Source organism: Lissotriton vulgaris, chromosome 1_1, assembly GCF_964263255.1.
Source record: "Lissotriton vulgaris chromosome 1_1, aLisVul1.2, whole genome shotgun sequence".
Taxonomy (NCBI): Eukaryota; Metazoa; Chordata; class Amphibia; order Caudata; family Salamandridae; genus Lissotriton; species Lissotriton vulgaris.
Window position 1 is genome coordinate 49,749,373 of NC_141685.1, and position 216,802 is coordinate 49,966,174.

General features: G+C 47.1%; 2 protein-coding genes across 2 annotated transcripts; both read left to right on the forward strand.

The window, feature by feature from the left end:
- The first annotated feature begins 50,573 nt into the window (after positions 1–50,573).
- Positions 50,574–183,419, forward strand: LOC147737193 (uncharacterized). Its single transcript, XM_086919060.1, has 4 exons — positions 50,574–50,695; positions 171,815–171,884; positions 179,894–180,062; positions 180,212–183,419. Exon 4 carries the CDS (start codon positions 181,121–181,123, stop codon positions 182,699–182,701), a length of 1,581 nt encoding a protein of 526 aa, XP_086775186.1. The 5' UTR covers positions 50,574–50,695; positions 171,815–171,884; positions 179,894–180,062; positions 180,212–181,120; the 3' UTR covers positions 182,702–183,419.
- Positions 84,008–112,011, forward strand: LOC147737194 (uncharacterized). Its single transcript, XM_086923122.1, has 5 exons — positions 84,008–84,055; positions 87,480–88,487; positions 88,962–89,073; positions 96,145–96,620; positions 111,562–112,011. The coding sequence occupies exons 1-5, from the start codon at positions 84,008–84,010 to the stop codon at positions 112,009–112,011; spliced, it is 2,094 nt and encodes a 697-aa protein (XP_086779248.1).
- Positions 183,420–216,802: the final 33,383 nt, after the last annotated feature.

Genomic DNA, 216,802 nt, shown 5'->3' on the forward strand with positions numbered 1-216,802 from the left:
TCGTCAAGAATTCAACATCCTTCCCTTCAATCGTACAAAGTGGCACCCCACCATTTTCAATTACAAGGTTCTTGTGTTCCTCCATCAACCCCACTGGACTAGAATCTTGGACTGGGGGAAAACCATTTACCTTGGGAGCAGATATGTGAAAAGGCTGAGCTAATGCTTGAGAAGGCAGCTGGGCCTTTGCAACCATGGCCTTTTTCCTGGAATAGGCGGTATTGGTATTCCGCTTCCGTTTTTGATTGGGGCCCTTTAGGGATATAGGCGGGGTACTCGCGCTCCTGCCCTTAAGTTCTGTAGTTGGTAGAGTACCCATGGGTGGCCCGTCTACCCCTCCCACCCTGGGTAATAGTGTTGGGGCTTCCTGTTGAGCTTCGGCCTCCAATACTGGAACTGCAGGAGGTGAGGCTGGTTGATGGTGGATAAGTGCCTGTGTGAAATTTGGTGCTGGACCCACTGTACGGTCCGGTGTTTTCGCAAAAGCAAAGTGACCCAGAGAGGATTTCTTGGCATTAGCCATCTCCTGGGAGAGCCTTCTGGCAGCATCTAACTCAATGGAGACCCTATGCTGCATCTTATTAATCTCTTTGTCTATTGCAATATTGGTTCTGGTGATAAAGTCATCAAGTGTTCCATTTTGCAGTTTCCCCTTAGCTGCCCTGCTTCTGTACTCGCGTGTAGACATCACACTTAGCCGCTGCGTGCACCGCTGGGTGGGGTGTTGGCTGAAGAGATGGAAGTGGGGCCAAGGTTTATAGCCCGGACCGGACTAGGGGCGTGGCCGAGAACTGTCTATGGCGGACGTGTAGCTGAGGAGCTCCGTCCTGAGCCCTGAATACACGCGGATTATCCTGTCATCCTGCACCTTTACCTCCCCCATCTTCACACCCGAAGTTCAGGGAGAGAGCGGCGTACCTTTGAAGCATACCACCCCTCTTGGGCTCCGCCGAGGCACTGCGGACCTGCGGCGATCCCGGAGGCCTGACCCCCTCGTGGCAAGCCGCGGACTCGATTAGCCTGGGAGCCGGGCTGCTGTATTGCATTGGCGGACTGCTGGCGTACCCCGGAGGAGAGCGAGACTGCGGAGCCCGGAGGCACTGCCCGGATCGGCGGCGGATGCGGTCCCCTCTGCCACCGCACTATCTCCTTTCAACCTACGAGCCTGGGGGCCCGTTTCCGACCAGTCTGCCCGGATCGCGGCTCTCCGTCACCGCAGCCGCCCCGGCACCCGCCCGGACAGCGAGGAGACTACCGCGCCTGCTTGACACCGGTGAGGAGTTGGGGCCTGGGTTTGACGCGCAAAGGACACTGCTGCCCAATTCACTGTTACCGTGGTGAACACGGGAATCACCCGCACCGGCCTCCCGCCGCCGCAGGGACCAGTCACCATCTTGCTTCCACTCAGCACCCCAGGCCCTCCCAACGCCCAGCGCGGAACACTGAGTTGCACCGGGCGCATTGCGGCGGTGAGACTGTCACAGCCCTGACACATTAGCACGGCCCCCCCCCCCCTGCACAGTGAAGAGGGGGTGCCTGAACATTACTGCGGGGCCCGACTACCAGAGACGCCCGTGGAGGTTCCCGGGCTGCATAGCTCCTCCGGCTAGACTGTGGTGCCGCGACCTCCTTCCTGCTGCCCTCCACCAGATCCCCCATTGGTGACCCATTGCCCCTACACATCACCCTGGGGTGGCCGGAACCGCGACTGGGAGGAGGACCACCCACTGAGCGCCACTACACTGTCGAGGATCCTGTGCTGTGGGCCTGGCACAGCTCTAGGGTGGGACCCTTTATTCTTCTCTCCGTGGTATCACTGGTGACTGCACGGACACCTCTATACATTGCCCTGAGTGCTATCAGGCAGCGCAAGCCGTGAGCGGGGAGTACGTCTACTGCTCCGCCACCCTGCATACCAGGTCAATGGGGAAGCACCGAGGCAGGACCCAGGAACTTAACGCACCGACGGACATGCAGTCCACCGGCTCGGAGGACCCTCTAGCCTCATCCACTGCGGACATTATCCCCCCGACTGGGAAAGGCTCGCAGGATGCCAAGCTGGATCTCATACTGAATGAAATACGGGCCACACGGGAAGCACTAGAGTCACGCATTGACAACATGGCGACGGGCCTCTCCCTACTCCGAGCCGACCATAACAAACTTGCAGAAAGGGTGTTGGAGCAGAAACTTGCGCTGAATGACCTCATTCCCCAGCAGACGGAGCACTCGGCAAAGCTGGAAGGCATGGAGAAACAACTCAGGCAACTGTGGGACAAGGTGGATGATGCGGAAGGGAGGGCCCGCCGCAACAACGTCCGCATCCTAGGCATTCCGGAGCGCAGCGAGGGGAGGAATCCCACCCAATTCGTGGAGGACTGGATCAGGAAGATGGCGGGCCCGGAAGATCTCACGGCGCTATACAGCGTAGAGCGGGCGCATAGAATGCCGTCAAGACCTCCGCAACCAGGGGCACCCCCACGCCCATTGATCGCCCGACTCCTTCACTACAAGGACCGCGACACTGTGCTGAGAATGGCCCGGGAGAAGGCGCCAATTCGCTACGAAGACAAGAACATCTCCATATATCCTGACTTCACGCCTACGGTACAGAGAGCTAGGTCCACCTTCTTGGGGGTGAAGCGCAGACTGCGGGAAAGAGACTTGAAATATGCCCTCCTGTTCCCCGCTCGCCTCAAGATTCTTTATGAGAACAAATCCCACTTCTTTGACTCACCTGAGGAGGCGGAGGAGTGGATGGAGGTTACGCTGACGCCGCCGACCTCACAAGACCCTCTTCCGGCATCTGGGAGTGCGAAACACCAGAGTCCATCGGGCCGGAGTCACCAGGCTTCTAATAAAGGGCGAGCCCCTTCACAAAAATCTTCCTCACGGGGACGGCCCACTGGGGACCGCTTGACCGGCGGATCATCGGTGGTACACCTCACTGAGGAAGCCCTCGCAGCTCACGATGCGGTCACTAACGGAGATCAGACCAGCGTCTCCGGCACACACACTGAGGTGTCGGGGTCGGCGGACAGCCTACAATTGTTCCCCAAGATCACGGCGCAGACGGCGGAGGACTACTAACACTGGCGGCTTGCACCCTGAACGAAGTCCGGGTGGTAATGTATGAACTGCGCATTTCCTCACATGATGGGGGGTAACTAGCAGGTTTGGTTTCACGGAGGGCTGCCGCACCACCGCAGGCCAGTACAAGTTAGGCGCGAGAGGCCCACTCTCCCCCACCGTATGCACTTGGAACTGTTTACTTTCTGCCCATGTTGGGCACCCTGGTTTGGATCGCGGGCCCGTTGGCCCGAGGACCTTAATGTTGAGGGGCTAGCTGTTTACACGACACTCTTATCATATGACATGATGTGCTTGGCATGGTCGCCCACGGTCCCACCATGGTCGCATTACAGGTTTAGTCATGGGACCGCTTAATGTTTATGACATGTGCACCTGGAATGTGAGGGGCATGGGCTCGATCCACAAGAGACACAGGATACTGGCCCAACTAAATCGCAGAGGCGTCATGATAGCCTGCCTGCAAGAGACACACTTGAACTGCGCTGAAGGCTTGAAGCTCAGAAAGAAGTGGAGGGGTCAACTTTTTGCCACATCCTACTCGGCGTTCTCTAGGGGGGCTGCAATTTGGTTCCGCAATTCTGTTCCTTTTAAGCCGATTGAACAGCGAATTGATAATGAGGGCAGATATGTGTTTGTGAAGGGCCTGTTAGATGGGGACACGATTGTGATGGGCTGTGTGTACTCACCAAATTCTGGCCAATCAGATTTTCTGGTGCATGTCAATAGGATCCTTGCGGACTGGGCGGATCACCAGTGGGTGATTGGAGGAGATTTTAATGCTGTCTTGGATGTTACTCTAGATAGGTCTCACCCCCCCCTACATGCCACAGAAAGCAGGAGACAGGCGGATGCGCTGGCGCAGTGGGCAGAGGGATGGGACTTGGCAGATGTATGGCGCAGCACACACCCCCTGGAAAAGGAATACACCTTTTTCTCCCCCCCACACCAGCTACATACTAGGATAGACCACATATTCTGTTCCCGCTCCCTACTGGGATCGGTCGTCCGAGCCCAACACATGGGGAAGACCCTCTCGGATCATAGCTCTGTGGAGCTCTCCTGGCAGTGGGGCCGGATGCAGGCCCCTGTCCCGACCTGGAGGTTACCCACAGAACTACTTGAAGACTCTGTCTTCCAGTCATCCATGGCGGACGCTATTGAGACCTACTTTGCTTCCAACGCAAACACTGCCAGCTCCAGACAGATAGAGTGGGACGCTTTCAAGGTCTACATTAGGGGGGAGGCGATGGCCTCCCGGGTGGGCAGGAGGAGGGTGGTAATAGGTGACCTAAAAGAGGTGGAAGGTACACTGGCAATGCTGGAAAGCGAAGCTGCAGGCACAGGCACACACTTCACTCCATTACAAGAGGCGCATATTAAACACGCAGAATTGCTGGAAGACTTAAGGCTCCTAGATTACAGAGCATACACGGTCAGACAACACACACAGGCGGATAGGTCGGGCCCACTGCTGGCCCGCATTATAAGAGACTCCCCGGTGAACCATCCGATCTTGGAAATATTGGACCAGGACGGATTGCTTGTCTCGTCCCAAGTGGGCATCAATGCCGCATTCCGGGACTATTATGCCACACTTTATGGTCCGCACCAGTGCCTCTCCGAGACCGCGCTGGAGGACTTTGTGAGGGACCTTGAATTACCCCAACTCACAGACAGGCAAGCCACAGACCTGAAGCGTGATATTACTATTGCGGAAATTAGGCAGGCAATACATGCTCTCCCGAAGAGCAAAACCCCCGGAATGGATGGACTACCGGCTGAGTTCTACGCTGCGTACGTGAACCTGCTGGCTCCGCGCCTCCACACTGTTTACCTAGAAGCGTTACGCACTGCCTCGCTACCCCAGTCCTCCCTCCAAGCCTTAATAACCTCCCTTTTAAAGCCAGGTAAAGATGGCATGCACATGGCTAATTACAGGCCATTATCCCTCCTCAACACCGACTGCAAGATTTTGAGCAAGATATTAGCGATGCGTTTGGCGCAATACATCCCACACCTGATACACCCCGACCAATGCGGGTTTGTGCCGGGGAGGAGCACGGCCATGAACCTTAGACGGCTTGCTCAGCTGATGCTCCGGGACCCGGCGGAACTGGGTTCGGAAGGTTGCATCTCGTTGGACCTGAAACAGGCCTTCGATTCCCTCAGATGGGATTTCATGTTCATTGCGCTCGCAAAACTTGGGATCCCGTCCGAGTATATTGCATGGGTCAAACTGCTCTATACCCGTCCTACGGCCCGAGTGCGCACATCCAGATACATCTCTGGTCCAGTGGATATAGCAAGGGGCACCAGACAGGGCTGCCCGCTCTCCCCACTCCTGTTTATCCTGGCCCTTGAACCACTGCTCTGTAAACTCAGAGCGGTAGCTCCCCACTATGGGATTCGGAGGGGCACGACCACCCATGTGGTCTCCGCATACGCGGATGACATTATCCTGTACTTTCGTGATTTGAGGGGAGACCTTGCTTCTGTGTCTAAAATATTCGAGGACTTCAGACTTTTATCTGGCCTCACCATCAGCGAGTCCAAGTCCTACGGGTTCATGTTTGCAGCCCCTGGCCAACCCACACCATTACCCTTCGCACCACACACGTTTCAAATGGCGGACTCCACCTTCCGCTATCTCGGGATACAAATCTACAGAGATGCAGATCTGATGATCAATGGCAACCTCGGCCGGGCTATGAGAGCGCTCAAATCCCAAATACAGTTTTGGTTGTCCTTGCCCTTGTCGGTGGCCGGAAGGGTTGCCATCTCTAAGATGGTGATGCTTCCCCGCCTCCTTTACTATTTTACCAACTTGCCATTTCTGATTCCCGCCTCGACGTTTAAGTCACTGGATACTCTCCTCACGGAACTCGTATGGGGCCCAGGGCGGAGACGCATAGGCCTTGCCAAACTACAGCTCCCTGCCGGAGAAGGGGGCATGGGAGTACCAGACTTCCGGGCCTACAACTTTGCATGCCAGCTGCAATGGCTAGCCTACTGGTTAGCGGGTCGGAACCTGCACGAGGTTGACATAACAGAGGAGGACCACTCTAAAGGGAAGATACATGCCCTGCTATTACCCCGCTCAGCCTTACCAGGAAATACCCCGCCGCTGCTCCGGCTTGCCATCCAATACTGGCGGAAGGCCCTGAGATATACCACCCCGACGACGTCCTATGCCCCCACGATCCCACTTCTGGGTATCCCACTAGAGGCGGGCCCACTTACTATTCACATACTCACGCCTTGGCATGACACTGGAGTGACAACCGTAGGGGACCTTTTTGCCGAGGGGCGGATACTGTCCTTCGAAGACTTTAGGACTGCACATGGTGTCCCCGGGGGATCGTTCCTCATGCATGCCGGCCTTCGCCATTACGTGGCGACTAGGTGGGCACCTGGAGGAATGGAACCTCCCACTAACCCCTTACCAACGATGCTTTATCTTATGGGGACGGGGAGCCACCTAACTAAATGGTTAGCTGCTAGTATTAAGTCAGGGAGGGCAATCCCACTATCGCTTCTCAGGGCAAAATGGGAGGGTGATATGGGAAGACCACTAAGGGACAAGGAATGGGAGCGCATACTCCAGTTTCCCAAAAAAGTGGCCAGGAACCCCAAATTCAAGTTCATTCAGCTCATGCTTCTCCATAGGGCTTACTTGACACCTCGCCGCATACACGCCATGTTCCCTACTGCAGTAGACACATGCCCCCGATGCTCTGCGGATGACGCATCATTGATACACATGCTGTGGGACTGCCCCAAGCTGGGCTACTACTGGTCCACGGTCGCCGGATCACTCACCAGTACAGGCGCCTTGACACGCACTCCCACGCTGGAATACGCACTATTGGGGTTGGGTCCCGCGGCGCGCACTAGAAGTGTAGCAACACGCTTTGCTGACTTGGCCATACTCTTGGCGAAGCGGGCAATAACGAAGAGGTGGAAGTCACCTAAACCACCTGACCCCGAGCTGTGGAGGGCGGAAGTGACAAGGTGGAGCAAAGCGGAAGGTGAAGCGCTGCAACGCGAAGAACGCAGGGGCCTTAGGAAAACGCCGATCTCCTTGGATTGGTTTGCCATATTGGGGATGTTCGAAGCAGAGGGGGATGGGGACTCTGTTGATTTGGTGCCTTAGCACTGCACTGTGTCCTACGAACTCTGAATTTCATGTGACGCATCTACCTATGGTGCACTAGCTAATGGCGCGGGATATCCCGTGCTGCTCATGATGCTGCTCATGACTATCTGTATCTGCATTAATCAGTACTACTGGGTGAAATAGACTCACGGGTGCCACCAAGCACGACCTGGCTTACACATACATGTATTACGAGTGTCGAGGGGGGGGAGGTTCCTGTGGGTGGAGGGTGGGTTTTTGTTCCGGTTGGTTCAAGGGAATGTTACATTATTAAGTATACCACAAAATACAAAATGTACGATGTACTTGCTGATATTATGTTTGCGAGAGCATGCCGCCTTCTCAAGCTGACTCTAAATGTTAACTCTGTATTGTTGCTCGAATCACTATGCTAATAAACAGATTTTCAAAAAAAAAAATAGCCCGGACCGGACTCTCCCGTACTCGAACGGCCTCAAACGGCCCGCTCTTTGCCCGGTCTTCGCCCCGAGCTCCGCCCCGCGCGCGTCCCGCGATGCGCGTTGGCAGGCCCGCTTTTAGTTGACGAGGAGGCGTGGCACTGGGAGGGGGCGCGGCTCGGGCGAGAAGAGGAACCAGCTGCGGATGTTTTCAGGAATGCCGGTCCTCGCAGTCCTGCTCGCCGCGCCTCGCACCTCCTCTGCGGCCACGTAAAGGTGTCAGGACCCTCCTCGCTAGTCCAAAGGCAAGAGTGACCTCGAAGAGCTACTCCAGTAGCAGGGAACAAGGTATGGCTGTGCAAAACCTCTCACGAGCGGCGCCCGCGAAGCGGGGGCCGCGAGAGGTAAAGAGCTGTCAGGAAGGAGGCGTGGCACTGGGAGGGGGCGCGGCTCGGGCGGGAAGAGGAACCAGCTGCGGATGTTTTCAGGAATGCTGGTCCTCGCAGTCCTGTTCGCCGTGCCTCGCACCTCCTCTGCGGCCACGTAAAGGTGTCAGGACCCTCCTCGCTAGTCCAAAGGCAAGAGTGACCTCGAAGAGCTACTCCAGTAGCAGGGAACAAGGTATGGCTGTGCAAAACCTCTCACGAGCAGCAATCAGCAAATACCCATCAGGTAAACAAGTATTGGCATCGCCAGTACGTCTCGCTTTTGGGACCTTAAAGTGTTTATTTATCCAGCACAATATCCTTGGTGCAACAACATCAACTGTTGCATGGCTAAACACTTATAAGGTCCCAAAGGCAAGACCTATTGGCTATGCCAATGCTTGTTTTCATTGGTTCCTTTTTGTGCCTTTTTAGAGATGCATGCTTCTATTTCGTCTTCTTGTCTAACTACTCCCGCCTTTTGTTGATCTAGATCATGGTACTCACATTTTCCCGGGGGCCGCAAAGTTTGGTCTATGGTGTGACCGAGGGCTGCACTGATGCCAGCGGGGGTGTTAAGTCTGGGTAGGGGAAACCCGATTAGGACCCTAAGGTCATCAGAGGATCTTCTTATGCAACAGGGCAGAATAAAAAGAGCAAGATGGGGAGGAAGGCCCTTCAAGCACTTGGTTCCTAAAATGTGGAACACCCTACCAAGGGACATGCGCATGATAATTAACAAATTAGCATTCAGGAAAAGACTCAAAACATTGCTCTTTCCCTAAAAACTCCTGATCTCAGGCAACTTGACTTAGTCCACCGTAGTTATGTTTCTCTTAGCGCTAGGAAGCCTAAGGGCAGCTATGCACCTTACAAATACATACACATCTTCTTTGAGCCTCTTGTCACAATGCATTTAAGAATAAACAGACTCATGGAAGAAATGTTGCAAAAATGTAACTGACTCACTCAGTAACCAAGAATGACTCAGTGAGCAGTAAATGAAAGTATGCACATAAAAAGCAAGTTACATTGCTATATTGTTTAGACAAAGAAGGTTCAAAACAATATTACACTTAGCCATGATTAGAATGTGAAGCATGATAATACAAAACAATATGCAGTTTGAGGTTACAATTTGATTTCTTGACATCCTTCATTTAATTCATTCTGGCCTGAGAGGTCCTGACAGTCTGGGGAAGGAGGGCGTCCATGTTTATATGCAGGGGGGGAGTGGGGGGAGGGCTCAAGTTTTGTTACACTACTGACCTGCACAGAAACGTAATACACAAAACGTTGTGACTCAGCTCTTGTCACTGTGCCTCTCAGAGAGCCCTCAAACTTGGAAATTAATTATCTACTAGCTGCAGGAACATGAGTTATCCACAGAGCACTGTCAGGGAAAGCCATAAGCAGCAGCCAACCTAAAGAAACCCTTCTAATCCCATTCAAGAGTGAGAGGACTGAATGTAGCCAATCCAATCCCAATCCAAAAGACTTTATTCAGATAGCAACGTATCCATAAAAGTAACACATGTACAGGATAAAAACCATTAGAAAAATAAATCGATAGCGCTCCATTACCTGGTGCTCTACTCGCTGTTTGACGTCCCTCCCCGTCGTAGCAGAAAACCTCGACCTCCACAGGCCGAATCAGTGGCACACCGAGCTGACTATGATCCCAGGGTATCGATTTAAGAACGAGCCACCGTCACCGATCCTGTCACATTTTGTGACGTTGTTGCCCGTTTCTCTGAGGGGGAGTGGAAGGTTTTACAGCTCTGGCAGAAAGATCTTTACAGGAAAGTGATGAAGGAAATCCATCAAGTCTTGATTGCTTTTGGTCGTTTGATTGTGACCTCTGTCTTTTCCTTAAAACCAAAAAAAAGCAAGGCCTGTGTCCTCAAGACATTCAAGACTTATACGAAGGAGACAGAGGTAACCCTTTTTCAGTTCGTCATACAAGTAAAAATATACCAGTCCTGGTTTGCCCTTGCTAGCCCACGATCCTCCTGCATCAGACACAGCCCGTGGGGGCTGCACCGACTATCTTCCCGCAGCAGAACAGCCCGTGGGGGCTGCACCGATCATCCATTGAGTGGGGGACTCCATTACCCAGAGTCCCCTAGTGATGCCTGAAGCGAGCGTCATCTCTTAGCGCCAGGGGGCGTGTCAAAACCGGAACAGGGATCCCGCGGCGTGGGATGCGCCAGGGCCAGGGGCGGGCCCATCTGCGCCCGTTTTAGCCTGGATAAGACTGGGCTGGGCCACCTCCTTGAAATCACATCCAGTGGTCCCGAGTGCCTCCTCTGTCTGGTAAGAGAATGAACTTGAGAGAGATTTCAGGCTTATGGCTAATGGAACAACGTGCAATAACTTTTTTCGCTGAAGAATCATCTTACGGGACTTGTTGCTACCGTATAGGCAAGTTTCAATATGTTCATGCACCCATCGAGGGAAGACTGTTTTGAATTCTTAATGATCTTGTGCATGTATTGTTTTGTACCCGTTAATGGTAAACTGTGCTAGATAGATACTTGGTACTTGATCCATACTTGGCGTTTAGGAATCCATATTTGTATGTGAAAGACACTACTAGCACCTAGGAGCTTGTCGTGCACATTTAAGCACTCCCTTACCCCCTGCGCAGATTCACTACTAGCGTTAAACGTATACCAACAATGGGCAAAAGGAAAGCAGCGGAAGCTATCTGTCCCGAGGGTACTGGGAAGTTGGGGTTTGCACTCTGGGTTGTCGGTTCTACCGATGGGGGTGAGGAAAAGAGGAACACAGGCGCCTTCAATAACGGTTTTAACGAAGGCTTTATTGGGACACGAGTCCTTTTCATTAAACTCAGTCTTTAGAATAGAAACAAGGAAAGGAATCCTCCGGTTTTAAACTCTTCGACTTCGGGGCGTCAGGTGGTCAAGGTCCTCACCGAGGATTCGTCGGTTGGTTCCGCTCCGGTACCGGTAAAGGAAAGAAAACAAGGATCAGGACCAAATAATAACCTGATACGTTCTCAAGGGTCAGGGAGTGAGGGAGTAACCGTCGTGAGTTTGTGCTATACTTCGTTACCCCTATCGGTGGAGGAAAGAGAGAAGTGCTCGTGCCAAGGTAAGGGAGTTGCAGAGGTAGAGGATAGAGGGCTTCGTTACAGAAACGTTCACTACTGTTTCTTACGCCCGACCCAACCCGCTACCCGACCCCGTACCTCTTGAAGCCACGCTCCTCCCGTGGGAACGTGGCGGGGCGAAGCGTGAAACCGTTGGCCTCCTGGCTTGTCGTTCTCCTTTGGCTCCGCGTCTTGGGACCTCCTGTCGTCCTCCACGTGGGCTTCCGCTCCTCGGGAAACGCCGTCCGACGAGGTTTCTGCTTCTCCGTCTTTTGACCTCGCTACGCCCACATGGGGTGGAGTCTCGTTACCTGGCTCAAAAGATTTAAAGGGGCCTTCCGAAGCATTAATCGGAATCCAGCCTGAATCATCCTCTTCACTCCATGAGGCCGCGGTATTCTGTGGGGACAAGGGGCAGGGTAAAAGAGGTGTGGCTGTCCACCATTCTGCAGTAGTCTGAGGTTCCGGCTCCCGTGCCCCGTCACACTATCACAGGTAGGAAAAAAATCCCAAGGACACAGAAGCTGCCAAAATCAGCAGCTGAGAAATGCACGCTTGCAGCCATTGATAACCTAATTGAAGAAGTAGAGAATATGTTGTCTAATGGTAAGGAGCCTAGCCTTAAAGGAAGTAATAAAATCTTTTCATACTATGGCAAAAAGTATAAAACCATAAGTGGAAATACCAACAGCCATATAGTTACAGTCCATCGGAGCAATGGAAAGACCCACCCCCTTGTAACATCAGTTCCTATCCCCCAAGAAAAAGGGATTAGCATAAATAAAACTAATACCAATAGTAATGAAATATTAGACAACCTAGATAATAGTGTTGGTTCTCATGATGAAATTATAACCATTGAGTGCTCCAACAAATACTCAGTGTTAGTAGAAAATCCAGAAACAACGATAGGGCCTTATTCGGGGGGATCAATTACATAGCAGAAGGCTGCCCAAACCATCCCCACCATATGCCCAGGTGCAAACTCACGCCATTGACACACACAGCTTGTTGTTAGCACTGTCCAATAAATTAAGTACTGTTGAGGAGGAGGTCAGAGCGATTAAAAATATGATAGAAGCTCTTACCAGCAATCTCTGTATATGTGATAAGGGTCTAGCTTATACACCTGATGTGACTAAACCTGTAGAGATATGGATGGAAAATATTACTACTGGATCTGATAGGCCCAAAGAGCAAACAGAAAGAGCAGAACATTCCCAAACTGATAACCTCCATGGGCGGCAAAACACAGGTTATACCCGTAGCCTAAGACCAAACCTAGGACATCCGGTGACCACCCCACAGGAATGGCATATATCACACAGAGTGCAGCAAATCCCCCCCACACAAGAAAAGACCCCTGGGTAGTCTACCACCCGCAAGCTTACGATAGGGGGACAGGGAATGAGGGGAACAGAGGGAGAAAAGAAGCACTTCAACAAGCACCAGAAACGGTGGTCCCATGTGCGTTTTCCTTGTCATAACATTTTTCTTACAAACGTCCCTAGATTGAAACCAGGAACCAGGGAGGATGGGGACTCCCTGCTTAACAAGGTTATACATTGGATAAAGACCAAGCGCCTCTGCCTTTCTGTTATCAAATCTGACATAAAGAGCGCCGAACGGCTACAGCAAGAAGGAGGGGGCTTAGATGATATTAGGGTAACCTTGTATTCAAAAGTTATAGCTGATAACTTAATAACCTTGAACCTAAGGACTCACTCATTATTCAATTCTAACATTTCCATTCGGCAAAATAAAGCTGATAGAATGAGCTGTGGTTCCCCCTAAACTCCACTGTGACCAAAATTAACCCTGGAGCCCATTGAACCAACCTGATTCCCCAAAGCGGCCTCGAAGCAGTAGATTGACTAAATTCATCTACTGACCAGACACCAACAAGTCTAGGGACACAGCGTCTCTGTTGGGGAACTCACGAGACAACAAGTTTGAACAGGGAAATTGCTTATGATGATGATGATGCTAAGGGCGGACCCATCTTTGGTTCAAACCAAGGATCAAACTTAGTTCCGGATAGTGGGCTAACTAGAGAAGAGATTAGTGCCCCCAATATAAATGGTGTTAAATTATTGTCCTGGAACATCGCTGGTTTAACAAAGCAACACCTGGAATCTGACTGGCAAGACTATATAGATAAATATGACCTATGCCTCTTCCAAGAGACCTGAACATTGGAACCCCTATATAAGGTGGGATATCGAACATTCAGTATCGAGGCAATTCAACCAAAAAAAGGCAGACCCTCAGACGGGCTCTTAATATGGGCTAAAAACCAAGTAAATGCCAAAATAGTTGTCCAGTTCAGATGATATCCAGGGTGTATGTTTAAAGTTCTCCAACACATCTATGATCTCTCTCCTTAACATATGCATAAGACCAAGAGATCATTCTAAAGAATAACCATTAATTATCCAACTAGGAGGGATTATTGATTCTATTTCAAATAATAACCTCATTGTAATTGATGGCAATTTTAATTGTTGTTCAGAACCACTAAGGGGCATTGAAACCATACTGGAAGAAGAAGAAGACCTTGCATTGGGCATCCCAATACTCAGCTCTGAAAGACCAGCGAGGTGCACCGCTTCAGCCCTGCAGATCTTTAACTTAACAGTAGAAAAAGGGCTACAGGCTTGGAATGGGAGATGTCCCTCTGATTTTGAGCCCACAAACACTTTTCTCAGGGGCCAATCGTCTTCAGCTATAGATTATATCATGATAAGCGCTGCGCACTCGGCATACATGACTGATTTTAGAGTAGCGGCTAGGAGGGAAAGTGACCACCTCCCCCTATGCCTAGAACTAGCAGCAAAATATTTCCAGCATCATCCTAGATCAGGCTTGCAGGTATCACAGCCTATGTTGTGCAACAATAGAAGGGCAGTTAGATGGGCAATCATTTTAGGGAAACTTGAATCCCTTACTTCCAATTATAATATTTTTAGTGACCTTCTATCTTCTTTTCTTTTTAACGAGAATATAAATCCAATCCCAATTACCCAAACCCACGTAGCATTAGTGGAAAAAATTGAACCTCATCTTACTAGAGCAGTGATGGGTAAAACCTCTTCAAAGGATAAGCTGATGCCAGTCAATCCCTGGTTTAATGAATTATGCAGAGAAGCAAAGAAGAACCTAATCAAGGCCTTGGAGTTGGAAGAACCGATTTAAAATTAGGCAAGAAAGGAAAATATACAATCAGATTCTAAAACAAGAACATAAAATTGGGAGGACTCTGGTTGGGAAGACTTGCTAGCCGCAGCAAGGGAAGGAGATCAATCACTTTTTTGGCAGATTGTTGCAAACGGCAATAAGTCGAGCAAGCCAGCCCAGGACTACCATCTAGATCCTAAACCATGGTTCAAACACTTTGCACATTTATATGCATGCCCGGGTTCCCCTTCAAGCGAGAACTTATGCATAATCAAAGAGCTGACAATGTCCAAGGAGTTTGAACCACTATATTTTAGTATCTTAGATACTAAGTAGGCTATAGCCGCCATTAAGGCGACCAAAGCGCCAGCCCCAGATATTATCCCGGGAGACCTCTTTAGACATGACCCAGAGGTATGGGCACCGTATATCAACTTACTGTGCAATGCAATTAGCAGAGGGCAGCTATCCCTATATCATGGAAGGGCGCGGAGATCGTCCCTATATACGAAAAGGGCAGTAGGGACGATCCCGCTAATTATAGACCTATCAGCTTGATAGACATTACCCAAAAGGTCTATTCAAAGCAGATACTGGACAGGCTAAACAACAGGCTAGTTGACAATGACATATTATCCCCATGCCAGGCAGGGTTCAGAAAAAGAATCAGCACCATAGATCAGGTGTTTAGGCTGCTAACCATTGCCTGGAAGTATACTAAACTAAGATCCGGCAATTTGTATATGGCCTTTATTGACCTAAAGGCCGCTTTCGATTAAATTCCAAGAGATCTGCTGTGGATACATTTCCTAAATCAAGGGGTCCCAAAAAACGTACTGGTGCGTCTCATAAAATTACATGAAGATAATTTTGCAAAAGTGCGCTGGGGTATGGGTGGGGAGTTGACAGAGGAGATACCGGTGAGGAGAGGGTCCGCCAGGGCTGTGTCCTGGCGCCTACCCTGTTTCTCCTCTATGTTAATGATATGGTAGATTTCATATTGGACACAAACCACGATTCCCCAAAGTTAGGTGGCTCTCATGTATGTGCTCTGACATTTGCGGATGATACCATCCTCCTCTCACAGACCCTAGTGGGACTGCAAAATCTTCTGAATAAGTTGCTGGTGTACTGTAAACGAAAAGGATTGGAAATAAACCCATCAAAAACAAAATACATGTCCATCAGCCCGCACAAAAGTTTTAAGAAAAAGATGATGCAACAGTTTGTTTATTCAATTCCCTTTCTAGTCTTTCCGCGCTATAAAGTGCGTACAATGCTGTCTTTAAAACTTTTTTGTCCATTGTTACAGCTGTGTTCGAATTGGCAAACAGTCTACCAAGGTTTACCCTTTCCAGACTCTTGACTACCCCAGGAAGCCATGGAATATCCATCCCTTTCTCACAGCGAAGACTATAATCTATTATGTCCCTTGTGAGAGAAGCCTCGGGATTCTTCATTATGGATAGCCAAAATAGTGTGGGGCGGGCCCTTATGATGTCTTCAATGTATCCAAATTTCAGTTCGCCTTGACATATGTACAGAGGGGTGGAGATTGGAGCGCCAAGAGTTTTCTACAAAATCTATTTTCCTCTGATTGGACGCAAGAGCATTTGGCAACACTCCATACCTCTGCCCCATAGGTAGCTATTGGTACACACTGGATCTTAAAAATCTTTAAAAAGGCTGGAATTGTTCTCGATCTTTTAGGGCGGAGGAGACTGAGGATTGAGTTATAATCCCTCGAGAACTTACTTTTACAATATGCCAAGTGTTCACACCAGGTGCCGTTCGCAGCGAAGACCATTCCCAGATAAGGTAAAGTAGCAGTGCAAGTTAATTTTTGGTCACCCACAGAGATAGAATTTAAAGGACATTTCCTTGGCCCACGAGGCATTATAAAAGATTTTTTTAAATTTGTGCGTAAATCTAAGCCAGATATAAAATCTGTGAAACCTCGAACTAAAGTGCATAGTGCATTTGGTGTGCGACCAATTAAAACCGTATCATCTGTGTATAAAAGCAATGGGAGAGGTTTGCCTTGAATTCTGGGAATATCATTAGTTAGTGTGATCAGTGATTTATGTTAAATGTTTATATATATGATAACTAGAAAAGGAGCCAGAACACACCCCTGTGTGACCACTCTCTCTACACTGCTGTAAGGGGAAACTTCTCCCCCAATAACAATCCTGACCCACGCTTTCAGGTCCGTATGGAGATAGGCCAAAAAATGAACAAGGGTCTCATCCAGTCCATATTCTAAACTGTTAGACCTGGCACCTTGGCGTAAGTTTCCCTTCCACTTTTTGCTGGTGTGCCTCCGATGTTTTGCTGGTTTTCCGATACTCAGGGCACTGCGCCACGGCCGACCCGTGCCGCAGTGCAAGTGCTCCCTACTGTAAATTGTACATGTGATTGGTGTCCATGATTGGTGCAGTGGATTTACTGTTAGTCCCTAGTAAAGTGCACTAGGAGTGCCGGGGCTTGTGAATGCCACTACTGCTAGTGGGCCTGCAGCGCTGGTTGCGCCACCCACAGAAGCAGCCGTAAGATGTGTCTGGGGTCCGCCATTGCAGACCCCGCGTGCAGTCTCGTACTGTCATGCCAGCTGGGCAAGTGCACCCACTCGCCAGCCCCTGAACCTTCCCTTGACTGCATATTAGTCACACCTATGGTAGGCCTACGAGCAGGGTGCATTGTAGGTGTAAGGTAGGACATGCCCAGATGTGCGTGGCATGTCCTAATAGTGAATTACTGCCGACCTCGTATTTCACTATTGCAAGGCTACCTGCTTCCGTTAGGCCAGAATGGGCTGCTGGAATTATTACACTCTATAATCCCAGCAGGCTCAGGGAGCATGGTAGAGAGTCATGTTTAGTATGCCTGAACTTTTTTTTTTTGGTCACCCACAGAGATAGAATTTAAAGGACATTTCCTTGGCCCACGAGGCATTATAAAAGATTTTTTAAAATTTGTGCATAAATCTAAGCCAGATATAAAATCTGTGAAACCTCGAACTAAAGTGCATAGTGCATTTGGTGTGCGACCAATTAAAACCGTATCATCTGTGTATAAAAGCAATGGGAGAGGTTTGCCTTGAATTCTGGGAATATCATTAGTTAGTGTGATCAGTGATTTATGTTAAATGTTTATATATATGATAACTAGAAAAGGAGCCAGAACACACCCCTGTGTGACCACTCTCTCTACACTGCTGTAAGGGGAAACTTCTCCCCCAACAACAATCCTGACCCACGCTTTCAGGTCCGTATGGAGATAGGCCAAAAAATGAACAAGGGTCTCATCCAGTCCATATTCTAAACTGTTAGACCTGGCACCTTGGCGTAAGTTTCCCTTCCACTTTTTGCTGGTGTGCCTCCGATGTTTTGCTGGTTTTCCGATACTCAGGGCACTGCGCCACGGCCGACCCGTGCCGCAGTGCAAGTGCTCCCTACTGTAAATTGTACATGTGATTGGTGTCCATGATTGGTGCAGTGGATTTACTGTTAGTCCCTAGTAAAGTGCACTAGGAGTGCCGGGGCTTGTGAATGCCACTACTGCTAGTGGGCCTGCAGCGCTGGTTGCGCCACCCACAGAAGCAGCCGTAAGATGTGTCTGGGGTCCGCCATTGCAGACCCCGCGTGCAGTCTCGTACTGTCATGCCAGCTGGGCAAGTGCACCCACTCGCCAGCCCCTGAACCTTCCCTTGACTGCATATTAGTCACACCTATGGTAGGCCTACGAGCAGGGTGCATTGTAGGTGTAAGGTAGGACATGCCCAGATGTGCGTGGCATGTCCTAATAGTGAATTACTGCCGACCTCGTATTTCACTATTGCAAGGCTACCTGCTTCCGTTAGGCCAGAATGGGCTGCTGGAATTATTACACTCTATAATCCCAGCAGGCTCAGGGAGCATGGTAGAGAGTCATGTTTAGTATGCCTGAACTCAGAATAATAAAATATTTCTTTTAGTAAAGGTTATTTTAATATCCTGTGTTTGCAAATGCTACTTTTAGAAAGTTAGCATTTGCTTGCCTAACCATTTCAGCCCGCCTCTGCTGGTATGTGTATCTGACTGTCTGGGATGTGTGAGTGACAGGGCTGGGGGATGACAGGTGGTGAATGCGCAGATTACACCTTAGTGGGAGGTAGGAGTGGCTCTTGACTCTGAATCTTGCTGTGCTCTGCCACCACAATGCTGGCTCCACCCTCCTGGGGAGCGACTGATGACTCAGCCGACACCTGGCCCAGGAAGGGCGGAGCCCCATCAACAAGGTACTTCTGGCTGCCCCTGTCCACACAATGCTGGCTCCACCTCCTGTGGGGCGTCTGATGCGCCTGCCCCTCACACTGAAAGCAGAAGCCGGATTACACCCACCAGAGTACTCAAGGACTGAAAGTGGCTATGCAAAGGCCCCCCTGGCCTGCAAGAACAAAAGAAATGCAGTATAAAAGAAGGAGCCCTGCTCCTTGTAAATTAGATCCTGTTTGGGCTACAGAAGGAACTCTGCCCGACGAGAAGGACCGGGAAGGACAAGGAAGAGTGCTGACTCTTGCCTGTGTCTGGTGCCTTGCTGCAGAAGGAGAGGAAAAGGAAAGACTACAAGAAGACTTTTGCTTTATGAAACTTTGTGCCAAACTCTGCTAAAAGACCTCCAAGGGCTTGCTGCTGAACTTGCCCCCTGACCAGCGCCCCAGGACCAGTGGGCGCTACATCCTGAAGGAAGCGACTGTGTGTGCTGCTTATCGCCGCAGTACTGACAGAGGAGTCTACTCCAAAGCATCGACATCCCCCCAAGCACCGTGACCGGGGCCCAAAGCAACCGCGAGAACAAAGTGAGGTCCAGCCGCCGCTGGCCCGAACACCGTGAGCGCATCTGCACCGGGAGCCCGAGAGCAAAGTGAAGGAGGACCCGTCCGGTCCAAGCTCCCGAATTGACTGCGCCTCGAGCCGTCAATCCACTTGCGAAGACGGACAGTCGCCGGTGAGAACCCCCCTCTGGTCGGTACCCTGCCCGACAGCTCAGCTGTGAGTGCACAGCTGCAACCGACACTTGGCTGGGTACGTCCTGCACTTGGGGACCGTACTGCCACTTGCCGCCACCACACAGCCGCCGACTCCAGGGTCGGAGCGAACGACGAAGGAAGGATCCTGCCGCCACTGAACATCGCCGCCCCGGACGACCCGTGACCTGCCCGGCTGAGAGCCGCAGCGAACAGCGACGCCGGAAAAGCAACGCGACGTGAGACAGCTCCCCGCCCCTAGAAGCCGCCCGCTCCACAAGACTGGAAAGGTACTGTGTTGTATCCTCACGGGGCGAGCATCCTGCAACTCGCACTCGCACCGCGCTATCTGCTCCCAACGCGAGCCGCCTCTAGAACCGAGGCTCGATCTCCTCCCGGAAGCGAGCGGAGACAGCGGAACGCGCATTGAGGCGCTACGAGACACTGAACCTTTCGAAACACGGGCAGAAGGCCCAGAAGATTGCGTATTGCTAAGAGAGAACTGTGGCAACTTGAAACTAAGTAAACTGGACCCGCTATTGAAAGTTTGACAACTGTATTTACAAGCCTGCTTGAAATTTATATAAAGATATATATTTTTACAAATACAGTTTGGTGTCATTGTGTGGTGGGTTGGTTGTGATGGTGTAATACTGCCAATGTTTAACCCCATGTGCCCCAGAGATTAGCCTAAGACTGCTTAAGCCACACTACCTAGAGGGTAAGCAGAGGTTGTCTTAAAGGTAACCCTCAGCCCTGACCAGGAAGAGAGAGTCCCTGCTTGTCGCCAGTGCCGCACTGCGCCGACTAGAGACTCCCCCTTCCAACATTGGACGCAGCGGTGAGGATTTTTCGAACTTACATTTGCAGTATCTATACCTTAACTTCCGACCATTGCACAGTGATTTCAGTCCAGTTACTTGGCCACAGGATTGGTTGTAATTTTGCCGAGAAAAGATCCCTAGCGAAGAAACCATGCCGGGCACGAAGAGCCTGGATGGAGCGGAGTCCACGACCTCTGAAATGTTGGAGGTGGAATGGGACGCAGCAAAGCTGGACAAGTACTCGAAGAATGAACTGAAGTTTTTTTGCAAGAAACTCAAAGTTCCGCACGCCGGTTGCAAGAACAAACCAGAGCTCTACAAGGCCCTGAAAGCCTGGATAGAGTCCCGAAAGCCCACAGAGGATCAAGATGCCACAGAGGATCAAGATGCCACTGAGGAGCAGAGGGCACCCGTGGATCTGGTGGATCTAGAAAGGCAAGACAGCGTGCACAGCTTTGGTAAAGGCCTGTCGCCAGAGGAGCTGGCAGACCGGAAGGAAAAGAGGGATCATGAAAGAAAGCTGGCAGAATTAAAAATCCAACTGGAGCTTGAAACCAAAAGGATGGCGCTGGAAGAGCGAAAGCACCAAATGGATTACGAATTGAAAATGAGGGAGATGAGTCTAAAGGAGAGAAACTTGGATCATCCTCCCTCTGGTGGCAGCACAACGCCGGTGCAGGTAAAGTCAAGAGTGCACATCCCCAAAGATGTAGTTAAAGAGTTCTTTAAAGGGGATGACATAGGACAATGGTTTAGGGCATACGAGGTAGCCATGTCCTCCCACCGGGTCTCTGACAAGGATTGGGGAGCGGGGTTGTGGGGAAGGTTCCTTAGCAAAGGGCGAGATACCCTGCTAGATTTGCCCGTTGAAAACCAGAGGTCCTATTCCCACATGAAAGAAGCTTTAATGAACAGGTACGGGCTTACCCCTGAAATGTATAGACAGAAGTTTAGGGGATGTACTAAGCGGCCTGGGAATACGTATGTGGAGTATGTGACTTTTTTTTGCAGAGCACTGGATGGTTGGGTGAAGGGTAGCAAAGTGAATGATTTTCAAGGTCTCTTTGATTTAATTGCATGGGAGCACTTGTCTGATCACTGTTTTTCTGAGTTACGCCAACACCTGATCGATAGCAAGCTGTCCAACCCGAGGAAGCTTGCTGAGGAGGCGGACCGCTGGCTCAGCACCAGGGTCCACAAGGGTCCAGTGGGAGACTCCGCCAAGGGTGGGCAGGGTCCCCAGCAGAAGAGTGGGGGGGACAAGGGAAAACAGAAAGGGTTCCAAAAAGGCCCCCAAAGTAATCCCCAAGGGAACCAGCAGCAAGGTTCTCAGCCTCCCCCACCCCCAAAGCAGAATGGGGCCCCGACAGGTAGACCTGTTCCAAAGGGGCCCTTCAATTGTTTCAAATGTGGTGAGCCGGGGCACATCTCCAGTGACCCCAAGTGTCGCCTGTTTGGAAAACCCGCACCCACTGGTGCTCCGCCCCGTCAAGTGACTAGTGTTCACTTAGGAGAAGAAGTGATGGTCCCGGGGGGTGGAGGTCCCGTTCAGATGACCCTAGTCTCACTAGGAGACAGTGAGATGGTCCCTACAAACTACCTGCCCTCTAACACTAAGAAATATGGGCAGGTGGTGATCATCAATGGCAAGGAAGCTGAGGCTCTTAGAGATACAGGAGCCAGCGTGACTGCAGTGAGGCAGCACCTGGTGTCTCAAGAGCAGGTTGTACCCCATGCCTACTGTAGGGTTATCAATGCTGATAATTCAGAGAGTCAGTGTCCGATGGCTCAAGTTCCCTTCGAGTGGGGGGGGGGTCTCTGGTAATCTGCAGGTCTGTGTGAGGAAAACCATGCCTGTTGACTGTTTGCTAGGGAATGACTTGGAGCACTCCCCTTGGGAAAAGGTGGAGAAAACGACTCACCTGAGGATGGTGGGTCTACCTGACTGGGCGTGCGTGACCACCCGGTCGATGGCAGCCAGTAGGAGTGATCAAGAGGTCCTGGGGCCTGAAGGAGAGGCCCAGGAACCGGCCTTAGGGAGAAGGCGCAGGGGGCACGGGAAACCGGCCCCCGAAGTTCCCACGGTCCAGGAAGAAGCAGACCTTGAGGGGGATGCCCTGGAGCCTACTGGGGAACAGATTGCCGAGCTGGGGGACCTGCTTTAGCTGACCCATTGGCAGCAAGAAGGAGGCCCCTCCAGGGAGGAATTCTGCAGGGAGCAGAAAGAATGCCCTTCTCTCGTGGGTATGCGGCAGCAGGCTGCAGACCAGGCCAATGGTGTTCAGGCCAAAACACATTATGTGTACTGGGAGAACGACCTCCTGTATTCAGAGCCTAAGGCTGCTGAACCTGGGTCAGCCCGTGTGCTGGTGGTACCCCAGAAGTTCAGAGCCTTCCTACTGTGGCTGGCTCACGATGTGCCTTTAGCAGGACATTTGGGGATGGACAAGACCTATGACAGGCTTGTCACCCACTTTTACTGGCCCCAAATGCACAAGAGCTCAGATGCTCATTGTAGGACCTGTCCGACTTGCCAGGCAAGTGGGAAGAGCGGAGGGAAGAACAAGGCTCCCCTCCAACCCTTCCCTGTGGTCGGTACGCCATTCCAGCGAGTGGGTATTGACATTGTTGGGCCTCTGGACCCCAAGACAGCCATGGGCAACAGGTTCATCCTGGTCTTGGTGGATCATGCCACCCGGTAACCTGAAGCCATCCCTCTGAGGACAGTGACGGCCCCCGTGGTGGGGCGTGCACTGATGGGTATTTTCTCACGAGTAGGATTCCCTCTAGGGGTGGTGAGCGACAGGGGGACCAACTTCATATCCAAATATATGAAGTCCCTTTGGCAAGAGTGTGGTGTAACCTACAAGTTCACCACACCTTACCATCCCCAAGGTAACGGGTTGGTTGAGAGATTCAACCGAACCCTGAAAGGCATGATCATGGGCCTGGAAGGTCCGATGAGGCGTAAGTGGGACATCCTCTTACCATGCCTACTCTTTGCGTATCGCGAGGTACCACAGAAGTCCCTAGGGTTCAGCCCCTTTGAACTGCTGTACGGTCACCCCGTGAGAGGACCACTGAGTTTGGTAAAGGAAGGCTGGGAGCAATCTCCCAGGAAACCTCCCCAGAATGTATATAGCTACATGCTGGCCTTCAGAAACCATACCAGGCGCTTCAGACAACTTGCCGAAGCAAATCTGGAAGCCAGCCAGGAGGAAATGAAGCGGTGGTACGACCAGAATGCCACTCTGGTCGAGCTTCAGCCTGGACAAGAGGTGTATGTCCTGGCCCCAGTTGAACCCTGTGCCTTTCAGGATAAGTGGACAGGTCCATTTGAGGTTGTGGAGCGCAAGAGCCCAGTGACATACTTGGTGGACATGAAGACGCCCAGGAACCCTTTGAGGGTCCTACATGTCAACCGCCTCAAGCCCCACTTAAGAAGGTCCGAAGTGGGCATGTTGTTGGCAACTGATGATGGAATGGAAGAGGAGTCGGAGCCTCTTCCTGACCTCTTAGTGGCCTGTGAGAAAGACGGGTCAGTGGATGGAGTTAACCTCTCACCCACCCTGACCCCTGAACAACAGGAAGACTGCCGCCAGTTGCTGGGGCAGTTTCCAGATCTGTTCTCCCTGGTTCCTAGTGTCACAGATTGGTGCGTCCATGATGTGGACACAGGAGGCAGCTTACCTGTGAAGCATAAGGCTTACAGAGTGACTGACAGGGTCAGGGCCTGCATCAAGGAGGAGGTCTCCAAGATGCTTGCCCTTGGAGTGGTTGAGTCTTCCAGCAGTCCTTGGTCCAGCCCCGTGGTCTTGGTCCCAAAGGCTGCTGCGCCGGGAGCCACACCTGAACTCCGGTTCTGTGTGGACTACAGAGGACTCAATTCAGTCACCAAGACTGACGCGCACCCCATCCCCAGAGCTGATGAGCTCATTGATCGGCTAGGGGCTGCCCGGTTCCTCAGCACGTTTGATTTAACGTCTGGGTACTGGCAGATCGCCTTGACCGATGGGGCAAAGGAGAGGTCAGCATTCTCTACACCAGATGGGCATTTCCAGTTCCGGGTTATGCCATTTGGAATGAAGAATGCCCCTGCCACCTTTCAGAGATTGGTCAACCAGGTGTTGGCTGGGCTGGATGAGTTCAGTGCCGCCTACCTGGATGACATCGCGGTGTTCAGTGGCACCTGGCCAGAACACCGGCGACACCTCTGGGAAGTGTTGATGGCCCTGCGCAGAGCAGGCCTCACAATCAAGGCAAGCAAGTGCCAGATTGGGCAGGGCTCAGTGGTGTACTTGGGACACCAAGTGGGGAGTGGCAAGGTGGCACCCTTGCAACCCAAAATTGAGACCATCCTGGCTTGGGAACCCCCCAAGACCCAGACTGCAGTGAGAGCCTTCCTGGGGCTCACTGGGTACTACAGGAGGTTTGTCAAGGGCTATGGCACAATTGTGACCCCCTTGACAGAGCTGACTTCGAAGAAGCAGCCCAGGAATGTGATTTGGACTGACACCTGTCAGAAGGCTTTTGACACCCTGAAGACTGCCATGTGCACGGCGCCCGTGCTCCTGGCTCCTGATTTCTCCAAGGAATTCATAGTGCAAACAGACGCTTCAGAGCATGGTGTAGGGGCTGTTCTCTCACAGATGACTGAGGAGGGCTTTGACCAACCCGTAGCCTTCATCAGTAGGAGGTTACTTCCACGGGAAAGTAGGTGGAGTGCAATAGAGCGTGAAGCATTTGCTGTGGTCTGGGCGCTGAAGAAGCTAAGACCCTACTTGTTTGGGTCTCACTTCCGAGTTCAGACAGACCACAGGCCCCTCAGATGGTTGATGCAAATGAGGGGTGAGAACCCGAAACTGTTGAGGTGGTCCATTTCTCTACAGAGTATGGACTTTACGGTGGAACACCGCCCTGGCACAGATCACGCCAATGCTGATGGTCTGTCCAGATTTTTCTGCCTTAGTGATGTGGAACTCCCTGGGGAAGGGTAGTTCCCCCCACATTTCAGCTGGAGGGGACACGTGTTAGACCTGGCACCTTGGCGTGAGTTTCCCTTCCACTTTTTGCTGGTGTGCCTCCGATGTTTTGCTGGTTTTCCGATACTCAGGGCACTGCGCCACGGCCGACCCGTGCCGCAGTGCAAGTGCTCCCTACTGTAAATTGTACATGTGATTGGTGTCCATGATTGGTGCAGTGGATTTACTGTTAGTCCCTAGTAAAGTGCACTAGGAGTGCCGGGGCTTGTGAATGCCACTACTGCTAGTGGGCCTGCAGCGCTGGTTGCGCCACCCACAGAAGCAGCCGTAAGATGTGTCTGGGGTCCGCCATTGCAGACCCCGCGTGCAGTCTCGTACTGTCATGCCGGCTGGGCAAGTGCACCCACTCGCCAGCCCCTGAACCTTCCCTTGACTGCATATTAGTCACCCCTATGGTAGGCCTACGGGCAGGGTGCATTGCAGGTGTAAGGTAGGACATGCCCAGATGTGCGTGGCATGTCCTAATAGTGAATTACTGCCGACCTCGTATTTCACTATTGCAAGGCTACCTGCTTCCGTTAGGCCAGAATGGGCTGCTGGAATTATTACACTCTATAATCCCAGCAGGCTCAGGGAGCATGGTAGAGAGTCATGTTTAGTATGCCTGAACTCAGAATAATGAAATATTTCTTTTAGTAAAGGTTATTTTAATATCCTGTGTTTGCAAATGCTACTTTTAGAAAGTTAGCATTTGCTTGCCTAACCATTTCAGCCCGCCTCTGCTGGTATGTGTATTTGACTGTCTGGGATGTGTGAGTGACAGGGCTGGGGGATGACAGGTGGTGAATGCGCAGATTACACCTTAGTGGGAGGTAGGAGTGGCTCTTGACTCTGAATCTTGCTGTGCTCTGCCACCACAATGCTGGCTCCACCCTCCTAGGGAGCGACTGATGACTCAGCCGACACCTGGCCCAGGAAGGGCGGAGCCCCATCAACAAGGTACTTCTGGCTGCCCCTGTCCACACAATGCTGGCTCCACCTCCTGTGGGGCGTCTGATGCGCCTGCCCCTCACACTGAAAGCAGAAGCCGGATTACACCCACCAGAGTACTCAAGGACTGAAAGTGGCTATGCAAAGGCCCCCCTGGCCTGCAAGAACAAAAGAAATGCAGTATAAAAGAAGGAGCCCTGCTCCTTGTAAATTAGATCCTGTTTGGGCTACAGAAGGAACTCTGCCCGACGAGAAGGACCGGGAAGGACAAGGAAGAGTGCTGACTCTTGCCTGTGTCTGGTGCCTTGCTGCAGAAGGAGAGGAAAAGGAAAGACTACAAGAAGACTTTTGCTTTATGAAACTTTGTGCCAAACTCTGCTAAAAGATCTCCAAGGGCTTGCTGCTGAACTTGCCCCCTGACCAGCGCCCCAGGACCAGTGGGCGCTACATCCTGAAGGAAGCGACTGTGTGTGCTGCTTATCGCCGCAGTACTGACAGAGGAGTCTACTCCAAAGCATCGACATCCCCCCAAGCACCGTGACCGGGGCCCAAAGCAACCGCGAGAGCAAAGTGAGGTCCAGCCGCCGCTGGCCCGAACACTGTGACCGCATCTGCACCGGGAGCCCGAGAGCAAAGTGAAGGAGGACCCGTCCGGTCCAAGCTCCCGAATTGACCGCGCCTCGAACCGTCAATCCACTTGCGAAGACGGACAGTCGCCGGTGAGAACCCCCCTCTGGTCAGTACCCTGCCCGACAGCTCAGCTGTGAGTGCACAGCTGCAACCGACACTTGGCTGGGTACGTCCTGCACTTGGGGACCGTACTGCCACTTGCCGCCACCATACAGCCGCCGACTCCAGGGTCGGAGCGAACGACGAAGGAAGGATCCTGCCGCCACTGAACATCGCCGCCCCGGACGACCCGTGACCTGCCCGGCTGAGAGCCGCAGCGAACAGCGACGCCGGAAAAGCAACGCGACGTGAGACAGCTCGCCGCCCCTAGAAGCCGCCCGCTCCACAAGACTGGAAAGGTACTGTGTTGTATCCTCACGGGGCGAGCATCCTGCAACTCGCACTCGCACTGCGCTATCTGCTCCCAACGCGAGCCGCCTCTAGAACCGAGGCTCGATCTCCTCCCGGAAGCGAGCGGAGACAGCGGAACGCGCATTGAGGCACTACGAGACACTGAACCTTTCGAAACACGGGCAGAAGGCCCAGAAGATTGCGTATTGCTAAGAGAGAACTGTGGCAACTTGAAACTAAGTAAACTGGACCTGCTATTGAAAGTTTGACAACTGTATTTACAAGCCTGCTTGAAATTTATATAAAGATATATATTTTTACAAATACAGTTTGGTGTCATTGTGTGGTGGGTTGGTTGTGATGGTGTAATACTGCCAATGTTTAACCCCATGTGCCCCAGAGATTAGCCTAAGACTGCTTAAGCCACACTACCTAGAGGGTAAGCAGAGGTTGTCTTAAAGGTAACCCTCAGCCCTGACCAGGAAGAGAGAGTCCCTGCTTGTCGCCAGTGCCGCACTGCGCCGACTAGAGACTCCCCCTTCCAACATAAACTATATAGACTGGACCTATTGACAAAATCGAAAGCTGAGGAAAAGTCCATAAAAGCTAACTAAAGTGGCGAGTGCTGTGCAAAAGTGTACTTCCCTATGATCAAATTAAGATTAAGACATTGCTTGTTCTTGCCAACTTTACCCCTGAAACCTAGTTGGCATTGTTCTAAAATCGTTTTGTCCTCTGTCCAGGTTAACATTTTTGTGTATAAAACTCTGCCTAAAATGTTAAGGGTGTTATCTATGAGGGAGATCGGTCTACAGCAACAAGGTTGTGTGCAATCGCCCTTTTTAAAAATGGGAACAATCGTGCTAGTAGACCATGTCTTAGGCAGTGGGGCATTGGTTAGAATATTAAAAATATTTAACAGCAGAGGGGCCAAAAAATCTGGTTTATATTTAATAAGATCGATGGGCAACCCTTCAGGGCCTGGAGTTTTATTGCCCGCACTCTGACGTATATCCTCCTCAACCTCGTTTATTGATAATGAGACTCCAGGTGCCACCCTTTTCATAAAAGGGTCGGATTCAAAAGCAGGCTCTTGGTAAATAGTGGAAAAGGGACTTTCCCAGGTAGCGCTCATTATGTTGCAGCTGATTGGAGTTAACGGTTGTCCCATTGATCCTAACTCTTTAATGGTAGTCCAAAATATATTCCCATTATTTAAGCTGGCAGCATTAATGAGCGCATCCCACTTCCTGTAGTATCCAGTCAGGCCCAAGAAAGCTCGAACCTGAGTCTGGGTGGTTGGAGGAGCCCAGTCCCTGATTGACTGTATCTTGCTCTCCAGTGGCTGAACCTGACCTCCACCGACAAGGTGGCCCAGGTATACAACCTGTGTCTGCCCTATCTGGCACTTGGTGGCCTTGATAGTGAGACCTGCTGCTTGCAGTGCCTCCAACGTCTTCCGCAGGTGGACCAGGTGATCCTCCCAGGTGGAGCTAAAGACAGCAATATCGTCAAGATATGCCGCACAGAAGTCATCCAGCCCAGTAAGGACATGATTCACCAACCGTTGGAAGGTGGCAGGTGCATTTTTCAGACCAAAGGGCATCACCACGAACTGATAATGCCCACCAGGGGTTGAAAATGCTGTCTTAGGCTTGGCGTCCTCAGCTAACCTGATTTGCCAATACCCAGCTGTCAGGTCAAACGTACTTAAGTAGTTGGCCGAAGCCAGCCTATCAATAAGCTCGTCTGCCCTTGGTATTGGGTGGGCGTCAGTCTTAGTGACTGCATTGAGACCCCTGTAGTCTACGCAGAACCTCATCTCTCTCTTACCACCCTGGGTGTGAGGTTTCGGCACTAGAACTACGGGACTAGCCCAAGGGCTATCCGAGGGTTCAATGACTCCCAGCTCCAACATTTTCTGCACTTCACTTTTGATGCAGTCTCTGACGTGATCAGGCTGCCTGTAGATTTTACTCTTTACGGGCAGGCTGTCACCAGTGTCGACCTCATGGGTGCACCAATCGGTCTGACTGGGTGTCAGAGAAAACAGATGTCGGAACGACTGAAGAACCTGTTTACAGTCGCTCTGTTGATGGTCGGAGAGGCTGCCGCAAAAGACAACACCATCTACCGAGCCATCGTCAGGATTCTGAGAGAGCAGGTCGGGGAGAGGATCACTCTCCTCCTCCTGTCCCTCATCTATGGCCATGAGCAAACTCATGTCCTTCCTGTCGACATATGCTTTTAGCCTGTTGACATGGAGCACCCTGTGGGGGCTCCGGGGAGTTCCCAGGTCGACCAGGTAGGTGACCTCTCCCTTTTTCTCCAGGATGGTGTGGGGCCCGGACCATTTGTCCTTGAGTGCTGCTGGGGCCACTGGCTCCAACACCCACACCTTCTGTCCGGGCTGATAAACAGTCAAGACAGCCTTTTGGTCATGCCAAGCTTTCTGGAGTTCTTGGCTGGCCTTAAGGTTTTCGGATGCCTTTTCCATGTATTCAGCCATCCGCGAGCGGAGGCCGAGCACATAGTCCACTATGTTGGCTGCAGGCTTTTTGAGAGGTCTCTCCCATCCTTCCTTCACCAAACACAGGGGTCCTCTTACAGGATGCCCGTACAAAAGTTCAAAAGGGCTGTAGCCAACCCCCTTCTGTGGGACTTCTCTGTAGGCGAACAAGAGGCAGGGGATCAGGACGTCCCATCTACGCCGAAGCTTTTCCGGTAGTCCATGAATCATCCCTTTTAGGGTCCTGTTGAATCTCTCAACAAGCCCATTGCATTGTGGATGATAGGGGGTAGTGAACTTGTAGTTAACACCACATTCCTTCCACATAGCAGTTAAGTAGCTCGACATAAAGTTTGCACCTCTGTCGGAGACGACCTCCTTAGGGAAGCCCACTCTGGAGAATACTCCAACTAGGGCTCTTGCCACAACAGGTGCTGTAGTGGTCCTAAGGGGAATAGCTTCAGGATACCTGGTGGCATGATCCACTACCACCAGTATAAACTTGTGCCCTGATGCTGTCGGTGGTTCCATGGGACCGACGATGTCGATCCCCACCCGTTCAAAGGGCACCCCCACCACAGGCATTGGTATAAGGGGGGCCTTTGTCGTGCCACCTGACTTACCACTGGCTTGGCAAGTGACACAGGAGCGGCAAAACTCCTTGGTATCCTCGTTCATGTGAGGCCAGTGAAAGTGCGAGACAAGCCTGTCCCACGTTTTCGTCTGGCCTAAGTGACCTGCTAAGGGAATCTCATGGGCCAAGGTAAGTAGGAAACCACGCTGAGACAAGGGGACGACCAGCCTCCTGGTCATGCCAGGCTTGGGGTCTCTTGCCTCAGTGTACAGGAGTCCATCTTCCCAGTATACCTTGTGGGTACCTGTGGCGTTCCCAGCAGCCTCAGCAGCAGCCTGCTGTCTGAGGGGTTCAAGAGAAGGGCAGTCTAATTGGTCCTTCCCCAGATCTTCCCTTGAGGGTCCCCCTGAGCCCAAGAATTCAACTTGGTCAAGTTCGAACTCTCTCGGCTCAGTTTCCCTCAATTCCTGTAGGTCAGCCTCCTCTGAGACTTGATCCTCGACCTGGGGCAAGGGGGAAGGCGCAGCCTTAACCCTACTGCTCTTTTTCTTGGGAGGTGTCTGGTCCGTTGTTCCAGGATCCAGCACCTGTTCAGTGGGGCATTTCCTGACCTGTGACCTAGTCACAGCGAACACATGTGCTGGCAAACCTAACATTTCCATGTGAGTCCGGTGCTCCACTTCTGACCATTGTGACGACTCCAAATCATTGCCCAACAAACAATCCACTGGGAGGTCTGGACTAACTACAACCTTCTTTTGGCCAGTTACCCCTCCCCAGGAGAAAGCTACAACTGCCATACTGTGATTGGTAGTGACATTGCTTGCATTGGTCACCAGGAATTCTGTACCTGGCATGATCTGTCCAGGGTCCACAAAGTTAGGCGTCACCATGGTGACGCTGGCACAAGTGTCCCTATAGGCCTGAGCCATCTTTTCATTTATGAAAGGCGTCTGTCGGTATTTGCCCAGCGTATTGGGGCTTACGTCAGGGGATACGTCCGCGTCCCCTGTACTGACAAGGACAGCCTGAGTGAGGGTGCCAACTAAGTTGTCACGCCCCTCAGAACCCAGGGTTAACCCTACTAAACCCTTGGGAGGCGCACTACCACTGCTGACTGTACTAGGGGGCACAGGTGCCTTAGGGGCTGCAGTGGCAGGAGTCTGCCCTCCTCCTTTCTTGGTGCACTCACTAAACCAGTGAGACTTACTTTTACAGTACTGGCACCAACGTTTGGATTGGCCTTCTTTCTTCTTTTGGGGAGCCTGACCCCCACCCTCTTTGGGTTGTTGGGGACCTGTCGAAGACTTCTGGTCATTTTGTTCCCCCTTAGAATCTTTACCCTTCTGGTCTGCTTTCTTCTGACCACCTTGATTCTGGCCCTGGTTCTGTTTAACTCTCGTACGAACCCATTTGTCCGCCTTCTGCCCCAATTCTTGAGGAGAGGTCAGATCCGAGTCGACAAGATGCTGATGCAACAACTGGTTCTGACAATTGTTTAAAATTTGTTCTCTCATCATCAAATTATACAATCCTTTGTAATCAGTAACCTTACTGCCCAGCAACCAGCCTTCAAAAGCCTTAGTGGCACAATCGACAAAATCAGACCAGTCTTGAGACTGCGTTTTCTGGGTATCCCTGAACAGCACCCTGTACTGCTCAGTGGTTAGGCCGAACCCTTCAACGAGTGTATTCTTCAAGACTTGGTAATTGTTAGCGTCCTCTACCCTTGTGGTGAGGAGCTTGTCTCTTCCTTTACCTTCAAAGGAGAGCCACAAGATAGCTGCCCACTGACTCTGGGGAACGCCTTGCACAGTGCAGGCCCTCTCCAAAGCAGTAATCCATTTGTGGATGTCGTCCCCTTGCTTAAAGGGGGGCACTATCTTCCCAAGGTGTTTCGTATCGAAACTCTTTTCCCTATTACTAGGTACATTGCTGCCACCAGTGGGGACTGCCCCACTTAACTGTTGCTCTCTAGCGAAAGCAAGCTTTTCCTTGGCCAGGGCAAGTTCTTCCCTTTCGATCCGCAGATTAGCTGCCCTTTCCTTCGCTTCGTACACTCTCCTCTGAGGGGACGTCATCCCTCTTTGAGAAGAGTTGTGAGAGCCGTTGGTATGAAGGGATCTGCCAGAGCCTCTTGATAGAGATCTGGCTCGTCCATTCCCCATGTTAAGCTGACCTGATAGTGGCCCCAGGGGTCCCCCAGTACCGCTATCATGTTTGCTTAAGTTGGACCTGCTTAGTCTGACGACTTCTACCTGTCCCTTATCTGCCTCGTCCCCAGAGAGATCCTCATCCTCATCCTCCTCCACATCCTCGTTCTCGGTTGCGAGATGAATGAGGTCAGGATCGTCTTGGGTTCCCTCGAGGGGAGGCATGTCTCCTTCTGGATTAGAAGAGCTACGAAGTTTCTCAGCTCTCCTGGCATCATAAGTCTCCAAGAGACCAATCAGAAAGGACGTTGTGGGGTTAGACCCCTGCTGAATCTTCCGGGAGTGACACAATCGTCTTAACTCCTTGAAGCTCAGCACAGTATATCCTGAAGGGATGACCTGTGGAGGGTCAACTGACACAAGGGGAGACTCAGAGTTTCCTCCTTGGCCCGACATACTGTTTCTAGTGTGGTGTAAGTGATGCACCTACCTACACTATGTGTTTTCCTACTTTTCCCTTGCTAAGAGCTGTAGCCAAGGTGTGCTAAGCCTTGAGGAGCTACAACAGCTGGTTCAGTAGAACTCAGAGTATTCTAAGCTTTAGTTATATGTACTAACAGTACTTGTGCGATCTTTCAACAAGATATTCTTAGGATACGTGTGGTAAAACAACAGCAAGCTCAAATCCCAACCGCTGCTCACCAATGTGAGAAGTTGGCCCGATATGCAACGTTCGCTATTCTAGCGACCGCTATGTATCGTTCCAACGACCCTTATGGTGTTTGGTTGTAAGTCAACCTATAGACCAGCTATCCTAGTAGCATGGATACGAGCAGTCTAAGGCTAAAGACTCGAGAGGGCGCGTTAAGCCAGCTGTTTACCACACATGTACCCCTTGAACACCCAGTGAAAGGACACCACACAAGTGTTATGAAAATAAACAGTATATTTATTAAGAATCACAACAGCCCTGTACTCTTTATGAGGACAGGGTACTAAGCACAAACCAAATCTCTTTAGCAAATACTTCAAGTGCACAGTTTAAAACAAGTGTCCGGGGACACGGAAAGGTTAAGGCAAGTCGGAAGCGAGGGACTCGGGACCCTAGAGTAAGGAGGCTATGCAGGCACCGAAATGCCGAGTTACCTAGCCACGAGGGCTGCGGCTGCACAAGTCTTACAGGCGTCGGGGTCTTCGCTGACGAGCCAGGAGCCGGAAGAAAGGAGTTGCTGGCCGGCGACCAGTGCTGAATAGTTCGTAGAGATCCAAGCCTGGATCGGAGATTGATGAAACCTGAAAGCAGAGGGGACCAAGTTCGTACTACTAGCCAGTAGTCAGAGGGTACCAGGAAGGCACCGGTTGGCCGTCACCTCGACCAGGTGAGTGGGCGACGCTAGGCTCTGCAGTCTCTCGGACCAGGAGGCGTTGTCGGCGACCACGGTGGAGGTGCGAGCTGTCCCACGACGGATGTCGCTGTCGGCGTCTTGGGTGGACCAGGAGGGTCCGGGGTGCCTCTCAAAAGATGGAAGCAGGGGCCAGTCTGGAGCAACCAGACCGGCAGTGTTGATTCTTGGTCGTCGTCACAGAAGGGCACGAGCCAGCGGCAAGTGACCAGACAACGTGCTGAGCAGCGAGCAGAAGGGCCCCACGCAGATCGTGGAGATGCTGGGAGACTGCACTTCGGTGCTGGAGCGGCTCAGGGTCGGGGCTTCTCGGACCCCAGAGCACTCACCAGAGAGTTACCTCGATGGTCGTGCTGGTTTTTAAGAGCGTGCAGGTTCTGATGATGGCCGGTCCCTCGAGGTCTCGTCGCACCCACAGATCACAGCTGAGCTGATGACGTGGGTAGAGGTCAGAGGTGCCAGGGAAGCCGGTTCTCGTCGAGCTGGGCCGTCGGATTCCTTGAGGAAGGACTTACAGCAAACCGCAGAGTTCTTAGATGGTGCCCGCTGATGCAGGGTGACTACTCCTTAGCCACAAGGGAGAAATCTTGAGAAGAGTCTTGAAGTCCTTTCGTAGAAAGTATTCTTGATTCAAAGATGATCTAATTTGGAAGGGTCCCCGCTCCGGCCTTTATCCTAAAGAAAGGGGTGGGTACATGACTAGGTCCTGCCCTAAGGGTGGGACCAGAAAGGGGGGTAGTTACACCCCTCTCCCCTGCCGGACTTTCCCCAGGCCAGGGCTGTCGCCCCTGGAACTGGTTCTAACCGGCAGATGCGTAGTGAGCACCGGGGTGCCACTCCGCAGTCACCTTCTCGCAAAAGCCCTACCTACCCAGAATACACAAACCCTGTCTGGGACGGTGCGAACACTGCCCTCGACAGGAAACCCTTTGTCCAAGTGCTCCTCGCTGGAAGGACTCCCAGCAGCAGGAGGTCAGACTTGTGTCTGTGGTGGCAGCATCCATTTTGTGGAGCTGAGGCTTTCGTTAACTTTAACCGGGGTTCACAGTCACGTACATGTCGTGTCCCTCTAGAAGGGCGGAATGCTAACCTCGTCGCCAGAGTTGATGAGAGGGCAGCATCCCGATTTGTATGACACCTTACTCGACATGTCTTGATAACGCGACACCGAAGTTACCTATATGGTACGCGTTATCATGGAACAGCCATTGGGTCTTGATTCCGCAAGCTGCAACCGGGCTCGGCTCGGGCCAGAGCTTAGTTCACACGAGCCCATGCACTCTGCCTTCAGGATTGTCAAGGCCTGCCATAGGAGTGACTGATAGGGACTCGGGTGTCCATTGTATGGTTAGATATAGAGCTACTATATCTAAAGCAAAGGGTGATTACACGTCTTCGCCCCAGCTGTCGTGCAGCCAGTTGTGTCAAATTTAGGAGGCCAGCCAGGGGTGGCATAATACATGCTGCAGCCCCTGGCGGCCCTGGGTACACCTACGCCCTGAGTTACAGGGTCTGATAAGGTGGCCCAGTACCAATTGGTATATGCACCTAGGGTACATCTCGTAATTTAGAAAGAGAACAGCCAGGCTGTGGGTCTGATTGGCAGGCCCACAGCCAGAGAAAGTCGTAAACCAGTGAAACAAAAGCAAAAAATCTGGGTGATCATAGGATTGCAGACCCTACTCTCCTACATATGGGACTAGTATTGTGTGGCAATAGAACCTCTAAAAAAATTCAGCTTGCAGATGAACCAAGAATCACGCTTGAATGTCACACCTTTTTCAAACAAGATAGCCAGGAAAGTGTGAGAAATATATTGCAGCTCTTTGCATTTTGACAGGCCTAAGCAAATTTGAGAACAGAGTGGATGTATGTAGCAGAGGCGAGTCTGTTCACCCAATGGGAGTGGTCAGTGAGGGGGGGTGCTGGGTTCTTGCCTTCACCGGTTTTTGATGCCTGCTTGTGATGTTCTGCCAATTTCTTTTTTGTTTGGCTCCTGAGGCCATAAAATCGTTTTTTCAGGTCCTCTGTGTCTCTGGTGGTCACCCCAACTGCATTTACTTTGTCCAAAATGTCCAGCCAGATTTTTCTTTTGGCAGATTCTGCCACAGTGAGGGACTGCCTGCCAAACAGTTTGTGGTGCACCTTCACCACCTCCTCCACAAGGACCTTCAACTCCATGCTGCTGAATTTGAGTTTTCCCCTCCTCTCAGGCTGCTCTTTATCTTTGCTGCTTGACATTTTGCAGTTTTAAAAGTGCACCAAACCCTTTCTGCTGCTCAGTGACTCAGCTCAGCTCCAACTGCCTTTCCAGAAGCTTCTAATTAGTTGCAGCTGCCTGTGTAGCCACTTCCTGGTAGGGAGGGGGGTAGCACCTGATTGGCTGCCTACTCAAGTTTCACTTTTGTTTGCTTTCCGAATCGGTATTTACCGATTCGGTCGGTAAATACAGAATCGGTGAATACAGAATCGGTAAATACATAATCGGTAAATACCGATTGGGTATTTTCCGATTGTCCAATACCGAATTTTACCGAATCGGTATTTTTTACCGATTTGTTTTTTCTACATACCATTTACCAATTCTAAAATATCGATTCGGTAAAATTCGGTATTTTAGAATCGGTAAAATCGGATTACCTACATCTGGCCCTAGATGTCTTCTTTGACTACTACGGCTAATTCCTGTACTATGTGCTTGCAGGCCATGGTCTCCGGTTTCCTCTGACTTGGCAGTCAGCTCCAGAGACTAATCCATGCCTGGGCCCCTCATCCATTGGCACCTTGTGATTCTTACAGCGTTACAGTTCATATCTCATTCCCCTTATTGGATTTTGTCATTTTAGTGTCATTTTGTTCAATACATTTTACTTTAATTTTTCTATTTCGGTTTGGGTTTTTATTGTTTTGCATTTTGACTTTTACCTTTTTGGTTTCTGCATAAATATTTTACATATTACCTTAAGTTAAGCCTGCCTGTTCGGTGCTTAGGTACCAGGGGGTTCATCCTAGGTTAATTGAATGGCTTTGAAAGTTCACTCTGACAACGGTTGTGATTGTTCCTCATCTACCGCAAATAATAATTCAGTTTCTTACAGAAACGATCTGAAATTATTTGCAAAACTGCAGTTGATAACCTACCAGGGTTGAAACACCCTATGGACAAACTGGAATATGGGACTAGTATTGTGTGGCAATAGAACCTCTAAAAAAATTCAGCTTGCAGATGAACCAAGAATCACGCTTGAATGTCACACCTTTTTCAAACAAGATAGCCAGGAAAGTGTGAGAAATATATTGCAGCTCTTTGCATTTTGACAGCCCTAAGCAAATTTGAGAACAGAGTGGATGTATGTAGCAGAGGGTAGTCTGTTCACCCAATGTGAGTGGTCAGTGAGGGGAGGTGCTGGGTTCTTGCCTTCACCGGTTTTTAGGTCTCGGCTAAAAGACGCGCGGAAGCGCGTCTCCGCCGAGATCTTATGTCAGCGACTATCATTCCCAGGAGACAGTCCTGGCCACGCGCATCCTTCCAGGCGATTTGTAACTGGAACGCGCGCTGTGGCCAGGCGCTGTCTCCTGGGAAGCGCAAGCACCCCATACGCATGCGCATACACACACACACACGCGCCCATGCACGCACGCACATACATACATAGAGAGACACCACCCCTGACTCATACACACATGCGCGCACACACACAAGTGCACCGAGGCCCCCCCTCCCCCTCCCCCGCCGTCACCGTCGGCCACATACATACACACACACACACGAGCATACACACACACAAGTGCACCAATCGCGCTCCAGAACTTACCTTACCTCAGCACGCGGCGCCCAACCTCCTGCTGGCGCGGCCCCGGGGCTCTACACCGCTCACAGGAGCCCCGGGCCGCGAGACGCTACGACTCCGCCTGCCTCCTCTTCCGGTGTGAACGTGGCCCCGCCCCCGTCACAGGCGACCGTGCCTGACTTCCGGGGCGGCCGCGAGTTCAATGAAATGCAATAAATACCATAAATGCAATTGTATTCAATAGCTGATTAATAGGTTTTCCAAGCCCTCACCTAACGGTGTTTAAACAGGATTTAAATTAATGCTTACAATTCTGCCCGGAGCATCCTGCTCCTGCTTCATTCTAAGAACAAAGTTACCATAACTCCTTGCTAAGCAAAGCTCAGCAGTTGTATGCACCCGTGTTTCATCTGCCAACAATTTACATGTTTAAATTATGAATGGTTGAGTATGCAATCATCCCCTTTTGTACAACACAAATACAACACAGGCAACGTTCCAGGGATTCGCTGTTAGTTCTCAAAATGGACACTGATGAAAGACGCTTTGTTTACATCACCCATTGATTGAACTCATGCAAGAAAATCGCTTGCCGTACTGCCAAATTCTGTCTCTCTCTCGTTGAACCCGCATCAACATTTTGGATTAAAGCATACAGTGAATTCCAACAGCCCTCAAGCCAACGTGCGATAGAATGTGAACGTTTATATTCAAACATATTCAGAAGGACGCGACCACAGAGTTAAAAACAAGCATTGGAAAAGCCAATAGGTCTCGTCTACATAAGGTATTGGGTTTGTCAATGCTTGGTGGTGGTGAGTGGTGAGTGCAGAGTGGTGAGGGCAGAGTGGTGAGTGCAGAGTGGTGAGTGCAGAGTGGTGAGGGCAGAGTGGTGGTGAGTGCAGAGTGGTGGTGAGTGCAGAGTGGTGGTGAGGGCAGAGTGGTGAGGGCAGAGTGGTGAGGGCAGAGTGGTGAGGGCAGAGTGGTGAGGGCAGAGTGGTGAGGGCAGAGTGGTGAGGGCAGAGTGGTGAGGGCAGAGTGGTGAGTGCAGAGTGGTGAGTGCAGAGTGGTGAGTGCAGAGTGGTGGTGAGTGCAGAGTGGTGGTGAGTGCAGAGTGGTGGTGAGTGCAGAGTGGTGAGTGCAGAGTGGTGAGTTCAGAGTGGTGAGTGCAGAGTGGTGAGTGGTGCAGAGTGGTGAGTGCAGAGTGGTGAGTGCAGAGTGGTGAGTGCAGAGTGGTGAGTGGTGCAGAGTGGTGAGTGGTGCAGAGTGGTGAGTGGTGAGTGCAGAGTGGTGAGTGCAGAGTGGTGAGTGCAGAGTGGTGAGTGCAGAGTGGTGAGTGCAGAGTGGTGGTGAGTGCAGAGTGGTGGTGAGTGCAGAGTGGTGGTGAGTGCAGAGTGGTGAGTGGTGAGTGCAGAGTGGTGAGTGGTGAGTGCAGAATGGTGGTGAGTGCAGAGTGGTGGTGAGTGCAGAGTGGTGAGTGGTGCAGAGTGGTGAGTGGTGCAGAGTGGTGAGGGCAGAGTGGTGAGTGCAGAGTGGTGAGTGCAGAGTGGTGGTGAGTGCAGAGTGGTGGTGAGTGCAGAGTGGTGGTGAGTGCAGAGTGGTGGTGAGTGCAGAGTGGTGAGTGCAGAGTGGTGAGTGGTGAGTGCAGAGTGGTGAGTGGTGAGTGCAGAATGGTGGTGAGTGCAGAATGGTGGTGAGTGCAGAGTGGTGGTGAGTGCAGAGTGGTGAGTGCAGAGTGGTGAGTGGTGAGTGCAGAGTGGTGAGTGGTGAGTGCAGAATGGTGGTGAGTGCAGAGTGGTGGTGAGTGCAGAGTGGTGAGTGCAGAGTGGTGAGGGCAGAGTGGTGGTGAGTGCAGAGTGGTGAGGGCAGAGTGGTGGTGAGTGCAGAGTGGTGGTGAGTGCAGAGTGGTGGTGAGTGCAGAGTGGTGAGTGCAGAGTGGTGAGTGGTGAGTGCAGAGTGGTGAGTGCAGAATGGTGGTGAGTGCAGAGTGGTGGTGAGTGCAGAGTGGTGAGTGCAGAGTCGTGAGTGCAGAGTGGTGAGTGGTGAGTGCAGAATGGTGGTGAGTGCAGAGTGGTGGTGAGTGCAGAGTGGTGAGTGCAGAGTCGTGAGTGCAGAGTGGTGAGTGGTGAGTGCAGAATGGTGGTGAGTGCAGAGTGGTGGTGAGTGCAGAGTGGTGAGGGCAGAGTGATGAGGGCAGAGTGGTGGTGAGTGCAGAGTGGTGAGGGCAGAGTGGTGAGGGCAGAGTGGTGGTGAGTGCAGAGTGGTGGTGAGTGCAGAGTGGTGAGGGCAGAGTGGTGGCGAGTGCAGAGTGGTGAGTGCAGAGTGGTGAGTGCAGAGTGGTGAGTGCAGAGTGGTGAGTGCAGAGTGGTGGTGAGTGCAGAGTGGTGGTGAGTGCAGAGTGGTGGTGAGTGCAGAGTGGTGAGTGCAGAGTGGTGAGTTCAGAGTGGTGAGTGCAGAGTGGTGGGTGCAGAGTGGTGAGTGCAGAGTGGTGAGTGCAGAGTGGTGAGTGGTGCAGAGTGGTGAGTGGTGCAGAGTGGTGAGTGGTGCAGAGTGGTGAGGGCAGAGTGGTGAGTGGTGAGTGCAGAGTGGTGAGTGCAGAGTGGTGAGTGCAGAGTGGTGAGTGCAGAGTGGTGAGTGCAGAGTGGTGGTGAGTGCAGAGTGGTGGTGAGTGCAGAGTGGTGGTGAGTGCAGAGTGGTGGTGAGTGCAGAGTGGTGAGTGGTGAGTGCAGAGTGGTGAGTGGTGAGTGCAGAGTGGTGAGTGGTGAGTGCAGAATGGTGGTGAGTGCAGAGTGGTGGTGAGTGCAGAGTGGTGAGTGGTGAGTGCAGAGTGGTGTGTGGTGAGTGCCGAGTGGTGAGTGGTGAGTGCAGAATGGTGAGGGCAGAGTGGTGGTGAGTGCAGAGTGGTGAGGGCAGAGTGGTGAGGGCAGAGTGGTGGTGAGGGCAGAGTGGTGGTGAGTGCAGAGTGGTGAGGGCAGAGTGGTGAGGGCAGAGTGGTGAGGGCAGAGTGGTGAGGGCAGAGTGGTGGTGAGTGCAGAGTGGTGAGTGCAGAGTGGTGAGTGCAGAGTGGTGAGTGCAGAGTGGTGGTGAGTGCAGAGTGGTGGTGAGTGCAGAGTGGTGGTGAGTGCAGAGTGGTGGTGAGTGCAGAGTGGTGGTGAGTGCAGAGTGGTGGTGAGTGCAGAGTGGTGAGTGGTGAGTGCAGAGTGGTGAGTGCAGAGTGGTGAGTGGTGAGTGCAGAGTGGTGAGTGGTGAGTGCAGAGTGGTGGTGAGTGCAGAGTGGTGAGTGCAGAGTGGTGAGTGGTGAGTGCAGAGTGGTGAGTGCAGAGTGGTGGTGAGTGCAGAGTGGTGGTGAGTGGTGAGTGCAGAGTGGTGAGTGCAGAGTGGTGGTGAGTGCAGAGTGGTGGTGAGTGGTGAGTGCAGAGTGGTGAGTGCAGAGTGGTGAGGGCAGAGTTTTATTTTTGATTTAAAGAAAAAAAATGTCATGAGCAATGCCAATAGCTCTACCTTTAATGATGCCGAGACCATTGCATTGCAAATGCTTGTTGATGCCTGCTTGTGATGTTCTGCCAATTTCTTTTTTGTTTGGCTCCAGAGGTCATAAAATCGTTTTTTCAGGTCCTCTGTGTCTCTGGTGGTCACCCCAACTGCATTTACTTTGTCCAAAATGTCCAGCCAGATTTTTCTTTTGGCAGATTCTGCCACAGTGAGGGACTGCCTGCCAAACAGTTTGTGGTGCACCTTCACCACCTCCTCCAAAAGGACCTTCAACTCCATGCTGCTGAATTTGAGTTTTCCCCTTCTCTCAGGCTGCTCTTTATCTTTGCTGCTTGACATTTTGCAGTTTTAAAAGTGCACCAAACCCTTTCTGCTGCTCAGTGACTCAGCTCAGCTCCAACTGCCTTTCCAGAAGCTTCTAATTAGTTGCAGCTGCCTGTGTAGCCACTTTCTGGTAGGGAGGGGGGTAGCACCTGATTGGCTGCCTACTCAAGTTTCACTTTTGTTTGCTTTCCGAATCGGTATTTACCGATTCGGTCGGTAAATACAGAATCGGTGAATACAGAATCGGTAAATACATAATCGGTAAATACCGATTGGGTATTTCCCGATTGTCCGATACCGAATTTTACCGAATCGGTATTTTTTACCGTTTTTTTTTTCTACATACCATTTACCAATTCTAAAATACCGATTCGGTAAAATTCGGTATTTTAGAATCGGTAAAATCGGATTACCTACATCTGGCCCTAGATGTCTTCTTGGACCACTGCGGCTAATTCCTGTACTATGTGCTTGCAGGCCATGGTCTCCGGTTTCCTCTGACTTGGCAGTCAGCTCCAGAGACTAATCCATGCCTGGGCCCCTCATCCATTGGCACCTTGTGATTCTTACAGCGTTACAGTTCATATCTCATTCCCCTTATTGGATTTTGTCATTTTAGTGTCATTTTGTTCAATACATTTTACTTTAATTTTTCTATTTCGGTTTGGGTTTTTATTGTTTTGCATTTTGACTTTTACTTTTTTGGTTTCTGCATAAATATTTTACATATTACCTTAAGTTAAGCCTGCCTGTTTGGTGCTTAGGTACCAGGGGGTTGATCCTAGGTTAATTGAATGGCTTTGAAAGTTCACTCTCACAATGGTTTTGATTGTTCCTCATCTACCGCAAATAATAATTCAGTTTCTAACAGAAACTATCTGAAATATCTGCAAAACAGGCAGTTGATAACCTACCAGGGTTGAAACACCCTGTGTACAAACTGGAATATGGGAATAGTATTGTGTGGCAATAGAACCTCTAAAAAATCAGCTTGCAGATGAACCAAGAATCACGCTTGAATGTCATCCCTTTTTAAAACAAGGTAGTCAGGAAAGTGTGAGGAATATATTGCAGCTCTTTGCATTTTGACAGCCCCAAGCAAATTTGAGAACAGAGTGGATGTATGTAGCAGAGGCGAGTCTGTTCACCCAATGTGAGTGGTGATATCTTCTTTGCTGATCTGCCTGAAGTTATGATGCTGCTGACATTAGCGTGTCTGCTAAAAGCGATGGCGTGACTGGTGGAACTATAAAGCCAAATAAAAGAAAGTTATCGTCCGACACCGCAGTCTTCGCGACTGAGAGCAGTAACACTGAAGACTCTGAGACTCACAGCAGTAATTTCTCCTTTCACAGCGTTATTGCTGCAGATGGAGTGAAGCCAAGAAGTAAGCACATTACCAAGGTACCAACAAAGTTTAATATTGTTCATTTGTATTAACTGTATCTCTTTTGCAGCATTTGGAAATGTATTTTCTAGTTTTGTTGCTTTTTCTTTAGTTTTTTATTGTAGGCTGTTATCTTCATTTTAAAGGGAAAGATGTTGTAGTGTGTGACCTTAATGCTGCAGTTTGCATTTCATTACCATCATTTGCTTATCCTGGAGAATCTCCAGGGTGGAGGAGGTTTGCTGTTCCAGAGTTCTTTCTTCAGCTTCTGGGCAGTTGTCCCTCTGTGGGGATCGGTGGTCCTGTTTCTCTGCTCTTCTTGTAGCAGCTCCTATCAGAGCTTCATCCTCCCGCCAACGATAATAAGATGTCAGGCATCACCCAGCACACAACACAGCCTATGATGGGCTAAGTCCATCTGCTCGGTGTAGTTAGAGTGCGGATAAAGTTCTCCGGACCCATCAGGCTGTGAATGTAACCTAAGGGCTTAAGATGAAATGTAGAGCTTACCTCCTTCCTGAGTGGCTCCAGTCTGCTGTGTGCAGACCCGATAGCTGGCAGCACCCTGCAGTATGTATGTATAAATCAGATTATGTTGGAAGTAACCTGCAATATAGTGGCAGGCAGCACCCTGCCATAGAGTAGGATTTCTCATAGTGTATTGTTTCCTGGCACATTAACGGAGATTGTCTTTTAACTGGCAGAAGAACAACACTGACCATACATTTTTCTGGGTTTGTCTTTTAAATGACAGACACATTAGGAATGGCACTTTGTTCTGCTGCAATAATAACAGTTATCTTGCGCTCTATGTTGTTGCACGGATTGTTTTTTTTTTTTTTTTGGAAAACCTTTATTTGAAAGTCAAGGCACACAGCTATTCAGCCTTACATCCCAGAGGCTAGGCAGCATTATAAGAGACGGATATATGGTGTACACAGTACAGGTTGAAAAATCGTATCAGGTTTAATTTTATAATACGGTAACAATAAACCTATAAGATAACAACCTAAAGAAACACTAAGAAAGGGTAAAGAGGCAAGGAAAAGTACGAAAGCGACAATACCCAGTTCCAGGGGGTGGGCAGGGTCATAAGCCCACAAAGTGCAACTAAACTGTGTAAATTAAACGACAACGGGGGGGAAAGAGTCAGGATGTCAGTGGAACAACAAGTAGGTTGGAAGTGAGGGCTAGGGGGAAAGTCGAGCTTCCAGTGGGTCAGCGTCGGGAGGTAGGCAGATATCACCTCTATATTCATTCCATGCCCCCCAAACCGTTCTCCACCTCCTAGGCTTGCCCCTGGCCACATACACCGTCTTTTCACGGACCATGCACCAATCCATATTGGTCTTCCATAGTTCCACAGAGGGGGGCGAAGGGGCCCCCCACTTCTGGGCTATGTCCCGCTTCGCCACCATATTCCCAAGGGTAACCCATTGGGTTTGAGCATTATTGTAATCCGTGGGGCCCCACACATTCAACAGGCAACGCCGGGCCTCCGCCGACAAAGCCACACCAGTCACCGCACGCATCACCGCATGAACTCGCCTCCAGTAAGAGGCTATAGCGTGGCACTCCCAGATGATGTGCATGAATGTGGCTAGTTCTCCACATCCACGCCTACAAAGACCATCCACTGAGAGTCCCATATGGATCAGTCTGGGGCCAGTCACGTAGACTCTATGGAGAATTTTCAGTTGGACCAGACGTAATCTAGCTGGAATTGCCACTTCCTTAGGAGAAGACACCGCACACTGCCAGTCCTCATCATCCAGTTCCACACCATCACGCACCCATTGTTCCCTCACCCCCGACAGGAGGTCCGTGCAGACATTGATCAGTTTTTTGTAAATCAATGAAATGGCACTGTCCGGCATATGGCCGTTCAGTACCCTGTCCTCCAGCGGGGACGATTCAGGGACCTTCTCTCCCACCGGCAGCACCGCCATAAGAGCGTGTCGCAATTGGGCATATCTAAAGTATTCTGTCGCCCCCAGTTGAAACTCCGTTTGTAAAGCGGCAAAAGACTTTATCTCGCCCCTGACCATCATGTCATCCACTTTAGAAATACCAATGAGGTCCCACCGATCAAACCCCTTTGTGTGCCACAGTTTGCCCAGCAAGTCAGAGTCATAAAGCGGAGTAGCCAATGTAAGCCTGCCCTGCCACCCCTGCGCCTTCGTGACGGCCCTCCAAATATGTACAGCTGTCTTACTGGAACCTGTCATGCCTCCATCCAGAGATCTCGAATATAGCGCTCTGTAGTACTTCCCATCGTCGAGGAGCCACCGATCCATGGCGTACCCCGGATTATCAGCCGATCCGTAGAAACCGTGGTTAAGGGCGGCCAACTGGGAGGCCCAGTAGTACCGCCGGATATCCGGCAAAGCTATACCGCCGTCGTACCAAGGGAGCATTAATTTGGTGATAGCAATCCGCGGCCTCCCCTCCCAAAGGAGGGTCCGCTGCAACCCTTCAATCTCCCTAAAGTACCCGGAGGGAACAGGGTCCTGTGTGGTCTGGAGCACGTACAAGAATCTGGGCAGGCACATCATCTTAAACAATGCCGCACGCCCGAGCAGGGACAGCGGCAACTTGCGCCACCCCTCCACATCGCGCCGAAGGCGTGCAAGAGGGGGAAGCAAATTATTGGAGTATCGCATCCGGGCATCGGTTGAAATATAAATGCCCAGGTATTTGAACCCCTGCCTCGCGATCTGTATAGCGCAACCCCTGGGAAGACGCGGAGTCTCCCCGTTCAGTACATAAAGGTGAGATTTAGACCAGTTTATAACCAGGCCCGAATATCTACCGAAAGTATACAGAACATCACAGGCCACAATCAAGGATTTACAAGGGGAGGTGAGGTAGAGCAGAATGTCGTCCGCGTACAATGACACGCGGTCCTCAAAACCGGGTGACCACTTCATCCCACAAATATCTGGGTGGGTCCGTAACCAGGCGGCAAGAGGTTCAAGCGCCAATGCAAAAAGCAGTGGCGACAAAAGACATCCCTGTCTGGTGCCTCTTCGCAAAGCAAAAGAAGCTGACACCCGCCCGTTGACCGTGACGTTGGCCATTGGGTTAGCATATAGAAGTCTGACCCATCTGATAAATTCAGGGCCAAACACGAACTTCATCAGTACTGCCCACAGGTAATTCCACTCAAGGGAATCAAATGCCATCGTCGCATCCAAAGAAGCCAAGACGGATGGCTCCCGGAGTGTGTTGACCCTTGACATAACCGCATGGAGTCTCCTGAGGTTGAGGGCGGTGTTACGATGAGGTATAAAACCCGATTGGTCCGGGTGAACCAGGTCGGCAATCACACCCACCAACCGGTTGGCCAATAACTTAGCCAGGATTTTAGGCTCGGCATTCAACAGGGAGATCGGGCGATATGACCGGCAAAGGTCTCTAGGCTTCCCATCTTTATGAATGACCACAATAGTGGCCAGTCGCTGGTCCGGAGGGAGCTCACCTGCCTCGCGCGCCTCCAGGAACATGTTCCGCAAAGGCAAAGCAATGGCATCGGCCTTTATTTTGTAAAGCTCTACCGGAAGTCCGTTGGGGCCGGGAGCTTTGCCAGACCTTAAGGAGCGTATCGCAAGCGCCACCTCATCCACTGTAATACCTCTGTCTATGTCGTCACGTTCAGTATCAGACAAGCAAGGAAGTTCAATCCCTGCAAGGAGAGAGGCAGAGTCCGCCTCAGTCATATCAGAGGCCGATGTGTATACAGACTCAAAGTAGTCGGCAAAGACCGTAACTATAGCACTGGGGTCAGTGACAACCGGTCCGTCTTCACCCTTCACCTCGGGAACCACTCGGGAAGCCATCTCCTTCTTGTCCAGCCACGCAATAAGCTTGCCTGCCTTATCCCCTACATCATAGATCCTCCCCTGCTGTTCTCTGCCCATCCCCTTGGCTGCGTCAGTAACAGTGGCTCGGTACTCCGCCTGCTTGAGCGAGAGAGCATGTAACAGGGCAGGCGTCGGATCAGTCTTCAACTGGGAATCAAGATCCTCAATCTCTGATTCCAGCCGCACCACATCCTCATCCCTGCGTCTGCGCACCTCGGCTATTAAGGAGAAGGCCTCTCCTCTCAGGACAGTTTTAAAGGCCTCCCATAGAGACGAGGCCGACGTCACAGAGCCCGTATTTTCGGAAAAATAAAGGTCAATGGCTTTAGCCAGGAGGTCTCGAGTCTTGGGGTTATGGAAATACCACGGATTGACCGGCGCTACTCTAGAGGCCACTACGATGTCAAAATCAAAGGACACCCAGACCGGGGAATGGTCCGATATGCCCCTGGCCATCAAGCGGGCCTCAGAGACGGCTGACGCATGGGCAGCCAAAGCCAGTACGTAGTCAATCCTGGAGAGGCTGCCGTGCGCTCCCGAGTGAAAGGAGTATTGCCGCTGAGCGGGATGAAGAAGTCTCCAGCAATCGACAAGCCCCATGGTGTTCAAAAAATCGGGAAGCCAGGACTGCGAGCTGCGAAGATCTCTGGATGGAAAACGGTCCAAGGTTCCAGACCCAACTGCATTGAAGTCCCCACCAACTATAAGCAAGCCCCCTGGCAAGCCCAAAATGGCGCCTCCAAGATCTTGAAAAGTAGTCGTCTGTAAGCCAGGGGGGACATAAACAGAAACCAAAACCAGGGTACGTCCCTCCCATCTGCCCGTGATGGCGACGTAGCGTCCCCTCTCATCGACCACACTAGTCTCCACCTCAAACGGGAGAGACATGCGCACCATGATCCCCGCCCCGAGGAGAACCCTGAGTGTGCCACCATTTTAAAGCCTTTTCTGTTGAGTGCGTGGCATGTATTGCCAATGAGATGAGTTTCTTGTAACAAAATGACATCAGGCATGCATCTTTTAAACATTTGCAACATGTCCCCTCGCTTAATGCGATCACCCAGCCCATTAACATTCCAACTCAGAATATTTAGCTTCTTACCCCCCATCGTCGATGTACAGGCCCCCGCCAACCCCACAGGGAACAGCCGCTATAGCATATTCATCAGAAGAATAATTACCTTGCCATGGGAAAGAAAAGAGAAAGAAAACACACAAGAAACAGTTATACCAACCACCCCCCACCCTGCACCCCTGCATTAGACTAAAAAGCCCCCCCAACTAGCAGTGTGCCTGTCGCCCCAAAAAACTAATCTACGAAAAGCCCTTAGAGGAGTAAGGAGTCAGCCTATCCCCCCCGTATCCCCCGTTCCCTGAGAAAGAATGTCAGCAAAACACAATAGTCCGTGACTAACTGCCTGAGCAGACTCATCGTCCGAAGATGGTCCGAAGGGACCTCTCACTCCTGAAGATCGGGGCCGCCCGACGCCCCTTCCGACTGTTCCTCGGGCACGCTCCGGTGTTGGGGAAAGTGTCCAGCCAGTCCCCAGCCGCTTCTGGCATGTCGAAGAACAATGCTCGGCCATCATGTTCGATACGCAGTTTCGCTGGGAATAGCATTGAGTACTTCATCCCCAACTCTCTCAGCCTACGCTTCACGCCCATGAAACTTTGCCTACGCTTCTGCACCGCTTGGGTGAAGTCCGGGAAAAAGTTGATGTCAGCGTTCTGAAACTTTAGCGGCCCACCTCTCCTCGAGGCCTTCAGGATAGCGTCTCGGTCCCTAAAATTGAAGACCCTGGTGATGATTGGGCGCGGAGAGGCCCCCAGTTTCGGTCGGCCTCCAGGTAGTCTATGCGCTCGCTCAACCGAGAAGACCTTGCTGAGTCCACCGGGTGCTAGATGGTTCTGAACCAAGTTCTCGACAAAGAGATCAGTAGCATCCTCCTCCGCACCCTCCGGAACTCCAGTAATACGGACGTTCTGGCACCTGGCCCGTCCTTCAAAGTCATCAAGCCTGCGGGCAAACAACATGTTCGCAGCTTTTAGGTCGCGGATCTCCGACTGTAGGTCCGTCACGTCAGAGGTTAAACTCGACGATTTTATGTCGAGCGACTTGACTCTGTTGTTAGTCTTGCCGAGATCGGCCCTGATCAAATTGATCTCGATGGCTAGTGTATTGACCTTATTTGTTAACACCTCATGTTGCTTATGCATCTCAGCCTTGATGCCCGCAATGGCTCCCATGACGTCCCGGAGGGTTGGATCTGAGTCATCCGGCGACACATCTCGCTGCATGTCTTTAGGCCGTCCTGTGACTCCGGGCGATCCCTTTGGGAGGGCGTAGCGATCGGAGATAGGGTTGAGAAAGGGACGTTTTCCTGCTGACTCTAGGTTTTCCTTTGTCTGAGTCTCCTCTGCCCGCCATGTTGGGCAAGAGGGTCTTTCAATCAGGAAGACTCCCCGGTCGTCGTTGAGGCCCCAAGTTGGTAGGCGTTAGCATCCGCCCCCACCGCTCATCCAACACTTCAGTCCACAGGATGACCTGGCCAATGCCTCAGAATGGGGCGGCCTTCCTCTCCCCAGACTGCCACCTTGTAGCAGCGCTGCAGTCGCCCACCTAATTCCGGGCTATGATGGCGTCGTCGTCCCCAACTTTCAACACGGTGTAACTTCACCTAGAAGACTCGGATCCTCGATCGGAGAACGAGTCCAGCGTCAGCAGCAGTTCAACAGCATGTTCCCACTACTGTGGGGCAGGATAGGCGACAGGATTAATTCGGAGGATCGGAGGGTCTTCGGAGCTCCGAGCTCACGCGGCCATCTTGGTTGCCCGCGAAGCTCCTCCCTCATTGCACGGATTGTTGGCTGCAATGCATTCCATGTTTCATTCAAACGTGCTTTCTACAGGGCACATATATGATTTTTTGCTGTAGTGAAATAATGCTCCTGTGTACTGTGGCAGACTCAGAAATATTGAAAAACTTAATGATTTCTCTTTCAGCACTTCATAGTAAAACCTTTCAATTTTTGACTCAGTCATTTGGCAGAAACATAACTTTGTACCATTAAAATAGTTGTGATGGGGAACATTCATGTGGGGTTAGGACTGGCTCGACCAGAGTGCTTGCTGACTTGGAGGAGTATGGAGTTGACCACCTTGCCTGGTCCGGTGTGGAACCAAGCCAGCGATGCTTTGCTGCAGGCTCATTTGCCCTGATACCTGGTCAACAGTTTGAGGAGGAGGAGGTGAAGAGCTGGCTAAGTGTGCCATGAGGCTGGCAGTTCAGTGCATCCCTGAGAAGTGAGCTTTGAGTCAATGTAGTGTTCCTCTTATACCACATGCAATTCATACTCTCCAAAGCCTCAAGAATTCCTGGGTCTAAAGGGCGGCTGATTCTGATTGGGTGCTTGATAGTTTTCCAGAAACTCATGTTCTTGATTGTTCATGTTTGTCAGTAGTTAGCGAAACACGCCCAGGGGTTTTATCTCTTTAGTGACACAAGCTGCAATAAACGTTTCTTTGTTATTGCAAAAAAATATGAATGACCAACAAGCCTCTGTCTGTCAAAGAATGGAAGGGCTGGGGAACTGTCATTCATCTCACTGCTAAGCAGAGCCATGTCATGCTTCATCCTCCGTCATTCCTCTGATTTTGACCAACATCGCTTAGAACACTGGGACTTTAGAGCCCATCCTTTTAATGAGAAAAACAAAACTACAAGTCCCATAAGCAATAGTGGTGGAAGGTGTCACACATGACCTAGGACAACATCCGATTCAGCACACCCAGTTCCATTTTTTAAGTATTTGACACAATATTGAATTTATAACCTTTGTTTTTTATGGTCATGAGTCACCAGAATACTAAAAACGTGTCTTTTATTTTCAAGGTCAATTAAGTAATGGTCACCAGCTTGGAAGCTCTGTTAATTTTTCAGTATTTGTCATTCATCTCCACATGTGGCTGGTTTGGGTCTGCCCCTTCATCATTCCCGATAACTCGCACAGGTAAGGAGCTTTTAGCAGCAACAGGATAAACCCATACTCGTCTGTAAGAAGTGCTCTCCGAGGCAGGTATCCGATCATTTTTGCGAAACAAGGAAGGGCCAATATCTGCTATGTACATTTGTTAAAATAAAACAGTCAAATCACAGTATACTGTTCCGGAGGTTAGGTCCCAGAGACATTATCTGTAACTGAACGCAGACACCCTAGGAAGCATGTGCTTTTAAGACAAGTTGCGTTCACTCACCTAAAGGTGACATGCTTCATCATTGCGCTATACTCCTCACCTGACGGGCTCCACAAGAGGGCACTTTGTCGCAGATCTTATATTAAGTACGCCGGATGAGCATAGTAGGACAGAGGATGTTTTGTCATAAGATGTGAGATTGGTGAAAGTATGAATATAAGATCAACTATCGGCCAGTTGCCGCAATATAGTTAATGTGATCTTCCTGGTCCATGTTGAGATTAAAAACAGTGGCAGAGAAATTGAGGAACTAATAGCCCCTATCACTGTGTGAAAGTATCGATCACCTATGGGCCTGCTGGTAAGCTGGGGTCTATACTTCAGGTCAACTTTTTTTATGCCTTGTGTAGTCATGGAGCAATCTGTTGGCATTTCATCAGGACCAAATATGGGAAAATAGGTAAATGTGACCTAATCTTCTCCACAGCGTAAGGAGCTCTGTAACTCAAAGCCCTGCACCGTGCATAGGTGATAAGGTGCCTATTACCATCTTACTACCACAGGTGAGCGCTGTCTAACAGAGTGCACTACATATGGTAACCCTCCTAAAATTCAGGACATTTTGACTTATCCAATAGCGAGGACGCCGCATCAGAGGGCAACTGGTTTGAAAAGCACATGCTTCCTAGAGTGCCTCCAGAACAGTATACTGTGAGGTCATTTATATGAAGAATGTGTTTACTGGACTGTCATTTTCCTCAGCATCTCTTGTGCTATGTAAAATAAAACACAACACATCGGGAGGCCAACACATCTATCATACATTTAATGCAAAAATAGCAAAAGGCCAAGCAAACTAACAAGTGACAATTGTCTTTGCAATGCACGAGAGCATCCACCCTATAGCAATTTGGAGTATATAATGCTAATGCTCCCCATGTATTTTTATACACTTTTCTCCTAATCAATGAAACATGAACACGTGATAGAAACAGTTACTAAAACAACACTAATGAGTAGGAGGCAGGATCTTCTCTCGAGAGGAATGTGAGGAGTCAGTGAGGTGCAGATAAAAGATACACAGATAAGCTTCAGAATTCACTGTTTCTGGAAATAACACTTCTGTTTGTCAATATTAAATTTACTACAAGATGCAGGAAAGTGTGCAGATGGACATCACTAAATAAAATGGTTCTGGGCCCTAATACAATCATGTAACTTTGCAGGCATATTAAGGCGAACAGACACATCAAATTAATATAAGAATATTGTAATTTGGTAATGTAATATATCAATGCATGTTGTGGCTTTCATGTGTAACCAATTATCGGTATTAAAGAAACCAGTATATCCAGTTATGCTTTCTCAACTCCTTCTTCCTAGAAGCCACCACTGCTGCTAGCCAGCTGTATTCAGCAGTGCCTCTTGTGACCTGGAATCCTGCATTTAATCAATTCCAAAGGTTGTCAATGTTTCTAGCCAACTCCGGTCACTTGTGCCACTCGCACCCCACCACCCTTGGGCCTGTTATTCTTTTAGCCAGCTCCAGTCAGTAGTGGCCCCTCGGGTCTGTATGTAAGCCTACTAGCCAGCTCCTGTTAGTACTGGCCCCTGGGACCTGTTATCATTCCAGCCAACTTGAGTCATTAGTAGCACCTTGGGACTAGTGATCATACTAACCAGCTTCAGTCAGTATTGGCTCCCTGAGACCTATTATCCTGCTAAGTAACTCCAGTCAGTAGAGACCCTGTATCTTTCAATCCTGCAAATATTCAAAACCAGAGGCCAACTCTACTGCCAACCAGATCCAGTCATATTGACATGTATTGTTACCCTGCTTGTAATGAATACCAGAGGCCAACGTTGTTGCTAGCCAGCTCCAGTCACCAGTGGCCCGTCACATATTATCCTCAATAGGATCAATGCCCATGGCCTGTGCAGCGGCTAACCTCCTCTAGTCAGTAGTGACCTCCCAGACCTGGTATTCTGCATATAATCAGCAAGGCTTCGGCCCTAATAACACCACCCCAATAATTTATTTACATCATACGGTAAGTACCGCACTATTTCACACAATCCCAAAAACAAAGATCAAAATCAAACCGTTCAGCACTCCACCTTGTCAAAAATGACCAAATCACATCAAGCACTATAGCCTACCACATCACATGGCACACTCAGCCACAACATGACCAGATACCACGACAGGGATTTGGGGCCATTAATCCTCTGTTCGAGGCATGTATACTGTAGATGCACATGTTTTGCATACTCCTGCCATCTTGTGTTGGGTCCGGATGTTTGCAAGTTGTTTTTCTTTGAAGAAGTCTTTCAAGTCACGAGGTAAGGTGACTCCTCCTTTCGGTGATAGTGCGCATGGGCATCGACTCCATTGTTAGATTGTTTTTTATCCCCAATGTGTTCGGATGTCTATTGCTGCGCTCTAAAACCGCTCTTCGGGTTCCCCTCAGTACGCAGTCCACTCTACCCTCAACGGTAATGTTTCAGTACCCGTTTACCTGTTCTCTGCGTTTAAAATAGATCGACAAACTCCCCATTTTCAATAGAAAACCTCTAGGGCAACTGTCGGGCCTTGCTGCATAGGGCCAGCCATCTGCAAATGGAACGGACTCCATTTCATTTCTGTCCTGGGTGCCACGCCAAATACCCTCACACTGACCTACATCAAGTTTGTAACTTGTGCCTCTCTCCAGCGCACAAGGAGGAAGACTGTGACGCTTGTCCAAGAGGACTCTACCCGATCATCAGGCTCGACGATGAGAGAGGCTGCGTCAAAGCATTCAACACACTTTGCATATCTTCGGGGAAGAATCTGACCAAGACGAGATAGAAGCGTCTGCCGCAGAAGAAGAGGCCCATCTCTATGCCAGAGCGCAATCGATGGGGCATGCTGTTGCGGCCATGTGATTGCAATTCTACGTCATGCCAGTACCATAGGCAACTGACCAAATGTATAGGTTATCTTGTGCTCTTCTGGCATCTAAAGAGGCCTAATAAATAGCATTTGGGTGTCAGCTCAATGCTTAGTTGTGTGGCATGCACCATTTCTTCGACAGCTAGTTGCCAGAAGGAGTGTATTTCATCGCATGACCATGGTTAATGTAAGAAATCGGCCCCCACAGTGTTTCAGCGCTAGCATATATCTGGGCAAGACCCGACCATTCGATGAAGGTGTTGTGGCGTTAAGTAGGTTCTTTGCAGAAAATTATAATGTATTAATCGAAAATGGGCATTACTAGAAACCATGCGTATTAGTTCACAGGCCCGCTGCCAGTCTTGATCTTCCATTGGAAGGTAAAAGTCTAAATTCCAGGCCTCTTGGGTCCGTATGTAGTGTCTACTGTATGTGTCGCATTGTTCTGTAAAGATGCATAATTAGGTGTCTACACGCTCCATAGGTTAGCAGTACCTCAAGGGTTTGAGTATGTGGCTGAGCTGTCGGATAGCATGGCCAAGTGTGCTTAGTTGTGTCTGCCAAGCACGCATATTATTTTTGTTTTTAAAAACAAAGAGCTTTTCTGGCTGGATCCAAAGCAGACTACTATCTTGATTCACCCAAAGCCAACAACAAAGAGGAAACCAGACCATTTACCACAAATTCCAGTTCCTCCAAAGAAGATTCACAGAGCGACTAACACTTCACCGCCACCACCTGTTAACCCTAATTTAATTATTTCGCCACCATACTCTCCAGAGTCAGAGGATAGTGACAATTCACAAGGGCATGGGCAATTAGATGAAAACATAATGCCATTAGATCCTGATGATTCACCACACGAACCAGACCCATGGCATGATTTTAGTACTGATCCCGATCTAACAAATGATCCGCACTTCTACCCCTCAAAACCATCCCCACCGGATGACAATGCGGGGTTTGCCCAACTAATCAACAGAGCTGCTACATATCACATGCTCAAGCTTCATTTAGACCCCTTAGAAGAAGATTTTTTCTTATTGGAGACTTTTGCCCAACCACATAAATCTACTCATGTCGTACCCATGCTACAAGGCCTCCTTAGACATGCTCCTGAGGTGTTCAAAGACCCAGTTAGAGCTGCTAGGGGTCTTAACCCCAGAGTAGATAAAAAATACAAGGCAGCTCCCAGTGACCCTATGTACATTAAGGGCAAACTTCCCTTAGAGTCACTAGTAGTTGCCAATGCACGCAAATGTGCAAACTCCCAAGGGTCAGGTGACACACCTCCTCCTGACAAAGAATCCAAGTTATTAGACGCGTCAGGTAAACGTATGGCGTCTCAAGCTGCTAATTCTTTGAAAATAGCAAACACACAAGCCCTTCTAGCAAGATACGATAGTGCTCACTATGATGAGCTGGAAAAAGCTCATTCAACATCTGCCCCAAGAATATAAGGACAAAGCCAATGACCTTATACAAGACGGCAAACTTATAACCAATACCTCAATCAAATGTGCGCTTGACGCAGCTGACACCGCGTTACGTGCAATAAATACTAGTGTTCTGCCATCATAGACACGCCTGGCTCAGGGTATCTGGATTAAAGCAAGAGGTGCAAAATACGATCCTAAATCAACCATTTGATCAACAGCACCTCTTTGGACCTGCAGTTGACGCATCTCTAGAAAAAATAAAAAAAGACACAAACAGCAAAGTCTATGGGAGCCTTACAGTCACCATCTGCCAGAGGCTCCTTTCAGCGCTCATTTTATAGAGCCGGTTCCAAATCAGAACACCCACATCATCCTATAAATGTCCCAACCAGGGCTCCTTTTCTAGGGGATACAATAGAGGAGGTTACGGAGGTAACAACAATAAGGGTAGAGGCAGAGGTAACCACACCCGCATCTCCCCTAACAATAAAGAGTGACTTCCCTGTGCTTCCCCCCGATCAGCTCACTCCTGTCGGGGGACGCATCTCACAGTTCCTACCTGTCTGGAATTCCATCACAACAGACAGGTGGGTAAGACAAATTACTGAGTATGGTTATTGCCTGGCACTCACTTCTACTCCCCCCAACATTCCTCCAAGACCGTGTCCAATGTCATTAGAACACCTAACGCTCCTCAAACAGAAAGTGTTAGCAATGTTGCAAAAAGATGCAATAGAGCCAGTTTCGATAATTCATCAGGGGACAGGAGTCTACTCCCTTTTTTCCTAATCCCAAAAAAAGACGGCTCTCTAAGACCAATACTGGACCTCAGACCGCTCAACTTTTACATTCAATCAGACCACTTCCTTATGGTCACTTTACAACAAGTGCTTCCACTACTACAGCAAAGCAACTTTCTCTCCACTATAGATCTAAAAGATGCCTACTTCCACTTTCCAATACATCTCGCTCAAAGGAAGTATCTCAGATTTGTGGTAGATGATCAACACTACCAGTTCAAGGTGCTCCCATTCGGAGTCACCACAGCACCCAGGGTTTTCACCAAATGCCTTGTGGTAGTTGCAGCCCATCTCAGAAGACAACAAATTCATGTCTTCCCCTATCTAGACGATTGCTTCATAAAAGCAAACTCCCACAGCAGCTGTGTTCAACACACACTCCGGACAATACAGTTGCTTCACAGTCTGGGATCCACAGTAATTCTAGACTAATCCTATCTCCAACCATCTACAATGCAACAATATCTAGGGACAACAGTGAATACTTCCACAGCCCTAGCATATCCCAATCCCATCAGGATAAATGCTATATAAAACCTAGTTCAAAGATTTCAGCCACAACACTATCAGCAAGAGTGTTCATGCAGCAAATAGGTATGATGGCATCTTTCATTTTCTCGTCCCTCATGCAAGATTGTAAATGTACCCATTACAAGAATGTGTAGTACGTCAGTGGAACCAAGCTCAAGGTCAACTAACAGATCTGGTGTTGGTGGACAACCACACCCATCGCTCTCTGCAGTGGTGGATCACAAAAAATCTTTCCAAAGGACGGTATTCGTGTTGCAGATCGGCCGTGCCGTTTCACCTCCTAAATGACAATGCATGTTTTATTATTTATTTGAAATGAGTGGAAAGTAATTTCGATCAGAAGCATCAAACAAAAGGGTAAATGTGGTACCTAACCTGATAGGCAGATATAGTCAGTAACATAAACCAAAGTGAGTGGGTGTGGGGCAGGCTCAGATCTCAGTGAGTGAGTGGATGTGTGGGCAGGCTCAGATCTCAGTGAGTGAGTGGATGTGGGGCAGGCTCAGATCTCAGCGAGTGAGTGGGTGTGGGGCAGGCTCAGATCTCAGTGAGTGTGTGGGTGTGGGGCAGGCTCAGATCTCAGCGAGTGAGTGGGTGTGGGGCAGGCTCAGATCTCAGTGAGTGAGTGGGTGTGGGGCAGGCTCAGATCTCAGTGAGTGAGTGGGTGTGGGGCAGGCCAGATCTCAGTGAGTGTGTGGGTGTGGGGCAGGCTCAGATCTCAGTGAGTGAGTGTGGGGCAGGCTCAGATCTCAGTGAGTGAGTGGGTGTGGGGCAGGCTCAAATCTCAGTGAGTGAGTGGGTGTGGGGCAGGCTCAGATCTCAGCGAGTGGGTGTGAGGCAGGCTCAGATCTCAGTGAGTGAGTGGGTGTGGGGCAGGCTCAGATCTCAGTGAGTGAGTAGGTGTGGGGCAGGCTCAGATCTCAGTGAGTGAGTGTGGGGCAGGCTCATATCTCAGTGAGTGAGTGGGTGTGGGGCAGGCTCAGATCTCAGCGAGTGAGTGGGTGTGGGGCAGGCTCAGATCTCAGTGAGTGAGTGGGTGTGAGGCAGGCTCAGATCTCAGTGAGTGAGTGGGTGTGGGGCAGGCTCAGATCTCAGCGAGTGAGTGGGTGTGGGGCAGGCTCAGATCTCAGTGAGTGAGTGGGTGTGGGGCAGGCCAGATCTCAGTGAGTGTGTGGGTGTGGGGCAGGCTCAGATCTCAGTGAGTGAGTGTGGGGCAGGCTCAGATCTCAGTGAGTGAGTGGGTGTGGGTCAGGCTCAGATCTCAGTGAGTGAGTGGGTGTGGGGCAGGCTCAGATCTCAGCGAGTGGGTGTGAGGCAGGCTCAGATCTCAGTGAGTGAGTGGGTGTGGGGCAGGCTCAGATCTCAGTGAGTGAGTAGGTGTGGGGCAGGCTCAGATCTCAGTGAGTGAGTGTGGGGCAGGCTCAGATCTCAGTGAGTGAGTAGGTGTGGGGCAGGCTCAGATCTCAGTGAGTGGGTGTGGGGCAGGCTCAGATCTCAGTGAGCGGGTGTGAGACAGGCTCAGATCTCAGTGAGTGAGTGGGTGTGGGGCAGGCTCAGATCTCAGTGAGTGGGTGTGGGGCAGGCTCAGATCTCAGTGAGTGAGTGGGTGTGGGGCAGGCTCAGATCTCAGTGAGTGAGTGGGTGTGGGGCAGGCTCAGATCTCAGTGAGTGAGTAGGTGTGGGGCAGGCTCAGATCTCAGTGAGTGGGTGTGGGACAGGCTCAGATCTCAGTGAGTGTGTGGGTGTGGGGCAGGCTCAGATCTCAGTGAGTGGGTGTGGGGCAGGCTCAGATCTCAGTGAGTGAGTGGGTGTGGGGCAGGCTCAGATCTCAGCGAGTGAGTGGGTGTGGGGCAGGCTCAGATCTCTGTGAGTGAGTGGGTGTGGGGCAGGCCAGATCTCAGTGAGTGTGTGGGCGTGGGGCAGGCTCAGATCTCAGTGAGTGAGTGTGGGGCAGGCTCAGATCTCAGTGAGTGAGTGGGTGTGGGGCAGGCTCAGATCTCAGTGAGTGAGTGGGTGTGGGGCAGGCTCAGATCTCAGCGAGTGGGTGTGAGGCAGGCTCAGATCTCAGTGAGTGAGTGGGTGTGGGGCAGGCTCAGTTCTCAGTGAGTGAGTAGGTGTGGGGCAGGCTCAGATCTCAGTGAGTGGGTGTGGGACAGGCTCAGATCTCAGTGAGTGAGTGGGTGTGGGGCAGGCTCAGATCTCAGTGAGTGGGTGTGGGGCAGGCTCAGATCTCAGTGAGTGAGTGGGTGTGGGGCAGGCTCAGATCTCAGTGAGTGAGTGGGTGTGGGGCAGGCTCAGACCTCAGTGAGTGGGTGTGGGGCAGGCTCAGATCTCAGTGAGTGAGTGGGTGTGGGGCAGGCTCAGATCTCAGTGAGTGAGTGGGTGTGGGATAGGCTCAAATCTCAGTGAGTGAGCGTGTGTGGGGCAGGCTCAGATCTCAGTGAGTGAGTGTGGGGCAGGCTCAGATCTCAGTGAGTGAGTGGGTGTGGGGCAGGCTCAGATCTCAGTGAGTGAGTGGGTACGGGGCAGGCTCAGATCTCAGTGAGTGAGTAGGTGTGGGGCAGGCTCAGATCTTAGTGAGTGAGTGGGTGTGGGCAGGCTCAGATCTCAGTGAGTGAGTAGGTGTGGGGCAGGCTCAGATCTCAGTGAGTGAGTGGGTGTGGGGCAGGCTCAGATCTCAGTGAGTGAGTGGATGTGTGGGCAGGCTCAGATCTCAGTGAGTGAGTAGGTGTGGGGCAGGCTCAGATCTCAGTGAGTGAGTGGGTGTGGGGCAGTCTCAGATCTCAGTGAGTGAGTGGGTGTGAGGCAGGCTCAGATCTCAGTGAGTGAGTGGGTGTGGGGCAGGCTCAGATCTCAGTGAGTGAGTGGGTGTGGGGCAGGCTCAGATCTCAGTGAGTGAGTGGGTGTGGGGCAGGCTCAGACCTCAGTGAGTGGGTGTGGGGCAGGCTCAGATCTCAGTGTGTGAGTGGGTGTGGGGCAGGCTCAGATCTCAGTGAGTGAGTGGGTGTGGGGCAGGCTCAGATCTTGGGAGGCCGTGGGGTCAAACGATGAAGTCCTAGAAGGTGGAATCGGAATGATGCAGAGTGACTTTGGGTGTGATAATAGAGTTCTCTTTGGCAATTCTCCTACATGACTGTAGCATGAATGTATTTAGGTAGTCCACAGAAATGCTGAGGGGCGCTTTGAATATGATTTTCAACAACTTGTAGAGAGTGTTCTTTGCTTTCGGCGAGAGCCCTGCAGCTCCGTGTTGAAAGGGTGTGGTCGTAGTATTGGGTCTTATCCAGTGGGGAGAACGGATACTGAGAGACTTCAACAGCAGTGGTAGTAATCCAATCTGCTGTTGAGCAGTGAGTGAATCAGTGCATTGGTCGCGTGGAATAGTAGACGTGGATATATATTATTCATCGATGTGTTACTTGGTTTCATCCTGTGGTGACGGTGATAGTAATGAGCGCTGTTATACACAGTGAATGGTTGAGAAGCACTCCTCAGTTTCTAGCAGAAGAGGAGGACAAGGTACGAGGAGAGACGGGGACCAGGAGAGAGTTACGTGAGGTGATGGTAGCAGAAGAGGAGGTAAAGTAGACCTCTGTTGAGGATGAGTTCAGCAAGAGGGTCTCAAGGGCTGTCAAATGTTGAAGTGCATTGAGACATGCTTGATTGGATGTGGGAGGACAGGCAGTTGTGGCACTTCCGCTAAGGCAGAGGGACGTTGCCCCACTGCTGCCAAGCAATGAAAGAAAGAACAAATACATTGATAATAACTTGAGATTATCGTTGTATTTGTTTCTGCTGGGCAGTTTTGTGGTACGGGCGGGGCTGCTCTGCTCTCAGAGCAGGGGAGGTAGGGTTTGCCCACTCCCAAGTGCACAATGACTGTTTGGCCGGCCTCTCGGGCCGGTAAAACAGTCATTTTTTTGTTTAGGTTTGTTTATTGGGTTTTAGCATTCATTATGACAGTTATGGTTCAGTACATTAGTGCTATGCTGTGAATACACAACAACAATAATCACCAGATAAACATTCTTCTACATAAGCATTGCATTGTCCGACCTCCCACCATTCAAGTCAGAGGCCACTGAAGTCATTTGCGGCGTGCCTCAAGGATCTTCACTCAGCCCCACCCTCTTCAACGTTTACATGAGCCCCCTCGCGGCCATCGTGCGCCAACATGACCTCAACATCATCTCCTACGCTGACGACACTCAACTGATCCTCTCACTCACCAAAGACCCTAACACCGCCAAAACCAACCTACATGAAGGAATGAAAGAAGTAGCCGAGTGGATGAAGCACAGCCGTCTGAAGCTGAACTCAGACAAAACAGAAGTCCTTATCTTAGGTTCCTCCCCCTCCGCCTGGGACGACTCCTGGTGGCCAGAGGCCCTTGGAAAAGCACCCATCCCGACGGACCACGCACGGAACCTGGGCGTCATCCTGGACTCCTCACTCTCGATGACCAAACAAGTCAACGCCGTCTCATCCTCTTGCTTCAACATCCTCCACATGCTCCAAAAAACATTTCGCTGGATCCCCACCGAAACTAGAAAAACGGTCACCCACGCACTGGTTACAAGCCGCCTGGACTACGGAAACACCCTGTACGCCGGTACCACCGCAAAACTTCAGAAAAAACTCCAACACATCCAAAACGCTTCAGCCAGACTCATACTAGACATCCCTCGCAAAGACCACATTTCTGGTCAACTGAAAAACCTCCACTGGCTTCCCATCAATAAGAGGATAACATTCCGCCTCCTAACCCACGCACACAAAGCACTTTATGATCTTGGACCTGAATGCCTCAACACACGACTCTCCTTCTACACCCCCTCCCGCCAGCTGCGCTCTTCCAATCAAGCCCTTGCTGCTGTACCTCGCATCAACAAAACCACCATGGGAGGAAGATCCTTCTCCTACCTGGTGGCTAAAACCTGGAACTCACTTCCCACTCACCTTCGCCTTACTCAGAACCACCTAGCATTCAGAAAGCTTCTTAAAACATGGATATTCGACAAGTAATTTCCCCACCCTTCCTCAAGCGCCTTGAGACCCTCTGGGTATGTAGCGCGCTATATACATTTAATTGAATTGAATTGAACTGTTTGGTCCGTGTTTACATACATCCTATGCCTGTATCGGCCATGTTGTGCACCTTATAATTAAGACCTGTCGGGGGCAGTTGACACCTCCCTTCCAGCGCATTATCGCGTACTTGACGGGTTCAATGTAATGTGCATCTCATGTTGTGGTCCTGTCCTGTTTGTCAAAATGCCTCCCCCCCCAAAAAAAAACTCTGGTGGAGTACCCCTTTCCAACTGAGCCTTGGTGGGCTGTCCTTCAGCTGCCGTGAGGTGCGGGGCTGTGGCAGCGCGTGTTATGTGGAGGGGGTCGAGGATTCGAGTCGTTGTGGTGATCCTTACTCTGTCAAGGGGTGGCCATTCTGTATGGGTTCCACTCCAGATTGGGCTCGGGGTGGCGGGCGTTGTTGTGCTTCCTCTAAAATAGGGGATGCCGGAACAGCGGCTGGGCCTGTACGTGGGCCTGTGAGGCTATGGGTGTCTCCGGTGGGTTTGTTGTCTGTGTAAATTTGTGCATTAGTTGTGCCCATTCCAAAGAAATAGGGTGTTTGCGGACTCCCTTCAATTCTTCCTCCCGATGTGTCTCTTCCTCAGCTTTTCCCCATTTGATCATGGCGCCTATCCAGGCTGCTTCCGGAGGTCCCGTAGGGGATCTCCAGTACATGGCTTTCCCCTTTTCGCCAATAGGATGGCTAGGGACATGAAACGACATTGTACTTTCTCAGTTTTCCGCCTGCTGAAAATCCCGAGCGTACCTGCCTCCCATGTGGACATTGTTGTGATGTTGGTAATTGCTGTGAGTGACCGATGAACCCGGTCCCAAAAGCCTATAAGTGTGGGGCAGTCCCAAATCATGTGTTTGAAGTCTGCTGCTGGGGCTTGACAGCGGAGGCATGCAAAGTGTGTATCTGGGAAGAATTGATGAAGGCGGTGCGGTGTGAGGTAAGCTCTGTGGAGGATATTTAACTGTATGTTCCGGAATCTCGCGTTTCTTGAGACTTTTTTGGGGTATTCCAGAGCTGTGTTCCATTCTTTATCATGGACTACCCTCCCTATGTCCGTTTCCCACTTTTGACGTAGGGGCTGAAGGGATGGAAGGATTAGTTTGCGCACTGCCTTGTAAAGCCAAGTAACCAAATGGCACCTCACTCCCTTGTGTAGTATTGTGTGAATTACTGGGTGTGTTGGAGGTTCCCCTGTGTTAGGATTCCAGTTTCTACGGCTGCTATCTAAAATTTGCCTATGCATTAGAAATTGCCCGGGTGGGAGATCATACTGTTCCATCATTTGGGCATATGTCTTCAGCTGTCCCTCTTCAAAGAATGATTCCATCTCAATGACCGCCAGATCCGTCCATGCCTGGAGGGCGCCCGTTGTGTAGTATGTGTCTCCTTTTGGAAACCTCACTGGAGGCAGTAGGGGCGAGTACGGCAGCCGCGTCCCAGACATACGATGTATTCTCATCATACAGGTGCAGGCTATGGACACCTGCAGTGGCCGTGTGCGTATGGGTTTAGTACCCGGCAGTAGTAATCTGTGGATTGCCTGTTGCGGCACGGGGGCCCACTATGGTGATAGTCTCTCCTATATGGCGCCCCGCCGTCCAATACGATAGCCATTGGAGCTGTGCCGACAAGAAGTATGCTTCGAATGCTGGCGCTCCCAAGCCCCCCTCCGTCGTGGGTAGGCGTAATGTGGATAACGCAACCCGTCGCCGCCCTCCTCCCCATATAAGCTCAGTGAGGAGACTATCCAGTTCTTTAATGAATGATCTCGGTGGGACAACTGGGAGGTTGGTGAAAAGATACAATAGTCGAGGGACCATTATCATTTTTGCTAGTGACATGGGAGCCAGAGGTAACGTTTTCCAAAACCTCACTGCCGACCTAAGTCCTGCTAGCGCCTTACAATGGTTCCCCTCGTACAGATCCTCTGGGGTGTGGTGCAGCCGCACTCCCAGATCCTTAAGGGCCTCTGTGTTCCATATGAGAGATTGGGTCCTGATCCTGGCCTCGAATGGGGCCAAGGGATGGCTCAGTGGGTAGAGCGAGGATTTCTCCCAGTTCACCTTAAGGCCTGAGACTTCCGCAAAATCTTTTAGTGATCTCCAGATGGCCGTCAGGTCTCTAGTGGCGTCCCGGACATATATTAATAAGTCGTTCGCATACAAGGTCAAACAGTCATGCGCACCTCCATGTTCTTATTCAGGCTGCATTACAGCCTGCGTGGAGAACATGCCCGGCCCCCATTCACTGGCGAGCACCGATCCACGGCGCTCAGCCCAATTACAATGCTGCATTTCAGTATTGTGATTGGCTCAGGGGAGGGAGCATGGCTGCTTCCTGTTCCGGGCCCCAGAGAGACAACATGGGAAAGAGCAGAAGAGGAGAGAGGAGGTATGGTTCCTCCCCCTTCCTCCAGGCTGCCTGGCGATCCCTGATCCGTGCAAGCTGCTACTGGGAACAGGGTAGGAAAAAGAAGCAATTATTTGGGTTCTCAATGTAGCAGTGTCAGGAGAAGTTAACTGGCATTGGCAAAAAAAATAGGTTTCGCCTATGTGAGATCTGTTGGCTATGTCGATGATTTTTTAGACCTGTTGTAACGGTGGTTAGTAAAAGTTGCTAAACCTTTATCTTTTCAAAATACTGAACAAGCATTTGCAATGCAATAGGTCTTGTATTTTTTAAAGTTAGAGCGATTGGCGTTGAAAATAAGAATGTTTTTTGCTTTTGTTTTTTAATTTGCAGTGGAGTTGTTTATCTGCTTAGCACTATTACCAATGGTCTAAAAAAGCAAGAGAAACAAAATTGTCATTTTCAACCCCAACAGCTCCAACTAACAAATACAAGACCTATTGCATTGGCAATACAATCGGTCTCGCATTTTTTGGAGTTGGAGTTATTGGCAATATAAATGGCAATATTTTTCACCTAGCCATGTTGCAGGGTGTCGTACCATATGTGGCCAAAAGTGGGCCCATGAGACCTCTTTTGGCCACATATAGTACTGCACCCGGCAGAAGATATGGTAAATCCTCGCTACTACATTGCATGTAAGACAGTGCCACGAGTACATTCAAATAGCTATGTCCATATATATAAAATTAATAGCTCTAAAATGTGACAAAAGAATTATTATATTAATTCCGGGTTAGGTTGACTCTGTGTTGTTTTTTTATCGGCAGTGGAGTTATCATATTTGCATACCACTATTGTCAATGGTATAAAAAAGCAAAGTAAAAGTAAAAAACATTGTCATTTTCAACGTTATAAGTTGGGGGATTAAGTCCTGTAGGCGTGTCAATAGAAATAATCACACTTTGTCTACAGAGTGAAAACAACTCTTGAAGCAAAGCTCTACACTGTAAGAACCCACAATAGTCTGCTATAGGGCATGTCCAACTTTTACACATTAGGCACCGAGCCTGGGCTCGACAAGGCACACTCAGGAGCGACGTTTATAATGTTTACATGTTAGATCACTATCCTACTGCAGGATATTAAGTTTCATACAGCCAAAGCACAATGGTGACCCTGGAGCCACGCTTTTACAGTTAAACATGTAGGTGTGCAAATGTACTTTGCAGCCCGCGCACAGTGGAAGGCCCCGTGTAAAGTTTGACTGGTTTCATTTATTTTGCTATCTTAACCCCTTTTAGATCACTGCAGTTTGAGGATCAGGGCCCTAAGGTGACACTCGGAGTTAGGAGGTCGAGTTTTCTCAGTTTGAGACCTCCGCTTCAAATAGATGGCGTCATTGCAGATCATGCCTGTCTTAATTAAAAAATAAAAACACGGCTATTTCAGTTGAAGTGCAGTGTGTGTTTCAATTAGGTCTTCAGCGGCAGCCCCAAATAGTCCTAGTTAAAGTAATCCCATCAGCCGAATAACGTGCACATTACTATTCATCAAATTATCGAGCCATCACTGTATCTTGATTATAATTCCTGCCTCCATGTTCTGAGTGCAGATAGGACAATTCACGTAAAATTTAGCTTAAAGTAATGCAGGCACTGTTAGCAGCAGTCGTAGCAGAAGTCCATAACCAACTGCTGGGTGAAATCAGAAGCTTGCACATCATCTATAGTCACTTGCATATAAGGTAAAACTCAACCAGTCAGCTCAACGCCCACTGCTACAAAAAGTGAAATTCCATAATAAAATAAAGTTGCATTGATCCATTACATAGATATTATAAAAGAAGCTCTGGCAGCATAAGTAAGGATGTACTTGTTCAAAGCTGTCCCCAGGGTTAGCCATTGCAGTCAGGCAAACCCGAGCCTCATTCTCATGATAGCACGGATATAGAAAGTACAGTATTTAAAACAGAACATTTTTGCATATGATAGCATAGAAATCAAAAGTATAGTATTTAAAACATAACATTACGAATGCTGATGATAGCATGGAAATCGAAAGTATAGTATTTAAAACATAACATTACGAATGCTGATGATAGCATGGAAATCGAAAGTATAGTATTTAAAACAGAACATTACGAATGCTGATGATAAGAAAACTTTGATGCAGGCCTTGGTGCTTAGTAGATTTGACTACTACAATGCCCTCCTATTCTCAGCTAATCAATCTGCCATAAAAAGACTTCAGGTGGTGCAGAATATCGCTGCCCGACTTACTGTCAACGCCCCAGCTAGAACACCCTCTGCACCTCTCCTGAACCAACTCCATTGGCTCTCTATAGGAAAAAGGGTAAAATTCAAAATAGGCTGCATTATTCACAAAGCCCTCAATGGTCAAGGCCCTTCGTATCTTGCAATTAAACCCTCTGCTTACACCCCGGCATGAACTCTTAGGTCATGCTCTGATCATCTGAGTCAAAAAGGCACGTAGTGGTGGGAAAGCATTCTCTCATCTTGCTCCAGCATTTTGGAATAATTTACCCTTTCACCTGCGCTCTGGACTTACTCTGGCTCAGTTCAGAAAGATGTTAAAAACCCACCTCTTTCAATCTTTCCTTCGTTTCTGGTATTCCCCACTGTCTTAAGCGACGAGATACCCTCATGGGTGATTCAGCGCTATACAAGTCAATAAACTTCAAACTTCATATAGGATATACATGAAAAGACAGGGTCTGTGGAGCAAATACCTATAATGACAATAGAAATTTAACTAAAACACAATATTCAAAAATAACAAGTAACACACCAGGGTTGTCAGCTGTGCCCACAGATCCTGGCGATCAAACCGGACCCGGCAAGATGGTAACAGCAAGGGTGAAGAACTAAATATACAGCCACAATAGACAAAGAGTTAGCAAGGAGGAGTGCTTAACAGGAAAGAATTGAAAACAAAGGGCACACTTGGCAGAAAGTGAGAAGCGAAAACCACTAGGATACAGGAAGCTAAGACTAAAGGAACAGGAAGACAAGAAGGTAGGAACTGGAATAAGAGGTACATTTTCAAAAAAAGGCAGGGACTCGGAATAGATAAATACAAACGGAGAGAGACTATAAGGGTGCACTAAATTGTACTGGTTCAGGAATCAAGAAAAGAAGGTAGCACTGAAGGCAGTGTTAGTTCAAGGAACAAGGAATTAACTCTATCTCAGAAATCAAGGAATCAAAGTACAGAAAAAAAGGGGAAGAAATTGCACACTTGGCAGAAAGCAGGTAACAAGCATACAGGGGAAACCAGTAGCAAGACCGTAGGCACAGGAAGACAGCAAACTTGGAATGGGAACAAAGGTAATGGGAGGGGAAGCAAGGACTGGCAAAACGGAAATACAGTAGGGAGGCTGCAGGGGTGCACTAAACAGTACTGGTTCAGGAATCAAGCAAACAAGAAGTAGCTAAGGCTCAGGAGTGAAGATAGCCGTGAAAGCAGTGCTAGTTCAGTAACAAGGAATCGCTATAGCTCAGAAAGCAAGGAATAGGTATAGCTCAGGAACTTTGGAAACATTGATAACAAAAGCTCAAGAAACAAGGGTCGGCCTCGCAGGAACACAGCTACAGTGACCAACACTTGACTGAAGGGAGCTGGGGCTTCAAAGAGCTCACAGTATTCACATGCAGCAGGTGTGAACAGGCTACCAGTTGCCAGCTACAGGTGTGCTGTATTCCTCCACCCATGCTTGGCCTGCAGGGGCGAAGAGGGAGTAGTGAGCAGGGCATTATAGGTAATGGAGTTTCAAGCATGATCAGAGAGACTGGCTTCACAAAACCCAGCATGGATTGGGAATGGATGGGAAGTTCCAAATAGCATCAAAATGGCTGGAGGTCAAGATATGCATAGATGGGAAGGTCCAGAAGCTTATTAAAACACTGGAGAGTCTCACAATTCAGCACAATGGTGGTGGGCACAAGAGAGCAGGGAGCGAGTCATGACATTTAGCATTTGGACCATGAGGACTGGAGTCAGTTGGCCAGCGTCTACGCCAGGAGGATAAGGGACCAGGACAACAAGGGTATGCAGGACTGAGAAGACAGAGGGAGCCATAACCAGCGAAGACAAGAAGCAGTAGTCTCGGCTACAAGAACAAAGACGAGGAGGACAAAGAATACTAGGACATGGCCCAGAAGCACTTTGACCTCAAGAATGAGCTGCAGCGACAGCAGGACCAGTGGGCACTTGAGGACTAGGATCAGGAGAAAAAGCAAGAACATATGGACCAAGACCTGGATATCCAGATGTTAATGGTTGGGACCCGGCCTTGAGGACCAGATCTAGGAAAACCAAGGATCTAGATTAGTGAGACTAGAATGAGTTCCAGCTGGACGACTAGTGTTGTGATATCCCTCTAGGGATGGGTGTTGCGCTCTATAAATACAGTAAACAAAATAGAACCATGACGGCCAAGTGTACAAGTACCAGCGCCATGGAGGACAAGGAGAGCCTGTGGGACCAGACCGAGAAGGACCAGTTCCTGAAAAACCAGGACTAAGTGACTTATACTGCCTGGTGCCCACCAGACTTATACTCTTTCCAAGTCAGTGCCTGCCCCCCCTCGCCCCAACTCCACCTCCAAAAGATAGAAATTAGTGCTGCTGCTTTCACATTTATCCGGGATCCAGCAGCACGTCAAATACCTGCTTCCAGGCGATATATTTTGGCAGAAAAATCCATTTGAGATATCAAGTTTGGTTTTGTATTTTTTCCACACAATGTTGTTTATTAGTGCGACACTATGTGTATTTTGTACTACAAATGTGCGACTTTCTGTGTTCAAGTTTCTGTAGTTTAACACTAGACTATATGAATGATCGTATTTCATCACAGGAAACAAGGGATTATTCATTGATGAGGTGCAACTTTTTATTACACCCCGGTACTCAAGTTCTTGCAGGATTTCCCTAACTTGTTTTTTAGCTTCATGCTTAATGGAGTATTATCTTTGAGGTTATGGAATTGTCCTCAGTGGTACTTCATGGTAAGGGCAACTGTCATACCACCCTCAGGGTTGGGGTATAACGTAGGAGCTAGTTCTAGTGCCCACTCCTTGGCATACAAGTGTATAACCGATGCTTGAAAACTTGAGCGCGTATGGAGGAAAAATTGGTCAACGGAATCCAAAAATGAGTACAGAGCCGCTATCAAGCTCTACAAGAACTCCATAAAAATTACACAGGCCACCTTCTTCGAAGGAAAGATTGCAGCAGCGGCCAATTCTGCGAAGGAAACTTACCGCATTGTACGCCTCCTGACAAAAATCCAGGATCCCCTACCACCGCCAGACCCAGAGGGCGTTAGATGCAATCAAATGGCCGACTTCTTCTCCGCAAAAATCAACAAAATACTTACTTCACTCCCTATACCCATTGCCCCTCACCATGCCACCGCACCTCCCCTTCATCCTGAGGCTCCATACCTACGAGCCTTTGATCAGATCACCACGGAGACTTTCTTAGCCACCCTGCAAACTGTGAAAAGTGGCTCCCCATCTGACCCAGCCCCCATCAGCAAGTTAAAACTGGTTGCCCCCACGGTAGCCCTACCCTTCACCAACCTCATCAATGCCTCTTTCAAAAAGGGCACCGTTCCAGCCAATTGGAAGAAGGCTACCGTCAAGGCCCTCTTGAAAAAACCCCACCTAGACCCCACGGATCCCAATTTCAGACCCATCTCGCTCCTCCCCGGGATCAGCAAAGAGGCCGAACGAATAGCTAACCAGCAACTTTCCAACTTCCTGGAGTCGAATCACTTACTACGCGACTCCCAGACCGGTTTTAGACCGGGGCAAGGCACCAATACCGCCCTCCTGGCAGTTGTCGAAGAGGCGAGAAGCATCATAGACGCAGGAGGATCAGTGGCAGTGATCCTCCTCGATCTAAGTGCTGCCTTCGACACAGTGGACCACGCCATTCTGGTCCACCGGCTAAGTCGAGTGGGAATCACCGATTCTGCCCTTGCCTGGATTAAGTCCTTCCTTGAGGGAAGATCCTTTCAGGTGTCAGATGGCACTTCCACGTCCAAAGCTCTGCCCATGCAGTGTGGGGTTCCCCAGGGCTCCTCCCTGAGCCCCACACTTTTTAACGTCTATATGTCCCCCTTGCAGACGTTATCACTCTTTTCGGCGTCAAGACAGTGATGTACGCTGATGACACTCAGCTGGTGGTCTCCATCAATCAATCAAACACCAGCCTAGAAAATCTCGCCAGATGTCTCGAAGGAATCTCACAATGGATGTGTGATTCTCGACTAAAACTTAATGGTGACAAATCGGAGATCCTTCTCCTTGGCAACCCGAACAAACTACCTACCAATCTCTCCTGGCCACCCTGCATGGGTACCTACCCAACCCCAAAAACCGAGGTCAAAAGCCTAGGCATCTGGCTCGACCAGGACCTTAATTTTAAAACCCAGGCTAGAAAAACCTCAGTGTCCTGCTTCGGCCTTATTCGCATGTCCAGAAAAATCCTCCACCTGATCCCCTTCCAGTCCAGGAAGTTACTGATGCAGGGGCTGGTCAACTCCAGGTTAGACTATGGTAACGTCTTGTACCTAGGAGCCCCTGCAGCAGTCATCCAGAAACTTCAGGTGGCTCAGAAGGCGGCAACTAGAGTCCTTACAGGAACCAAAGCGAGATGCTCGGCGAAACCAGCCCTCAAAAGCCTACACTGGCTCCCAGTGAAGGAGCGCATCACCTTCAAGACACTATGCATCTCGCACAAAATTATGCACGACAAAGGCCCCCCAATTCTCAGACCCCTGATGAAGCCCCACCAGTCTACCAAAAATCTAAGATCTGACGCACTTGCCCTTGCCAACATCCCAAGAATAAAAAAGTCAAGATCCGGCGGCCGTTTGTTCGCCTACAACGCGCCAAAGCTCTGGAACACCCTTCCAGTAGCCATGAGGAGAGAACACAACCTCTTCTCCTTCCGGAAACAATTAAAAACTTGGCTCTTCCCTTAAAACCCTGTCTTCCCAACCGTCCCCCTCCCCCCTGGAAAAACTAGGTCCTCTCAGCGCTGGGATGCCCAAGGGTAGCTATGCGCTCTACAAATCCAATTCCAAATTCCAAAATTGAACAAGCTCGGAAAAGGCAGGTAAAATCACAGTTTCTCCGTTTAGGCAATCCATTACGAAATCAGGTCGACAATCCTTTTTAGCCAAAAGAATATTCTTAACCTTTAGTGAAGTCCTTCCAAAAGAGAAAATTAATGTTTCTAGGTACCTCCCCCTCCAATAGAAGTTGTATTTTGTATAAAAGATGGGGGACGCTTAACCTAATATCGGTACGAGCATCATGGCCTCTGGGGTCTCTTCCTCCTGGTGAGAGAGCGCGGAGCAGTCAGCCACCGGAATTCAAACGAGAGAGGAAGTGTAGCGCTGCGAAGCACATCAAGCAACTACAGCGCATTTGGCTATTTCTCCCCTGAGGCGGAAGCCGGGGGCGCTCTGTACTATCCCTGTTTACTCGTGAATTTCCCGTTTTTAAAAACTGTAGATATTTTAATCTGTCATTTTTAATTACCTAGTCATCCGTACTTCGGGGCGAGATTTGCGTCGCACTGAAGGCACCAACAGCTTGTTTCCTCGCACGGCGCAGCCGATTCAGGCGCTGACACCGTGACTTGATCCACCTTAGCCGCCATCTTGCTGGGAGGAAAGGGTTGCGGTCCAGTTGTTGGACGCCTCCCACCCTCCTCTAACATGTATAAAAACACCTGGCCTTCCCGTCTGCGCCCGTCCGCGCCTGGACCGGGCCCAGGGCCGCTACCCCTGGTCCAGACGCCCCAGCTCCACGTGTCTAATACTCAAACACTATGCTGCACAAGTTGCGCCCACGCGATCATAATGACTGCCTAATGCTTGATCCTATATTCATCTCTGGTCCATCCATGCAGTCCTGCCCCCATTGTAAGGCCTCCATTCTTCTGGCAAATAAAACAATTCTCTCCGGCAACAAAAATACCCCTAAGAGTACACTGATAGCCCTTACCAATGTCCGTTCACTTGGTAAACATAGACAGGATATAGCAGACCTGATAGAGGATCGGAAATTAGACATATTATTCATGACTGAGACATGGATGGACAGCACATCTGACCCAGACTTAGTCATTGCGGTCCCAAGAGGCTTCACGGTTCATAGACAGGATAGACAGCGCAAAAAAGGGAGAGGACTAGCCATCATCGCTCGCGACACATTTAATGTGAGGACCTTCGCTATCTCCTCATCCTCTTGTGAAGCCATGCAATTTGCCATCAATCTATCCCCCTCTAATAATTTCAGAGGGATTCTCGTATACAAACCACCAGGACCATGGTCAGATTTCCTCACTGATTTAAGCTCTATCCTCGAGTCTCTTGCACTTGAAGAATCACTAACAGTACTGGGTGACTTTAATTTTCACTTAGACAAATTAGAGGACAGGGACACGTCCTCCCTTCTCTCGGACATGAACACCCTTGGTCTCCCCCTATTGGTCAATTCCCCCACTCACGACGGCGGTCACACTCTGGATGGCATTTTCTCCAATTTGGAGGATTTTCTTATAACTCACATCCTCCCACTCACATGGTCGGATCACAATGACATTCTGGGCTCAATCACCATCTATGAAACACCTACACCCAAAGTACCCATTACCTGCCACCAACCTTTTAAAGCCTGGAACGACATAGATAGCTCAAGCCTAAAAACTTTACTCGATAATTCCCAGCCTGTATTTTCTACTGACCCCAACACAGCCACTAAGCAATTCCAGGATTGGCTGGGCACTGCCACTAATTCATTGGTTCCTCTCAAACATGTGACCAGAAATAGATCGGCCCCCTCTGCCCCTTGGTTTACCGAAGACCTAGGGACCCAGAAACAACACTGTAGGAACAGGGAGAGGCACTGGCGGAAGTCCTACAGCGAAGAAAACAAAATTCGCTATAAGGAGACGTTGGTCAAATACAAATCCATGATCACTGAGGCTAAGAAGAAGTACTTTAGCGAACGGATAGAGCTAGCCAAGAATTCCTCCAAAGAACTTTATGATACTACCAAGTAGCTAGCAGGGTACTCCCCTGATCTAAACCCACCTCCCTCTCAATCCCTCTGTGATGCCTTGGCCACTTTCTTCTTTACAAAGGTCAACAAAATTTTTTTCAGCCTTTTCGGATAATATCAATACCCCCTCAAGTACCACTAACCTCAAACACCCTGTTCCCAAATTTACTCACTTCAAAGACATCACCGACGCTCAAATAGCGGATATCATCACCACGATCAAAACTGGTTCTGCATTAGACCCATGCCCCTTTAAAATTCTCCCACCAATCATGGATTCCCTGATACCCGCCATTACCCAAATCTGTAATGCCATGTTTAGATCAGGAACCTATCCAGATTCACTCAAAAAAACTCTCCTTAAACCATTATTAAAAAAAACACATCTTGATAAGGACGAACTGAAAAATTACCGGCCAATAGCAAGCCTCCCATTTCTGGCAAAAGTCGCTGAAAAAGCTATGAACTCACAGTTATCTGAATTCATAGAAGAACATCACCTACTTGACAACACCCAATTTGGGTTCTGTAGGTTCCATGGCACTGAGACCGCCTTGATTAAAGCCGCAGATGACATTAGAACTATCGAGATCAGTGAGGAACAGCAGTACTAGTACTACTAGATTTATCTGCAGCTTTCGACACGGTCGATCATTCGATCTTGGTCGACCGTGTCGAAAAAATGGGCATTCAGCAAACAGCTAAAAAACTATTGGCATCTTTCCTGTCTGAAAGAACTCAGGCTGTTATACTGGGATCGTTCCAATCGTCCAACCTGTCTCTGCCATGCGGGGTTCCACAAGGCTCATCCCTGAGTCTGACACTCTTTAACATCTATGTGTCAGACCTAGCTAACATCATTCGAGCACATAGGATGAGCCTAACCTCATATGCGGATGACACGCAGTTAGTCCTGGCCATCAAAAACAACGGCGACAAGGTGGCCGAGAGTTTTAAAGAAGGAATGTTGGCAATTGGGGACTGGATGGCCTCCAATTGTCTAAAACTCAACTCCAAAAAGACGGAAGTTGTCATATTTGGACAACTTACTCCAAGTTGGTCCCCCGCATGGTGGCCAACGGCTTTCGGAACCCTGCCTAAACCTGCCCTCAAGGTAAGGAACCTGGGAGTTGTCTTTGACGACCACCTCAACTCGTCTCCTATGCCAACCAAATCGCCTCCTCAGCCTTCCACAAATTACTTAATAAAGAAAATCATCCCCTTCCTTCCTGAAACTGCCGGTAAAACCTTGGTGACCTCTCTAGTGCTGTCCACTTTGGACTACTGTAATGGTCTTTTTGCAAACGCTCAGGTCAGGGTCATCAAAAAAATGCAGACTGTTCAAAACTCAGCAGCAAGACTACTTGCTAGAATCCCTAAATACAAGTCTGCGACTGACACCATCAGAAACTTTCATTGGCTCCCTATCAGAAGCAGGATTAAGTTTAAAACTGTCTGCATTGTATACAAGGCACTGCATAAACAAGGACCCTTGTTTCTCAAAGAACAATTAATCCCTTATTGTCCATCCAGATTGCTTCGATCTACCACCCTCAACGATCTAGTGGTCCCCCGCACCAAAACTGTTTCTTGGGGAGACCGCAGGTTCTTGGTCTCGGCACCTAAATTGTGGAATACCTTACCCCAGTCAATCAGGACCAGTCCCACTCTCTGGTCCTTCCGTAAACAGCTAAAGACCTGGCTGTTTAACCAGTAACACCGGAACACACTTCACGCAGCAGGAGAATTATTTGCAGATGTTGCAGCGCCGAGACGCCCACGGGCATTTGTTCGCGCTTAATCAAATGTCATAAAATAAATAAAAAATAAATCGGGTGTCTCAACGGTGATGTACTCACTCAGCGCTACTTCTACTAGACAATCCATCAGGTTCTGGCGAACTATTGTGACTGCTGTTGCGCTTTTTAGCATGGTCACTGCCCAGTCCCTGCTCAGAAGCAGTGTCCTGAATATGCGGGGCATCCCTGACTGTAAGTCCAGCTACTTTCTTCTTTTTGAATTGAGGTTTGGAAGGTTTAACTTGTTTAACCTGTTTAATGATGTAGTCAGATGAGCATTGGGATCCTTCGGTTTCACGTTCTCCCCCGATCTGGGCTTTGACCGTCCACCTCTCTCCAAATGTTTTTCGGATAACTCCTGAAGGAAACGAGATGAACATATATCAGTATCCTGATACCTCTTGGGTGGTCTAATGTTATCGCAGTTAAGCAGATTGTAGTTTTTTTCAGTAGCTTCCTGTGTAGGAGACCCACCCTGTAGTTTTATTTTATATTTGTTTTTCTTATTCTCCTTCTGCTTCTTTGTTCAAAAGTCAGGTGCTTGTTTAGAGTTATCATTTGCAGAATAACTCTTCAATTGTGGTTTACCAGGTCTGGCACTCAAATTATCTCTATCCAGCGTAGCTTATGTTTCTTCGATAATTATAGGAAATTTGCGCTCCTGCTATGCAGGAGCCAAATCCTTAAACGCTGGCATATAGCCAACACTGCTGCTTCCCTCTTTATGTTAATTAACATTATGGAGGACATCGTTGCAAAATTGCCCATCAGTTTTATTCCCAAGTCCAGGGCAGGTACTACCCCGTGCATTCTGGATCGGATTAAGCACTTCTATCAAAACAGCCAATGAAGGGGTACCATGTGCTCTGAATATACTGCAGCAAAAACTATACCTCAAATTGTACAGTCTTCTAGTGAGGGAGCCATCCCCATTGGCAAGCTAATTGTTAATATTCTATGTTTTTCTAGTGAGTCCGCATGGGAAACACTGTCTTGAGCTGTCTTGTTTTTTGTACTCGCTGCCGTAGACAACATCCACACCCTCCTCGACCAAAGGCACACTGCAGCTCTGATCCTACTCGATCTCTGTGCGGCATTCAACACCGTCTCCCACTGCACCCTCACCGGCAGACTTTATGACGCCGGCATACAGGGAACCGCCCTTGACTGGATCTGCTCCTTCCTCACTGGCTGAACCCAAAGAATCAGACTGCCACCCTTCCCCTCCGAACCCACAGAAATCAATTGCCGAGGACCTACAAGGATCGTCGCTCAGCCCCACGCTCTTCAAAATCTACATGGCCCTCCTCGCCACCATCATCAAACAGTACGGACTCAGTATAGTATCCAACGCACATCCAGGTCATCCTCCCTCTCACCAAGGACGCTACACAATCAGACAATAGTACATCTACTTTACCAGTTGGGTTTTACAATCATTGCACAAAAATCTCACCTGTGTCCGGCACAAGTGCAATCCTATCTGGGTGCTTCCATCAACACTCTCAAAGCTCTAGCCACTCCTAATATAGCCAGGATTCACAATATCCAGGCCACACTATTACAATTTCAACCCCACCAATCATTACCAGCTAGAGTCTTCATGCAACTGCTGGGAATTATGGCATCCTGCGTTGCAATCGTACCTCATGCAAGGCTTACATGCGTCCTCTGCAACAATGTCTAGCAAGTCAGTGGAATCAGTCACAGGGGACCAGATGTACGACGTTATTTTGCATGCGCAAACGGGTTTGCGAACCCGTTTGCACATGCAAAATCACTGTTGGCCATGTACAATTCCAAAATAGCGAGTCACAGTTTATTTGCGACTCGCTATTTAGGAATTGAGAGTCACAGTTAGTTAGTCCCTTCCTAATTGCGTTCTCAATGCTATGTGTGAATGTATTGCAACCACAATTGCGGTCGCAAATTACCACCCTTTTCAAGAGGGTTGCTCCCTCCTTGCTCCTCTCCCTGTACTGCTGCTATCTTCCTGGGGATCGCACTGCTGAATCAACTTCACGGTATCGCCTGCATTCTTTATTTCAGTGGTATCGCCTGCATTAGACTAAATAGCGCCGTGTTTAAAATCGGCTCGCCTGCATTTCACAAATTTGCGCAGTGTTTTGTTTAATCTCATAGCTCTCAGCGCTTGTGACTATAGCGCCGCCCGCCCTGCACTGCATTTAACTGTATTGGCCCACCTGGCAGCAACGTGCATAATTGGATTTATTTTCGCTGGCGACCTACTGCCCCTGCCTCGCCTCCCCTCTGACCTCCATCTTGTTTGCTGTTGTTGTTTTCCCTGCCCCTCCTCCCCGCTACCGCCTCCCAGCTGCTGACCCTCCCACGCTCCGCCCCCTCCACCCTCCATTTATGGCCAATGTCTCCATGCGCAGCGTCAACGCGCTTCGGACACGCCGAAGGTGCGCCAAAGGTAAGCCCGTCTACGCCCGTCCGCGCCTGGACCGCGCCCAGCGCCAGACCCCCTGCCCCTCGCGCTGCCCTGCCCCCCGCGTTACCTACGATGCTGCCACCCTCCTAGCCCTTGACCCCGGTCGCGCCCCCAACTGCGTCCAAGCCGCTCCTGGACGCACCCACGGACCGTTCTCCTGCTTCTCCTGCAAATTTAGCGGCACCGACAACATCTCCGCTACGACCACACCACAGATTCCCGACCCCAATCACCTAGAATGCATCCTTCTCAACACCCGCTCGGTCCACAGGCACGCCATTGACCTTTGGAACCTACTAGACACCATCTCTCCTGACGTCGCCTTCCTAACGGAAACATGGATGAACGCTTCCTCCGCCCCTGACATCGCCATCGCTATCCCTGATGACTATAAGATCACACGCAAGGACCGCACCGACCATACAGGAGGTGGAATCGCTATCGTCCATAAGAAAACAATCCGCATCTCAACCAGCTCTGATGCCAACCTCGCCAAATCCGAACACCTTCACTTCCAGATCCACATCGACCCCAAGACCACACTCAGAGGCACCCTCCTCTACAGACCACCTGGACCACGCGCAAAATTCAGTGAAGACATCACGGACTTCATCACCCCACACGCGCTCCCCTCCAAAGACTACATCCTTCTGGGAGACCTCAACTTCCACCTTGAAAAGATCAACGACCACAACACCGCTACCCTCTTGGACAACCTCGCCAACCTCGGACTTAAACAACTGGTCACTTCCCCCACCCACATCGCAGGTCACACTCTCGACCCCATCTTCACCTCCAGCAACCATGTCTCCTTCAGCCACACTACGGATCTCCTCTGGACTGACCACAGCTGCGTTCACTTCACCTACAACAAGCCGAAACCCATCAACCACCCCCAACCAACTCTGCAAAGAAACTGGAACAAAATCACCACAGAACAGATCTCCACATCACTCCTTCAATCCTCCCCAGCCCTCTCTTCTAACGCCAACGAAGCCGCCTCCAACCTCACCCTTTGGTTATCCAACACCGCCGACACCTTAGCACCACTGAAAAAACGTCAACACAAACTTGGCTTCAAGAAGGCCTCATGGTTCAACGACGACCTCAAGAAATCCAAGAAACTGTGCCGCTCCCTTGAAAAGGCCTGGAAAAAAGACCCATCCACCAGCAACAAGGACGCCTTCAAAAGCGCCATCCGTACTCACCACCAACTGATCCGAAAAGCCAAGAAAACAGCATTCAAAGATCGACTTGACAACAACGCCCACAACAGCAAGGAACTTTTCAACATCGTCAAGGAATTTTCCAACCCCTCGGCCAACTCCAACGACATCACCCCCTCTCAAACCCTCTGCGATTCCCTAGCCTCTTTTTTCCACAACAAGATTGCTGACATCCACAACAGCTTTGACAACCAACCCGGAAGGCAACCCACCCTACCATCAGCTGACCATCTTCCCCCCGTTAACTCCCTTAACGCCTGGAACCCAATCTCCACTGAGGACACCATCCGCCTGATGAATTCCATCCACTCTGGATCCCCCACAGACCCATGCCCTCACAACATCTTCAACAAAGCAGACTCCGTCATAGCTCCGCACCTCCGAGACGTCATCAACTGCTCCTTCAACTCCGCTACCTTCCCAGAAGACTGGAAACACGCTGAACTCACCGCCCTTCTGAAAAAACCAACAGCAGACCCCACCGAACTCAAAAACTACCGCCCCATCTCACTTCTTCCATTCCCGGCCAAAGTCATCGAGAAAGCTGTCAACAACCAGCTCGCCGCCTTCCTCGAAGCCAACAAATCACTCGACCCCTCACAATCTGGCTTTCGAGCCAAACACAGCACTGAGACCGCCCTCATCGCAGCAACAGACGACATTCGAACTCTACTGGACAATGGAGACACAGTCGCCCTCATCCTCCTCGACCTCTCTGCAGCCTTCGACACAGTCTGCCACAGCACCCTTCTACAACGCCTCAGAAACATCGGAATCCAAGGAAAGGCACTGGAATGGATCACCTCGTTCCTCACCGGAAGAACCCAGAGAGTCCGCCTCCCACCATTCAAGTCCGAGGCCTCTGAAATCATCTGCGGCGTACCACAAGGATCCTCACTCAGTCCCACCCTCTTCAACGTATACATGAGCCCCCTCGCAGCCATCGCCCGCCAACACAACCTCAACATCATCTCTTACGCGGATGACACTCAACTGATCCTATCTCTCACCAAGGACCCCAGCACCGCCAAAACTAACCTACACGAAGGAATGAAAGAAGTCTCCGAATGGATGAAACAAAGCCGTCTGAAACTGAACTCAGACAAAACAGAAGTCCTCATCTTAGGTAAATCCTCCTCTGCATGGGACAACTCCTGGTGGCCGGAAGCCTTCGGAAATGCACCCATCCCGACAGACCACGCTCGGAACCTTGGCGTCATCCTGGATTCATCACTCTCAATGAACAGACAAGTCAGCGCCGTATCCTCTTCCTGCTTTAACATTCTTCGCATGCTCAGAAAAACATTTCGCTGGATCCCCTCCGAAACAAGGAAAACAGTCACCCACGCTCTAGTCACGAGCCGACTGGACTACGGAAACACCCTCTACGCAGGTACCACCGCTAAACTCCAGAAGAAACTACAACGAATCCAAAACGCCTCAGCCAGGCTCATATTAGACATCCCACGCAACGAACACATCTCTGGTCACCTTAAAGACCTCCACTGGCTACCCGTCAATAAGAGGATTACTTTCCGACTGCTTACCCACGCACACAAATCACTCTACGACATCGGACCAGATTGTCTCAACTCTCGACTGTCCTTCTACACCCCCTCCCGCCAACTTCGCTCTTCCAGCCAAGCCTTCGCCACTGTACCTCGCATCAACAAGACCACCATGGGAGGCAGATCCTTCTCATACCTGGCTGCCAAAACATGGAACTCACTCCCCGCTTACCTTCGCCTCACCCAGAATCACCTAGCGTTCAGAAAGCAGCTTAAAACGTGGATATTTGACAAATAATCCACCTCCCCTTCCTAAGCGCCTTGAAACCCTCTGGGTATGTAGTGCGCTATATAAATGTTATGACTTGACTTGACTTGACTAATGCAGTTGCAATTTCGAATGGGTCCCCTTACTTTGTGACTGTGTCTAAAAATATTTTTTAAGAGCAGGCAGTGGTACCAGGGACCACTGCCTGCCCTTAAAGTATGAAACGAAAACGTTTCACTTTCTAAAAATTAAATGCATCCCGTTTTCCTTTAAGAAAAACGGGATGCATTTAAAAAAAAAAAGCTGCTTTATTAAAACGCAGTCCCAGAAGTGGTGGTCTGTTGAGCCCACCATCCGTGGCCTGCTGAGCTGGGGAATTGCGAGAGGCTCATTAATATTAATGAGCCTCGCAATTTACAAGCCCATTGGGAACCGCTAATTAGTGTAATAACAACAACTGTGCATTTCATTTAGCGCCTCACAATAAGTCGCAAATTGCGAGGCTCAAAATGAAAGGGTCGTACATCTGGCCCAGGGTCTATTAACTGATCTAGTGTTGGTAGACCGCCGCAACCATCGCTCGCTGCAGTGGTGGAACCCTCAAAACTTAGCAAAAGGACAGCCTTTCATAGACCCGATTCCACAGACACATCAATAACCGGTTGGGGTGCCCATCTTCAACATTACAGAGTCCACTGGCTGCGGTCGGACAAACACAAACGTCTCCACATCAACTACCTGGAACTTCTAGCAGTGTTCCTGGCACTCAGCTTTTTTAACCCAACGCGTAGGCAAGACTGTCTTAGTGTGCACTGACAGCATGACAGCAATGTACTACCTACAGAAACAGGGAGGGACTCACTCTCTCCCGCTGTCGTGCCTTGCACAAAGCATTTGGTATTGGGCGATTCACCAGAAAATCAATCTCCTAGCAGAACACCTCCCAGGAGAAGACCATCAGATGCAGACCTGCTCAGCAGACACAGGCAGCAAGTCCACGAGTGGGAACTTCATCCCCACTTCTTCTTCCCTACGTGCAAAAATGAGGTTTTCCACAGATAGATCTGTTTGCCACATTGCACAACGCAAAATGCCCAAACTCTGCATCCAGATTCCCACACCCAGCATCCAAAGGCAATGCCTATGGACGATTTGGTCAGGGATATTTGATTACGCTTTTCTGCCTCTCCTGCTAATTCCATTACTAGTTCGGAAGCTCAGACAAATGTCCCTCACTGATCTTATTTGCCTCCACATGTTCTCGTCAACCTTGGTACTCTCAACCTTAACACTATCAGTGGTTCCACATCAAAAGCTACATCTCACAACGGGGCCCCTGCGGGAGAAGTGGACGCATGATTGTGGGAACATTGAGGATTCGGAGTGGCAAGAGGCGATTGCGTCCCCGAAAGAATTAGGCATCCCCTCACTTCTCCACTTGGTACAACTACGCATATTACATAGATCATATCTCACTGGTTAGAGGCGGCAGACCCGAGAGCAGAGGACGGCCCGGGACCAGGGTTCGATTCCCGGCGCGGCAGGTTTCTGGACCAGGGTCAGCGGACTCGTTAATTCTCTCGCCTCGGTGCCCACTCTGATCAGCGATCACACTCGGCAACTCTGGGCATTAGCTTGCCTCATCTTCACTAACGGCCCCACCAGACCGCCGGGGATGCCTGGTCTCACCCTGGAGATACCCATTAAGGGACCATCTCTCAGGGAAGCCAGGAAGGGTTTCGCAGTGGTCGAAGCGCCTTGGGACCCTACGGGTAAGTAGTGCGCTATATAAATGCCTATACATTTACATACATTTACATACACTGCATAAGATGAGACGAATAACACATCCTTACTGCCTGCGGGGTTGTGGTGAGGAAAGGACCTTCTATCACACTATATGGGACTGCCCGAAAATTGCACCCTACTGGACACAATTGATGCGAACCATGTCTCAATCGGAGGGGGTCTCAGTACTACCAGATCCCAGACTTAGACTAGACTATCGCTATCAAAATCCCCCCCCACCCTGCCTCCCTGCCAAGCAGATACAGAACCATCCACCACCCCCAACTGAGCAGAGTGCTTACTTCCCAGAACAAAATGTAGTGTTCTTGAGGGTGAGACTACCATGACTGCTATAGCCTCCTTCCCACCCATCAATGTCCATGCAGCGATACCAACATCACGGTAGGTCCTACCTGTAGGAGTCTTCATAACTTGCCTGTGTATCGCGTCCTTAATCGACCCATTGTAAGGAAGGTCAATGTAACAGTACCCACCACCTTGTGCTCACCGCCCAATCTCGGGCCGTGTCCATATCATAGTCTCCTACTGCGTTGTTGTGAAGCGTCGCAGCCTGTGAGTTCCTTAATCCTTAAAAAGCCAAGTCATAGCGTCGCTTCTGTGATGCAGTTTGTTGTGGGCTTCTGTCTTTTCCATTATCGGTCATTATGTCTTGCGTCCCGGTTCCTGGGTTTCTCTGTCTGCCGCCAGCCCTCCAACCATTCTTGCGCATCTTTGGGCGATTCAAAAAACCAAGTTTTTCCCTCCGCGTCAACACGCAGCTTCGCTGGGAAGAGCATTGAGTATTTGAGTTCCCTAGAACGGAGTTCCCTTTTCACTTCCGTGAAATTTTGTCGTTGTTGTGCCACCGCTGCCGTGTAGTCTGGATAGAAGGTGACCTCTGCGTTGTCAATTTTGACTGTTGGAGCCATTCGAGCTGTCTGCAGGATGGCATCGCGGTCGCGAAAGTTGAAGATCCTCGCTAAGATTGGACGCGGTGGTGCCCCTGGTTTCGGTTTCCCCCCTGGCACCCGGTGGGTACGTTCCACTGAGAAATTATTTGACAGGCCCTTCGGTTGCAGCGTGGTTTGGATCAAGTCTTCTACAAATAGGTCCAACGCAGGCCCCCTGTTGTTTCCGGTACACCCACCAGGCGTACGTTGTTGCGCCGTGAACGGCCTTCCTGTTCGTCAAGTTTCGCCTTTAATAGCAGATTGTCATCTTCCAGTTTCTGTACTTTGTGTTTCAAGGCCGCCGTGTCGTCAGTTAGCCCCGATGTAGCTTTTTCCGCCTCAATCAAACGGTCTGACAACTTGGAGAAGTCCGCCCTTAGCAGGGAGATATCAGTGGAGATAGTGCCCATTGAAGTTTGCATTGTCTGCAATGCCGCCATGACGTCTTTCAGGGTGACCTGTTCGGCGTCACCAGGCGGGTTGGTCGTCTGGGATGATGTGCGTGGCGCTTTGCTTTCGAGTGACCATTCTGGGGTTCTTTTACATAGGCATATTTTTCCAAGCGCGGAGGCTGTTGCACCTTGGGCCCCTTGCCCGTCATGGTACTTGATCGCAGTGGACACGCACCCAAAAATTTGTGAGGACAGGAGAAGAGCCCTGTTTGTCAACTGTTCCTCGATGTGTTGTACAGTGTGTTCCTTGGTGACTCCGGGAATGCGTGTGGGCCTGCGCTGCGCTGGGCTGGTCCGCTGTGTAGGACCAGCGGCCTGTGGTACCTCCAGCTCCTGTCTTTCAGCCTTGGAACCGCTCCCTATAGCCCCCGCTGAGCTCGTGAGACTGCGCCGGTTGTCTTCTCACAGTGCTATCTAGGGTATGCCCCTTAAAATGCCTGCTGGTGTCACTGATTTGCAGCTAGTGCTTCGTGTGGGGCAGGTGAGCAGGCTGGTATGCTCAGCGGCGGTAACAGAGAGGCCGGTGGTTCCAGGATTAAGCCGCCATTTTGTGCCGCCATTTTGTGCTGCCGTACTGCGGCGTCCCCAGTCCCTGCCCGGTAACATCGGGTTTTCACTCAGAGCCCCCTCGCTGCCTCCTCTAGCAGTCGCCAGTACCTTGTAGTCCGAGGATGTCCTGTGCGCGCAGCCGCGTCCGTTTTGGTTTTCGCCGTCTTTATTCTGTGTTCAGGAGCAGTTCTTGTCGGGTCATCTGTATGCCGGGCCGCCGTGAAACTTTAGTCCCCGGCTTCCGTAGTGCTGTTAGGCCTCGGTTGCACTGTCTCGTAGCCGCTTGAGTTTTAGGAGTCTGGAGTAGCGGATTGCTTCACCGTGAACCAGAAGATCTCCCGTTTTTATACAGCCGTAGCAGCGCCTGCTGAAGTCAGGATTATTGTGCGGATTGTCGAGGAAGGTGCCCTGCAGTCACGGAGCTCTGCTGGAACGCGGCCATCTTTCTCGGCCGGTAGCCACGCCCGGAAGTGGTTTTTTTATTAGTTTTTTTTCTTTGTTTCTTGTTAGATTCATAATTACTTATCCCATGTTAGGATGAGTTTGTCCACACTTTTTGGCTATTCCGCATACAACACCTCGGTGGAGCAACCTGGAGAAATTACCGTTACAGAAGGCCGTTGAGTTTTCTTTAGACCTATCTGCTGGCTTAGCAAAGTTGCATGATCTTTTTTTCTTTTTTATCTTTCTCTCTAAGCTCCGGGGCATTTAGAAGCTGTATCTTTCATTTGGCTTATCTAATAAGAGGAGGAGCTGATTTATATTGATCAATGCACTTTGTCCACCTGTTATAATTCTGTTGAGGCTTTCTGATCCCCTGCGTGGGACCAAGTGATGATGTAATTTTTGCCTGTGGACTGTGGAAAAAAAAATTAATAAACACATTTTTGACATAAATCAGGTGTCAGGCCAAGGCTCCTCTGTGCCCTCTGTGCCCTGCAGCAGCCACCGCATGAGCAGCACCAGCAGCGCCTTTGCACCGCGGTGCTGGCAGCGGCCATTCCTGCCTCCATCGCAGATCTGTAGAACCTAAAGGGCCCGTATACCAGGACGCGGGTGAAGCGGGAACCGGTCACAAAACAAACCCTGGCAGTCGTCCCAGGCTCCGCTCCGCTTGCTCGTCAACTCCTCCTTTGCTCGGCCCCTCGGCTCTAATCGATACGCTCTGCACTCAACACCGAATCACAGGCCGACAACAACTGTGAACACCAACAGAGGGAAGAATTGTGTGTTTCCCCCAGTTAGTGAAAAAAAACAGCATAAGTCTTAGCTGCTTCTCCTGCACCCAGAGTCTTATGCGTCTTTTCAGTCTAAGTTTTCTGTCTGGAAAAAGATTGTGTCCTGGTTTTCTGCGCCCAGTAAATCCAGGTGCAGAAAAACCTAACAACTAATGATCAGGTGGAATAAAATGAACACATGAAAGTACGCCTTAATTTCATTGCCCTTGATTCACACTCTGGACCATAGTTGAGGGATAGGTCTAGGCATAGTCCTCACAGCACACAATAGATTTGCTTGAGGCAGAGGCCAAAGTAGGTGGTAACTCAGGGCAGGGGAAAACGCCTGTTGTCTGTGGATGAGTCATTCCCTTCCCAGAAATCTGCATTATAAATTAATTAATAGTATATATTTTTTAAATATCTGTTTGGTGCCAGTCCATATGACTTTCATATCTGTCTTTGGGATTCTATGTTGCAACTCCATAGGGTACATGTATCCTTTGTGAGCTTAATAAAATGTTGAATATTCTACAAAACCTCATTCCTACATCCAAGTACTCTCAGGCTACCATTCTACACTCTGCTCTGTCTGAAAAACAGCTCAGCATATTCAAAATTCTGCATTGATTTGGCTTGTAAATTATATTTTTGGAAATGTACATGTATTAACTATTTAATTTTAATAATATAAGTGATTGAAATTACGGACGAAGAAAGCAAGATTTAGCACTAAGCAATTGAATGTCAGTGCCATAAGAAGGATTATTTTGAAAAACTGAAGGACATCCAGCATTCTACGTTTAAACAATTTCCAAAAATCTAAGTGTGGCGAGGAAAGTACTATACCTGTAAGTGAAGTCTCTAATTTTGCATTTCATTAACCCAGAGCACAGCCATATCTGTGCACACAGCATCAGAAATAATGTAGAAAGACCGCTTCAGCATCCTCATCTGAAATATTATCAGAAAGACAAATTGCCTCAGCATGACAGAATAACGTTCATCTGAAGCATCATGTAATTCTAGAGAGAAAGCACACACTACATAAAAGAAAGTTACAACTAAAGGCTTCTTCTGGATCCCATCAAAGAAAAGGCGCTGAAAGGAGACTCCGAAGCTGACACGTTAACAACCAAAAGATTGGAAAATCACCTTTGTTCAACAACCGTTTTTAACCAGTTATGCAAGTTTGAGACTATCTGCCTCGGGATATAACACCTCGACCCACTCTGCTCACTCTTGCGAAAACCTTAAAAATTCACCACTTTATTGTGTTCATGACCATCTCAGATTGTTTTCTTTTTATTGTGTACTGTTCTGTAATTCTATGTAAATCGCCTCAACATTATCTGTTGTGCAGGAGTGATATCTAAAACTGTTAAATATAAAAATGGATTAAAGGAGCACCGTTGCGCTATATCTAATGTAAATAAATCCTCATCCTCAGAACTACAAACCTTAACCTTACCCCAAACATAGAAAGGGTAGAAGGAACTGATGTTCTGCGACTAATGATCCACAATAGTACTCTGCACGTTCTAACGCCCTCAGTTACTGCCATTACACCAGTGCAAAAAGGTGCTTATCAGTTTAATCATTAAATATCAGACTAACACCTTAATACTGCATTGCTAAGAACCTATACAAATAGATTTGAGAAAAACTTTAGTCACAAATTAAGTTGATGCCGGAGAGGCTATTACCTAAAGACTCTTATCTGTTAGAAAAATTTCAACAGGTGTTACAGGACTGCTTCCCGATATTTTTTGTTCCATTCAAGTGTTGAGAAGATTACACACAATTTCTTTTAGAGATAAGTGCTGAACATTATCTAAACAAGCCCGACTCTAAAATCGAGGCAAAATAACCGAAGTTAGGGAAAAAAGTTACCTGTGCCCAAAAAGAAACAGCCATAAATCTTATCTCACAGAATTTGACAGAATGCACACAGGGGAAAACCACTCTCAGTGCAAAATATGCCAAAAAAATTTAAGGCGTAAATCTTATCTCACTGAGCATATGAGAATCCACACTGGGGGAAAACACTCTCCGTGCAAAGTATGCCACAAAAGTTTCAGGCGTAAATCTTATCTCACTGAGCATATGAGAATCCACACTGGGGAAAAACTTTTTCAGTGCTCTGAATGTCAGAAAAGGTTTAGTATCAAACCGAGTCTATATCGACATGAGTTAACCCACTCTGTGGAAAAACTTTATCAGTGCTCTGAATGCCAGAAATGTTTCAATGAAAAAAGACATCTCATGCTGCATATAAGAACCCACACTGGGGAAAAACCTTATCAGTGCTCCGAATGCCCAAAAGATTTCAAACTTAAATCACTTCTAACTGCACATGTGAGATCCCACACTGGGGAAAAACCTTATCAGTGCTCTGAATGCCAGAGATGTTTCAGTGACAAAATGAGACTCACTAAACATACAAGGACCCACACTTGGGTAAAACGTTATCGGTGCACTGAATGCGACAAATGTTTCAGTGAAAAAAGCAGTCTCACTCAGCATATAAGAACCCACACTGGGGAAAAACCTTATCAGTGCTCTGAATGCCACAAATGTTTCAGTCAAAAAAGCAATCTCACTGAGCATATAAGAATCCACACTGGGGAAAAACCTTATCAGTGCTCTGAATGCCAGATATGTTTCAGTCGTAAAAGCAATCTCACTGAGTATATAAGAATTCACACTGGGGAAAAACCGTATCAGTGCTCTGAATGCCAGATATGTTTCAGTCAAAAAAGCGATCTCACTGAGCATATAAGAATCCACACTAGGGAAAAACCTTACCAGTGCTCTGAATGCCAGAAATGTTTCATGTACAAAAATAGTCTCACTAAGCATATAAGAATCCACACTGGGGAAAAACCTTATCAGTGCTCCGAATGCCAGATATATTTCAGTGTAAAAAGCCGTCTCACTCAGCATATAAGAACCCACACTGGGGAAAAACCTTATCAGTGCCCCAAATGCCAGATATGTTTCAGTGTAAAAAGCCGTCTCACTCAGCATATAAGAACCCACACTGGGGAAAAACCTTATCAGTGCTCCGAATGCCAAAAAAGTTTCAGACAAAAATCTCATCTCACTGAACATGTGAAAATCCACACTGGAGAAAAAAAATTATCAGTGCTCTAAATGTCAGAAAAGATTCAGAGGTAGAGATGGTTACAAGGGCCATAAGAAAACACACCATCAAAATAATCAGTTCTCTGAATGCCAGAAAAGCATACATTTTAAACTCAATCTCACTCTACATGAGCAGACGCACACAGGGGAAAAACATTACCAATTTCTGTGAATGCCAGAAATTCCTATTTGATAGGCACAGCCTCACTAACCATAAGCGACTCCATACTGATGAAAAACCTTATAAGTGCTCTGAATGCCAAAAAAGCTGCAGAAAAAACGCTATTTCACCATGAGAAACTCCACATTAGAAAAATCCTTATGCCATAAAAGGTTGAATCTGAAAGACAGTGTTATGCTTTATGAGCGATCTCACTCTGGGGAAAAACCTTATGAGTGCTCGAAATGCAAGCAATGTTTTGGGTACAAATTACTTCTCACTTGACATGAACAAACTCACACGGGGGAAAAAAGCCTTATGTGTGTTCTGAATGTCAGATAAGGTTTACTCTTGAATACAATGTCATTTCACATGAGAGAATTCACACTGGACTAAAGCCATATACAGGAGGGGAAAGCCAGAAACGTTATACTCAGAAAGGAGATATCACTAAACATGAGAAATGCATCCACACCAGGTGAAAAGTAAGGCGTATATTGAGTTGCAGAAAAGCTTCTAACAACATGACTTTACATGAGAGAGCACATATTGTAGTTGCAATAGAATTCACCAAGAAACTCTTGCAGGATAACGTAGGCTGCCGCATGCAACCTCCAAAGAAATGTCAGGCCTGGAAATATTTTTCATTGCAACAGAATCCACAATTTGAGTATCTGAAAATTACAAAACTCTCAAGGTCTTTACTTTACACAGGGAAGTGTTAGTGCTTGCAAAAATCAACTAATTGCCCAAAAAATCACAATAATAATGTCTTATATTTTACTTCACCCAAAAGGTTTCTACTCACCCTTGTTTCTTAACATATGACTGATATCTATTTTTTCATGATAAGATTAAGCCTATGCGGAGTTCCTCAGTGAGGAACTCCGCAAAGTGACAAAAAAACTCTGGCGGTCTACGCGGAGTTCCGCAAGCAGCGGAGTGCGTAAGGGTCATGCAGTTTGTGGTGATTTCATCCCATGTCGGAGGATCATGCGGCCTCGTGTACCACTTCTGCCAAGATTGCTGAAGAAGATCAAACGCGATCAGTCCCAAGTCTGGTACCCCGAGCTCTTGAGCATGGCCTTCGCTCCTATTATTAACAGATTTCTGAAGTGCATTACTCATCTCTTTTCTCCTTCTCCTTTCGTAATGCCCTAGTGGGAGTTGACCTCACTTATCTTATGTGTGCTCCCTTTGAGCGCCTACATAATTGTCCTCTTCGCCTCCTTAGAAGACTGCTTTTTTGCTTGCCATCACCTCTGCTTGCAGGATGAGTGAGATTCAGGCTTATCTTCCAGACCTCCCTTTCTTGCTGTCCATCCGAACAAAGTAGTCCTCCGTGTAAGCCCTATTTTCTGCCCAAAGTGATTGCCTCTTTCCACATAGGTCAGACCATCAGATTACCTACCTTCTTCCCACCTCTGTTGTGTTTTTCTCTGCCAGGCGCACGACATATAGACTGTTCACACACTTTCTGTAGTATGCTTTGTTCTGGGCAGATAAACTCTAATCCCCACTCTACTTCTATCCTCGTGTTAGTGCAGACCGATGTAAACAGTAATTGTAATGTATTTAGATTTACATAACACTTACTACCCCATACGAACTTTGAAGCGCTTTTTCGGCGAGTAGCACACTACTCTAGGATCCAAAAATGATTAGTGGTGAATTAGTATAGGGAAATATAAAATGTATATGAGAGCTGGACATGTTGGCCTGTTAGTTGGGTTAAAAAAGAATGTGGGGGGATAGAAGAGGGAAGGTTTTGCATTTATATAGCGCTTGCTACCCCTGATGAAGTGCTTTTCGGCGAGTAGCATGCTAATCCAGATCCCAAAAAGACGAAAAGACAGATCAATTATGGTGGGGAGGTTGTTTTATTGTATACACACAACTGTACACAAATTAATAAAATTCCGTTGTAAAGTTGTATCCAAGAGGCAAGTATAGTCTCTTATAATAATGTATACAATATTGATAAGTTTTAAGTTGGCTTGCCATCAAGACTGATGCCCCGTAATGTTGATGCAAAGTCATCTGTGCTGGAGTATCTTAGACTCTTGTTGAATTGTACCATCCACCTTGTAGGTACTTCTATTTGTATCAGGTCCACGTTGTAGGCAGACACAAACGCCTAAATTGTGCACTATTTAAATTAAGCATAATAAGCATAATGTAAGTGAGCAGATGACAGAAAGCACCTTACAAGCTGTATTAGGTGCTTAGAAGTAGAGTGACAAAGAGGGCAATAAACACTCACTAAATCTTTTTTATTATTATTAACAGTCCTCATAAGACCATACAATTCAATACGATGTACAAATAGCCCATTGGGGAACAGTTCAGGCATCATCTGGGGATTACACATCCGAGAAACACAAGTGTCTTTCATGAATACAAATTGACTACTCCTCCAAGGACTGCACTGTATTATTGACACGGGCGAAAAGGCAAACAAGCAGTCAGGAGGCGCACTGATTGTATACCCCCCACCTGACAGGATAGTGACAGACCCCAACCACCTGCAGGGGAAACGTGCCACCTCATTTAATAGCTGCCAGACGCTTTACTATGTTAACAGACTGGTGGTTTACAACTGCGCCTATGTTGGGGCACCACATGTTTTTTCCAGCATAATCTGGTGTGCTCCCCCCTGTGTGGGATGATAGCACCCACTGAAAACTGCACTGTTGTGTAGTCTGGGACAGTGCACCTTCCATGTAATTCTGAACTGGGCCTTTAAATACTGTACTATTTTGTGTGCCTATTTAATTCAGGTATACAAAGAATGTGGCACTACTTGTATACTAAGGTAGGGTAAGGAAGATTGAATTCCTACGGTGGCGGCAATGTTTTTTGTCAAAGTGCTTTATGCCCTAAATACTCTCCTGTACCCTGAACATAATGAGATTACATAGAATACACCTCTGTGTGCCTAATGCTGCCATTTGTATTTCAAGACCAGTGATTAATGTGGCTTTATCAAGTTTAAAGCCATTAGGCGTTTCCGACCTGTCTGATACTTGCATATGGAAAAGATGGGTCATTTGAACCTAAAGATAGATAAACATATTCATAGGTCACGATTTATGTCTGCATCTAATATAAAACTGTAAATTAGGAAAGGTGATAAGTGAGAAGTTAAAGGCTGCCGCTAATCGAGCTGCATTTGTACATAGGCATTCCTATATTATGATATCTATTCCTGCTTAAGTCTTTAATTGTAATGAATACTTTAATACCCAGGCATGGTGCCATCGTCGAGCTGTTTAGATAATCCACCTGTCTCGCCACCTCTTCCCGACTGCATCCTTAACCAGTGGCCTAGCCAGTGTGCCCTGGGCCCGAAGGCAAGAAAGGAAATGTGACCCCTGCCCTTCATTTGGACTGTGGAAAAAAACAATAATCATTGTTCTGTGGGCCCCTCAGGCCTCTGTTTGAACTGTGACAAACAGTAGTTATCAGGGTTCAGTGGGCCTTTAAGGCATCTGGGACCTGGTGCCACTGCACCTGCTGCACCAATGGGAAGCTAAGCCCCTGCCCTTAACAGCTTCTATTCTAGCCCCACTGGAGAACCGAAACAGCCAAGTACTGATCTGGCCATATATGCAGGCATGCAGCCGCCTCTTCCATTGAAGGGATTTAAGTCGCATGAAAGCAGCATGCGGGAAACAACCATTATCTGAGGCAAAGTCAACCAAAACCTCTTCTGTTCCAACCTGAATCCATTTAAAACCAGGGACGAAAAAACGGTTCATCGTCATCCCTTGCTTATCAGAAGGGTAAAACAGATGAATCCAACATTACAGTGTACCACATAACAAATTGTGATTCTGTTTACAAATTAAACTTGCAAGCATATAGAAAGGGCAGCCTTTGGCCAAAATAGCCATTTTCCCTACCCATACTTTTAACACATCTTATACAAAAAATGGTAATTACATTGTCATCCAGAAATAGTCAATAGCGCCTACTCATAACCAAATGCCACCCATAGAATTGTCTTTCACTTCAAGCTTTCAAAAGTAAATTGATATAAAAGCAGTATTGAATTTTTTGACGTTGTGCACTCTTACCAAAATTTAGAGCATCAATTTTATATGACACCATAGAAAAAAGGAGTTGTTTATATATACTAAACCTCCAGAAACGTTTGACTAAACAGTTATAAAGTCACGTCTAGCTTAATTAGTTTATAGTCTTCTTTTTTTTAATAGTAATTATTTCATATTGTTACTGAATGTGCATGGCTAAACACTTATGAGGTCCCAAAGGCGAGACCTATTGGCTATGACAATGCTTGTTATTGATTGAGTACATTGAGCGGCAGAACTTTTGATTAAGTCCTGAAGAATGCTGCAAACACCTCTTTGGAGGGTTAATAGGCTGAAACATGTTGACCTCTTATTGACTCTAACAGTGCATATATATTTCTCCCAAAGTGTCCTGTTTTTAATCCTGGCCCAGGGGCGTACAAATAATGAAAACCAAATACCCTTTAGCAAGTTTTAATTTTCACTCTGCTGCCCCCACTACCCTGAGCTCATTATTGTGATATTTAGTATACCTTTCTCTATAACAAAATATGCCTGAACTCCTCCCTCTTAGTGAGTGGGTTGTTTCATGGTGCAAAGAGATTCCCAATAAGGAAGCATGCCAACTATGTTGGGTGAGGGAAATCGTCCTTTTAAAGGGATATTTCATCTTAGCTAGGTCTTCATTTGCAACAGTAATCGTCAGAGACCCAAGGGTTTCCTGATTGTGGTAGAAATGCATTTTTACACCTTCATTGTTCGTTCAAGCACAGACCATTGCATGAAATGTTGTGATCTATGTAGGGAAAATACTCTGTGCACTGAGAAAATGTGTTAAAATAACAGAAAGTTGATACTCTCATTTAATACCTTCTCATACCTGGATTTATCTAGAAGAGAAGTCTGTTAATTCTATCATATTTTTGATACCACAACGTATAAGAAATTAGGGGATCTTTATCTGATATCTTTATCAGTAAATTATCTGAAATTATTGAACATAAACTTTTCCAAGTATTATTTGTAAAGATTAAGGAATTGGTCTTTTCTAAACTAACCCAGTGCCTATGACTACAATAACCACCTCTCTCAAATCAATATTGTGCTTGTTTTAGTGAGAAAGCTAAATGATCTAGGAGAAACCAGGAACTGGCGTCAGTATTTTTCTTAGGAAGCTTCAAGTTAGAGAGTGAAAACACTTTTTAGAATGCCCCAAAAATTGTGATAAAGATATTTCAATATGTTTGACAAAAAGAATAGGTACATTTCATGACAATATTGAAAGGGGAACTAACAGGAACAAATATTTACACAACATTACAAAAATATTTGAGACTAAATTTCAGCAATTTAGGAAATACTGAGATTCATGTACTAATAATCCATTTGGTTAAAAGTGGTTGCTTGTAGAGTCTGCACACCACTTTGTCTGTGATAGCTTTTAAATAAGGCATTTTTAATGCACCCCATTTTACTTTCAGATTCACAAATGTCCCCTTGGGTTACTACCTCCTGTTACTGTTTTTCAGTCCACATATGGTTTCAAAGCTCAATATATTCCTTAACAATGTATTAAATATTCAGAAGGGAAACTATTAACATTCCCCTTCCAAATTCTGAATTGTTAATTGGGATTAGTACATTTCAAAAAGGGGTTTAGCATTTGCAAATTCTGTGAATCACTGAACCAGTGTATTTTTTTAACAATAAAACATGAGGCCATTTTTCTCAATTCCCTCCAAATTAAGTTTGCTAATAATGTTAGTTGGATGATAACCGGTGCATGTACTTATTTAGTGTTAGTGTTGCTTCAGATCAAATAAAAACCATCACACATAACTCTTACACAATACTTAAAGACAGAATTTCTGACATCCAGCGTTAATGTTGTGTTAAATATAATTGCAAATGTCACTTAAACAGGAAAGCAGCTAAAGCAGTCTCTGGACATAAAATAGGATGTAATCATAATCTTTAGATACATTTTCTGAGTTTCAGGAAAAATGTGTGTCTTCTGGGTTTACTCTAAACCACTATAATAAACATATTCAATGATTTTAGATTTGATCTGTTTGTACTGGTTTCTATTGCAGACAATAATCTAGATTTAGACTAAGGATCGATTCCACCCATGGCTTTTAAAATCTATTTATCAATGATCTCTATTAGTGTTATCGCAACTAAAACTGTACTAGAACTGATCTGAGAGATGGACTTTTAAGTATTATGCTCAGTCAATTTATTGAACACACTATGGAGTTTAAATCTGAATAGATTAGATGCACAGGCATTGCCTGACCACTGTATTTTACATCAATAGATTACTTATCAGCACATTTTCTCTAAGTACAATTCAGTCATCTTCTATTTTTCGGTGAGCTTGTGCTGGGTCTAATAGAACTCTATCAAAAATATGACATTTAAATGTCCAAAAAATCAGGAATTCTAGTTTCAAGTCTGGTCAAACCTTAATGAATGCTACACCAAAATAGGCCCTTGTGTTCCTACATTTTATTGTGCACCATGATTCAGAAATGGCATGTTTTTGCTTTCGGAGGTTAAATTCTAAACATATTTATTGTTGTTGCCAGCCGAAACATTATCACTAACTGGGAAGATAACAAGTGGTCTTATGATGCTTGCTGGAATGGGGAGAGTTTAATCAAAAAGTGGATGGAATTCAAGTTTAGAAGACAATTTTACAAAAGTGTATGGATTTTGTGTATATTTCAAATTGTTGATCTCTAAAATGGCCTAAATCAATAAATTGAATTGAAATTCAAGTTTATCATTTGAATCCTATTGTTGGAAAAGATGTGATTTTGAACCCCATGAGGTGGTTCCTTTCCAGAAAGCATTCAGGATGTAATCATGAGTCAAATAATGCTGAGGAGGATACAATATTCAAATTGAATTCTAATTACATATGAAATGTTCATTGTTCAATATATTTCTCTTAGTATTATAATGTGAGGACTTTATTGCCTAAGCAAAATAATTAGTATTTTTGTTTTTCTATATGTAGGAAGCATTATGTTATGTTATGTTAAGTTGGTTTTATATAATGCTCAGCTACTCCGAGGAGCAGCAGGGGCGGACAGACCGAACATAAGACTATTGGACAAAGGGCCAGGACTTTAGCTCCCTCCTGAAACCCAGAAGATTAGTGTTCAATCTCAGGGAGACAGGCAAAGAGTTCCAAAGTTTAGGAGCAAGATAGCGGAAGGAACGACCACCAATTCGGGCTCTTCTGATAGATGGAACATGTGCCAAGGCCAGAGAAGCTGACCTCAGAGTCCTCGAAGGCAGGTAGAAATCCAGTCGGTTTCTGATGTATTTTGCTCCTTCGCCATGGAGAGCCTTAAAGGTCAGTGTGAGAGCCTTAAAGGCCACGCTTTTTTTGATGGGAAGCCAGTGAAGTTTTTTTATTAATGCCGTTGCGCTTGTTCTGCTGTGAAAGCCAAAAATGGCTCTGGCAGCAGCATTCTGCACAACCTGCAGGCGAGAGAGGAGAACCTCCGGCAGGCCCAGGTAGAGAACGTTGGAGTAATCCAGGCGCGGACCTATCAAAGCCTGAACAGTCACTTTCCAGTGACAGAGAGAAAGCATCGGAAGAAATTTCCTAAGCATCTTGATGATGCTGAAACACTTGCCGACGAGGCCCAAGATCTGGGGTTTCATCGTGAGGCCATCATCGATCTGCACTCCCAGATTCTTGGCCATGGGGGAGGCAGCCGTGGGGGGAAACATGGCCGGCGGCCACCAAGATTGCCATCTGGGGTCAGAAGGACAGCCGAAAAACAGCAGCTCCGATTTATCGGAGTTGCATTTAAGGCTATGTTGTTCAAACCACTTGAAGACAGCCCCCAGACAGCCTGTGATCTGCCCGCCATCGAAGTCTGCACCCTTCTGACCGGTGAAGAGAAGCTGGGTGTCGTCAGCGTAGGACACGATCTGGGCGCCGAAAGACTCCGCCAGAGCCGCCAGGGGTGCCAAATAGATGTTAAACAAAGTAGGGCTCAAAACAGAGCCCTGGGGCACCCCTACCTCCAATGGCGGCATCTCGGCCGAGAAGGGGGGGGCCCAGACCGTTTGGCGGCGGCCAGCTAGGAAGGACTTAAACCAATGGAACACCGCTCCCCGCAGCCCGATCTCCCTTAATCTGAGAAGGTGACCGTCGCGGGGAACGGTGTCGAAGGCCGCCGCCAGGTCCAACATTACCAACATGGCCTTGCCTCCTGCGTCCAGCACCTCTCTGATGGCATCAGTGACCTCCAATAATGCCGTCTCCATACTCATATTGGCACGGAAACCCGACTGGGTATCATGCAAAATGTTATTGTTTCCCAGGAAGTTTGAAAGAGAGGCGTGGACGTGCTTCTCCACAACTTTAGCCAAAGCCGGGAGGAGGGAGATAGGCCTGTAGTTAGCGTGCAGCAAAGGGTCTAGATTAGGCTTCTTCAAAAGCGGTAGGATCAGGGCATGCTTCCAGGCCTGAGGGACCACGCCCGTGCTCATTGAACAGTTGAGCACCGGGTTGATAAGATCATTGATCACTGGGGCCATTTTTCCCAGGCACTTTGCAGGACAAGGATCCAGAGGTGAGCCAGATTTGAGTTTAGAAATCAGATCTAGAGAAGAAGTCGACGAAAGAGGGGAAAAGTTGGCCAGAAAAGAACCATCATCAGGAAGGAACATAGAGGAAGGGGCACCTATTTCAGACGGAGTTGTTAAAGTGGTAGGGGGAAAGGAATGGTCTTGATTTTAGAAATGAAGAATTTGGCCAGTTGAGACACCCAGGGTTCAGAGTGATGGTGCGTGGGCAGAACAGAGCTAGGTACAGTAAATTCCTTAACAATAAGGAAGATTTCCTTGCTGGCAACAGCTGCGGCCTCAATTCTTTTAGCGAGATATGCTTTCTTTTCTAAAGTGATGCTGCAGTGATAGAGCTTGATGGACTCCCTATATACATTCTTGTCCGAAGGATCATAGTAACGGCGCCAGACTCATTCCGCTTTCTTACAGCTACGCCGCATATCCGCAAGAGAAGCTGTAAACCACGGGGCAGAAGCCCGTTTACAGTTTTTACGTGAGGTAGTAGTGGGAGCTAGTTCGTCAAATCTCTCAACCAGCCAGCTTTGTAGGAGGTCTAGATAGGCTTCGAGGCTGCCAGTCAGCTGGCAGGGGTGGGAAGAGAGAGCTTGCACCAACATATCCGGGGATACTCGATTGAAGGCTCTCGATGTTTGACGCGAGCATTCTAAAAGTCGGGATGGATGTTTATTGGCCAAAGAGATCTGGAACTTAACAAGATAGTGGTCCGACCATAAAACGGGTTTGGGGGGAAACACAGCAATGGAGGTGGTGGAAAACACTTGGTCCAGGGTGTGTCCTTTGTTATGTGTGGGAGTAGTGATGAAAGGGACCAAACCCAATGGGGTGCTAACGTCTAATACCTTGATGGTATCAGCATCAGTGCCTGAGTCCATGTGTATGTTGAAGTCCCCCAGCAGCAGACACTGGTCCGTTTTAAGGCACAGAGCTGTCACAGCTGTGTAAAGCTCTTAAAAAAAAAGAGCCTAGGGGTCCCGTGGGTCTGTAAACTAGAAGCCCAGCCCAAGTTTGATGAGGGGATAAGGAGAGAGAAAACCCCAGGGATTCACAGTCCGCAATATCGTCGGTGGAAATGATAGTGCAGGGAAAACGTTTATCGACTATTAGGGCTAAGCCGCCTCCTCTGCCCTGAGCCCTATCTTTCCTGAAGATAGCATAGCTGTGGGGAATGGCTGACGCTAGGTCGGGTCCCGAACATTCACCCAATCAAGTCTCTGTAAGAAAGAGACACAGAGGGTTTGTGTCGGCCAAGAGATTGTAAATGTCCAGGGAGTGTCTAGTAAGGGACCTAGTATTAAGAAGAAGACAAGACAGAACTATGGGCTAGTCACGAGGAGATGACACAGGAGGGCCACCCGTACCCCATCCGCAAGCCGAACAACGTTTTTTACAGACATGTCTTCCGGGGAAGAATCTGTAGCAATTATTAGACTTTCCTCTTAAGGAAAGAAGCTCCTCAGAAGTGTATGTGCGCATGCTGTAAGAGGCCTAAGACCAAAAAGGATGAAGCGCCGCCCGCACCCGTCCGCCTCTGGGATGCTGACGGGCGCAGACGGGCTTACCTTAGGCACTCCTTTGGCGCGATAGTAGGTGCACCCGCACCGCACGTCTGCTGCGCGGAGATGAGGGCCTCTAAATTTATAAAAAATCCGACGAAGGTGAGGAAGACCGCACCACTGGTCCGCCGACCAGCGTGCCAGAAATCCTCCTAAGATGGCCGCTGAATACAGAATGCAGCCTACTAGCCTACTGGTCCCAGGATACCTTGCGGCCCCTAGTCAGCCGGGCAGGTATGGGGATATGAGCCAGAAAATCCACTGCGATGATGATGCCACCCAGCAAGACGGGGAAAAGAGGTAAGGAAAAGATACGAAAGTCAGGAGCAGGAGAACACCCGGCTTTCCGCCTCAGGTGGTGAAAATGAGGAGAGCAGGAAAAAAGATGTACCGTCAGGTAGGCAGTGACACACAAATGAAACCAGCGCTAGCAATCAGCACGCAGAAGGTACAATACAGCACTAGAACAGCTATCTGAAGCGCTAGCAATCAGCGCGCAGTAGCAATAATGCACCAAAACAAAAAAAAACGATTTAAAAAGTTTTAAAAGGCGCTCTAAGTCAGCGCAAGTAACAGTTGCATTAATGAAATCACTGTATCCTACCTTCTTTGTTTCCTTTTCTGTTCTTTATGTACATTTCTATTGTTGAACTTTAAAGATTGCCCGAAATTAGGAATTGTGCTCTACAAAACTTTGCTGTGTTACAGTATGTTGATTTTTATGTACTACTTTTGTGTCTTATGTGTATGGCAACTGACGTTTTGTTTTGCTTTAAAAATCAGCTTATGGTTATTAGGTTTTATTATTTAATAAAATGTTTCAAACACAACAAATGGTAGTTGATATGTATTTACAACTGCAGCATTTTTATTGTATGGGCACTTTCAAAGGGGCCAAAAATATGGTCTGTGGGATGACGGAGGACCACATTGGCATCAGCAGGGAGAGGTTTGGGCAGGTGATTGGGGGTACATGTAAGGTTGTAAGTAGGGGGAAGAAAGCATGTATATTGTGTGGACTGTGACTCCTAGAGTTATTGTGAGGGATACCATGCTACCCTGAAAATGAATCCCCTAGTGATTATTATCAACAAACTTTATTCGGTTTTATAAAAAAAAAAACATCTTTCAAGTTACAGATTGACAAATATAATATGTCCAAGTTAATCAGAACACAAGATAAAAATTCATGAATTACAGCAGTAGCATTTTGCGTCTGTGAGATCTCAATGAATGCAGTTATCAGAATCAGTAGCCGCTGGGGACAACACAGTGCATGGGCCGTTACTGGTTCAACCAAAGTATCAACATCCGTTGGCATGACTGATGGGAGTGTGAGACATGTGTCTAACACACATTCTTCTCCGCATAGCAGGCAGCATAGAACAGGTAGGATGCAATCTTGCCAAATTGGTCTGAATGACAGAAACCATGTGGTATTTAATTCTCTTAGACGAGGTAGTCCCAACATTTGGACGATGCGCTCACGACACTTCGTTGCTAGTAGAGTTTTCTCCATGGAGAACTAGGTGTCGTTTGTGAAATGACTTGCCATATCGCAGCAATAGGAGCAAAAATAGTATTCCTGCAGCGAGTTCCAAAATGAGAGGCAATCCGCCAAACACAGAGTGCACAAAGTTTGGAAATATTACTAGGACTGCTTCTAAAGGTGCTAACAGTCCAGAAAATACGGTCTTAAATACATGTACAATACCACTCGTATCCGACATGTTTAAGATACGACTTAACATTTCTGAGAAACCTATAGGGCAATTTGTAGTTAAGAGGGCATGTAACTCTGCAGAAGTCCTTGCGACTTGCAGATCATAGGTTTCTTTGGCCGAGGTCAGTGGCACAGTTTTTAAAAAAAAGAATGGCTTTCATTCTGCTTAAAGTATCAATTTGTATAGAAGAGATGTTCAGTGAAGGCCAAAGTGGCGACTCGTGGCTGTCTTGGTTTTAGGAAACAATACTTGCATACAGCAAGTGACCCTGGCTGACAGTTACTAGATATGGTATGCCTGGCAACATGCCACAGCAGCTGCGATCATTCAATGTAAGGTAACTCCCATTCCAGAGTTGTCCAAAAATTGGATCAATCACCGCGGCTGGTGAACCTTGCAGGTGGCAGGATAAGTTTTTAAAGGAACTATTGCAGGCCCCGTTTATACCCTGAAATAGGAGTGAACCGCTTGGTACATTTTTACAATTTTCCCCGCTAAGAAGCACTTCACTACCCCCACTCCAACATCTGTATGTGTACGGCAATTCCCTGGATGTCTTGATGTATTATTTACCCAACCTTTTATATGTGCCTACTGGTATATGTTGTAGGCAATATTGAAAATAGAAAATTGTAACAGGCAGAGTGATTGTTCCATGTATAATCCATTCCATAACTGGCTTTTCAGCGACAGTAAAATGGCAATCTTTCCAGTTTTTCAATGCTCAGCACCGTATTGTCTGCTCCCCTATGTGCCAATTTGATCTGTTTATCAGTGAGATTGAATTCTGAAAACAGTGACGTAGTATTGATTAAATGTCACAGCACATAGCCTGAATGAAGGTTTTGCAACGTCCAGCCTAATAGCATGATAGAACGTAATTGCGACTGACCATGTTGCAACATGACCGAGTCCTGTTCCATGATGTCTATGGCAGAAGACACTATGCTACTTAAAGAATATATCCTGGACCACAGAGTTGTTAACCCATTGTCAACCACAGAGAGAGATTTCTCAAAATGAATACGATCAATTTCTCGTATTCGTTCTGCAGTCTCTGCTTGCGTAATTTTCCATGCTTCATTATAAGCAGCAAAGACACCGGCATATATAAAATGTTTATGACGTGATGTTCTTGGTCCTAGCAACAATTCCCTAAGATCAGCGCCATCTTTAAGTAAAAATAAGTGTTGCTTTACTTCCTTAAGTGTAGATCTATGTATCCAATCAAGGCAAAGTTTCCCTACACTGTATGTTGTTACTATTCCTGGATGCTGTCCTTGAACATATCTTGGTTCTGGCCTAATGAATGTGAACCCCATTGTTTTATTCAGGAATCTATCTTGACAGTTGTTTGTGTCTGTGGGCCAAGATCAACCATTTATTCCAATCTGGATCTGTTCTGTTGTGATGCAAAATAGTATGTACATCGACTCCCCCCTCTGAAGTGTTATCACTAGCAGGTGTAGGAGCAGGTATAGACGGATTGTTCAAGTCTTTTATCTTGGCTAACCCAAGATAAGACATCTGTTGGACAGTGTCATTCAAAAACATAATTTGCTCAGGGACGATGTGTAGGAGAGTAGGGTCTGCTATCCTATGGTCACCCCATTATTTTTTGCTTTTTGCTTCACTTATTTTTGACTTAATGTGGCTGTGGGCCTGCTAATCAGACCCACAGCCCTGCTGTTCTCTCTCTAAATTCACAACCATGTATTTTAGGTACATCACCAATTGGGATTGGGTCACCTTATGAGCCCCTGTACAGAGTACTATAGGTATCCAGGGCATAAGTGCATCCAAGGCCTACCAGGGGCTGCAGCATATCTTTTGCCACCCCTGGCTGGCCATCCAAACTGACATAACTGGCTGATCACTCAGATGGGGCAAGGTCGTGTAATCACCCCTTGCTTAGATATTGTATACCTATGTCTAACCTTATATCTGGACACATATACACCTATAAGTCACTCCTATGGCCGGCCTTAACAATCCTGGAGGCAGAGTGCTTGGGTTTATGTGAGATGGTGCTCTAGCATGAGCTGAGCCTGTCTGCAGCTTTCGAATCCATGTCCTTATAGCTGTTCTGGGATATTGCCATACCATATACTCTTAAGTGCATTATAATCCTCGCGATTAGATGCTATCTTTGGTTTGGCTTTATCAAAACATGTCGTGTAAGGTGTCATACGCTTTGGAATACTACCCCCTCGCCAGTTCTGGCAACGGGGGTAGCATTCCACCCTTCTAGAGGGAGAAGACATGTTACTAACCTTAATCCCGGTTAAAGTTAACCAGAGCCTCAGCATCACAAAATGGACGCTGCTGCCACAGACACAAGTCTGGCCTCCTGCTGCTGACCGAAACTCTGGCAGGGGAGGCCTGGACAATAGGTTTCCTGTCACAGGGAGGTGCTAGCACCACCCCAGACAGGAGATAGTGGATTGGGGCTGGGAGGGCTGAATGAAACCAGACACTGCCTGGGGCACACAAGGTGGCCCATGCATAGCCCAGTTCAAACCGGTGCTGGGGCACTCCAGCCCCAGCTCTGGCGCGAAACTGGACAAAGGGAAAGGGGTGTAGCCACCCCCTTCCTGGGTCCCACCCGTAGGAGGGACCTAGCAGGTAATCCAGCCCCTTGATTTGGAATAAAGGTAGGAGCTGTGTACATAGACTTTAGATAATCCTGACTGAAACTTTGAAACGGAACTCTGGACCCTTCGACATCCTACTCGACGTAGAAGACTGAGGAATCTCCCTTGTGGTCAAGGAGGGACCACCCTGTGCAAGCAGGCACCCTCAAGCGCTCAACGGTTTGCTTTATCGTTGCTCCCGCCGGAGCTCAAACAACAGAGCTGAAAAACCGGGCCTTATGGGCCTGACGGCGCAGGGCATGCCTAAAATCTCCGGGTTCACCTGCCTTGTCGGACGGAGACACGAGACACTCCGTTAGGCGTAAAAAAACAGGTTTATTAGCTGCAGCTGAGCACAGTTGTCCCAGAAGTACAGAGTAGGTTCTCAGGAGACTGCCACTTTGTGGCGCACAAGCTTTTATAGCACACATATTTACAACATATACTCCCAATACATACAATGGTAACCAATAGGAAAAGTTGGAAAACAAGCTATCAAGTGTCCCAAATACGCCCTTCTTTCAGGCCCTGTGTGTTACCCCTCCCCACAAGTTAATCAGTGCTAGTGCCTACAATCCAATTTGCAGGTGGCGGGACGTATTCGTGTGCCTCAAAGGATAGTTGTGTAATGAGAATACAAGAAGAGAATAGCGAAGGCCAGTCGGATAAGATAAAGTAAGGGAAGAATTGGGAAAGCCAAACAGTAAGTCAAGACAGGGATCAATCAGCCTAGAAATTGATTAGTGGACTTGGACAGACCCTGACATCGGTTTCCTAAACCAGGGCAGGGGATTACTTTTTAACAGAAAGACACATAGCAGCTGGAAAAGGCAAAAACACTCAGTTCGCCGCTTCGCCTGAGTGAGGGCAACACAAAATGGTGACAGGACACAAAATGGCGGCCGCATAAGGCAATGTCGGAAACCAAAGAACCTCAGAGCCTGACAAGAACCGGACTTCCAGACATCCAACAGCCCGATCCACAGCCACAGCAAAGCTGAGACCCGTGGAGGAGACGTGAGACGTGGGACCGGCCATCTTTGAAAGCCAGCTAAGTGCTTTCTGTGCAGCTTCTGAGGCACCCTCAAAGCTGTGCATTGGGGATTGAGAAGCCCCAGCCCCGAGCAGCTTTTGCACCGAAGATCCCCTCTCCACACTCACCGAGTGCTGCGTGGAGCCCTTTTGCATTTTCCTGCTCGATACGTCTGTCCGGTCACTTGCCCGTTGGCTAGTGGCCTCTGTGACGACGAGCCTTCGATGCTTGTCTGGTTGCTCCAGACTGGCCCTTGCTCCCCTGAAAAGGAGCAGCCCATCAGACCTTGCTGGTCTGATCCAGAAGCCATCTTCGAATCCTGCGTGGGTTGCATTTGCCAAGGCCTGTTGACTCCGAATCGAGAACCAACACCGCCGACAGCGAGAGCCTTCGTGGGACAGTTTGTGTCCACCACCTGGTCGTCGTTGACACCTCCTGGTCCACGTGGCAGCGGAGACAAGCTTCACGACATCACCTGATAGCAACCCGACATCACCTGGTTCCTTCCTGGTTCCTTCCTGGTCACTGGCTAGTGACCCAGACTCTGCCCCCTTTTCTTTCAGGTACTCTACATCTTCGATCAACCCATAGATCCAAACGGACTCTTCTCTCCTGGTCGCCTGCAGCACCTTTTCTCCAAGGCTCCATAGAACTCCACGACGAAACCCGACACACTTTGACACCTATGCACCTGCTTCCTGTGGGTGAGGTAACGCGAGTACTGTGGTGCTCCTGTAGAGATTTACATCCCTAGTGTCCTAGTTTTAAGTGGTTAAGTTCTAGTCCAGCCGGAAGACTTCCAAATCTGCAACTTTCTAACTTTACGCACCCATTGACTTCTATAGGTGCACCCATGTGCATTTAGACACTGCACCCGCATCCTGTGGGCCTCCTGCTCCCTAACTGCTGTTAGTCCAGTGTAGCCCCAGCGATTCCCAAGGCCCTAGGCCTTACCATTGTTTGTGACGTGGTTCTTATACCACTATTTTAATATATGGTTTTAGGGGCCACCAGGGCCTATCCATATTTGTGCAACTTTTGTATGCTATATTAAGTGTCTTGTTATACGCTTGTGCTCCTGTGCTCATAAAGAGTTAAGGGGATTTGTTTAGAAATAAATACATATATATTTTGAATATATAACCTGTGTGGTGTCCTTTCATTTGGTATTAAAAGGTTTGCATATGGTAAAACAGCTGGCTTCAATGCCCTCTTGAGTTTAGCCTAAGACTGCTTTTGTCCATGCTACCACTAGGATAGCTGGTCTATAAGGTTGACTTTAAACCATCAGCATAAGGGTTGTTTGGACTGGTGCAAGGTGCTCACTAAAATAGTGAACATCATATACCAGGCTAACTTCTCACATGATGCAGGCTCTAAATAAAGCTTCTATCCCCTGCACTTGCCAATCTTTTGTGCCCCAGACAGTTTTTGTCTCAATGTTGTCTTTCCAAGATTAAAAACCTAGTGAAGACAGTTGAGCATAAAAGGCTGGAGAATAAATTTGCTTGGTATTTGTTAACATACTTTTCATTCCTGTTTTTGTTTACATTTTTTTAGTGAAATGATTCCGGATTGGATACATTGAACTCTGAAAAGTACGGACATTTTCTAAAAAACGTTTTTGAGCTACCCTTTGGTGGCGTAGGACAATGTTCCCATTGGTTATACATTAATAAATTTCTAGGATTTGCATATTTGTGCAAGAAATGATGACCATAGTGATTATAACAATACATGTGTTCATAATCTGATGAACTTTCTAAGTATTCATGATTTGTAAAGTCCGACATCATATTATTAACAGTCTCGAAGTCCCAATCATCAGAAAATTTACTAGATGAAACAAAGTCATTCAAGGAAATCTTGAACTGGTGTGGAATCTTCAACAGCTCTGACGGGCCAAACATGTCATAATTAGTTCTGTCCCAAGCTATACTCCCTGGTATAGGACCCGCTGTGATGTTCACTGATGACAAGTCTCTTTGTTCACGATGGGATGATTTGTGTGGCTTGAGAAGTAAGTTGATGTTCTTACTTGCTGTGTCCATTGTGACATATCTTCCATTTATCAGCATTCCCAGAGTTATTACCAGAGTCAACCAAAGTAGAATAAAAAGCACACCCAACACAATCCAAAGTTCAATCCATGGTGAAACCAAATAAGTCTTTTCCAGGTGATGAAAAAGGTCTGTTGCTTGTTCTTTCAAAGATCTTTTTACTGGCGCAGTTTTAGGTTCGCTTGGATCCTCGGAAAATGTATCAAAGTTAATGAAATAGCCAGAGGCAGTTCTGTCAATTGTTGGGATTGCATCGGGATTCGTTGAACTCGCTGGAACCTCAGGATTACTTGTAACATTTGTGCAGTCAGATGCTACTTCATTGTAGACAGGCGTTTCTTGACTAACTGTTATTTGGGTTTCAAGAGGTACAAGTGCCATAGCTTTGTTGCTTAGTCCTTCATTTCGCACTGCAGATTCTTCAAAGGTGATGAGTCTCTCAGTTTGAATCTCTTGGATAGGAGCCAGAGCTGGGCGTCTGCTACATTGGCGGAGTCCACTTGGCCTACTGCTTATGATCGGCCACATGAGGTGGTTTGACCAAGTTGATAGACACGAACCTGCTCTCCTTTTTTCCAGCAAGGGGCGGCAGTAATACTGTTCTTGATCCGTGGATTGCTAGGACAGGTACGGGTTGTCAGTAAGAATGCCCAAATTCCTTCTTGTCCACGATCTTTTCTCTGACCAGATCACCAAGCATTGGGATCCAGAAAGGCCTTGCTGGGACGGTCCGTTTCTCTTCAGTGGTGGTTGGCTTCAGGAACACGTTACTTTGTTTTCTTCTTATTTCATTTAAGTCCTGTAAGACAGCCAAACTATCTTTGATATCAAAGAGTTTTTGGTCTACCATTAAAGTCTGACAATCGAGGTCCGCTCATCGACGCAGGCCGTTGGGCCTATCCACGCCGTGAGGCCCACACCTCATGGAAAGGATGCCATTCAAGAAATGCCCTGTGTGTGAAGCAAAGTTTCCATGCAGTGACCACCACGAGGTCTGTAACCTGTGCTTATCGCCAGAACACGACGAATTCAGCAGTACAGCCTGCGCGTCCTTTCGATCCAAGAAAACCATCCGAGATCAGAGAGCCCGTCGACACGACATGCAGAGATCAGCTCTGGAATCGGTGGATATCTTCGACGAGGAGGTACCGCTCGTTCCTGAAGAGGATTCCGATGATCTCCAAATCGAGGCAGACGACTCGGATGACTCCATACATTGGGTCAGTGCATGAGTACTACTGCCCCTGCACCACACACAGCACCCAAACCGAAGGCAAAGGTCAACACTCCGCCTCCGGGGCCCAGTCGAGACCGAAAAATCACTTCGAAAGCCCCGCCATCGAGCCCGGCTCCGAAGAAAATAAGTAAGCCTTCCGAGCAAGCCACACGTGCCGATCCCACCAGCTCCATCGGCAACGAAACCGAAAGTAGTCTCTGCTCCTTTGACTTCTAAAGACAAAGGTGCGAAGCCAGCATCTGAAGCCTCGAAGCCGACGAGACCAGCTTCCACTCCGAAGCCATCTCCTTCGGTATCGAAACCGACTAGGTCTGATTCGGATGCACCCAAGCGCTCGAAATAGCCTACCACACCGAAAACAACACCTTCGGTGCCGCAAACTACGCCAAAGGACACTGTAACACCTCCTAAGGCTAAAGACAAGCAGCAACCTCGTTTGGATCCGAAAAAATCGGCGCCGGCAAAGGTTACACAAGGAGAAGAACTTTATCAACCTGATCCTCTGCAAAAGAAGATCTACATTGATCCAAAGACAGGTGCTGTATCCACCATACCACACAAGAAGAGGAAGGCAGATACAACACCCACTGTAGTACCTACCAAGAAGAAGGACTCTGCCACATCTCCTGTGCACCGTTCTTCTCCTATACTTCCTTCTCCTTCATCCCCTGTTCCTCTTAACAATTCAATATAGTAATACCAACAAAACAATCTGGTGGTCTATGATATCTAAAAAACCAAAGGAGAGAGGAAACATAGAAAGAAAATGTTGGTACTTACAGACAAGTCGAATTCAAATTTAAACAACCTAAGAAATACGCACAACCCTATTCAGGGAAGATGAAAGAAGGATTTCCATCAACTGCCCTTCGTGGCCAGTGTCATCATTTGGAATCCTAGCTTCCCTGTCACATCACCCCATTAACTCAGGGGATGATACCGTGATCTGAGATTGTGACCCAGAGAGTCAGAACATCTTACACGACAATGTTAGATGACTAAAAACCTATAGTCCCAAGTACTCAGATTGAAACAAAAAATTGCAGTGCAGTGTTAGTGAGAGAATTTAAAAAGAGCATAGTAGTGAACCCAACAATTTTATTAATGTCCACTCATATGCCTTTTAAAAACAGTGCAGGTGCTGCGTTTCTAACAAATATGCCGCAGGTCTTAGGTCAACTAGTTTCAGCCAATAGAGCACACTGCCCCGGCTTTCTTCAGGACCTTCTTATATATTAGCTACTGCAACAAATAAAACAATAAAGAAATTGTAAAAAGAAAAAACATAATCACAGTGTTCACATTTGTGAATACCACAAATACCTCTATACAGGATGGAGGATTCCCACACCTACAGAGGAAGAAACACAACTATACCTTTAGATTAATCATGAACTGAGTACCACACAGTCCCCTCTCTTCTCCAATATAAAACTTGTAAGTAGGTACACTCACCTATCCTGTGTAGGGTTAGGCCTCACCTCACCTGGCACAGACTCAGGTTTTGCAGGAGACCCCGCCCTAGAAAAGAATGTGATGATAAACTCTCATTCACATTAAAACACATAAAAGCTATGTATGAACCACAGTGATTGCCTAAATGACGATCTCTGATACACTGTGATCTCTATCCTGTCTCCCTAACAAGCTAGACTGTCTGTCCTATTCTGTCAATGTGTATATACAAGGCATCCACAAGGTTTGATTTTAAATCCTGTGTCTTGTAAAAATGGAAGAGCTCGATTAATTGTGTGGAAAATGGTGTCACGAGGATTTCAAAGCGCTTCCCTTGTCAAACGGAGCCTGATTGACTCGGAAAAAGTAACCTGCCAACTGAGCTCAGACATTGCTCACGGCATCACCAGAAACACATGCGTGAGTGAGAACCCAGCTCCCAAGAATATATTAACCACAGCTTCATTATGCCGATTTGGGTCCCAATCCAAAAATAGAAAGCTGTAAAAGGAATATGAAATGCTACACCAAACTGAAAGAAAAACAAGGCCTGAGGAATATGTTAAATATGTAAACCACAGCTCCATTCTGCCGGTTTTGGTACCACCCCAGTTACCAAGTGCTGTCCCAAAAATATGCGATGCTACACAAAGCTACAAACCACTTGACCTAAGTAATTTATCCACCCTGCTTACCTTTCCGTCGGTGTCCCAGTCTGTCTTCTGAGCCCGGGGAAGGTAGCAAACACCAGCAAGCGGCCATTGTTAACTTTGAGTACAAGTCACATGAGACCAGTCACGTGGTCTCAAAAAACAAGACAACTACAAAATGACATCATCGCCATTCAAGGAGTAGTTCATTTGTTATTCGAAACACCCTCACTGATCATAAGTGCAGATCTTCAATACCCGCTCTATGTCTAATGTGCGTGGTTCGTAAAGGACCAAAACGAAGTCCAAAAGTCATGTTTATGTAGACTAAAAGAAGAAATCTAAATGTTCATAACCCTATTGCAAACGGCAGAAGCAGAAATTCTTACTGTTGCCAATTCTTAAGGTCACATTTAGGCATTTGTATGTTGATAAACACAAGCTGTAATTCATTTTGCCACATTCAGTCTGTTACTCCTATTTCTAGTTTGAAACACAGACTGCTCAATATCGTCGTCATGTCGTGCACTGTAATTGCCCAATATCGAGCTTCCAGAAATAAAAAGATATTTATTAAGATATTTATTTGAAAAAGCGAGGTCCAAAAACTTTGTGCTAATGTGGCCCTATCTTGATGTCTTAATGTTGCCTGCCTACCCCTAGGTAATCCATGTCGATATTTTGCTGTTAATAATTCCTAAGAGTGCATACACACATTTGCATGGTGATAAACATAGAAAAGGGGCCTTTTGCCAACTACAGTATGATACTCCTATTCTGAGGATAAGCCACTCATTGACCTCATCATATCGTAAACTGTAATTTCCAAATTTAGCACACTTGGAAGAACCCAGAAACGCGATAGTTGTACCACGCCAGCGCGGTTTAGCAGTTGTCTATCCTTCTAGCATCTGCAGCTGATAGATCTTCGATCCATCTCCATAAGACAAAGTTTAATGTGCCCACCACTAGAGTGGAACTAAAACATTGGGACGAACAGTGTCTATATGGGAATCAAGTGGCCCTCATAATAGGGTCCAAGGAATCTATGCAACCCCTACTAGTCTGGCAAGTGAACTATTCCGTAAATCAATGGCATGTAAATCACTACTGCAATATGACAGCCAACATCCCAAGTCTTTAAGGGACAATTTACCGTTTGGCAAATTTTTGCGCGTGAGGCGCAACTGTTCCACTATGGACAGGTATAAACATCATGCCAGTAACTTATCGATACACCAGATTGTTTTGTTGTTATTAAGTAGAGGATTGGGGGATTCAATCTGCTGTAGGTCTTTAAATATGTTCCCCTTGACCCTTACTTCATAGAGGATTTGTTTTTGTGGCAATTGTGTGCAGCTGATGGCTGCGGGTCTTTTATTTCACATTATTTGTTACCGGACAAGTACACACACGTGGGTGTATTGTGTTCTGTCCTGGTTCTCTAAAAGTAAGAGCCAGTTGATCTCTATATCCTGTCTTCCTTCTATTTGTGACTAGAAGTTTTTATCCTGTTCCAATCTTGCTGATCAAGACGTCGTCTGATCATGGCGGAGTTCAGCGGTTTGGCATTTGATGATGCCACCTATCAGAGTATACTTGATAATACTCCTAGTATATTAGACAACTTTATCAGTCCATCTACATCTGCAGCTGATGACTGGGATTCGGTTACCACCCTGAAGAAATCCCACTCACTCACCGTCATACATGGTGCCATTATGGCGAAGTATTTGCGCGGTAATTGCGCACCTCCAGGATTGATTGTGACCAATGCATCCAGGCTACTTTTTGCAGGACAAAGCAATTCGCAAGCATTGGTCCCTAATAGCCTGGGGGGTGTATCAGGGACTGGTTACTTTTAATTATATGCACTGCCAAGAGGATAGCTGATGCTATTTTGATGGAAATACAGGTGATGGAAGCCCAGATAAAGACCAAGGTCACTAGCATTATCTTCAAGAAAAATCAAGAAGAATCCAACAAAGCCAACAAAGATCTTAAAGATTCCATTCTTAAATCCAAAATTGATAAATTCAAAAAGGATTTGGCAAAGTTCAAGCATGAGGTGGTGTATCCTTACACCAGTGACGATTATGTGGCACCTACCTTTAACAACAGGGGTAAACGCCTGGGCTCTACATACTCTGGGAGTAGTTTGGATGGGATTCAAGTGATTCTGATCTCACAGTTAATAATTGTCAAAAGTATAGAGGCGGGTGGAGGAGATCTTTTAGGAGAGGATACAGTGGCCCAGCTTATCAACATTGGTGGCCACCGACCCCATGGGGTTTTCCTCCTCATTTTCAACCACCAGGCCCTTGGCAGTCATATCAACCGGAATTTCCTCAACAGCCTTTTTTAGGGGCAGGCCAAGGCAGATCAAGGGGCCGATGTTGGAACCAACAGAATTATCAAACACAGGTCCATTGGAACCAACCTCCGGAAGTACCCAACCAGATTGAGACCCGCTCCAAAACCAAACAAGGCCAGAATCAGGAGTAGAGGGAGGGACAATGCAACAAGATTTGATAGTCAACTTGAGTAAGAGGGTACTGACACAAGATGAGATCGCAGTCCTGAACAGGGGCCTGGGTTTTGTGACAACTAATAGTGGAGATGATTTCACAATACATTGTGAACTAGCACATTTTTTCCGCAAGGTTTGTTTGCACCATTTCTTTAAAGATAAAAACAGCCTGAAAATGAACAAGATCTTATCAATACGGGGCTGAAGAATCGGTCTACATTTAACCCTCCTCTGCACAGTGTGCCCCCTCAAGTACTAGCGTTTGAAAGGGTGGTACTAGAAGAAGTCAAGACCCTCTGTGCCAACAAATTGGCTTTTGTAGTTTGGTTTGCCCTGTTCCCATCATGCACTGGGACAGGAACAGACTAATTTGCATACAGCCAGGTTCTGAAACTGGGATGGTGCAGTGAGCTAAAAAACGGTGTTGGATCTAGCCCAGATCTCTTGACTGGGTGAGAGTTTTCTGCTTAATTCAGAGACTCTGTCCCTCACCACCCCTTGATGTAAATATTTTTGTCCACCCTAAGCGTGGAAGGGTATACTCAGACATGAGTCCCTTGCTCATTGCACCATCAGGATTCAAGCAAACCGGGCCGAAGACGGCTGTAATGCCAGAAACCGGTCCCCGGGAGCTTGTTTCCTTCCCAGTGTAAGAATTGGCTTTTGTAGTTTGGTTTGCCCTGTTCCCATCATGCACTGGGACAGGAACAGACTAATTTGCATACAGCCAGGTTCTGAAACTGGGATGGTGCAGTGAGCTAAAAAACGGTGTTGGATCTAGCCCAGATCTCTTGACTGGGTGAGAGTTTTCTGCTTAATTCAGAGACTCTGTCCCTCACCACCCCTTGTTGTAAACATTTTTGTCCACCCTAAGCGTGGAAGGGTATACTCAGACATGAGTCCCTTGCTCATTGCACCATCAGGATTCAAGCAAACCGGGCCGAAGACGGCTGTAATGCCAGAAACCGGTCCCCGGGAGCTTGTTTCCTTCCCAGTGTTAGAATTGGCTTTTGTAGTTTGGTTTGCCCTGTTCCCATCATGCACTGGGACGGGAACAGACTAATTTGCATACAGCCAGGTTCTGAAACTGGGATGGTGCAGTGAGCTAAAAAACGGTGTTGGATCTAGCCCAGATCTCTTGACTGGGTGAGAGTTTTCTGCTTAATTCAGAGACTCTGTCCCTCACCACCCCTTGTTGTAAATACTTTTGTCCACCCTAAGCGTGGAAGGGTATACTCAGACATGAGTCCCTTGCTCATTGCACCATCAGGAATCAAGAAAACCGGGCCGAAGACGGCTGTAATGCCAGAAACCGGTCCCCGGGAGCTTGTTTCCTTCCCAGTGTAAGAATTGGCTTTTGTAGTTTGGTTTGCCCTGTTCCCATCATGCACTGGGACAGGAACAGACTAATTTGCATACAGCCAGGTTCTGAAACTGGGATGGTGCAGTGAGCTAAAAAACGGTGTTGGATCTAGCCCAGATCTCTTGACTGGGTGAGAGTTTTCTGCTTAATTCAGAGACTCTATCCCTCACCACCCCTTGTTGTAAACAACAATAAGCATGCATATAGTAACATCCCCTCCAAAGAGTTGAAAGCCTTGACTGCACTGACCAAAGATCAGACCATTACAATCAAACCCGCTGATAACGGCGGGGCCACGGTCATCATGGACACTGAGATGTACCGGGCTGAGTGTCTACGCCAACTGAGCGATAGAAGGTGCTATCGCCCCCTCAAAGAAGATCCTACTCCCAAGCTAAGCAGGATAATAATGGATTCTGTGGATGAGGCCCTGAATGAAGGATGGATCACGAGCCAAGAGTCGACTTATTTACAGACAAGTCACCCTGTGATGCCCTATTTTTATATCCTTCCAAAAGTGCATAAAGCACAGAGGCCACCACCAGGAAGACCCATTATATCAGATATTGGCTCATGTTTGGAACCATTGTCTACCTTTGTAGATTTTTTCCTGAGACCCATTGTACGGAATATGCCCACCTATTTGCAGGACATAAAGGATGTGCTGAGGCTTTTACCAAATGTGGATTTCGACCCTGAATGTGACCTTTTGGTTTCATTCGATGTCGAATCCCTCTATACCTCCATACCCCAGGACGAAACCCTGGAAACTATTTCAGACATTCTAAATAATACTGAATTGAATTCCATCACCCCAGTAAGTTTCATTATGTCATTAGCATTTTTGGCTATGAAGGAATTTTTTTTCCAGTTTGAGGACACGTACTATCTTCAAGTGTCCGGCACGAGTATGGGTAGTGTTTATGCGCCCAGTTTGGCGAACTTATACGTGCATAATTTTGAACAGAACCATGTGCTGACAAACACCAACCCCTTCCACAAGACGATTAGACTGTGGAAACGTTACATTGACGATATCCTGGTGGTATGGCGATGCAATAAAGACTCTGTACAATCATTTCACTCGTGGCTAAATGCACAGAGTGACTACCTGAAATTCACCCTGGAGGTGGATAGGTCCAAAGTCTCTTTTTTGGATCTGTCAATCTATGCAACCCCTACTGGTCTGGCAAGTGAACTATTCCGTAAATCAATGGCATGTAACTCACTACTGCGGTATGACAGCCAACATCCCAAGTCTTTAAGGGACAATTTACCGTTTGGCCAATTTTTGTGCGTGAGGCGCAACTGTTCCACTATGGACAGGTATAAACATCATGCCAGTAACTTATCGAAACAACTGAATGATAAAATGTATCCTCATAGATTGATCAAACAAGCGTGCAAACGGGCCTCTAACAACCACAGAGAGGTTCTTCTTGAACCGAAAGTGGAGAAAACTCCTCTGGGCCGGATGACTTTCGTAAACACCTTCAGTACCCTGAGTAATGGGATACAGAAATGTATCCGGAGAAATTGGCGGTTTCTGAATACTAGGACAGAAAAAATTCCAATGCCCCTGTTTGCTTTTAAACGCGGACGGAATCTGCGTGACACCCTTGTACATACCCGTCCAAGTATCCAAACACAAATTGAACCTAATACCCTGTGGAACTTGCCTCCGGTGCAGGGGCACTTTCCAAGTTGAAATTGTTCTGTATGTCCCCAAACAAGACAGTCGAAAACGGTAGACATTGGGACACCAAGACCATGGATACAATCGCATTTTTCGAATTGTAATAGCAACAATTTGAAATACGTCCCTTTCTTCCGGAATCAGCCATTAAAACATTGGTCACCTCTCTTGTCCTCTCTGCTCTGGATTACTGTAACGGCCTTTTCCTCAATACCCAATCCAGAGTAATAACCAAACTACAGACAATCCAGAACGCAGCAGCACGTCTGCTCTCTGGTAAAACAAAATACGAATCAATATCCAAAAGTATAAAGGATTACCACTGGCTCACCATTCGAAACAGAATCCATTTTAAGTCCCTCTGTATCGTGTTCAAGGCGCTTAACAACCAAGGACCCCACTTTCTGAAAGAACAGCTTCAACGATACAGACCTAGCAGAGTTCTACGCTCAAATACTCTCAGTCAACTGGTCGTTCCTCGCACAAAAACGGCATCTTGGGGCAATCGTCGCTTTTTGGTGGCTGCCCCAAAGCTCTGGAACACCCTACCCCTAAACATCAGGGAGAGTTCCTCCCTCCTTCAATTCCGCAAGCTCCTAAAAATGTGGCTCTTCGATCAATAACTGCTCCTTCCTCACGCTAATTATCATAAATAACTGGTTTTATTAGCGCCAAGACGCCTGAGGGTATATGATGCGCTTTACAAATACCAAAAATAAATAAATAAATAAACATGATCGAGTGTCCCTGTAGAGATCGTTATGTGGGAATGACTACCCGTAAAGTGCGTCAGCGGATGTTGGAGCACAAAAGCACCTTGCGCTGTAGAAAGTCCAACACTAAATTGACAAAACATTTTACAGAGGCTAATCATAGGCCAGATGACTACCAATGGACGGTGTTAGAAAAACCCTGTATACCACCCCATGTTAAAGATAGAACCAAGTTCCTATTCCAAATAGAACAAAGATGGGTTTTCAGGCTTAATAGTGATACCCTAGGTCTCAACGACACGATTCCTTGGACCCTATTATGAGGGCCACTTGATTCCCATATAGACACTGTTCATCCCAATGTTTTAGTTCCACTCTAGTGATGGGCACATTAAACTTTGTCTGATAGAGATGGATCGGAGATCTTTATTTTATTTATTTATTTATTTTATATTCTTGTAAAGCGCCAGACTAGACCCCCGAAGGGGTATCTCCGCGCTATTGCTGCAACAAGGAGAGTTCTGATTTAAATTGTATGTCCAAACTAAAATAAAAATCTACAGGGCATTATTTGCTAGGGTACAAATAGGTTTTTAAAATTTTCCGGAAAGTCAGGTGACTAGAGAGAGATCTTAATTCCGGAGGCAGAGAATTCCAGAGTATTGGTCCGGCATGGGCTAGTGCACGGCCGCCTTGTCTGGTCTTTTTTACTCTGGGTACTTGCAGTAACTGCTGATGACTTGAGCGCAAAAGGCGCCCTGGGGTGTAGGGCTGGAAAATTTTGGTCATGTATTTCGGGCCCTCCCCTATCATACTCTTATGGATAGTACATAGCGTTTTAAACTGGACTCGTTTCCTCACTGGGAGCCAGTGGAGTCTCATCAGCAGGGGATATAAGGGTGTCCTTGGAGGGGCATTCAGGATAATCCTTGCAGCTGTATTTTGGATTACCTGCAGTTTACTAAGTTGCTCCTCGTTAGCTCCAAGGAGCAAACCATTGCAATAATCAACCCTGCTGATGACAAGAGCCTGTACAAGCGTCTTTCTATGATGGTCCGGTATGAAGGGGAAAACACGTCTTAACATACCAATAGCCCGAAAGCAGTTTCCAGCAACTTGGTTAACGTGGCCTTTGAAAGTAAGTTGCTGATCAAAAGCACTCCCAGGTTCCTGACTGTACTCTTGGGAATAGGGACAGGGCCCAGCTCTAAGGGCCACCAGTCGGATGCCCAGTGTGTCGTCGCTTGCCCAAAACACATGACCTCCGTCTTCCCTACATTACACTGCAGACAGTTAGATGACATCCACTCTGCAATGGCTCTCATGCCATCTGCAAAAGATCTTTTTATTGCAGGTGTAAGGTTTTTGAAGGGAAAAAGGAGTTGGGTGTCGTCGGCATACGACACTGGGGTGAAGCCGAAAGATCTAGCTAAGTTGGCTAAGGGGGCCACATACACATTGAAGAGTGTAGGACTCAAGCACGAGCCTTGTGGCACTCCCTTATTGAGCTCCCTAAGAGTGGATTTGTGGGAGCCCAGCCTAACTTCTTGATAACGACCAGTCAAAAAGCTCTTCATCCATGCCAGAGCCTCTCCCTCTACACCCACCTCGCCTAGGCGGCTGAGGAGCACCGTGTGAGACACCGTATCAAAAGCGGCGGAAAGATCCAACAGCACCAGAATCATTGCGCTGCCTTCATCCAGTGCCATTTTGATGTTGTTGGTCACCGTCTGAAGGGCTGATTCTGTGCTGTGGTTTGGCCTGAACCCTGATTGCGAATGGTCCAGGCCGTCCGTCGCCTCAAGATGTTGAGAGAGATAGGTGTTCACATGCCTCTCCGTAACCTTGCCCAGGTAGGGTAGGAGGGAGATAGGTCGTAAATTGGAGAGGTCTGTCCATGGGGAAGATGCCTTTTTCCTAATCGGGTTCACCACCGCCTTTTTCCAGTCTGCTGGAACCTGACCTTTAGTTAGTGAAGTGTTCACCAAATCTAATATGGGAGGTCCCAGGAGGGAAGTCATGGGGCCAATCATCTTGGCGGGAATAAGGTCACTTGGCGATCCTGATTTAATTTGGCTGCAAAGGGAGAGGAGCTCTGTATTAGTAATTGGGGGAAAGGATGTTAGAAGTATTTTATTGTTGTTTGTTGCCGGGGTCAGAGGATGACCATTGGTAGTTTTATTTATAGCGCTGTTGGCTGCTACTATTTTTTCATAGATGTTATTTATTTTATCCTCAAAAAATGTCGATACTTCATCACATAGGTCTTGTGAGAAGTCCTCTGAGCTCTCACATGCGGTCGGTTTAATGAAGTTCTGAAGAATATTAAAAAGCTCCTTAGAGCAATTGCCTGCTTGTGATATCTGTAGCGTTATGTGCTGTTTTCTGGCAAGTTTAATATTCTTGTAGTACTTTGATTGAGCGTCTAAGAAAACTGCTCTGCTACTCTCGGTTTTCCTTTTTCTCCAGGCTTTCTCAGCTCGCCTACAGTTTTGCTTTTCTGCTCTCAGTTCGTGGGTATACCAGCTATCTTGTTTGGACACAGGATATTGTTTATGCTTTTTTAAGGGGGCTACAATGTCGATGGCTTGCTTTATAGAAATGTTAAGTTTAGCTAAAGCCGTATCGGCTGTGTCTGTTGCCAAAATTTCCGGATCTTTCCAGAATTCCTGGATTTTGTTAGCAGTGACTTTGTGCCATTGTCGTCGCCAGATGGGAGGAAGAGAGACACTCTTAGCAGTACTTAATGGAGTTACTAATAAAAATTCTAACATTGAGTGGTCTGTCCATGATACTTCTTTTGCTGGAGAGCAGATGACTTCGGCACAATTAGAAAAAAGTAAATCCAGCATATGTCCTCCTCTATGAGTGGGACCTTGGTTTTGTAATTCTAGACCTAGATTAGAAAGGTCAGTAATCAGGTCAGTGGATTCGGAAAGTGTGGGTAAGTCTACATGTATATTAAAATCACCCAAAAGAAGAAAATCTTCTTTGGATTTAATGTGAGGGGCTAAAATTTCCTGCAGAGTAAGTGCAAATTTAGGGTTAGGTCCTGGGGGTCGATAGACCAGAGCACCTTTCCAGGTGATGTGGTTAGTAAGTGTAAGTTTAAAAATCATTGTTTCTAGCTGTGGGTGCATATGTTGTTCACTAATAGTCACTTTTATACAATCTTTATATATAATAGCAAGACCCCCTCCAGTTTTAATGTCTCTGTCTAAATGTTTGATTTTATACCCAGAGGGAATCCCCATAGCGATGGCAGTAACTGTGTGGGGTTTTAGCCATGTTTCAACAAGAAAACAAATATCTGGCTGCATAGTATGAATTAGATCCCAAACCTCATGTTGATGTTTGGGTAAAGATCGCACATTTAGTAGAAAGCTCTTAAGGCCCGGTAAGGGGGATTTAGGGTCTGAGTGAGGTATGTCATTCTTTGCAAGACGCCGACATTGCAAACAGGAGAAGGCTCCCTCTACACGGTGCCATGGTATTTTGGTGCTACATAGCAACGGTGGTCTAAGGGTCAGTAGCGTTTGGCGGGAATACGTAATTAGCCGTGAACCCTTACCGGTAGAGGCATTTTGCGAAATATCATAGTCCATAGCCCTCGCCCCGTCCTGTCGCGGACGGGCGCAGACGGGCTTTTCTTTGGCGCTTCTTAGGCGCGCTTCTTAGGCGCCCCCTGCGCGCAACCGCTGCGCGCTTCCTGGAAGGGCGTGGCTAAATAGCCCGGAGTGAGGTAGCCACTAGAGCGCTAACCTCAAATCCGGGACAACCGGAAGTGCTGCCTGCCTGGCTCTGCCTGTCCGCCCTCCGCTCAACGGCACTGGTTGCCGAGTCGGACCGAGGCGGGCAGGCGATGGAATCGAGCCCAGGCTATCAGCTGCAGATGCTAGAAGGATAGACAACCGCTAAACCGCGCTGGCGTGGTACAACTATCTCGCTTCTGGGTTCTTCCAAGTGTGCTAAATTTGGAAATTACAGTTTACGATATGATGAGATCAATGAGTGGCCTCGGGATAAGAGTATCATACTGTAGTTGGCAAAAGGCCCTTTTTCTATGTTTATCACCATGCAAATGTCTGTATGCACTCTTAGGAATTATTAACAGCAAGAATATCGACATGGATTGCCTAGGGGTAGGCTGGAAACATTAATCATCGAGATAGGGCCACATTAGCACAAAGTTTTTGGACCTCGCTTTTTCAAATAAATATCTTTTTATTTCTGGAAGCTCGATATTGGGCAATTACAGTGCACGACATGACGACGATATTGAGCAGTCTGTGTTTCAAACTCGAAATAGGAGTAACAGACTGAATGTGGCAAAAGGAATTACAGCTTGTGTTTATCAACATACAAATGCCTAAATGTGATCTTAAGAATTGGCAACAGTAAGAATTTCTGCTTCTGTCGTTTGCAATAGGGTTATAAACATTTAGATTTCTTCTTTTAGTCTACATAAACATGACTTTTGGACTTCGTTTTGGTCCTTTACGAACCACGCACATTAGACATAGAGCGGGTATTGAAGATCTGCACTTATGATCAGTGGGGTGTTTCGAATAACAAATGAACTACTCCTTGAATGGCAATTATGTCATTTTGTAGTTGTCTTGTTTTTTGAGACCACGTGACTGGTCTCATGTGACTCGTACTCAAAGTTAACAATGGCCGCTTGCTGGTGTTTGCTACCTTCCCCGGGCTCAGAAGACAGACTGGGACACCGACGGAAAGGTAAGCAGGGTGGATAAATTACTTAGGTCAAGTGGTTTGTAGCTTTGTGTAGCATCGCATATTTTTGGGACAGCACTTGGTAACTGGGGTGGTACCAAAACCGGCAGAATGGAGCTGTGGTTTACATATTTAACATATTCCTCAGGCCTTGTTTTTCTTTCAGTTTGGTGTAGCATTTCATATTCCTTTTACAGCTTTCTATTTTTGGATTGGGACCCAAATCGGCATAATGAAGCTGTGGTTAATATATTCTTGGGAGCTGGGTTCTCACTCACGCATGTGTTTCTGGTGATGCCGTGAGCAATGTCTGAGCTCAGTTGGCAGGTTACTTTTTCCGAGTCAATCAGGCTCCGTTTGACAAGGGAAGCGCTTTGAAATCCTCGTGACACCATTTTCCACACAATTAATCGAGCTCTTCCATTTTTACAAGACACAGGATTTAAAATCAAACCTTGTGGATGCCTTGTATATACACATTGACAGAATAGGACAGACAGTCTAGCTTGTTAGGGAGACAGGATAGAGATCACAGTGTATCAGAGATCGTCATTTAGGCAATCACTGTGGTTCATTCATAGCTTTTATGTGTTTTAATGTGAATGAGAGTTTATCATCACATTCTTTTCTAGGGCGGGGTCTCCTGCAAAACCTGAGTCTGTGCCAGGTGAGGTGAGGCCTAACCCTACACAGGATAGGTGAGTGTACCTACTTACAAGTTTTATATTGGAGAAGAGAGGGGACTGTGTGGTACTCAGTTCATGATTAATCTAAAGGTATAGTTGTGTTTCTTCCTCTGTAGGTGTGGGAATCCTCCATCCTGTATAGAGGTATTTGTGGTATTCACAAATGTGAACACTGTGATTATGTTTTTTCTTTTTACAATTTCTTTATTGTTTTATTTGTTGCAGTAGCTAATATATAAGAAGGTCCTGAAGAAAGCCGGGGCAGTGTGCTCTATTGGCTGAAACTAGTTGACCTAAGACCTGCGGCATATTTGTTAGAAACGCAGCACCTGCACTGTTTTTAAAAGGCATATGAGTGGACATTAATAAAATTGTTGGGTTCACTACTATGCTCTTTTTAAATTCTCTCACTAACACTGCACTGCAATTTTTTGTTTCAATCTGAGTACTTGGGACTATAGGTTTTTAGTCATCTAACATTGTCGTGTAAGATGTTCTGACTCTCTGGGTCACAATCTCAGATCACGGTATCATCCCCTGAGTTAATGGGGTGATGTGACAGGGAAGCTAGGATTCCAAATGATGACACTGGCCACGAAGGGCAGTTGATGGAAATCCTTCTTTCATCTTCCCTGAATAGGGTTGTGTGTATTTCTCAGGTTGTTTAAATTTGAATTTGACTTGTCTGTAAGTACCAACATTTTCTTTCTATGTTTCCTCTGTCCTTTGGTTTTTTAGATATCATTTTATTTATTTATCATAGACCACCAGATTGCTTTGTTGTTATTAAGTAGAGGATTGGGGGATTCAATCTGCTGTAGGTCTTTAAATATGTTCCCATTGACCCTTACTTCCTAGAGGAGTTGTTTTTGTGGCCTCTTAACAATTCACCACAGATTTCCCCTTCACATTCTCCTCTTCTGTCTTCACACTCACCTGAAAATGATGATGAGTATAGTTTAGGAAGAGGGATAGACCCAGATGAGCCTTTCCCATACCCTATAGATGATACAGACTGGGAGTACCCGAACCCACAGGATGCACCAGATATTCCTGACCCACAGTCATACCCATCAAAACCTTCTCCCTCAGAAGATAATATTAGTTTTGGACACCTGCTGAACAGAGCTGCCATTTACCATGGAGTCACTATGCACTCTGATGAGGCAGAGGAAGATTTTCTTTTAGACACATTTTATTAATCGCAAAGGTCTGTTCAAATTCTTCCTATGATTAAAGGGGTCATCAAACACGCTCCAGAGATATTTAAAGACCCCGTACGTACTAGGATCCGAAACCCTAGAATAGAGAAAAAATATAGGCCTGCACCTGCATCCAGCCTACATTAAAGGACAACTACCATTAGATTCACTAGTTGTATCAAATGCTAGGAAAAGGGCAAATTCACAAATATCAGGGGAGACACCCCCACCTGACAAAGAATCTAAAGTAATAGATGCTTCAGGCAAAAGGATAGCTGTGCAAGCTTCTAACATATGGCGTATAGCTAACACACAAGCCCTCCTTTCAAGATATGATAGGGCTCTTTATGATCAGTTAGAGAAACTACTGGAACATCTACCTCACCAATATAAGGCGCAGGCAAACAACCTTATACAAGAAGGCAAGCTAATTTCCAACGCCTCAATCAAGTGTGCACTTGATGTGGCAGACACTGCATCCAGAGCTGTCAACACTAGTGTCATACTTAGAAGACATGCGTGGCTACGCATTTCAGGATTTAAACAGGAAGTGCAAACTACCATTTTAAATCAACCATTTAATCAAAAACAATTGTTCGGACCAGAGGTAGACACATCACTTGAAAAGATGAAGAAGGATACAGATACTGCCAAATCTATGGGAGCTTTACAGTCCACACAAGCTAAAAGTTCCTTTCGTCGCTCCTTCTGCAGATGAGGCTCCAAACATTCTGGAGCAGACAATACAACATCCTTTAAATCAAACACACAAACATCCTCTAACAAAGGATATTTTAGAGGAGGATATGGAGGAAACAACAACAAAGGAAGAGGTCGGGGTAACAACAATAATCGAACCTCCTCCAACACAAAACAGTGACTTTCCTCTGCTCCCCCAACAGCATTCAACTCCTGTGGGGGGGGGGCAGATTAACACAGTTCCTACCTGTCTGGAATTCCATCACAACAGACAAGTGGGTAAGACAAATTATCCAGTCTGGCTACTGCCTGGAACTTACAGCAACCCCTCCACACATACCACCCAGACAGCGTCCAATGTCGGCAGAACACCTTACTGTGCTCAAACAAGAATTCCTGTCACTTCTTCAAAAGGACGCAATAGAAATAGTTCCTTTACAACACCAAGGAACAGGGGTTTACTCACTGTATTTTCTAATACCCAAGAAAGATGGGACTCTAAGACCAATACTAGACATCAGGCCCCTCAATAATTTCATACAATCAGATCATTTTCACATGATCACTTTACAAAAAGTGCTCCCACTGCTGCAACAAGGCGATTTCCTTACAACACTAGATCTAAACGATCACATTCCTATGCATCCTGCTCACAGGAAGTATCTAAGGTTTGTACTTGAAGGACAACATTATCAATTCAAAGTCCTTCCATTCGGAGTTACAACAGCACCAATAGTATTTACAAAGTGCCTAGCAGTAGTAGCAGCACATCTAAGGAGACAACAAATACATGTCTTCCCTTATCTAGACGATTGGCTCATAAAAGCCAAGTCATTCAATCAGTGTGTTCAACATACACATCAAACAATTCAAACATTGCACGACTTAGGGTTCACAATCAACTACACCAAGCCACACCCTCTCATACACATCAGTATCTAGGGGCTACAATAAACACGTCAACAGCTCTAGCGTATCCCAGTCCAGCAACGATACAGAGCATTCAGTCCTTAGTCGCAGTCTTCCAACATCAACAATCTCTGCATCCAGAGTGTTCATGAGACTGATAGGCATGATAGCATCTTGCATTTCCATAGTACCATATGCAAGACTGCAGATGCGTCCGTTACAGGAATGTCTAGCACAACAATGGAACCAGGCTCAAGGGCAACTAACAGACCTAGTGTTGGTAGACAGCCGCACACATCGCTCTCTGCAGTGGTGGAACACCAAAAACTTGACAAGGGGGCGGCCGTTCCTCGAACCAGTTCCAGAAATAGTACTCACAGCAGACGCATCTCTCACAGGATGGGGAGCTCATCTCCTACATCATACAACTCAAGGGCAATGGACCACTCAACAAAGACTGCTCCATATCAACCATCTAGAGCTGCTAGCAATATTCCTAGCACTCAAAACATTCCAACTACAAGTACAAAACAAAGCTGTCTTAATCCGGACGGACAACATGACAGCCATGTATTATATACAAAAACAGGGGGGGGGGGGGACGCTCTCTACAACTGTCCCAGCTCGCACAGAACATTTGGAGATGGGCCATCCCACAAAACATATATCTGATGGCAGAGCACCTTCCAGGAGTTCACAATCAGATAGCCGATCTGTTGAGACGGCAGACACAACAAATTCACGAATGGGAACTACATCCGCAAGTTCTTCAACCATTCTTTCACAAGTGGGGGCAATCAAACATAGATGTGTTCGCCACACATGAAAATGCAAAATGCCCACTCTTCGCCGCCAGGTTTCCACACCCGCTGTCCAAGGTCTATGCGATATGGATGAACTGGTCAGGCAGATTTGCGTACGCTTTTCCGCCAATACCACTAATACCACTAGTAGTACGCAAGCTGAGACAACAGTCTCTCAAATTAATCCTGGTAGCTCCCACATGGGCATGCCAACCATGGTTCACCACACTGTTAGAACTCTCTCTAGTTCCACACCAAAAGCTACGTCTCACACCATCTCTGCTAACGCAGAACCATGGAGACATCAGACATCCAGACCCAAATCATTTGAATCTGGCGATCTGGCTCCTGAAGTCTTATAGTTTGGTTATCTTAACCTACCACCAGACTATATGAACATCATTAAAGAGGCCAGGAGACCTACTACTAGAACTATGCTGCTAAATGGAAAAGATTTGCCATTTATTGCACCAATAACCACATTGATCCTTTGGATGCTTCTATCCAAAATATTATTTGTTACCTTCTACATTTACAAAGATGTAACTTGTCACATTCATCTATACGCCTGCACCTATCAGCAATTGCAGTATATTTACAAAACAGACAACATCTGTCTCTTTTTAGAGTACCTGCTATTAAAGCATGGATGGAAGGATTAAAGAGAATCATTCCCCACAGGTTACCACCTTCTCCAGTGTGGAACCTAAACGTTGTTCTTACAAGGCTCATGGGACCACCTCATGGGGCCACCTTGTGAACAAATGTGAACTGCAATTCCTCACATGGAAAACAGCTTTCCTTATTGCTATTACCTCTCTTAGAAGAATTAGTGAGATTCAAGCTTTCACAATACAAGAACCATTTTTACAAGTACATCGTAACAAAGTGGTTCTAAGAACTAATCCCAAATTCCTTCCAAAAGTCATTACTCCTTTTCATTTAAACCAATCTGTAGAGTTACCTGTGTTTTTCCAAAACCCTGACTCTGTAGCAGAAAGAGCTCTACAAACACAAGATGTTAAACGAGCTCTTCTCACCTATATAGATAGGACTAAATCTTTTTGAAAAACAAAACAATTGTTTGTATCTTTCTCTCCACCGCATAAAGGCAACCCCATCTCAAAGGGTGGAATTGCAAGGTGGATTGTAAAATGTACACAAATATGCTATCAAAAAGCAAAATGTACATTAACAGTTTCTCCTAGAGTGCACTCCACACGCAAACTAGGAGCCTCTATGGCTTTCTTAGGGAACATCCCCCTAGAAGACATATGCAAGGCAGCAACATGGTCTACAACACACACCTTCACTAAACACTACTGTGTTGATGTGCATGCCAAGCAGCAAGCTGCAGTAGGCCAAGCTGTCCTAAAAACTCTCTTTCTAACTACTGCAACAGATACAGGTGACCACCGCTAGGGTAGACACTGCTGCACAATCGATGCAAAGTGTAGTATCTGCAGCTCATATGCCTGGAACGGACAATGCTACTTACCAGTAGGCATCTGTTCTTGGCATGTAGAGCCTCAGATTACTGCACGCCCTCCCGCTTCCCCGGGACCTGTATCTGTTCCAGTTTTATCTTATTTAGATGGACATCCTTTTCTTTACTTCTGCTAACTCCATCATTTCCCATGGCGAAAAACAATCTAAGGATGGAGCCGATGCCCATGCGCACTATGCCCAAGGGAGGAGTTACCTATCTCCTGACTACAAAAGACTTCTTCCAAGACGACGACAACATGCAATCATCTGAGCCCAACACCAGGTGGCGATCTAATGCAAAGTGTAGTAATCTGCAGCTCTACATGCCAAGAACAGATGCATACCGGTAAGTAGCATTTTCCTTCTCCCACATTGCCCCGATTTTAATCCTGGTCCTGGGGCGTACAAATAATGGAAACCACATACCCTTTAGCAAGTTCTAACTTTCACTCTGCTGCCCCCACTACCCTGAGCTCATTATTGTGGTATTTTGTATACCTTTCTCTATAACAATACATGCCTGAACTCCTCCCTCTCAGTGAGGGGGTTGTATCACGGTGCAAGGAGATTCCGAATGAGGAAGCATGCCAACTATGGTGAGTGAGGGAAATCGTCCTTTTAAAGGAATATTTCATCTTAGCTAGGTATTCATTTGCAACAGAAATCCTCAGAGACCCAAGAGTTTTTTGATTGTGGTAGAAATACATTTTTACCCTTCATTGTACGTTCAAGCACAGACCATTGCTTGAAATGTTGTGATCAATGTAGGAAAAATACTCTGTGCACTGAGAAAATGTGTTAAAATAACAGAAAGTTGATACTCTCATTTAATACCTTCTCATACCTGGATTTATCTAGAAGAGAAGTCTGTTAATTCTAGCAGATTTATGATACCACAAGGTATAAGAAATTAGGGGATCTTTATTTGATATCTTTGTCAGTAAATTATCTGAAATTATTGAACATAAACTTTATTTCTAAAGATTAAGCTCTCAAATAAATATTGTGCTTGTTTTAGTAAGAAAGGTAAATGAACTAGGAGAAACCAGTAACTGCGCGTCAGTATTTTCCTCAGGAAGTTTCAAGTTACAGAGTAAAAACACTTTTTAGAATGCCCCAAAAATTGTGATAAAAATATTTCAATATGTTGGACAAAAATAATAGGTACATTGCATGACAATATTGAAATAGGAAATAAAATAACAAGAACAAATATTTACGCTACATGACAAAAATATTAGAGACTAAATTTCAGCAATATAGGAAATAATGAGGTTCATGTACTAATAATCTATTTGGTAAAATCGGTTGCTTGTGGAGTCAGCAAACTACTGTGTCTGTGATTTAAATATAGGCATTTTTTAATGCACCCCATTTTTTGGAGGGAAAACAGATTTTATTAGTCAAGTAGCACATATCAAGCAGCACCCTGTAACCCAGAGGCAACTGCACAATCATTACAACAAAGTCACAATTGCCCTTGACTGTTCGGTTCAAAGTCTTTCAGCCCCCCAGGAATTTCTGTCCCCAAAACAATAGCGTACAGAAACCCCCCCTCCCATACTCCCAACTCCCCCCCAAACATCCCCCCCAGGTCACTCAAGTTCACAGTTCCATAATCATAGTTATACAGAATAACCATATACCACAAGGCACTCACAGTCCACCCCACCACTCCTTCGGCACATTCCTTTGTATTCGCCTGCAATCTCCCCCTAACCCGGCAGTAACTGCTCATCAGGAGGGTCCAGCCACAGTCCCCGATATTCTGCCCACCTGTTCCAGATTTTATAATGCTTGTGTGGACACCCCCTCGCCACAAAAATAGGCTGCTCCAGCCCCATGCAAAAATCTAGATAATTTTTCCAGACTGCTACTGATGGGGCCCTTGTCGGTTTCCACGCCTGTGCAATGTCTCGTTTTGCTAAGGTGAGTCCTAACAATAAGAGGTGCCGTTTGTATCTGTTACCTCCCACCCCCTCCATATGCACCCCATTTTACTTTCAGATTTACAAATGTCCCCTTGGGTTACTACGTCCAGTTAATGATTTCAGCCCACATTTGGTTACAAAGCTTAATACAAACCTTAAGGATTTACTACAGTATCCTGAAGGGACCCTTCCAAAGTCTGAATTGTGAAGTGGGCTTAGTACATTTCAAAAAGGGGTTTAGCATTTGCGAACTCTCTGAATTACCGAACCGGTGAATTTTTGAACAATAAGACCCTTGGTACATGAGGCCATTTTTCTCAATTCCCTCCATATTAAGTTTACTAATAATGTTAGTTGAATGATAACCTGTGCACGTACCTGTTTTGTGTTAGTGTTGCTTCAGATCAAATAAAATCATCACACATAACTCTTACACACTACTTAAAGACAGCATTTCTGACATCCAGCTTTAATGTTTTGTTAAATATATTTGCAAATGTTGTGACTTAAACAGGAAAGCAACTAAGGCGGTCTCTGGACATGAAATAGGATTTAATCATAATCGTTAGATACATTTTCTGAGTTTTAGGACCAATGTGTGTCTTCTGGGTTTACTCTAAACCACTATAATAAACATATTCAATGCTTTTAGATTTGATCTGTTTGTACTGGTTTCTATCGCAGACAATAATCTAGATTTAGACCAAGGATCAATTCCAACCATGGCTTTTAAAATCTATTTATCATTGATCTCTTTTAGTGTTATCGCAACTAAAACTGTAATAGAACTGATCTGAGAGATGGACCTTCAAGTATTAGGCTCAGTCAATTTATTGAACAAACTATGGAGTTAAAATCTGAATAGATTAGATCCACAAGCATGTATTTTACATCAATAAATTACTTATCAGCACGTTTTCACTCATCTTCTATTTTTCGTGGAGCTCGTGCTGGGTCTGTTTGAACTCTTTTAAAATATGACATTTAAATGTCCAAAACTTCAGGAATTCTAGTTTCAAGCCTGGTCAAACCTTAATGAATGCTACACAAAAAGATGCCCTTCTCTTCCTGCATTTTATTGTGCACCATGATTCAGAAATGGTATGTTTTTCCTTTCGGTGGTAAAATACTAAACATATTTATTGTAGTTGCCATCTGAAACTTTATCACTAATTGGGAAGATAACAACAAGTGGTCCTGTGATGCTTGCTCGAATGGGAAGTGTTTGATTAGAAGGTGGATTGAATTAAAGTTTAGCTGACAATTTTACAAAAGTGTGTGGAATTTGTATTTATTTAAAATTGTTGATCTCCAAAAAGGCTTAAATCAATAAATTGAATTGAAATTCAAGTTTATCATTTGAATCCTGTTGGAAAATATGTGATTAGGAACCCCATGAGGCGGTTCCTTTTCAGAAAGCATTCAGGTTGTATTCATGAGCCAAATAATGCTCAGGAGGTTAAAATATTCAAATTGAATTCTAATTACCGATGAAATGTTCATTGTTCAATATATTTCTCTTAGTATTTTAATGTGAGGACTTTATTGCTTAAGGAAAATAATTAGTATTTGTTTTTCTATATGTAGGAAGCATTACATTAATGAAATCACTGTATCTCACCTTCTTTGTTTCCTTTCCTGTTCTTTATGAACGTTTCTATTGCTGAACTTTAAAGATTGCCCGAAATTAGGCATTTTGCTCTACATAACTTTGCTGTGTTACAGTATGTTGATTTTTATGTACAACTTTTGTCTCTTATGTGTATGGCGACTGATGTTTTGGTTTGCTTTAATAATCAGCTTATGTTTATTAGGTTTTATTATTCAATAAAATGTTTCAAACCCAACAAATGGTGGTTGATATGTATTTACAACTGCAGCATTTTTATTGTATGGGCACTTTCAAAGGGGCCAAAAAGATGGTCTGCGGGATGACGGAGGACCACATTGGCATCAGCAGGGAGAGGTTTGAGCAGGTGATTGGGGGTACATGTAAGGTTGGAAGTAGGGGAAACAAAGCATGTACATTGTGTGGACTGTGACTCCTGGAGTTATTGTGAGGGATACCACGCTACCCTGTAAATGAATCCCCTAGTGATTATTATCAACAAACTTTATTCGGTTTTATAAAAGAAAACCATAAAAGTCATATATAAAATGATAAAACATTTTCCAAGTTACAGATTTAAAAAATATAATATGTCCAAGTTAGTCAGAACACAAGATAAAAATGTATTAATTACAGTACAGAAGTTAATCGCAGCTTGACCTGAGTCTAACAGCGACCCGTAAAAAGTTAAGCGTATGCAAAACAGTGTCATCAGAGCAGTTATTAAAAGATAAGAGCTGGTCTCACCCTCCTAAAGAGGGAATGGGAATAATAAATAACTTTCTAGGGACAGCATAAAAACTACAAAACCTTAAAAAGTGCATCATGTCCTGAGGAGACTTCCCATTGCAGCCACAGGGCATGAGGCACAGGCCTCTGTGGGAGCCACGAGGGTGTGCCAAGAGGTAATGGAAGAGGTTGAGCCGAAACAGGGTCAATAGAAAACGATCATGGATGCTTTTAAGCCCTAGAAGATAAGGTTCGGTGGTTGGTACAGTTTTTAACACAATGTACTTACTCACACTAGACTTACACAGCTCATTTCCCTCTCTTTCACAGCAGCTCATTCTTAAAAAACACTCTTTGACCAGAGAAAGGTCCCTCTTACGTATGCACTCGGTTTAGCAAATAGTTTCTACCTACCCTGGAGAGACCAACTCTTATAACTGGAGCCATCGGATGCTTGAGACATGATCAAGTGAAAGTCATTCCGTAGGACATCTTTGCAAGTGTATTTTCTTAAACCCTTGGCTGCAGGGCATATTCCCCTGCTGTGCCGGGGGAGGGGAGGGGCGCGCACAGTGTTCCAGTGCTCATGACGAGCTCAGCTCGTCATAAGCCACGGTTCTTGTGTGCTCATGACGAGCTGAGCTTGTCACAGACACGCCCGTTTCAATAGAACGCTCAGCACAGCAGGGGAATAATCCCCGGGTGTGAGCATTCTAACGGCCGTGACGGGTTCAGCTCGTCATGAGCACACGGGAACCGTGGCTCATGACGAGCTGAGCTTGTCATGAGCATGGGAGGGGTTCATAAGCCCAAATATTAAGCCACAAAGACAGGGGACGGAAAGCCAGTACATCTGAGAGGAAAGAAATCCCCAACTCTTCGTGCATGACATAAAATGGGTTGCTTTGTGGGCAAGTCGCTGGAAAGAGTTTTCAACACTTTGCACTGACCCTACCCCAATGTGACCGCATATCTCACTCCCATAACTAACCTTTGAGATATATTTGGCTTCATATATCTTCAAAAGAGCCCCTATTGGCTTCCCTTCCACTCTGCTGGCAAAGTTAAGAACAGCTGCAAAAGCTTTCACTAGATCCCCTTTCTTGCAAGTCAGCAAAGGGCACCAACTCAAGGAATCGTTACACAACTCCTAAATAGGAGAAAAAATTGGTCTTCGGTATTGACAAAAGGTGAACTGCTTAGCTCTACGAGGTCCCACCTGCAAAAATGAACAAATTGGAATGATTAAACGAAATGTTCAAGTCCTTCATAAAAAGGGCAAAAGAATTAAGAAGAAGTTGTTGGCCCCTAGTTGTCCTCGCCCAAGGACTGCGTCGTCCGCGTAAAGGAGGACTGGCAGGCTACGCTTGCCTACCTGGGGACAATCAGCATTTGTGCTTTGCAACATCTACATGAAGTCATTACCGGTACTGATCATTCAATTTCACCTCACGTGCTATAACTATGCCGACGACACACAAATACTCCAACTGGAACACCCCAAAGACATTGGAAAATCCCCAATTTTCTGTTGTCTCAGAGCTGTGGATCAGTGGATGACTTGGAGCCATCTCAAATTGAATGCTTCCAAAATGGAAATACGCAAATGTGGCGATTGGAATCATTATGATCGCTTGCCGCCTGGCCTGATGAACTGGGATCACCGCTTAAAGTATCGAAGGAAGTTAGAAACCTCGGAATGACCATAGACTCCAAGCTATCAAAGAATACCCAAGTGGACAAACTAGCAAGATCAAGCTTTGTCACTATAACAACACTGCAACAAATTTTCCCTCATTTGGGATTTCCACACAAGGTCCAAGCTATGATCTCCCTTGTTCTGTCCAAACTCGATTACTCCAATAGCCTCTACCGCGGATCACATTTAATGACCATGAAAAAACTACAACGGATCCAGAACTCGGTTGCCAGACTACTCTTGCATATCAAACCAGGAGACCACATCTCATCTGCCTTGAAAGCCCTGCATTGGTAACCGGTTGCCAGAAGATTCACATTCAAGCTACTTTGTATCACCCACAAAGCACTACATGGAATGGGACCGCTCTTCATTAGGAATAAAATCACCAAACATATTCAACAAAGGAACCTCTGCTCTAAAGGGGGTTCTTGCCTCAAAATCTTAAGATACCAGAAAAAAACATGGGTGGCACATCCTTCTCTGTTCAAGCAGCCAAACTATGGAACTCTTTACCACCCTGAAGGAGGTAGACTTGAATGTGAACTCTATACCAAACCAATGGCGAGGAACTCTCTACTTGTTTTCAATAGTCACCACCCACGGGCCCTTACGTGAAAACCTCCCCGTCGGCCAATTCCTGCGGGTAAGAAGAAATTGCTCCTCCAAAGCATTGTTTGATAAACATGCAAAAACTCTATCCATGCAACTAAAAGAGCGACAATATCCTAAACATCTGGTCAAAAAGGCTTGGAAACGGGCATCCAATAATAACCGAGAGGCCCTTCTGGATAAGCGGCCTGAGAAGGCTCCACTAGACAGGCTCACTTTTGTAAGCACATTTAGTGCCCTCTCAAATAAAATACAAAAAGCAGTACGTAGGCACTGGGGCATCCTCAATGTAGCAGACACTAGCATACCTCTTCCTTTGTTCTCCTTTAAGAGAGCACCAAGCTTACGTGACAGCCTGGTCTATACGAGACCTAGAGTACAAACAATGGACAGCACCAATACACTTTGGAACCTCCCACCAGTCCAGGGTCACTATCCGTGTGGCTCTTGCAGCGTTTGTCCACAGACCTACAAAACAGATAAAGTAGACCTCTGAATGGGAAAACCTTGGCTACTCAAAAAACATACGAATTGTAACTCAGAGAGAGTTATTTATATGATAACTTGTCCCTGTTCACTTGGGTACATTGGTCATGCAACCCGTAAAATTAAGCTTAGGATTAGTGAACACAAAAGCACTATCCGGTGTCACAAACAATCCACTCGCCTAACGAATCCCTTCCTGTCCATGAAACATACACCTGAAGACATGAGGTGGGTGGAAATTTTTAATAACAGAATTTGTTGCTCCTGAAGAAGGCGTCCCTTGAAACGCCGAAACTCGCGTTGAGAAAGCATTGATTGCTACTCCTTGGTTCTTTTAAATATTATGTGATTATATTGCTGTAAAATTGTATAATCTGTTTTTTCTGGTCTTTGTCTAATTCTATGTAATGTTGATGTATGTGATATTTGGTTTTAACATGAACACTTATTAAATGAAATAGAGTTTTTTGTATCTAATTGAATTTGTGGTTCTTTTTTGCAATTACCCTTCCCTTCTGCTTGCCATGATTATTCTGTGATATACGCATTGTTTATAAACAGACACAACATTGGTGGGCAACTTGCAAGATCAAAAGATGCCTTAAAGATAAGCAGCAAAATTTGATTTATTCACCGTTTCAGTACAATTCGGTGATTGAGTTCACCACCTATCAGTATAAACATGTATATTGTAGCGGTATCATTGTAAGCCGCCAAAAACAAAGGCACTGGATGTAACCACTTGGTAGCAGGGCTCGGAGAACAGAGTAGCACAGCCCTGCCACTGCTGCTTTGTCTAAAAATAAAGAAAATGTCTTTACAACCAATTGATCTTCAATAGCCCAGTACGTCAATACAGGTACATGGCCTAGAATACTCAAGTCGTTCTAATCTTACTGGCACTAGTCCTTTGGTGTAAGCTGTAAGACCGTTGTGCATTATAAGCAAACATCCAATTCATACATATGCCAACAGTTAGTTTGGGCTCCCACAGGGACTGAACAACCATATATCTGCAGTGGGGCACTCAACCTTTGAGTGAAAGACGGGAAGGGGGCCAGAAATGCTGCCCAATTTCCCATTCAGGAATACCCACCCTACACCATCAACCAGGTACTGGGCTGTGCCATCTGTGCCCCCTCTGTTTGCACCTGTGGCCCCTGCGCTGTACTGCCTTCACTGCCTACTCAGCTCTCCCCTACTGTGCCCCCTTGAGAAGCACTGAGGTCCTGGAAGCTATTGTGCCGTGAAGCGCTGTACCTGAGAAGCGCTATTACTTAGACTGCCTGTCCTGCTAGAACTGCTGTGACTGCCCCCATAGCGCGTGTCACCCAAGCGCTGGGCCCCCAGGAGAAGCGCTGCGTAGCCTTGCTAGCTCTGTGCTTTGAAGCGCTGAGGAGAAGCGCTGGTGGCCCCACTCACCGCCGTGGCCCTTGCCGCCCCGCCAGAGCCTCAGGCGCCGTTCGCGGCCTGTGCAGGCCCAGAAGCGCCGACCTCATCACCCCCACGGTGGCTCCCGGGGGCCAGGAGAGGACTGCCGAAAATCTTAGTCAGGCCGCGATCTGAGGAGAGGGCCGCGCTAGGCCCTGAAGCCTGCCTCCACCATCACGTCACAGGGGCATCGTCCTGGATCCTGCCCCCGTCAAACGCCACACAGCCAATGGTCCCCCACACCGTTGACATCACGACAGGCCCGGGAACCAGCAGCTTCACCATCGGAGGGCTCCGGAAGAGCCTGAGAGCCCCTCCGAGTTGTGACGCCCTCTGGGCCGGCCCTACCATCAGCGCGGGGCCCGTGCCGCCCTGCTGTGTCTGCAGCCGGTCCCTCTCACCCAGAGGCCTGCTGACATCGCCGCAAGGGGCCGAGGAGGCCTGAAGAGACCAGGTAACACCCAGGGAGGAGGGAGGAAGGCTATTGGAGGCCCCTAGTTCACCCCTCCCCTGGGGAATACTGTTGTTGGGCCCCGTTGGCCCTGTGAAATCCTTCCAAAGTACTGGAACTGGGCCGGAGCCCCAAGAGACACCTTTGGGGCCTAAGTTGGTCCAAGTTAACCCCTGGTTGGGCAAAGTAGTTGGTTACAGGTGACTGTTAGACCCTACTACCAGGAGTGTGGTGATTGCCTTACATAATGTTACTCCTGAGTAAGGAAATGTTTATACCTGCCGAAAGAGGAGGTTCACGCTGATTTAAGGATGTTGCCTAGTTTTCAATGGAAATGTCTATCCTGGCCTGATGTAATGTTCATACTGCTTATTTATTGAGAAGCTGATTGTGACCTCATGCACCAGATCTGCCCCTGCTAAATGCAATATTGAAGGAGGTTCCCACTAGTGAATTCCTTGAAGGGGGTGATACGATCTAATTTTGAAAAATAAGTTATTACCGTGTATTTTCTTACAGGTACTGACTAGGAGCAAGGCTGATGCCAGGCCTACAGTTATTTACTATTTATTATTTATTTATTTATCTGTTTATGGCTGAGAAATGAAAAGTATAGTCTTTCAAGGAAATGTGAATTGAGTTAATGCTATTGTTATAATTCCTAAGTTTTTATGTACATATTACACGTTGCTACAATTGCTACAATTGCTACAATCCACAATGTATTTATATACATGTTATAGGTCGCAAATAATCCTTTTATTAAGGTTGGCTATGCACTAGCCCTACACAGGTTAAGGTATGTATTTTAGGTATGATGTTATTAATTACTTGGTATCTTCCTCCACCCCTCCCTCTCATTCCCCGTTGGAATGTTCCTTAGCCCTGGAGGCTGCTTTACAATGTTGACAGCCAGGAGTTGGATCTTGAGGAGAGCGATGTACTGAAGGGTCCTGTTATACTGGTGGCACTGTGGAGGCCGTGATTAAAGAAGAAGTTTAATCAGCTACCTGTCTGGTTTACTTTTTAACACTGGCGACATCTGGTCTGCATGAGGGAGCAGAACGGCCATCCTTCCCTTTTTTATCATCCACCAGCTAACCTTGTGGCCCGCAAGGTTAAGATATTTTTATATTTCAATGCCATTGGACATTTCCTCTCCTTCATCAAGATATTAAGCAGTAGCAGCAGTATCAGCGCTGTAAATTATATTTTTCCTGAAGTAAAGCTGCCTTTGGAATAAACTGTCTTAGAGGTTAATTGAGACTTTGACATTTCCCTGCATTTAACACGCTCGAGAATTAAAGGCTTGTTGTTTCTGGCTATTGTCATTAATAGATCCAGTCTTTTTTTTTTTTCTTTTTTCTTTTTTTTTGTGTCCTCATATATGCCACCAGAAAGTATCAACTCTAGATGGGATCTCTCAGGGCCACTGGACAAACCAATTTTGATTCCGCCCCTGGATTGAGTGCTAGGCCTACAGAGGTCACCCAGAGTTAGGCTGTCTCCTTGTCCAACTCCCAATGCTCCCTCAGAGGACCGGACCACAAACCTCTGGCATAATCATATTTTTCGGACCATGCTTTCAACGCAGACCAGACCTTAATAGCACCCTCTTCCCTACATAACATATCAGACTGACTAATAGCCATGATGTTTCTTAGGCAATCGGCAAATCTTGGGGGGGGGGCTCAGATTTCCACTCTCAGCATATCTCCCTCCTTGCAATGACAAAAACATAGAATAGAAACTGTGAGGTGCTGTCTCTGATGTTATATCCATGTGGCAGGCCGAAGAGGATCAATCTTGAACTGCAAGTAACTGGTGTTAATAATACCTCCTCTAAAAACCCACACACCTGCCGCAAGTAACTAGTAATTTCTGGGCAGTCCACAAACATATGTATATCGTCGGCTGTAGGGAATTTACATCTTGAACAATAATATGAGTTCGCTGAAATCTTTGAAAGATTTCCGGGAGTCCAGTATACCCTACATGCAGTGAACAGGTGGTTCCTTCTGAGATTAGCAGGTTTTATGATCTATTGTGAGATTATAAATGAGTCTGTCCAGACCTTCAACATCTCATCAATATTGTCTATTAACAAGTTATCCCAAAGTTTCGTAATTTCAGACTATACTATCCTTTGCACCCACTAATGAGTTGTACCAAAATGAGACTTCCCCTTTCCATCCTATCCCTCTATTGACTGAGTCTAAGATCTGGATCTCCTCCTCTTTCCCCCAGCACTGCCTCCCCCACCAAGAAGACAATTGATAGTATTTAAATCTTGTGAGGGACCCCCCGTTAAGTTTGATAAAGATTCCCAGTCCATTAGTTGAAAATAATCGCTGAGGTCACCCCATTTCACAAAGCCTGCCTCCCTCAGTGGGAGAGCCAATCAACATTCTGGGGTGCCTGGGGAATCCCATATTGGGGCTTGGACATTATAGTACGGGATCCCCATAATCTTGCACTTAGACTGCCAGTTCTTAAGTGCCGCCTGTAAAAGCTTCAAGCGGACCTTTTTGTAGTATTTTTGGTCTCCAAATTGTAGAGGAAAAATTCGATGCCTTGTGGCTTGTCTGATAACATTGCTCGAAAGAGACGGCCATGCGAGGAAGGGTCCGAATTATTGGCGAGGAGTCTGAAATTTTTAAATTGAAAAGCATAACAATAAAAGAGCAAATCAGGGAGAGCCAGACCCCCCAAATTTAACCTCCTTCTTAATTTCCTCCACGCTATCCTACGGGATTTAGTGGCCCAAATAAAGGACCCGATCTTCCCTTGAAGATTACTGATGTCTTTATGATTAAAGATCAGGGGAATATTGTTGAATAAGAAGGTGATTTTAGGGAGGATGATCATTTTGATCAAATTAATTCTACCATAAATATTCAAGGATAAACTGCCCCATCTGATTAACAGCTTGCTTATCTCCTTTACCACTGTCTGCCAACTAGTTTTTGAAACGTCCACTAATTTCTGGGTGAGGTATATGCCCAATTATCTGATTTTTTGTTTGGCACCTGGTATCGGGGTCGGAATATTCCAACTCATTATGTCAGTTTTTTCTTTGTTTATTTTATATCCTGACACTGTGCCAAATTCTTCTGCTAGCTTAAATAATCTGGGAATAGCCTCAGCGGGGTTGGCAGTGTAGAGTAGAAGATCATCAGCATATAATTCAGTCTTTAATTCTAATTCTCCCAATTTAAATGGTATGATTACAGGATCTCGTCTCAAGGAGCAGACAAAGGGCTCAATATATATATCAAAAAGAAGCGGGGACAGGGGGCAGCCCTGCCTCGTTCCTCTGGAGATATTAAACCAGTTGGTTAAGCCGCCATTGATCAAAACCTTGGCACAGGGGCTCCTATATAGTGATTTTACTCCTTCAATAAAGGAAGATGGGAACCCAAACTTTGCCATAGTCTCCCATAGAAAGACCCAGTTGACTTGATCGAATGCTTTTGCAGCATCAATCGCTACAATGGCAAGTGGCAGTCCTCTCTCCTCAGCTACGTCTATTGCTCCAATCACCTGAAATGTAAGCTCGTTTAGCTGCCGGCCAGGTATGAATCCCCTCTGGTCTGAGTGAATTATGGTCTTGATCACTTTAGCCAGTCTAGTTGCTAATAATCCAGAAAATATCTTAAGATCAGAATTAAGGAGGGAGATAGGTCTAGAGGATTCGATCTTTTTAGGGTCTTTGTTTGGTTTTACTATCAAGGCGATGGTGGCTTCTGACCATGAAGGTGGAATATCACCTCCCTGTCGAAGAATTCTATTAAAGAGTGACAATAATACAGGTAGAATTTCCTCGAGATTGTCTTTATAAACCTCAGTCGGTAACCCAACCGGGCCTGCAGCCTTACTTCTACTCATCTTATTCACTTGTGCTCTCATCTCCCCCTCAGTGAAATCACTGGCTAAAACAATTTTATCAGACTCGCTCAGTTGGGGCAGTTCCCTCGAGTTCCACCACTGCTCCAAATCCTCAACTCCCAGACAACTATTTTCTTGATATAGTTCCTTCTTAAAACCTCTTGCTTCTTCCCTGATCTCTTCATCATTCGTTAGCAACACGCCGGTGTCTCGCTGGATTAAAGAGTTGATGTTATTCCTACTCCTCTCAGATCTTGCTTTCCAGGTGAGAAGAGCACTGCATTTCCATACTCAAAGTTCCTAAGGTTACTGATCTCCCATCTGTCCTTGATTAATTTTTCCGCTCTTGCTTTGAATCGTGACTGTAAATCTAAAAGTTCCTTTTCTAATTTCGGGATTTTTTCTCTATTCTCCAGGACAGCCAGCTGTAACTGTTGTTCCTTCTTTTTAATAGAATCAAGGTCGTTAGAGTCCCTTTTCTTGATAGATCTTCTTTTATAGGCCATCTGAGAACTCAAGATTCCTCTCATATAAGTCTTGAATGATTCCCAGACTATTTGTTCTGTAGCTGTGCCTATATTAAATAAAAAGAACTCAGTTGCACTATCCTTGACCCTGACTATGATTTCCTCATCTAGAAGGAGTGTTCTATCCAGAGTCCATCTGCAATCTAGAGGTCTGGCCTTAGAAGTACCCTTTAATTCTACCACTGAGTGGTCAGGGAGACCTACTGGGATATATGCGATTGATAACTATGTCTGGTATAAGCACACGGTCTACCAAAAAATAATCAATTCTGGAATATTGCCTGTACTTTTTGCTGTAAAAGGAATATTCCCTTAAAGCTCCATGTTTAGCTCTCCATACATCTTTCAAGTTAAACTCCTTCATGATATTATTAAGAGCCAGAAAAGAGTTTCTTGGAGCATTATGCTTAGCTTTAGAGGTACGATCCAACTGACTGTCAAAAACTAAATTAAAATCGCCTCCAAATATTAGTGGCGCTGTGTGCTGTATCAAAATTGTAACTTCAGAAGGAAGCTGGAATTATCGTCATTAGGGCCGTAATATACTGCACACGTATAGGATAGACTGCCAAAAAAAGGACTGCCACCAACCATCTTCCAGACTGGTCAGTATCCCAACTCTGGACCCTAATCCCCTTGTTTGCTCGAACAATTAAGGCTACCCCCCTTTTTATTCTTTTTTTGCCTGGAACATAACACATCCTGAACCCAACTGAGTTTCGCGAAAACTTGATTACATAACTCGGCTTCTAGATGTGTTTCCTGTAATAAATGGACGTGGGCTTGAGTATTTTTTAGAAATTCACAGACCATTATTTGTTTTTTACAGCTCCCCATACCATTTAAGTTCCAGGAGAGAAATGTATTATTTATTAGTATGCTAACAGCCATTATCTAGTTTAATCCAACAGGTGGCCCCTCTCTGTAGTTTAAACTGCTGGCAGAACAAGTTTTTTCAAGTTTCAAGGCTTTATTCAACAGCATTGTCATAAAAGCATTTTTGCCCTACTCTATACATAATAAATACTATTCTAATTTGCAACAATTAAAATACACATTAAACAAAAAGTGCTGTCGCAAACATATTAAAAGGTGTACAACCGATTTAAAAGTAGAAACCTGATACACAAAATGGATAAAAAAAGTCATCTACAGACGTTCTACTAGTTTTAAACACAATTCATTAAGATAAAGTGCGGGTGCGTAAGATCCATGCCCAGCCCAAATATTTGGCTAGTGCAATGGCTAGACAAGGAGAGCAATTTGTTCTTAAAATTCTAAGCGCTTCTTGATATGTTCTAGTCCCTAAGTTTCTACATACAGGTTTTAACCATCTTTGCCTTGGAGCCGCATAAAGAGGACAGGCGAACAAAAAATGTGGAATGTCCTCAACAAAATCCTTGCAACGAGCACAGATGTTAACGTTACCAGGGGACCATTTTAATGTAAATGCATTAAGTGGTAGACAACCCACCCTGAACTGAAAATACAGCTTTCTGTCCAACGGTTTTGTAATCAAGTCCCAGTAATGTTCACAAGTTGGGACTAATTTATGTTCCAAATACTGGGTTGTTAACACCGAAGGCTGGTTAGATGACAGAACCGAGCTGAGTATCATGTCCCAGTACATTTTCTTTAACAAATCCTTGGAGGGAAAAGCTGCAGGGTCAGTAATGGTCCATAAGTGGTCAAGATGCAACTTGTTTAATAATTTCCTGATTTCTTTTAACCACGTGATTGTATGGAACGGTCAGAGTTGACAATGTCCATGAGTGCAGCAGCGTAGTGGCCCAGTTCAGGCGTGGTCTTTATGCGCCTCCAAAATAATAATGGGCGCAGCCGAGCCTGGTCCTCGATTTTTTTCCTCCCTAGATCATAGAGGAGAGGATGGATGGAGGGCTCTGCCGAACGCCAATCAGCCTACGTAGAAATGTATTCTCTGCAACTGTCAACTCATTGATATTGGCAAACCTCTATAATTCTGCTCCATAAAGACATGCACCAAGAACTTTCATGCTATAAATCTCCATAACCGGTTGGATAGGTTTTGTCAATGAAGATTTATGTTTCAGCGCTATAGCCCCTGACAGCTGATTGAACTTTAAAACCGCGGAGACAATATGCAATTTCCACTGCATGTTCCCTTGCAGATTAATACCCAAGTATGTAAAGGCATCCACCTCTTCTAGAACGGCCCCATTAAAATACATAGCTCCCTTAAACGACTTGGCAGGGTTCATGTTCATGAACTTGGTTTTTGCAGTATTTAGTTCCTAACCCCGAATCCTACAAAAGTCCCCAAAAGCGTTAATTGTCTTTTGTAGCCCACTAGGCGTTCGCGATATCAGCAGGGTATCATCCGCGAACATGAGTACCGGGACCCGCACCCCATCTAAAATAGGGGCATCAGTTGGTGATTTTCTAAGATGGTCCACTACTCCATTGATATAAAGAGAGAATAAGGTGGGGGCCAGGACACATCCCTGTCTCACCCCACGTTCTATGGGGAAGGGATCAGTGACTTCGCCCTGTGTCCCCCATCTAATCTTGGCGTAGTTACCCTCACGCATACGCACTAGTAATGACAATAGTTCAGGGCTAATTCCAAGTTCGCCTAGCACATTCCATAGTTTTTGCCGCGGAACTAGGTCAAATGCCTGTTTTAAGTCTACAAAGACAGCAAACAATACAGGGTTAGGAAGTGGAAAACCTGGTCAATTGAGCTGGTTAGGGGGCGAAAACCAGCTTGGTATGGCGAGAGAACTCAGTTTTCATCTATCCAGTCTTGTATTTTATTTTGAATCATTCTACCCATCAATTTTTGCGCTGAATCGATAAGGCTGATGGGTCTATAATTAGATGGTAGGGCCTTATCTCCTTTTTTAAAGACTGGAATGAACTCTGCGCCTTTCCACGAGGCCGGTATTGCTGCTCCTTGTGCTATAGAGTTTGCAAGCCAGGAAAAGTACAGGCACCAATTATCCCGGTCCGATAAAAATACGTCGGCCGGTATGCCATCAATGCCCGGTGCCCTCCCTCTTGTCACCCTGTCCAGTGCTACACTTACATCGTTTTTTGTAAATACTTCCTCTTTGTAGAATACTGTGGGCGGGGTAATTTGACACTCAGGGGCATTGTACAGGAATATTGCGGCTTAAAGAAGTCAACCCAACATTCATTTGCCACATTGTTTTTTGGGCATTCAGCTATTCCACCCCTATCCCATTTTATAATTGACCAAAATTCTTTTTGTTGTTTAGCTGCACAAGCATTCTTTAAATCCTGCCACTGGCTTTCATCCCACAATCATTTTGCCCTGTTCTGGGCTTTTCTGTACTCGTCCCTAGCCTTCAGGACTTCTCCTCTATTTTTACTTCTTAATACCACGCTTAGATTCTGTCTCGCCCTTCTGCAGGCTTGATCATACCATCCTACCATTTTTAAAGGATACACACCCTTTTTCTGCTTGGCTTCCTTTAAAAAGAACCCCTGTATCTTTAAGAAGAATTTGGGATGTGCCTCTTCAATTAATTTATAAAAATCGGTGTCATTGCATCGGTCCTGCAAACCACTCACTTCGTTTGCCACCACCGCTTTTAAATCTTGCAGTTTTTCAGGCCTATCTAACAGTGCAGCCCACTTTATATGGCGTAGATTGTTAGTGGAGATTAGATCCAGGGGCAGGAAGCCCTTACCCAAACCTGGCACTGATACCCCGTGATTTAATTGGAAGAGCAAGCACAACGGGTTATGGTCACTCTCCACTCTAGGGGTGACCCTAATGTCCCTGACCCTGTTCCAGACTCTGACATCTACAAGGATGTAATCAATCCTGCTACTTGCCCTGAGGTTATCAAAAGTAGAAGCACCATGTTGGTCTGAAGGAGTGCGTCCGTTTGCAGCCCTCAACCCCCTGGCTAAGCACATGCTCTTCAATTGAACGGCTGCCTCAGACCACTTCTTTATCGGAGTAAGTCTAGCTGCGGTATTCCCCATTTGGCATCCTCTTCTTGGGAAAGTTCACTATCTTCAGGACCCAAGGGTTCAAATGTGGTATTCACATCACCCCCCACCATGATTGTAGTATGCTGTGGCAGGACTTCCATGTTGTTATCTAGTGCTGTTACCACATCTGAACCTTTCCCCCCAGGAACTCCCCTGGCATAAATGTTAAAAAGGGCCATCTCAGAACCATTCCCCCAAGTAATCACAACTGATATTATGTCACAGTTATTCACTGGCCTTACTTTTATGGTACATTGTAAAGATTGCCGTACCCATATGATTAGCCCGCTGATGGACACCCCTTGGGGTTCTTTTTTGCAGGAATAAAAAAATGTAGAAACCCTTGCCGATGGACAGGGAGCACTGCCCAGGTTTCCTGTAACATGATTATATCATGGAGCTGGATGAACTCCCCCATTCTGAAGACTCTATTTTGCTCAGGATTCCCGCCAAGTTCCATGATAGAATTTGGAGGCCCTCTTTAGCTAAGCCAACCCTCTCTTCTGGTGACAACAAATTGTGACTACAAAGAGGATATTGTAAATTAAGTGGAGGGCTACACGCCCTACGGTCATTGGGACCGCTGGCAGCAGAGGCTAAGTACCTAGCTGGGCCATGCACCACCTTACCCCGAGAGTGTTTACTCCCTTCTACTGATTTGATGGCAGGTAGGGGGATGAATTTAGGTACACTCCTCTCTACAATGACAGCCTCTCCAGATGGAATGTTGGCTGTGCGATCCATCAAGTCACTCTCCCTCTCATGCAGTCAAGCACACTCGTTTAGGCCTGATAGGGCTGAGAATCTGTTCTCCAAGGGCATACCCCAGCTACTTTTTGCGTCAGAAGGCTTTCCTCTCCGTATCACCGTGTTCCATTTCGTTCTCAGCACAGAGGGATTAAATTTATTACCTCTCCTTGCATAAAAGAAGTCCAAAGTTAGGGGGACTATCTCTGTAGATCTACGCTGTGGGGGATATATATTAGCCAGGACATTTGGCAACACCTCTGGATCGGAGAAGTGTAATACCACACAGTCCTCTCTGTATTTTTTGTTACTTCCCCCGATCCACTCTACTCTTCTAGCCTTTACCACCTCTTGGGCCAGTTGATCCATACCCCCCAGGGAAAAGGCCATATTTCGCGAAAGCCAGTGCAGTGATTTATTTATCAGAGAAGATGGATTCTCTATGTGCCCAGGTTCCAGATGAGGGACATTCGCAAGGACAAATACTAGTGGCGAGGCCTCGACGATCAATTCTACTGGGCCCTTTTCTATATTACACTCTTCGGATCTATCCCTTCTCCCCAACTCTTCAAAAGCCCCGCTTTCACCCAGTCCTCCCGGATCCTCCCCTCCAAGAGCATTACCCAGCGTGGACATAAGGGGGATGTTAACCAAGGGTTCTAGCCTGTGGGGTGTCTGGGTTTCTTTCGTCTCCACTCTCAGGATCTCCTGTCTAGGGGGATTTTCCTTTTCCTGAGTTGCTTTATCCAGGAGCCCCTCTAGTCTAATTACCTCTTCGGTTAGGTAGTCATTTTTGGTCAGGAGGGGTTTAGTTATGTTCTTAATTTTAATTTCTAGGGCACGCTTACCAGCCTCTTGAATTGATCATCGTCCAGCGTTGCCTTCCTTTCAGTAATATCTCTTTCATCTTCTCTACTCTTTTTACCTGGGGAGATGTCAGGACGTTTTTTGCCTGATCGGAGCCCGCCCCTCTTTGGCAGATTTTTGTCCCCCCCCTTAGTACCTCTAGGGGCTGGAACCGGTACTGGGGGCTCATCTTCTAGTAGAATGATTTCTTCATCTGGTATAGCATCAGCATCTACCTCAGCTAGGACCGCTACTAGCTGTGTCAGAGAGTTATTCTCCTGGGATGGCTGATGGAGTACCGTGCTACTAGTGTTAGGATCAGATGTAACAAGAGGCAAAGTTTCTAATGATGGAGTTTGGGGTGTTAAACTCAGGCCCAGGGAAGATCTCCTATCGTTATTTATCTTAGCGACAACTTGGACGAGATAATTGTCAAGTGTATTAACAGTTTGGGGTGTTTTGGGTTTTGACATTTTCAATAGATATTTCACTATGTTACCACAGTTATAACCCTTAAATGTAACAGAAAGGAAAACGCTATGTCCAAAGTCGAACAGATATTACGAAATGTGATTAATAGAGGTGGAGACTCACAGATGAAGAGTTGGGCAGAGTCCCTGGCCCAGTCCAGTACCGGCTGGTCCGGGACTGTCATAGACTGTCCCGCCCTTGTCCCGGGCTTAGCCCGGGCGCTCCCGCGCTCGTCTCGCGGGGTGAGAGGGCGGACTGTCCTTAAATGGCGCCTCCGGGCGCCCTCTGCGCGTCACGAGCGCGCCGCCCCAGAGGCTGCTGGGGGATGTGGCCCTGCGGGGCTGGGAATCTCCCGGCGCTCCCTCTCTGCCAAGGGTAGATGCAACCTGGTGCAGCCGCCGCTGTTTACCTCACGGCTCCGCCGACCCCAGAAGTCAGGTCAATCAGGGCTGGGACCTCCGAGCTGCTTGCAGGCGAAGACAAGTAAGTGGTTCGCACCCAGGGGCTCCTGGGCGGACTGTCCTTAAATGGCGCCTCCGGGCGTTCTCTGCGCGTCACGAGCGCGCCGCCCCAGAGGCTGCTGGGGGATGTGGTCCTGCGGGGCTGGGAATCTCCCGGCGCTCCCGCTCTGCTAACGGTAGATGCAACCTGGTGCAGCCGCCGCCGTTTACCTCACGGCTCCGCCGACCCCAGAAGTCAGGTCAATCGGGGCTGAGACCTCCGAGCTGCTTGCAGGCGAAGAGGCGAAGACAAGTAAGTGGTTTGCACCCAGGGGCTCCTGGGCGGACTGTCCTTACATGGCGCCTCCGGGCGCTATCTGCGCTTCACGAGCGCGCCACCCCAGAGGCTGCTGGGGGATGTGGTCCTGCGGGGCTGGGAATCTCCCGGCGCTCCCGCTCTGCCAAGGGTAGATGCAACCTGGTGCAGCCGCCGCTGTTTACCTCACGGCTCCGCCGACCCCAGAAGTCAGGTCAATCAGGGCTGGGACCTCCGAGCTGCTTGCAGGCGAAGGCAAGTAAGTGGTTCGCACATTTATACAATGTTATAATTTGAATGTTAAATGTGGGTTGTATAAAGCTTGGGAAAATGAAATTAAGGGGAGGGAACATAGAATCACGAATTTAAAGGAATGACTACATTAGTATGGTGTGGTGACCTCACCTCATCTTCTTGTCCAATCAGAATGGGGGAATACACGAATATTGAAACATTGAGGGGTGGTACATACACTAGAAAAGGGTATAACTAAGGTAAGGTTAGTTAGTTAGATGTCCGACTTCTCACAGACCTGTCACTGACCCAACTTGCTGTAGAAAAAGTGGATGTTGCTGAGGTTAGAGGGCTAATCGAGCACTCTGGAAGAAGAATCGAGTGAGGTAGAGGGAGAAGAATCATTGAATGCAGATGAGGAATCGATCCACTTAGAAGGGGAATCGTGAGAGTAGCATCAGAGAGGGGTGTAACGCTGGTGTTGCACTTAGAAGAGGGAACCTGTCCTATCCTGTACCTGTCCTGATCTCGGCTCCTTCAGCTGAGGAGTCTTACTTTGCAACCCTTGGACAGGGGTTGATCACCGCATTATTCTAGGTAAATATAAATCTGTGTGGTATGTCCTTGTACTGTTTCCTTTTCTCACCCATCCCAGGTGCCACTGTCATGAGAGTTTACTAAGTCATATTTTTGCTTTTGAAGTAATATGTCCTCTTAAATCTTGGTGTTTTGACATGTATTGGTATTTGACTCACAAAATATTTTGCATAGATAAAGGTTTTAAAAATCTCCTGCGTCTGTGATTATTTAGAGAAATATGATAAATGTTTTTTTATGCCTATTATTCTAACTACTTGATCCATTGACCAGAGGAAATCGAGACTAAGGATTGATAAGAAACAGGTATAAATAAATCCTTCAAATTGAGGAAAATTTGTTTTCTGATCATAGCGTGGTATGGCCAGCTTATGTATGAATGTTTATGGGCCCAGGTGAGTATGGTGTATTAAATAACCCAAGCTGGCATCAGGTGCCCTGTCTCTTCACTCAGACCTTGGTCAGCCTGTGGGTTCACTGTATGTTCACTCAGACCTTGTTCAGCCTGTGGGTTCACTGTATGTTCACTCAGACCTTGTTCAGCCTGTGGGATGTTGTATGTTCACTCAGACCTTGTTCAGCCTGTGGTCACGCTGTATGTTGACGCAGACCTTGTTCAGCCTGTGGGTGCGCTGTATGTTCACTCAGACCTTGTTCAGCCTGTAGTCGCGCTGTATGTTGACTCAGACCTTGTTCAGCCTGTAGTCGCGCTGTATGTTGACGCAGACCTTGTTCAGCCTGTAGTCGCGCTGTATGTTGACTCAGACCTTGTTCAGCCTGTGGTGGCGCTGTATGTTGACTCAGACCATGTTCGGCCTGTAGGTGTGCTCTATGTTCACTCAGACCTTGTTCAGCCTGTGGGATGTTGTATGTTCACTCAGACCTTGTTCAGCCTTTGGTCGCTCTGTATGTTGACTCAGACCTTGTTCAGCCTGTGGTCACGCTGTATGTTGATTCAGACCTTTTTCGGCCTGTTGGTGCGCTGTATGTTCACTCAGACCTTGTTCAGCCTGTGGTCGCTCTGTATGTTGACTCAGATCTTGTTCAGCCTGTTGGTGCGCTGTATGTTCACTCAGACCTTGTTCAGCCTGTGGTTGCGCTGTATGTTCACTCAGACCTTGTTCAGCCTGTGGTCGCTCTGTATGTTGACTCAGATCTTGTTCAGCCTGTTGGTGCGCTGTATGTTCACTCAGACCTCGTTCAGCCTGTGGTCACACATTATGTTGACTCAGACCTTGTCAGCCTGCGGGCGCGTTGTATGTTCATGCAGACCTTTTTCAGCCTGTGGGCGCGTTGTACATTCACTAAGACCTTGTTCACAAGGGATCATGGTTCATGCTGTGTTCATTGTAGTGCAAGGTTTGGATTTGGAGGAAGTTGTGTGTTTCGTCGTAAATACCAGGAGAATAAAATAAAAGGTTTTTAAAACAATTCTATTTAGCTGTAGACCAAAGGCGCTTTACACTGGTTTTGCTGATAAAAAGTGTTCCTTTAGCTTTGTAAGTTAAGGACGGTTGTTTGAAAGACAGGATGAATTGTGAATCATGTTTGATGCAAAAAAGCTCTGGTTGAAGCGTCTCTACTTCCTTTTAAGGTATTCTGGGACAGACCAGGCGGTGCGGTTGCCTCCCTCAGGGGGGCAATCAAAAACAAAACAACCGTCAGGTAAGCTTTCCTTTTACCTTCTGTTTCCTTTTCTCCTTTTTCTTCTCTAATCTGTCTCTCTCTCTCATTTTTAGGTCTCGCCTACGCAGCGCTGCTTAAGAGCAGTCCTTTAGCCATTGGTCCCCTTTTTAAGCCACAACTGTGCACGCGTTCCATTGCCTTCAATGGCAACGCGTGCACGTGTGGCTATTCCCTTGCGGCCTTGAGCGCTGACACCATATGTTTGTAATTAAATTGCAAACATATGGTGTCAGTGCTCGTTCCCGTAAGGAAAGCAGGCGCAAGCCCCCTCCCCTCTCCCTCCCCCTGCTGCCAGCGCGAGGCGCAGCGCGCTTGTTTTTTTATGTCAGTCCCCCCGAGGCACAAGCAGGCATCCGCTTCTGTCCTTTTGTCTGCGATCAGCTGTAATGACAAAAGTGGATGCCTGCTTGTGCGCCCGGGGAACTGCAGGACTTCAGACACAGCTGCACATGCACAAACAACAAAAGTGCGTGCATGCCTGTCATCTGTATTCTTGTGTAGTTCATATAGCATGCGCGGACTCACCTCCAGGCACAATCTTCTGTTCAGATTTCTTTCATGCCTTCCCCAGGGACCGCCCCCAAGCCCTCCGATGGCCCGTGTACCGAGCCCAGCGCCGTGCTAGATCTAGCAGGGCCCCGCCACGCGCAGACTGTGCGCCACGCACCACACCGAGTGCAGCCGGGCACTACCTCCATATTTAATATTCTGATTATCGCACCCTCTTTATTGTAGACTCTCCGTGGCATTTATCACAGTTTAGATGGTGATCTAAGGGGGGTTGGACGTGTGCACTTAAATACACAAATTAATTCGTTTTTCAGTATATTTTATACTTTACTTTACTCAAAATTATATTTTTGCATTAATGAATGTGTATATCCATGTGTGCCTTGGTATGTTTGTATGTGTGTGTGCATACACATATATATGTGTGCGTGTTGTAGTGCGTACACGCACAAGTGCCAACTGAATTATACGTTTCCAATTATGTATATTCAACCATTGGTTATATTCTGTAATACACAATATAATTTCTATTTAAAAACAAACACATGCCCATACATTTTCGCGTATACAGATTTATGTGAATGTAGGCGTATGCACGTTATGTTATGTTAATAACAACTTCTAAAGCGCACGGTCACCTGTAGGTTTCATGGCGCTAATCATAAGGAATGTCGCAGCGGAGCGACTTTGCATAGGCCTGCTCGAACAGCCAGGTCTTCAAGGCTTTCCTAAAGCCCAGGAGGTTGTCACAACTCCTAAGTGCTAGGGGAAGAGAGTTCCAGAATTTTGGGGCGAGGTAAGCGTAACAGCAACCTTCTTGCCGTTTCCGTTTAAAAGAGGGGGTGGTGAGCAAGTGGAGGTGGGCCGATCGGAGACTTTGTAAGGGTACATGCTTTAAGATCATACTATTAATAAATCTGGGGCTTTTACCGTGTAGGGCTTTGAAGGCTAAGCAGCCAGTCTTAAAGGCAACCCGCTGGGCCATCGGTAGCCAATGGAGTTTCAACAGCAAGGGTCTGGCAGAGAGCCACTTTGGCTGTTTGTGAATAAGTCTTGCTGCCTGATTTTGAACTATTTGCAGGCGTTTTAATAGAAAAGCTGGCAGGACGAGGTAGATTGAATTCGAGAAGTGAAGCCGCGAAATGACCAAAGCTATCACCACCTGCATAAGGGCGAGTGAGTCAACAAATGGGCAATTTTCTTGATTTTATGTAATTGATGGAAGCTTGAGGAGATCATCGCTCCCACCTGTCCTCTGAGAGAAAGATCTGCATTGATGGTAACCCCTAGACTTTTCAACGAGGGGGAGGGAATAGGAGGAGGCCCCAGTTCCACCGGCCAATAATGCGGATCCATTCAGCGCTGGATGTGAAGCATGGTGGCCTGGAACTCAGCAGCGGAGTCAGCGGAGTCCAATGGGAATACAAGCTGAAGTTTGTCAGCATAGTTGAAAATGGTGAACTTTATATTTTTTAAAGCGTGGATCAGGGGCCTGAGATAAAGATTGAACAGCAGCGGGGAAAGCGAGGAGCCTTGTGGGACTCCACACGTGGAGGTGAGCTTGGGGGCAGTGAAAGCCTTACTGATTGAGCACGATCAGCGAGGAAGGATTTGATCCAGCTAAGTGGGGGTCCTCGCAGGCCTGCCTTCTCAACGCGGTTCAGCCGGATGTTATGGTCGAATGTGTCGAATGCGGCCGACAGATCCAGGAGCACCAGAGCCTGGTGGATACCCCCGTCTGCATTTGCTCTGATAGTGTCCATGACTGCCAGAATCACAGCCTCGTTGAGTGCGCTGGACGCAAGCTTGCTTGATTTGGCTCTAAGTATTCTGGTAATTCAATGAAGCTGGACAGGCAACTGGCCACATAGGCTTCCAGTATTTTGGCCAAGAAGAGGAAGAGAGAAATAGGACGGTAGTTCGAGGGATTTGCAGGGTCGGCACCTGATTTTTAATAAGGGGAACAACCGTAGCATTCTTAAAGGAGGAAAGGGAGTACACTGTGAGGCATAACGGAAAAGATGTCTTTTAAGACATGAGGGGGGCAGCTGTCGTTAGGTGACCCAGATCTAACACGGGTCATAAGCTCTGATAGTATTTCGGGGTCAATAGGTGGAAAAAAGTCTAATGTGGATTGGTTACTGGACATATCTTCAAGAGGTTCCAAGCTGGCGTTATCAGGCATGCTGACTTTGATGGCGGAGATTTTGTCCAGAAAGAAGTTGTTCAGGGAGTTGCATAGCTCTTGAGTAGGTGCCTGTGTGTGCAAGGTTCTCTCGTCATTGCACAAATCATTAACTATCTTAAAGATTTCCTTAGATTTATTGTGAGGGTTAAGTATTCTAGTACAGAAGTAGGCCACTTTAGTGTCCAAAATGGCTTTTTTATACTCTCTACGAGCTTTCGAGTACTGCTCCATGTCTTCAGTGGAGTATCTTAATCTCCATTTCCTCTCTATTTGGCGCAACCCGAGTTTTTGTTTTTTGAGGACGGAAGTGAACCATTTGTGGGCTTCTGAGTGGCGGGTGCGGGAGAATTTAGCAAGTGGGACGTGTACATTACATGCTGACAGTAGCCATTCAGAGATCTCCTCTTCCATAGATTGACACCAGAGCTGAATGTGAGTAGAGAGCTGGCTAGGGTGTTGATAAATTCAGCTTATTAAAGGACTTCCACTTCCTTGTCACACCACCCGCCGAAGTAAAGGGCTTGTTCTGACCACCGATAGTGATTGTGAACTGTATTAAGTGGTGATCCGACCAAATGCAAGGGGTGACTGTGGGCATTGAAAGTGAGAGATTGTGGGACCAAATTTTATCCAAAATGTGTCCCTCTACGTGTGTAGGAGTGTGTAGATGCTGGGCCAGGTTCAAGTTGGAGAGGAGCTCGGAAAGTTCTGCAGCGGGGGGGCCCGCCCGAGGCATCATTGAACCAGTAGTTCAAGTCTCTAACGAGTAGAACCTTGTCATGATTTACAACTAGGGTGGCCATTTGCTCACTTAAGGAGATAGGGAAGGTGGGCATTGCCAGAGGTGGTCGATAAATAAGTACTAGCGCTAATGACCCTGTGACAACAATATTCTAAACCTCCGGAAGGATAAGGGAGGTAATGGTGGTAAATTTGTGGTCTTTGTGGATTATGGTGGCAACACCGCCACCCCACTTCCCTGGGGGCCGGTTAGCCGACAGGATGTAGTAATCCGAGGTGAGCGCTGCTAGGATGTTGGGCAAGGAATCCTTGGTTAACCAGGTTTTGGTAATTAGGAGAACATCAGGTTTGTCCGATGTAAACAGCAAGAAGATGTCGAGTTGGTGCTTTACCAGGGAGCGTGTGTTGTGGTAAAGAAAGCGGAGGATGGTTTGACTCATTGTTGTGAGATCAATAATTGATGGGGGATGAGGGCTGGGAGTTGGAGGAAAGACAAGCTCCGGCTGAATTTGAAGGATGCCGTTAGCCAGTATACGACTGTATGAAGCAGGGTCCTAGGGAGGGCAAGATTGCGTGAATGATCTTAGCTTCCTGGAGGAGTAGTTGGTGATTTCACCATAATCCGTGGCCCCTGGGCCCGGCCGGTGGCGGACTGGCGCAGATGGGCTGGCCTTTGGCGTGACATCGGTGCACCCACTGCGCGCGTCCGCTGCGCTGCCCCAACATGACAGCGTTTTATACCTAGCCCCGCTTCTAGCTCCTCCTCCTTACAGCCGATTGGCTAAGGCCTAGGGGATGGAGAACAGGCAAGGGACGCCAGGGCTTAGCAGTAAATTATTGCAGTTTTAGTTTCAATTCTATGTTTTAATTCTATGCACAGGTAATTTTAAAACAAAGCAAATTACGAAGAGATTAATGCGATTTTAAAAACAAACGCTGGCAGACAAAGGAACTCGCAGCAACATTCAATTCAATTGCCCGTTTCCCGCGCTGCAGCCGCTTTTATACCTAGCCCTACTTCTAGCTCCCCCTCCTTACGGCCGGTTGGCTAAGGCCTAGGGGATAGAGAATTGGCAAGGGACGTCAGGGCTTAGCGGTGAATTATTGTAGTTTTAGTTTCAATTCTATGTTTCAATTCTAAGCACACGTAATTTTAACACAAAGCAAATTGCAAAGAGACTAATGCGATTTTAAAAACAGACGCTGGCAGACAAAGGAACGCGCGGCAACATTCAATTCAATTGCCACTTCCCGCGCTGCAGCCGCTTTTATACCTAGCCCCGCCTCCAGCTCCTCCTCCTTACAGCCGATTGGCTAAGGCCTAGGGGATGGAGAATGGGCAAGGGATGTCATGGCTTAGCGGTGAATTATTGCAGTTTTAGTTTCAATTCTATGTTTCAATTCTATGCACAGGTAATTTTAAAACAAAGAGACTACTGCATTTTTAAAAACAGACGCTGGCAGACAAAGGAACGCGCGGCAACATACAATTTGATTGCCCGCTTCCCTCGCTGCAGATGCTTTTATACCTAGCCCCACCTCTAGCTCCTCCTCCTTACGGCCGATTGGCTAAGGCCTAGGGGATGGTGCATGGGCAAGGGACGTCAGGGCTTAGCGGTGAATTATTGCATTTTTAGTTTCAATTCTATGTTTTTATTCTATGCACAGGTAATTTTAAAACAAAGCAAATTACAAAGAGACTAATGCGATTTTAAAAGCAGACGCTGGCAGACAAAGGAACGTGCAGCAACATTCAATTCAATTGCCCACTTCCCGCGCTGCAGCCGCTTTTATACCTAGCCCCACCTCTATCTCCTCCTCCTTACGGCTGGTTGGCTAAGGCCTAGTGGATGGAGAACGGGCAAGGGACGTCTGGGCTTAACAGTGAATTATTGCAGTTTTAGCTTCAATTCTATGTTTGAATTCTATGCACAGGTAATATTAAAACAAAGCAAATTACAAAGAGACTAATGCGATTTTAAAAACAGACACTGGCAGACAAAGGAACGCACGGCAACATTCAATTCATTTCCCCGCTTCCCGTCTGTTTCTTGTTTTTGTCTGTCAGATTCCTTCTGACTGTGGTGAGTTTTTGGATAGCGAGGCAGTAGCCTCATTACTCCATATTCATTTTGAATTTTTTTAGTCGCTGTTTAGGTTGTCCTATTGATGTGTGACGCTTTGTCACAGTTTAGGTTGTATCACAAGGTCAGCTCAGTGATGGCCCGCGCTGCAGCCGCTTTTATACCTTGCCCCGCCGCTAGCTCATCTTCCTAACGGCCGATTGGCTAAGGCCTAGGGGATGGAGAATGGGCAAGGGACGTCAGGGCTTAGCGGTGAATTATTGCCGTTTTAGTTCCAATTCTATGTTTGAATTCTATGCACAGGTAATTTTAAAACAAAGCAAATTACAAATAGACTACAGCGATTTTAAAAACAGACGCTGGCAGACAAAGGAACGCGCAGAAACATTCAATTCAATGAGGAGCAGCAGCTGTCGTCTCACGCACTCGGGGCACACACCATGCCCGGGGTTCTTTTGCAGCTCACTCGGGGCGCACGTGCACTTGTGGCGGCCGATTATGCTGCAAGCAGGCGCGGTTCCTCCATTGGGGCATGGGGGCGAAGCCCCCTCTGCCGCCCGCAGCTCCCTCTGCATTTTTGAGTTAAGACTGACAATCATGTCAATGAATCAACATGACGTCAGACCGCCCTGCCCCTTCAGAGTCTGAAGGGGTGGGCGGTCTGGCGTCATGTTGATTGATTGACATGATTGTACAGTCACCAGGCAGGCAGCAACACAAGTGCGCATGAGTGGGGACAGAGGGTGAATTTTTACTCGTGCCCACTCATGCGCACTTGTGTTTCTGGTTCGTTACGCATGCCCATTAGTAGCCCTAATGGGCGTGCTGCGGGCGAGAAGGTACCTGTGCCCCTGGCGCCAGGATTGGCCGAGAGGGGCTGTGAGTCACAGGCTCAACCCCTCTCGACCAATCCTGGCAACAGGGGCGCTGTGAGCCTGTGACGTGAGGGGAGCAGAGCCCAGAGGTGGCGCGGACTGGGACCGGCTGTAAGATAAGAGTGTGTGTTTTTCTTTTATTTTAAAGTGTTTGGTGCGAGCGTGCGTGTATGCATGAATGTTTGGTGGAGAGTGTTGCGAATGGATGTGTTTGTGTGTATGCGTGTGTGAATACATTTCTTTGAGTGTTGTGTATGTGTGTGGGTCCTGTGGGGGATGTATATGGGGGCTATTCTGATACGTGTCCAAACGGGCCCTAACAGTCAGTACTGGGGTCGAGCGAGACAGCCGGAAGTTAGAGAGTATAAAGGGGATGACGCCCTACTTAATCTCTAGGAGGCAGGATAGATTTTTTGGGGGGTGGGGGCTGACGATTGATCACTGACTCGGAGTTCTTGAAGTGTATTTGACATCCGACCAAACAAACATATCAGGCGCCCACTCACCTGTCTACAGGCACCTGGAACACTCAGCAGGAAACGGGATTTACAGCTGACAGATGAATAAAAGGGTCCAATTAAATCGTTGTTTTCTCACAGAGTGTGAAGGGACCCGGAAAGCCCCTCAGCTCTATCCATGCAGAGCGCACGAGGTTTCGGGATGTTTACCATTAGTGCGTATTGATATTTGAAGGGCAGCGAATCCTTTTTGACCGCTTATACAAATGTGCCTGCGCAGTGTTTTCAAAATACAAGTCGAATATGTTTATGATGATGTATCTATCTTATCCAGAGGTCTGCATTTGTGCACGTTTTTGCAAATTGCATTTTGAACATGAGCATTTGAAACCAGACAGCAGGACTTGTCATTAAGTGCATTTCTGTCAGAGTGTCGTGGCCGTGGGCCCTGAGGCAAACCCAAAACATTGACGGAATGGACAGTATTCATTGCATGCAGGCGTGCTTATCCGTTGGGTCCTCTTTAGTGAGGGAAGCAAACAGGCCATAAAGCAGAGGTGATCAGAGGGGCTTGTCATTTCTGCTGGAAACCTTTGTTAAATGGTGATATTGGAATAAGGCTTAATGTCGATTAAAACGCATGTTTAACGGTGCAAGTTTGCCACTATCCATGTGTGCTATCTTCAAAGACATTGCACCGGCTCCAACCGCTAGCTTTATTGGAAATTGGAAATGCAAATGTCACTGGAACGAAAAGTTGAATAGTAAACATAAAGAGAATACTAATTGAAGAAAGACTGTTCTTTTATTTTTCAAGGGAAATACTTCCTGACAATCTTAAACAGTGATTTGTAGAGCTGCTTATCAAGTATGGTGATTTTTAGGTTTGGCCTTCGAGAGGACCTTTTATTTTAAAGAAAACTATATATACTATGCATGCTTACTTATGGGGCTGTCAGTCAGCTCTCTTCATCCACTGGCCTGCTGTATTGTTACTCACATTTTGCTTCCACCCACCACAGCATACCGCATGGGTTACAGCATCAGCATGGGTTACAGCATCAGCATGGGTTACAGCATACCGCATGGGTTACAGCATTAGCACGGGTTACAGCATCAGCATGGGTTACAGCATACCGCATGGGTTACAGCATCAGCATGGGTTACAGCATCAGCATGGGTTACAGCATTAGCACGGGTTACAGCATCAGCACGGGTTACAGCATCAGCATGGGTTACAGCATACCGCATGGGTTACAGCATCAGCATGGGTTACAGCATCAGCACGGGTTACAGCATCAGCACGGGTTACAGCATCAGCACGGGTTACAGCATCAGCACACTTGCACCATTGGCTTACCTGACTGTGAGTGACCGCATCCATTTCTTGCACAAAGTGCACATCTACATCTAGCCTGTGCGTGTGTGTGTGTGTGTGTGTCTGCATATATATATATATCTATATCCAATGCTGGTTTTACTTAAGCAGTGGACAATAGCTCCCCCCATCACGGATACCGGGACTCTTGTGTGAAAATATATGAACTAAATAAGCAAAGCCCAAAGGTCGGCAGCTAATGCCAATCCAGCTGGCTTTGCCAATGTTTGTTTTAGTTTTACACATACTTAAATGCATTGAGGTTGCTGTCTGCTTGTGTAGCCAAATGATATCTAATTCGTGCAAGACCGTTTGTTGATACATAGGAACCTTTACTTGAATGAGCGTGCATAGGGCATCTTATTAGTTCAAAAAGCAGAGGCACATTTTTCCTTGTGTTTTTTTCTAAAAGCATTCCTCTTCCCTGTTATTGTTGGCTATGAACCGTGTGCACATTTTGTTTTCCATGCATGCGGTGTTACTGTTGGTCAATGGATGTCTCATGAATGGTTTAAATGCTACATTTCTGTAGATTGGTATAACTAAGACTCCGAGGGGCATATTATCAAGGGGGTTTATCTCCGCTTTTTTGGCTTTAAAAGCCAAGAAAGCGGAGATAAAATTATCTCCCTATTACCAAGCTGTCGCTAACACCAGTTAGTGACAGCTAATAGGAGATAGCGACCATCTTGGGCCCCGCTTTGCATGTCAGTGATATTTATCACTAATGACATGCAAAGTGGGTGTATCAACAAAAAGAAATACAGAGTTCCCCGGTTGCAGTCAGCTAAAGGACTGTCATTGGTCTCTCTCTTGTCGGATCAAACAGCAAAAAAGTGAGTGTAGTGAACCCTCTCTTGGAATTTTTGGGGTACCTCACACAAGTCGCCGGTTGGACTACACCTGTAATCCCACCCGGTGATCGTTCAGCGTCATCATCGATACCCTGCCCCTGCGCCAGGCTGGCAGTGCAATGCCTGTCGGGCAACAATAATTGTTGCTCTTTGGCGGGGATCTTCTATTCCTTCGCCAAAGGGTGTGTGGATGTAAGGGGACCATGCAAGGAGGTAACAAGTGAGTGTGCAAAAGTGAGCGTGGGTGAAATAAAAAGAGTCAGTAGAGTCCAAAAATTGGGATTTTAATGATATGGCTCACTGCTCTCTTAAAAATACAAGGGGTATAGAGGCAGGACTATCAAGGTAGTAAGCCTCATTCGACCCTTGGTGAGTGGATGGTCAACATGTTTCTTGCTTATAGAGCAATTCGTCAGGACCAAGGGGTGCTCATATGATTTGCAAGGGCTCCCCCGTGGTCAGGGGGCCCAGTATACGACCTGGTAGGTGTCGTATAGAGGTCCTTTCCTCAGGACCCTTCCCAGGACTAAATGGGAGAGAGAAGAGAGAAGTGTACTGTCAAGGAGAGACCAGAGAGATATATCATAGACAAACGTGGAAACATTCGCGTTTTGTGACTGTCATAATGTACAGAGGGTGAGCATGCCTTTGGTTTGTTCAAGGCAGATCGCATGCTTAGTGGTATCCAACAAGGTTGGTTGGAAGCTTTGTCATGCAGTAAAAACCTGTAAAAATCAAGGGCTATTACTGTGCTATCAGCATGCGCGATAACTAGTGGTAATTGAGACAACATTTGGGGGGAGAAAAACAGTATTTTAAAACATTTCTTTGTGAAGTTTCAGAAAAGAACACTAGATGGAGTCAGTGTATGGGTAACTAGCCCTTGAAATGAACCATAACACCCGCCGAAATAATACAGTGATGGTAAAATTTAGAACAATCTTACCCGTATGTTATACTACGGAGGCTTCCTCGAGCTGACCGGGTGGGGCCAGGACTTGGTGGAGACCACCTGTTAAGAGGAAGTATCCCCGCCATGTTATCGATTGGCGGTAATGGGTTTCCCCATTCAACTGCTTAAGGCTTGGTCCCGCCGTGGCGCTCAGAACGAGGCGCACGCGGGGGCGCAGAACGGAGCATATGTGCCTTACCTCGGAGTTCCTGGCGTAGGGCTTCTAGTCACCTACCCTTCCCACTGCGGACGGTGCCGCAGATCAGCCGGTAAAGCTTGGCGTTCCGGGCGCTCTACTTATGACCCGTGTGAGTGGCCAGATTAGTGGGCGTGGCCCCGGCGTGTTACCAGGCAACGAGTGGTAAACAATGGACACAGAAGAGTCACTCGCTCCGTGTGTTGCCGGTGTTTTCAAGGAAGACGGCTTCGCGTGCTAGCGAGGAAGGAATCGCGAATGCCATCTTGAGAGGGAGGTAGACATAGGCAGCATGATGATAGTCATGCTGGGGTGCTGGTAATGTGACCCCGCGGATCTATGCAGGGGGGGCATTGGATAATTGGGATCATTCAGCTTAATGATTGTTGGCAGTGTTCGGCATGGTACGGACAATACAGTCCATTGGTCAGCTATCTAGTGAGCATTGTCCAGGGCACCGCATCGTTGAGCCCGTTTTCATCTGTGTGTAGACGGTGTACCCATCTCTGCTCCAGTCTGAAAAGGGATTGCTGATTCATACCAGGTTGGCATTCTAGAACTGTCCACTGTATGTCCTCAGTGGTATGTTTATGTTCCTTGCAATGTTCATACAGCCCGGTGTGTGTTTTGGAGCATCGAATATTGCTGTTGTGCTCCCTTATCCGTTGTTTCACCGGGCGCATTGTCATTCCGATATAGAGCAATCTGCAGGGACACACCAGGATGTATATACATCTCGAGCTGTTACAATTTGTGTGTTTGTGAAAGGTCCAGGTGAAATCTCCTGGGAGTTCGATTGTTCTGCCCTGGATGGTTTGGGGGCAAACCACACAGGAACCACATTTGTAGTGTCCAGTGACAGGGGGAAGGTCCCACAAGGTCCTGACTGGTCGAGTTTGTAATTTCTTAGGGCGAGTGTGGATCAATGTGTCCTTGAGGTTGGCAGTCCTTTTGAAAGCGAACCGTGGTTGCGCCAATTCCATCCCAGTGGAGTTCAAGATACCCCAATGTGTCATCACGGCTTTCTTGATAAATGATGAATGCCTGGTGTAGGAGGTGACACAGGTGATGGTGTCATCTGGTTCTTTGGGGTGGACCTCTAGAAGGGCATCTCTATTGTTGTTCAATGCTCGTTTGTACGAATTTTTTAACAACCGGGTGGGATACCCTCTGTCCTGGAGTTTATGCTGTAAGGTCCGGGCCTCTTGTCTGAAGTCTTGGACAGAGCTACAGTTCCTCCGAATCCTAAGAAATTGCCCAAAGGGTAAATTATCTCGCAGGGCCTTAGTATGATGGCTTTGGTAGAGAAGCAAGCTATTTCTATCAGTGTCCTTCTTGTATAGCGTTGTGGTTATTGCTTCGGGTCCCAGATTGATGGTAAGATCGAGGAATGGTATGGACGTCTCCGAGATGGTTCCAGTGAATTTAAGGAAGGGGTCTTGTAAGTTAATCCAGTCACAGAAGGCTTCACAGCTGGAACGGTCCCCTTTCCAAAGAATCAAGATGTCGTCGATAAAGCGACGCCAGAGAGTTAAGTTCTCTCGGTATGGGTTTTGCTCCGGGGGGTAGATGTACCTCTTCTCGAAAGAAGCCATATAAATGCAAGCCAAGCTCGGCGCGAAGGTAGAACCCATGGAAGTACCCCGTACTTGATGGTATAACTGGGATTCATACCTGAAGAAGTTCTCGGTCAGGGCGATATGGGCCAATTCCATAATGAATGTTATTGGTGTTGGGGATAACCATTCCTCTTCTCGCATCAGCGAATCCACTGCTTCCAGGGTTGCTTGTTGCGGGATATTAGTATATAGTGCCTCCACATCGAGGGTAAGAAGCAAGTCAGTGTCCTCTCTGCCATCTATGTCTGCAATTAGACGTAGTACATCCCTGGTGTCTTGCAGGTAGGATGGTATCTGTTTGACGTAAGGTTGGAAGAACGCATCACAAAATTGTGACAGTGGTTCTAGTAGGGATCCAATTCCCGAGACAATGGGTCTCCCAGGGACAGGAGACGTACCCTTGTGTATTTTAGGGAGAGTATAAAAGTAGGGGATAACAGGATCCGGAGTGATCAAGAAATCTGCTTCCTTTCTGCTTATCCACTCGTTAGTCTCCCCCTCAATCACAAGGCCCATGATGGTAGTTGTCAATCTTTTGGTTGGGTCTTCAAGGAGAGGTCTGTAATGGTTGGTATTTGTCAATTGTCTTCTGCACTCACGATCATAGTCTTCGTAGTTCTGAATGACCGTGGCGCCCCCCTTGCAAAGTGGGTGTGCCAAGATGTTAGCTACTGGAAACAGTCCCTAACATCGCTATCTCCTATTACCAACTTTTGGAGATATTCACGCTAAGCGCGAATATCTCCAAAAGCTAACACCTGCCCTGAGCAGTTCTTAGCCATGTTATCCAATGGGAGGTGGATAACATGGCTAAGAGCATTTGCTCGATAATGCATGAATATCGCTGACTTTTCAGCGATATTCATGCATTGCGGCCGTTTTTTATCGCATTTGCGATAAACCTTGCTAATAGCAAGGTTTATCTGCGATAAAAATCGCCGATGTGCGGCGATAATTTTTGTCTCTAAACAAGTTAGAGACAAAAATTATCGCTAGTTGTTGGTTATATGCCCCTTAGTCTTTTGGCCACACACTTATAATAGTGTGAGTGTGCCCCGTCTGCCCCAGTGGAACAGGGGGCAGAAAGGCAAACAAGACGTTATTTGCAATGGCGGGTTTTAGAACGGGTTATGGGGTTTCCTGTCCTCTTATGTAGAGGGTCCAATCACCGACACTACAGGCCACATCAGCGCTGGATAATGTCACCATCATTCCAAGCTATTCGCTTAACAGAAAAGACCCCTCAGTGCTCATTAGTCGATGAGAGGGCCATCTTCCCTGCATCTCAGCAGCACAATTAGTCTGACACCTGCATCTATTGATGTGAAGGGAAAATACTGCCATTCTAGCCTACCAGGGTATATACGTCTCGCATTCCAATGTACAATTCATATAGCGCTTCATGCCCCTGAGCTTGCAAAGCTCTCCAGTTTGTATCGGGTCCCTTGTTTATTTTATCACAGCAGTCGGTGCTGCAATCATGGCGCTTCTCGGCGCTGTGAGTCGCAATGTTGCCTCAGGAGGGTGGCTGAATCTAGCCTATGGTCTTCAGGTTTCACACCGATCTCTGCAGCAGGGGTATTATCCCACTGAGATATAAGAGCACAGCCAGAGCCACTGGAGGACAGGCAAGGTCTTCCTGCAGTACCAGTCATACGGGGAAGCAACTTGTCTGTATATAGTGTTTGCTGTGAAAGTCCCGTAGGTTCGCAGCACCATAAAAATGCTACAACACACTAACAAAAGCATGCACCCTAATATGACAATTCTCCTTGCATTTTGAATATACTAGTGTATTTGTTTTTTGAAAGAAGTAATTCTAATGCTTGAGAAAAGGTCAATGCAAGGAGAATTGGCATATTAGGGTGCATGCTTTTCTTCTTAAAAATGTATTACTACCCAGAAGGCCGGAAATATCATATTATGTAAATTATTTGTTTTTTCTTACAGCGTCTTTACTTAAGTTACCATGTATTTTTGGATATGCATTTGCAATTTGTTATTATCTAGACCGTTAGATCAAACTAGTTTCCTAAATTTCTTTCAGTTTGTCTGCGCAGGCTTTAGCAACTCTGCTGATTGCAGCTCATACTTAATGACTTTTCATTCCAGCGCCACCAGGTATTGCTTGGTGCTATGCTCATTTTCTCATCGTTTATGAAGGAGCAAATCTTCTTTCTTTCTGTCATTTCCTGAATACATTGTTGTTGTGTGTCTTTTCTCGGCCTCTTTAGCTTAGCTGGGAGCAGGTTTTTGCGCAGGTCACAAAGTAGAAATAGAGCAGGATTTTTATACGAATCCTTGTTCAAACCAGATACATTACTGGCATCCGTTTCTAGCACTTACATCCCTGTAAGAACAGAGAAGCACCAATTTTGCATTTTTTACATCCATGGTATGGATCAGAACTCCCTCATGAGGTCAGAGCACTGCCAAAGCCAGCAACCGCCCTGCCATCCTCAGGCACACCTTCGTCAACTAGCCACGGTCCACCCAAAGATGCACAGAGTACCCTACAGCCAGGAACTGGCTCCAGATAGCAAAGCACAACCACCTTGTCACCGGTCAACCTATCTGATAACCAGGCACACCCCATTCCTGTCAAGGAAGCCAATTTGACTTGGAGAGAGCACTTAAAAATGCTCTCTAATGGGAGTGATCAGGGTGTTTGAAATTCTAGAATTGTCACTTTTCAGTGGTAGCAGGACCACAAGAGTATATTACCTTAACATCGAGTATTTGAACAGCTAAACTCTGATGACAAGATGGACCCAATGAATGTCTTTTCTGTTGGGGCTATGTATGTGCTCACTCTCCAGGCCCACAAGCAGTGTCTGTTTCAGTGCCTCCAGCAACCTCTATGGCACAGTATTTGTGAGAAGTTGGCCTGATATGTAGTGTTTCCAATTCTGGAACCACTTGGTATCAGTCCAAACAAACCCCAAAGATGTCTGGTTGTAAGTCAACCTTGTTAGACAAACTATCCTAGTGGTAGCATGGACTAAGCAGCCTTAAAGGCTTAACTTAAGAGGTCGTGTTAAGCGAGCTGTTTTACCACATACAATCCTGTAATCAAATGAAAGGACACCACACAAGTATATATTATAAAAATATATGTGTTTATTTCTAAAATAATCCCTAGTACTCTTTATGAGGAAAGGGGCACAAGCGTTAAATCAAAAGCACAGTATAACATACAAAGTTGCACAATTTTGGATGAGGGCCGGTTGCCACTCAAACCATATACTAAAAAAATGGTATAAGAGATACCAATCGAACAGTGGTTAGGTCTAGGGAATCGCTGGGAGCAGTCAAGACTAGCAATGCTGAAATCGGGAGTAGCCCACGGAATTCGGGTGCAGCACGGAAAGTGCGGCTTGCACCAATGCAATGTCAATGGTGCGTAAAAGTTACACAAAGCGAGTTTAAAGATACTTCAGCTGAACCTAGAGGAACAAAACCTAAGACACAGACCCTAGAGGTGTGTACCAATGTGGGAACACCGACGTTGCAATGTTACCTCACCCACAGGAAGTGGGTGCACAGGGTCGAAGTGGCGTCGGGTTTTGACACGCAGGCTCTTGGTGCTTGGAGCTGAAGAAGCTGCAGGCGATGTGAAGCAGAAGTGTCCGGTGTGATCCAAGGGTGGATCGAAGTCGAAAAGTACCTGAAAGCAGAGGGGACAGAGTCTGGGTCACTCAGCAGTGACCAGGGTGGAACCAGGACGGAACCAGGCAATGTCGGGCGCAATCAGGTAGTTGTCGAGAGGCTTCTCTCCGCTGTCACGTGGGCTCTGGGGCATCTGCGACGTCCAGTAGCAGGTCACGATCTGTCCCACATAGGCTCTCGCCGTCAGCACCGTCGGCTTCAAGATTGCAGCAAACAGCACTTGGCAAAAGCAATCCACGCGGAACCGGGAGATTGCTTCTCACTCAAACCAGGAGGGTCAGAGTGGGGGCTCCTTTTCACAGGAGCTGGTGCAGATCTGGAGCAACCAGAAAAGCAAGTCGTATTCAAGGTTTCGTCGGCACAGGGGCCACAAGCCAGCTGGCAAGTGACCGGGCCAACACGTCGAGCCAACACAAGCAGAAGGGCCCCACGCAGCCCTCGTCGAGTGTGGAGGGGGTAGCTTTGGTGCAAGTGTAGCTCGGGTGGGGGCTTCTCAAACCCCGGTGCACAGCTTCGAGGGTCACTCGTGGGCTGCACGGTCAGCGTCTCGTGGCCTTTTCAAGATGGCGTGCCCCACGCTTCCGGTCGCCTCCACTGGTCTCAGCTCTGCAGGGACTGTGGATCGGGCTGGGAGAAGGCAGGCAAGCTTGATCTCGTCGATCTCTGTCGCTCAAGTTCCGGCGGGAACTGCAACAAAGCAAGGGTCGAGGGCTGGATGGTGCCTGTTTGCACAGGGTGGTCACTCCTTGACCACAAGGGAGATTCTTCCGTCTTCTATGTTGAATAGAATGTCGAAGGGTCCAGAATTCGTTTCTTATGTTTCTTCAGGATGATCTGAGTTGCATTGGCACTGCTCCCACTCTTATTCGAATCTGGTGGGCTGGACATCCTGCTAGGTCCCCTCCTATGGGTGGGACCCAGGAAGGGGGTGGTTACACCCCTTTCCTTTGATCCAGGCCGCGCTGGGACTGGGGCTGGAAGGCCCCAGAACCGGTTTGGCCGGATTATGCAAGGGGCAGCCTTGTGCTCCCCAGGCAGTGTCTGGTTTCTTTGAAACCTCCCTGCTGCAATCCACTATCTCCTGTCTGGGGTGGTTTGACACCGCCCTGCGACAGGAAACCCTTTGTCCAGGCCACCATTTGCTGAGTTTCGGTCAGCAGCAGGAGGCCAGACCCGTGTCTGTGGCAGGGGCATCCATTTTGTGGATCTGAGGCTCATTTTAAATCAACCGCGTTTCAGTAAAGTAACATGTCTTATCCCTCTAGAAGGGTGGAATGCTACCCCCGTCGCCAGAACTGGCGAGGGGGTAGTATTCCAATTCGTGTGACACCTTACACGACATGTTTTGATAAAGCCAAACCAAAGTTGCTATATAACCGCGAGGATTATAAGGCGCTTAAGAGTATATGGTATGGCATTATCCCGGATCAGCTTAGGGAGTTGTTCCCGACAGCTGCAAACAGGCTCAGCTCATGCCAGAGCTCCATCTCACATAAAACCACGCACTCTGCCTCCAGGATTGATGAGGCCTTCCATAGGAGTGGCTCACAGGCTTATATGTGTCCAGATATAGGTTTAGATATAGGTATACTATATCTAAGCAGGGGTGATTACACCCACTTGCCCCCAGCTGAGTGATCAGCCAGTTGTGTCAATTTAAGAACCAGCCAGGGGTGGCGAAAGCTATGCTTCAGCCCCTGGTAGGCCTTGGTGGCACCTATGCCCTGAGCACCTATAGTGCATGGTACAGGGGCTGACAAGGAGTCCATTTCCAATTGTGGTATGTACATATAGCACATGTATTATAAATTTAGAGAGAGAACAGCAGGCTGGGGGTCTGATTAGCAGGCTCACAGCCTCAGTAAGTCGAAAACCAGTGATGCAAAAAGCAAAAATTGGGGTGACCATAGGATAGCAGACCCTACTCTCCTACACAACCCCCCCCCCCCAAACGCAGGGACATTAAACTTAACCTTGACCAGATAAGTCTTCATGTTCTAAGTGGAAGTACCTGGAGAGACCATCTGCATTACCATGGTCAGTCCCTGGGTGGTGCTCCACTGTAAAGTCCATCCCCTGTAGGGAAATGGACCACCTGAGCAGTTTGGGGTTTTCACCCTTCATCTGATTTAGCCACAATAGGGGCTTATGGTCTGTCTGAATTAGGAAGTGAGTACCAAACAAGTATGGCCTCAACTTCTTCAGGCCCAAACCACAGCAAAGGCCTCCCTCTCAATAGCTGACCAACATTTCTCCCTGGGGGTCAGCCTTCTGCTAATAAAAGCAATGGGCTGGTCTTGACCATCTTGATTAAGTTGTGAAAGCACAGCTCCCACCCCCAACTCAGAAGCATCTGTCTGTACAATGAACTGTTTGGAGTAGTCAGGACTCTTCAGGATAGGTGCAGAGCACATGGCCTTCTTCAGGTCATCAAATGCCTTTTGACAGCTAACTGTCCACTGAACCTTTTTGGGCATCTTCTTGGATGTCAAGTCATTCAATGGTGTCACAATGGACCCATAGTTCTTTACAAATTTTCTGTAATACCCAGTCAGGCCCAAGAAGGCTCTGACTTGTGTCTGGGTAGTTGGAGAAGCCCAGTCCTGTATGGCCTGGATCTTGCTCTCCAGTGGTTGAACTTGACCCCCACCTACTAGGTGGCCCAAGTACACAACCTTGCTTTGCCCTATCTGGCACTTGGTAGCCTTGATAGTCAGGCCTGCCTTTTGCAGGGCCTCCAGAACCTTCTTCAGGTGGATCAGGTGATCTTCCCAGGTGGAGCTAAAGACAGCAATATCATCTAGATATGCTGCACAAAAGTCATCCAACCCAGCAAGGACTTGATTCACCAACCTTTGGAAGGTGGCAGGTGCATTCTTCAAACCAAAGGGCATTACCACAAACTGATAATGCCCACTAGGGGTAGAGAATGCTGTTTTGGCTTTTGACTCTTCAGCTAGTCTGATTTGCCAGTAGCCAGCTGTCAAATCAAATGTGCTCAGAACCTTGGCAGAAGCCAATTTATCAATGAGCTCATCTGCTCTTGGAATGGGATGTGCATCTGTCCTAGTGACAGCATTGAGACCTCTGTAGTCCACACAAAACCTCATTTCTCTCTTCCCATCTTTGGTATGAGGTTTTGGCACAAGGACCACTGGGCTAGCCCATGGGCTCTCTGATGGCTCAATCACTCCAAGCTCCAACATCTTTTGCACCTCAGCCTTTATACAATCCCTGACATGGTCAGGTTGCCTGTAGATCTTATTCTTCACAGGCAGACTGTCACCAGTGTCCACCTCATGGGTGCACCAATTTTTCTGGCTGGGTGTGAGTGAAAACATATGTCTGTGGGCCTGCAACACTTGTCTGCAGTCCACCTGTTGCTGATCAGTGAGGCTGCCTGCCAAGGCTACTCCATCAACTGAACCATCATCAGGGTTCTGAGAAAGCAGGTCTGGGAGAGGGTCACTCTCTTCCTCCTGATCCCCATCTGTGGCCATGAGGAGACTCATGTCCTCCCTGTCAACAAATGCTTTCAAACGATTTACATGGAGCACCCTGTGGGGGCTCCTAGGGGTGCCAAAGTCAACCACATAGGTGACTTCTCCCTTTTTCTCAATGATAGGGTAGGGTCCAGTCCATTTGTCCTGGAGAGCTGCTGGGCCCACTGGGTCCAACACCCACACCTTCTGCCCTGGCTGGAACTCAACCAGAACAGCCTTTTGGTCATGCCAAGCTTTCTGTAATTCTTGACTGGCCTCAAGGTTTTTGGATGCTCTCTCCATGTACTCAGCCATCCTGGAGCGGAGACCAAGTACATAGTCCACAATGTCTAGTTTAGGCTTTTTGAGAGGTAACTCCCATCCTTCCTTCACCAAACTCAATGGACCCCTCACAGGGTGGCCAAACAAAAGTTCAAAAGGGCTGTAGCCAACCCCCTTCTGTGGGACCTCTCTGTAAGCAAAGAGCAAGCAGGGTAAAAGGATGTCCCATTTCCGCCTAAGCTTCTCTGGTAAACCTTTTATCATTCACTTTAGGGTCTTGTTGAACCTTTCAACAAGCCCATTGCACTGTGGATGGTAGGGTGTGGTAAACTTGTAGTTTACTCCACACTCTTTCCACATTGCTTTTAAGTATCCAGACATAAAGTTGGTACCTCTGTCTGAAAGAACCTCCTTTGGAAAGCCCACTCTTGAGAAAACTGCAATGAGGGCTTTTGCCACCACAGGAGCTGTGGTGGTCCTCAGGGGAATTGCCTCTGGGTACCTGGTGGCATGATCCACTACCACCAGTATAAATCTGTGCCCAGATGCTGTTTGAGGATCCATGGGACCCACAATGTCTATTCCAACTCTTTCAAAGGGTACCCCCACCACAGGTAGTGGTATCAGGGGGGCCTTTGTTGTGCCACCTGACTTACCACTGGCTTGGCAAGTGACACAGGAGCGACAAAACTCCTTGACATTTTCTGACATGTGAGTCACAGGTGACCAGATATATGACGTGATTTTGCATGCGCAAACGAGTTTGCGAAACCATTTGCACAAGCAAAATCACTGTTGGCCATGTACAATTCCAAAATAGCGAGTCGCAGTTTATTTGCGACTCGCTATTTAGGAATTGTGAGTCGCAATTAGGAAGGGTCATTTCCTCCCTAATTGCGTCCGCAATGCTATTTGTACATGTTTTGTGACCACAATTGCGGTCGCAAAACACTTGCAAATGACCACCCTCTTCAAGAGGGTGGCATTGCAGTCGCAATTTCGAAGGGGTCCCCAGGGTACCCCTTCCACTTTGTGACTGTGTCTAAAAATATTTTTTAAGGGCAGGCAGTGGTGCCTGCCCTTAAAGAATGAAACAAGAACGTTTAATTTTTTTAAAATGCATCCCGTTTTCCTGTAAGAAAAACGAGCTGCATTTAAAAAAAAGAAAGAAAAAAAAGCTGCTTTATTAAAAAGCATTCCCAGACATGGTGGTCTGCTGAGCCCAGCAGGCCACCATCCCTGGTAGGGCTGGCATTCCCTATGGGCTCGCAAATTGCGGGATGCTCATTAATATTAATGAGCCTCGCAATTTGCGACCCCGACCTAGTGTTGGTAGACAGCGGCAACCATCGCTCGCTGCACCGGTGGAACCCTCAAAACTTAGCAAAAGGGCGGCCTTTCATAGACCCGATTCCACAGTAACCGGTTGGGGTGCCCATCTTCAACATTACAAAGTCCAGGGGCTGAGGTCGGACAAACACAAACGTCTCCACATCAACTACCTGGAACTTCAAGCAGTGTTTCTAGCACTCAGCCTTTCTCACCCAACTTGTAGGCAAGACTGTCTTAGTTCACACGTACAACATGACAGCAATGTACTACCTACAGAAATAGGGAGGGACTCACTCTCTCCAGCTGTCGTGCCTTGCACAAAGCATTTGGGATTGGGCGATTTGCCAGAAAATCTATCTCCTAGCCGAACACCTCCCAGGAGTAGACCATCAGATTGCAGACGCAGGTAGCAAATACACAAGTGGGAACTTCATCCCCAAGTTCTTCTCCCTAGGTTCAAAACTGAGGTTTTCCAGGGATAGATCTGTTTGCCACAGTACACAGCGCAAAATGCCCAAACTCTGCATCCAGGTTCCCACACCCAGCATCCGAAGGCAATGCCCTATGGATGATTTGGTCAGGGATATTTGCTTACGCTTTTCCGCCTCTCCTGCTAATTCCATTTATAGTTCGGAAGCTCAGACAAATGTCCCTCACTGATCTTAATAGCCCCCACATGTTCTTGTCAACCTTGGTACTCTCATCCTTAGAACTCTCAGTGGTTCCACATCAAAAGCTACATCTCACATCTTGTCTCCTCACTTAGAGCCATTGAGAAAGCAGACATCCAATTCCCAGAGAACTCAACCTAGCGATTTGGCTCCTAAAGTCATAGAGTTTGGTTATTTACAACTACAACCAGACTGTATGAATATTCTCAAGGAAGCTAGAAAGCCTACTACTAGAGCATGTTATGCAGCAAATGGAAACGTTTTGTTGCCTATTGTAAGAACAACAATATCAATCATCTTGATGCGTTTGTGCAGAACATCATTTGTTAACTGTTGCATTTACAGCAATGTGGATTCACTTACACATCCATTTGTTTACACCTGGGAGTCGTAGCTGCATACTTGCAAAATAGACAACACCTACCTCTCTTCAGAGTACCAGTGATTAAAGTCTTCATGGAAGGATTAGAAAGGGTTATACCGTCCAGTATTCCCCCTGCTGCAGAGTGGAACTTAAACATAGTTCTTCCAAGGCTAATGGGCCCGCCTTCTGAACCAATGCACAAATGTCAGTTACAATTCCTATCATGGAAAGTTGCTTTCCTCATAACGATAAACTCACTAAGGAGAGTTGATGAACTTCAGGCATTAACTATACAAGAGCCTTTCTTTCAACTTCACAAAGATTGAGTGGTTCTACGTTCCAATTGTAAATTTCTCCTTAAAGTAGTTTCTGCTTAGGGGTACTTCATGTGCGATATCAAATTAAAATAACATAACATTAGCGTTTTCATTATTAATTGAACCATCATTATTCTTGTATAGAATTTATGTGCTGCAATGATAATAGAGCAAAAGCACGCAATTGATGGACGGAATGCAGAACAAATCAAAACATTCACCCCCAGTCAAGAGATCTGGGTAAATCCATCATTAGTTTGATCACCAAGCCACCCCAGTTCAGACATGGCCATATGCAAATCAGTCTTGACCCTGTACCTAATGGGAACAGTCCAACCCGAACTGCAATGATAATAGAAGCAGATAAAAATAATTAGCAAAATAAGCACATTGAACAGAATAAATAGTTCCACCATCTTTCTAAAACAACGTACATATGCCAGCATATAAAAACTGTATAGAGCGTTTTCCTACTATGCTTTCCCGTGTGTGTGTGTCTGTTGATCTCTGTGTTTCCTGTAGGGAAAGTATGTAGCTCCCCGTTGTAGAAGAGTCGGTCAAGAAGGAGCACACTGCATTGAATAATTTCTTTGTATGCATTTTTTATTAGTATTACAGGAAGTCACAATGATTGATTGTCTCTGTTATATTCTTCTTTCCCACAGGGTCTTCCTCTTCAGTCCCTTAGGTGTGCCTCGGCCGCCGTCGTCCCTCGGACAGAAGGAAAAGACTCAGGTAAGTGTTTTTGCTTTATGGTTTAGTCAAGGGAGGATGTGAGGGATAAATAATAGCTATGCATAAATGTGAAGGGAGGGTGTAGAGGTTGGAGCAACCAAAAGAAAAAGAGTAGCTGATGATTTCTGCTCTTGTCTTTGTTTCCGTCTCACTTATTTCCTTTTCCCTTGGTCCCTTTCACCCCTCAGCCTCCCCTCCCGTCCCTCTCTTACTCAGCCCCTTTCCAAAAGCCCCGTAGACGCCCACGCACCTGGAAGAGCCACATCACCCCGGGGCCGTGGCGTGGTAACTCCGCGTCCTTCAGTGAGGTCTGGTGTTCTGCTTAGGCTTTCCCTCCTCTGCCAGGTTCGGGTGTTCTGCTCGCCGACAAGCTGTGACCTCCCCTGGGCGCCGGTTCTCTCTCTCGGAAGGCTGTTAGGCCTTCTCTGTCTTTCCCGTCTTCCCCCGCTGGTTTCTCCGCCTCGCGTTCCTGTGCTGCGTGCAGCTGGATCAACTACTGACCAACCTGACGCGCTTTCCACCCCTCCTTCTTTAAGCGTGTATCCTCTGATGTCCGTACTCTGCTTTGGCTTAAAGGGGCTGCCTGCCGATTCCCCTCTCTCCACTTCTTGATGACAGCAAAGTGGGCAACTGGTAAAAGGGGACTGTGTATATAGGAGGGGAGAAATATATGAAGGGATGCCATGGCACTCCTTATCCTCTATCCCATCGTCTACCACAGGGGCTACCTGACACACCCCAACCCCAGACGCACCCAAAAATAGCTTATCCTAAAAACCCACCTCCCAAAAACAAGACACCAAACAAAAGGAAAATCTTAGGCGCTTCAGGTGATGTCCCTAGTGTCTGATTACTGGTGTTTGTTTAGGTTTACAGGAGTCCAGAGGTTACATAGCAGACCTTGTCTATGCATGCCGTGTATTTTTCATTCATTATTGTAGTGTTTATGTAATCCACTCATCGTGTGCCAGAAGGGAGATGTATTTGGCTACAGTTGTTTATATAGCGCCAGACTAGATCAGGTCTGTGTCTCCTGCTCCCCAGCTTGTACCCGTAAAAGTGCATCAATGTCTCCTTCCCTTGGAAGCAAATCCACTTGTATTCCAGTTTAAGCATATTTATTCTCATAGAATCACTTTCAAAATCCACTGTTCCGCAAGTAAATTCAAATTCAGTCTGCCCAATTCATTTTGGGGGTTCTCCCTTCATCAGGGGGCGCACGTGAGGAATCTATGTTGTATGTTGTGTGTGGAAAATAGTGCCATAAGAATTAACCTGCAATGCAATCTAATCCTACAGATACATAAATTAATAGTTTACTACATGTCCTGGTAGAGACTAACCGCAAGTCTGCGTTTGTGTTATACCAGGGTCTTCGCCTTTTCAATAGTGAGAGCTACTTCTGATCGAAGAGAATCATCCTGATCTACTGCCTTTATCATGTGGCTTAGCTAAGGGTAGATAAATGCCAAGCAACTCCATTGTTCTCTCTTTGTGAGTGTGAAGACAGAAGACTTCTATTATCTGGTGAGCTGCCCTCCTGTTCATTGGCTCCTGTACAGATCCTGGCCCTGCTTTAACAGTTCAAGATTAATGTTCAGTAGTGGCAGTCACAGTATAAGGTCTGTGAGCAAGACCTGCTGTAGAGTTTTCCCTGTCCTAGGAAAAATGTCTCAATGTAGGAAAGGGTCTGTTTTGGACATGGTTAGCCTTCACTTTTTACCGGGAAAATCATATAGTTTTGACTGTAAGTGCACAGGGTCCCTGCCAACCAGGTTCCATGAGCCCGATCTCCTTCCCTTAAGTGTACCTGTCGTTTCCACCATTGTCACCCCATTAGCTCACTTATAAGTCCCTTGTAAAAGATGCCTCTGGTACCAAGGGCCTTGTTGTTAAAGAGGGTATCTAAAGGCTGCAGCACAAATTATGCCACCCTAAGGGACCCCTCACCAATCACATTACATACATACATACATACACACATACATACTGCCACTGCAGCTGTGTGTCTTGGTGCAGACAAAACTGAAGAGTCGACATGGCACACATCCCTGCATGCGATGCCCATAGGGACTGTCTGAGATATCGGTAAGACACCCCTCTAGCAGGCCTTATAGTGCCCGCTGCTTTATGGATATCTCCTGTGAGGGCATATCTGCATGAGCAGATATGCCCCTGCAATATCCTTGTCAATTCCGGGATATTGCAAGTGACCAGGCAAGCTCTATAGTAAGTACATTGGCTGGACACTTGTCATTACGAGTTCCCCAGCCTCATGAAGGTTTCTCTGAAATATGGGATATTTGATACCAAACATCTCAGCATATTAAACCTGCATTGATTGCAGTGTCCGATTTATTAAAAATTGCGCACAGAGTGCCCCTTAGAGGGGTCCCCTAAGATCTACCAATCCTTAGTGTGATCATCGACTGGCCTGAGCCAGCCTGCTACCACCAGACAGTGTCCTGTCCTCATGGGTAGAGTGCCTGTGCATTCTGAGGTTGATAACAATGCCTTTCCTGAGTGGAGGTATTCACACCTCCCCCTGGTCAGGCAGAGCCATCTGTGGCAGGGATTTTCAAAGGCCTTGCCGCCTTGGTAATGCGACCCCAGCCTCTTCTGTTAGAGGGAGCAAGCGATCTTTCTGTCCTCACCCCCTTTTAGGTGCAATGACAGGTGGGAAACCTTAGATAGAACAGGAGGTGTGCCCCCCGCCGCCTCTGTTAACTCCATCCCTCAGGTGCTGGAGGCGAGGTGAAGTACACTTTGTAGTGCCCACTATCCTGAAGATGATGGGACTTATCCAATCAGGGCTAGGACTGTGCCCCCTTCCCACAGGAGGTGGGCATGATAGAGGGTATAGACACCCCAGGAAAGGGGCCCATTACCTGTCACTGCCTTGTAACACCCTTAAATCAAGATTTAAGGTGGCATCCCCAGACCCTGAATTTCAGTTCTTGGCGACCTAAGGGCACTGCAGCCTTCTCTGCTGGTGTGGATCTGCAGGGAACTATTGTCTTGGTCCCAGTCATACTGGCCTGTCTGCATCCCTGGATGATCCTGAACCAAAAGTTAAGTCGTCTTGCAGCCCAGCGACCTCCAGAACCTTGGGAGGACTACCTGCCTTCGATAAAGGGCAATCTAGTTTTATGTAGTGGGATTTGGCCAGGGAGTGTCAGGACAGGCCAAGCTATGCTACTCACTCTATATTTGCAGACTTTGTGTTTTTGGTCTAATCACTCTCACTAATGTGCACCGTATTTTCGGTGTCAACACCATCGATTGAGCACTAGTTCAATAAAAAGAGATTTACAAAGTACCTGTGTCTTGGCAAGATAAGCAGCGTGCAGGTCATTTATTAAATCGAGTCTGTTGTTGAGCTCTGAGTTCAATCTGCCCTTTAATGTAAACAGGGTCATTGATTTGGCAGTATCAGTATCTGCAGTTAAATTAGACAAAAATGAGTTCTAAATGCCTCCTCCCTAGCATCCTGAATGGCCTCCACCCAATCGCCATCGCCAAGCGTGCCTAGATCCCTCTCCCACACAGCTCTCTGCGTCCCCACGGCATCCAGAGAATTGTAGATCAACTTCCTATAGATGGTTGAGATTGCTTTTTCGGTTGGGGATTAGTTAGCAGCTGGTCCTCCAGTCGGGATGCATCAGGCAACTGCCCCCCTTCCCGGATGTGACTTTGCAGAGCGTGGCCACCTGCAAATGTCAGAACTGTTTTTAGTCACCTAATTTATACTTTTGTTGTAGGATCGTGAAGGACACAAGTGCCTGTCCCCTCCACACATCGCCCGGCCGTTATAAGCTAATCAATCCCCATTTTATGAAGCCCTGCAATCCTCCCACTGCACTTAAGATATCACCATCATACAGTGGAGTAATTTCAGTCAGCTTACCTTCTCAGCCTAAATACTTGGTAGCCTCTTTCCTCACCCTTACCAATGTTTGGGTATGAGTAGGTAGGGTGCACTCATACTTTCTTCGATACAGCACCGGGGTGGGGTAACCTCTCTTGCCCATGGCCAATCTATCTACCCGGTAAGCAGGTTCCTCACAGTCCGCAAAAACCCAGTTGTTGACTGCCACCAGCTGCGTGGCCCAGTAATACTTGTGAATACTCCGGACCGCCGGTCCACCTTAATAAACTCCCCACTGCAACTTACTCAGCGTGACGTGCCACCATCCCACAACAGAAGCTGAAGTTCTCAGACTACCTTTTGAAAAAAAATGTCTGGTGGGAACTTAAAGGACATTTTTTGCACAATGTACAGGAGACCCTGGAGGGTCATCACTTTAAATAGGGCCACCTGGCCCAGTAAGGAGAGCGGGAGCGTCCGCAAGTGTGGGGCATCCCAGCGAAGACGGTCTAATTTCGGGAGTATGTTCCTGCCTGTGCTCTCTTGTAATGAATACAACCAAATAATTAAAGCCATGTAGTGCCCCCCGAACTGTGCACCTAGACTGCAGCCGCAGGGTCCCTGCCACCAGCAGGAATATTAAGGACTTCTTCCAGTTGATAATATATCCTGATCACTTGGAATACCCCATTTGAGAGGTCCTGGTGAACCCAAACAAGTGTGAAGAGCATAGGAGACAAGGAACATCCCTGTCGGACGGCAAAGACTCGGTAGACTGTATTATTGAGGCGCATGCTCGCTAAAGGGGCCACATACAAGAGCTTAATAGCAGCGCCACTGGTTCAGCAAAGGAATCCCCTGTTGCATGTGGTACTCCATTAAGGTGTCGGAGATTTAAGCATGTTCCCTGGTGTGGTATAAAGCCCGATTGATCAGGATGAACCACTGTTGCAAATACAGTCCGCAGGCAGATTGCCAGGGCGTTCGCAAGGACCTTAGTCTCAATATTAAGTGGGGAGATAAGTCTATAAGACCCACACTCAGTTGCCGGTTCGTCCTTTTTGGGATGACCGCCACCTCAGATGTTCTTTGGTCCTCCGGGAGACACCCTTATTTTCATATACTCTGGAGGTACTCTCTGATTTTATCCATCATGCTTTTATATAATTCTAACGGGAGCTAATCAGGTCCAGTCGCTTGCCCTGTTTGCAAGGTTCCTATTGTGTAATTTATTTAGTCTACTGTCAGGTCTTGGTCTAGTGCGTCTAGGTCCTTATTTGTTAGCATTGGCAGGGTCAGGTCTTTCAGGAAGTCTCTTACAGTATTTCCGTCCCCTTGTTGTCTGTGTCCTCAAGGATCCAGTTCCGTCCTATGTCTTGTCTCTCTAACCATGTAAGCAACTCATTGGCTTTATCACCGACATCATAGAAACAATGCTGGGTAGCCAGCGCATGAGTGCCCGCTATTTTCCATTAGTGCTCTTAATGTGTGCTGCTACAGTTGATGGTGTAATGGGAGAGAAACTGATTCCCCACTTACCAAGCGAACCTCCAGGAAAGCATATTCCTTGTCCTGAGCCTCGCACTTCAATTTACGTTCCTTCGACATTCTCCCAATCAAGGCTTGTGTCTCGCCTCGAATCACTGCCTTGAATTCATCCTATAGCACGCAAGCTGATTCAACAGGCCGCCCATTCTCCTTAAAATAGAATTCTGCTCTATCTCTCATATGAGCTTTGAACGTCTTGTCTTTTAAATATCACGGATCAACCCTTGGGGGTAGGATGAAGTCCACAACCGGACCATCAAGTTGCACCTCCACCAGCGAATGGTCTGAGATTCCCCCTGCTATGTGCGTAGCAGCTCTAAAATCAACTTTATGGCTAGTCTGGGTGAAAGGATGGTGCAGGCATGCCAGACTACCATGTGCTGCAGGCAGGTGCGTCTGGTTCTCATACCCTCTTCTCCTCTAGGGGCATTTAGGAGTATCATGAATATAGTATAGGTGCAGTTCTGTCACTCCAGTCACCCCAATGCGTGTATGCTCTGTCGTAAGCGTCTTATCCTTCCAAAGGATGAGTCAGTCTTGTCTGGGTCTCTTTCCTGTTTCCCGGCACTTGAATGGCACGCCCGAGCACTCAAGAGAGCAGTGACCGACCAGCAGACTATTGTGGAGCGCTTTTGTCCTGGATGTAAGGCTGCATACAGTAGGGCACTGACTCTGTCTTTTCTTTACCTTTGCCTGAAGATCAGCAGTCCCAAGGTAGCAGTCACACCTGGCCTGTCGGTAAGTGCAGCCCCTCTGGAGGCCCGACCGTCAGCAATTAAGCCCACACTGTGGCCGGCTGGACCACAGGCGTAAGCTCAGACAGGGTGTTCGACACTGGAGTAGTTGTAGTCCCTCATGGGCCTCTGACACAGAGTAGTCAGAAATTTAGCAGCTAAAAGCCCAACACAGGCTCTTCAGGAAGCCAGTAGATTCAGACCCTGTTGTGTTAGGAATTTGGCAAATGCAACCTTGAACGGGCCTGTTGGCAGCACACAATCGTCCTACTGGGCCTCAACAATCACGTTGTTGTAGAGTTTTATTTTCTGCCTTGAACTGCTGGGAGAGTCTTGGCATCCCTTAGACTTGCTGGTCCTGCTGGATGGCTCTCCGGCCCGCCCTACAAGTACCGGGGATGTGTCAGACCTGCTTCTTCCAGGACAGCCTTGTCCTCCTGCTGGATAGTCAAACTCCCTTCCCTTTCTTACAAGACAGGCAAGATTCTAGGCAGACTTCTAGGCTCTTCAGGACAGATACACAGCTTCTCTATTAAGTAATTCTGCCTGCAGGTGATGTCCCCTCGACTTAGATAGACTGTCAGGCTGACACAATCCCTAGTGGCACAGCAGGCCCCTGAGTACTTTGTAGAGCACATTATTCCTTGGTAACAGAGGACTTTGAACTAGGGTTTAAAAGAGGGATAGATGGTCCCACTTGCATACACAACTGGCAGGCAGGAGATGCGGTTTATCCTGTCGCACTCTCACATTGCTTTTATGCTACGCACACGAACACCCTAAACACACACTTGATGTTAGTGCAAAGTCTGGGCACAGGCATAGAAATGGAGCATTACATACGTGTGTCAGTAGGACGCCACTCCACTAACCATGATGCAAAGATCTCATCAGGCTATTGATCCTTACAACAGGATTCATTGCCATCACCGCTCTAGCTGTTAAACCCATGACAGTCCTCTGCCTTAAATAAGGGCACACTTGGTGTGACCCTCCAGGTCACAGGACCGGTCCAAGACTTCTCATAGTCCCTTGTTCGAAGTTGCACAGTACTGGGGTGTCAGAAAAATCTCATGTAATTGTTTTGTTTTTTTACTTTGTGGTACATTTACCCCAGTAACGTGCAGTCACAAGTTTGACGCCATGGACTGGGGAGTTGCCACGAGGAACAGATTCTTCTGCCTGTCAAACCACATGCCATTCTCTATTTCATAGTGTTTTTCTGCTTTTATTTACCACTAGTTTTAAGCAGGTGGTAGATATATGCATGTGGTTGGTTGGGGGGGGCGATGGGTGAAGCAGGGGAGGAAAGGGTAAAGAAATGTCCAACAAAGGGAAGAATTGTGTGTTTCTCCCAGTTTGTAAAACAACAGCATAAGTCTTGGCTGCTTCTGCTGCACCCAGAGTCTTGTGCGTCTTTTCAGTCTAATTTTCCTGTCTGGAAAAAAATTGTGTCCTGTTTTTCTGCACCCGGTACATCCAGGTGCAGAAAAACCCAACAACTGATAATCAGGTGGAATAAAATGAGCACATGAAAGTACTCCTTAATTTCATTGCCCTTGATTCATACTCTGGACCATAGTTGAGGGATATGTCTAGGCATAGTCCTCGCAGCACACAATAGATTAGGTTGCCTTTGGGAATCTATGTTACAAGTTCATAGGGTGCATGTATCCTTTGTGAGCTTAATAAAATGTTGAAAATTCTATAAATCCTCACTCCTACATCCAAGTACTCTTGGGCTACTATTCTACACTCTGCTCAACATTTTCAAAATTCTGCAACTCTGCATTGATTTGGCTTGTAAATTATATTTTTGGAAATTTTCATGTATTAACTATTTAATTTTAATACTATAGGTGATTGAAATTACTGACGAAGAAAGCAAGATTTAGCACCAGGCAACTGAAGTCAGTGCCATAAGAAGGATTATTTTGAAAAACTGAAGGACATCCAGCATTCTACGTTTAAACAATTTCCCAAATCTAGGTGTGGCGAGGAAGTGGAAGACGAGGAAAGTACTATACTGTAAGTGAAGTCTCTAATTTAGCATTCCATTAACCCAGAGCAAAGCCATATCTGTGCACAGAATAACCTTCATCTAAAACATCATGTAATTCCAGAGAGGAAGCACACACTGCATAAAAGAAAGTTATAACAAAAAGTTTCTTCTGCAGACCATCAAAGAAAAGACGCTGAGAGAAGACTCCGAAGCTGACACGTTAACAACCAAAAGATTGGAAAATCACCTTTGTTCAACAACCGAGACTATCTGCCTCTGGGTAGAAAACCACGACCCACTCTGCTCACTCTTGCGAAAACCTTAAAAACTCACTACTTTATTGTGTTCATGACCATCTCAGATTGTTTCCTTTTTATTGTGTACTGTTCTGTAATTCTATGTAAATTGCCTCAACATTATCTGCTGTGCATGAGGGATATGTAAAACTGTTAAAGATAAAAATGGATTAAATGCGCACCGTTACGCTATAGGTAATGTAAATAAATCCTCGTCTTCAGAACTACAAATCTTAACCTTACACCAAACATAGAAAGGGTAAAAGGAACTGATGTTCTGCGACTAATGATCCACAACAGTACTGTGCACGTTCTAACGCCCTCAGTTACTGCCATTATGTCAGTGCAAAAAGGTACTTATCAGTTTAATCATTAAATATCAGACTAACACCTTATCACTGCATTGCTAAGAACCTATACAAATAGATTTGAGAAAATTTTCAGTCACAAAATAAGTTGCTGCCGGAGAGGCTAGACCTAAAGACTATTATCTGCTAGAAACATTTCAACATGTGTTACAGGGCTGCTTCCAGACATATTTTGCTCAATTCAAGTGTTAAGAAGATTACACACAATTTCTTATAGAGATAAATGCTGAACATTATCTAAACAAGCCCGACTCAAAAATCAGGTTCCCTCTTACCGTGGCATATAAGCAAGAGAAAACGAAACATAGAGATATTAACTCTAGGAATACACCTTATAAAAACAATGACTGTGAGAACAAATTCAGTGTTCAAAACCGCCTCAATCAAGGTAAAATAACCTAAGTTGGGGAAAAAAGTTACATGTGCCAAAAAAGATACAGCCCTAAATCTTATCTCACAGAATTTGATAGAATGCACACTGGGGGAAACCACTTTCAGTGCAATGTATGCCAAAAAAGTTTCAGACGTAAATCTTATCTCACTGAACATATAAGAATCCACACTGGGGAAAACCCTCATCAGTGCTCTGAATGCCAGGAAAGGTTTTGTAACAAAGAAAGCCTTTCTCAACATGCAATAACCCACTCTGTGGAACAACCTTATCAGTGCTCTGAATGCCAGAAATGTTTCAGTGTAAAAAGTAGTCTCACACGGCATAGAAAGATCCACACTGGGGAAAAGCCTTATCAGTGCTCTGAATGCCACAGATGTTTCAGTGAAAAAATCAGACTCACTGAGCATATAAGAACCCACACTGGGGAAAAACCTTATCAGTGCTCTGAATGCCACAAATGTTTCAGTTACAAAAGCAGTCTCAATCAGCATATAAGAACCCACACTGGGGAAAAACCTTATCAGTGCTCTGAATGCCCAAAAGATTTCAAAATTAAATCACTTCTAACTGCACATGTGAGATTCCACACTGGGGAAAAACCTTACCAGTGCTCTGAATGCCACAAATGTTTCAGTAAAAAAAGCGTTCTCAATCAGCATATAAGAACGCACACTGGGGAAAAACCTTATCAGTGCCCTGAATGCCACAAATGTTTCAGTGATAAAAGCGTTCTCAGTCGGCATAAAAGATCCCACACTGGGGAAAAACCTTATCAGTGCTCTGAATGCCAGAAATGTTTCAGTGAAAAACGCGAACTCACGGTGCATATAAAAACCCACACTGGGGAAAAACCTTTTCAGTGCTCTGAATGCCAGAAAATTTTCCGAAACAAAGGAAGTCTTTCTCAACATACAATAACCCACACAGGGAAAAAACCTTATCCATGCTCTGAATGTCAGAAATGTTTCAGTTACAAAAGCAATCTCACTCAGCATATAAGAACCCACACTGGGGAAAAACCTTATCAGTGCTCTGAATGCCACAGATGTTTCAGTGAAAAAATCAGACTCACTGAGCATATAAGAACCCACACTGGGGAAAAACCTTATCAGTGCTCTGAATGCCACAAATGTTTCAGTGAAAAAAGCAGTCTCACTCAGCATATAAGAATCCACACTGGGGAAAAGCCTTATCAGTGCTCTGAATGCCACAAATGTTTCAGTGAAAAAAGCGGTCTCAGTCAGCATATAAGAATCCACACTGGGGAAAAGCCTTATCAGTGCTCTGAATGCCACAAATGTTTCAGTGAAAAAAGCGGTCTCAGTCAGCATATAAGAACCCACACTGGGGAAAAACCTTATCAGTGCTCTGAATGCCACAATTGTTTCAGTGAAAAAAGCAGTCTCACTCAGCATATAAGAATCCACACTGGGGAAAAGCCTTATCAGTGCTCTGAATGCCAGAAATGTTTCAGTGAAAAAAGCAATCTCACTCAGCATATAAGAATCCACACTTGGGAAAAACCTTATCAGTGCTCCGAATGCCTAAAATGTTTCAGCCGTAAATCGCATCTCACTGGACATGTGAGAATCCACACTGGTGAATAAAATTATCAGTGCTCTAAAGGTAAAGATTCAGAGGTAGTGATGGTTACAAGCGCCATAAGAAAACACACCATCAAAATAATTCAGTGCTCAGAACGCCAGAAAAACATCAATTTTATACTCAATCTCACTCTACATGAGCAGACGCACACACGGGTAAAACATTACCAACGCTGTGAATGCCAGAAATTCCTATTTGACAGGCACATCCTCACTAACCAAAAGCGACTCCATACTGATGAAAACCTTATGAGTGCTCTGAATGCCAGAAAAGCTCCAGAGAAAAACGCTATCTCACCATGAGAAACTCCACACTTGAGAAAATCCTTATGCCATAAAAGGTTGAATCTGAAAGACAGTGTTATGCTTCATGAGAGATCCCAACCGGGGGATAAACCTCATGAGTGCTCGAAATGCAAGCAAAGTTTTGGTTACAAATTACTTCTCACTTGTCATGAGCAAACTCACAAGGGAGAAAAAAGCCTTATGTGTGTTCTGAATGTCAGATAAGGTTCAATCACGAATACAATGTCATTTCACATGAGAGAATTCACACTGGACTAAAGCCTTATACAGGAGGGGAAAGACAGAAACGGTATACTCAGAAAGGAGACCTCACTAAACATGAGAAATGCATCCACACCAGGTGAAAAGTAAGGCGTATCCTGAGTTGTAGAAAAGCTTCTAACAACCTGATTTTAGATGAGAGAGCACATATTGAAGTTGCAATAGGATTCATCAAGAAACTCGCAGGATAACTTAGGCTGCCTGCATGCAACCTCCAAAGAAATTTCAGGCCTTGAAGTTTTTTTAATTGCAACAAAATCCACAATTAGGTAGAGTTCCTCAATGAAGAAATCCCGCAAAGTGACAAAAAAACTCTGGCGCTCTACTCGGAGTTCCGCGAGCAGCGGATTGCGTTAGGGTCATGCTCTTCTTGGTGATTTTGATCCAGGGGTGTTTGTCCCGCCCTGTAAAAATAATCGCGAAAGGCACCATGTGAAGCACAAGAGGGTGCAGTTGCTTCTACTCGAGCTGCAGCTTTGTCAATGTGAAGGAAGGTTTCTCAATGCGAGTGGTTGTGACCTGCCGCACCCACTTGCATTGAGAAATCCGACGACCAACTTTGAGAAATCTCGCCAGGAGGTTGATTTTCCTTGCCAACTAGACCTTGCTACGCCCCATGGAGCTGAGTTTTTAGGACTCTACGAGCTCCGCTGAGTTCACCACCCAGAATTAGATAATATACAACAGCAGGAAAACATAACAAACCAGTTACTTGCCTTCGGTAACGCTCTTTCTGGTGGATACTCCTTTACCTGCAGATTCCTCACCCTGTGAATATTCCCCACACACCAGACTGGATCCTCAAACTTTAAAGCAGTCCTGCTACATGCAGTAGGAGACATCATGCAGCTCAGTGTCTATGTCATTCTGCTCCAGAAGTGACAAGCGTAGACGCATAGAAGCACTTCCCATGTGCACTGTGAACAAATACAGGGGTCTGTGAGTTCATTATCTCACAGGTCTGTATCACATATACAGGCCCTGGCCAGATATTAATTCACAATTTTTATCATGATTTGAATTCAAATGAGGCCTTTTCATTTCCAAAAATTCTAATTGTATTCTCTGCAGCAAGTGTATATATAAAGTGTTGAGTGATGACTGCGCAGGGCTCAAGATGAAAGTGATATGATGATAAAACCGTCCGATCCACATTTTGTTCACAAAAACAGGGCTGAAAATACTTTCGTACAATAGAAGTTATGCAAAGGCGATTCTTAGAAGACATAATTTATATGAAATAGTCCCTGTATAGTCAATGTTTCGACCGTTCCAGTTAATTACCGTGGTCTCATCAGGACGTAAGATCGCCGCCTCTCCAATATGCTTCTCAACTATATTCAATACAACCCAGTACGGATTCTTCTGTATCTCGGGGCACCGTACCTGGGAGGAACTCACATTCAACTAAGCAGTTCCAGCGCCCGTTCGTCGGACCAAACAACTGCAGCAGGTGAATCCTCGTCTCACTGTCAAACAAGTTCAAGTGTGACACTTCCTAATGAGGCCATCGTCATTGACTGTCTTGTCTGTGAGAAGCTGCACCAGCCCTCCTGTGATGGTGGGCCGGAAGACCTTCACCGCCAAGTGAAATGCTCGCAACTCCAACAGCTTGTTGTGGAGTTGGGTCTCTGCCGGTGATAAGGGTTCCCTAGTCTCTGTCTCCCATATGGCCTTCCCAACCCAGAAGTGATACATCCGTCACCACTGTTAAGTCTGGGTGGAATAGGGAGAGGGGTCTGCCACTGGCATGATCTAATTCACTGGAGAAAATGTTGGATTCTGCCAACAATAGGGTGAGTCATCGTCTGGAAGGACACAAACAGGTTTTGCAGCTGCACCAGTTGTAGCAGCAGGTCACTCAGTGGCATGATATCCCGGACTTTGCCTTTATGTGCCATGGCCATGAAAGAACTGGGAGACCTGTTGGGTTTGCAGCAGGGTCTGGCGCTGGCAGTGTTGAAAAACCCCTCTGTAGCCAAAAGGGGACGAGATTTGTGATGAAATTGCGTGGCGGAGGGAGACAAGCAGTAAGGAGGCGCACTGATTGTATACCCCCCACCTGACAGGATGGTGACAGACCCCAACCACCTGCAGGGGAAACGTGCCACCTCACCTCATAGCTGCCAGGTGCTTTACTATGTAAGCAGAATGGTGGTTTACAACTGCGCTTACGTTGGGGCACCACATGTTTTTTCCAGCATAATTTGTTGTACTCCCCCTGTGTGGGATGACAGCACCCGCCGAAGACTGCACCATTGTGTAGTCTGGGACAGTGCACCTTCCCTGTAATTCTGAACTGGGTCTTTAAATATGGTAAATTTTCTGTACCTATTTAATTCAGGTATACAAAGAATGTGGTACTACTTGTATACTAGGGTAGGTCAAGGAAGATTGAATTTCTAAGGTGGCGGAAATGTTTTTGTCAAAGTGCTTTATTCCCTTAACACCCTCCCGTACCCTGAACATAATGAGATTACGTAGATTACACCTCTGTGTGTCTAATGCTGCCATTTGCATTTCAAGACCAGTGATTAATGTGGCTTTATTAAGTTCAAAGCCATTAGGCGTTCCCGACCTGTCTGATGGAGCTGCATTTGTACATAGGCCTTCCTATATTATGAGATTTATTCCTGCTTCAGTCTTTAATTGCGATGAATACTGTAATACCCAGGCATGAAGTCATCGTCGAGCTGTTTAAATAATCCATCTGTCTTGCCACCTCTTCCCCTCTGCATCCTTAACCAGTGGCCTAGCCAGTGTGCCCTGGGCCTCAAGGTAAGAAAGGAAATGCGACCCCTGCCCTCTGTTTGGATTGTGGAAAACATCAGTAATCATTGTTCTGTGGGCCCCTCAGGCCTCTGTTTGAACTGTGACAAACAGCAGTTATCAGGGTTCAGTGGGCCTTTAAGGCATCTGGGACCTGGTGCCACCGCACCTGCTGCCCTAATAGGAAGCTAAGCCCCTGCCCTTACCAGCTTTTATTCTAGCACAACTGGAGAACCGAAACAGCCAAGTACTGATCTGGCCATATCTGCAGGCATGCAGCCTGCCTCTTGCACTGAAGGGATTTAGGTCGCATGAAAGCAGCATGCGGGAAACAACTATTATCTGAGGCAGAGTCAACCAGCACCTCGTCTGTTCCAACCTGAACCCGTTTAAAACCAGGGACGAAAAACAGTTCATCGTCATCCCTTACTTATCAGAAGGGTAAAATAGATTCATCTAACATTACAGTGTACCACATAAAAAAATGTGATTCTGTTTACAAATTAGAACTAGCATGCATATAGAAAGGGGAGCCTTTGGCCAAAATAGCCATTTTCCCTACCCATACTTTTAACACAGCTTATACAAAAATGCTAATTACATTGTCATCCGGAAATAGTCATTAGCGCCTACTCATAAGCAAATGCCACTTAGAATTGTCTTTCACTTCAAGCTTTCAAAAGTAAATTGATTTAAAAGCAGTATTGAATTTGTTGACATTATGTACTTTTACCAAAATTAAGAGCATCAATTTTATGAGACACCATAGAAAAAAGGAGTTGTTTATATATACTAAACCTTCAGAAACGTTTGATTAACCAGTTACAAAGTCACGTCTAGCTTAGTTAGTTTATAGTCTTTTTTTTAACAGAAATTATTTTACATTGTTGCTGGATCTGCATGACTAAACACTTATAAGGCCTCAAAGGTGAGACCTATTGGCTATGCCAATGCTTGTTAGTGATTGAGTACATTGAGCAGCAGAACTTTTGATTAAGTCCTGAAGAATGCCGCAAACACCTCTTTGGAGGGTTAATATGCTGAAACATGTTGACCTCTTATTGACTCTAACAGTGCATATATGTTTCTCCCACAGTGCCCTGTTTTTAATCCTGGCCCAGGGGCTTACAAATAATGGAAACCACATACCCTTTAGCAAGTTTTAACTTTCACTCTGCTGCCCACACTACCCTGAGCTCATTATTGTGGTATTTAGTATACCTTTCTTTACGACAAAACATGCCCGAACTCCTCCCTCTCAGTGAGGGGGTTGTATCACAGTGCATGGAGATTCCTAATAAGGAAGCATGCCAACTATGGTGGGTGAGGGATATTTCATCTTAGCTAGGTCTTCATTTGAAACAGTAATCCTCAGAGACCCAAGGGTTTCTTGATTGTGGTAGAAATAAGTTTTTACCCCTTCATTGTACGTTCAAGCACAGACCATTGCATGAAATGTTGTGATCTATGTAGGGAAAATACTCTGTGCACTGAGAAAATGTGTTAAAATAACAGAAAGTTGATAATCGCATTTAATACCTTCTCAAACTTGGATTTATCTAGAAGAGAAGTCTGTTAATTCTAGCAGATGTTTGATACCACAAGATATAAAAAATTAGGGGATCTTTATCTGATATCTTTATCTGTAAATTATCTGAAATTATTGAACATAAACTTATGCACTTATCTATACTAGTATTATAAAGAGAGAACTTGCACCTTTTGGCCAGGTAAACTCGGGAACCACAGCACCAATCACAACACCCAATACAGCGTTGGAAAGGGCACTTGCAGCAGAAGGACATAGGCTATGCAGACGCCCACCATATACATTTAAAATGTAAAAGAACCGTGCCAGCAAAGTAGTCCCTTTTGGGCGTGTCTTCATTGTGCTGTGGGTGTGTGCTGGGGGCGTGACAATCGCTGGGGGCATTCCGTCACGAGTGTTGTTTTTTCTTCCCAGGTTCTATACATTCCTGCTCCCTTTAAATAGTAATTCAGTGGTGGTCCCATTCTCTTAGAACCACCCCAAGCACAGTTATGGGCAAAAATACAACTAAAAGACCCTGCAAAGCATTATGGGATAAGCTTAGCATAATTTTTAGCATTCATGAAAGGGTTTCAATGTTTTTGAATTTTACTCATCAGGGACATCTTGGGACGACGAGGTGAACTGCAGCTTGATGTATAATATTTTAAATGCTATTGCATTTGCCTCATCAGGGACATCTAGGGACGGCGAGGTGAACTGCAGCTTGATAAATAATATTTTAAATGCTATTGCATTTGCATCATCAGGGACATCTAGGGACATGAGGTGAACTGCAGCTTGATGTATAATATTTTAAATGCTATTGCATTTGCCTCTTGGGGACAACTGGGGAGAACGAGGTGAACTGCAGCTCTTTGTAGAATTATTTGGATACTATAATATTCACTACCCACTGCTAATCTCGTCCCATAATGGTTTGCAGGGGCTTGATCTCAAAATCATCACCTCTCTCACTGCTTGCTGGAAGCTAATTTCACTCTTGTGAAATGACTATATGCATTTTAGCATGTAGAAATACTTGTTATTTTACCTTGAATATATGAGGTTTCTGTTTAAATAATTGGAAATCTGACTGAACGAAATATTGCGGATGTTCGAGGCATGTGGGCTGCTGAATTCATATCTGTGCATAGTCCGCCACCTAGTGTTGGGTCCGGATGATTGCACATTGTTGTCCTGGAAGAGTCTTCGAAGTATCACGAGATAGGTGGCTCCTCCCCTGGACTACAGTGCGCATGGGCATCGCCTCCATCCCCAGATTGTTTTTTTCCGCCATAGGGTTCGGATGTGTTTTCGGTTCCCTCCTTCGGAACCGATAGTTGTTCAATTTCACTTGAGACCAAAAGGTCTTTAGGCTGGGCGTCGGTATAGTTGCGTTCGGGTTCTCTTACTGACTCTCAGCTCCTATCTCCTACTGCCCTTCCACGTGCTTCGACGCGGACGGGCCTACACTACCGCATTTGCGATGGAGCGGACTCCATTCAAGAAGTGTCCGCTATGTCACTCGAAATATTCGCACCTCGACGTGCACCCTGTGTGCAACACATGCTTGTCACCGGATCACCGTGAAGACACCTGCATGGCGTGTTCAAAGTTTAGGAGTAAGAAAACTTTGAAGATTCGCCGGGCTAATCGACTCCAGGCACGGTTGTCGGCTTCGGCACCCCCACCTGATGACATCTTTCAGGAATCGATCGAGGAGGAGGCCGGCGTACAAGAGTCGGACTCTGGCCCCGCGTCCGAGGAAGAGGCCTACGACGCGGACGAGGAGGCCTGCGACGAAGTCTCCGGTGAGGTAGGGGACGACGAACTGATTTGTGCCGCGATGGGAGATAGCTCAGAGGAAGAGCATCCCCAAACGGACTCCGGGGTTTCCCCCCGTTATACGGCCCAGGTCGAGGGATCGCCTTCGGGCCTTACCCGAGATCTTACTATAAGTCCTACGTCCCCGCCTCCGGGCCCGGTCACGGACATTTCTAGCAAGAAAACGAAAGTGAAGCCAACCGGTTCCGCACCCTTGGATGCGAAAACGAAACCGAAACTGGCGTTGGTGAAGAAGGTTCTGGAGGCGTCAACTTCCAAGAAACCCAAAATGGCCGACTCGAAGAGCCACGCCAAGATGGCCGACCACAAAAGCCGCGCCAAAATGGCCGACCCGAAGTCTTCTGGGTCGGCACCGAGAGGGGTTGCGGACCCGAAGACGGCTTCGAAGAAGCGTCACACTGACGGTGCGACAGGCCAGGGGGCGTCGACACCGAAGAAGAGGCCTGCCGACGACCGGGCTCTCGGAGGCGAAGAGTCGCTCGAGACGGTTCAGCCCTCGGCATCCCTTACTAAGAAGGTGGGAGAATCCTTGAAGCGGATCCAACAGTCCACCGTGGTTCCCAGCCAGGACACTGTCGTGCCTAGGCCCACGCCGAAGCCTGCCAAGGAACAAACGCCCATCCGTTTTACCCTTCCTCCCAAGTCGGCGCCGAAGGCCTTCGCGCTTAAGCAGGGCGGACATTCTCAGGAAGTATTGACGCCGAAAGCTGCCTTGGTGGTATCGAAGCTTCGGCTCCAACCCCTCGCGGTGGAGGAACGTCGAGAGGTGATGATCGACGCCAACACCGGAAAATTGTCGCTCCTCAAACGAAAGATTACGTCGGAGCCGCCATTGGAACCTTTTAGGATTCCACTTAAGAGCAAAAAGTACTCTGCGGACTCTTCGGCTCTGATGGAACCTCTGTCTCCACAAGCCATGGAACGCTCGCCGGCCCATTCCCCAGTGCCTGAGGTGGACGAGGAGAATGACGAGTACAACTATCCTGCGTACTCGGATCCGGACGGGGAGCAGGTGCCCTGGACGGCAGGAGGCGACGCCGACGACCTGCAGTCAGGTCAGGACACTCATCTTTTCACCACGAAGACGTCCCCGACGGAGGACTCGGCGGCGTTTAATGCATTAATAGAGAGAGCTGCAGCGAACCATGACGTCGAACTGCACTCAGACCCTGTGGATGCGGACTTCTTGGTCGACACCTTCTCGGTAGCCGAAAAGCAAGTCAAGACGCTACCTATGCTCAAAGGGGTGCTGAAGCATGCACAGGAGGTATTCAGGGAGCCCACCCGGGCGCGGGTGGTCAATCCTCGAATCGACAGGAAGTATAAGGCGGCGCCCACGGATCCCACGTATATTAAGGGACATTTGCCATTGGACTCCCTGGTGGTGTCCAACGCTCGGAAGAGGGCGAATTCGCAGACTACTGGTGATGCTCCTCCCCCAGACAAAGAGTCGAAGATCTTTGAGGCATCAGGCAAACGCATTGCTGCACAGGCAGCAAACATCTGGAGGATCTCTAACACTCAAGCCCTGCTTGCACGTTATGATAGGGCCCATTATGACACATTAGAGGCCATCCTGCAACATTTGCCGGACCAATACAAGGAGGCGGGGGAGATGCTCATTCAGGAGGGTAAACTCATTACTAATGCATCCATCAAATGTGCCCTAGATGTAGCAGACACTGCCTCCAGGGCTATCAATACAAGCGTATTACTCAGACGCCATGCCTGGCTTCGAATTTCTGGGTTTAAGCCCGACATACAAACCACATTACTGGGTCAGACGGTGAATCCTGACCATCTGTTCGGCCCTGAGGTGGATGCCTCCCTAGAAAAAATGAAGAAAGATACCGAAACTGCCAAATCTATGGGGGCTTTACAAAGCCAGCAGTTTCGGGGTGGTTCTTTTCGCCGCTCCAATTCAAGAGGCACCTCAAGAGGCCAGGCACCCCAGACCACGCAGTACTACAAGGGTAACACCCAGTCCTCGTATAACAACAACAAGGGCAGGGGTGGTTACAGAGGCAATAACATCAAGGGCAGAGGACGTGGAAACAACGCCTCCAGGTCCACCGCCTCCAACAAGCAGTGACGTCTTGTCACTTCCCCCCGATCACACAACACCTGTCGGGGGGAGACTACAGCAGTTCCTGCCGGCGTGGAGGTCCATCACCACGGACAAGTGGGTGAGGTCTCTTATCCAGTACGGGTACTGTCTAGAACTTACGTCCATTCCACCGGACATACCGCCAAGAGGCCGTGCTATGTCCGACGAGCACTTGACCTTGTTGCAGCAAGAAGTACTAATCATGCTGCAAAAAGGGGCGATAGAGCTCGTTCCATTGCAAGAACGGGGAACAGGGGTTTACTCCCTGTATTTTCTAATCCCCAAAAAGGACGGATCACTCAGGCCGATCCTGGACCTCAGGCCCCTGAACTGGTACATCAACTCAGAGCACTTCCATATGCTCACATTGCAGCAGGTGCTTCCCCTGCTTCAACAAGGGGACTTCCTAGCAACGCTGGATCTGAAGGATGCATATTTCCATATTCCCCTGCATCCTTCACACAGGAAGTATCTCAGATTCAAGATCTTGGACCAGCATTACCAGTTCAGAGTCCTGCCGTTCGGGGTCACCACGGCACCGAGAGTTTTCACCAAATGTCTAGCGACTGTAGCAGCGCATCTCCGTCGCCAGCACGTCCATGTCTTCCCATACCTAGACGACTGGCTGATTCAGGCAAGGACGGAACAGCAGTGCGTAGACCACGTGTCACGCACCATTCACCTCCTGCACGATCTGGGATTCTCTCTGAACTACCCAAAGTCCCATCTCCAGCCCGCCCACGTGCGACAGTATCTGGGCGCGACGATCGACACTCTGGCGGCCACTGCGCAGCCGAGTTCAGTGAGAATCGCCGGTATCCAGGCGCTGATCCAACGATTCAGACCCCAGACCTCGCTTCCAGCGAGGGTGTTCATGCAGTTGATAGGCATGATGGCCTCCTGCATCTCCATTGTCCCGCACGCGAGACTACATATGCGTCCGCTTCAGGAGTGCCTGGCACGTCAGTGGACTCAGGCTCATGGGCAACTGACAGACCTAGTGTTGGTGAGCGGTCGGGCGTACAACTCTCTGCATTGGTGGAACCCACAAAACCTTTGCAAGGGCCGACCATTCCAAGAGCCTGTCCCACAGATCATCCTGACGACGGACGCCTCTCTCCAGGGATGGGGAGCGCATGTACTCCATTACACGGTGCAGGGACTATGGACACTTCAGCAGAGGAAGATGCACATCAATGTGTTGGAACTGATGGCAATCTTCATGGCCTTAAAGGCGTTCAAAGTACATCTGTGCAACAAGGTCGTGTTGATCCGGACGGACAACATGACGGCCATGTACTACATCCAGAAACAAGGGGGAACACACTCTCCACAGCTGTCTCATCTGGCTCAGAGCATGTGGAAGTGGGCCATTCAGAGGAACATCTTCCTCATGGCGGAACATCTCCCAGGCAAGGACAACCAGATGGCGGATCTGCTCAGCAGGCACAGCCATCAGATGCACGAGTGGGAGTTACATCCATCAGTACTCCAACCGTTCTTCCAAAGGTGGGGTCGTCCAGAGATAGACCTGTTCGCCACAAAGGAGAACGCAAAATGCCAAAGCTTCGCCGCCAGGTTCCCACACCCCCAATCACAGGGCAATGCGATGTGGATGAACTGGTCAGGCAGATTTGCGTACGCTTTTCCCCCAGCGCCTCTGATACCGCTGGTGGCACGCAAGCTCAGGCAACACTCGATGACGCTCATCCTGGTTGCTCCAACGTGGGCTCGCCAACCATGGTACACCACGTTTCTGGAGCTCTCCGTGGTACCGCATCAACGGCTTCATCTCACTCCCAGCCTTTTGACGCAGAGCCATGGCGACATTCAGCACCCAGATCCGCAACAGCTCAACCTGGCGATCTGGCTCCTGAGGTCCTAGAGTTCGGCTATCTCAATCTTCCTCCCGACTGCATGGACATCATTCGGGAGGCGAGAAAGCCCACTACTAGAGCTTGCTATGCGGCTAAATGGAAGAGGTTTGTCGTCTACTGCGTGGAGCACAGCATTGACCCGCTAGACGCTTCCATTCAAAACATCATATGCTACCTCTTTCACCTGTATCGGTGTAATCTAGCGTACTCTTCCATCCGCATTCACCTGTCGGCTATGGCAGCATACCTCCAAAATAGACAGCACCTGTCACTCTTTAAGGTCCCTGCTATCAAGGCTTTTCTGGAAGGGCTCAAAAGAGTCATTCCACCAAGGACTCCACCAGCTCCAGAATGGAACCTCAATGTGGTTCTTACAAGGCTGATGGGTCCTCCCTTTGAGCCACTACACTCTTGCGAGCTGCAGTTTTTGACCTGGAAGGTGGCGTTCTTGGTAGCAATCACATCGCTACGGAAAGTGAGCGAACTGCAGGCGCTCACCATCCAAGAACCTTTCTTCCAGGTACATGCCAACAGGGTGGTGCTCCGCACTAACCCTAAGTTCTTACCCAAAGTGGTCTCGCAGTTTCACATAAACCAAACAATTGAATTGCCGGTGTTCTTCCAAAACCCAGAGACGCTGGCGGAGCGGATGCTCCACACACTTGATGTGAAAAGAGCCTTGATGTATTATGTGGACAGGACAAAGGATTTCCGCAAAACCAAACAACTCTTTGTTGCTTTTGCCACACAACACAAGGGAAATGCAATCTCCAAAGCAGGAATAGCTAGATGGATAGTGAAGTGCATTCAGATATGCTACGCTAAAGCTAAGCGCACTCTCACTATCCCACCGAGGGCCCACTCCACTAGGAAGCTGGGGGCCTCTATGGCGTTCTTAGGTAACATTCCCTTAGAAGACATCTGTAGAGCAGCCACATGGTCTACCACTCATACTTTCACCAAGCACTACTGTGTAGACGTGCATTCAAAACAACAGGCAGCTGTTGGTCAGGCTGTTCTAAAAACGCTTTTTCAGACTGCTGCAGCTGGCACGGGCGGCCGCCGCTAATGGAGGGACTGCTATGTATTCTATGCACAGATATGAATTCAGCAGCCCACATGCCTCGAACTGCAAATGCTACTTACCAGTATGCATCTGTTCTTGGCATGTAGGGCTGCTGACATTCATATCGCCCACCCTCCTCCCCGGCGCCTGTAGCAGCTGCAGTATGTATTCATATACACACATATGCTCATAGCATGGTCATCACTCACTTCTTCACTCCATCTCTGCCTATGGCTAAAAACAATCTGGGGATGGAGGCGATGCCCATGCGCACTGTAGTCCAGGGGAGGAGCCACCTATCTCGTGATACTTCGAAGACTCTTCCAGGACAACAATGTGCAATCATCCGGACCCAACACTAGGTGGCGGACTATGCACAGATATGAATGTCAGCAGCCCTACATGCCAAGAACAGATGCATACTGGTAAGTAGCATTTGCATTATTGTACCAAGTTTGCGCCAATTCCGCCCACCCCTACTTTAAATACCCCTGCACCCCATAATCATAACCCACCCTTACTCTATAAAAAACCCCAACACCCTTAAACACTAACCCATCTTAACCCTATAAATCTACCCTGTACCCCAAACCCAAACCTATCCCTAAACCCTAAAAATACCCCTGTACCCCAAAACCAAAACCTAGCCCTGAATCCTATAAATACCCCTGTACCTCAAAACCCAAACATACCCCTGAACCCTAAAAATACCCCTGTACCCCAAAACCAAAACCTAGCCCTGAACCCTATAAATACCCCTGTACCTCAAAACCCAAACCTACCCCTGAACCCTAAAATACCCCTGTACCCCAAAACCCAAACCTAGCCCTGAACCCTAAAAATACCCCTGTACCCCATAACCCAAAACTATATCTGAACCATTAAAATACCCAAACACCCCAAAACATATACCTCAGTACCCCAAAACATATACCCCTATACCCATTCTTGCCTTATCCAAACATTTTTTAAAAATATGCTTTTACCATTCATGCATTTATAACAAATTTCGTTGTAAATGTATGCGTGGTAAAAGCATATAAAATGTAATGTCATGCATTATAATGGCATTGCGGAGTCATGGTACTTTCGTAATGAAAGTATGCAGAGTGATGGTATGCGGAAAGAAATTTGCGGAATAATGGGTGTTTACCCTCCCCCGTAAGTACATTGGTGGCACGGCGGCCCACATCTCCAGCAACATACTCATATTTTTTCACCACCAATTGGAAAAATGCACAGGTCTCTCTCATTGATGCCCATCACCGACATACACTTTTAGACACACCTCCCACCACAAGTTCTAGAATTGCGAACTTTAGAGATGGGGAGCTACGTTAGAATCTCGGCATCAGCTCAACATCCTGTGATTCCAAGCAAATCGCTTTGTCTCCCCGTGCCTGCCACAAATCAATGTGTTCTTCTGTAATGTAAATTGTGCTCATGCCATGTTGTCGAGTTCGCGCTATATAATATTGCAAGGAAAATAAAGTAGGGAAACTCGAGTTCACACACTACTGAACGCGCACTCTTAAGTGCATCAGCAGTGCACTGTGAATCGGAGCGTTTCACAGGCCTGTCACAGATAAGAAATGCTATCAAAACGAAATCCTACGAAACAATATACTACTGGCCGGCAGCAATTCATACCCGGACAACGTCGGGACGGGCTGCTAGTTATTTCTAAAGATAAAGGAAGTTCTATATTTTTCTTTTCTAAACTAACCCCAGTGCGTATGACTACAATACCCACCTCTCTCAAATCAATATTGTGCTTGTTTAGTGAGAAACCAGGAACTGCGCATCAGTATTTTTCTTAGGAAGCTTCAAGTTAGAGAGTGAAAACACTTTTTAGAATGACCCAAAAATTGTGATAAAGATATTTCAATATGTTTGACATAAATAATAGGTACATTTCATTACAATATTGAAATGGGAAATAACAGGAACAAATATTTACACAACATTACAAAAATATTAGCAATATAGGAAATACTGAAGTTCATGAATTAATAATCCATTTGGTAAAAGTGGTTGCTTGTAGAGTCAGCATACTACTGTGTCTGTGATTGCTTTTAAATAAAGGCATTTTTAATGAACCCCATTTTACTTTCAGATTTACAAATGTCCTCTTGGGTTACTAACTCCTGTTACTGTTTTCAGCCCACATATGGTTTCAAAGCTTAATACATACCTTAAGGATGTATTAAATATTCAGAAGGGAAACTATTAACATTCCCCTTCCAAATTCTGAATTGTTAAATGGGCTTAGTACATTTAAAAAAGGGGTTTAGCATTTACAAACTCTTGTGAATTACCGAACCAGTGGATTTTTTAAACAATAAAACCCTTGGTACCTGAGGCTATTTTTCTCAATTCCCTCCAAATTAAGTTTACTAATAATGTTAGTTTAATGATAACCGGTGCACGTACCTATTTAGTGTTAGTGTTGCTTCAGATCAAATAAAAACCATCACACATAACTCTTATACAATACTTAAAGACAGAATTGCTGACATCCAGCTTTAATGTTTTGTTAAATATATTTGCAAATGTCGTCACTTAAACAGGAAAGCAGCCAAAGCAGTCTCTTTACATAAAATAGGATGTAATCATAATCTTTAGATAAATTTTCTGAGTTTCAGGAACAATGTGTGTCATCTGGGTTTACTCTAAACCACTATAATAAACATATTCAATGCTTTGAGATTTGATCTGTTTGTACTGGTTTCCATTGCAGACAATAATCAAGATTTAGAGCAAGGGTCAATCCCACCCATGGCTTTTAAAATCTATTTATCAATGATCTCTATTAGTGTTATCGCAACTAAATCTGTAATATAACTGATCTGAGAGATGGACCTTCAAGTATTATGCTCAGTCAACTTATTGAACAAACTATGGAGTTAAAATCTGAATAGATTAGATCCACAAGCATTGCCTGACCACTGTATTTTACATCAATAGATTACTTATCAGCACATTTTCTCTAAGTACAATTCAGTCATCTTCTATTTTTCGCGGAGCTCGTGCTGGGTCTGTTTGAACTCTTTTAAAATATGACATTTAAATCCAAATGTTCAGGAATTCTAGTTTCAAGCCTGGTCAAACCTTAATGAATGGTACACCTAAAGATGCCTTTCTGTTCCTACATTTTATTGTGCACCATGATTCAGAAATGGCATGTTTTTGCTTTCGGAGGTAACATTCTAAACATATTTATTATTGTTGCCATCCGAAACATTATTACTAATTTGAAGATAACATCAAGTGGTCCGGTAATGCTTGCTGGAATGGGAAGTGTTTAATCAAAAGGTGGATTGAATTCAAGTTTAGGTGACAATTTAGCAAAAGCGTGTGGATTTTGTATATATTTAAAATTGTTGATTTCCAAAAAGGCCTAAATCAGTAAATTGAATTTAAATTCAAGTTTATCATTTTAATCCTATTGTTGCAAAAGATGTGATTTTGAACCGCATGAGGCGGTTCCTTTCCAGAAAGCATTCAGGTTGTAATCATGAGTCAAATAATGCTGAGGAGGTTAACATATTCAAATTAAATTCTAATTACGCATGAAATGTTCATTGTTCAATATATTTCTTATTATTTTAATGTGCAGACTTTATTGCTTAAGGAAAATAATTAGAATTTGTTTTTCTATTTGTAGGAAGCATTACATTAATGAAATCTCTGTATCCCACCTTCTTTCCTTTCCCGTTCTTCATGAACGTTTCTATTGTTGAACTTTAAAGATTGCACAAAATTAAGAATTGTGCTCTACATAACTTTTCTGTGTTACAGTATGTTGATTTTTATGTACAACTTTTGTCTCATGTGTATAGCAACTGAATGTTTTGCTTTAATAATCAGCTTATGTTTATTAGGTCTTATTATTCAATAAAATGTTCAAACACAACAAATGGTAGTTGATATGTATTTACAACTGCAGCAGTTTTATTGTATGGGCACTTTCAAAGGGGCCAAAAATATGGTCTGCAGGTTGACGGAGTACCACATTGGCATCAGCAGGGAGAGGTTTGAGCAGGTGATTGGGGGTATATGTAAGGTTAGAGTAGGGGGAACAAAGCATGTACATTGTGGAGACTGTGACTCCTGGAGTTAATGTGAGGGATACCATGCTACCCTGTAAATGAATCCCCTAGTGGTTATTATCAACAAACTTTATTCGGTTTTATAAAAGAAAACCATAAAAGTCATACATAAAATGATGAAACATCTTCCAAGTTACAGATTGACAAATATAATATGTCCAAGTTAATCAGAACACAAGATACAAATTCATGAATTACAGTACAAATTCATGAATTACAGTACAGAAGTTAATTGCAGTTTGACCTGAGTCTAACAGCGACCCGTAAAAAGTTAATCGTATGCAAAACAGTGTCTTTAGAGAGGAGTTGTAAAAAGATAAGAGCTGGTCTCACCCGCCTAAAACCCACTTTTTTGAGAATGGGAATAATAAATACCTTTCTAGGGACAGCATAAAAACTACAAAACATTATAAAGTGCATCATTTCCTGAGGAGACTCACCGTTGCAGCCACAGGACATGAGTCACAGGCCTCTGTGGGAGGCACGAGGGTGTACCAAGAGGTAATGGAAGAGGTTGAGCCAAAACCGGGTCAATAGAAAACGATCATGGATGCTTTTAAGCCCTACAAGATAAGGTTCGGTGGTTGGTACAGTTTTTAACACAATGTACCTACGCACACTAGGCTTACACCACTCATTTCCCTCTCTATCACAGCGGCTCATTCTTAAAAAAAACTCTTTGACCAGAGAAAGGTCCCTCTTACATATGCGCTTAGGGTTAATAAATAGTTCCTACCTACCCTGGAGAGGCGAACTCTTATATAGTGGAGCCATCGGATGCTTGAGACATGGTCAAGTGAAAGGCATTCCCGTAGGACGTCTTTGCTACGTGTATTTTCTTGCTCAGCCCAAATATTAAGCCACAAATCCAGGTAACGGAAAGCCAGTAAATCTGAGAGGAAAGGCATCCCCAATTCTTCATGCACGACATAAAACGGGCTGCTTTGTGGGACGGAAAAGGCCCATCACAGGAAAGAGTTTTCAGCACTTTGCACTGCCCCTACCCCAATGTGCCCCAATATCTCACGCCCATAGCTAACCTTTGAGATATTTTTGGCTTCGTATATCTTCAAAAGAGCCCCTATTGGCTTCCCTCGGACTCGGTTGGCAAAGTTAAAAACAGCTGCAAAAGCTTTCCCTAGATTCCCTTTCTTCCAAGTAAGCAAAGGGCGCCAACTGAGGGAATCGTCAAACACAACTCCCAAATAGGAGAAAACATTGGTCTTCAGCGTTGATGAAAGTCCGAGTTTAAAAGTGAACTGCTTAGCTTTACGATCTTCCACCTGCATAATGAACGACTTGGCATGATTAAATGAAAGGTCCAAGTCCTCCATAAAAAGGGCAAAATAATTCAGAAGAAGTTGTAGGCCCCTAGCTTCCCTCCTATAGGACTGGCAGGCTACGCTCGTCTACCTGGGGACGATCAGCATTTGTGGCCAAAAGGGCCTTCTCTAAGGAATTAATATATAGGTTAAAAAGAAAGGGTGCTAAAATGCACCCCTGACACACCCCTCTCTTGAAGTCAAGCTGACTGGACACTTACAGATCCTTTGAATAGCGGATAACCGATGTTGAATCACGGTGAAGATCCCTCAGAATTAAAACAATGTTACTGTCAATGCCAATGGAGGACATCAGCTGCCACAGCTTGAACCTATTGACACAGTCGAATGCTGAGAACTGGTCCATGAAGGCTAGGTATATGGGGCTGGAACTAGCCACAGTGTAATTGTTCAGAACCATGTATAGGTTTAAACACTGTTCCACAGTGGAACGACCTGATCGAAAGCCGTTTTGGATATCAGATAAAAAGTCGTTTTCATCAGCCCAGGATACAAGTGTGTCAAAAACCATGCAGCCCACCACCTTCACTACAGAGTCCAGAAGAGAAATGGGCCTATAACAGTAGGTCCTGTCCCGATCTCCCTTTTTAAATACCAGGACTATAATCGATAAAGCCCAAGAATCTGGGCGGCCAACCTGGACTGCAGCATTGCTAACAGCTGTGAGGACAGGCACCCAGGTTTCTACGTGGGAGATGTAGAGATCTGTCGGGATCCCATCTGGCGCGGGGGCCTTGTTTTTAGACAGATTTTGCGTGGTGAAAATAAGTTCTGACTTGCCTTCCACCCTTTCCTGCCCCTCAGTTGGCGGGGTTCTGACTGGAAGATGCCCTTGAAATGATGTACCCAATCGTCCTCTGTGATATGGGCATCCAGTAAATTAGCATTATTCCCAGATAGAAATGGGCTGGTATTAATGCCCCAGAACTTTGAGCTATTACGCATTGTACTAGCCTCCACTAAATCGATCCAGGCCTCCTCCCTCAGGACAGACTTGCAAGTTGCTAGAGCAGCCTTATATGCTCTTTGTAGGCCTTTGACCGCCACTCGGTCTCGGGGCTTAACACCCAAGGCCTGTCTCAGGTTCCTGGAAGCCTGGGAGCACGCCGAGTCAAACCATTGTGGACCTGGTTGCTAACGGCCGCAACCCGGGTCCCGTGGTAACCTCCATATGACAGTAGACACGGATCCAAATGCACCCATGATGTCCGGAGAACTTGCCTCATCATCGAGACAGGTGGCAAACTCGGTGCGACACAGAGTTAAAAGGGACTCGTGGAGTAGCTCTGGGACAATACACTCCCACTTTACGCTCCTTCCCGCTTCCACCTCTTTAAGGGAGACACCAGCCTCCCGCCCACCTTGGTGTGTCTGAGTGTTAGGGTCCAGCCAGTTGAGACACAAATGGGGTTGTGGTCACTGCATTCACTCGCCTGCAGTGAAAAATCGGCAACCAGAGAGTAAAAGGGGGTTCATACAAAGGTGAAATCAATAACGGTCTCACACCCTCTCCCAATAAAGGTGGGAGTAATGTCTGTTTTCCTCAGAGGCAGCTTATTTATTACAGATGTTAGATCAAATTCAAGCAAGATGGAGTTAAGCTCAACACCCTTGGGAGTATGTTCCATGTGTAAGCCTGCTTGTCGTGCACAGCCCATAGCTTCCACTCCTTACATGATGTCCCTACACAGTTATATTTCCCTCATCCGGGTGTGTAACTCCAGCGTTGAAGAAGTTACCAGAGCAGCTTGCTCCTTCCACTGGACAACAACATCACATGCAAATTGAGAGAGACATACAGTGAGGTATTGTAAGAAACTGGCTCTGTATACTGCACCAAAGTGAGGTACAGTGTGTATAGAGTCCAAGGGTCTCCAGAGGTCTGTACACTGCTCCAAAGTGAGGTACAGTGTGTATAGAGCCCAAGGGTCTCCAGAGGTAGGCGGAGGTTAAAGTTAGATAGAACCTTACTCTCTAAAGTGGTAGCTTGGACGAGCAGTAAGGCAGTATCAGAGGACAGTGTTAAGCATTTGATGTACACACTCAGTCAGCAAATGAATTCACACACTCAAGAACTGAACTCTAGGCCAATTGTTTTTGTATAAAAAAAATATACTGTTGTTTTATTTCTAGAACCAAGCAAGCCTGGTACAGGTAAGCATAAAATACTTTGCGGTAATCATTTACTTGTATGAACACAGTTCAAGTATGCAGTAGAAATTTTACTTTGTTTGATTTACAGGGGAGCAGTAGTATGCAACACTTAGCAAATACAGTACATTGAAATGAATAGGCTTTTTCACTAAATTGCAGGTAAGTTACTTTTTGCTTTACTTTTCTTACTCAGTGCTGGATACCTAGATTCAGCACTGGTACATTTCCTAGAAACAGCTAAGTAATTACGTTTTGGTTATTCGCATGATTTTTAAAGAATATTTTCTGTTTTCAAAACTCCACACTTGGAAACTTTTTTGAGCAGTACATTGAAATGAATGGGCTTCTACAATACACTGCAGGTAAGTTACTTTTCGTGTTACTTTTCTAACTCAGTGCTGGATACCTAGAGTCCGTCCATCATGCCCTTTTGTATCGCTTTGTTCGCCCTAAGTTGGCAAGGTATGCTCAGACGTGAGTCCCTTGCTCACCTTGCCACTTGATTCAAGATAGCCTGGCTGATGAGGGTTATGAACCTGAAACCGGTCCCAGGATACTTGTTTCCGGTCCAGGGAAGACATGGCTTGGCAGTTCGGGCTGGACTGTTCCCATGAGGCACAGGGTCAGACTGATTTGCATATGGCCATGTCTGAACTGGGGTAGCGGAGTGAGCTAAAGAATGGTGATGGATTACATCCAGATCAGTTGACTGGGGGTGAGTGTTTAGTTTGCTCAAACGCTCCGTCCATCATCCCCTTTTATATGACGTTGTTCACCGGAGTTGGCAGGGTATGCTCAGACTTGAATCCTTTGCTCACTATGCCACTGGATTGAAGAAAGCCTGGCTGATGAGGGTTATGAACCCGAAACCGGTCCCGGGATGCTTGTTTCTGGTCCAAGGAAGACATGGCTTGGCAGTTCAGGCTGGACTGTTCCCATGAGGCTTAGGGTCAGACTGATTTGCATATGGCCATGGTGAGTGCTTTTATTGTCAACGCTCCATCCATCATTTCCTTTGGTTTTGCTTTGTTCGCCATAAGTTGGCAGGGTATGCTCAGACGTGAGTCCCTTGCTCACTTTGCCACTGGATTCAAGCAAGCCCACCTGAAGACGGCTGCAATGCCAGAAACCGGTCCTGGGCAGCTTGTTTCCGGTCCAGTCAAAGTCAAATAATTTATATAGCGCACTACATACCCAGGGGGTCTCAAGGCGCTTGAAGAAGGGTGGGGAATTTACTTGTCGAATATCCAGGTTTTAAGTTGCTTTCTGAATGCTAGGTGGTTCTGAGTGAGGCGAAGGTGACTGGGAAGTGAGTTCCAGGTTTTAGCTGCCAGGTAGGAGAAGGATCTTCCTCCCATGGTGGTTTTGTTGATGCGCGGTACAACAGCAAGGGCTTGGTTGGAGGAGCGTAGCTGGCGGGAGGGGGTGTAGAAGGAAAGTCGAGTGTTGAGGCATTCGGGTCCAAGTTTGTAAAGTGCTTTGTGTGCGTGGGTTAGGAGGCGGAATGTTATCCTCTTATTGACAAGGAGCCAGTGGAGGTTTTTCAGGTGACTAGAAATGTGGTCTTTACGCGGGATGTCTAGTATGAGTCTGGCTGATGCGTTCTGGATGCGTTGGAGTTTCTTCTGAAGTTTTGCGGTGGTACCGGCGTATAGGGTGTTTCCATAGTCCAGGTGGCTTGTAACCAGAGCGTGGGTGACCGTTTTTCTAGTTTCGGTGAGGATCCAGCGAAATGTTTTTTTGAGCATGTGAAGAACGTTGAAGCAAGATGATGAAACGGCGTTGACTTGTCTGGTCATCGAGAGTGAGGAGTCCAGGATGACGCCCAGGTTCCGTGCGTGGTCCGTCGGGATGGGTGCTTTTCCAAGGGCCTCTGGCCACCAAGAGTCATCCCAGGCGGAGGGGGAGGTACCTAAGATAAGGGCTTCTGTTTTGTTTGAATTCAGTTTCAGCCGGCTGTGCTTCATCCACTCGGCTACTTCTTTCATTCCTTCATGTAGGTTGGTTTTGGCGGTGTTAGGGTCTTTGGTGAGTGAGAGGATCAGTTGAGTGTCATCAGCGTAGGAAATGATGTTGAGGTTGTGTTGGCGTGCGATGGCCGCGAGGGGGCTCATGTATACGTTGAAGAGGGTGGGGCTGAGTGAAGATCCTTGTGGCACGCCGCAAATGACTTCAGTGGCATCTGACTTGAATGGTGGGAGGCGGACTCTCTGAGTTCTTACGGCAAGGAACGAGGTGATCCATTCCAGTGCTTTTCCTTGGATTCCGATGTTTCTGAGGCTTTGTAACAGGGTGCTATGACAGACTGTGTCGAAGGCTGCGGAGAGGTCAAGGAGGGCGCTGAGTTCGGCGTGTTTCCAGCTTTCCGGGAAGGTGGCGGAGTTGAGGGAGCAGTTGATGACGTCTCGGAGGTGTGGTGCTATGATGGAGTCTGCTTTGTTGAAGATGTGGTGAGGGCATGGGTCTGTGGGGGATCCTGAGTGGATGGAGTTCATCAGGTGGATGGTGTCCTCAGTAGAGACTGGGTTCCAGTTATTAAGGATGTTCAAGGGGGGTGAAGGTACGGCAGAAGGTTGGGTGGGTTGGTCACCGGGTTGGTTGTCGAAGCTGTTGTGGATGTCTGCGATTTTGTTGTGGAAGAACGAAGCTAGGGAGTCGCAAAGAGTTTGAGATGGAGTGATGTCATTGGAGTTGGCAGTGGGGTTGGTAAACTCTTTGACGATGTTGAATAATTCCTTGCTGTTGTGGGCGTTGTTGTCTAGTCGGTCTTTAAATGCGGCTTTCTTGGCAGTCCGGATCAGTTGATGGTGTATGCGGGTGGCGTTTTTGAAGGCGTCCCTGGTGCTGGTGTTTGGGTCTTTTTTCCAGGCCTTCTCAAGGGAGCGACAGAGTTTCTTGGATTTCTTAAGATCATCGTTGAACCAGGGGGCGTTTTTGCTGCCTAGTTTGATTTTACGTTTTTTCAAAGGTGCTAGATTGTCGGCGCTGTTGGTTAGCCATTGAGTGAGGTTAATGTTTCTTGGTTGGGGTTTGAAGAGTGGGCAGGGGGGTTTTGAAGAAGCGATGAGGAGATCTGGTCGATGGTGATTTTGTTCCAGTTTCTTTGCAGAGTAGGTTGAGGATGGTTGTGGGTTGTGGTCTTTTTGTAGACAAAGTGAACGCAGCTGTGGTCCGTCCAATGGAGAACTGTGGTGTGACTGAAGGAGATATGTTTGCTGGAGGTGAAGATAGGGTCGAGTGTGTGACCTGCGTAGTGAGTGGGGGTATTAACAAGTTGTTTGAGTCCGAGGTTGGCGAGATTGTCCAGAAGGGTGGTGGCGTTGCTGTCGTTGCTCTTTTCCAGGTGGAAATTGAGGTCTCCCAATGGAATGTAGTCCTCGGATGGGAGGGCGTGTGGGGTGATAAAGTCAGTGATATCTTCATTGAATTGTGCGCGGGTGCTGGTGGCCTGTAGAGGAGGGTGCCTCTGAGTGTGGTATTGGGGTCGGTGTGGATCTGGAAGTGAAGGTGTTCGGCTCTAGCGAGGTGGACTTCTGAGCTGGTTGAGATGCGGATGGAATTCTTATGGACGATAGCGATGCCTCCTCCTGTTTGGTAGGTGCGGTCTTTTCGGATGATCTTGTAGCCTTCCCGGATGGCAATGGTGATGTCTGGGGCTGAGGAGGCGTTCATCCATGTTTCTGTTAGGAAGGCGACGTCCGGAGAGATGGTGTCTAGTAGATTCCAAAGGTCGATGGCGTGTCTGTGGACCGAGCTGGTGTTGAGCAGGATGCATTTTTGGTGGTTGGTGTCAGATCTCTGTTTGGTGTTAGTGGATGAAGAGTTGGTCTTGGTGCCGTCATACTTGCAGGAGTTGCATGTGAAGGGTCCATGGGTGTGTCCAGGAGCGGCTTGAGCGCAGTTGGGGAGTCAGCCGGGGTTTAGGGCTAAGAGGGTGGAGGCGTCGTATGTAATGCAGGTGGGGTGGGTGGGACGGGGGCCAGAGGGTCTGGCGCTGGGCGCGGTCCAGGCGCGGATGGGTGTAGACGGGCTTACCTTTGGCGCACCTTCGGCGCGAATGGGGCGCGACCGCTGCGCGTGAACGCTGCGCGCAAAGACATATGTCATATGTGGATGGAGGTGAGGGGAGGGGCAAGGGCGGGGCAGCTGGGAGGCGGGGTCGTGGTGTGGAACTGGGCTGGGCTGGGGGTTAAACAACAAACAACAAAATGGCTGCGAGCCAAGAGTCTACCACAACAGATGAGGGCACAACCTGAGTTAGGCTAGGGAAAGGGCAATGGCGCCAGCACAATCAAGGCAAAATCGATTCCACAGTTTAAAGGCACAAGGCGAAAATTATACAACACTCTGGTACACGTGGAAATGGCAGTAGTTTATTTATTTATTTTATTTATTTAGAAGTTTTCTATAGCGCTAACAAGACCCGAAGGTAGCAGAGCGCTTTACAATAGAGGGAATGACAGGAGAACAAAATGACACAAACCCAATAAAAGCGATCAGCGAGCGACAATTTGGAATGCGGAAATGTTCGGACAGCAGGACTTCTTGGTAACAGGATTCAATGTTACCGCATGGATTCAGGGGCCGCTTGCTGATCCAGGTAACCCGCAACCAAGGGAACGGATAAGGCACAAGGATTTGAGTTGGCTCTTGAATTCTGAATAGGACGGTATAGTTCTGATGTGCGGGGGATGGCGTTCCATATTTTGGGGGCATTTCCTGAGAAAGAGCAGTCCGCAGTTCTCTTCTTTCCGGTTTTTGGTAGGATGAGCAGCAGGGAGTTGGAGCTTCTCAGGTTTCTGGCTTGGCCTGCTTTTTTGAGCTTGTTTGCCAAGTATTCCGGTTTGCCGGTGTGGAGGGCCTTGTGGGTGAGGCAGGCTGTTCTGAAGGTGCTCTGCATTTCCGCAGGGAGCCATTCGAGTTATTTGAGTGCCGGGGAGATGTGGTCAGATTTTTTGCAGTCTGTGATCATTCTCGCTGCCGCATGAAGTGTTGTTTTTAGTGGGGCCAGGTGCGATTTGGGGATGCCTGTTAGGATTGAGTTCCCATAGTCCAGTCTTGATAGAACTAGAGATTGCGTGGCTAGTTTGAGGTCCTTGTTGGGAATGTAAGGTTTGATTTTGTTCAGAAGTCTGAGGTTGAGAAATGCGCTTTTCGCCGAGTTCTTAATGTGGTTTGTCAGGGTTAGTTTGGGGTCTAGGGTGAAGCCCAGGGATTTGACGGAGTCGGCTAGCGTGAGGTTACCTTTGAGAGCATCGATCAATTTTAGCCACTCAGTAATTTGAGGATTGTCTTCTTTGTTTGAGATGAGGAGTGTTTCTGTTTTGTCGGGGTTGAGTTTCAGGTGATTCTTTGTCAGCCAATGTTGAACTTCATTTAGGACATCGTTAAGTCTGTGGATGTCTTTAAGGGAAGAGGTTTCCAGGTAAATCTGCGTGTCATACGCGTAGAGTTGGAAGTGGATGTTGGCGTTCCTGAGTAACTTGGCGAGCGGTTCCATGTAGATGTTAAAGAGCTGAGGAGAGAGCACTGATCCTTGAGGGACACCCTTGTTGACCTGCTGGGTTTCGGAGGTGAAGTTCTTCATTTTTATTATTTGCGTACGGTTATGTAAGAAGGAGGAGAACCACTTGAGAACTACCTCGCCAAGGCCGGCTCTTTCTTGAAGGGTCAAGATGAGGAGCTTGTGGTCCACCGTGTCGAACGCTGCGGAGAGATCAAGGAGTATGAGGAGGTAGCAATTGTCTGCGTCAAGAGAACCATGAATGTCGTCTATGATGTTCAGCATCGCGGTTTCTGTGCTGCGGCCTTGTCTGAAGCCGGATTTGAGGGGGTCCAGGAGATTGATGTGGTCCAGATGTTGCGTTAGTTGCAGGAGTACGCAGCGTTCAAGTGTTTTCGAAAGCAAAGGGAGGTTGGATATCGGTCTGAAATTGTTCAAGTCAGTTGAGTCGAGACCGGGTTTTTTCAGCAGAGGAGTGACTTGCCCTATTTTTAGACAATCAGGGACCACTCCGCTTTGTAAGGAGCTGTTTATGATTCTTCCCCAGATGGGCGCTAGGGTAAGCTTCATTTTTTTGATTAAAGAGGGGGGAATGGGGTCTGAGACGTGTGCTGATGGTTTGGAGGTCGAGATCAGAGAGATTATCTCAGTTTCCTGGACGGGGCGAAAGCTTAGCCAGGGGGAAGGAAAGGAGTCGGATGGGATTGCCAATGGGAAGGCCGGGTTGCTCTTCTGGAGGTGCGGGTTGTTGATGTCTAGAGACAGTTCGATTTTTAAGACCTTATCGTTGAAGAAGTTGGCAAAGTTATCACAGAGTTCTTTGGATGCCTGCAGGGATGAGGGCCAGGGCTTGGATGTTTGTTGTCTGATTATGTTGAAGAGCTCTTTGGGTCTGTTTTTGGATTTGACCAGTGCCTCGCGGAAGAAGCTGGATTTTTTGTTTTTGATATGGTTATTGTACTTCCTGCGGGCAGATTTTAGTTGGAGGCGGAGAATGGCGGTTGGGTTGTTTCTCCACTTTCTTTCTTTGGCTCTCAAGTTTCTTCTTTCTGCGTTGAGGTCCGCAGTGAACCAGGTTCTAGATGGAGTGGCTCGGCTTCTTTTGAGCTTTAGAGGAGCTAGATTGTCGAGTATGGAGACTAACCCCGCGTTGTAGTGGTCGACGAGATCATTGGTCGAGAGGTGCAGTGTGTTATTTGGAAGAAGTGAACTTAGCTGACCTTCCAGGATATCTTGGGGTACTTGGGAGAGGTTTCTCGACCATTTGGGGGGTCTTGCGGAGGTTTAAGTGAGATGATGGGGTGATTGATATGAAATAGGATCATGTGGTGATCTGACCAGTCAACGGGTAGTATGTGGTTGACCGTGATAGAATTCTTTTGGGCAATGATGGCATCCAGTGTGGCTCCTTTGTAATGAGTCTCCTCGGTACAGTGTTGGATGAGGTTGTTATCATAAAGGAGGCTAGATAGCGATCTGATTAGAGGGTTATGGGTCTCATTCCAACGGAGGTTCAGATCACCAAGAATTAAGATTTTGGAATCGCCAAGTGCGTCTTGAGCAATCAGGTTTGATAGTTGTTCTCCAAACTCATTATTTCTGCCCGGGGGGTGATAGAGTAGGTGGCACAGTAGAGAGTCGTTGTCTTTTGTCTTGATGACGGTGGATAGACATTCAAACGAGTTGTACTCGAAGGAGGAGGTTTCTGTGATGCTCCAGCTATCCTTGTGGATGATAGCGATCCCACCTCCTCGTTGTTTAATCCTGTCTTTGGAGATGAGGGAGAAACCGGGTGGAACCAGCATGTCTAGGCAGGGAGGGGATGTCTTATTAAGCCAGGTCTCCGTGAGGAACGCAACGTCAATGTCATCTGTGAGGATGGCTTCAGCTAAGTCTGTTGCATGTAGTGAGGCCGATCTGCAATTGATTAGGAGGCAGTTGGTGAATTTCTCTTGATTGCTGGTGGTTCTATCTTTAGTCTCTCTGGGTATAGCGGTGAGGACTGGTAATCTCTGTGGTTTGACGATGGGTAGGACTTTCCGGTGACCTGTGATAACTTGGATTTTGGATTTAGGTGAAGCAGCAATGGGGGAGTCGTAGGTGGCGGCTAGTAAGGCTGCTTCCCTGTCTGACATGGGAGCTTCCGATCTAAGCGGCCTGGATGTTAGGTGTTTTGAGCCCGCTGGAGTGGGAGAAGAAATGGAGAACAAGGGTCTGGTGCAGGGGGCTCTTGTTGTTTCGGGTTTTTTTAATCGGAACCCTGGACCTTGGGGAGGGGATCGAAAGGCTGGGCACTGAGGGCTTTTAAGGGCCCTTGGGAGATGATGGTATTGGCGTGGAGGGGGGTCTGGGGAGAGAGACTATGGGGGTTACAGACTATACCAAGGTTAGAGAGGATTTCTGATAAACCTTGGGTGAAAGTGTCGACCTGGTTTTCCAGGGCTGCGAGCCGTTTTGTTATGGACTCAAGGGAGGGGATGTGGGCATCCGGAGTGGGGCCGAGTGTGGTAGGGTTCGCGAGGGAGGGTTGGGCGATAGGGGTCAGGGAGAAGGACGGAGGGGGATTCAGGGGGGGGCCGGGAGGAGGATTAGACAAAGGGGAGGTAGGGAGGAGGACAGGAGGAGGTTTGGGCATGGGTGGTTTGAGAATTGTAGGGAGATTCGCGGGGATGAGGCTCGTTGGCTGAAGGCCGCCTGTTGGCGTGGGGGTGATTGTCGTAGGAGGCAGTCGGAGACTGAGGCTGGGGGAGGTGAGGTAGTTGGAGGAAAGGGTAGAGGGAGGGGATTGAGTGTCCTGCTGATGTTGGGTGGCTGTGTGTGGGGGGTGAGGTATGGCTGGGTGGGGGGGGCCTGTCGGGCTGAATAAGGATCGCAGAAGGTCGTATTGAGGTCTTCTCTGTTAGTTGTGGTCTTGGTCGGAGGCGGCGTTGGGGCGAGGTTAGAGGGGGTTGGGAGGGCTGACCTAAGTGCGGGAAATATGGAGTCGAAAGCTTCCAGGTTCTCGTTGTTGGCTTGGATGACGACCGTGCCATTGGTGAAGATGGTCACAGTTATATAGCCTCTACCAGCTGATCTGAACGGGAGAATCGTGAGAAGTGCGAGCAGAGCGCTAATTCAGTCAACAGTCATGCACAAAGTAAAGCGTCAGTAGTGCTATCAGAGCGGGAGCCAAGTTGACTCTGCAGTAGTGCGAGCAGCTGAGATGTGAGCAGAGCGGGCACAAGAGCGCTACTTCAGTTAAACAATCACGTGTATAGTAAAGCGGCAGTGGTGCGAGCAGAGCGGGAGCCAAAATAAAGCAGCACTAATGCGAGCAGCTGAGATGTGAGCCGAGCGGGCACAAATTAGGTCTGCAGTGATGCGAGCGCTAATAAATTAGATTTCAGCAACAATACCAGCTTCTGGGTCTGGGACAGGTCAGGGAGCAGCGTTGGGAGCGACCGCTTCTGGCGAATCCAGGACGGTCACAGCGTTAGTGCACGACGGTAGAGCCTGACTATCAGTGGAAGGGCGAGGCAGCTGGGAGGTGGGGTCGTGGTGGGGAACTGGGCTGGGCTGGGGGTTAAACAACAAACAACAAAATGGCGGCGAGCCAAGAGTCTACCACAACAGATGAGGGCACAACCTGAGTTAGGCTAGGGAAAGGGCAATGGCGCCAGCACAATCAAGGCAAAATCGATTCCACAGTTTAAAGGCACAAGGCGAAAATTATACAACACTCTGGTACACGTGGAAAATGCAGTAGTGCGAGCAGAGCGCTACTTCAGTCAACAGTCATGCACAAAGTAAAGCGTCAGTAGTGCTATCAGAGCGGGAGCCAAGTTGACTCTGCAGTAATGCGAGCAGCTGAGATGTGAGCAGAGCGGGCACAAGAGCGCTACTTCAGTTAAACAATCACATGTATAGTAAAGCGGCAGTGGTGCGAGCAGAGCGGGAGCCAGAATAAAGCAGCACTAATGCGAGAAGCTGAGATGTGAGCCGAGCGGGCACAAATTAGGTCTGCAGTGATGCGAGCGCTAATAAATTAGATTTCAGCAACAATACCAGCTTCTGGGTCTGGGACAGGTCAGGGAGCAGCGATGGGAGCGACCGCTTCTGGCGAATGCAGGACGTTGCAGGAGGGCATGGCTTGGTAGTTCGGGCTGGACTGTTCCCATGAGGCACAGGGTCAGACTGATTTGCATATGGCCATGTCTGAACTGGGGTGGCAGAGTGGGATAAAGAATGGTGATGGATTAAACCCAGATCAGTTGACTGGGGGTGAGTGCTTGTATTGTCAACGCTCCGTCCATCATTTTCTTTGGTTTTGCCCCATCTTTGATGAAAGCCCGATGTCCCGGAGGAAGATTCTGAGGAACTGGAAATCGTGTCTGAAGCCGACAACTCCGACTCAGACCACCCCATCCCTCCAGATCAACAAGTGAGTACCACTGCTGCAACCCCAACCCCATCTGCAAAAAAGAAGGCCCTGGTCAAGACTTTGCCTGTTGGCCCCAGCCATGACCCAAAACAATGTTCAGAAGCCCCGCCCCCGGGCTCGGCTACAAAGACAAAGGACAAGCCTTCAGGTAGCTCGTGATCGAGCAAGCCGCATGTAAGTGTCCCACAGGCCCCATCGGCACCGAAGTCTGGAGCACAGCCTACTCCCAGAAATAAATCAGCATCGACCACCCCGGCACCGAAAGAAAAGGCATCTGATCCGAAACCAACACATTCTGAACCGAAAAAGACTTCCGCCTCCACATCGAAGCCGAAGGATCCAAAAACACCTACAAAGGCTCCGGAGCAGAAATCCAAACCTCGCTTGGACCCGAAAAGATCGGCACCGAAAGAGTCTACCGAATAGGAAGAACTTTTTCGACCGGATTCTATCGATCTGAATAAAAAAACACTCCACCATAGACCCTAAAACCGGACATGTGTCTACTGTTCCACACGAGGAGAAAACTGGATACACCAGGCATTCCTGCAGTGCCTGTTAAGAAAAAAAACTGTGCTACTAAACCCATACAACCCTCTTCTCCTGTTCTTCCTACCAATCCTATCTCTCCTCCACACTCTCCTATACTTCCACCAAACTCACCATTACCACAGGTCGATGATGATTTAGGGGATGTGGGAGGCAACAATGACCCTTTTACAGACCCTGATACCAACACAGACGTACCACAGGATGACTGGGACGATTATGACGACCCGGTCGACCCTCCAGACCGCCCTGATCCCCAGGCATACCCAACAGGCATACTCAACAAAGCCATCTACCCCAGAAGACAATATTGGTTGAAGTCAGTTGGTAAATAGGGCAGCTACAAACCATGGTGTTTCAATGCATTCAGACACTTTTGAGCAGTCACTGAAGACTGTACAAACCCTGTGAATGTTCAAAGGTGTCATTAAACATGCCCCTGACATATTTAAAGACCCTGTAAGGGCTAGAATTCTCAATGTGAGAATTGACAAAAAATATAAATCTCCTCTCAATGATCCCGCCTACATCAAAAGTCAACTCCCTTAAGATTCCCTGGTGGTAGCTAATGCAAGAAAACGGGCTAATTCTCAGACCTCTGGTGAGGCACCACCTCCGGCAAGAAGTATAAATTATTAGATGCTTCCGGCAAACGAGTTGCTGCTCAAGCAGCTAATCACTGGCGGATAGCCAACACACAAGCATTACTTGCTAGGTATGATAGGGCTCACTATGACCAACTGGAAACCCTATTGCAAAATTTACCAGATCAATACAAGAACAACGCCAATGATCTCATCCAAGAGGGTAAATTAATTACCAATGCATCAATCAAGTGTGCCCTTGATGCAGCAGACACCGCTTCTAGGGCCATTAACACTACCATGTTACTCAGACAACATGCTTGGTTGCACATTTCTGGCTTCAAACCGGAGGTACAAACAACTATCCTCAACCAGCTGTTCAATCAGCAACAACTTATTGGACCGGCTGTAGACACCACTCTGGACAAAATAAAAAAGGACACGGAGCCTGCTAAATCCATGGGAACATAACAGTCTCCATCCACACGTGGTTCCTTTCGCCGCTCTTTCTACAGAGGATAATCCAAGAACATTGGTACAGACACTACTTCCTCTTCATACAAAAACACCACACAAACATCTACCAGTAGGGGATATTTTAGAGGTGGATACTGGGAAAGTAACAACAAAGGGAGAGGTTGAGGTAACAACAACAATTGCACCTCCCCCGCTAGTAAGCAGTGACTTCCCTCCAGCCCATTCCACTCCGGTCGGAGGGAGACTTATTATGCCATTTGATCAGTAAAATCTGTGTAGTCTCCAAATAGAACAAACACTACAAAACTTTTAAAAACAGAGATAACAATGCATTTCTGAGTACCTCAATCAGTATTTTTTTTAATCATCAAACAAGTAGCAGCATTCACTTTTTGTAAATGAAATCCGCATGTCTGTCTTTCAGTGTAGCAAACTTATCAATTACTTTCAGGTTGAAGTCCGGTATTTTTTAAACCAGCTTGCTCTCTACAGAGAGCATCGCCAAAGCATTAAGTCTTTCCTCAAGCATGGTGTTCCTGAGGAATGTCTTTATTCGCTTTAAGGCTGAAAAACATCGTTCAGCTTCTACTGCGGTCATAGGCGTCGTAATCACAATTTTTATTAAAGTCACTGTCTGTTAGTGAGTTTTCCATATGGAGTTTATGAATTAAACTCAGCAAAGTCAAGGCGCTTGTGGCCTTCCGGTACACAGGCATTCCGTAGAGTACACTTAACTTAGTCCTCAGCTGCTCTTTTTTGAGCATAGGATATGCTTCCACAGCCTGATTCAGAGCACCCTCAGGGAAGGATTCATCATATTGTGCAAACTCTTTACTTTGCAATAAAGTGGCACTCACCAAATGTTTCGTGAATGAAAAACGTTCTTGTGCCTGCACAATTACAATGTCACATATCTCCTTTCCAGAGAGGTGATGTTTTGCCTGCGGCTTGCAAAAATAGAATGCTCCGGCAGTTTGCTCTCTAAATCGTCAACCCCATCTCTCACTTTCTTTATCTTTTGTACAAATGTCTTTTCGTTGTAACTGATCGTATAACGCATCAAAATGACGCATTATGTCATGAAATAAAAACAGTAAGAACTGAAACTCTTTGTCTTGTAGTGTTCTAATAAAGCCATGGGCTTCATTCTGACTTGTGTGATCAAAGTCTGTCTGGATCCTATGGCGACAAAACATTTCTCAAGGTCCTTCCTATGTTCAAAGATTAAGTTGACTGTACGAATGTGAAAGTACCAACGAGTTGAGGATCCCCTCGGAACACTTTTGTCCACAATCTCATGAAGGGCTTCTGTTCTTTTGGGGGAACGTGTGAAGAATACTGCTATGCCTCCGATATCCTGAAAGAAAACTCGTGTCTATCTGATCTTTGATACCGACTGTTGCATAATAAGATTGAGTTGGTGGGCGTAACAGTGCACAAAATGAGCATTAGGGTACACATCTCGAATTCGTTTCTGTACTCCGCCAAGGCTTCCACTCATTATGGACGCACCATCATAGCTTTGTGCGATAAGTTTTTGTTTTTGAGGCAGGTCTGGGAAAATTAAGTCCAGTTGACACAGTACAGCTTCAGTGACGGTTGCTGCACTAGAGTCTCTTAAATGTGTGAAACCATAGAACCTCTTCACAACGTTTCTGTCACTATCAAGGTACAGAAACACTAACACGGACTGTGTTTTAGTGGCCACATCAGTGGTGTCATCAGCCTGAATAGCCACAAAGTCTGTGTTTCGCAACTCTTGCACAATATGGCTTTTTATAATTTCGAGCATACAGTCAAGGAGTTCATTTTGTATTGTATTAGAGGTGCCCTTTTTGACTGTAGCACGTGCTAAATGTGTTTCCAATCCTTGTCTATGGTTGACATTAAATCCACTAGGCCTCGGAAGATCCCAGGTTTTGAGGAAGTTTCTGATTCGTCATGGCCTCGCAATGCCAGTTCGAAAGCACCACAGAAATGAATGCAATCAATGATCTTGGATAGATTTTGTCTGTTCTTATCAACAGCTTCATTGTGTTTTTGAATGGATTTGCGATATGCATCATTTATCTGCTGCTCAATTGGTGCGTCTTCCCCCAACATTCTCAGTCTTGTCAGGTTTTCCAGATGATTTCTTGTGAGTGCATGCTTCTTTATTTTTTGAGATATAGACTTCAAGTCAACCATTCCTTGACGTGTCCAAGGAAAGTCACCACCAAACAGCAAGCAGGGGAAGCAGAACAGAGACTTTTGTATAGGGCACCCTGCAAGCCAAATCGCTTTTGTGTACCAGGCATTTTAGAATGTACGTTTTGACATTTTTCCTCTGTCCTGTGTAGTTTGCTGTAGGTTTATTTCAGGCTGATGAGGTCCTAATTGCTTTGTCTGTAGTTTTTTTCAAGTGGCCGTGCCTGGAATGACCTTGCAATCAGCTCTTGTACTGTATTCATGATGGTGTGTTGCTGGCCTTACCAATATATATATTAAAGAAACCTGTCAATAATCAAAGTACAACTTATAAGGTGCAGTGCAATAATATCAAATTTCAGTATAAATACATAGATCTTGTGCACTATCGTAATGCATCTCAAATGACTGCTAAAAATACAGCTGTACTGCCTCCTGCCTCTCTGTGCCATAGTGGTTGCTGGAGGCACTGAAAGAGACACTGCTTGAGGGCCTGGAGAGTGACCACATACATAGCCCTAACTTCCATGTAAAAAAATATAGCATCAGTTTGCTTACCTTCAACACTGGTGTTTGCTGGGTGGTAGCCGGGGTGAAAGAGCAGCAAAGGAGGTTGGGGTCCTCTTGTTGTTTGCTGAGAAATGGCACCAAAATGCGGTAATGTTTCAGGTTGTCAGGTGCTGAAAATGAAAAGATAACAATTTATTTTTGAAACAGTAGGGTAATCAAACAAAGACTGTGGTTAAAAAACATAACACTCCAATTTTGTCCTTGCAGTTTGCATCCAGCTCTTAGATGACAGTTAATAGCTCGCTGTTGTATGTTAGGATTTTTACTTAGAAACTGCAAGTAACAAAAGGATCTCTCTGACAAAAGCAGGCACTCACTGACCTATTTACATCATGTGCTCCAACCGGGGATCAATAAATTCTCCCTGAGGATGTTTGGCAGCCAGAAAGCTGTGCTCATTTCATTTTTGAGACCCACTAGATACATAGACTGTATTTTATGTT

Excerpts from the sequence above, each read along its gene's own strand:
- LOC147737193 (XM_086919060.1), top strand. The coding sequence starts at position 181,121 with ATGTGCCAAAAAAGATACAGCCCTAAATCTTATCTCACAGAATTTGAT.
- LOC147737194 (XM_086923122.1), top strand. The coding sequence starts at position 84,008 with ATGCCTGCTGGTGTCACTGATTTGCAGCTAGTGCTTCGTGTGGGGCAG. Across the intron at positions 89,074-96,144 it reads AGGAGGGGAAAGCCAGAAAC|CCAAAAATGGCTCTGGCAGC; the intron begins GTTATACTCAGA and ends CTGCTGTGAAAG. Across the intron at positions 96,621-111,561 it reads GTGAAGAGAAGCTGGGTGTC|GTGATGGAAGCCCAGATAAA; the intron begins GTCAGCGTAGGA and ends ATGGAAATACAG.